General features: G+C 46.7%; 7 protein-coding genes, 3 long non-coding RNA genes and 1 other non-coding gene across 34 annotated transcripts; 4 read left to right on the top strand and 7 right to left on the bottom strand.

The window, feature by feature from the left end:
- Positions 1-1,557: 1,557 nt before the first annotated feature.
- On the bottom strand, positions 1,558-3,828 carry LOC146544252 (uncharacterized). The gene is made up of 2 exons (XR_014883445.1): positions 3,480-3,828; positions 1,558-2,899 (listed from the first exon to the last, which is right to left on the bottom strand). It is a non-coding gene; the product is annotated as an uncharacterized LOC146544252 (long non-coding RNA).
- Positions 3,829-3,852: 24 nt separating this feature from the next.
- CHKA (choline kinase alpha) lies at positions 3,853-24,769 on the top strand. Of its 2 annotated transcripts, XM_085224396.1 has the most exons (12): positions 3,853-4,332; positions 7,174-7,285; positions 14,305-14,358; positions 17,606-17,719; positions 18,304-18,437; positions 18,701-18,805; positions 19,168-19,226; positions 20,829-20,916; positions 21,456-21,564; positions 22,061-22,167; positions 22,474-22,555; positions 23,334-24,769. In XM_085224396.1, exons 1-12 carry the CDS (start codon positions 3,998-4,000, stop codon positions 23,391-23,393), a joined length of 1,359 nt encoding a protein of 452 aa, XP_085080522.1. In that variant the 5' UTR covers positions 3,853-3,997; the 3' UTR covers positions 23,394-24,769. The 2 variants fall into 2 exon arrangements, with proteins under 2 accessions (XP_085080522.1, XP_085080523.1); XM_085224397.1 differs by lacking the exon at positions 14,305-14,358.
- A 7,394-nt stretch (positions 24,770-32,163) lies between these two features.
- On the bottom strand, positions 32,164-38,447 carry LOC104911080 (synaptotagmin-13-like). Its single transcript, XM_085226106.1, has 7 exons — positions 38,224-38,447; positions 36,025-36,204; positions 35,627-35,742; positions 34,618-34,983; positions 33,936-34,055; positions 33,645-33,756; positions 32,164-32,997 (listed from the first exon to the last, which is right to left on the bottom strand). The coding sequence occupies exons 2-7, from the start codon at positions 36,188-36,190 to the stop codon at positions 32,696-32,698; spliced, it is 1,182 nt and encodes a 393-aa protein (XP_085082232.1). The 5' UTR covers positions 36,191-36,204; positions 38,224-38,447; the 3' UTR covers positions 32,164-32,695.
- Positions 38,448-40,546: 2,099 nt separating this feature from the next.
- On the bottom strand, positions 40,547-49,629 carry RNH1 (ribonuclease/angiogenin inhibitor 1). Of its 3 annotated transcripts, none has more exons than XM_085224384.1 (10): positions 49,507-49,629; positions 46,997-47,102; positions 45,472-45,642; positions 44,725-44,895; positions 44,169-44,339; positions 43,583-43,753; positions 43,046-43,216; positions 42,232-42,402; positions 41,681-41,851; positions 40,547-41,345 (listed from the first exon to the last, which is right to left on the bottom strand). In XM_085224384.1, exons 2-10 carry the CDS (start codon positions 47,080-47,082, stop codon positions 41,258-41,260), a joined length of 1,371 nt encoding a protein of 456 aa, XP_085080510.1. In that variant the 5' UTR covers positions 47,083-47,102; positions 49,507-49,629; the 3' UTR covers positions 40,547-41,257. The 3 variants fall into 3 exon arrangements, with proteins under 3 accessions (XP_085080510.1, XP_085080512.1, XP_085080511.1); XM_085224386.1 differs by lacking the exon at positions 49,507-49,629 and adding an exon at positions 48,383-48,532; XM_085224385.1 differs by lacking the exons at positions 46,997-47,102; positions 49,507-49,629 and adding an exon at positions 46,485-46,581.
- Positions 49,630-53,015: 3,386 nt separating this feature from the next.
- TRNAA-AGC (transfer RNA alanine (anticodon AGC)) lies at positions 53,016-53,088 on the bottom strand. The gene has a single exon. It is a non-coding gene; the product is annotated as a tRNA-Ala (tRNA).
- Positions 53,089-53,142: 54 nt separating this feature from the next.
- On the top strand, positions 53,143-119,574 carry LOC100548287 (USP6 N-terminal-like protein). 8 transcript variants are annotated; one of them, XM_085224370.1, is made up of 17 exons: positions 53,143-53,284; positions 63,643-63,724; positions 96,095-96,282; positions 96,889-96,959; positions 100,205-100,278; positions 100,761-100,846; positions 100,927-100,966; positions 101,321-101,401; positions 107,285-107,392; positions 110,490-110,599; positions 111,091-111,139; positions 111,863-111,983; positions 112,799-112,893; positions 113,836-113,901; positions 114,990-115,089; positions 115,772-115,924; positions 116,065-119,574. In XM_085224370.1, exons 4-17 carry the CDS (start codon positions 96,920-96,922, stop codon positions 117,225-117,227), a joined length of 2,286 nt encoding a protein of 761 aa, XP_085080496.1. In that variant the 5' UTR covers positions 53,143-53,284; positions 63,643-63,724; positions 96,095-96,282; positions 96,889-96,919; the 3' UTR covers positions 117,228-119,574. The 8 variants fall into 8 exon arrangements, with proteins under 8 accessions (XP_085080496.1, XP_085080497.1, XP_085080503.1 ...); XM_085224371.1 differs by having other exon boundaries at positions 63,643-63,752; XM_085224377.1 differs by lacking the exon at positions 96,889-96,959.
- Positions 119,575-123,817: 4,243 nt separating this feature from the next.
- On the bottom strand, positions 123,818-158,894 carry HRAS (HRas proto-oncogene, GTPase). Of its 4 annotated transcripts, XM_085224389.1 has the most exons (8): positions 158,483-158,894; positions 140,127-140,193; positions 133,517-133,696; positions 133,268-133,421; positions 128,920-129,098; positions 126,656-126,815; positions 126,000-126,124; positions 123,818-124,111 (listed from the first exon to the last, which is right to left on the bottom strand). In XM_085224389.1, the coding sequence occupies exons 4-7, from the start codon at positions 133,376-133,378 to the stop codon at positions 126,005-126,007; spliced, it is 570 nt and encodes a 189-aa protein (XP_085080515.1). In that variant the 5' UTR covers positions 133,379-133,421; positions 133,517-133,696; positions 140,127-140,193; positions 158,483-158,894; the 3' UTR covers positions 123,818-124,111; positions 126,000-126,004. The 4 variants fall into 4 exon arrangements, with proteins under 4 accessions (XP_085080515.1, XP_085080514.1, XP_085080517.1 ...); XM_085224388.1 differs by lacking the exon at positions 133,517-133,696; XM_085224391.1 differs by lacking the exon at positions 140,127-140,193.
- LRRC56 (leucine rich repeat containing 56) lies at positions 157,906-242,081 on the top strand. Of its 5 annotated transcripts, XM_085224379.1 has the most exons (21): positions 157,906-158,423; positions 159,259-160,095; positions 160,760-163,665; positions 163,778-163,948; positions 166,778-166,966; positions 170,061-170,250; positions 172,046-172,162; positions 172,927-177,615; positions 178,294-178,442; positions 189,366-189,530; positions 198,451-198,538; positions 204,638-204,698; positions 217,482-217,578; positions 217,720-217,917; positions 221,422-221,599; positions 223,212-223,403; positions 225,020-225,084; positions 225,546-225,679; positions 226,037-226,230; positions 228,467-228,740; positions 229,350-242,081. In XM_085224379.1, exons 9-21 carry the CDS (start codon positions 178,398-178,400, stop codon positions 229,540-229,542), a joined length of 1,884 nt encoding a protein of 627 aa, XP_085080505.1. In that variant the 5' UTR covers positions 157,906-158,423; positions 159,259-160,095; positions 160,760-163,665; positions 163,778-163,948; positions 166,778-166,966; positions 170,061-170,250; positions 172,046-172,162; positions 172,927-177,615; positions 178,294-178,397; the 3' UTR covers positions 229,543-242,081. The 5 variants fall into 5 exon arrangements, with proteins under 5 accessions (XP_085080505.1, XP_085080507.1, XP_085080506.1 ...); XM_085224381.1 differs by lacking the exon at positions 163,778-163,948 and having other exon boundaries at positions 160,760-160,854; XM_085224380.1 differs by lacking the exon at positions 163,778-163,948 and having other exon boundaries at positions 160,760-160,969.
- An 8-nt stretch (positions 242,082-242,089) lies between these two features.
- Positions 242,090-247,800, bottom strand: LOC109367702 (uncharacterized). 3 transcript variants are annotated; one of them, XR_014883441.1, is made up of 4 exons: positions 247,047-247,800; positions 246,371-246,441; positions 244,202-244,614; positions 242,090-243,074 (listed from the first exon to the last, which is right to left on the bottom strand). It is a non-coding gene; the product is annotated as an uncharacterized LOC109367702 (long non-coding RNA). The 3 variants fall into 3 exon arrangements; XR_004159849.2 differs by having other exon boundaries at positions 244,541-244,614; positions 247,047-247,494; XR_002115029.3 differs by having other exon boundaries at positions 242,090-244,614; positions 247,047-247,479.
- A 6,175-nt stretch (positions 247,801-253,975) lies between these two features.
- On the top strand, positions 253,976-273,353 carry RASSF7 (Ras association domain family member 7). 5 transcript variants are annotated; one of them, XM_085224366.1, is made up of 6 exons: positions 253,976-254,092; positions 267,183-267,336; positions 268,427-269,331; positions 270,696-270,864; positions 271,195-271,302; positions 271,819-273,353. In XM_085224366.1, the coding sequence occupies exons 2-6, from the start codon at positions 267,234-267,236 to the stop codon at positions 271,848-271,850; spliced, it is 1,317 nt and encodes a 438-aa protein (XP_085080492.1). In that variant the 5' UTR covers positions 253,976-254,092; positions 267,183-267,233; the 3' UTR covers positions 271,851-273,353. The 5 variants fall into 5 exon arrangements, with proteins under 5 accessions (XP_085080492.1, XP_085080495.1, XP_085080494.1 ...); XM_010711153.4 differs by lacking the exon at positions 253,976-254,092 and adding an exon at positions 262,737-265,256; XM_085224367.1 differs by lacking the exon at positions 253,976-254,092 and adding an exon at positions 265,292-265,849.
- A 4,241-nt stretch (positions 273,354-277,594) lies between these two features.
- Positions 277,595-279,526, bottom strand: LOC109367701 (uncharacterized). Its single transcript, XR_014883440.1, has 2 exons — positions 279,334-279,526; positions 277,595-279,143 (listed from the first exon to the last, which is right to left on the bottom strand). It is a non-coding gene; the product is annotated as an uncharacterized LOC109367701 (long non-coding RNA).
- Positions 279,527-280,963: the final 1,437 nt, after the last annotated feature.

The following is a 280,963-nucleotide window of genomic DNA, read 5'->3' as shown; positions in this document are numbered from 1 at the left end:
TTTGCTAAGGCAAAAGAGAGCTACTGTGTGGAGGTGAGCCGAGAGGCTGAGGGACACAGAGACAGCCCTGAACTCTCACCCACTCTTGCAATGACTGCACAGCTCCTGTCCCAAAGCCTCCAGCCTCAGCCCAGTTTCAGAAATGGAATTCACAATCTCAACAGCAACCTGTTCCTGGTACGTAAAGAATGCTTATCAACAACTGCTAAGACGTCTGCAAGCTTTTCAGCTGATATCTGCATCCTTCTGCACAAGTGTCTGTCATTCTCTTCATGTTCTGTGGCAGATCTGGGCTTAGCTGGCATTTGATCTTGCCAGTAAAATCTCACACTTCTTAGTATAATAATGAGAAAGACTTGGGAAAGAAAATTAAGTGTTTATGAGTCAGAATTCTAGACTTAGCTCTTTTGTGAGCAATAAGCAATTTCTGCTGCACTAATGCAACTGGAGTGAATAAAATCGTGCGTCAATCCAACTGCAGTTCTCTTTGCTGCAGATCTACAAGTATTAAAGAAAAGGGGAAAAAAACCATCAACTCTACAGAGCTTTAGTAGATCATACAAATTAATAAAAACAAATGTTTCAACTTATGCTGTCAAAGAAAAAAAAAGACTTCTGCCCTCTCCTGATTGAGTATTTGCTTGACTGCATCCATAACCAGTGAAGAGTAGATATTTCCATCCAGACTTGTTGAAGAAGTGCTTCTGTTGCTGCAAAGGACATAGTGGATGCACTGATCACTACGTTCTGTTAAGCCACTGGGGAATAACCTGTGTGGTCACAGTATGAGAACTGAGGGAAAAGTAAGTTACAGAGGAAGGTGTGACACTTCTGAGATGGGTAACTCTCTATCTCCATGCTGATAGCCAAGGTCATGCAAACTCTTAAGCCTCTGCTCACCCCAGGGAATCTTAGTTCAGAACATTCCTTATTTACAGGATAATTAGTCACTCGGTGTTTTGTCTGTGCCCTCACTCTTCTTATCTCACCATTACTTCCTCTGCTTTAAAGCTCATGTATCCAGGGGATGCGGGCAGCTGAAGAAATATTCTTTTAATGAGTCTCATTTATTAGGTGCTACTGTTGATGAAACTATTAGATGGAATCAAAAATAGAACATAGATATGGAACCTATGTTTGCTGTCTACAAAAAAAAAAGTGTGCTAATGCAGCTGGGTTGCTATGGTACAAAAGCTGACATCAGGAACATGAAGATGCGTTTGCCTTTTCCCAATACTTAAGATGGCAGGCTGATTGACTAATCCAGTGGGTAGGATATTGCACTGTTACTTAACAAGGTGCTTCTGGTGCACAAGAAATAGAAACGGGGATCAGCTGCTGCTGAGAACGTAATCAAGTTTCTCAAGTTTGATTCCAGTGTTCATAACTGTCCAGTTTGGGAGTGTTTGTACTTAATTCCTTTCCTTGAATATTTTTCTTCTGATGCCTTTTTTAGTATATTCTGATCTTAACAGAAGCCTCAGTTTTGTTCAGGTTGACTACATGCATTATTTAAGCATAGTAGATTCTTAGGAGCAGAAGAAAAACCACGTATACAAGTAGCAGGAAAAGGTTTATTTTATTTTGTTCCATCTGAATGTGGATGTAAAACTTGTGAAAATTATTACTTAGTAGCTCTAGAATGGGAACCTTCCTCTGTTTATCCACTGAAAATCTGAAGTGTGGAGAACAGCAGTATCTGTTTATCATACATTGATTCTCCTATGTGCTTTAAGCCAAACCAGGAGATTTTGGCTAGGAGCAGAAAGCTATTTACTTTGAGAGGGAGGGATTTCACACTTAGTGAAACCCAGTGCCAGTGTTTCTATGTACTGCACTCAGTTTTGCACCATGCCTTCAGACCATTTGTCTTTGGCACTGCTGCTTAGGTTTTGAATAAGACCAAGCTCACGCTACTGCTGTCACAAGGCTTCCTGCACTCAAACCAGGAACTCTGGCAACATGAAAGAATCTTCACCCACAACTTAAGCTTGAAAATCATCTTGCCAGTAATGAATTCCTTCCTTAACCAACACTTACTTTCTGGGAATAGTGAAACAAGTGCTTTGGCCGAGTAACGTGTTGCTGTGACTTTAGATGAACTAGGTCTGCAAGCCCTCAATATGACTCACCTTCATTTCTATCACGTGTTCCTCTGCTGCTTTGTTCTCTGCCTTTATCACATTGTACACATTTGTGGCTACCCAGAAGATGGATGGTGTTTGTTGTAAAACATTTTAAACGTTTTTCAAGTGAGTTACGCCCTTTCTGTAAACTCAATAATAAATTACAATGAGTTACTAATTACTAATAGTGTTAAAATACTAAATGACGTAACGAGCAAACTGCCTTAGCCATTTCCTGTAGGAAATAAGCATACAGAGTTAATTTGCATCCAGGAACTTATCAAAATAGAAGTCGTTACAGGACTGGAGCTTACGTTAGATTGACATTAAGAAAAGGTGAGCATGTTGGAAGCAAAAAGATATAAAATAAACATTTTTCTATCTGCTTCTGAGGCTTGTAATTAACTGTGTAAATTAAAGCAGAGCTCGTGTCTTGGTAGGAAGTGTCAGTGAGGTGGCCAATATCAACAAGCTAGAGGGGACAGGATTCTCTCTGTCCCAGCATCTGACTTTTCTGCCGTTCACACCGGGAGCAATCTAGAAGATTACAAATAACTTCTATGGGTTTGGGAGCTTTGTTTTCTAATTAATGTCCCATAACTCATGCTGTGAGTGTGTCGCGTGAAGGTCAAGCACTTGGAAATAGGAAGACCGGCCGCTGCGGGAGGTAAAATTAGTTCTGGTGTTTTCACTGCTACTGCCCGCGTGCGGAGACCGCCCCGGTGAGCTGCAGATGGAACCTCAGCAACGGCATCGGCTGCTCCAGCAGGGATCTGCGGAGGGAAGGTTTGCCCACAGCTCCGGCCGGCCGCTTCCAGCATCCCAATCCGCGCTCTGACCCGCGGATTTTACGTTCTAAACGAAAAGCTGAGGCGCAGAGGGGGACAGAAGGCATCGGTCTGTCCGCCGTTCCGCAGCCGCGTTCCTAACCCCTAACCGCTCCCGGGTTCTGCCGCCGCGGTCGCTTCAGCGGTGCCGAGGCCGCCGTGCGAGCACGAAGCTCCACAACCAATAGTGCAGCCTCTCGGTAACCCCCGGGCTCTTCGGGGGCTTTCCAGCGCGGTTACCCACCGGCCTTTTCCCACCGCTCCGCCTCAGCGGCTGGCGGGGCAGCGGCGCGGGGGCGGACGCGCTGCCTTCCTGCCGTTCGCCTTCACTCCCGGCGCGGTGCGCTTTCTCCCGAGCCGAGCTTCACGCGGCCGTGAATCAGCCCCGGCACGCGGTGGCTGACTCAGCCGGCCGGCAGCTCGCCGTAAAAAGCAGACCGTTGAACAAACGCTCTCGGTAACCGTAATCGTACGGCGCAGACGGAAAGTCACGCACCGGGCCACTCGGTCCGCCGGTAGCGCTCACCTGCTCGGACCTCTGCAGCCCCCCACCTACGTCCCGTTACGAAGTCCTCGGGAGGCACCGAGTCCCGGGCCGCTAAGGGAAGAGGGGAGGTGGGCGGGGTCACCTTGCGCTGACCCCCCCCACCGAGCTGCGCGCGCCGGTTACTAGGGCGACAGAGGAGCGGCCAATCGGCGCGCCCCGCGCCCTCCCTTTCTTTCTCCCGGGTGAGCGAGCGCCAATCAGCGGGCGTTCCGGAAGCCGGCAGAAGGCGCGCGCCCGTTCTGTGGCCCTGTTCCCCGGCCTCGCTCTAGGCAGGAGCTGAGACCCGAGAGCCAATCGGAGCGGGGGGAAAAAGCGTGAGGTGAGCGAGCCCGCGTGCCGCTCTGCCTATAAAATGGGGGCCGAGCGGGGGCGCGCGGCTCATTCGCAGTTGGCGGCGGCGGCGGAAGGTTGGCGCGAAGAGAGATAGAGGCAGTGTGAAAGCCGCCGCGCGCGTCCGCCCCAACGTCCCTTCCCTGCCGTCGCCGCCCCCTCCCGCCATGAAGACCAAGTTCTGTAACGGCGAGGCCGACCCCTCTCCTCTCGGGCTCCTCCTGGGCTGCGGTCCCGGATCCGGCGGGGGCGGCGTCGTCCTCCCCGCCGCCGGGCAGCCCCCCTCGCCGCTCTCCCACGGCGGCCCCGAGGGGAAGGACCCCGTGGTGGGGGGCAGAGGCGGCGGTGCCGTGAGCCCGGCTTCCTCCGTGCCGCCGCCGCCCGAGGAGGAGCCGCCGCTCGACCCCCGCACGCGGCGCAGGGCCTATCTGTGGTGCAAGGAGTTCCTGCCGGGGGCCTGGCGGGGGCTGCGGGAGGAGCAGCTCCGCATCAGCCCCATCAGGTCAGTGCGGGCGGAGGGGCGGGGCCGCCTCCCGGGGGACCGCGCGCTGCCGCTTCTCCTCGCCGCTTCTTTTCCCCCTCTTCGTTTTTTGCTTTTTCTTCCGAAACCCTGGGAAGGGGTTGGGCGGGGGCGGGCGGAGGGGACTCGGGTCCGTGCCCGTATCCGCGCGGGGGGGCGGTGGGACGCGTCCTGCGGGAGGTGGGGCGGCGCGGCTCCTTCCAGCCCCGCTGCGGTGCCGCGATGGGCGCTGGTGACTCAGCGCGATGACAGCTGAGGGAGATTCGAGCGGCTGGGGTGGAAACGGAGGGGTCCTCCGAGCGGCGTGGGAGATCCTTGCGAATTAAGCAGTCTGTGTATGTGTGTGTGACGCCTCGGTCGGTGTCCCGGTGCTCCGTCGGTCTGCCGGACCCGAGGTGGCCACACTTGTCTTTTCAGAGGGCAGCGCTGCTTATAATTCCCTTCGAGTCCTCCTGGTTTTGCCTCCCTATTGCTTATGGGGTTGTTTTTTTCTTTTTACACAAAATTGCATGTAAATACCCGTAGTTAGCAATAACGAAGTATGAACGACTGACAAACGTCAGCTGACCACCTACAGAACCTGAAGGTGGGACCCAGTGGGATCTATGCGCTGGTTCTGAGGGAACTGGTGGCTGAAGTTGCCAAGCTGCTATCCGTCATATTTGAAAGGTTGTGATAGTCTCTGCTATATCAAAGCAAGTGTGATTGGCTTATACCATTAAATGTATTTTAAAATCAAGTAATTGATTGAAATCCGGCACAGAAGGCCTGTGTGTTTTTAGTTCTCGCTTGGCAGCGGTCATAATGAGTTAACAAAGGGAGAGAATCTCAAGAAAACTGGTACTGTTCCTTAACGGTAGACTAGACTGGTGTCTCTGTAATCCCCATTGCTTGATTCTGCCTTCATCCTTGTTAGTCTGCACCGCTTGCTGTAAGCACTTAATTTCCAAAGCCTGAGGGTTTAGCACAGTTATTCTGGTATTTCTTGGAATCCTCCTCTTTGAGATGCACTTGAAAAGTCACTTGGTGTCTTCTGGCTGGGAGGAACTGAGGATGGGCTGACGTTTCAGAATGGGTTAAACTGTGGGAATTGGTGGTGTTTTGCCCATGCTTTCCTGGAGAGCAAAGAAGGACTCACAGTCAATCAGAACACAGGTATGAGCACACCTAACTGCTGTGGCTGTGATTCTGGGAAGTTATGGATGGCTTTCCAAATAGGTGATTGGAAAGGTTTACCCTTTGGCAATTTGAAGTAGGCTACCTTTTTTTACCCTCATTTTAATTTCCTTGATTAGAGGTAACTTTTAAGTTCTGGAGTGTGTAAAACTAGTGAGATTTCTGTTGAATGGAGTTCAGCCTGAGTAGTTTGCTGCTGTTGTTTGTTTGGAGGGGGTCCAAGAGAGGGATTTCTGGACTTCAATGCACTGTATGCAGGCAGAGTATGTTTAAGTGACAAGAGTGATGAGACAGAATTTGTTCAGTTCTTCTCCGGTAGATTTTATGAACTGAGTTTCTATGTGTTTATTTCTCCTATTTAAATACCAACATTTTCATTCAGGGTCTAGAAAATCTTTCAGAAAACTGTCTAGCACAGTTTCAGTGAAGCCAGAAATGTAGTTGGTATAACTAACCAACGTTATGATTGCATCTGAGCGGTTGGGTTCTGATCTTCATTTGCTACTCTTTCCATCTGCCCGATTTTCCTACCTGTTCACCCCCATGGCTCACTCACTTCATATGATTTCCCTTTTTGAATGCCTGCCAAGCATTCTCTTCTGTCTGCTTTCTTGAGCGTGTTGTGCAGCTGCTGATTTACCCTATTTGCTCAGGTTTTTTTTTTTCTTCTCAATTATTGGCTCTCAGTCTGTAGTCCAGCCCCTCTTCTGTCAGTCACCTCCCAGTAGATACATACCAAGCCATGCACTTTCTTGGTGGCTCTCCGAAAAGTCTTTCTGATTTCCCAGAGGGATTGTAAGAGAACCCAAATAGTTATTTAGAAAAGCGTTACGGTGAATATCAGGCTGGGACTGAGAACTGTAATTTATCCACTGCATTTTGGATCTGTCCAGATTCCTGGAATCAGAGCTCACTGTGGGTATCACTAAATGCCTGTCCTTCAGTGCTTTGGGTGATGAGGAGAACAGCATTGCAGTGGTGTTGCAAACTACAACACAAGTACTACTATTTAGATAATAGAGCTACTTCAGTAAGGTGATGCAGTAGCATGCTGCAGGTAAAAATTACATCTGTGCTTCCTCATCCCTTTTCTATTAGCTACTGTTTTTGGATTGTATCTGTTTTTGGAAGGTGTTGTTAATGATGAGATATAGAAGGCTTTTTTTTTTTTGTAGAGGTGATTTGCATTTCTATTCTGGCAGTAAACCAGAAGTTTCAGTGCTTTTTTGTCTGCTGCAAGAGGAAGTAGTAACGTGAGTCCTTTCCAACTCAACGTATACTGTGATGTTGCAGAAATGCTTTGTTAATGAACCGAGGGCAGTGAAATTAATGCAAAAAGACAATTTGGTAAGGAAAACGCAGATTTAATAGGCTGTTCTTGAAGTTCGACTACCAGAAACTAGGAAGTACTGCTTTCATCTGGTATCTGGCCTGTAAAGCTGTAAAACACAGGTGCTGTCACTTTTTCTGATTACGTGAAGAGTCAGCATACTTGTATGTAACCCCTGAGTGGCTGAAGTGCGGATCTCCCCAGTTTGTGTCTTACCTGATAAGATTGTGTCTGTAGTAAAAGGTGTATTAGCGTGTCTCCAGTTTGTAGCAAGGGGCATCTAAATTAGCAAATAATCCATACCCTTCTCTTTGTAGAGGTGGCCTCAGCAACATGCTGTTTCAGTGCTCGCTACCTGATTCCATTGAGACAGTTGCAGATGAGCCACGGAAAGTTCTGCTGCGTTTATACGGTGCAATCCTGCAGATGGTGAGTACATGGAGTGCTTTGGGAGAGGGAGGGCTTCTCTAGCTTGACTGAGATGTGTTTGGAGATCTTCATCTGTGACACACTGCTGTGTTATCCGCTTGGGAATGTGTTTTAGCAGCTATGGGGTAGATGGCTAGCTTAAGGCACGCTCTTTATAGTTTGTTTTTGTCTAGAACTTACGCTCCTTTCTATGCAGATCCTGGCTGGCGTCTATCAGCTGAAGACTCGTTTGCTGTCCGTTTGATCAGTAATGCTTTGTATATGGTGTTAAGTTTGGACTGTGGTGTTCTAGAAACGTTATTAAAATCTGCTTCTGTACACTGATGTAGGACTGGCATAACTAGCAGGACTGCAGAGGACTAAACCAATTCTATCGTAGTAGGGCTTACAACTCAGATTCAAGTTTTTTGTCAAACTTAACTGACACAATGCTCAAGCATTTTGTTAGAGACCTTGTGGGACTGTGCTATGGGAAGACTTGATCTATGGTGTTATAATAAAAATGATGCACAAACATCAATACCATATAGCCATCTCATTCCAAAATAAATTTTCCCAAGTGTTTGATGTGCCCCACAGCTGGCATAAAAGCTTAACAAGATGTTTATCAAACTCTTGTGCCGTTCCTTTTTTTTTTTGTCAGTAAAAACAATAAAATGCAAACAGCATTTAAATTTGTCAAACCTTAAGAGAAGTAGTTGGCAAATCTGTTTGAAACTGTAGAAAAATCTTATAGAGATGATCTCTTCTAAATCTTACAGGCTGTTACTATAGGACTATATGGCAGATCTTGTCTTATCCATCTCTGCTGGACATTTGATTACACTGCAGTAAATCACCATAAGTGTTCAGCCTTACGAAAAATGGCAGCTTCATAAAATTACATTTGGATGTAATTTTATGATTACATGACTATAGTTTCTATTTGACATAGAGTGTCTGGCTTCATTATCTGTTAATTTGTGATATTTTCTAATAGTCACTTGCTTTGAAAAACTGAGCCAATATCTGGAAGAGATTGACTGTGGTGGAAATTTTGGTCCATTCTTCCTGCATCCTCTGCTTTGACCAAGCTGACTATCAAAAATCTCATTAGATACTGTCACTTAACTGGCTTTCAAGTGTTTTTATGTAACATGAGATGCAGACTTTACCAGAAATAATGTGAAAGATTGCAGTGATTTGAAATAGCATTTGGCTACACCACCGTATGTGTGTTGGGAAAGTTAAACAAGAAGTGTGTAAAAGTGGATTAATTCCAGTTTGAATAATGTGTACTTTGGCTTAAGAGAAACCAAAAATATAGTGGGGGGGTGGGGGGGAGGAAATAACAACAAAAACTTGGTGAAACTGTTTCTGAAGTGACTAGCGTTGGTGATACCATTTTTTTTTTTCATAACTGTTAATGGCTTCAATGCAGTACTGACTTGATATGTAGAAATCTTCAGTAGGAACATGGGCTATAAAACTTAATGTAGCGATAGAACTTCTGCTGCCCAAGAGCTGTGAAGAAATGTAGTGTTCCCCCCCGTCACCCTTTTTTTCTTTTATAAAGGAAAAGCAGACTCTAGTGTTTGGTTGCCCTTCTCTTCCCTCAGGGTTTTTCTTAACTTGTCTTTTCTGTGCCCCTATTTGCTGAAGAAATCAACAAAATTGGGGGCTCTATAATCAGGGAACTAATTTGGTTTGAAAATTGAAAGTGTGTTCATAACTTTCTAACCTTTCTGCTCTTGGTGTTAAAGGATCTTTTGAGATGTCTAACTTCCTTTATTTCCGTAGTGGCAGTGAAATGACTGCTCTTGTTGGTGCAGTTCACTAAAGGTTAAGTAAGCAGAAAAAGTCCCAAGGTAAAACTTTCAGATTGCATTGAGGTTCACAATTTTTGTCAACAAACATTTGTCTCTTCCAGCCCCTGTACCTTAAGTGCAAATTAAAATATAAGCAAACTGTTTTATTGGGGTATTTTGAAAACCTAACTTAAGATTCTTATGGATTTCAGCGTGGCTTAAGCAGAATCTTACGACAAGCTCTTGTTATGAGGGAGTGATCCTTAACTTTTGTAATGACATCACTTGAGTTTAAAGTCCTGTAGAAATTAAGGGACGCTGCTTAAGTTGAGTTTTGAGACCTTAATGCTAAGATCAAGACTTAATTCTCACTGGCTTGTCTTTAACTGACGCTGGATATTAGTAGCTACCGCTTACTTTTTGAGTCATTGTAGTATGTTTTAACACCTGCCCATCTTGTTTTCTGTTGCAGTTGGAGCACAAAACAATGATATCAGCTCCTCTTATTGTCCTTGTGAGTACTGCAGATCTGTAGCAATCTGCACCAAATTGATACAGATACAGCTGACAAATTAAAGTAAAATTTTTGAACAGGGTAGAAGTGAAAAGTAGGTACTCCACACTGACTTGGGCAAATAATACTGACACCATCATTTTCTTTGAGCCACCTTTTAAAGGAACCTTTTCAGCAGCTTGAAAGTAGCCCCAGTTTGCTTATTATGAATCTTGGAAGACACAAATGTCAGTACATGAAACTCATCCAATATAAGCCATGCCAGTTGGCTAAAGCTGCCACGCAGGGAAGGCTTTGTGCCTTCCTCTGTCATAACTGATATGTTAAAGCCAGTTTTCTTTGTGTGCATGAATGTTCTGGGGGGAGTTGGGTGGAGATGAATGGAACTAGCTTGGCCATTGTTACCAATGGTCGCACTGGCATGGATGTTTAAAAATCAAGGACTTCTCTTGAGTATATCCTTGAGCAGAACTTTTTTTAAGGCAAGAATTTGTGCTTGTGACAGGTTAAAGTACTAACCACATTAAAACTCAAGTGTTTGAGGCACAATGCAGATATGTCACCCATTGGAAAAAGGGAAATGTCTTACCCTGCTTCTTTTATTCTTGCTCCAGCTGAGTAGCTAAATTTAAAGAGGAGCATTGAAAATACAACTTCCTCATTGCAAAATGACTTGAACTGTTGGCTAAATTCAGTTGCAACGACTAAAGCAAAAAGTTCTCCACAATGCCATTACAGACCTCAAGATTGGATTTCATATACAGATCACTATAGTGGTTCTACTTAAATTCAGAAAAAAAAGAAATTCCCACCTCCTAGAAATACCAATAGAGTCTCAATATATGTTAAGCATCGACAAAAGAAAAGCCCAAATTAAGGTGGATTTCTTTGAAGTTCGCCCGTCAAAAAGTAAAATGGTGATTGATTCCCATTCTTTTACACATGTCAAAAGAACCTTGAACTCTGTTTCACTGGGACTGTTCCTTTGCAATAGCTAAAAGAAAATATTACATAGAAATGAGGAAAAACAAACCAATATACCTAACGTTCATCTTTGGTCTCTCAATTTCTTTGTGAGCAGACGCAGAATAAGTATAAATGGTTGCCACTGTTCTGTGGCAAATCCTTTTCCATACCTGCCTTGCTGCCTTTTATTTTTTTTTTAAACTAAATAAAATGCAGACTGCTGTGTAACTGTAATTATCAACGTCTTCTGTGGTTGTTGGTGTCTGTTTGTAGCATGGAGTAACTACAAATCCCTGGCGCTGGCAGACGGCTTGAAAGAAACCAAACACCTCTTACGGGGATATATTTGTGTTGGGTGGAGTTAAGGGTGTTCTGGGGGTAATGTACCACTTTAGTTGTATATGCATGTGTTCTCTGCTGCAGGCTTGCCCATGCGATCGTGCCTAGAGCACTCTGGTTTCCAGGTGACAGACACGATTCACGGTATAGTATGAGATCTCTGAAGTTGGAGCGTTCTCTACAGCTTTCATTTTCTTTAGTACTGGATGTCAATGTTTAAAAATAAGGCTTAAGTAGCACCAGCTACTGTCTGTGCATCTGAATGTTTAGAGTAATAACAAAACCTCAAAATATTGCCCCTTCCTTTCCTCTGCTCCCTCAGAAGGGAATGGTAACTTGAAATGAAGAGGATTAGAGAAGTCTTTGTGGCTTTTGAACAAGAATTCCTAGTTCGAGTCCTACATGTGTTAAATACTAGGACTTTCTAATTAATGTGTCTCTTCAGGCTTAGCAGGGATCAGTGATGAAAGGCAGGTAGGTTCTCAGGAGCAGAAATAAGTCACTGCTGAATCTAAAACTGTTTGTGTTCCCACCCTGTTCAAATAAATGTCTTTTGTCAGCTTCTAGAATTAGAGAAAGCTTCCCCTGCTGCCATAACTTCTCAGTCAGTTCATTGTAGCGTTGCAGTTTCTTGGGATTTGAGAATACTGCAGTACTATGACTTACACCTACTTGGAAACAACTAAAGCAGTAATTTAAAAGTTAATTTAGAACTTTTACATTTGCAGACAGAGCTTGCGGTTACTTTGGAAAAAAGGTACAAATTGTTCCCTCTCGACAGAGTTCCTCTGAAAAACAGAATTTGTTTTCTAATTACAAAAGAAATAAATGTGGGGAGTTAGGGAGAAAATGCTGGAAGAACTCCATTCTCTGTATCAAACTGCCAGGTGTGCAAACACAATCTGGTTGTCTTCTAATCGCAGATAATGCAGTGTCTCCCCTTCTAGGACTTTGATCTCGTACCTGAAATGTACTGCATTTAATTAATTTCCATGATCAGTGAACCTCAAATTAGACTATATACAACTTTTTATTGTCTTTGTACACTTAGTTATCCTCTCTAACAAAAATCTAGCATAAACCTTCTCACAGTAACAACCACTGAACAAATATTCCAGTAGTTTGTTCTCAGGCACGTGCCCGTTCTTAGTTGATGTTTCTGTTCAGAAGGACTGGTTAAAAACCTCTAGCAATTATTTAATCCTTCTCCTATTTGAGTAAATAAAATCTCCTCATTGCTTTAAAAGTAAATAGCTCCTAGAATAAGTTGGACGTAAGTTGGAGTGTGGTAGTGGAGTCACACACATACACACACACACAAAAAAAAGAAACAACACCTGTTTAGTTTTGAATGTTTGAGCCAAGAGGGTGAGCTGGTTATGTAGATGAATATCTACATGACGGTGTCTCATCATTTGAGATGTTTGGCTTTGAGCCACTAGATGATTGCGCAGGCAAAATCAAATCCCAGTGCTTGAACATCCGTTGAACTCTTTAAAGAGTTTAACTCTTGTATTTCTGTTACATGAAATCGCATCCCGCTGTACTTCATTCACATTGACAGCACGTACTGGAGACTGTGCTAATTCTAGGCTGAGCACATGGCCACTTGTGAAGACTGATCCTCTCCAAGCTCCCATTCCTATCTACAAGTTATTTGCCAATTGCTTTGCATTCATCCTCCCCTGGATGCCAATGCTGTACGCTGAGGGAACAGAAAAGAGGAAGGGGTGCTGCAGAAGTCTCCTTTTCTGATGACTCTGCGGTAACATCCCTAACTGCCTCCTTCTAATGGCACAGTGGATGCCATTAGGATATCTCCTTTGAGGTGGAGTCCTTAGAACTGGCTAGCTCTTTACGCACGCCTTCTGTAAAGCGGGCGCCAGTTCAGGTTCTAGGGGAAAGCCTAATCTGCTTACCTTCTGATGAACTGAGCCATTCTGAGAGCACCATTAATCAGGAAAGACTCCTGGATGGTGAGTAACTTTCTGACTGTTCAAGAAAAATCTGTAAGATGCAATAGTGGTATTGATGTAGGACATGCTTGTTCAGAGAAGCTCTCTGTACATTACTTAAATGCTATCGTGTAGTTACACGTTTAGCTTTTAGTGAATGTGTTTTGACTCTATTAATTTCCTTGGAAGGAATATAAACTAATAGTAGTCTTCATACTGTCTTGTTTTAAGCTTAGTATCCTAGTGGAATGGGAAGTACTTGCTGAAAGACCATGGATTCATGTTAACTATACTTCTTCTATAGCTTCTGAAATAACGTAACTGCATAGCTCCTGTAAATCTTTAGCTTGTTGTATTGTACTGAAGACAGCTGGTGTTGCTTAACTGTATTCTGTTAAGTTCGTATTTCCACCCGTTCTGGACATGTTAGAACGTTGGGACAGAAAGGTATGCACACGGTTCTGTGAATCACACGTTTTATTCAGAGGGTGGAGATGCAGGCTGCCTTCATGGGCCCCTAAACTCAGTCTGGTTTAAACAGTCTATGGTGGAATTGCAACATAAAGTAGCAGCCACAAACTATCGCTAAATCTAAGCAAACATTTGCTTTCTCTTCTCCTTACCTTCAGAACTTTAAAGGACAAGGCTTTTATCACGGCTTGAATTTTAAATGAGTGGCTCTATTAAAAGCATGTGCCATTGAAGGTGGGTTGCTGAGGGTGTGATTTGGTACTCTGAAGCTGCTTTGTAATGACAGTCAACAAGCCTAGCACAATACATTTTGCATGGAATTGGTTAAAGATTTGCTTGTATCCTGCAGTTCTTGCTGATAGGACTTTAGCTTACGTGGGCATTTCATTTGAAGATGAATCCTGGATTTGCATACTTAGTGGCATGTGCACATAACGGCCTGGACAGCATATATATTCCTTATATAAATAAGGAAATTTTTGCCAAAAGAATTTGGGGGGAAAAACCATTTAAAATTACATTTAAAACGAGTACTTTGTGAGCTTTACCAATAGTCCTTCAAAGGCTTTTATGTAATTTATGTAGCTTATCTCTTAAGTGTTTCAGCTGCAAGAAGAATGTCATCCCAGATGTCATTCAGAGGGACTTAGAGAAAATTAAGTTAAAAGCATATATTTAAGCTTGTGATGCACTGAAATGCACTTTTGAAATACTGGGGAACAGAAACACCTGAAAGCCATCTCCTGGGCTATTTGCAGGAGTGGCTTGGTCTCAGTGGCACATCCTTTTGAAAGGTTTTGGAATTGGTGGAATAGTACTGTGGTCAGAGGTCAGATGGATGCTAGTGCTGTAGTTGTCACAGATCAAGACATTGTTGAGACATCTAGTTAACTGTAGCTGGCACTTCTACTCCCTTTGTTCTGGTGGTTGCAGGTTAATCGTGTTAAATTTCATCTTCTCATTGTGCTTGCTTTTTCTCATTCATAGAGGTCCTGTAATAAAGGAGAATCAGAACAGTCTCAAAAGGAAAATGACTTGCAAGTAAGTAATTAAATTTGCTTGCTTAACAGAAGTTTAGAAACAGGGAAATACCATGAGTCTGCTTGTTCTGAACCAGTAGTCAATCTGCCTGGGCTGGGCTGTGTTGTTAGAAACTGTGAAAAGCAAGGAAGAAAACACATCTATTTGCTCATAAAAGTGATACAATATGCGAGTGTCTGTGCATGGTTTGGAGATATTTAAGTATTCTACATAAACATGAAACACTCCAATTTCAGTGTAGATGGTTTTGTACCAATTCTTGCCCTTGTAATTAATAGAGCAGGGCTCTTCTTTCTGTGCTAGAGGAGGATCAGCACTCTACCTAATCCCTCTATAAAAATCAAACTTAATTCTTCTGAGGAAACTGTATGGAGCTGGGGAAGTTCCTTTTGAACACAAAGTGCTGGGATCATCTGCATTCTGCAGACTTTACACTGTTTGTGTTTGAAACCATTTCTGCTCATCCAGCATAATGTCTGGCAGAGTGCAATTTTTTATAATCATCTGAACAGGATTTGGTAGCTTAGATTTTTACCTTGGCAATATTTCTCCTAAGGGTAACATTGCAGCTTGTTAGCCAGATGGTTTGCTTCTTACACATTATCATTTGTACTGTCATTTTTCAGTTCTGTAAAGGCTTTGGCAGTGATTAAGGAGGACTATGTGTAACTCAAACTTAAATGCTGCTTTTTTCTTGTATTATTTTTGCCTCCTGAGAATCTGAAATGGCTTAAGCATTTATCTGGGGAGTAGAACTCAACTCATCTTAAGGTGGTTTTAAGATGTTTGTTTTTGAATGTCTACTTTTGAAGTCTAGATGAAACTTCAGTGAAGTTAGCAGAGCTGCCCTTGTTCTCAAGTGACTGATCTTATGGCAGGAGGAGTTCTTTGGCTGCTCCGTTCAAACCTTTGTCTTTTAAGTGCCAGGTCTGAGAGCATTCAAACTCAGATGTTCTCCTGCTGCTGTGTTTGGGTAATGTTCACCTGAATTTCTATCTGGAGGCAAATCTTTCATGGAGACATGCAGCCATTCTTATTAATACTGCTGAAACAACATTTAGAAACTTGCAAGCATGTAGTTGTGGATTATTTTAGTGTTCTGCATTTTCAAGTGTGGTAGGTAATTAGGATTAGGCAGAAACATAACAAAAGTAACCAAAATGGTAAATGGAGATCTCTCTGATTACCACTCCTGATGCATTAAGGGGAGTCTTAATGAAGGGGAGGTTTAGGTTACAGGTGAGGTTTAGGTTAGATATTAGGAGGAAGTTTTTCACCCAGAGGGTGGTGAGGCACTGGAACAGGTTGCCCAAGGAGGCTGTGGATGCCCCATCCCTGGAGGCATTCAAGGCCAGGCTGGATGTGGCTCTGGGCAGCCTGGTCTGCTGGTTGGTGATGCTGCACGTAGCAGGGGGGTTGAAACTAGATGATCATCGAGTTTTCAACCTTTTCAACCCAGGCCATTCTGTGATTCTGTGATAAGATCAGACATAGGGTGAGTGAAAAACACGCTCCCTTTGAACTCTGCTTTTAAGGTTTGATTCGAAGTTGTAATCTGTGGATAAAGTACTAAAGAAAAACACTAGGATTGCCAACTGTCTGGAGCTTTTTTTTGTTGATGGCTATCAAAGTTTCTTTTGACTTTTCTTAGGATAAAATGATGGGATAAAGTTAGGTGGGTTCAAGGAATACTTAAGCTTGAATTCAGGGGAAAAAGTATACTTCTCTTGCAGAAAGTGGACTGGGGATTTATAGGATATCTTTACAGGTGATCAAATTTCTCAATTATTCCTCATGTATAAGGTCATTCTTTTGCTTTGGCACTTGCTGTTATCCAAGTATCCTGAATTCTCTTTTAGTGAGATGTGAAATCAAGAATGTAACGTCTTAGTGGGCACAACCAACAGAATTGCTGTGATGAGGCTTTTAAAACACCCTGGTGTTGTACCAGCAACACACAAGTTCAGTATCTGTTGGCACTGGGATAGACATTTAGTAACCTATGTCTGATTTGCTTTTCTTTTTGGTGCTTGGTGTTAGGCTTTAGAGCTTTCACATCTGTGGAGCTGAGTGCACGTCAGATGATAATCTATGTATCTCTTCTTGGTGTGTTAGTTCTGCCTCGACTGAGATGGAAAAATAGTGGAGGGCACGGGTTACTTCATTCGTGTGCAAGTCATCTGAATCTCTTAAGTGTTTTCCTTGATGGCCTCCTCACTTCTTATGGAAGTTAATACTTCAGAGTGTGGTTGCTAGTCTTTGCTGCACTTCACAGTGAAATGCTATACTTTCCTGAGAGTGTATCAGTGCAATAAGATGTAGGACAGTAATTAAAAAAAAAAAAAAAGCTGTGAAACTGCTTGAAGATTGCTGAAGAGTAGAACCTGAATAAAAAGGGTTCTCTGCTATCTGAGACTGCAGTGAGTATAGTCGTACAAAAGGCTCTGTAGCTCAGAATACCTGAGAGCTTTCCTAGTTTTGTGCTCGTGCTACTTAGGCTTGTTAGTATCATGGGTCAGGTTTTGAGGAGAGCTGCTCAAATATCAGCAGAGTTCATAAGCCTCTTGAATGTAAGTACAGCTGGATCCCTGATGACTTAGTTGCTAGATGTAGAGATCTATTTTATGGCTTCAGTTTTAGAAATAATCTGTCAAGAAAGCTGTACTTCAGTGACTTCAACTGTATTTTTGAGACATACTTCATATAAAAAAACCTGCTGGCCTACGATTGTTATGGACTGAGTTTATTGGCGTAAAGAAAACCTCATGAAGGCTGAGGTATGTTTGGACATAGTGAAGGAAGAATGTTTATTCAGCCTCGCCTCTTTAGTGGGAGTTTAAATTATTCTCTCCTTCTAATAAAAAGAGAAAGAGGGAAGACCTAAAACGTGCTTAGTAGAAACAAACCCTAATTCATTCTTCTGAATGAAAAGCTGGTTAGTTCAGTCACTCACTTTATTCACTTGCATGATTAAACTGTCCTTTCGTGAGATACTGCTCCAAATTGTGTTAAAATCACTAAGAATAATATATATAGTTCCTGTGATGTGTTTCAGCAGGATAAGCTCCTTTGGAAATAAATCCCACAGCATAGGGAGGAGGGAATAGTTTGGTTTTTGCATAGTCTTCCTTTGTCCTGATGCAATGGTATCTGAATAGTACTTGTTTTCTCCCCAGTTTGAGACTTGTTAAACTTTTCTGGAGGCACCACATCACGTTTTGATATTTTCTTAATTTTTCTTTTTCAGGGGGCAGAAGCCATGGTTTTGGAAAGTGTTATGTTTGCCATTCTGGCAGAGAGAGCTCTTGGCCCAAAGCTGTATGGAATCTTTCCGCAGGGGAGACTAGAGGAATTTATTCCTGTAAGTCCTGTTCATGATTAGTTAGTGGGCTGGTAGTTGTTTTAATTGATCGTGACAAGAAGGTCTCTGAACTGCCCAGAGAAGCAGGGATGTGGGAATGGAATACTTGGCAGTCTGCAGTAATTGCTAGCTGTAATTCAATACAGTTACAGTGGGTGTTGGAGAGCCCAATTATAGCTCTTGCCAGGGAGAGATATCTAAAAATTCCTCAGCTGTAGCAGAGACTAATAAATGAAGATAAAAAACTTGTTAGATACCAAACATAGCATTGGAAGCTATAGAGTAACACTTTCCTTTAAAAGCAGTGAGAGCAGGTGCTTTTGATGTCCTTAAATATTTGTACTCAGTCTGCTTTGAGGGTATTCTTGGTGTGAGATTTGATATTCCCCAGGTCTTGATCGTAGAGCAGAGTTGATTAAGTCATAAGTAAGCTGGGCTAGTTAACTCAGCTTTTCCACATGCAGTTTATCAATTTAAGTTCATACTGGGAGGATGAGGAAAAGTGTATTGCTGAAGTACTCACTCTTTCTAGTACTCATCTTTCTCACTTAACTGTATTTAAAGAATGCTGTACTTTATTACAGAGCAGGAAACTAAGTACTGAAGAACTTAGCTTACCCGACATATCTGCTGAAATAGCTGAGAAGATGGCAATATTTCATGGCATGAAAATGCCATTTAATAAAGAACCTAAGTGGCTTTTTGGGACAATGGAAAAGTAAGTTATACACTATTTGAAGTACATGAACAAGGTGGCTTGTCATAAACTTGATATTTGGAACATTCTTCCTGAATGACAGTACTCAAAAATCATTTCTTAGTTATCTGATGATCTTAAATTATTTCGGGGGGAGGGGGAGGGTACGTTTTCTTTAGCCTTTATTTTTAAACTTCCTTGATTTTAGTTAAATTTAATGTTAATGTGGGAAGATGTTTTATTTATTGGCATAAGCACTGTACTGTTATCTTTATTTTTAACAGGTATCTAAATCAAGTGCTGAGGATAAAATTTACTAGAGAATCCAAAACTAGGAAACTGAACAAACTCCTCAGTTACAATTTACCCCAGGAAATGAAAAATCTAAGGTAGGCTTATCTACAACTATCTTCTTGGTCTCAGTTTTAGTATCAATTTGTGCAGTTGTTCAAGTTCATTGTACTGCACAGTACCCTATATTCATTTCACTTTTACAAGTTGGAGATTTTGTGGCTCTGTAGCCAACCTGTGTGTAGTATTATTACAATTGAATAAAATCACTTGCTGATCTCAGATGGTGATCAGTATAGTCCTACTTCTGTTCTGATCTTCTGCTCATAATAAAGAAAACAGGCACTTGCTAGAAATAAATAGCACTTCAAATTCTTACAACAAAGTCCATCTTTTACCTAGAAGTTGAACTGAACTTAATGATCTGCTACTTACTGGCTCCTGTACTGCTGTTTTCTAGAGCTATGCTTGAGGCTACTTCATCACCAGTTGTATTTTGCCACAACGACTGCCAGGAAGGTAAGTTGGCCTTGTTCAGTGATGCGGCGTTGAGCCTTTTTCCGACCACTTGTTTGCTCTCTGAGAGGCAGTTGTATTATCAAGGTACTGCCCTGGCTGCGACCTGAAGTAACAGCCTGTGCACCCCCAGTGTGCAGCAGCAGCAAGGCAAAATGCATTGACTTAATGATTGTCTGGGCTAATGAAGAGAATGACTGCAGCGTCATACCTCCAAGCTAAGCGTGTACGCAAGCTCAGTACAGGTTTGAGTTTCCTATTAGCAGCATCTTTGCAGCCTTGAGTGAGATAGGATGTTCTGTAGCCCTTTTGAAAGAAAGAGCTGAAGAAGTGAATGGTGAAAGTGGAGATTAGAGGAGTTTGAGTCAGCAATTCTCAATTTGTACTGGTAAGAAACATCAGAAAAAAACTTACTTCCCTTTTTTCTGAGAGTCATGTAGGAAATCACACTTTTTATGAGCTAGTTGTCCAGGCAGAGGAGAGAGGAGGCAGGGCTTGAGGTGCTGGTTTGCTGTGTTCTGCATGTGGGTGTCCTTTTACCTGTAAAGAGAGTAAGCTAGGCTGAGCTGCAAGGATATTATACCAGGACCATGTGTGGGGCTGTTGTGTTCTCAGGGGTCCCCTCAGCAAAGGCAGAGGAATGGGCCTAGAAAAGGATTGCTCCAGAGGACAGGAACAAAGGGATAGGGAGCACAAGGGGAAAAAGCCACTGAAATGAGGAATGAAGAGCTATCTTAATAGTAGTAGAATTCAGGATCTCATTCCAGGTACGGTACTAGGGGAGTTTTGGAGTATGATAGGGTTCAGACAAGCTTTGGAAGCTAGATTTTCAAGATTCAGGGAGAATATTTGAAGGAATAGGGAAAATACTGTGTTTGTTCTGCTGGTGCGAAGGTAGGTGAATTAGATTTGACATGAAAACAGATCAACACATGGGTAGTGGGCAGAATATAGCAGGAATTAGAATTACACTAAATTGACTTAGCAGTAGTAAAACTGTTATCATTTGACTGCAGGCAGACTTACAAGTTTTTGATGAGTTACTGTGATGAAGAGACTAGAAAGACAGATAAAATAATCTCCCTTATGCAGGAAGAGGCTGAGTTTTTCTGAGGGTACCTATTGTGCTACATAAAAGAGCAAAGTGATTGAGTCCATGGCTTTCAGGCTGCTGAAAAGCAATTCCTGTCCCAAGTGTTGTGTGATCAATGATAGTGCTGTGCAGGTCTGAGGGATGCTACATAATTTAGATCTCGAGTGTTGTAAGCAATATTCAGCAAGGGCTGCTAATGCTGATGGTGTCACATGGTTTAGCTGCAAGCTAAGCACTGTCTTGGAGAAGTAAGAGCCTTGGGGGAACAGATGTACCTCCCTGCCTGTACAGAAGAAAACTTTTTTTGCTTTCTGCTTTTTCAAGGCTTATAGTATATATCTCAGCTTTGCAACTTGGCTGTTCCTATTACTCTTGTGTAGATGTAAGGGATAACTGGGATTATCTGAACAGCGTTTCTTAAGACATAGCATGGCTTTTCTGTAATTTCCCTGTGACTGAGTATGCTGTCTGTATAAACATTATCTTACCTAATATTCTCCTAATGTTTTTAGGTAATATCTTGCTTCTAGAAGGCAGAGAGAATTCAGAAAAACAAAAGCTGATGCTCATAGACTTTGAATACAGCAGCTATAATTACCGGTAAGTCATTTTCTTCTTTTCTGATGAGCAAGAAGATGTATTGCATTTTTACAGCTAGAATGAGAGCAAGTGCTGAGCTGCTGGTTATGTCTATTCCTAATGAGTTGTGTTCTGCTCTTAGACAACAGATGTAATTAGTCAAAACAGCTTTGGTTCTGACAGCTTTGGATGTAGGCTTAGCTCAGAGAAAATACGGTCACAGATGCTGGAGCTTGCTGGATTGGAGAGCTTGTTCACTTCACTTACTACAGACAGAAGTAATGCTAATGCTAGATGTGTCTGACTTAGTGCTGAGATGTATTGCTTACCTGTGTATTTAATGTGTCTACATTTAGCTGGTAATTTCTGTTAATAGCTGTCCATCTTTTATACGTGGTTTTGGTGACTTGCAAAGAAGTTGTAGAGAAATGACAAATGAACTACTTCCTTTAGCAAAAACTGCTAGGCAACAAACAAGGCAAAAAGTAGCCTTGTGCTTCTAAACTTGATCAAGCAAGAACAAATGGCTGGTGTACAAATAAAGACTATCTCTTTTTCAGAGGCTTTGATATTGGGAATCACTTCTGTGAATGGATGTATGATTACACATATGAGAAGTATCCATTCTTCAAAGCTAGTGTTCTTAAATATCCTTCAAAGAAGCAACAGGTGGGCACTTATAAGAATAAAGTAATAAGCCACTGTCTACAATCTTCAGATTCTTAACTCTCCTTTCCAATTCTAATTTAGACTTGCTTTTTTCTAGAACTTTTTCTTCCATGACTACCCATGTATAGTAGTTCTTATAATCCTGACTGCTTGCTTTAAAGCTGTACAAAGTTCATAACAGCCATTCAGGGTAGAATTTCTCATGGGTGTGTTGTTTTTTTTTTGTTTTTTTTTGTTTTTTTTTTTGCTGTGCACCACAAAAATGAGGTGCAGTAGCTGTGGAGTGAAGCTGTGAAGGTAGCTGTCAGTAGCAAAATGTCAGTTGTTGTCCTTTCCTAAACCAGGCTTCCAAGCAATTAGTGGAATTGCCATTAATCTAACTCTAGCACTATGTTTGGAAAAAATACAACATTGTCAGAACTGACTAATTCTGAAAGAAGCAAATCTGCTTTGAGACAGGTTTGTAACTTTATTTTTTTGATTACTTGCTTTCCAGCTTCATTTTATCTCCAGTTACCTGTCTGCATTCCAAGATGGCTTTGAAAATCTGAGCAATGAAGAGAAGTCCAAACTAGAAGAAGAAATGTTGCTAGAAGTTAATAGGTAACATACCTTCCTTGGCTCTGTCTTGAAACTTCCATTGGTATCTACCTCAGAGAAACTTCAGCCAAGAAGGTGCTAAGCAGTTTCTATATGGTGAAGAAAAACCTGTCAACTGCAAGCTTTAGATGTGTGATATGCATGTAGAGTAAATAAAATATTAGGGAAGCTAATGGAATTTTGTGCAGTATCATACTTTAAGAAGAAAAGGGGTGGCCACCCACAAACTACAGCTAGTATTCTAACAGGACATTGAGTTCAGTTGGCACTCAGTTGGGTGTTATAGTAAATATAGTCTTGTCATTTCAGGTTTGCCCTTGCATCACACTTCTTCTGGGGTTTGTGGTCTATTATACAAGCAAAGATCTCATCCATTGAATTTGGTTACCTGGTAAGTTCTTTATTATTAAAGTTTCATTGAATTAAAAATGTATGTGGTAAGTAACCTGTGATACATTAGCAGAGTAAATGAAATGGCTGCTCAGTGCAACTTAAAACTTTTAAGTGGAGTTAAAAAAAAAAAAAAAAAACGACCCATTCGTTACTAGCTTTTTCTTCTTCATTTTAATGATAACTCCTAGGATTCTAAAAATTTCAGAAATTACTTTCATTGTTACAAAGACAGACTAGCTGTGCATGTCAAACCTTGCAGTGATGTGACTGCCTTGCAGTGAAGTGATTCTCTTGCAGTAAGAGAATCCCCTGCAAGAGGGAAACAGTGAGTATAAATTGGAAAAGTGAGTAGTTGCAGAGAACACATACAACATGTTCATACCCATTGTGCAAGTGTCAATGCCAGGTAGCTTCTGCTTCCAGATAAACTCTTGCTGCAAGGTATTTAGGGTACTGTATAGTGATACAACCTTAAGGTATGCTGAGTATCTTGCAGAAAGAGTTGCAGAAACCATTCCTAGTGAAAGCTTGACTTTTTTTAGTTCCTTTTATTTCCCTGGTGTTTTGGTGGCAGCAGCTAACAGTGTTGGTTGAAATAAAAGATGGGAGGAAATTTTAGAGGCAAGAAAACCTTTGAGGAGATTATCTTGAGCAAATAGATCAAGTTCATTGGGATGATGGATTAGTAAGGTAACACAGTTAATACCTTCATTGTTTCCCCTTACCAAAAATAGAAATGTGGCTGTTCACTGTTTTAATCTTTCTTGTTTTTCCAGGAATATGCATTATCCAGATTCGATGTGTACTTCGATCAGAAGAAGAGGCTCCAAGTATGAATGTGGGAGGAGTGGCCTGTTGGTTATTGTACGAAGAGGGCAGCTGGACAGAACTTTCACCGTGCTTAGGCTACTGTATCTGTAACGAAGGTGTCACTGACTTCCAATTCCTTGGAAGGCAGGAGTACAATACTGAAGACTGTATAAAAATGACTTGTTTACAGTTTCATAAGTATGTGGAATGAGATTGAGAGGCAAAAGTAAAATACAACAGTGCAATATCTTAAAATCTTTCTAATCTAGAATTTAATCTAGAAGATATTTTATATTCTGGGAGAAGCTTACAATTAAGTGTCAATACCACCTGCATCGGAGCAAACAGTGTTACTGTATGTTTTCTAGGGGTTTATTGTCATGATGATAAATGTTGTAAGCAGAACAGCTGTAAAGGTGTAGACATTGTAGACATTGCCTCTTAATGAGAAGGAAAAGCAAAGGCAACAACTGTTACACTGTGAAGTAGGCTTCAAATCTTACTGTGAGATTAGGTTCAACCTGCCCCGTGAACACTATCTTCAAAGCTGCTGATACCTTACACCACTTTAACCATAAAGCAAGGAAACACATGGAAGCTGCATGCTTTCAAGTGTTATCTGTGTATACACGAATGTTTCTCTTAAGCTGGTGTGCCTGTGAAGTATGAATGAACTTTGAACTGGACATTCCAAAGGAGTTTGTCTTCAACCGTTCATTCCTCATCCTCCAAGAACATGCTTTAGCCCAGCCTGGTTGTCTCCTAAAATGCTGCGTTCAGCACAGGGGGTTCAGTGGGCGGTCAGCACTGGGAAGAGTGCCTTGAATTACTCTAGCTACTCCCCAGACAACTGGATTGACACTGACGAGACTGACAAATTGGATCCCATCTCTCTTCTTGACCGGTGTTGCCTCGGTACGTGGCTGTAAGGAATAGTAGAGCCAAAGACTGCAGAGAACACTTCAGGAAGTCGCCGTTCTGCCCGTCCAATGCTTGTGTGGCTTGGGAGGTGCTTTTCTTGTACCTCCAGTTTTCATCATGTTCCAGCAGTGCAGTAAAGTAGGGCGTCTCGTGGGGAACAATAACATGTATATTGAAACTTGAGTATAATCTCTGTACATGTCATCTAAAGATTTCTTTAGACTTTTGGGAACTTGTTTATTTTGAACATTATTTGTTGTGCTTTCTAACACACTGTATTATAAATAATAAACTTTTAAGTCTACCTTTTTTTCATTTGTATAGCAAATACTGTTCCAAGCAGTTGAAGAAAATGTGCAGCATTTCATGTACTGTATTGCATAACTTGTAAAAGCTATCAGTTTATTCTCTAGTATAGAGAATCATTTTGCATACACAATTATTAATGCTTTATAATAAATATAAAAGCACTTGAAAAGATCATAGTTCTTAAGTCTTCCTTGTATCTGCAGAGTAAAACAGCTGCAGTTTCTGGCCTCAATCTATTCTGGAAATACTTTGGTTCCACCTTTAAGATAAGCTGGAGTTAAATTTGAGGCTTGAGGCTGTGGGATTTCTCTTCTGCACTTTTTTTTGCAGTTACTGTATAACTGAGTACTAATAGCACACATGAGGAAGAAGGGCTGTTAAAGTAAGTAATGAGAGGTAGTGTATAGCTTTAGAGGTAAGAGGTTTAGGTTTAAGCAATTTACTGTCCTGCTGACTGCTCTAAACAGTTAACAGGGCAGTGTTGAGGCTGCTAAAAGTTGAGAGCATGTACTGAATTTTACTAGCGTGCCATGCGAAGCTTTTGTAATATGAATGTTTGGGTAATTTATAAGGTTGAGGGCTTCATTTGATGTATGTTATTGCATACAATAAATCCAGTGGGGATGGCAGGGAGGGCCACAACTCAGAATGATATTAGGCAGCTAGCTGGAAAGGACTATTCCTCTGAGCTGAAAAAAACAAATGTGCTGTCTTGTGCCTTTAAAGTGAGCTTGGTCTGGAAGGGTGGTATTCTCCCAGGTGCTGTGTGTTAAGCTGAGCTGGATGCAGGTGGTTCCAATTTAGTGAGCTGGGAGCGCTGCTTAGGTTCTGCTGCATGTGGCTCTCCTTGCAGATTGCCTACTAAGGGTAAGTTCTCTTAATTATTTTAAAACTTACTTTAGATGGGGCTGCTTCAGTTCCTATTTCTCAGTTGCTACTTCATTTGGAGCAGTGTTGTAGCAGTGGTTAAAGTTTGCTTCCGAGCTGGCCAAGCAGTTACTTGTATGCGTTGGCACATCTCTATTGGGGTATTGTCCTGTGGAGTCGCCTTAAAGCTTGCTGTCAGTGTGGTTCAACTTTTTCTTTAAATTCAAAATAGTTGAGTCAATCTGGCTTGCTGTTCATAAAGGCAATTTGAATCTGGTTACTCCTTCCAGTTGACTGGGAAATAAAACCAGTTTTTGAGTTTTGCTTTCCTGTCTGCTTTTATGTCTACTTTAGAAATCCTTGACTTAGTGTCCACATCACTTTGCAAATCCAGACACTGCTGAAAGGACCTGCTTTTAACTGATGAAAATGAGACTAATAGTATAAGCTATCCTGGCAAACCCCCACTCCCCAGCATCGAGGGTACTAACAGGATAAACTTACCATGACTGTTTGGCATCCCTCTTTGAAATTGCTTTCTGAAACGCAGTTTCACTAAGAATGTTGCTCTCCCTCTGTGTGTGCATGTCTCAATCAGGTCTGTTGCCTTCCATAGGAGTTGTCCTCCCCCTACCCCCCCACTAACTTGTCTTTGGTAGTACTGCAGTTTATGCAGAAGGAGCTGGATTTCAATTCTTCAGATGACCATAATTTTTTATCTTAGCTGATTATGACTGTAAGCCCACAAAGGGCACAGGGACTTGCAGCAGTATTGTCCAGGGACTTAATTTGTCCAACAGATCGCTTTGGTCTTGATGATGAGAAAGGAGGAAATTAATTCTGCAAGAGCCTGTGAAGCTGGGAAATGAAGAATACATCATAGAATCATAGAATGGCTTGGGTTGGAAGGGACCTCAAGGACCATCAAGCTCCAATACCCCTGCCACAGGCAAGACCACCAGTCTCCACACTTAATACCAGAACAGGCTCCTCAGGGCCCCATACAATCTGGCCTTGAACATCTCCAGGGATGGAGCATCCACAACCTCTCTGGGCAGCCTGTTCCAGCACCTCACTACTCTCTCTGTAAAGAACTTCCCTCTGACATCCAACCTACATCTTCCCTCTCAAGTTGCATCACCTGAGTTGTAAATAGAGAACAAAGGAGAAAGCGAATAAATGAATTCCTAGAATGAAGAAAGTTGACTGTCTTGAGCCTAAGTGCCAGCACCTCCGATGTCGTCTACTCTACAACCTCAGTACTGTGGTTTATTGTGGTCCAGCTGCTGGGGGATGGTGTGTTAAATTGCAGTGGCTGGAGATAAGTGCCTCGAGATAGCACTGTGCTTTCTCTGCAGGCAGCACTCACGGTAACGTCACAGCTTTTTTGGAGCAGTGAAATCACGAGTCTGGCAGACAGAAGCCAACTGCCCTGCTGCTGTTTCTCCAGCCCAGTGCATCTGCAACAGGGTGATGCAGCTGGTGCTGGGAGGGAGCTGGCAGCAGCTACCAGGCAGTGCGGCACAGCCCTGCATTGTTTCTGCAGATAGGAGGGTGGAGAACCGTGTGCTGAGCCTGACAAAGAAGGTGGCTTTTCAGGGTTCAGATCATCCCCAAAAGATTCTTATGGAAGCTGTGGTTGAGCTGTCCCTCAGTGCTCAGCAGGGCTGTCCCTGGTGCCTGCCCGGTTCACGTGAAACAACAAATGGAGCGTTGCACCGGAGGTGAATAAATAGCCCTAATGGCTCTGGACTGAAATGAAGCACAGTGTGCTCTTACAGGGCCTTGGCAGTGAGCAGAAAGGAGCTACTGTGCTGGGTACCCAGGCAACAAAGCTGGTCACTAGCAAACAGCCCGCTTGTTTTTTCCTAATGCGAAATTCGTTTTTTATGGCTTTCATTTCCCAAGTAGGCAGAGCCCCTGCAGACTCGGGGTTAAGTGTGATCATATTATAATGCACAAACAAAGACATACATGATGTGTATCTACCAGGCTCATTAAACAGGGATCAGCCATGAAGTCTGGCTGCCGGCCGGCCTGACTGGCATGAATGGCCTGAAAAGACAGCTCCCTGAGCAGGCCTTGGTTTGAGTCTCAGACTGACAGAGCACTGCAGTTCTGCTCAGAGGAACAGCCTTGCAGAGGGCCGTGCTGTTACCCGTTGGCTGTGTCCTACTCCTACCCCCTCGGGCAGGGTGCTTAACTCCCAACTGGGTCAGAAACTGAAGGTTTGGAGATGATTGCGTTGTCTGCAATAATCTGGAAAATTTGCTGACCTCAGCTCTGGTGTTTGCCGCCTGGAAGCTCTCCATTCCCTTTGCACGTGGGTTTCTCCCCCTGTTCTTCCACTTCCTCCTACAGCTCATCAGGATCGACCAAGTGAGATTTGTCTTGGCCACATACACCAAAGGAAAGGTCACCACAGCCCAAATGAACCTTCCATGATGAATGATCCCTCCTAGCCCATGTCCTTCTCTTTAGAAGCTAGAAGCCCACAGAGGCTGTGGCTGTACAAGCCCATTGCAGATGTAAATAAAGGGAACAGCGAGTAGAAGGGCGGAAGGAAGCCTGCTCTAATTACCCGAAACAAAGAGTATTAAATAATACAATAATTTCCCCAGGAAGAGATTATAGAGAATTGCGTGTAATGTCTCAGTTCTGAAGGGTTTAACAATTTCACCTTAGGATGAAATCTAATTAGAAGGCTACGGTTACAAATGAAAATGGTTATTTCATAAATCCCTTGGTAGAGTTATTTGGAAAAATACTGGTTTCTCTGTAGGGATGAAATAAGCAATCCATTTGCATTGAATTACACTTTGGACGAAAATTCAGGACTGAGTTAAGGTTTCTGAAACTCACTTTGAGGTCTTTCTCATTCCAGTTTGAAAGCGAAGACAACCTAAAATGAAATTTTTCCATTACATTTTCATTTGTTTCTCTTAATCCATCTTTCTAACATTATTATTGTTGTTACTTTCTTCTTGTTGTTTATACATTTATAAATATGCAGGTTTTTATGAAATATTTATATCAGTGGGTGAGGAGCATGAGGATCACATGACAATGTCTCTTTCTACCATCCAGTTTCATCAAAAAGAGGGAAAGAAATGTTAGCAGTCATACCTCAGCAGTATTTCTGTATCTTTGTGGTCTGACAGGGTTAGATAGAAATCTCTGTAGTGTCAGAAGTTGTGTTCTCATTTCCCAGAAAAGCAAAGATGACCCAAAAAGACAAAGGGAAGAGGAAAAGAGGTGAGAAAGGGAGGTGGTGGAGTCACTGTCCCTGGAGGTGTTCAATAAACATTTAGCTTTGGTATTAAGGGACATGGATTAGCGCAGAAATATTGGTGTTAAGTGGACAGTTGGATTGGATGATGTTGGAGGTGTTTTCCAATCTTGGTGATTCTGTGATTCTATGAGAATGCCCCCAGTACACAAGTGCTGGTGTTAACCAAAGCCCCTGGTGAACCTGAAAGAGCCAGCCCGGCCTTCTGCATCTGTTTGGCCTCTCCTTGCTCAGCAGCACCCACATTCCTCCTGGCTTCCCTGGAGGGACCCCACAGAGCCATAGCCCTAATGAGCTCCACTGCCCTTTGTTGGCGTCTCTGACCTCAGCACAGGAAGATGACATCACTCAAAAGGGCAACAGCGCTCTCCCATCGTGCTGCCTCTAAACCACAGCTTTTGTGGGCCTGACCTTTACCTCCACTGATACAGATCAGAGCAATGTAGGCCAATTGCTGCCCTTTTGGTCAACGTATTTGTATTTTTCACATGTTTTACAGCTTCACGTGTCTGCTGTGCAATTATTTACTTCTACAAGTGTTTGCTTTGCTTTTTTTTTTTCCTCTTCAGATTTGTCTTGTGACAGCCTTTCCCACATCAGATCCTCTAGCTTTGTAAAAACCCAAAATAAGGAAGGGTCCCTTTAGTGGCAAAGAGCCGTGTGACATGGCACCCAGGTAAAATGGTAAAAATAGAGAGCATAGGTTGTCATCGTGTGTGCTCGTGGTGTGAAGCAACTCACGCACACATTTCCCTCTTTCCAGGCCACCTGGATCCTGCGTGTCCTTTTGTGCAGCAGGTTTTGGCTTCAGCATTTGAAAGCAAACGCTGTGTGTGGGATGGACCGGCCAGGGCTGCTTTGGGGTGGCCGATAAGGAGCAAGGGAGCAGGCTGTCCCCAGAGCACTGCCCTTGTGAGGAGAACCAACAGCATGACCTCGCATTTCCAGTAAGGCTGGCTCCTTTGTCCCCAGCCCTAAGGAAACCAAACAGCTCTCCAACAGGGACACCTGGAGCAGGGTGTGCAGGCCCACAGCCAGGGGACAACTAGAGATCTCCAAAGAGGAGACCCACAGCTTCTGTGTCCCTGTGCCAGTGCTCAGGCACCCACAGAGCACCAATGTGCTGTCTGATGGTCAGAGAGACTTCCTGGGTTCTTTACGCCCACTGCCTCTTGCAGGGCCAGGCAGGGAGAACAGCTCTTCCAATTCTTTGCTGTTATCTCAATCTCAACCCATGCTCTCTAAATTGCAGGGAAATCGCGTATTTTGTAGTTAATGATTAAGACGTCCTTCTGGAAGCCGTGACTTTGCTTGGAGGCATTGGCTTGCTCACTGACGTGCTTAAAGCCATACGTCAAGGACACTCTGGGAAGGCATCTGTGGGCACCCACTCAATACAGGGTAACATTTCCCCTGCAAGCAGCCTGGATACTCACGTGGAAGAGCTGAGCTGAGCAGCGAGGCCTGTAACCACACCTGGGCCTCAGCATGCTGGGAGCAGGTGGTGGGGCCTGTGCTTCCCTGCCTGCACCAGCTGCACTCCTTCCAGCTCTCGCCTCGTCCGTACTGCTTAATGCTCACACAAATGTGTTTTTCCAGCTGTTAGAGTGCTGCCCTTAGAGATAAGGTGCACTGAAAGATTTGTAGGCTACTTTTGAATAAGAGAAATTCATGGTGCATTTGGCTTGCTGAGCTGCTGAGGGAGGAGTGCCCTCAGTGAGGTCTGGGTGCATGGCAGTGATGAGACACCCCCCCCATCCTCCCTCCTTGCCACATGTTCCCTGCCTTCAGGGCTGCCATGGTGAGGATGTGGTTGCTCTTTAGGGCTCATTTTTGACCTTGTCCCTGCCAGGTGCTGTCCCAGCCGCTGCTCAGCAGTGAGGCTGAGTTGTCTTCCCCTTGCATCCCCTTTCACTACGCAGAATCACAGAATCACAGAGTGGCTTCAGTTGGAAGAGACTTTAAAGATCATCCAGCTCCAACCCCACTGCTGTGGACTGGTTGTCCCCACAAGATCGGGCTGCCCAGGGCCCCATCCAGCCTTGAGCACCTGCAGGGATGGGGTACTCACATCCCTTTATGGGCTATGAGGTGTCTTGAGTATTAAGCAGACATCAACAAGATGGGCTGGTTAGAACACAGCTCTTGTCTTGGTGCTAAGTGTTTGAAAATGGGAATTGCAGGGTTAGGATGCCAAAACCTTAATTTGTTCTCTGTAATATTAAGGTAAATGTGGATGGATGGCAAATTCATCCCTACAGGGACACAACTGCACCAAGAGGACCCATTCCCAAGGCTCAGAATCTCTCTGACAAGCATGGGCTGAGCAAACCTATCTCTCTACCCATTCGAAGAACGAATATAACGCTGCTCTGGGCTGAATCACTTCTACCCAAAGTGGCCTCTCCCCAGAGCCTCCTTTGGCTCTGCACAACATTTCCTTCCTTTGCTTCCACCCTTTCCCCTTTCCAGTGCATCCTGCACTCACACCTTCATTTCATCTGCAATCTTCCCAGGTGGGTTTGGGGGGCTGTGAGGAGCCAAGCCCTATTCTAACTATCAGCATCCCACTAATGAGCGCTCCCAAATCAGACTGCCAGCACCTGGGAGGAGTGATTGCACAGAAATAAATCTCCAATTCGCTTTAATAGCTCCGAATTGAAAGTTGCCAGAGGCTAATTATAGCAGCTCTGACAGTTTGAGGATTAAAATTATCTTAATAGTTTAACAGTATAAACACTGACTCATGGCACTGGCAGCCTGCTGAGTAGCATGTTCACCTGTACCCTAGAGGTGGTTTTCTTGGGTGTGGGTTGGCCAAGGGATAGGGGAATCTGCACTAGAGGGATATAGCTTGGCTCTAGGGTGGCTTTTTTCAGGGATACTTGCCTGCCTATATTTATTTCTGTACCCATTAGTTTATATGCATTAAATATTTGTTTATAGGCCACCCTTTTCTCCCTCAAATTGGAAACACCTGGGTCATCTCAGCTGCTGGGCTGGCAGACTGTGTGCTCTTTTCCACTAGCCTCATTTCACTGCTTTCCACACCAAATAAGCTGTTGTGACCTAAATTACAAGGGTTTTTTTTTTTGGGGGGGAGGGGGGTTGTGCTCTATGCAAAAGCCATCCACACATCCAACAATTTTCTCCTAAGGTGACACGTCTTCTGATTGAGTGAGGGCAGGAGTTCTGGGGAGCATAGCAAAGAAAAAGGCATTAAAAGGAAAAGTGGAGCTCCAGTCCTCAGTAGGCAGGCAGGCAGGGGGCTGCTGAGTTAGGGAATGTGTGCTCTGAAAACCTGGGACAGCAGCCAGGAGGTCGCGGCAGGAGTGTAGGGAATGACAAAAGGGACTCCTCATATCAGATCAGGACAGAGAAATGGGTGACATTTTAAGCTGTGAAATATCTTTTTGCCTTTACATTTATTTATTTGCACCTATACAATGAATGTGTCCCAGAAAATCTCCAAGGCCAAAAAACATCAAAATTCAGGAGGATAAGACAGATACAGATGCAAGCATATTCAGGTCTACAAGCACGTCTGTCCCAGAATGCATGTATGGTTTGAACTGACGCAAATCACTTCCCCTTTTGATGCCTCCTTATTTCATGAATAGGAGCAGGGACTCCTTCTCCCACCCCTTTTTCCTCTTGCCTACTTAGTGCCTGCCCTGCAATGCCCACTGCCCTATTTTCTGCCACAGGGATCAGTTTCCTCCAGCCCCGGACATTTCTGAGATCCTACTGCTCTACTGAAGGTGATATGGGACCACCAGGAGCAGCAGAAGCAGTAGGAGGAAGCTAAAGGAGAAGTTACCTGAATCTTACCAAGTATGTCAAGCTCTGACTCATCTTTTAGATATATTCACTGTGATTGCTGCTCATTTGTGCAAGAAAACTCAGCCAGACCACCACAAAGAGCTGCAGAAGTCCTCCCCTCTAAATGAGGAGAGGATGCCACTGGGCTACAGGCTGCTGGATGGACTTGGCCATGAGATCCCAGTGGTCAGCTGCATCCCTTGCCATGTTCCTGCCCACACTGGCCTGCCCGATGAGGTGCCTGGGCTCAGGGCCCACTTCATAAAGGGAGACGAGCACAGAGCTGTCCCACGCTGCAGCTTGGGGCATAGGGAACAGGAAGGTCTCATTGAAAATGATGAGTGCAGTGTGTGCCTGCAGCCTGGATTTCTGGTGCTTCTGCCTGTGGCGTCTGCAGGAAACATCTATTCTTGCGTATACACCTGCGACAGGGGGAGAGAAAAGGGTGAAGAAGTTGTATTCTGATAGCTGGTAGGACTAAGGGGATCCCATGGTGGAGCCCCATTGCCCAAGGACTTCCTAGGAGAAGACTCTGCAGCTGTGAAACATCAAACATAGAGTTATAGAAACTAAAAGTGGCTCTACTTCAGCCTTCTCAGGGTAAGGAGCTGTTTACAACTTATCTATGATGCAGAGCATCTCTAAGGCTGCTCTCAGGTGTCTATGGCCTCAAAGGGCAGTCTCCTCCATGGAGATGGAAGGATGATAGCAGAGCTCTGCTTACAGCCCCAGGGAGTGTGGCATCACCTCTGCATTGCCCCCACCCAGGTTGTCTTCCAGAGGAAAAGCAAATTGGCTCTGCGCTAAGGGCAGCAGCTCTGTAATGGGGTCTGGTGTTTGGGTCTCTGCAGAGCAGAGGAATGGGATTCATGGGTGACAGCTGGAGGTTTTGTTAGTGTGACTGCCCAATGAAATTCAGCAGTGCTTTTCTGCCAAGACTGGAGTGTGAGGGGCGTGAGAAAGACCTTCCTCCCCTAGCACCCCATGCCCATCTATGTGGGTGAGCCGAAGGCAGCAACAGGGTAGAGAGGAGCAGCCAGCCCAGACAACAGGGGCACAAAACCCTTACTCTTCTCTGCAGCACTGCAAGGGGGGTAGGTTTTTGCCTTGAGCAGCCCAACCTCCATCCTCTGGGATATGGGCAGGCACCTCAGAGACAGCAGCACCTCTCCCACGACATCCTGCAGAGGACAGAGAGCATGCAATCAGCAGGTGGCTGGGCAGTCCTCCCTGCTACTACCCGCACCACACAGACCCCAGGGTGCAAGGCAGTAGTTGTTCCTTAAGTGAAGGGATGGCTGTCACAGTGCACAGTCCCCCAAGCCACTGTAAGGGAGCACAGAATAAAATCACGCATTACCTTTGTAGTCTTCTGCAGTTCCGCACACAAAACCAAGCTCTGGGAAGCCTTCAGCTGGCTCAGGGCAACCCTGACTTCCCCTAGTGTGGCATTCCTGGAGTATTTGTCAAAATGTTGGACCTATGGGAGAGAGGCAAAAAGCACGTCGATGGGGCAAGGTGCAGGACAGGGCTGTGCCTCGAGAGCATCCCTATGGACCATACAACCCCTAAGGGCAGCTGCCTGCTCTCAAGGCCTGCTCCCATGCATCTCTTGGCTTTTGGGATTTGAGCAACAGGGAAAGGTTAGGCTGGGGTTTAGGAAAAGATTCTTCATCAGAGGGTGGTGGGCATGGAGCAGGCTCCCCAGGGCAGCAGGCATGGCACTAAGCTGCCCGAGTTCGAAAAGCATTGGGACAACACTCTCAGACATAGGGTTTGGGTTCTGATTGGTCCTGTGTGAAGCCAGGACTTGGACTCAATGGTTCTTGTGGATCCCTTTTAACTTGGGATATTCTATGAGCTTGGTTCTTCTCCTGTTGCCAACATCTCAGCAGTTCACAGCCATTCAAGAGGACCTGGTGAGTGAGCCCAGAACTACCCACCTGCTTTGTGTTCCCCCAAAGGGGCAAGAGACGGGAACACCTCAAGGGTGGTGAGGGCAGTGTTCTATGTCTACAAGCAAAGCTAGGACCCCATCCCACCTCCATCTTCAGGGTGCTCCTCTCCATCTCAGCATCCTGCAGGGAGCAGACAAAGTGCTCCCCAAAGGTCGTCCCGCTGCAGTTCTTCACTGCCCGGCTCTGCCACTCCTGAACCACACATTGGAGCCCAGGGGTGTGGGATGGGACTCGCTGCAGCAGTCGGAACCAGACGGCCACCTCAGTGTGCCTGTGGCTGGGCAGGCCCCGCACCTCCAGGCCGCTCACCAGCAGCTCACATTGCTCCCTGCGGTACAGGAGGGAGAACTTCAGACTGCCCTGGGAGCTGGGCAGGGGGCTTGGGTCTTCAGTGATGCTGCAGGAGAGACAGGGATGGGGTGTGTCCAGCCCTGCTCCCATCTCCGCCATCTATGGAAAACAGAGGTGAGAGGAAAGGAGACAGATGGGTTTTTTAAAGCACGGCAGTCTGAATTGTCCTCCTTTCCCTACAGTGGCAGGAAGGTGTGTTGGCAGTGGTTGGCAAGCTGGCCCATGGCATGGGGGTTGGAACTAGATGATCTTTGAGGTCCCCTCCAACCTAAGCAATTCTATGATCCTGTAGTGCCCTTGCTGGAGGAGGACAGCTGCTCTTTCAACCTCCTTCCCCTCTTGCTTCACTGTTCTCTCAGCAGCTGCAGCCCTCCAGCAGCCGGTTCGAGCTCGGCAGCTGTTGGTGGTATTTTGGGGCCATCATTGAGCCCACTGCCTGCCTCATGGCTTCCTGCACTGCTCTGCGGAGGGCAGCAGGAACTCAAGGAATTTGCGTTACGGGAAACCACATCCCTCCAGTAACAGACACGGGGTGGAATTGGGGGGGAAGGGAAAGGAGAGAAACTTGCCATTGCTCCTTCCCTCAGATTGAACAAATGCTGTATAAAGGAGGAGTAAGTAGAAGTGAAACTTGAGATCGATTAGTCATCAACTTTCCCAAAAATTGCACTGCAGGTTTTTCACTTCCCTCAGCACCGGACTTCATACGACTCTCAGCCTTGCCCAGCACTAATGTACGTGCCTCCATATCCATGTCACTCTGCTGGCTGCTGTCAAGCAGAAGAGGCGGCATCTTCTTCCCCCACACACCATTCTGTGCCCTCATCTTCACCCCATCTCCACTGTCGTATTTCTTCTCTGTGGGGATAAAGAAAAGCTGAGTAGGCAATACCCAGCTGGCACAGCGTAGCCACCAGCAAGGGGACAGCCTCGCTGTAGGACCTGCTAAGGGCCCACGTTCCCCTCACAGGCAGCACCAGGACAGGGGGGCTGCCCCAAGTTCACACCACCTTCCCAGGAGGAGCCACTCCCTTAGCTGCCCCAGGGCTCCTCAAGCTCCTCAACAAGCCACTTGCCACGGAGTGCCTGTGACAGTCACATATGTGCTTGGAAGCAGGAAAACCACTGCCCAATACTTACTTTTCCCAGTCCTGTTGTGCTTCTGAAGCTGGCACATCTGGTAAGCCAGGATGGTCAAGGCCCCCAGGAGCAAGAGGATGGCTAATGCCAGGATCCCATATTTCCAGGTGCTGGAAAAGGGAAGCTGTAAGTTGTGCAACCTGAGTGTGATGGAGCTGTTCTGCATCTTATCTTCTTCCTCTGGTAGAGAGAAGGAAGCAAAGGGTCAGCAGTATCAGTATTGGCTCTCCGCACTGTGAGAGGCCTGTATTCGGTCATACACACTGCAGCTCAGGCCCACACACACAGAATTAGGCACTTTGCTGGGTGTGCAGTATTATTTACACAGGCTTGTGCTCACCAGATCAGTATCATTTCATTATAGTTCTGTTACTACCACATAGATGGGCATCTGGTGGATTCCATTCCTTTGTTCAAAGCAACTCACAAAGCAGCTTATAGACTTCCAATGGGAAAGGCTGTTAGAAACAGGGCACACCTGTGATTTCCCTGCTAGCTTTTTCTCAGCCTGCTGCCTTGCCTCCACATACCTCTACTGCCTCCTACAGCTGCTGCTTTTTACCTTCTGACAGGACCTGACAGAAGATACTCAGGAAAAGCATAGGACTAAGCACAAACACCCAGCAAAACTTCACCCCCGTAATATTCCTCCACCAGTATGCAGCTGAGGGATGCTGATAATGATAATCAACAGGTTTTTTAAATTTCTATTAATTGTTCCAGTTGCCTCTATAAGCAGCAATGGTTTCTACTCTCACTGTATGATCTTCAGCTAAGGAGCATCTCAGCTTTACCTAATGTTACTTATTCCCCAAGGAACATCCCAGTTTTGAGAAGAAACAGAAGCTGCATTTTGCTTCTAAGAAGATGACAGAGGTCCATCAGGTTATGGCTTCATACAGCCTTTCATCACTACTTAGCCTGATTAATCAAAGCAAGAACTGGAAGGAGGGATCCTACCAGAACCTTGGAGCAAATGTCCCTTAAGAGTGTTAGCTCCTGCCCAAGGAGCAGGTGAGTATATTTAGGGAGGAATAGGGCTGAGTGTTTCATCCCCTCCAACACCTTTATACCCATTTGTCCTGTCAGGGAATAGGCCATGGAGTTTTATTCTTTTTCTGATTGCTTAAGATGAGATTAAAACATGAATTTTTGCAGAGAGCAAATACATTACCCACTTCTAGAAATAAAGGTAGCCAAGAGACAGAGCCCAGCTTTAGACCAGTGCTGTTTTAAGGTATTACTGCTGCTTAATGCAGCCCACAGCAAGCTTAGAAGCAAAAATCAGTTGAGTGAAAATCCCTCAGTGTGCATGAGTTCCTCACATCAGAACAGGATGCTGTTAACAGCACGTGTTTTCTTCTCTGTATTTTCATTGTTGCCTGTGTTATCTGTGCTTTCATTGCAGGACCCTGCACTGAGCAATGTGCGGAAGCAACAGCAAAGAACAGGAGGTGGCCGGCAGGAACATCCTTGTGTGAACGAGAGCCAAACCTAAGCCTAAATAAACAGTTCCCTGAAAACGTGAGACTAAGAGAAGCATTATAAATCTGCACAGGAAACTTAACTCTCTGCAAACCTACAGTAAGAAGCTGTGCTATGAGGATGTTCAAGGAGCTACAGGCAGGCTTAGGTGCAGATCTGACCATCAAAAGGATTTATTGATAGCAGAGCCTTCAGGAAGATCATATTATGAAGATAACCTTCAGTAGACATTGTTGCTCTAAACCTGGCTGCCAGTCACTTCAGAGGTTTTCACTCTTAATAGTCTGCACCTGAATGAGGAGAATGATGGGCAAACAGTCATTTAAATAGAGGCAAACAACAAAGCTGAACGTCTCTGTCACCAGCATGCTTCATCCTCCTGGAGCCTGCCTGAACACCACTTCCTCTCACAAGGCCAGATGTCACAGCAAGGCTGGCTATGGCAGACAGCCCCACTGCTCAGTCTGGTTGTCACTCATTCCTTGATGTGTGAATGACAGTCTACAGTGGGTCAGGCACTTCCCTCGTGTCCTGTGTCTGCATCAGTGTGGGTAAGAGGAAACAGCTCACTTTCTGTTCCTTCCTGAGCCCCCTAATAGAGGCAGCCCCCAACAGAAACAGCCCTGCAGGCACAGGGGACGTTGCTGCCTTTCCCCCAGAGCCATAAGGATCCCATTCCCAGCTCTTCCCAGAGGCCTAGCTCCCAAATCCTACCTTCAGAAACAGCTTCAGAGCAGGATCCTGGGAGCCCTCTGAGCCTGCTGCCAACACACGGCACAGGGTTGCTTTGTTGCACCAGGAAAACAAGTTCCCAGGAGCCAATATTGACGAAGCCAGAGCAGAACAGGGTGTACGTGTGGAACAATGTGCTGGCTGGGCTGGTGCCTGGGTAACTCCATCATAGCCCCAGAGAGCTGGCAGTTTGGGTGCCCGCCTGGAAAACGTGACTGCGAGGGTTGTGGAAGCCTTTGCACACATCCCTGGAGCTCTGTGTGGTCTCAGCTGTGCCAGCGCCCTCCCTGTGCATCCCAGGTGCAGAGCCGTGAGCCTAAAGATGCATCTAATGGGTGGTTTTAGCACAGTGTGACACCTGGAAGGTGGGAATGGTGCTTTCCTTTAGGAGCAAGAAGATAATGCCAACTTCCATGGCTGTTACAGGGCTGAGCATTGAGAAGGAGGTGAGACCTTTTGGGGCTCTGTACCTCAATTCCTCTATGTGCTGCTTGGTTTGCTGTTGCTGCACACCAGGGATGAGCTGAGGCCTCAAGGCTGGTGGAGGAGCTCCAGCAGCAATCCCTTCTGGGCCATCGCAGTGCAGCTGGGGAGTGCCTCTGTGCCTGGAGCTGAAGAGCTTTAGTCATCTGCAACACATAATTAGCTGAGCACCTCAAGGCAGTGTGGCACAGGCAGGAGAACTTCTCATGGAAAAAGGTAAGAGGGGGTGGGGAAAGCTGGCTCTGGAATGTCCTGTCCCAGTGCTTGTAAAGTCAAAGTTTCCATTCTCTTCAGCCATGTGGCTGTGGATCCCGTGTGCTGTTGATTTGCCCTCCAGCTTGGAAGGGGTTATGGTGCATGCAGGGTGGCCTTCCCTCCTCTGGCAGGAGGTTGGCTCCACACAGCCTGAGAACTGCACATTTCTACATCCTTCCTGGCTGGGAAAGGGATAGGGGAGGCACTTCTATTATTTCATGTTGATGCATGTTTTTGCTATTATTAAAAGGGATAAAAAGAGATGAAGTGCTGGGGAGGAAGGGGTGGCTGCAGAGTGAGACGTACAGGAAGGAAGGGTTATTTGCCCAGCATTGGAAAAGATGACAAAAATAATGATTTTTCTGAGGCAAAGGAAGATTTCAGGCAAAAAGTGACTCCCATTGGACCATCTCAGCAGAGGGCCAGTGGGTTTTGGAGGAGCGTGACATGCCTGGGAGGGTCACACCCTGATGATGACTGCTCCTGGCAGCGTTGTTGGAGCACCATGACCTCCCTGCTCCAGATCACATGCTTTGAGATTGCAGAGGCTCTTGCTGCTACTGGCATCTAGAATGCAAAAGAATGTGAACGCTCTGGAGTCAGGTTCTCTGCTACCCAATTTACTTGGTCTCAGATGCTGTGGCTTTTTAAGCCACTAATATTTGCTTGGAGAGCTGAGTTGTCCCTGATGGGGTAGGGTAGTAGTTTTCTGTGCAGTGTTTGGAAAGCGGTGCTAAGGTTGTGCACTACAGAAGGATGGTGTAGGGAAGCTTGTTTATACAGTCATGCTGGGCTATGCTGGCTTTGCAGTAGCCTTCAGATGTCTGCTGTGAATTGAGACTTAGACCTGGTCTACTTCTTCCTTGTAAGAGAAGTGTGGTGGGGAACAAACCTACCCTGCCATTCATGCCTCCCTGAAGGCACAAGTAAACTTCTGGGACACATTTGGGGTTTGTGATGACTGCTACAGGAACTCTGCTCATGTAAATGCTTCCTTTGTAAGAACCACTATCAGTTTCTTCCAGATCAACGTTTTGCTAAGCCCAAGAGAAGCCATTTACAAGGTGAACATGTAGGCATCACATGACAAAGCCTGCAGGACACCTTCAAATCATACACCTAGGTGGGATTTGCAAGTGACCAAAACACCAAGGAACAGCTTTAGGGAGGGAGGTGTCAGGAAACAGGATTTAATTTTACATGCTTCTTTTGCACGGTTAGCACAGTGCAACACCCAGCTTCTCATTTGCATTTTTTCAGGCTACTTTTTCTTTCATTGCAGTGTTCTGGGTGTGTGTCAGCTTTGTTTTCCCTTGCAACAAGGTTTATTAAAATTCTAACTGGGCAAACAGCCTCAGAACTAAGGCCTTGAAGACTTGCAGCCTTCTTAAGAGCTTGACATGTCCCTTCCCAATGTGCTTCAGCCAGGAACATAACCAAAAGCAAACACTAAGCAAGGTATTAGTAATAGTGCAGTTCAGAAGAGATGGGGGTTGGTCGTGAGGGAGAAATATACAGATTCAAGCAATGGATTATATCTTATTTTTCTAAGTAGAAGAATGAAGCATTTAATTATTTGCAAACAGATTTTAATAAAAACTCCTGTAGAACCACTCTCGCCAGAGCAAACATATCAAACCATTTAATCTTCCCCCATACTAATAGAAACACACAGCATTTTTTGTTGGTAGGAAAAAGTCACTCTTCAAGGGATGCTAATTCTGACTGTAAGCAGCTGAAGACCCACTCCTTTCTCTCTCATCCAGCAGCCTGGTCACTGCTGCTTTTCTGAGAGCTCTTCTAGGGAAAGGCAGTGGAGAGTGGAAAGCTCAGTTTTAAACTAAAAAGCACACTTGTTGGTTTTTGGAAAGCTCTCCCCAGAGACCTGGCAAAGGTACCCCCCTGCAACAATACAGGAGGTAGTTCTCCCCTTGCCTTTGGAAAGGAGCTCTCTTTAAAGCCTGACTAATACGTTGTGAGGGATTATAGGATTAAAGAGCTCCTAAAGGGTACAGCCCAGCTTCTAGCAGATGCCCACTATTTCTTCATTTCAAGGATAGCGATGCTGCAGTGTAAATGTACAATGCTTTCACGAGCCTCAGCATTGGCAGATCCAGCGACACACAAGGCTTATCAGCTACCTGGACCCCCGCTCTGGGAATCCACAAGGCTTTTTTGGTAAAAGCACAATCTATATTAAATTAATTAGCTTTATGTAAGAAAAGTTCAGATTAAGAAGAGGACGTTGTTTTGACTTTGCTCTGCAGACTGCCATCACTCATGAAACGATCTTCACATCAGGCCTGGCCTCTTCCAGGGCTTTCAGTTCGTCATCCACTTCAGGACCCCAGAAAATGTCGTACAGACTGAACCAAAACAAAAAAAAGCAAGTTGGGTTAGTGGACATACTCCCATTAAGGTCAGAGAGGGCAGAAAGACACACAGATGGCTGCCATGAGAAGACTAATTAACAGAAGGGGCCCCAGCTAGACTGCAGAATCCAGTCCAAATGCCAATAAGGCACCTGCATTGTTCTCTCCCCAGCATCACCATTTCCTCCTTTCTGGGACTAATGGTTCAGAGCAGATTCAGCCACTACACCCATGCCATTTGTGAGGGATGGGGCTTGTTTTGCAGCACGTAGATGGTGTCCATCCCCCAGGATCACCCATTTGCCCATAGGAAAACAAGCATTGCTCACATCAGCTGCTGCATCTTGCAGTTGGGGTTCCTCACGGCTTCACAGAGCTTCATCACACCTTCATCCTCCAGAGTGTTGTAGCTCAGGTCCAGCTCTGTAAGGTTCTGCTTGGTGACCATGACATTAGCAAGAGTGGCACAGCAGGCCGCAGTGATATCGCAGTTGCCCAGCCTGTGGGGAAAAGACAGAGATGCCAATGCAGCGAGTGCTGGCTCCAGAGACACCCTATCAACCCCAGTCAGGGCTATGCTGGTGCAGCCCAGAGATTTCCACAGGTCAGCATCTCAGAAACATCAGCAGAGGCTGCTCCGTGGTGTCCCCATGAGACCTACTGATGCACCACTGCATTGCATGCGCAGGACACCGTGACTGTCAGCATACATGGAAGCAACCACGGCTTCCATTTACTTGTGAGGTGGGATTGGTCTAGTTAAACATCAGTATGTGGTATGAATTGTAAGCAAAAAATTCCATTGTTACCCCTCTCTGCATGCTGTGCTTGGAAGGGTAATGCAATAATGGAGGAGATGACCCCTTAGGATGCACCTTACCATAGAGAGTGGATGTTGCAGTTGGGGTGCAGCAGCCCCTCACACAGGATCTCCACCCCGGCATTGCCCAGCTTGTTCTCACCAATGTGGAGGACTTGCAAGTGTTTGTTCACGCTTAGAACAGAGCTGACTGCCTTGCAGCAAGCAGCTGTGAGCCCGCACTCTCTAACCCTGCAAAGTAAAAATGACGTCAGCAGAGAGGATGCTGATAATGCTTTTTGGCATTCAAGCATTCTCTGGTCAGATTTAGACCATCAAGTGGGCAGCACAGGTTCCAGTCCTGACTTTTATCCAGTCCTTCAAAGGGGCAGTAATTATACATTTCACTAACTGCCAAAGACAGAACCTTTTTTCTGCATTGTGCTACAGCTTTTCATGGAAAGCATTTTCTTGCCAGCTTTCTCAGGACATACTTGAGACACAAGCTTTCTAATTTTGGCTCCTCAATGAGAGCTTGCATTTCAGTGGAGAAGCTGAGATAGCTCATCACAGCACTCATTTTGCTATTACTTGAGGCCTTTCAAACTTATGACACATCTTCTTAGTTGCCATTTGTGGCAGAATAAAATATATTAGGTGGAAGCTTTCCAAGTAATGCTTAGTCTCCTACTGCTTATAAGAGGATCACAGAATTGGAGGAGTTGGGGAGGATCTCTGAAGATCATCTAATCCAACCCCCAGCTAAACCAGGTTGACTACAGGGCAGATCTTCAAAGAAGTTTAGAAACACTACATCTAGTCCACAAGTCTGTATCTTTTAGGTAAAAGATGTCTGAGGAACTATCCCAATTGTGGCTTTATGTTAGCAGCTCACCATAGCTCCTGGAGGTGAGCTTTGGGATCCTTGAGTGCCTGACACAGCATTTCCATTCCAGAGTCCCTCAGGTTGTTGTCTATCAGACTGACCTCTAGGAGGGTCTCTTTCATGCTGAAGACTCTGGAGAGATCTTTACAGCTAGCACTTGTGAGGTCACAGTCCCATAACCTGCAGGGAAGAACAAAATATTATTTTGCCCCAATAATTATTTAGATTAGAAAACAGAGTTCTATGTTAGCATTGTGAGCTTCTGGTTGCAGCATTTCATTTTCTTCTGTCCTTCACAAAACTCATCCATTCACACAAGCTTTCTCCTTACTCCCCATCCTTTGCACCAAAAGCTCTGCCTGAACCAGAAGATAAATCTGAACATTCATAGAGTTCCCACCCAGCTCAGAACAGCCACGAACTGGCAGCAGAGACACCCTTGTTTCACTAGAGGGTGTAACTGGGAAGCTTTCCGCTTAGAAGCAAACGAGCAACACAGTGCAGACAGCTCACAGGCCGCCAGAGGGACACCCTGTCTACACTTACCATAGCTTCTGGATCTTGCAGTTGGGATGTAACAGTCCTTGGCACAGGAGAGCCAACCCGGCGTCCCCAATCTTGTTATCCCCCACAGCCAGATCCAGCAGAGAGGGCTTGTTGCTGAGAACCGCGCTGATATCCCGACAGCTGTCGCTGGTTATCCCACAGTTCTCCAGGCTGCAGAAACAAACACACATTGAGCTGCTGCTCCAGACTGGCTGCAATCCACCACCCCCAGTTTGGACAGGAAAAGGGCTGTGGAATGGTTCCCTGCTGCAAACTGGATGCTGTGTCTGCTCCTCCATGCTCAGACACCAGGCAAGTAGTTACAAGTTAAACTTGCAGGCATAGGGGCTCGCACTCTACCATTTGATATAGGAGTGAACTCAGAATCATGTGATAGTTAAAAACAAACAAACACAAAACCTGAAAACCCTGGAAATGCACTTTTGATTTCAACAGTTACAGAAATCTGAGCCAGCAAAATGCTGGCCTAAACTTCAAGCATTCTTGACAGCAGTTTCTCCCTTTTTAGGCATGGCAGGAACAGCAGCAGGACTATCTGCATCAGAGATGACCAGCTCCTTCTTACTGTAGTAACTCCAAGTCGCAGCTCGCCTCCACCAGCCCTCGGCACAACTGCTTCACAGCTGTATCTCCCAGCGTGTTGTTACTCAGGCTGAGCTCCTTCAGGGTGGGCTTGGCTTGCAGGGCAGCATTGAGAGCTTCCACGATATCAGCAGTCAGTTCACAATACTCCAGCCTGCAAGGAGAGAAGAAATCCAGGCAAAACCAAGTATTGAGTGTCTTGCAACCCCCTCAACATTGGCAAAGTGTGCACTAGCCAGGGCAGAAAACATGCTGGTGGGGTCTACTTGGAGACCAGGCAGCGCATGAAATGAGAAAGAACCCTGGCATGTCAGAGACATCTTCCATTACTAGCCATCACTGCCAAGAGGGCTAAAATGCCTATGGGAACAGGCACCCAGCTATGAAGAATCCTCAAGACCCACTCCCATAAATTAATATGGCCACATTCAAACAAAACAAAAAGAAATTCACAGCTGGCCACAAAACTGTCCTTCTCCCAAGGGCAAGCAAGACAAAGCTGAACTGCTGGATGACCAAAATGCCAAGTGGCTACTTACTGCAGCTTCTGCAGCTTACAATTGGGGTTCATCAGCCCTTGGCACAGCACCTTCACCCCAGCAGTTCCCAGTTTGTTATCGCCCACATGCAGCTCTGTCAGTGATGGCTGTGCACTGAGGACGGAGCGGAGAGTTTCACAGCTGGCACTGGTCAGGTTGCAGTTCTGCAGCCTAAAAGAGAAGCAGTGGAGATGAGAGAAATGCATCCCCACAACTACAGAGGCTCTTCTGGGAGAAGTGTGCCTGCTGAGGTTTGTCACTGGCCCTCTAGATAGCAGTCCATCCAGGTAATTATCGCTATTTTAAGTATCCAGAGTAACTAAAAATAAAAATCTCATTCAACTTGGCTTAAAACCCTGGACACGCCATTTAGAAGTTTTATTGTATCCCACAAGAAGGATCTATGAAGCTGATCCTTCAGCACTCAGGCTGGGAGAAGTTATGTAGCAACCAAGTTGTTACTGCCATAGGCCGTTTGAAGTTATGAGACATGGTCCTGTCATGGAGGAGTGTCATGCATAGCAGTGCTAACTTTGAATTGGGTTTGGTTGGCTCCCAGGAACAACCTTTTGCTTGGTTCCTAGAACAGAAGGAAAAAAAATGGCAGTTTTCAAAGCACGTGATCTAGATAATGGCTGAGTTGCACCATCATGGCTCTGGTACTATGACCATACACCAGTTTGCCTTGTGACTTCATCTACAGCACTCTGCAAATATATTAGAGTAAGACAATCAGTGGGGGCTTACCACAACTTCTGCAAACTACAGCTCGGAGTCAACAAGCCTTTACTCAGGTACTCAATGCCTGCATCCCCCAACTCGTTGTTGTTCAGCTTCAGCTCTTTGAGGGATGGATTCGTATGGATGATTGAGGAGAGATCCTTGCAGTTATTGCTGGAGAGATTGCAATCATCCAGCCTGAAAGAGAAGCAAACACAGAACACATTAGTCCTCAGAGTCATGCTGCTCTCCTTGGCTGAAGAGCTCCCTGTGAAAGCAAAGCATCCTCCTAGGAACGGCATGGAGCTGTGTCAGTGGAGGATCTGGTGGGTGTTAGGAAAAGGTTCTTCACCAGAGGGTGGTTCAGGCACTGAAGGGACTGGATGGCAGCTTCCCAAGACACAGGCTGTGCTATGCAAATGCAAGACTTATGCTCCTTTGGCAGGGCTAGAAGATGATGCACCCTCATCAGAACTTTACCAGCAACAAACTACCAGCATCTGAAGCCACATCTAGCTAGCGGCCAGCATGCAGGTTGTCAGACTGGTTCTGCACCAACACCAGCCAAACTGTGTCTTCAGCCAGATTTCCCAGCCCCAGAGATGCACTTGGCAATTTGGTGTCCTGTGGATGAGTCATGGCTTCTCTCAAGCACAACTCTCAGCATGCAGGAGTGTGCAGCGCAGCAGGGGCATCTCCCAATGGGACTGTGTTTGACACTGTTGAACAGCCCCCAACACAGCTACTCCCATTCACTGTGCCTTGAGCATCCTATCCTCTGCTCAGGACACAGCCATTCCCCTGCTTTCTACTTTCTACCAAAGACAGCCCCCCAGGAAGCCCATGAAGCTTGCCTGCAAAAAATATTCTTCTGAAAAAAAAAACAGGAAGTCACCCTCAATCTGCCTGACCTCCTCCAATCCACAGCTGGCTGGATGTGGCCTATCCTCTCCAGCCCAGTCAGGAAGATGCCAGCCACAGAAGGTGAATTTCCAGCCAGCAGAGAGGGAAGCATGCAGAACAGAAATCTGAAGTCTCACCCCATCCCCCAGTTTACACTATGAAGCACAGTTCCCCTCCAGCGGCTTGCTCAGCACACGGGGTGGGCACTTCTGATGGCTGAGTGAAGAATCAAAAGATGGTGGCATGTGGCCTGTGCATAACAATTAATGAACAGTCACTTGGCAGCATGTGAACTGCAGCCCAGAGAGCATGCAACTTAATGAGCACAAAGGAGAGACGCCTTCCCCCACAGGAGGGATCTCACTGCCAAGAAAGACAGAATTACCAAAGTGATGGTCAAACATGTAGGTAACCAACTGAGACACTGCCTGGCTGAGTGTGCACACCACACTACAACGGCAGCATTCATTCATACTGACGGTTGCTTATCTCTAGACCAAAAAAAACCCCTTGCAAGACAGCTCTTATCATTTTAATCAACAGGTTGTGCAAAAATATGTAGAACCATCCCTGCTCCCATGCAACTGTTAAGTCACAAGTGAACAACACCACAGCTCAGTTTCATTAGCGAAACGCACTGCATTACTACCTGATGGTGCTGCAGGACTTCATGGTGGACAGAAGCTCAGCCCACCTCGATGGGTTCATCTCCTCACACTGGATGTCAAGGTCCATTTTGAAAGTTGAGAAAAGATCTGAAAAGTTTAAATCCAGCTGTTATTTTTGCCACTGATCAAGAAGCAAGTGCAGCAACCCTCTTCAAACCCACACTGCAGCTCTTTTCATGATCACAGAATGAATGCCTGTCCCCAAAAGGTGGAACACAGAGGTGAGGGAGAAGTGTTCCTACACCATGTGGTTCCCAAGCCTTGGCAGGTCACTCCAGTTGGGCCAGTCAAAGTGCAAAGAGCAGGGCAAGCAGGGATCTCCTTTGCTCCACAGTCAGATGACACTTCTGAATGAGCACAGACACAGCAAACACGCAGGAGAGCACAGTTAGGCTGAGAGCTGAGCTCTGCTCTGAGCCTACAGTGGGCAGTGCTAAAGCCAGAGGTGACAAAAAAAAGTTTTGGCAACTCGGCCGTGCTAACATGACTCAGTCATGATTAGTCATGATGCAGTCAGATTCCAAGGAATTCATTTTTAAGAAAATTGACCTCTTGAGTTATCACGTTGGAATGAGGCAGTTGAAAAATAAAGAAAAAGGAAAACCCCCGGTGCTGCTGCGTGCTGTTCATCACTGCCCTTCCTCATTCCCATCACCTCCGGTGCCACAACACAGGGCAGGGTACTGCCTGGCACCCCGATGCCACAGCCGCTGGGCTGTATGGGGGAGGCAGGGATGCTCTGCACCCCAAATCTGTGCCAGGAGCAGCGCTGCCTGAACGCATGGAGGAAACGGCAAGCTCCGGGACGGCAGAACGGCGTGCAACTGGGTGTGCAAGATAGGAACTGCTGTGCAACTTGGGCAAGCTGTGCTCTTTCGAAGGGTGGAAGCCCCGACTAAAAGCAGGACTCGGTCAGGCAGTGCCGGAGGACGCGCAGCTGAGCTCCACGTATAAACAGGTCGGGCCGAGCCAAACCGGTGGAAAGAAGCGAGCAAACAGCACAGAGTGTTGCAAAACCCTGCGAACGCCTCCAGCCCGCTCGCTGCATTCTTCTCCTTTTCTCCCCCCGCGATCACAAAGGGCTCCCGCTGAGCGGGCACCGCTCGGAGCATCCCCGGGCCCCGCTCCCCGCCGCCCTCTCCCAATCCCCGGCATCCTCCCTCCCTTCCCGCATCGCGGTTAACGCTTAACGCCGGCAGTTGCCGAGACCTCCGGAGTGCGGGAAGCAGCGCCGTGACCGGTGACGAGCTCTCCCCGGACAACCTCGCCCCCGCCACCCGGACCCGCCGCTTCCCGGAGCGCTCCCGCGGCCCTCGGCTCTCTCCCCGCTCCCTCTCGCGGCCTCGCCGCCGCACCTCCGCCCGTACCTCCGCGGCCTGGCCCTACCCACGCCCGCCGAACCGCCGCCGCCGCCGCCCGCCCGCAGCGCCCGCCCGTCCCGTTCCGCTCCGCTCCTCCCTGCAGAGTGGCTCTGCGCCGCCGGACGGGGAGGAGCGCTTCTGCCGCTCCTCCTTCCTCGCTTCCCTTTCCTCTCTCCTGTGTTTTCTTCCCGTCGTCTCCCTTTTACCTCCTTTCTCTCGTCCCTCTTCCCTTTTTTTCCCGTACTTCCTTCCCTTGTTTCCCCTCTCTTTTCTTTCACCCTTTTCCTTCTCCTTTCTTTCCCCTTCCCTCTTTTTTCTTTCTCCCCACTCTTTTCTTTCTCTTTTCCCCCTTCTTTCTCATCCTTTCTCCCTCATTACCCTCTACTCTTTTTCCCATTTTCCCCTATTTTCCTCTTTCCCCACCCCTCTAATCCCTCAGAACAGAGGCACCAGGGCACATCGCTATAGAGAAGCGATGCACGGGGAACCAGAGAACCAAAAGTTACACATTGAGATATCCCTCTTGGACTGGGAACTGACTCCTTCCTACGGACCATTTGGGACAACAACAAAACCCATTCCTCAGTGTTCTGGTAGCTGCCTATGGGGACAGCTTGAGGGGCACGTGTGGTGCCCTCCGTGCCCTCTACCAGCCCCGGTGGCACAGTTTTCTCCCCTGCTTCCTCCATTAGTGCTGCTTCAAGCCATGTGAAATGCAACCCTGGGCTGCACACATCCATCCAACACCGTGCAGCAGTGCTGCCGGGGCTGGGGCACGTTCATCACCCAGTTCTTGTCCTCCTCCCACTGCTGGCCGCTCCCCAACTTGCTGTTGTTTCCTGGTACTTCTAACCACGGTGAAAACTCCTTCAGCCTTTCACAGGGCAGGGCAGGGGAAGGCTGCAGAGTGCTGAGAGCTCTCTGAATGGCACACTGAGCTATCCCTCCCCACCCACCAGAATCTTGGCTTCTCTGATGTTTGTACTCCCACAAAGCACCCCGTGCCCCCAGCTCGCTCGACAGTTCTCCAGCACAGCAGCCCCTGTTCTAAAACCCTTTGGTGCTCCCCTTTGGTAAGCAAAAGGGAAATTTTAAGGAGCTCCCCAGCCTGGTGCCATGCTGATACGTACCTCTCTGCTCAGGTCTGTGTGGCGGGCAGGCAGATGCTTTCTTTCTGCTGTTACTATGCAACCTCTGCTGCTGTGCACGTGGTATGTGCTAGAGGGAGAAGGGCATTGTTGGGGTGTGGTTGTATTTTTCCTCCTTGGTGCAAGATGGGCTGAAGGATGGGCAGCACCAAGGATCACTGCCCTGTTTCACTGCAAATTCCAAAGGCTGGCAGTGGTTGCAGCACGATGTGGTCTGGCAATGGTGCCAGAGCGAGCTTCTCACAAAACCCGATAGTCACAGAGGCAGTTTAATGTTCATGAATGGCCATTTGTCCCTGCCACCTGTGCCAGGAGCCATGCTTCACATCTGGCTGTCCTCTGGCCTGCAGCCGTGGGTAATCGGATTCCGGTAGGGACAGGTGAGTGGCTGCATGGACAGCCCCCTGCAAGTGTAATAACAGCACAGCAAGCCTGCAGCCCTGCTTTGCATTCTTTCCTCATCTCTTTGCTCCCAAAGTCTGAGTTTGTCTGAGCTGGGGCATGAGGACCATGTAAGGGATAAGAGGATGCATGGCTTGGGGTTGACACGAGCCATCCAGCAGATGACCAACAGAAGTTGGGTGGGGAAGGATGCTGCAGTCAGTGAGGAATGGCTGCTTTCGCCTGGTGGGAAGGCCATAAGCATAAGGAAGTCTGTGGAAGAGGCTGCAATAGTGCTCTGACATTGCATCTTGTTGCTCATCCCTACACACAACGTGGAGAGAGCAAAACACAGAGCAGTACAGGAACACAGTAAGTACACACTGCAGGAGATCTGCAGGCTTGGAGAGCCAGAAACCCCTTTGGCCCCTTTAGCTGACCTCACTGTGGGGACAACTGGGGGCATCTTGGGAACAAACAAATGGCATTTCTGTAGGAGACAGGGTGTCCCACTCACGGGATACAATACATCCTGGGGGAAATGGTGCACACCTGCCTCCAGCTGGGTTTCTCTCTTCTTTAGGCTGGCATTAAGGAGAGCACACCAGTATCCACGGGAGTTGGAACGAGATGATCTTTGAGGTCTCTTTCAATGCAAGTCATTCTATGATTCCATGGACATAGCCAGGGCAGCCCTGTGTCCTGGAGAGGTCAGGACACATCTCTGCATTTAAGATGACTTCATTTTAAAGCTGATGTCCATATGCACATGACCTAGAGCAAGCAATCCAGACGGCTACTTAAATTGTCTCAGAATTAAACTCATTAGCATAAGCTGAAAGTCTTTCTGCCCTCCAGCACTCTGCCATTTTGTCCTCTCTGCTCTCACCATGCCTTTGTGCGTGCGCTTAATTGCAATTAAAAACATTAGAATTGTCAGGGTAGTAACAGCTCTTTTGCTAGCTTGACCGTGTGATGCCTACCAGCAAACCATGAGTTGTGGCAGCGAGTTGTAGGAATTCACCCAGCCCCATCTGTCACACTCAGAGCCCTGGTTTGGCCGTTGGCACTTCCTCTCTCTGTCAGCCCATCCTTCTGCCTGAGAGCCATTTGTTCCTAGAGCTTGTGAAGATTTGTGGAGGGAGGAAATGCAGAACGCGGGCCATTCCTCTAGAGCCAGCAGGATGATAAAGCCCTTGGAAGGGAAAAAGCAGCCCCAGCATCTGTGAAGCCAGGGTGGAGAATCTGATACCAGGACTCAGAGCCACAGTGCCACAGGAACTGCACAGGGGAGGTCGATCAGCACATGCTGCTGGCAAGCAAGTGGCTGGGGGCTGCAAGCTTTGAGCTCCTGGCAAATGGGAGCAAATGCTCCCCAGCTGCCTGTGTGCAAACATATGGTGGCTCTGTGCTGTGACGGCTCAGCAGAGATTCCCACAAGAAAGCCATTAGGAAGAATGTTTGGCTCTCTGATGTGGTCGTCTTGTTCTCATAATAGAAAAGCTGCTCTCTTTGTTTCGTGCTGCGTCTATTTTGGGGGTGGGGGCTGTTATAAGGAAATAGTGCTTTGAGTATTTGTGCAATATATTGTCCTAAGGCATACAGTTTCTGGCTGTGGTCACCGCTAGGCTGGACAAGAAGCATGGTGTTAGTTAACGAGAGAGGCTCCAGAGCTCTGAGCTGGTGGAGGAGCTGCTCGGCACAGCAGCAGCCGAGCTGCAGAGGGCGGTGCAGCCCCAGCTGTGCACATTCGATCTCGCTGCTGCAGTCACCCAGGGCTGGAGCGGGTGAATGGGTGAAGCTGTTCTTTGCATCTAGAGGGGGAAAGAGAATCAGACCACAAATACACCCATATTTCGCCTTGGAGTCTCCTTACATCGGCTGTGCAGCAGCTGCACAGATCTCAAGTTCCCATTAAATCCTGCACACGAATATTTGAACCATTTATACAGCTTTGAAGACTGCTTCAGTGACAGCTGGTTATTGCATGAGTTTGTCCGGGACTCCAAATCCTCAGTATAAATCACTCTTAAAAGATGAGAACAAACTCTTCACCTCCATCCACTCATCTGCCTTTCAGACCTCGGTCTGGCTGTTATCATTTTCTGGAAGGGGCTGGGAGGTGTCAGCAAAGCAGTCTCTCTCCACTGAGAATCCATGGAAATTTATACAAAATGATCACTTCATGGAAATGCATCCTCTTTTCAACCCGGTTGATTGTGCTGGGAACCGTCCTATTTGCACGGCTTTGCTGCTTAAAAAGAAGGGTGGTGGGGACAGAATGATTTTCAAAGAGCGTGGTTACAACTTGCAGGTGGAAAAGTGCACACGGTCCTCAGCCAGGGTATAGCACTGCCCTAAGTGTGCAAGAAGATCGTGGCAGTGCAGTGTGGCCCTGCAAAGCCTGTTTGTGTGAGGTGATCCTCCCCCTGTACTCAGCACTGGTGAGGCCGAACTTCGAGTGCTGTGTTCAGTATTGAGCCCCTCACTACAAAAAGGACATTGAGGCCCTGGAGCGTGTCCAGAGAAGGGCAATGGAGCTGTGTGAGGTCTGGAGCTAACTCTAATGGTGAGTGGCTGAGGGAGCTGGGATTGCTCAGTCTGGAGAAGAGGAGGCTCAGGGCAGACCTTATCGCTCTCTACAACAACCTGAAAGGAGGTTGGGGGTGTCTTCTCTTGGGTAACAGCAAAGGTTGGGAAGTAATGGCCTCAGGTTGCACTGGGGGCGGGGGTTAGATTTGATATTAGGAAAAAATTCTTCATGGAGAGGATTGTGAGGCATTGCAGCAGGCTGCCCAGGGCAGTGGCTGAGTCACCATCCCTGGAGGTATTTAGAAGACATACAGATGTGGTACTTAGAGAAGTGGTACACCTGTCAGTGCTCAGTCGGACTTGATATCCAAAGAGATCTTTTCCATCCTAAGTGATTTCTACAATTCTATGAGTCCTTTTTAAACGAATATGTAGAAAGATTTTTTTTTAATAGCAAAATACATTTACAGATCATAAGGACAGGGCCCCTTACGATCGCGTCGCCCATCTTCAGTCCCCAGCCTAAGAAAGCTGAAGTAAACGAAGGTGTCTTGGGTATAGGGTGGGGAAGGAAAAACTGGAGAATGCGGGCATCGATCCCGCTACCTCTCGCATGCTAAGCGAGCGCTCTACCATTTGAGCTAATTCCCCACCCGTTGTAAGGACTCTCTCGTGCCTCCTCTATTCTCGTCTCGCGAGACGCTCCCTTCTCGCTGGAAACACCGGGCCCTGCTCTGCCTCCCACTGCGCCTGCGCGAAAGAGCGCGCGGGCCGGGCCGGGCGTTGGGGCGCGCGCCGGAGGATGGGATGCGCGGCGAGGCCGGGAGCTGCCGGCCGCCCGCCCGCGGTGAGGAACAGCGGGGCGCGGAGCATCGCGGGGGGCGCGCGGGAGGATGTCGGTGTGTGTGAGGGTGTCCGAGTGGGCGATGAGGGGGGCTTTGAGCGCTTCTGCCGCTCCCCGCGGGGTGCCCGCCGTGCTGCCACCACATCCCCCGTTCCCCGCGCGGAGAACCCCTCGGAAGGGAGCTGCGGTCTTCCCGAGGCGGAGAAGTCGTTGCGTTCTTTGCCGTTATCGCGTGGCGGCTGCGAGGGGCTGCGGGACGGCGGGGCGGTGTGTGGCACGGCGGCGCGGGGCGGGCGCTGCGCCGGGACTGCGGGAGCGGCAGCGGGTCCGGAGTGTGGGCTGTGCTGCGGGCGGCGCCGGCGTGTAGATCCGTTCTTCTGTTGTTTATCGCTCTTCCTTGACAGGTTCTGGTCTGGGGATGGGCTTTGTCTCACGTTAGTGTCTGGTCTGAATGCTGTTTTATCGAGACCGTTGGGAAGTTTAAGTTTACGTATCCCTTTTAATGTTGCATGTTTCTTTGAAGGGCCCAAGCAGCACGCTTGCAGCTCTTCAGAAGCCCTCCTGCCTCTCGTTGCTTGTTTTCGTGGCTGCGGGCTGCTCTCTTGCTTGTGTTTCAGCCAAGGGGAGATCAGCCAGCAAACACATTTATCTTCAAAAAAACCCAAATGGCAGCGACCAAACAACCGCCACCACACCCCTCCGCAGCCTGCCTTCCTGACTGACTGGGAGCTTGACTCACAGTTCTGACAGCCCCTTAGCCATTATTTTAACCCCGTGTGAGCTTTCCCCCTGCTTGCCAGCCTGGAGAGCGTTGCACGTGCATCATTCCTTTCTCTGTTGTCCCCCTCTCTCTTTGACATCTGTCCCACTGAGCTGCAGGACTGTGTGCTCTTGCCCTTCACTTTTTTTTTTCTTTCTTTTTTTTTTTTTAATGCACAGAAACAGGGAGGTTCTTGTTAGTATCCCTCCTGGCAGACCCCACCTGCCTGAGGTGCCAGGCATGGTGTTTCCCCTGTTCATTTTTGCAAAACGTCTGCTGGACTCTGTAGAGTTGGAAGAAACATTTTGTGCTGTGAGTTGGCTGCACTTTGCACAGATGCTCTCAGATGTGAGGTTTCACCTCCTCAGTGCTGCGAGGGTTTTTCCTGTCACGAGGCAGCCTGCCTTCCTGCACCCTGTGCTGCAGAGAGCAGCTGCAGAGCAAGTGCAGGTGTGGGGCACGAGGGCACTGACTTCAGCTGTGCTCCATCAGCCCCATCCCCGGTCTCCCTCATTTGTTCCTCATGTACTGATGCAAGCAAACACTGAGTGCTGATGAATCTCCATCTTCTACTCATGCTCCCTGAATGTGACAGAGAAGTCTCTTTGCAGGTGTCTATGGAAGAAAAGCCCTAATCTATGGCAACTTTGTGCAAAGAACTGTCTCCAGGGATGCCGAGTTGCAACGCATTCTGGGCTTTGCAGTAGGCTTGCTTCCTGTATCTCTGTTGGTTTTTGGTGGCTTGTGGTGCTCCTGCTTGTCTTTTTTGAGGTAGTGTAGGGATGATTTAAGGGACTAGGCCATGCCACGCTGCATGTTGCTCAACATGGCTATGTGATAGTTCATGCATGATGGAATCACAGAATCATAGGGGTTGGAAGATCATCAAGTCCAACCCCCTACTAAAGTAGGTTTGCACAGGAAGGTGTCCAGGAGACCCCACAACCTCTTTGAGCAGCCTGTTCCAGTGCTCTGTCACGGTCACAGTGAAGAAGTTCTTCCTCATATTCAGGTGGAACATCCTATGTTCCAGTTTGTGCTCAGTGCCCTCTATCACTGGGCACTGTTAAAAAGAGCCCAGCCCCATCCACTTAACTCCCACCCTTCTGATATTTGTAAGCACTGATAAGATCCCCTCTCAGTCTTCTTCAGGCTGAAACCTGTCCCAGGTTTCTCAGCCTTTCCTCATAGGCGATGCTCCAGGCCCCAGACATCTTTGTGACCCTCCACTGGACTCTCTCTAGAAGTTCTTCATCTTTCTTGAACTGTGGAACCCAGAACTGGTCTCAGTACTCCAGATGTGGCCTCACCTGGGCAGATTAGAGGGAGAGGACTACCTCCATGAACCTGCTGGCCGTGTTCTTTTTAATGTGCCTCAGGATGCCATTGGCCTTCTTGGCCACAAGGGCACACTGCTGGCTCATGGTCAACCTGTGGTCAGCTGTTGGTCAACCAAGACACCCAGCCCCATCTCTGCAGAGCTGCTCTCCAGCAGGTCAGCCCCTAACCGGTACTGGTGTGTGTTATTATTCCTCCCTAGCTGTAGGACTTTGTTTGCCTGTGTTGAACCTCGTGCAGGGCAGTGTCCATGGTGAAGTCTTAGCTGCTTTGCTGAGATGTACCTCGAAAGGAGTGCTCTGTGTTTTCTGCAACGCTTTTGGAACGGATGCCAGGACTTGCGCACTCGCTGCAGTTGTGGGATGGCTGGATGTGCTCCTCAGCCATGGGCTTGCACTGGCACCACTGGCACGCGTTTCCACCCTGTGCTGCATGAGAGCTCAGTGAGACTGGAGGATTGCTGATGTGGGGCCCGGGTTTTCCTAGAGAGATATTGATTGTCCTGGACAGCTCATGTTTTCTTCTTTTGTTCCAAGCCCTTGTCATGCGTTGGGCTCATTAGGGCAGACGGCAAAGCTGGGCAGGCGGTGTGGATGGAGTTGGATGGGGCTGGCCACCTGCCACCCTATCCCGCCTCGGTAAGGCTGAGGCAGCGTGCCTGCTAATTCCATTAATGGTAGCCCCGTGCCTGGGAGATAGATGTAATTCTAGCATAAAGCCTGTGCTCAGCCTTGAACCGAGAGGATTTGCTGGTTCTCCCCCATATGCTGCTGTCAGCGTACCCCTGACTTACCCACAGCTGGTATTTAAAAGTGTAGATGTCAGCGTAAAGATTGGGTAGTGGAAAAAATCACTATGAAATGTGTGTGAAGAAATGCTTGGCTCTGGAGCCGGGCTGCCTCTTGGAGCCTAGCAGTCTGCTTGTCGTGGATTGTACCACAAATGAAGGCTTCCTGTTTTAAACTTGTGGCGTGCAGGATGACATAGGGCACAGCCAACAGCTGGGAGATGGCTTGAAAGGGACATGTCCCCAATGAGCTCTGTGTGTCACCAGGGCAGGGCAGACAGCACGGAAGCCTTACTGTGTGTGTGTCAGATCGGAGTGAAAGCTTGCGAGTGCATTGGAGCCATAGCAGGAATTTTAGCACATTTAGCACATCCTCTGCGTGTTTTTTGGTGGTGTGGCCCACACTTGATTTCAGAGGTGGCTCTCCTGGCTGGTTCTTTTCCCAGTTTGCTATTTTTTTTTTGTTTGCAGACCACATCTTCCTGTCTGCAGTCATACAATATACTCTAGTGGCAGGGTATTATCCGCGTTGGAAAGGAATGGTTAATTGGGATATTTTTAGCTCTCCTCGTGGCTTGGATCCTGGAAATCAGGCATGAGAGCCAGCGCTGTCTGACCATTCAGCTTTACACAGTGTGAAGATGGAACGCAGCAGGACTTCATCAAGCCTCAGCTCTGGTTCTTAAATCTCCTGCCCCACAGCAGCCGCATTCCTTGGGACTCAGCACGTGGGCTGGGGGCATGCTTAGAATCATAGCATCATTAAGGTTGGGACCAAGCGCTACAATCGTCTACTCCAACTGTACTTTATGTGCTTTTTGCTCGTGTTTTAATATAGTTGTGTGACTTTCCCAAAGTGAAATTTTTCAGCATGTCCTTCCCTGTTTTAATCGCTACTAATTGCAGCAGCAAATCTGTGCTGGCAGTGAGTTGCCAATGATTTCAGTACAGAGCAGACCGGAGGGCAGTTGGTAAGAAAAGGATCAGTGTGTTTAGGGATTTCAGGCAGAAATTTAGTTTCTTGAAAACCTGTGGTTGCAGTCTCTAGGTTGAGTTGTTCTTACCGTTTTGCTTCTTCCCTTCCCCATCAGTTTCATGAGTCAAAAGCAGCGGTGAGAACATCGCTGCCAGAACAGAGGTGACTTACCAGGGAGGATGTGATGTGGGTGGTAAAGTTAGAAGTAGGTCACAAGCTCTGCGTGTGTTTACTGGTGCTGATTGCAGTGCTAACCAGGTACAGTTGCCAAAACTGTTTCAAAGCATTGGTATTTTCTCAGCTTGCTGACTTGCCTCATGAGTTTCACAGGGAAACCTGCAGCTCAGTGTTCATTTGCTTGGTGGCTCTCACGTCCCTGGTCCTCAGTTAAATCACCTCTCAGCTGCTTGTGCCAAGGCAACAACAGCTGGGGTGACCCTGTGCTGGCACTGTGCTTTACTGAAGTATTTTTGAGCCACATCTGCATCCCCATCAGATTGCTGCATCATTGCCTGGGTGGCTTTGCCAGCGCTGAGCTGTTGCTGTCCCAACCCATCACATAACTCCTGGGAAAAGGGCTGATGCTGACACCATTGGCCTCCCAGAGACTCCCAGCCCATTTTCCTGTTTGCTCCCCACATCTGGAAGTTGAGCTAGCGGAGCCTGGTGGCTTCATCCTTTGACTGCCTTAAGCTGAAGGTGTTAATCCCACAGCAGGCTCAATGGGTGCTGTCTCTGCCTGGCTTCCTTGAACTGAGTTCCTTTTGTGCTCAATCTGCTGTAGCATTGCAAACCGACCTGGTGGATGGGCTGAAAGTAGAGACTGCTAGAGTATTAGCACTGGCTGGGCTCTACTATGATGTGTGTTGAAAAACCACAAGCAACTGGATATTCATGTCGCGACATCAGGGAGCCAGCTCCTCTGTGTCCTCCCTTATTTCTGAGCCTGGAGACCTTCTGGCACTGCATCTGCTCAGCCCCGAGGAGCTCAAGAGGTGACCTGGCAGCTCCGTGCTGATGCCTTCGTGTGTGAAGGGACCCGGTGGAGGCTGCTTGGGGTGAGATCAAGTGGGTGGGGTGAAAAGTGGGAGGATGTGAAGTGGGGCTTTTGGAAAACTGTGGAAGATTTGACTACTGGAGTTGTTTGACTTGAGGCTGTGCTTTCAGCTTAGTGGCAACAAAAACTTCTCCTCCAGTATAGGCACGCAAGAACCTTGCAGACCTACCTCCATCCAAACTGGGGAGCTTTGTGCTGTGGCTTTGTGATAAAACCCCTGCAGCTGCCGAAAGAGAGGGATCATCCTGCTGCTTATCAGGCTCCAGCCCTGCTCCTTGTGGCCAGCTCTAAGGTGTGTCAGACCCACCAGTGAGCCCATTTAATTGAGTTTGTGATAAAGTGTCCTGCCCAGCATGAGAGCTGTGGCTTCAGGGGGTTGCGGCTGACTTCAAAATGCCTGCTGATATCTGCTGTGTTAAAACTGCTCTGAATTAATCAGTCAGGTTTGTCTGGTTGTTTTGTTTTCTTGTAACTGTAAGGTCTAATAATGTAAGATGAATTTCTGCTGAGGCAAAAGCTCGAGCTTTGCAATAAAATTTATGGCTTTGTTAAAGATGCTTCGGGATATTTCTGGGGAGTGCGTGTGCTCTACATGGTAACAGTTATCAGGAGAACTGAGAACAGGGCGGTTGGAGATGCTTGGCTGGTTAATTGATTTGAATGCCATGGAAACTCAAAGCCTTGTGCTGTTTTCGGGGAAGAAAACCCCAAATGTATAAAGTAGAGAAGGAGCACTGGGTATTTCTGTGAAGGGTGAGACTTGAGCTGAGGGTTTTAACTGTGCTTTTCTGTCCATGCTGGGTGGCAGCAGAGCTGGTGGTTTTGGGGTGAGGGTGCAGACGAGATTGCTCCTGGCTCAGAAGCAAGACTTGCCTGGAGGCCTCACAGTGGCTGTGTCAGGAACTGTGTGACTAATGCTGCGTAATACTTAATAAAATAAAAAAAAAGGGAGGGAGAGATGTGCTCTGCCTCGTTTGTCTCTGAGAACCAGGGACAGGAGAGCTAGGTAGAGCTGTTGCTCAGACGGATGGTAGTAGGTAGATGATACTTCTGGGTACGCTGTCATTTCTAAGCCTACAGACGTAGGCTCCCTCCATGTAGCATGGCTTCATGGATTTTACTTCTTCCAGTTGTGCTCTTGCTGTTTTTGATGGTGAGGTCTCCTGCTTGCAGCCCTCAATCCCTGAGCCTCCACCCAGCTGGAGGAAGAGTGGGCTGGGGGGCACTGGAGGCATGAGTCTGGCACTTGGGGCTGTGACAGCCTTGAAAACATCTGGATGCTTTTGAACTTTGATACTGCAAAGACCTGCATGTATTTATTGTCAGCATGCTCCTGTCTGCTTTCCTTAAGAACTTTTGCTAGATCATTGGCATATGTCTGGTGTCTGGCCTTGTTCTTTTCCTGAAAACCTTTTGAGAACACCCTTCAGCTATGGCAAACACACAGCAAAAGAAAACACCCACCCATATGTCCTGCTGTTCTTCGTTAAGCCACAAGATTTACACAGCTGCAGTGTGTGTGACTGTTAGGACACATCAGCCCTATCTGCAGACATCAAGAGGTACATCACCAGGCTGTTTCCAGTGTTTGCAGAAAAGTGAGTGGCCGGGGCATGTTCAGCAGTGAATGGAGCTGTTAAAGTGGTTTTGAGTGACTTACCCTGCGCAGAGATGCACATCAAGAGGGGTTACTTCTTCCTAGGGCTGTGCCATCGCTTGAAAGCCTCACCTACGTTTCCAGTTGTACCACTGTGCCATCTTTCCTCGGCCGTGCTTCCTATCAGCTTAGCTGATGGCAAATTGCTCCTGCCAGGAATCAGTATCCTTTCCCTTTATTTATTTTCTTCTTTCTGGGATGATTTCTGGTTGGCAGCAACCGTGGTTCATTTGATTCACAAGCGTGAAGTAGATGACTGAGACAAGAAGGAGGGAAAAGGCTGGGCTGTCTGTTTTGGAACAGTGAAATTGTGTTATTTGCACCCCAAAGGTGTGAGGGGAAACCTGAGTGCTGGGCCCTCCTGTCTCCACCATGAGCAGTTGCTGCGTATGAAGAAAGGTCTGCTTTTTCAGTTTCATGGCAGTGGTGGGGAAAAAAGCATGCTTTAGGGTACCCTGATAAATTCCATGAGGTTTTGGAAGATGGAAAAGGCTGTTCTGGAAGAGTTGGAGGTCCTGTGGGATGGGATAGCATCAGTGGGAGTGAGCATCGCATACTGACTGCAGCCATATCTTGCAGGGAAGCTGGGTGCTGATTTCACTGTGGACTTGTTCGTGCTGCTTTTACCTCAATTTCCCTCCTTGCAAAGGAGGGGTAAGGACTGCAATGTGTGTTAACGTTTCTGAGAGGCTTTGAAGTTGGTAGAGTCCTTTGAGGTGCGCTGCTGAGAGACAGCAGTGTAACAGCTGAAAATGTTCAGCTTCCCAATTAACCCAGGGGAATTCTCCCCCCGCAAAGACCTTAAGCTCAGCTCTTAAATAAAACATTTCTTTCAAATGTATCAAGCAGAGTATTTCTCTGCTTAAATACACTGTAGACGTGGGCATGATGTCTTAGCCCCTCTCTGGGAGGGAACAGGACAAATTCTGCCATCCTGTTCTCTGGCCATAGGCCTAGGGGTAGGTTTATTTTCATGCTTGCCTTGTTATAAACATTTATCTGACCCGTCTCAGGCTGAAAAGCTGTCATGTTAGGTGCTCACTGCTAGTACATTGCTGCCCTGATGATGACTTTTCAAGTTCTAAGGGCTGTGGAGCCTGAATACTTTTGAAATCTCTCTTGGTGTGCTTCCATACCCTAGGAGTTAGTCATACGTGCTTGTATTGGAGGGGATTGCATATCATTCCTGTGAAAAGCCACATAGAAACTAAGTCTTGCTTTAGTCTGTGGTAAGTCCAGAGCTGTTTGCTTGAGCTTAAAGATGCTGGTGTTGCAAGATCATCACCGGCAGTCTGTAGGAGAGGGGAAGAAAATTACCATGAGCCTCTTAAACAAAACTTCATGATTTCTCAGTGCTGACAGGAAACACCCCGTACCCCTATTTAGTCTTAAAAGTGAGGCCGCTTTAATAGTGAGTGCTCTTTACAGGGAAACTAGCAAAGCTGTGTGGTCAGTCCTGGGGATTGGCAGACCAGTTGGAGCCACTGGGTCTTCTCACTGTCCCCTCGCCTGCTTTCTTAGCCAGAGCTGCCTTCATCTAGGTTGGAAAAGGTGTACCAAGATCGCCAAGGCCTATCAAGTGGCAGAGAGCAGCTGCTGCCCACCCGTTGTGCAAAGCCATGCTGTCTCTCTGTCTTATTGCTTTGCTTGCACCCATCGTTCCTTATCTTCTCCCTTTGTAGGTCACTCAGCATTGCTTAGTGGTCCTCTACTCCTGTCCTTTGTAATTTGGCTGCCTTGCAGTATGGATGCAGCACATGGTTGAGTCCTTGGCACCGAGCAGTGTTTTTAGTTTCTGGCTGCTGTGGGACAAAATGCTTTGTCTGAGAGTTGGGCTTGATTTGGGATGGCAGGCCATGTCACCTGCATGTGGGTTTTCTTAAATCCAGCAGGCAGCAGCACTTAGTGAAGCTGCAACCATCTCTGTTTGTCTTGCTCAACAGTACCGGTAGGAAACGGGTTTGAACTTTGCCAGTAATGTTTCTGTAATGTTATCCAATAGTAGCAATTGCATCCAGAAAGTTGTTAGAGGAGCGGGATGGAGAAAGAGGAAAGGAGAAATGGTTGCCTCCACAGGAGTGCTGGATGCTTTCCTTAGCAGCAGGCTGAGTTCTGGTGCAGGAACGAATCGGTGCTGACACAGATAAAGCCCTACAAAGCTAATGCAGCTCCTTTCAGATGTAAGCCATGTGAAGCCAAGGAAGGAATTTCCTTGCTGGGGGAAAACTGCATTTCTGTATTATATAAATAAGCTGTCGCTGAAGATTATTGGCCAGATTGGATTTGTGTTGTATTATTTCTGTCTTTGTAGAGATTTTATGTTCCACTGCAGAACGGTGTTCACTTAGTGACTTCAAAAGAAATACAACAAAGACCCTCCTGGAGGTATATAACGTGAATAAATAACTTATGTTCTTATTAGAGGGATAATGTAAAGCGACAGGGAGAGCATTATAAACAGTGATGGAAAATTTGTGCTTGAGGCTTGAGTCCAACGTCTGTGTCTTGTGGTCTTCAGCATTTTCATGCTTACAAATGCCTTCAGCCCTTCTGTAATGGGAAAGGAGAGAAAGGGGGGTTTGAATGGGTTACGTTTTTTCTCAATTTAAAAAAATAATATTGTGGTTGACATCCGTGAGTCACTCGCAGAGACTAGGGAAAACAAGTAAGTCTCTTCTTCTCAGTCCAAGGTAAACTGATGAGCTGCACGAGTAGGTTTTCTTGCAGTTGTAATGAGGTCCTCCAGTTGGCAGGCAGTATGTGAGATGTCCTTGAGCTGATCCGGTTGTTAGAGCCTCAGTACATCCCCCTTGCTGCTTTGGAGCTCTGACCGAAGAGCTGCTCATAGTTCTTGTCCCACCCTCACTTTCCTGTGCAGTTTTGCTACTCCTGTTTTCTTACTTTCCCCACCTTCTAATCTGCTCTCAGGTAAAACGTGCTTTCGGGATGGTTGTTCAGCCACTGCGCTCATTGCTGTCCCCAGACAATTACCTCAGAACAGGAAAGAGTAAAACTCCATTACATGTTTCTCTGTTACTCTACATGGTGACCTCTGCTGCAACCTTATGGCCAGACAAATGTCTCTTTGTGGCTGCTTAGAAACATTTCCTGTAAAGCATCTATTTTTCTGAAGTCTCTTCTTTGGCGTGCAGCGGGGACTTTGAATACATACAGCTGGGTGTTTCCACAGCCAGTGGAGTGGATTTCTGCTTTTGCTGAGTGCTGCTAGATGTCTTGTGTGACTCAGGTACAAAGGCTATGTAAGACAACTGGTAGGATATATCAAACCATTTGTATCATGAAACCATCACGTTGAATAAGTAAGAGTAAAGCAGAAGCAGTATGGCTCTGACATTAGATGGAATTCATTTGCTTTACAAAGCAGAAGGAATTGCATAAGTGCTGTACTGCAGATCTTCAACAGGATCTCAGAAAGGAGCAGGGAGAGTTTAGCAGTAGCCACTCGTTCAATGTATCAGTCTTGTAGGCTCCCCTACTTAAACTTTAACGTCAGTGCGCTGCCTGCTGAGGAAGCTTTGCTGGGCAGACAGTCTTGCCTTGGGACAAATAGTCTCACCTTTTACCTCATCTTCCTTCTGTGATTCTGGTTAAGTCCTTTAAGAACCTTGTGTCTGCTACCTCAGCTGCGGGCAAGAACTAGGCTGGAATATGTTCAATGCAGAGATCTAGCATCCGTCACTTTCTCCTGAGCTTGACTTTGCTTCCTTTCCTTTCACCAGTCATGTCTTATTATTGTCACTAATTAACACTCTCTGACATTCACAGGATTTGCCAGTTCCCACATGCCAGTGAGGATCGTGCTCTGGCTCGCTGTTGGCGTCCTTGGAGAAGTCAGTGCTCTCAGCAGGTACATTTGCAGTCAGTGCTCTCAGCAGGTACATTTGCAGTGCTCACCACTCTTGCTGTATGTGACCGTGGGTGCAACACTTGCAGGATTAGTATCTGGTGTCAGAAGCATGAAGGTGTGCTGAGGATGTGCACTCTTCCAGCAGTGGGGTCTGGCCCTGTGCAGGACCACCTGCATTGACTTTTGTTCATTTTTAATTTTTTTTTTTTAATCCTTTCATGCTTTTATGAATTTCTCCCAAATCCAACCTGTTTGCTGTTGCTGCTTTAGGGGCTTTGCTGACAACAACCTTGTTAGAAAACATGCTATCCCTGCTGAGTGGACAGCCTTCCATCTTGATATCCCAACATGAGCAAATCTGCTCCTGTTTTCTTAACATGCCTGTACTTACAGCCAGCAAAGACTGTAGCAGTTTATTCCTTCCTGGATAATTATTAATCTGATTGCTGTCAGTAGCAGTGGAGTTGTGCCCAATGCTACGCAGTGCATCTTCTTGAGCTATTATTATGTTTTTATTGCTTCAACTGAAAAATCTCATATGCAGTCTCTGAAACTGTTTGGCAATGTGAGCTGCTTGAGTTGGTTTTAATTGCCGAGATGCTGTCAGTAATCAACCGCTGTATGTGAGCAGCAGGTCTGCTTGCACCTTGATTTCAATTACTGCATTGCCATGAGGGCTGTTTCATGTGCTGCTTTTCAGTAACTGTAATTGGGTCCCAGCTAGCCAGAGACATGTGGGCAGCCATGGGGACCCTAGTGGAATATTCTGCTGTTTGTGGTCATTCAGGGAGGTCGAGGAGTGGTAAATTGGCTGTGGGAGGACATAATCCTTAACTCCGTGCATGAAGCTTTCTTGCTCCCTTAAAAAATAAGTGGATTAATTATGGGAGCCAATCTTTCTTGAAAACCTGGTTCATCCAGAATTGTCTGGGTGGTGCAGCAATGCACTGGAGGAGTAGGAGTTAAGGCGGAGTTGCTTCCATCTCATTCCTGGTATTTACTGGGACTACTCGCGCCCTGCAAGAAGACATGCTCTCTGCTTCTGAGTTGGTGACAGAGGCAGTTAGCAGCAGTGTTTGCACTTCCTTCTAGGTATACTTTCCATTTCTCAAGTTTATGTTATAGCTTAGAGGATCTCTATTTAAAGGCAGGAACATAAAGAAATGGCAACAGCAAAGGAAAGCATGGCCTCTGTTTGCTAGCAGGCTGCCTGGGGTGCATCTATAGGAAGCGATGCTGAATCTGTGCCCCAGACTGCTAGTGACAAAAAGCAAAATTCATTTTCTTCCACACCTGAAATATCAAAGTGAATTTCCTGTAATGGGATTTTGCCTCCCGTAGTGGCCATGTAGGGAAAAGTTTGCTATCCTTGTCCTCCAGCAGGTTGGTTTTCGGAGGCATGTGCTGCCTTGGGCACTTCTCATCCTTGCATCCTTTTCTGAGGGTCAATGGAGGCACATGGGCTAGTCTGGCTTCTTGTTGGGCCACACAGCAATGGTGCATGGGACAAGACAGAATAACCTTCCAGCTGTGTAGAAGTGATGCTTAAACTAGGAAGTAACAACAAACAAACCTAACTTTAGGACGAGGAAGAAAGTAGTGCCCAGGATTCAAAAGGGCCCGAGATGCTGAGAAAACAGATGGAAACTCGATTTACCCAAGTGTGTTCGACCCTACCTCTCCCCTCTTCTTTTTCTTTTCTTTCTTTTTTTTTTTTTTTTTTTTTTTGCAGGATGGGCAGGTTATTGTAATTGCAGATGCTATCTACTGAGCTTGATGAGATTCTGATGCAAATCTGGAGACTGACTGTTCTTTTGTTAGGGCCGTTGCATACATTATCCAGTACTTCATCTTACTGCATAGGGGTCTGTTTACTGCCATTTGGTTTGTTGTCAGACACGGCTTTCTCCATCTAATCAGCAAAGGTTCAGCAATTGCAGTGTGATTTGCAGAAGAAGTAATTCCACTGAATACACGGGGGAAGGGTGGGGAGGAGAGAGGAAATGTCGTATTAGTGAGTGATAAAACTTAATGCTGATTTGAAAAAATAGCTTGAGATGCTGTTTTGAGAGCTTAAGGATGATTAATCTCAGCTGAGATTGCTGAGATGTGCAGTTGAGTTGCTGGGCAGGCAGTGGATGGGTATAGGGGCCGGCAAGTTCACGTGCCAGGCAAGTTTGGTGACTGGGGTTTGGTTATGTACACAGTTGTAGGCTTTCCTCTCATTGTCTGCTACAGAAGTGAAGTGACAGTGAATGGATGGGCTTTTGCTTTCCTGGAACATTTTAGATGTGATATGTCTGCCCACAGGAAGGTGTCTTCTGTCGACTCAGAAGAAGCTAGTTGATAAACAGCATCAGTCACCAGAGCCAAAGCAGCGTGTGCCTGTGGTAGGAGCCACTGCAGGCTCACTGAGAGTTGAGCTTTGTCCTAGTACGGATGGGCTTCATCACTGCTGTGTTTCAGTACCCTTGTCAGGCACTGGAGTGAATAGAGTCCTGTGGGGGAGTTTCCTGAGGCAGTGCTGCAGCTGTCCCTTCCTCTCCTGCCCAGCTGCTGCTCCAGGACAAATGTCTTCATGTGTCTCATTGCTTTCACCAACTGCCCGTAACCATTCCAGGCTTGTCACGTGAAGAACTGCCCTTCAGAGATGCAGTCACCTTTTATTCTTCCATCTTCCCTGACGCTTGTACCACCCCTTTTGCAGAGGCTTTGTCATTACAGTTACAGCTGTAATGCTGCAAACACGGGACTGCTGCGGGTGACACAGGAGGTGGATGGCTATGTTCAAAGCCTTTGATACTTCCTCCTCTGACAAATAAGCCTTGGCTTCACGTGTGTGCCTACAAATGATTTGTTTTCAGCTGCTTCTACTGAAGTAGTTGCCCTGCAGGTTAACCCCTGTGGTTTGCTTTGCCCTTTTTTGTTTTCCATAGCCTCTTGCAGACAATTGCACAGCAGGCTTGCTGAAATTCCATTAGGAAAACAGAGAGAAATGTCTGAGTTTCAATTTGCTTCTGCATGTTTAGAAAGCAGAAGAAAGAGGGGAAATAGCACTGGAATGCTATTTGTGTTCTGTATTTGGTCGGAGTTGGATATATTTTGCTGCTTCTCTGCTCTGCTGAGCAGTGCAGCCTGCAGGTAACAGAGCTGTGTCTTTGTGGGGGAATTAGGGATGAAACTTCTTAGTGGTGTTTCAGTCACTGGGAGAAAAGCACCATGAGAACTGAAGTAGGAGCATCCATTAACTGCCTAGAGCAATAATCTTTCCTGGGGGCATAAATCTAATCTAACCAGATATAAGAATTTATGCAGAGAGAGAACGTTTCCATTCTTCCATTTCCTGCTGAGTTTTCTGAGAACATTTGGAAAAATTCAGTGCCAAAATGACCCTTTTCTCTCTGGGAGGGCTTATGTTTTCCTAAGACGTGTTATTACCTTCCTGTTGAAAGCCATCTGTATCAGTTGGCAAATTAGGATTGTGTTAGTTACTCAGTTCTCTCTGGTTCCCTGCGGACTTGCTCACTGCAAACCTATTTTCACGTTCTCCATTGGCATGGGATGCAGAATGTGTTGCCTAACGAAGAAGGATGCGTGTGTGTCCACTTGGGCCCTTGTGCTGCTGCAGTGCTCGGCCCCATGCCCCCAGTGCCTGGAAACAGCCTTTCATGGACACAGTGGCTGTGCCCGTGGTTTCCTGTTCCTTTTTGTTCCTGTGCTTAACCAAAAAGCCAAATGAAGGAAAGAAATGGTCCTGGGGAGTGTTTTCTCCGAGGTCTGGAAAAGCTGCTGCAATTAACAACGATCTAATATAGCAGTGGATTCTGTGAACTTCAGTGACCTTTGGATATATAGATTTCATAAATGTGAAGGCTTCCCTTAGGGAAAGTTGATGTTAGTTTTTCCTCTCGTACTGCTAATTATTTTGGGGAACTCCTGTCTTATTGGTGCTTTCACTGAAAGGCATTTCTTTTTCTTTCTGTCTCCTGCCCCCAGAACGGTGGGAAAACCTTAGGAAAGTAAGTCTCCACTTTAAATGGCCTTAAGCACGTAAATATTCAGCTCAATTTTCTTTTAGCCTCGGCTTGTTATGAAATGAACAAGAGTCTCAGGGCATCCCTGGGTCAGCTCTCCTTTTGAGCGTTGGGAGGAAGCTCAGAATGTTTCATTCCAGTTGCTGAGTGCTTGGAGGAGACGTCCACCTCCTGCTTTGAGTACGCTGTTAGGAAATATTTCTCCTATCGGTGAATTTTTTGCTGATGCTGTTGCTCCATGCTTGAAGTATGTGGGCATATATTGTAATCTGCTGGATAAGATAAGGTGAAGACAGCCGTACCAGGTTGGGCCAGGGATACATCTGAAGTGATTCCATCTGAAGTAATACCCTGTCTCCAGAGACAGTAGTGGAGCTGCTCTAGAAGGAGCTAGATAGAGACTGAACAGCCTAATTATGCTGTCAGGAAATGTGTCAGAGCCCACCTTCTACCTTCTAAATCTCTGTGTAACCTGGCTGCCCTCATCCTTGTCTCTGCTGGGTTAAATGGTCCTTTCCCTGTCAACTGTGGGGGAGTTTCCTGATCCTGCTGGGGGCATGGAGCTGTAAGCACTGCAGGATGGTGAAGATCCATTTGTTGTAGCCTGAATTCCTCTTATTTTTTTGTAAATTTTATGAGTTTTCAGCAGGCCAAGAGCTCCGTTTGTACGGTAATCTATAGTCAGGCTGGCAAGGAGCAGCCATGGATGTGGGCAGATTGGGAGCTGGAGGTGTGCATGTGTGCTTGCAGCAGTGGGAAGGCTGTATCTGGTTACTGTGCAGCGAAGGACATAGCTGGCTTTCACAAGGCTCAGATCACAGCTTTTACAAACTCTGTTTAGAGCAGTTGTGACGTGCGGGTCTGTTCCGTGGGTGCATAGCAGTTTGTGGTTAGCCAGCCCTCCGTAACCATGACAGCACAAATTTAAGTGTGTTTGAATTTGCTTTCACATGCAAAAGATCTCATGTAGCCCGCTCTGAAGGCAGTTGTTTGGTGGCTGTCTAAATTGCTACATGTGCTGTGGGGTGACTCAGGTTTGTCTGCTCTGCTGTAGGATTACAACATGCCCCACACACGTTACTCCCGTGGTAAGACCTGGGCTGTGAGGAAGGCAGCCCGTTTGTATTTGCAGCGAGGTGACCGTTGTGTGGGCAGCATTTTGGGGACCTGGAGTGAAAAGCACAGCAGGCACTTGACCCACGAGCTAGCCACGTCTGTTCTACACGTCTGCCTTCCAAACAGAGCACTCTTTCCAGCAGCTTTTGCTGGAAGAAAAGGAACGTCTGGGAGGGCTGCTGGTGGCAGGCAGGGAGAATAAAGCCTTCGCCCTGGTATTTGCATGAAGCATGCTCTCCACTCAGATCCCACTGAGTCTCTTTATTAAGTTTCTCTTTCCTTGGCCGGCTCTCTGGAAAACCCTCTTCGCTCCGAGTTTGGTTTGGAAAGAGAAGCGCCCACGCAGATGGCTGCTCTTCAGTTGTCATTCAGGTTGGGTTTTTATGTTCCTTTTTGCATTACCCTCAGGTGCAAACCGGGCTTACTGCCAAAAACATGTCCTAGAATTAGAGAGAAGCCAAACACTAAGGATATTCTGCTATGTTTGTTTGTTTGTTTTTCTATCTAAGCTAGAAATGCAACAGGCTATTGAGTATTTTATCAGTTCATAAGGATTTCTGTTGCCTTCTCCCTCTTTGGCTGAGTCTCCATGTAGTGAAGTTGTTTGTTTTTCTCAGATAAAAGATACAGCTTTCATTTAAGATGAAGACTCATTCTGGCTGTGTTTTGCTCCTTGCTTGATAATGGTTGAGTGGTGCCACTTGTTCTAGATGAATACCAGCGCTCAGCTTCAGAGTCTTGATGCTCTCATCTGATAAGGTTTTTCTTCATCATAAAGAGCTCTCGAAGGAATTACTGCATTGTTAAAGAATAGGAATTATTTTGAGGTCTGTGGGTACAGAATGGCTCTTATTGCAGCTGAAGGCAAAGGGAGGGGAGCGGTAACATTGCTGGAAGGCTTGGGCTTGGTGTGCTGGTGATTTATGAAACCAAAGCCACTTGCTTGGATCGCTCACTGGGATCTAAGATGGTATGGATGGCACGGTCCCCAGGAACTCGTTTTCTGTTTGTGATGGAGCTTTGGTCTTGCATTTTCCTGGCTTTTTAGTCATGGAGGAGAGCAAGAATTAAGTCACGACTGTGGTTGGACTGTGATTTAAGGGAAGCCTCTGCTGTCTCTCTCCTGCAGTGGGAAATTTTTAATGAGATATCTATGGAGGAAGCAGACATCCAGTAGATACAAAAATTCTGTAAGTAATGGGAGGATAAGAAGTTTGTCTACTCTTCTCCTCAGCCCTGTATGTATCCCACATGCCTGGCTTCTTATCTTCCCACACAGAAAGGGAAACTTAGGGATGGGGATGCTGTAAATACAGCCTCATGCAGGTGTGTAAAAACAGGAGATGACTATGACAGCAAGCTCCTGGCAGGCTGGCAGTGTTGAGTAACGGGATGCTAGGAGCCCTACGCCCTGCCCTTGCACAAGCAGCAGCGTGCTGAGGCAGTACCAGCTTGCTCCTCTTTGTTTTTCTCTCCCAGCTGTTGCAAAAGCAGCTGTGGCCTTGTAAGAAGGGGTTTGCCAGCTGAACTCGAGGCGTTGCACGTGCGTTTGCCGTATCGCCTTGGACTCCCCTCCCTGCCCTGACAATCAGCCATTCACTGCTTGCTGTCTCTCCAGCACGGTGCTAAGCAGAGACAGCCTCGAGGGACAGGGTGGCTTGTCCCACACGGGGCTGGGAGCATTGCAGGGAGCAGGCAGTGCCCAGAGCTGCCAAACCCCTTGTTGGGTACCAGAAGGCTCCAAAACCTACAGGCGAGTGGAAATGGGCAAACACCGGGCAGCCAGAATAGACAGCTCTAGCACAGCAATTGTCTTTTTCAGCTTTTAGCCCTATCATGCAACTGCTGCAGTGCCTTTGTGTTGCTGCTAAGCACCCAGATTTCTGAAAGTGTGTTTTCATTTTGCTTTCTTTCTTGAGGGTTTTGGGCAGTGCTTCCCAAAGCTATTGTGGGCATTTCCCCTCCCCTCCCAACAGCAGCTGTCATTTTTGCCTGAATATCTCAGCATTGTTCACATTGTCTTCTAAATTTATGAGCTTTTTTCCTTTTTTTCTTTTTTTTATTTCAACCACAGAACTCCTAAATGTTTCTGTAGTCCTCAGAGTCACTTTGCAGATTCATGGGAGCAATATTTCCTCTTACAGCATGTCTTGTATTTGAAGTACCAGGCAGAAAAATTGTTTTTGTAGTGCTTGCATTTGAGTTTCTGAAAGCATGGTTCTTGTGGTTTTTTTTTTTTGTTTTTAGAGTTTTCCTTAAGATTGCGCTAAATTCAGCTTTAAGCAGGACTGCATAAGCTAGATGGAATTGACTTTTGTTGAAACTTGAGGTTTCTGACTGTGTAATGAACTCTGCTTCTCCAGGTTTCTGAATAGCATCCCATGTGTTTAATCTGTTCTCTCGCAGCCCAGCAACTATTTTTTCCCCCCAATTCTCTCCAGAAATAACAGGTTATTATTAGTATCTGTGTGTGTATGGATTTACCAGGCCTGACATTGCTTGGTGATGAGGATATTTATCCCTTTTTCTCTCTTTGTTCCCAGAAGCTGGGCCCTGTGTTAGCATGATGTGTATCTGCACATCTCTTGTGGTTTGTTTGGAGTGTGATCTTCTGGCTGTGCAAAGACTTAGGTTTGCTTCCCTAATACCAAGTGAACAGCAACTGACAAGTGAGCATTATTTGGTGGGGCTTTTTGGGGGTGGGGCCATGTGTCTCCTACCCCACTTTGAGTTCTGAGTATAAGGTCTTTGGGCTCAGTCAGCCTGGGTAGGTTGTGTTTGTGGTGTAGTTATGTGTCTCCTGAGATAGGACTGACTTGTTTCCCTGTCTGCTTGTGAGCATTGATCTCATTGCTACAACAAGTCACTTACACCTGCTCAGCTGCTGGATGAGTTCTGTGACTTTGTAATGTTAGCAGCTTTGTGATCTGGTGTTCAGGAGATAGGTTTCCTGAGCATTAGCTTCTTAAAATCATAGAATTGTCTAGGCTGGAAAAGATCATAAGTCCAGCCATCCACCTGACTACCAAATCCCTTTACTAAGCCATGGCACTGGGTGCTGTGTCCACTCATCTCTTGGATACCTCCAGGCATAAGGACTCCCCCACTCCCTGAGGTCGAGCTCTGCAGCCTGGTACTTCGCCTCTCTATCTGAGCTGTGTTGGATGTGCTCTGGCAGATGATGTGCTTGTAGGCTCCTGTGTGCATGTAGGCATCTGGTGGCATGGATGCTCCTGGAACTCCCTTTGTACAGGAATGTGCATTTACACTTCTGGTGGGAGACAGAAGCAGCTGCTGGTGCAGAAAAGCAGTGCTCAGTGGAGTCACTGGCAGGATTACTGGGGTTTTGGGGGCTCACTAATTCGCATTTGTTTGCAGCGTGCTAAAGCTTAAGATTGTGCACGAGTGTTTCTACAGTGTTTTGCTGCAGGCAATGAAGGGCCAGTAATGTGGTTTTTCAGTGAAGGAAGGGTTGGGTTATTTTTTCTTTTTTCCTTCTTTTGTTTAGCTGATGTATTGCTGTGACATGACTCTCATAGCACCGTTTCTCACCGAGACGTGAAATATTGAATCATTGTAGGCTTCCTCTCCCATTAAGATAGAGGGGAAAAAAGCATTAAAAGGGTGTATGGCGCAGGAGGAGGTTGGTGGGACACATGCAGGCCTCTTTTCAAGTTACTGTTCTCATTTATCCTTTGAATTAGCTTTTTTTTCCAGAGCCGCACCAGAATTTTGCAATAAAATCCACATGTGAGAAACCAGTGGCGCGTCTTTTAGTCAAAACAGTGCAATATAACTACTTAAACAGTCATAGAGAAATGTTTTGATTAAGTAACTGAAGGCCGCATGCATGTTGAATGAATTAGTTTCTTCCCTTTGTACTATAATGAAGATGCCATTACAGAAACCACATGAGAGGAGCAGTCTCAGACTATCTCTTCCTAGTTCGTGTGTTTAAAACTGCAAACTGGTGTGCTTTTAATAGCAATTAAAACTTTTCTGGTTTCTTTTGGGGATGCTCTTCCTTGGTTAGGCTTTGTGGAGGGGCAGCTGTAGTTTGCATCCTTAGAGCCCGAGAGGTTAAATCTTCAGCCCTTTGGCCCTCTGAGAAGCTTGGCGATAGCAGTGGAGAGATATTAATTATTTTTCTTCCAAATTATGCAGTGTTTGCTTATAGAAAGCTGCAGTAGTACCCCAAGCACAGTAATGACTTTTATTTCTGTAGAAAAAGTGCCTTTTCTGTCTTTATTTAACTTTGCTTCTCTTAAGGTTGCTGTGTCTGTTTCTTTGTCTTCTTTCAGATACTAAACAAAAGTACTGATGTTGAGCCTTTAGAAGGCTTTATGAGGAGGCTAAATGAGGGAATAATTTAATGAAAAACCTAACCATGTCACTGCAGCATCTTTTAGGTAGTCATATTCATGTTACATGTAATAACCATCAGCTCATCACCACCATGCCTACTGAACCGTGTAACTCAGTGCCCCATTTACCCTTATCTTGAACCTCCAGGGACCTTTAGTAGTTATGTTTTTCTGCCATTTCCTCCTTTTTCTGCCACCAAAATTGGAGATGCTCTTCAGACCTCTGAGAAGAGATGACTAGGAGTCATCAGTGCTGCAGTGGTTTCTCTCTTTGGCTCTTCTGCCTACTGCTATCCTATACGCTAGTCAAAAAGCTCTCCTGGATAAATGTTTAGAGTTTGCGTTGAGAGAGATCATTTCTACAAGTAAATGTTGAGGCCAGGGTATACTAGCATAGCTGGACTGGCTCCTAGACCTTCAAGTTGCTTTGATTTTGTCCTTCCATACTGGCATGCTGTGGAGTTACATAGTGTTCCTATTGCTCTCCCTAGTAAGACTGCAGAAGAAGCAAAGATGAGGTGTAAGAAGACAGGTTACTAATTTGAAGTTAGATCCCTAATGCTTTCCTTATAGTTTGTGTGAAAATATGGCTTGTGTAACAGTGTGGTAGGAATGCCATGCAAGACACACACTGTGAATTTTTACCTGAGTAAAATGGTGTTTGTAGGCATAACGTTTCATGTTATTAACAAATAATGAAGGACTGCCCAAAGTACTGGACTAAGCTAGGAAATCACAGTGCTCGTGCTTGCTTCAAGTTGCATTGATCTTCAGATTAGGCAATCTCATCCTTTATGTGGGAAATGGGACTTTACCAAAGATAGGTCAGTCCTTCTGATTGATTTCAGTTGCATTTTCCTTCAAAGTCTAGAATTATGATTTATGAAAATAACAATTCTTTTCTTGATTTATCTGAATGCTGAGTTTTGACTCAGATAACCACAAAGAATCTTCAAAAATGCAGCTGGCTGAACTGCCTCGCTCTTCTGTGGCTTTGTCCGGAGCACATTAATTCTTTGGTTGTGTGCATTGCAAAGTAGACATTCAACAAAATAAACACCAAACCTGCCTCCTTTTATCAAAACAGATGAATGCAAAAATGTTGCGAAGCAATCCTCTTGATCTGGCCTCAAAAATGAGAGTTGAAATACAAAAAGAACAAAGCCTAGTCTGAAAGGCTGTGCTGATAGGTAGGACCCGGAGCATGCGTGAGCTTGGGTTTGCCTTGAGGAATGGTGAAGCCAGACACCATCACACGCTGTGTGGTTGTGGCTGGGATATGCTCCCCTGGCAGTCAGGAACTGTGCCACTTCAGGGTGTGATAAGGCTGGTGCCTGCATTCTCTTTGGTTGCATAGCAGTGAGATGATGAGTATTAGATGCTTTGAGGTTTTGAGAGAATTTTTTATGCTGAGGAGAGCCAAGGAGCTGCCAGCCTTCTTGCTTCAGGAAGCCAGTCCCCAGGCGGTAGAACAGATGTTGGAGGTCAGCAAAGGGGTCTGGATGACTCACAGGTGTGTGTTTTGCAAGCTCTGCACTTATAAATGCTCTGCTTGACTTGAGACACACAAAGTTGCTGCGTCTTCCCTAGAGGCTGAGCTATTTGCCTACCCTGGAATTGAAGAGGAGAAAAACAACCAGTATTAGCAGATGAAAAAGAGCAGTCTGCAGCTGTCCTAAACTAACAGGTTATGCTGCAGCCTGGAGCTGGGCTTTTTTTGTGAAAAGCACTCAAAAGAAGTAAGCAGACAGGAATGCCCCCCCCATACAAAACAGAAACCAAAATTAACAAAGGAAATGCTTGCTATTCAGATGAACCGATAGAGGTGAGGGAGGAAAAAACAAGCCATCAGACCTCCAGAAGTTTGCTACTTTGGCCACAAACCTGCAGTTTTGAGATGGCAGGAGTTTCATAGTCTGCACAGCTGTCCAAGAGGTGATGCAGATGTTCCTGCCATGTAATCCTAGGCAAAAGCAGGCTGGGTAATGAGTGACAGAAGGTGCTGAGATGTAGCAAGGCATGCTTCGACTTTTGCTAAACCTCTCCAGAGCAGCTTCACTTCTGTTCTCTTGGGCAGTTTCAGTGCAAAAAGAAGTACAGCAGGTAGGAAGGGAACTTGGTCCCAGTGTTTGCCTCCATTTCAGGCTTGCGCGGTGCAGTGGAGCACGGCACTGCTCTGTGACTGGGCTCCACTGCTCTGTGACAAGGCTATGCACCAGCGAGCTCCCTGTTGTTCTATGTCATGGTACAGTATGAGCCCTGGTTCTGGGATGCTTTCCTTTAAGCTCCATTCATTTAATGCTGTGCTTGAAAGCCTGGCACAAGGCAGGATTCCACCTGCCCTGTAGTCTTCATGGTTCATTAAGGAAGCTGATTAACTGGTATAGATATAAATGAGAAATCACCTGGCTGCAGCAAGCACTGAGCTGGCTGCTTGTTGCTGTGGAGCAGCTTATCTATCTGTCTGGGCTCCTGTGACAAACAGCTTTTAGTGACAAGAATTAGATTAGTGTTTTTATTGGTATATTACATAGTCTGTATTCATGGGTTAAGGATGCTGATATAACAGGAGGAGGCCTATTTGTTCCTGTTTCCCTTGCTGCCAGAAGCTGGTACAAGGCAGGAGAAGACATGAGAAGTGCTCTTTTGCTGTATGTTGAAGAGGCAGGATGCCACGTGTAAAGAGCAGGTACAGTATGCTGGCAGGGTGCACTGCTAGCACGTAAAGTCTCGCGAACAAAAGTGAGGACAGCCTGCTTGTATTGATGCTGCTGTCAGCTCACATTTTCTCACAGCTCGGGGACCATGAATTAACAGGCTCCATTGACAGGATGTCCTGGTTTTAATGTTCTGAGCGAAGGGATTTGTCTGCCCTGAAGGATAACACGTTTTTATGTGTGTCTTTCCAAAAGCACTGGGTGCAGACATTCCCAGCATGCAGCCTGGCTCTTTTTGGCCTCTGCCTTCAGACAGAACTTTGGAGGGAACTGCATTATGGTTTTGTCATGCTTTGAAGTGTTTGGGTATGTTAAGTATGAGGACATGAGGAAAGAGGGTGGTTGGTTTTTCTGTTTTTTTTTTTTTTTTTTTTTTTTTTTTTTTTTTTTTTTTTTTGTATGTATGTATGTATGTATACAGTGAGGGTTGCTGAGACAGGTGCTGCACCTGCAAAGGGTTTTGCTCTGAAACTGTCCCTGTGAGCCCCTGAGGTTTGTGCCCTGCCATTTATCTTCCCATCTCCATGCGGCAAGAGGTGCCTGACCACGAGTTTTTACTGTCTGCACTTGTCAGTTCAGAGGCTTTTATTTGACCAGCAGCTGGTGAGAGCATCTATATTTTTGCCCTTGTAAAATTTTAGTAAGCTTATCGTTTCAGTGCCTTTATTCATGGTTCCTTGTATTTGGAAGCACTGGAGAAACCTGATGTGAGAGTGCCTGGCTGCTTGCAGTGCACACAGACACTTGAAGCAGACACCAGGAGTGGGAAGTGCAGGGTAACTGCAGAGGAACAGGAAGGTTTGGTCAACCCAGTTGAAAAGGAGCTACAGCAGTGAGCTGGTGCTTCCTCTTCTGCATGCACACGACATCTGACATCGATGCAGAACGCAGACAAGGTGTCTTGGTGAAGCAGCTGAGGTTTAGGGGACAAGCTGAATGATCTACACCAAGCCCTGGTTATTATCTCTCCTCAAACAGAATGTACGAACTTCTTCAATACCTAAAGAGAGATTTTGTTCCTGCTCGTTTGTCTTGGATGGTTGACTTCTGCAGGGACAAGGATCGTTGATTGCTCCGCTCTACGTTACTGGTGTTGCATCTGCTTCTGGTTCGATGGAGGTGCAGATATCCTGTGTGTGATCTACTAACCTACTTCTCAGACTTTACTGTGTTCGTCTTCTGACAGAGCACCTCTAAATTGGAGCTGATCAGCTTTCTTGTGTCGTGAACAATTCTGCTGCTAGTGAGGAGAGTTTGTGTTGAAAGAAAAAAAACACCAACAACCACCCTGGAGCAGCCTGGCAGGCTTGCTGGTGCCAGGGTTCACCATGGCCACTTGCTTGATCAAGTGGAGGAGCAGCTTGGAACCAGTGTCAAGATCCTGGTGCTTCAACTGCCAGAGAAGAAGTGTAGCTTAAAAAAGCTTTCTTCAGTGGTATGACGCAGTGGTGTCTTTGTATTCCCTGTGTGTGTGTGTGCTGGTTTTTACAGCCTTCTGGCATCATCTACTCCAAAGTGGTTTGGTAAGTGTTTATGGCAATGCCTGGTAACTCAAGTAGGGGCAGTGTACCTGTGTCCATCTTGGGCAGCATTGGTCCAGAGACAACTGAAGTAGAAGGAGGATGTGTTACAGGCTGTAACAGCTGCTGGTGGTACTGTTCTATAGCCATTTGCATGTTACTTTTCAGATGCTTTCTATAATTTGATTTAAGTAGCAGAACATGCCACAGCTCAATTTGTGTCACAAAGAAGAATTTCCTCCTTTTGTAACTCTTTATTACGCCGTCCGACTGTGTTTCACTGAGTATTGAAACAGACGTTCTTCATTCCTGACGCACTCTGCATGAAACCAGTGACTCCTTCAGGTTGTTTCGTTTTGTGCCTCAGCACATACATGCCTTTTTTTGTGATTCCCAGGGCTGAATATTTCCTGATGACACACTGCCTGCGTTGACCTTTCTGCTTTTGGAGTCTGCTTTTAGGCAAGTGCTTTGTGGGTGCTTCGGAGATGGGTGGGACTGACCTTTTAATCAGGGAGGAAGTTGATTAACTGCAGGCTTGATTGAAAAAATGTCCTGTGCTTTCACAGAATCATAGAATTGTAGGGGTTGGAAGGGACCTCTAGAGATCATCTAGTCTCGCCTCCTGCTAAAGCAGGTTCCCTGCAGCAGGTCACACAGGTAGGCATCCAGGCAAGTCTTTAATTTCTCCGGAGAAGGAGACTCCACAACCTGTGTTGGCAGCCTATTCCTGTGCTCTGTCACTCTCACAGAGAAGAAATTCTTCCTTGTCTTAGTGTAAAATGTCCTGTGTTCCAGTGCTTTATTGCATTGATTTTCTTCTGGAGGAGTTGTGGAACATCTACTAAAGAGAGAGAATTTGGAAACATGCATGCATGACCCCATACCTATTACTAAGCAGTCAGTTTTGTTGCACGTTGCATTCTACTGAAACATTAGGCAATTTATTTGCCTTTTAATTCTGTAGCTGTGTAGCCTTCACACTGTCTTTCCAGCTAAAAATGAAGTGAGAGTAGTGCTTGCTAATAGCACAGTCTCTGTGGTTCATCTAGAAGAGGACAGAAGTTGGCTGTTCTTGGCACTTAATCAGTCAGTTAAAAGTACTGAAAGCTGCAGATGAACTTGCTTTGGTTCTAATAAAATAACCAGTCGTTTCTTCAGATTGCCAGAGCTGACAACCACATGCGTAAAAATCAACCCAAAACCCAACTCACAGAATCCAGTGCAAAAGTGCTACTTTCTGAGATCACTTGATGGAAATAAGAATGCGTGCAAATGTGCAAGTGAATTGACAGTACAGCCTTCCTGCAGGCTGTCAGATGGGGAAAATAAGCCCAGAGAGTTGTCATGCTCTGCAGTAAATGCTGTGTTTTTTTGGCAGCTTAATTATTTACTGTGAAGTGGGGGATGGACAGTTGTGTTGACTGTGGGTTTTTTTCTGGTCGTAGCAAAGATTTTCTTTGCATGTCCACGTAATCCTACTTTTTGCATATTTGAGGCGTTAATTAGTTTTGACTTTGCAGGCAGAGGAGAGCTGTGCAAGTTAGCATGGATGATGAGAGCTCCTGCTGAGGTGACTGGTCAAGGGAATTGGGTAAAAGCCTTGTATTTTCCCGGTGCTGAGCTATGTTGCAGCGATTGGAGATGCATAGAGTAGAAACTGGATGACTGCTTTTGGTGAACCTTTTTATCTTGCTTTATCTTTCCAATGTGATGTTTAAAGCCCTCTGCCTTCCTTGTCTTCTGGTGCTGGACCAGTTACCATACAAGTGCTACAGAAATGCTGGAAAGTGGCTTCAATGTCTTCAGTTGAAGCTGAATATTAGGCAATATAGAAGATATACAGTCAAAAGTGTATTGTGAGAGAGCCTTTCTATATGACAAATGCTTGGCACTGAGGTGACTAATTGATGGTGTGCCTATGCAGAGGAAATAGCTGTCTTCCTGGCTGATGGGAACTTCTCAGTTTTTGGGCAGTCACATGGCACCCATGACAGAAGTTCTGACTGCACACATGCACCACTGTGCTTTGTTAGTGGGGAGCTGGTGTATTTATCTGGGGACAATTACTGGCATTTTTAGTTGCAGGACAGGTTGCGTTTCTGGTGGTTTTATACTTGTCATAGAAAGGCTTTTTTTTTTTTTTTTTTTTTTTTTTTGAGATAATCCCTGTGATTTGTTCTTGAGAGCTCTTTGCTAAGACTACAAGTCATTGGAGACAGTCGGTAGCAGACAAGTGATCTGTGTTTGCAGCGGCCAGGTCTGCACCTACAACCTATGCCAGAGGGACTTCTGCTATAGAAGATGCTGACAGTAGTGAGAAAGCTGAATTGACACATCCTTGTGGTTTCCTATAAGGTTTGTGTTCACTGCCCTTGCAGGATTTGTTCTTTACCTGGGGCAGAATGGGAGTGATGTTACTTCAGTGAAACCAGACTGCAGTCACCTGTGCTCCAGGTCTTCTGATAAGCAGGGTTGCCATTATGCAATCCTTACAATGATGGTTTTTTGCATCTTTAAATCTTTGAGGAGGAACGCTGAGTGGTGTTTCAGATGTGAGACGGTAGATCTCTGACTGGAGACGTGCAAGCCTCTCTTGGTCACCTCACTGAATGAAGTGCCAGTGAAGCAGCTGAAAGGACATGCACATGACTATGACTGTCTTCTGCTTGGCTAGCAAATTGCTTGCCATCATGGCTTGCTGTCCATCCTCTAATATCTGTGCTTTCCTCCTTTCCCACCTGGAATGAGCAGTGCAGCATTTGAGTGGGAGATCCTTGCTTCTGAGAACAGGCACAGGACGTGTCATCATGACTTGCCTACAGGAGCTGGGGTTAGGAGCCAGGCTTACCTCCTGAGCTACAGATCTCTGGGGCTGCTATACGCATTGGCTTGGGAAACACTGTGTTCCTCTTGAAACCAAAGTCACTGCAGACTTCTCCATCTCTTGCTGCAAATGCAAGGAAATTTTTATTTCTTTCATGCCACTGAAGAACCTTGTGGCAACACAAAACCAAAGTTTGCTCGTAGCGTTGAGGTTTGACATGGATCTGCCCTTCCTCTGTGGGAGGAACAGAACATGGACGAAAGATCACAGAAGTTATGCTTCAAGGAAAGTGACTGCCAGACCTCTGCAATCAGGAGCCTGGTGTCCCTGTGATCCTGGAGCAGGCTCCCAGTGGTACTCTTAGCCAACTGTGAAATCTTCGTTTACTGAGGTATTTGACCCAAAGGGAAAGGAAGGTAGAGCAGCACTGTAGTGCCTGTCAGCAGCAGCTTGCTGCTGGGGGCAGAGATGCTTTGCACAGGGATGGAGAAGCCCTACGACAGGCTGAAGCAGCCCTGCTTGCCAGTGTTTGCCAAAGCATGTGTTACAGAGATCTCTTTAACCACAGCAGCCTGGTAATGTGGCAGGGGGGGCAGGTCTGGGAAGCTTCTGGGCAGCTTGCTTGGAGGAGGAGGCAATTGCTAAAATGTTCATAAACCTGACTGTGAGCAAACTGATTTTCTCTGACAGCAGATTACTAACCCAACCCAAACACTGTGTGATCAGCTACATGATTAATATTTTGTGATCCACCACAGTGTTTTGCTTTTGGACTTCAAAGAGTGTAGCTCTTTCGTAAACAAAACTCCCATGAAAATAATCACAGGCACTGACAGGTTGTTATGGAGCAGTCTGTGGACAGTGAGAATTTCTCCAAATGGTTTTCTTGTTTTCTGTTACAAGCTTCCTCCTGCTTTAGTCCTGCTGAATACTAAGGCTATGGACTGAGCAGAGCAGCAGAACTAGGGAATTCAGAGTTAACTGATCAAAGCTTGTCCTTGGTTCACCTCTTTCCCTTCTCTCATAACAGCCATCTGTCTTAGGAAAGATGATGCTTTGTTAGCCAGAAGAAATGTACATTTTTTTGAAGTGGAAAATCCCATAAACCAGCGGTTGCTCCAGTCAGGTACTGGGAGCTGAAATGCTCAGTCCTTACTACTTCTACTGAAGCTGTGCCTTGTTTTTTACATGAAAGCTGGAGGGAGCAGTCGTAAGGAGCATCCCACAGGAAATACACCTCCATCAGTAAGCAGGATTGGGCATTAGATACAGCGGCACAGACAAACAGGAAGGCTCTCGTAGGTTTGTGTACTGACCCATATGGCATGGTTTATCTGTGGCCCACTGTTCAGCTATGTCTCTGCTTGGCTGATGAAGTCTCATTTCATCTGTCTGCATGGGAAATCAGTTAAGCAATTATGTGCCTTGGTTTTCCTTTTCACAAAGGTGTTCTTTAAGGCAAGACATTATGCTGCCTTCTAACAAGCTTGCATCTCCAGCAAGTGAGTGCACATTCTGTTGTTGATACGCCCTTGGCCTCTTCCTTGGTTTGGTGTACAGTGACCCTGAGCTAATTTGCAATGACTTGAAACATGCTGTGTTGAAATGGGAGCACACCTCACATCCCCTGCATCTGGTTTGGGTCCTACGCACAGGCGCAGAGTGTCGTGCTGTGCGTCACTCCTGGAACAAGCTGCCTAACAGGGAAGACTTTGTTTTTCATGCTGTGCCATTTTTTTTGGCAGGGTGTTTTTGCAGACATTGTGGTTAAAGACTTCTAATTTTAAAATCTTAAATCTTGGAATGTGACTCCATAACGGTGTGCAGTTGGATTTGGAAAAAAAAAAAAGTCTGCTAAAATGGCATGCAGGGGAGGTGCAGCAATGAGGTCATGTTTAAGGCGTTAGACTTTCTGCTGCTGGTGCATATGATTTTTGTGATGAATGCAGAGCTATGAATATTTTTCCTTTTAAAGAAAAACAAATAATTGGACCTTCCGTCTTAGACAAATGTCCCTTCTTTGAGAGGGCCTCTTCACTTTAGTTTTTCCCACTTAATGGTGTTTTTAGTGGGAGCTGCCCTGTTCTTTCCATCCGATCTCTGTGCCCACACGTCTGAATATTTCCATTTCAGAAAGGAGGACGCTGCTGGTGCCAGCAGACAGTCTTCCAAATTCTGAAATGCAGAAGTGTTTTTAATGCCTAAGAGTTGTGACTAGCAAGAAAAACCTCACCAAAACTCACTCAACTGTTGGTGCTGGGTAAAGATAACAGCAAGACTTGCTTCTTCTCTCCTTCAATGTCTGCTGCACTGGGGTATTGGAAAGGAATCATTCATGGAATTGCCCATCTAATCCTGCAGCTTTGCTGACTTCTGGCTGCTTCTTGGCTGCGGGAACCAGGTAGGAGATCTATGGCACAACACCCAACACTGCAGGCCTTGGACACAAGTTGATCCCCAGCATTCAAGGGGTCCCAGCATTCAAGGGGTCCCCAGCACTTTGTGAGTGATTCACAACAGCATCCCACCTCCAGCCACTGGGCCAAGCAGTTTGAATCAGGCAGTGTTTTTCTGTCTGTCCCTGAGCTATCCAAGAGCCTATTGAGGGAAAAGGGGACTGGCTTTTTTCAAGAGCAACTGAATGCAATGCTCTAGTTACCATGGTTTTTAAATGGAGTACTTCAGGGGTTGTACAAAAGCATCTTTAGCACTCACAGTGCAAGGAGAATGAAAGGACACAGCTTATGTCAGCACGGCATCAGAGGCTTAAATGAATGTCATTCATATATTGTTAGGAGATGACCCAATTTGGATCGTATTTATGGAGTGGGAGGGGAGAATGGACCTGTTTCAGCTGACTTTTGAGCCTGAAATGCACTTAGAGGCTTTGTGTTGGGACTGCACAGACTACCACTGGGCAAAGAGAGCCTGTTGTGGGGCGTTCCCATGTGCCAGCACAGTGCCGTGTCCTGCCTTTCCCTGCCCAGTATTCACACTGTGCCGTACTGCCTGGGGAAAAATTACATGTTGGGGAGAACCAGCCCTGCTGAGGTTTTATTTCATTCTGCTTTCTTGTGCAAGGCTTCTGAAGCCTCCTATCAGTGTGCAATTTGCAGACCAGCTCCAGCTGCTGACAGCTCAGGGGTGAGGTTGGTGCCCAGTGTGCTCAATGTGCCACTTCCAGGAGCAGCAGCTTGTGCTCAGCATGGCTGATTTTGCCCCTTTTGAGCCATAACCAACAGATAGCTGGGCTGCATCAGAGCCAAGGTTGCTCCCCATGTCCCAACCCAGCGTTAAGACTTTGTAGGAATTGATGCCTGATGCTTTTAGGCTTGCAAAGAAACCTGCTGGCTGGGGAAATCTCTATTTTGTGGGTGTTCACTATCAAAGTGCTGTTACAAAGTGGTGTAAAGCACACCTGCAGCAAGAAGGCTGCAGAGTGCCGGGTTTACGGGGCCAAGCAGGAGGTTTCCCTTTGCCCAGCCCCATATGAGAGTGTGAAGGGCAGGGGGTGGCAGCTGTAGGAGTTCTGAGTCCCAGATAAGTGTTGGGTGTACCCATTTCCTGGACAGAAGAGTTTTGGGTTGTTTTGTTCAGTGCTATCCTGCATTTGTTTTTCTTCCTGTTGTTGGTATTTTTTTAATCAGATTTGATAATCCTGGTCCAAATGAAGGATTGTGAAAGATGAGTGGCTTGCTTTGCTTGTACATAGCTACTGGTTGGATTATGAGAAATGGGGCCAGAAAGAGTTAATGTTGTTTTCCTGTGGCTGAGCTGGCTCTGCAGGACTGAGAAGTAAGGTGAGTTAGTGTCTGGGTGATGTTGTGGTCCTTGTGGCAAAGCTTTTAGCTTTATGTGTAGCCATTGAAGACTGCAGGAAATTCATTGTGTTCCTTCGAACAGGATGGAGCCTTTCACGTGGTCTTTTATTTTTTTTTTTTAACTTTAATTCTGCAGTCTCTATGCATTGTCAAGCTGCAGGAAGACTCCCTGAGCTTGGAGATGTATGAGGGAGCAGCAGTCTCTCTTCCAGACCATCTGGGGAGTTTTGCCTGTCCCCGTGGGAGACCAAAAGCGGCTTTTGCAGAACGGCTCTGAGATCATCACCAGCATGATGCCTTACGAATGTCGGCATGCGTCGGGCACGTGCAAGTTCAAAAAATGCATTGGGGATTTGTGCAGCGAGGGGCAGGACCGTGCCCTCATTTGGAGGTGTGCCTACCCAGCAGCTGGGCCCTGGGGCAATGAATAGTGCTGTGGGCAGTGGATGCTGCAACTGCACCAAATCACTGTTAAGGTTTTTTTTCAACTCACATTTAAGGCAGGAGGGGTTTGCTGTGAGTTGTGCTGCTGTTTATAGACTTCGCCTTCTTGGCTTGCCTCCAAGGTACGTAGTGAGCTGTGCGCTCTCTGGTGTGTAACTCCCCCTGACTTCCCCTCTGCTTTGTCTGCTGTGCTCCAGCCCTCGCCCCGGAGCGGCGCTCCCTGCACTTCCTCTGCCGTGCTGCGGTGAGCTCCGTAACCCATCCCACGGTAAGCCAGCTGCTTCCACTGCTGCCTGGTACTGGTGAAAGGAAAACTTGATGTCAGTGCTTTGCATTAGGAGGATCGATTACTACTACCTTCATCCTGATGACTCTTCTGCTAGTCGTCTTATGCATGTACAGGCTATCATCTAATTTCTTCTTGAATAACGGTTTTGAAAGGATTAAAATCATTTGCTGTTTGGAGTTGTGACTGGAGATACGTGAAGAGGCAGAAATTGTCATTCCCTTCTCTTCTAGAGCAGATAGTGCATCAGGTGGGAAGGAGCAGAGAGCTGCCCGTGAAGTGATCTGCTGCACATTTGAAACCGGAATCCTGTTTCAGTGTTTGGGATGCTCTGTTATCCCATATGTGACTGTCAGCTCCTGAAGAGCACCTTGAGCAGGCTCTGTTGCCTTGCCAAGCTCAAGCCACGTGTGTTGAGGACCCTGGTCCTGGGGAGCAGTGCTCCTCCCGCGTGCTCAGTGTCTGTGTCTCTGGTAACCTGCTCTCAGCACAATACCTGCCTGCTTTTTCCTAATAACATTTCAGCTAAATATTACAGGGTGGAAGTCTAAAGAGTTGATTTTATGGTTGCTGGCTAAGTAGAGAGAGATGCAATCCTAAGTTTCAGCTCGCACCGAGGGAAAGACAGATGAGATGGGACTCAGTTGCCTTTGCAGCACCATTCACCTGTCGGATGCTGCAAGCCCATTGAGGGCAGGCACAGTGTGTGCTTCCCCTGGTGGTCACCAGGGCCGTTAGCCTACTGCCATACACAGGCTGGCAGAGCTCAGGGGATGCAGGGAAGGGATCCTTACAAAATGGTTTTACCACAGTTAGAGTGTCCACTGCACAATATGTGTCCTTGTGTTGGAGCTGTGGCCAGAGCCATGCTCCTGCCATGTGGAGCGGGTGGCATTGCGGGCAAGGGAGACCACAGAGAGCAGCACTGTCTCGCTCCTAACCTGTGCGGGCTCCTCACTGGTGGTCCTGGGGCATGGGCTGTGTGAGCTCTGTTCTCCCAGGCAAAACAAAAGGCGAAGTGCTACAAACCACCACAACTTCCACTCTAAAAATACCATAAAAGGCTGTGTCCTTACAGGCTGGGCATGGGAGCCGTTCCCACCCGCATTACTGCAGCATGAGTCACTTGGCGATCGGGAGGCGCTCCATGTGGATGCCCGGCCCAAGATGCTGGAGGAGCAGAGGGAGGAAGGGGAACTGCTCCGTGGCACTGTGGAACTGATAAAGAGTTACGCAGAAGAGGATGACGAGCACAACATGTGAACTTGCCTGAACCTCCAGGCGGTTTTGGTTTCGTTGGTGTTTTGTGAGAGCTTCCAGGACGTGCTGCTTGCTGATGATTTGTCCTGGAAGTATTTGCAGCGAGGAGCCATCTAAATATGCAGACAACTCTGGTTTGCTTTTAGGAAGCACAGAACCTGCCGCATGAACATGAAGCCAGAAAGACCCTCTGTGGAAGTGTGTGTTATTCAGCCTTCGGGCTCAGCTTTTTCTCTCCCTGTCCTCATCTTCATCCTTGTTTTCCCTACCCTGGTGCAGAAATAGACAGAGCTGTTTTTTGATTTAAAAAGAAAATAAATGAATGCAGAGAGAACTCCCTGACAATAAGTGCTGCTCATGCAGGTGCCTCGTATCCCATGCACAGGTACTGGACAGTCAATTGTGGTTTGTTTTGGTTTCTTTCCCAAGACGCCGCCTACTTGCCTGGCCCCAAGATGGGCAGTTATTGTTTTCCCTTTTCCTTCCTTCCCTTGACGAAGCCCTGGCTTTCAGGGCTTACCGGATTAAGCCCGTCAGTGGGAAATTCTATTAAAAGCTTCCTTTATTTAGACGCCCAGTGATGTCACCATGTGGGCAAGTTCCCTGAGTTGCTCTGGGTTGCATGTGCAGAGGGGAGGCTGTGGCTGTGGGGCTGCATCGCAGTCGGGACATCCTTCGGGATCTCCTCCTTGAGGACAGCACAGGAGGTCACCCAGCAGGGCTTGTGTTGTTGCTCTCACCTCTCCCCACACTCAGGTGCATCTCCTGAAGGAAGTTTTTAAAGGCTGATGCCATAGTTCTGGCTGTTCTCCTGCTCATCACTTTCCAGGTTAGTTCTTTTGAGAGTTTTTTCATTGCTGCAGGTAGCAGCTGCTCAGGCTCTGCTCTTCTATGGGAGAGTTTCTGGATACATCCCCCAAAGGGCAGTGCGAACACAGGGTAGCAAGGTGCTGGCCTGGAATGGAACCAGTGGGTTGGGTGCCACAGTAAGGAACCAGAAGAATTTCATTTTTATTTCTCAACATCTCTGAGAGTTACTAAATGGGGACACATTGTATATATCTGAAGGGTTAGAAGGCCAAAAAATTTATTAGTACTTTACTTTTTTCCCCCATCTCTTCTATTTCACCCTTTTGCCAAGCAAGAGGCCTGTTCCTAACCTGTTCCATGCTCATATTAGAACTTGAATTTGCCAACAACCTTTAGTAAGGACAAGCCGAATGAGATAGCCATTCTTTAAAGCAAATTGGTAAACTAGAGGTTCTGACTTATGCTGTTTTTTGTCCTTTTTATAAGCACTAAGCATGGCCTTTGCCTGTGCTAGTCTGTTCTGCTGCGACAGGTGATGCTTTTTGGTGTGCACTGCTTTTAGCAGCTCTGGTGTTGGAGCTCGGATGTGTTTTTTGGAGGGCCTGTATGGTGCAAGTGAGGTACGCTCAGAGCCCCGCTTGGTTTCTGCATGCAATGTGAGGAGGCTGTCAGCCAGGATGGCTCAGCTTTGAGAAGATAATGCTGACACTTTCATGTTAAAAATATTCCTTGAGCTGTCAGAAAAAAATGTGTTTTATTATTAATGCGTAGCACTGCGGGGGTCCTATGAAATGAGCAGAGTTGATGAACTGTTACAAATTAGCAGAAGGCCATATGCAGTATTTATTAAACAGATGCCAGTCTCTGCATAAATCATCTCCATCTGCAGGTTGTACCTGATGGGCACTACATGAGCCACGTCTTTCTATGGTAGTGCTCACAAAGAGGAGCATGGGGTGACTCTTGGTGCCCACTGAACATTGAAGACCTCCTCCAGAGGTTTGGGCAGCAGCTGAGCTTCCCCTTTAGCCTGCCCCATACAGAGGATTCCCTGTCAAACCCCAGCTCAGATTTGGGTGAGACGTGCTTTCCAACCCACACATGCTGATGCTCACTCTGCACTGCTGCTGCTCTGCTTGTTGACGTTGTCTCCTTCCCATGTTCTCTGCCTTGATATCCTGAACTATAAAAAATAAAGATAAATCTGGATGACACAAGCACTCTGCAACTCAGTACGGGTGGCTAGATGCTATTTCCCTGCAATTCAGACGGCATGGATTGAAACTGAATTAACAGCAAAGGACATCAGGATTGAAGATACCCATGTTGTGATCACTAGCAGCAAAATTCAGTGTTCACAGTACAACCTTAATTTAAAAAGAAACAAACATATGTTTTTAACGTTGGGAAGTGACATCTGATAACATTTTCTCTGAAGAATGGGTGTGGGGATTGGGTATTTTCAGCTGCAGCTCTCCTCAAGAATGTATTTTTTTATATGACCATCTCTCAATAAACTTTTATAACAATTTCTTGAAAGCATTTGTAGTTGCAGAGGCTTTTTCAGTCAAAGATGTGTTGCTGAGGGGAGGGGAAAAGGGATTGGCAGCCTGTGTTCTGCTGAATTTGTGTGTGATGGTAGATTTTGGTGTCAAGTGGATATGATTCTAGAACTGGGTGTATCTTGCAAGGGTTTTTCTAAGGCACAGGGATGTCACCTGCTTTTGAAAAGCAATTGGGAATGCAATTTGTGAGATCTCAGCTTTTCAGAAAACTGAGTTTGGACAAGAAGTGTAAAAGGAATTGTACACAGGAATAGACAGAAATGCTGCTGTTTAAGAATCCCATAGAAGCTTGGCATAAAGATTATTTTTGAAGTCTGCATGGAGTGATTTCATCTGCAGCTCACTATATAGAGCGATTTGGGACTTTCCCACAAATGTTGTCATCTCTGAGATGCTACAGATAGGCAGATGAATTCCTGTGTAAAACATGAAGGTCATCTTCATCCATCCACAGGCTGCTGGGCTGCTCCTCCCCTGGTTTCTGAGTCCTGAACCTCAAAGTGGCTTCTCAAGAAGCGATGGCATGAGGAGGAGAAGCTGCACAGGCACTCTCTGGGGTTGGGTTGCTGATGCTATCTGGCTGTTCATAATTGCTAGCGGAAATGGTTGGGCTGTCATAAGCAAACTGCTGGTGTTCTGAGCTGTTAGATGCATCTCTGCTCTTGCTCTGATGACTTTGAGTGAGGAGGGCAATTAAGCCACAGGTAAATAATAAGCACTTGCCCGTGTTTGCTGTGAGTACAAACGATGGTTGGTAAGAGATGGCTGAGCCTTGTCCAAGCCATGTGGTACCTTGGGATGGTGTTTCTCTTCTCTGACCCCATATGTGGAGCTGAGCTGACTTAGTTCAATGTCCTCTAGAATCTAAAGAACCCAAAGCATCTCAGGTTATTTAACGCAGCTTTAGGCAGTTCCTTGTGAAACCCGTAACGTTTGCTTGAAGTTGCAATTTGCATCTAAAAAGCCTTGGATTTTTAAGGTAGGAGCCTTTATTTTGATATTCCTAAATGGTAGCATGCTGTTCAGCCAGCCCTCCTAGGCTTCCTCTTAGTTTAACCAGGGCCAGCGTCCATCCCTTCCCTGCAGCCTGAGGTTCAAGGCAGCACAGCAAGCGTGTGATCCATGCCAGTATCTTGTCCCTTGGGGGTGCAGTCCGGAGCATCACTGCACAGTTTGGGTCAGGTCTTTCCTGACTGCAGCACCTAGCATGGGGCTGGAGCCTGGGGAAGGGACAAGAGTGATGTTGAAGAGGTTGTTCAGTTCTCTATATTTTGTTTTTCTCTCAGCACCCAAATCAGTGGTGAGGATTTTCTGCACATGGGCAGCGGCTTGCAAAGTTAGCTTGGGTAGTGAGAGCTGAGGATTTCAGGTCCTGAGTTGGATAAATCAAGACAGTTGCCTGTCTTGATTTGGGGACCTTAAACCTGATACTCTGGTTGCTTAAAAAAATAAATTAATTAAAAATAAAATGTGACTGTATGCTAATGCATTCAGTGCTTTTTCCAGAGCTGTGAGCTTGGCAGCCGGGCCTAATTTTTCATGTGGCACCTATGTTTAATTCTGAATCTCATTGGCAGGAGCAATGTGGGCTTAGTGCACTTCTGTGGCTGCTGTAAAAGACCAGTGTCTGCAGCAGTGTGGGTTTGGGGGAGATAAGGGGTCTGCAGGAAGGATGCACATGTCCCAGTGAGAGCAGAGAATGCTTGAGCGGGCAGAATGTTGTCTGGGAATGGTGTGCAGTTCAGCTCCCAAATCAGCCACCACTGCTCCTAGTGGGGAGCAAGAGCTGAGGCTGCTGTTCTGCCAAAATCCCTTCCAAAAGGAGGAGGGGAGAAACAGTCTGGAAAAGCAAATGTTTTGTGATAATGTTGAGCAACAGTAGGTGCTTTTGTTTTCTATCAATGTAGGGAAGTGGGAGAAACGCGTCATTGCTTTAGTGCATTGCAGGCATCAGGGCTGTAAGAGATTGAGCTCTAAAAGAGACTGAGATTCTCCTGCTGTAGGGGTGGCACAGAGCAGGATTCAGCAGTGAGATATGGGTGAAGAAAAGACCTGGAGTGCTTTGGGAAGGGCGCCACTTGTGTGCTGCTGCAGCTATGCTTCTATCAGGAGCAGGTGTCCAAGGAGGAGGAGGAGGAGAAATGCAGAGAACCTGAGCTGAAGCAGTGTGGTTGTTGGAAACAGGCACCTCCTGAAGCTGCTCTGCAGGCTAGTGATAGGAAAGCTGTCCTGTGTCATGTGGACGTTGCACAAGTGCTGTGGCTTTTGTGTTGCTAAAGGATATGTTTCTACCAAGTATTGGTGTTGCTGTGCTGGAACAGGTGCATGCACATATGCTGCTTCACTTAGGTGATGGAATTATTTCTTCTGGTACCCCTGGATGGGGTTTGGGATGCTTCAGCTCTTGAACTGAGTGCTGGGGAGCTCTGTGACCAGGAGGCTGGATGGGGAATCTAGGTCCTGAAGTATGAGGGGTGAGTGAGCTTGTAGCTCCCAGGTGCTAAATACATGCAGTGGTGCAAAGTAGTCTGACCACTACTTTGCTAGCAATCTTGTAGAACTGAGATTTTGGGAAGTTTGTGCATGAAATGCTGGTAAGAAATCTGGTTTACCTGCAGCATTTTTGGATAGTTGAGGAGTTTTTAGCTTTCTGTCTGCTTCTGATGAGCAGTCGTGTTGTCAAGCTGCTGGAACCAGGCAGGTGAGTTCCTCTTGTCCTGTACTCAGCTGGGACAGAGTTGTAGTGACTGTGCCTTAAGGTTGTGCTCACCTCAACAGAGGCCCCTCTGCTAAATTAAGTGATAATATAGAGCAAACTGGCTCCAATTGCTCTCTAAAAAAGCTCTTCCTGCTCATGACTCGATGTTTGGTTAAAAAAAAAAAAAAAAAAGCAAAAAAAACTCTCATGCAATCAGTATTCTGTTTAAAGTCTTATTTCAGCATCTGCAGTCCAGCTCAAGCGTGGATCTTACTTTTTATGTTGACCTCACTCTTTTCTTTAGGAGAAATAAAAGAAAGCCTTTCCTTGTCAAAATACCTTCCTCTGTTCTCAGGTGCTTATTTATTGACAAATTCCCTTTTCAGAGTCCTTTTGCAAAGTACGAAGGCCAGCTGCACCAGATGTAGGATGCATTCAGTTATCCCAGATTTTCATCTTGGAACGTGAAGATTCCCATTTCCCAAACTCCTTCAGAAATCATCATCATCACTGCAAGAGTTTTTGGTAGTAATTAACTGAAATAACGGACAAGTTTTAACTGATCTATCTACTTCTCCTGGATGAATGTTAAAGCATTTTAAAGATGAATGCATCTTTCAAGTTCAAATCAACATTGTTTTTCCTTCAGTTGAGCATGTTTGCAGTTAAGTCAGACTGTCTCTTGTTTCTTACTGTCCTTTTGAAACCCAGATGATGCTTGAGTTATTTTCATTTGCTCTCTGGGGAGAACAGCATATGCATATAATCACCCCTGGCACAGTCTTGCCTTAGCCAGCACTGGGAGTTTTTTGCACTTTCTTCATGATGTCAGGGCAGGGCCTTTTCACCATCTTACAATTTATGGATTCATGCGTGTTTTCCAAGGACCAGATTTACCTTTCTTTTTAACAGAAGTATCATGTAGATAAATTACCCAGAGGGGCTGTCAGAAGTGACCAGGAAAGCCACCCTACAGGCTGCAGTGCCGTGTCGCCCATCTGTTTGCAGAGCTGCAGGCCACAGGATGGAAGGCAAATGGAGCTGGAACCATCGCTGTGTCTTCAAGAATTATCTGTCCTTATCTACACCCTCTCCCTGGGACTCTAGATGGGTTTCCATCATACCAAATGCTTGTCTTTCCATCATTGCCACAGTCTCTGATCTTCTTCAACTTCTCCCTCTGCTTTTTAACTCACCCAAGAGGGAAGACTTAATTTTTTTTGTAATTTTTCTATGCTTACTGTCACTTACCTTGTTCAGTTGTTGTCTGCTGTGGTCCCCTCTGACCTGCTTCTGTTGCTGCATTACTCATATCAGAAATGTTGAGCACATGGAAAACTGTAATAGTAAGTAACAGATGCACTGAAAGCAGAGAGATTTAGATTTGGTGTAAGGAGGAAATTCTTTACTGTGAGCATGGTGGGGCACTGAAAAAGATTGCCCAGAGTAGCTGTAGCTGCCCCATCCCTTGAGGTGCTCAAAGCCACACTAGATGGCATCCTGGCAGCCTGATTGAGTGGAGGTGTCCCTGCCTCAAAGATGCTGGATGGGTCTTTGAGTTCTCTTCCAACACAAACCACCCCATGGCTCTATGATTTCTTGGTCCCTTTCCTTCAGTAGGAGGTAGGAATGAGTTGCTTGAGTTAGTGCTTGTATGGGAACTTCTTTGAAGCTCTCCTACTTTGGGCTTGGTTGAAGCACTCCAGTTAAATAACAGGACCGTCAGAGCATCCTCCTGTTCTTTGTGAAAAACAGCAACATTCCCTTCACTTTTTCAGTTGAAGCTATTTAAGATTGCCATGAGGTTCCTGGGCAGAGCTGGTATGGGACAGCCAGGCAGGATTGCTGCTGAGCTCATGGGGTGGAAGACTGGGAAACATGGCTGTGGAACTAGGTGAGGTGATGACAAGCTTCCCAGAGCTCTGTCTGTGGGTACTGCCCATGGGCAGTCCTCAGCCCTTCTCCTCCTGGGCTTATAGCCAGGCAATGAGCTCATGGGGAAGGCTCTTTCCCCAGAAACTGGGACAAATTACTACCTCATCTTGATGCTGGCATTGTCGCAGGAGGTTTCAAAACTAGACATGGGGAACATGCTGGGCTGGCAAACCTGAACTTCTAGTTCTTGATGGTTTGGGATGGCCTGTGATGTCAGCAGCTTATGTTGTTACATGGTAGTGTATGCCACAGATTGGTAGAGGAATACAGAATATGGGATAGCAAAGATCATCAAGTCCAGCTGCCAAGTGTAAGGTGTTAAGAACGTAAGGTTTTTTGTGTCATTCTGCTGCATTTAACTATTATTGCAATAACATCACTGACTTTCAGCTGTCAGCACACTTTTCTCTTCCATGGCTGAGAAGCTGCACGGCTGTCTTTGGTCACACCGACTCCAGTGGATCCATTTTTAGTGTCAGACATGCACTTTATGTCAACCATGGTGAAGTGGTAACAGCCAAATGCCTTGTGAATTATAAGTAGTATTTTGGAGCCCTGACCAAACTATCCAGATGTTGATTACAACAGCTTGAAAAAAAACAAAACAAAACAAAAAAAACCAACTGGATTTATTTTTACATTGACTGCTTAGTTGGTGCTGTTTTGTAAGCTGGAGGCTATGGTGAGTACTGTGTGTGCCTGTAGTCTTCCACTCCAGTTGGATTTTATAAACATGTTTTCCCCAAAGAGAAGAGGGGAGGCTTCTTATGTGAGTGATTTCCTCAAAGGGAAAACAACCATTACATTTTCTTGTTTATATATAATGGTGCTTTTGCACAAAATAGCAAAAATTCCTGTGAGCGTTCAGTTTGGGTAATTTTAGGAGTTATTAACAAACCAAAAGGAAGGGAAAGGTTATGTTGTATTAACACAATCTTTTTTTAATTACTCCTTGGAAACGTTGCGTGTCCTAATGCTGTACTGCAGAGCTGTGAGGGATCGTGGAGCTTGGGAAGACATCTTTTCGGTGCCTTCCCAGCGCTGGATCAGACACTTCTTGTTTCTCTGAACTTTGCAATTTCTTGATGTGATCTCATGGGGTTTCAGTGGAAGGGAGGAAGTTAACAGTGGTGGTGCTTCAGAGTCCGGAGATGCGGTCTGAAGGTAGCGGGAGCCCAGGGAGCTGCCAGCAATGTATGTGGTCAGGGAGTGTCCCCACAGGGGCTGCCAAGGGTGAGTGGGTTTGGCTGCTGTGTCACCCAACAAACCCATTGCAGAGGCTGAAGGAATGAGAGTGGTGCAGGGAGGACCTCTTTCAAATACATATTTTCCTAGGAGCGTAGGAATTGGTCTAGTCTGGGTTACTTCTCCTAAGCATGGGACGTGAGCAGAGGTGAGACCCACGCAGTACACGTCATCTCATTTTAACTCAATTTAGATGCCTGCAGCTTAGGGTTATAATAGCCCTGTGGGCTATTTTCAGCCAAGCTGTATCTCGTTGCTAATAGATTTTTAGCTTCCTACCTCTTATTTTCATTGGTTGTCCCGGTGCCTTTATATCATAGGACATTTGTTGTTTCCTTGTTTGCACTTTACAAGGATGCGGTCCCACTGTGCCAAGGAGCGCACAGGCTGCTGGCAGCTCAGCATCCTGCCTGTTGCATGCTGAAGGGGAGAGCAATCATTGCTGCACCTTCCCATGCTTTAGTTAAAAATCGTAAACTGCTCCTCATTCTGAAGCAGCCAGAAGTCTGCTCCTAAGCTCTGTGTTTATGCAGTTTCTTTCCAGGCTTATGCATTGCCCGAAGAGGGGGATTTTTCTTCCGGATTTTTGGCCTTTATTTATAGACGCTGGAATGGAAGATGGAGGAGAAAATAAGTTTTCAATTCCCACAACAGCACGTGGACTTTTGCATTTTCTAACTTCTCTTTTTTTTTTTTTTTTTCTTAATGAGGTCAAGTAGAAATCATTTAAATAGCAAAGCTTCTAAAAAAAAAAAAAAGAGAGAGAAAAATGCATTGCATCTTCTTAATTTTTTTTTTTTAATTCTTTGTAAGGTCTAAGAATAACAGCTGCTGAGGCACAGTGTGCAGACCCACAGCCCTGCTAGGGGTTCAGCATGTGTCTGGAGCTGCGGTTTGGCATTGCAGCAGTTGAGCTTTGCATAAGGGCTGGGGCTGGCCTGGTGTAGTGTGGGTGCAGAGGAACTGGGCCTCACTCCACTCCCTGCTGCTCCTCCTGTGCAAATGTTTATGTGTCACAGCACAGGTCGATAGCCTTCTTGTCTTTTTTTTTTTTTTTTTTTTTTGGGTGTTGCTTAAAATGGAGAGAAATACCAGTTTTTGAGGCTGTCATAATGACAGCTACACAGTGGGCTCTGTTCTCTGAATTGCTTCAAGTTCTTGGATGCAGTGGGTAGAAATTGTTTGGCTGCAAGGAGTGTGCCTGCTGGGATAGAGGGGCTTGGGGCTGCCAGGGAAGGCCCTGCCACTCAGCCAGGCCAGAAAGCAGCTGAAGCACAGAGCCCTGTGCAGGGAAAGCAGCTAGGGACATGTGCTGAGTGGGGAGGAAGCTCACCCTGAGCACACTGAGTCAAAAGCTTGAGCACGAGTGGCAGTGGGGGAATGATTTCCCTGTGGTTGAGTCTCTCTATTACTGCCTACTCCTTCCCCACTGTGCTGGGAATCCCAGCTGGGATGGCTCTCTGGTGAAACCTCTGTGTCCTCTGTGTGTAGAGGGGATGGAAATGAGGATGGGTCAAACCAACTCCTCAGCCTGCTTGGGAGTCATTTCCCAGCATGTCACTAGCAGCACAAGATCCCACCTGGTTCCCAGAGAGCTTCCTTCCTTGCACGTTGCTATTGTGGGTAGAGCAGCCTGCACGACATCGATGCCCACAAATGCTCGGTGCGCTGCTGAAGGGCAGCTCTGAATGGGATGGAAAGCTCACCAGCTCCTTGCTTCCTTTGCAGTGAGCCCTCAGCAGGAACCAGCCCTTGTCCAGACAGCGGTGCAACAAGGCTGCCCAGGGCTGAGCTGTGAGCGCGTGACCAGGAATCATCGCAACCTGAGACGGAGGACTTACTGCTGGTTAGATGCCCAAAAGGGAGAGCACGACTCTGGCTGAACTGATGCATCTCGGCACCTGATACAGGTGCAGGTAAGGGCGCCGTGCCTCACATCACCACATTCCCTTTGCCTAATGTGTCAATCAAATCGCCCCAAAAGCAATTGTTTGCTGCCTGTGGCAGTGAATTGTTCAGACCTGTGCTGGGCTGTCAATTATGTGGTTATCCCGTATGTTCTGTGGTCATCCTGAATGTTCTGCTTCTGAGCTGCTTGGGACATCGCTACTTGCGTCACACAGCTTGTACTGGAGACCTTCTCAGTTGTCATCAGTGCCTCTGCTAAAGGAGGGCTCTTGTAGAGGTGGCTGTGATGTTATGATGCATGCAGATACAGTGAGACCAGGAGCTATTTGAGCTGTATGAAACACCTGTGAGTCACGGAATGTGATCTATGGGCAGTCATTTGCAGAGGCCCTCAGTTGAGTCAGTCTCTCCTTAAGATTCATCTGACTTCATGCTCCTTACGCTATTTAGAAAAAAAAAATTAACATGCCTGTACATTCTTGGGTTTGTCGTAGTCAAGGAAGTAAACATGCAAACAGGATCTCCTGTATCTGTGTTCATCCTGCCCGGTAGTAATTTTGTTTCTGAAGCCATTACTGACTTTGTGAGCACAATTCTGCTTCCCTTTTTTGCAGCACGGCTGCAACCAAGTGCCCACTTCACCTGATGAGAGATTACCAGCAAGCAGGGATGCAAGCAGGCACAGGTCTGTGTGCTTCAGTGAAACCTTCTGGAGCATTTTGAGTGTTTTGTGGCCCACTGCATACTGAGCTGCTGTGTCACTGGGGCTATTTTGCTCTGAGCACTGCCCTGGGACAGGCAGCCAGAGGTCGGCTCTTTGCACCGTGTTCCTGCAGGAAAAGTGCAGGTTTGTAGCGTGGGCAGCCCAAGGTTTGACATGATTTGATTTGTTAAAATGTGCTTTTAAAATAGAATGCATTAACAGGAACAGAGACCTTCTAAGTTTCCATGGTGGTGGGTGCAGTTGTCAGCTACGTACCTTTTTGACTGTGTCTCACAGCAGTTTCAGTTTGATACCAGCCGGCATGTTGTGCTGTGTGCCAAGATGTGGTTTTTTTTTCGTTTGGCACATTCGGGACTCCAACACATCTTAATCAAACTCATTTCTTAGGGTAACAGTTACTAGTGATTGCCCTTCACCCAAGCAGTGATTAGAACCCCCATTGCCATGTGGTGTGCTGCACTGTGGTGCAGTTCTGTAAGGGCTGAGGCAGGCGAGCAGGTTTCCGAGCTGTGCCTTGGGGGGCAGTGTGCGGAGGAGGGCTGCAGGTGGCCCAGACAGCTCCGCCTGGGGAAGGAACAGCATTGACTCAAGGGGAAATTGGTTGGTTGCACGGAAGCGTTCAGCAGTGCCTAGATGGGAAGGTTTAGCAGCAGGGTTCAGCTCACGCAGATAATTGCTGCTTAGAGCAGTGGGCTTAGAAGAAACTTCTGTTTTTCTCAAGCTCAACTTGTGTGCAGAAGGGTGCATCAGCACAACATTGCAGCAGTTATCCCTCCAGAGGCTGGGAACTGCTTTCTGCCAGAGGTCCTGCAGAAAACTGCTTTTCAAGAAGGTCTCTGAGGTGTCAGATCTTGCATCATGGCTGAAGTGAATTTCTTGTGGGGCACCTCAAGGCATAGAACGTCATAGATTATCCCAAGTTTAAAGGGACCACTGAGGATCATCAAGTCCTAAATCTGCACATTACAGATGTGCAACTCTTTGCAGTTCTCTATGAAACTCTACATCGCCGTCGGCCAGGTCTTCAGTGTCTCTGCTCCAGTTCTTGTACAGAGACTGTACACTTTCATTTCTGCTGTGTGCAGATCTGCGTGCTGCTCTTGTGTCCTGATGGAAGTCCTTAATGGGACTTCCTCCTTGTTTGTGTTCATCAAGCAGTGGGGAGAGGATACAAAAGTGTGCCGATGTATCCTCTGGGAACAGGTAGGAGCATCTGCTTCGTCTGCAGGTGCTGGAGAGAACCAGGCAGGGGATGGCTAACACGTCCTAATGGGGTGAGCTCAGTGAGCAGAACCCAACTCTTCTCTCTGGTGACAGCGGTATGACCACAGGGAAAACTCAGTGCCTGTGTTACCTTAAAGTCAAGGAGTACGGAGTGTAGATACCTATATTTACCATTAAATAAGGATTTCATGGAAAAAAGAATCTGAGACATCTTGGGGAGGATTATAACAGTAAGTCTGACTTTGAAATAGCAATGTTTGCAGAAAGTCATGGCATTCAGATGCAGACACCTGGTTGCAGCCAATACCTGAAATCCCATATGGGAAGCTAGTAAAGGGAAGGTTGTTACCATCTAGGCTCTCGTAGATGGGATATTTTGTGAAGAGTTTGGGTTTTCTGATGGCTAGGCAGTGTTCAGTGTGGGCAGGCAGTACGGTACAGAAAAGCAAGGTCATTACAGGCTTGTTCCAGGTATGAGGTGCAGAACTGGCTGCTTTGCAACCAGTTCAAGGTTTCTGGCTGCAAGGAGCCTTTTGCAGAGGCTGAAGCCAAAACACATGTGGTGTTGCTGCTTTCTTCTGCTATGTAAACCTTCCTTTCTTACCAAATAGCTCTTCCTCTGGTTATTCTATTTCAGCGTGTGGTAGAGATGGTCAGAATAATTTCCACTTCATAAGTGTCTTAAAAAATCATGCATTTAATTTGACGTACAGTTTGTTCTTCCCTCCAGTCTGCAGAAAAGTTGTATTTTCAGCAGCATCGTAAGTATCTCGTTTGAATTCTTCAGCCTCATAACAACCTAAAAGTGGTGTAAGAAGGAGGTGGAGCAGGAGAGCAAGTTTCCTTTGATTCACACTTCTGAGAATGGGAGCACGGGAAGCAGTGATCTTCCCTTCTTGCTTCCCCATTTATCTCTAGTGTCCGATCTATAGTGGTCCTGAAATTAATGAGAACCATGCAAGCAAATGGAAAAGCACCTCACCATTATCAAATGGATCTGTGAAGTGAAAATGAGGGAGGTAGTGCTTTTCTTCCCATACTGCAGCCTGCAGAGGGTCAGGATTTGCTGTGTTGTGTTCCTCTGCCCCAGCACGGGGCAGGATCAGCACAACCCACTCCTGCACAGCACACATGGGCAGTCAGTGTACTGGCCACGTGATTCATTTTGCAATTTCTTGCAGGATTCTGTCCAGCTAAGGATCCCATGTGTTCCTTTCAAGCTGGACAATAAATCTCTGGACTGTATTATTAAAGTCATTTAGCTTTCAGATGCTCTGGGTGAATCACTGAATGATTCATCTGTGGCAGTGGGGAGAATAGTTTAAGGCTGTGATGGTCCTTAATAGCTTTTTCCCAACCCTGCTGAGTCGTCTTACAGCAGGCAAAATAGGCAAAAATCTCCTTTAAGCAGACAAAAAGCAATCTAACAAGCTATTCTAAGAGGCTTTGTACTCCTAAGTGCGTAGACCTTTTCCAAAGGCCATCAGGGAACTGATGCTAGTCCCAGCTCCCTCCCTGTTCCTCAGAGTGCACTGTCCATCTGGGACCTGTTGGCTGGCAAAGCCACAGCCATGTGAATGATAACATGGCACAGCTTCCAGTGCTTATCCTGTCTGCAGCTAGTGGGCTTCAGAATTCATCAGCACTGCTGGTTTGCACTTCTCAATTTTACTTTCTGTCTTCTGTACAGCGCGTGAGTGTGCAGAGCATCTCCCACTCCAGCTGCTGTATAGACAGAGATCCTGCTTGCTCTGTTTCTCAGTACAGAGTGAGAAGCTGGCAACTGTGCTGCGTGCATACGTGTTCCATGCAGGTTCTGGATGGAGGCTTCTCAATCTCAGCCTCATTTTATCTTTTGGATAAGGCTGGGAGCTAAAGTTGTCAGCAAAGCTTTTCCCTATTAGCTCTTTCTGGAAATATTTCCTATGCTGTGTACGGTTTTACTTATCTCTTTTTCTAATTTTTTTTCCTCTGCCTTACAGCTTCTGACATGAAGAAAGATATAGACACTTTAATAACCCAGGAAAAAGCGGAGATCATTGCCAAGTATGAGAAGGTACCAGCCTTGTGTTTTTCCCCAGTACACTAGCTAAGGCTGGGGATATTTGGTCAATGGGTCAAGCGAGGATGCTTTGAAGGATTGCTCCAGCAGCCAAGCTCTTTCTGCCTGCTTCTGCCTGCCCATCCTCTCTCACAGTCTCTTAGATCCCATATATGCTCTATACAGTCACAGAGGCCCTGGATTTCCAGTGCCTCTGTGTCCCTACTAAAGCTAGGACGTCTCGTGCCCAACAACACTGCCTGCTATGATGTATAACCCTTTTGAGCCCATAGCAGTCACACCTCTGATAAGCTGAATGGTTTCAACCTGTAGACTTTTCTGTTGATTGTGTAGCGTTTTTTCTCTTTAGAGTAGGTTTTGGTCTGTAGTGCAGTTGTTCTGTGCTTTCTAGCATGCAGGCACCGGGGGAAACAGGATGCAGGCACTGGGGTATTTCCATTCCTGATGTGGCTCATTGACCTTCCTTCTGCTTTCAGGGCAGACAGGAGGGAGCCACAATTGACCCATGGGAAGATGCTGATTTCACGCTGTACAAAGTTACTGACCGCTTTGGGTTTCTGCAGTAAGTCCTGCTCTTCTCTTCCACCCTCACCACATACACTGCTGTCCCCATGGTTAACATGTCACCCCTTGCTTTTCCAGTGAGCAGGAGCTGCCAACCCGCACCGCCTTGGAGGAGAAGGTGAGAGCTGTCAGCTTTGCCAATGCGGGCACAGGGTTCTTGTAACTTCGTCTGGGGAGGAGTGATCCTTGTTTTTAGTGATTTGAGGCTAGCTGAAACTGGAAGAATTTTTTTTTGTCAAGAAATGGTCTTGTTTATACAGTGCTTTTTTAATGACTGAGTATTGAAATTGCCAGCTCTTGCAAACACCTCTGGGTTATTCCTGTCTCCTGTGAGAGGCGTTTGTATGCAGCTGAGTGTAAAGTTCAGCTGTCAGAAATTTAAACCAAAAGAGAAGGAAGTCCTTATCTTTCAGAAATTGCATTCTAGCTTTTTTCTTAAATTTGTCCTGTCTTTCTCCCCCCCTCCCACCAGCAAAAGCAGCAGGAAATTGAGCGTGTGGACAAGTGGCTGAAGATGCTGAAGAAATGGAGCAAATACAGAAACAGTGACAAGGTAAGGTGGAAAAAAAGAGCACATGCAAGGAGGGATGCTCTGGTGACTCCTTTGAGTAAGTCAGGCTTTCAGAGAAAGTTAAGAGAGAAAACAGAGATAGATGGAAAATACTGACTAATTCTACCCGTTAGTTAGTCTTCAGTATTTCAAATCTTTCCTTAGATTTGCTGGCTTACCAGTAGAGGGAAAATTCTGCTCTGACTCAAATATCATGAGAAATCCTAATTGCTGCGTATATGTTTGTACTGACACCTGTGCAGACAGGAGCACAGCAGACGTATTTGTGTGCCCATCTGGGTCCCTGCTGCACACTGCAGCACCTGGGCATGGCATGGACAATGCAGTGGGTACTGCTGATATTCCTCCTGGTTTTCTCTCAGGGGTGAGAAATATCAGTCTAGGACATGACCTAGATTTTGGGTTTTGCTCCCTGCTTTGCCTCTGTGAAGCCCTTTGGCTGCTTGCTGAGCCTATTGGTGTTCACCCATCTGTGGAAGGCACATGTGGAGGCATTAACCTTCTGCGTTGGATTTGACTTTATAAACTGCATCAAACACCAGTGCAAAACCAAATTAATTTCAATGAATTATATTTGTAATAAATTCCTAGGGCACACCTCTTAAAGCAAAAAAGCCTCAAACCTGATGGCAGACTTCAGACCCTTGCTGAGCAAAGTCAGAGGCACTGTGCCTGACCTGTGTGCATTCAGAAGCTCCATGTGTTGGCTCCCTCGGCTTCCTCCAGAGAATGCCAGCACAGCTGCTGGAGGCTGCAGTGGGCAACTTGGAAACAGAGCATCCTCTTCCCTAATCACTGGTAGCTTGGAGCAATTTGAAGTTCACCCAACCAAAGAACAGCAGTAGGCTCCTCTTCTGTTAAATAAAATCTTATTTTTGTTATAACAAGAATGGTACTGAAGATAAGCTTGGGATGTTTTAGTCCCTCTTCTCGTTTCAGTGCAATTATAATTATTCATCAGTGCTGTTCTGTGGGTGGCAAAAATGGAGGCTCTCCTGGGGCCTTGACTTCTCTAATTAGAACTTAGCTTTAATTGTTCTGTGGCCTCATGGACATAATTCCAAATTCCAACAGTATTCAGGGAATCCCAGTGGGCCATGTTGTGTTTGGAGTGTGTCGAGCACACCTTGGCTCTCCTGTGTCAGCTCGGGTGGGCCAACAAGAAGGTCAGGTGCTGAAGGAGTACAGGATAAACCAACTGCCTTGGTCCTTTGTCCAAGCAATGGGATTCCCATGTCCAGCCCCAGGGTTGATCCTAGGAAGCACCGAAGAGCAGGATTTGTATGACCTGGTTGCTCGCTGACTTTCAGCTGAAGGCTGGAGAGGTGCTTGACCGGCCATCCAACAGCAAGCCACTCACAGGTCCCTGTGTCAGAGAATGTAAAGGAATAAATGACATTGCTATTTATAACAGCCTGTGAACGGTCCCTCACTCCAGGACACAGAAGTGGCATTGTCCCCTGTAGGATTTGAGCCCTGGCGCTCAGCATCAGCCCCCCCAGTGGCTGAGGCACAGTGTTTGGCGGCAGCCTGGGAGAGCATGAAGCCAAAGAGCACAAAGCAGCTTTGAGTCAGGCCTGGCAGCCTGCTGGCACTGCTGGCAGGAAGCTCTGTGCTGCTGCTGTTACCATCAGTGCATGTATCAGTGCTACCCTGTGGAACTCAATGTGGAGCGGCAAGGAGCAAGACCTGAAGAAGCACAGAAAAGTATACCTGGATGTGTTTTCCATTCCTGTCAGTTCCTTGCATGGAGCACACCACCATCTGCATTGCTGTTTTGGAGGAAGGATGCTGCACTCTTAGAGCTGTACAGCCCAGTGCTTGATTGGCAGCACAGAAGCTGCCCGGAGGTTGGTGTTGTCATGAGCTGATGGCTGACACAGCTCAGGGGTGGAATTTAAAGGATTGCAAAGAAAGGACTCAGATTTCATCTTAAGAAGAAATCTCTTACTGAAGACAGGTGCCATCTCTTTGTCCTTGTTTTTGACACAGTCTGTTCAGAAGGACTCTGGGCTCACAGTGCTGCCATGTGTGTTTTTCAACATCGGCATGGAGCTCAGGTTGTTGCCTTGGCTTTTCTGTTTTGGAATGGGCAGCTCACACCTTTCCCAGCTCCAGAGTCACAGCGGCACAGGCTCCTGCAGTGTGCAACGAGTAGTACTGAAAGCTACCAAAGCTGCCCTTAGAGCACCCACAGGAGCTTTCTGCTCTGCCACCTCTGAGGAACGCTGCACCCTCCCTGGGGATGCTCCCTGTCTCCAACCCTGGTTGACATTAGCTCAATTTCTAGCATGCATTCCCACCTGCAACCAGCCCCGTCTATGTGATGTGGTTGCTGCAGACTGTAAGAGACAGAGCCCTCAGCAGACAGCCTCTGACATTCCCCTAGCCCAAGGTGGTCCGCCTGCACTTCAAATCACTCCTGGTATGGCCTGTTTCAAGATGAGCAGCAGATAGGATTGCCTTAATGAAAGCAGTGCCCTGGGACTCCTCATGCTCAACACCAGATCGGATCTGTCTGCAGAGCTGTTCTAGGCATGCTTTGCAGCACTAAGACTTAATTCCAGCGGCCGTTCGAGCAGGGATGTGGTTAGGCTGATGTCACGGTGCTTGTTCCTGGCTGTACGTGCAGCCTTAATGACTTCACAGGAGAAATGATGTGGAAATAAATGAGTCCATGCTAAGGGCACACAGTTCCACAGAGCCAACACATGCCAACTTGCAGAGAAGTGTTGTGTTGTGTGGCTCAGGGTGCAGCACAGCAGGGCTGGGGGATTCGTGCTCCCTTCACTGCTGTTCTAAACCCATGTTATTACTTTTAGGATTCTAGGAATTGCCCCGATGGTGCAATGTAAGCATATGCACAGTAGTTCAAGGGAAAAATGCTACGCTGAGTGCTTCTTGATAGCAAGTAATTTCTTCATTGTAGCTTTGAAATAACTGGATTTCAACCAGAAGTATCAGTCCTGGGAGACTGACAGCTGGGGAGAGGATGTGATCTGTGCGCAGCATGCGCACTGCTTGTTGCATTAGGACTTTGGAGAGGGATGACTTTGCCTGGGGATGTCAGGTTCTTAGCAAAGCCTGTCTTTGCACACAGTTGTGGCCTTGTCTCTGTTAAAGGTCACTGAGGTGCTGGGTTTTTAATCCGATATGCGTGCCGACAAAGCGGTTTAGGATGAATCAGGGCTCTGTGTTGACTGGCACAGACCCCCAGCAGGGAGTAATCTGCTCCTGCTAGGAACTGCCTGCAGACCTTTGTCACGGCAGAGTTGGGCCAAGTCAGGCTTCCTCCCTGCTGTACTGCTGCCAGAAAAGGAAGGGGTTGCCCTATTGTGGCAAATGGTCTCTGGCACAGCCACCACGCTGTCCTCATGATGTGTCCTCCAGACACTGGCGTCCACCCCTCTGGTGAAAGCTGTGGAGCCATCGCTTCAGCTCCCAGCACCTCCACTTGTGAGGTGGGATGGGGTTTGTTCTCCCTGCCCTCTTTGTCTGTGTCAGTCTACTTGGGCTGTGGTCCTGGTGTTCTTTTCGCAGCTGCAAGCATTGAGCCGTTTATTAGAGCCAAAAGATGGTTGGGGGAGTACTTCATTTTCATGCAGGGCAGCAGCTGCTGTCACCTGCACTCCGCTTCCCACATAATTGCTGCTGTTAATGATAACTTCCCTGTTTTCCTTCAAGTCTCACGACAAAGGAAAATTGCTCATTTTCCCTCACCATGATTCACAGCACTGAGGTTTTATCACTTGCACTTCTGGAAGTGGTGGGAGGAGGAAAGCCTTTGGATAAATAGCAGAGGCATTTTAGTTCGTTTTCATCTCAGCATGTTTTGTAACTCCTTTGTTTCTGCTGCACTCTTGTGCAGAGAAAATCATTAGAGACATTTACTATATATGCTACACTTGTTGAAGTATAACAATAACAGCTCTGAGAATTCAAAACAAAATAATTTTCTTCCCACAAAGCTGAGCTTGCTCTACCTTGGTGACTGTCAGCCACTCTTTCCTAATATTCTGGAAGCAAACAAATCGTGGGATGATTGTTAACTAAATGGGTACGTGCTCCATTTTTTTTCTTTCTGTCTCAGCTTATGCTTCACGAAGTTATAAGCCTTTCATGACTTTCATGGGCTCCTTGTTGCCCAGAAAGCAGGTGGATGCACTGTCCTGGGAGACATTCAGGGTCAGGCTGAATTGGGGGGTCTGAGCACCCTATCTAGTGTAGATAACCGTGTTCATTGCAGGGGAATTGGACTAGATGGCCTTTAAAGATCCCTTCCAATTCCAGTGATTCTATGATTCTATGATTTTCCTTTCCAGTTTGACTTTGGTTGAGTGGTTCATGTAATTGCATTGTTCCACGTATGCATTGTGCTTCTTCCTTGCTAATTTTGGCCGACCCTGAAGTAGTGACATACCCTAAAACACGGGCCATCACTGGGTGGTTGGAGGCCTCTCTCTGTGCACACATCTTGGTAGCTCTTTCCTGGTGTTAGCTGAGAGTCTCACAAAGGGCTTCTGTAGAGTATGGTGCTCTGGGGTGTGTGTAGGACCTTCAGAGCAAGTGAGACTGCCTGGAGCAGTGAGCAGCAGATCTGGGGCAGGGCCAGTGTTAAAAAATTAGGTGAGAAGAGAGGAAGCTGATGGTGTGGCGTGTGCCAGGAAGGAGAAATGACAGCAGCAGATGTTCTGCTTAGCACCAGGGATGCAAAGGCAACATTGCAGGTCCACGATGAGAAAACCTCCTGCTGATACTGTGTGGTTTGTCACTTCTCGAGTCATAGCCCTTCTCTTGCACAAAGCTTATGGAAAAAGAGGGATTTGGGGGGAGGTCAGATAAGTTTAAGCCAGACAGCATGAATGGATTGTGTTCAGTGGGGCATAGAGCTGCTGCTCTGCCCCGTCATATATGGTCCTTCAGTCCCTTTAGGGGACCGAGGGGATCCCTGCATCCTAATATATGCCCCTGCAGCTGGAGCCTGGGCCTGTGCTGCTCTGGGGTCCCCAGGAACCTGGAGGAATGCTGCAGTTGGTTCTGTAGTGCAGCTGCAAGACGTTTCAAGGGGGTGGGATGAGTGCAAGCATGGAAAATATTCAGACATAAGGCATTTTTTTTTCTTTTTAAGTTCTTTTAATGGGAGAAGTCAGGGATGGAACAAAAAGCTCTTTTTTCTGTTTCCCATTGAAATTTAATAGTCTGTTCAGAGAAAGAGGGCCTTATGACAAGAAAAAGGAAAGAGGCATCTGTGAAAGGCATAAAGCGAACACATGGAGTTAGAAGGGGGGACGCTCACACGTTTGTTTGATCCCTGTCCTTGCTTGAGGGATACACGTGGGCTGTTAACTTCTCCAGCATGAGAGCCCTTGGTGTAGCCTGCCACTTGCCTTGCCACATCCATCTGCCTTCAGGTGTTGCTGTGGACGCATCTCTGTGACTCTTGTGGTGAGGGCTCTCCTCTCCAAGGGGAAATTTATTTGTCTCCTAGTCCAGACAGTCCTAGTCTAGTCTCCAGATAAAAGTGGCCACACCAGTTCAGACTAAAGGCTTGCAAAGCCAAGGGTACTGCTTCTGGTTCCAGGAGAGATCGAGAGGAGGAGTCCAAGGGCAGGTTGGCTATGAGAAATATGAGAGCTACACCGACAACGGGGATGGTCTGCACCCAGCTCTTCTAGCGAGCTCAAAAGCATAAGATGTGTCTGGATTTTGGCTAAGTAGATGTCTTTGATGGCTGCAGGTGCCCAGCCCACTCATCAGACTGGAAACGCCTCTCTATACAAGAACAGACAAGAGGGCTGCTGTTGTGCCATGTGAGCACAGCTATTCTGCAGCACACTAACAGTGTGTGCCTTTTCCTCCTGGCAGATGTGTCGGCGAGTGTACAAAGGCATTCCGCTCCAGGTGCGAGGCCAGGTCTGGTCACTCCTGCTGGACGTTGAGAAGATGAAGAAAGAGAATGAAGGAAAGTATGAGGTACGGGACCAGCACAGGAACAAGTGGGGAGGGAGGTGCCTGGGCTGCTATGGTGGGGCAGGGTGGACCAGTAGTGGACACAGGACCCACTAAGGACACGGGAATCTGCATCTGCGATGGGCAGGGAGGGAAGCGGGGGATCCCCGTGGGGAAGCTTTTGGGGTAGGGAGAGTGCAACGTGTGCTGGTGGCTGGGCTGAATCCCTGCAGTGACCTGCTGAGAACTCTGAGAAGGAAAGGCTTAAAGTTAGCAAGGGCTGAGAAAGGAGGATAAACTCCTTATCCATGTGTTTGTCAGGTTGGGACTGCTGACCAGCTGCTCCCAAGTGTTCTGTGCAAGCAGCTGGTGAAGGAGCTGTTGGTGTTACTGCATCTTTGGGATCAAGAGCAGACAGCTCAATGAAGTTGCTGTAGTTCCCTAAGCTGCAGGTCTGTGTAGTAGCCCAGAGCACTTGAAGCAGGTAGCCACTAGGTGTAGGTGGTCCAGACTTCTCTGGACTTCAAAATGTTACTCATTGCACTGTGAAGTATGCAGCAAGGTCAGAAGCCTTGAACCAGCCTACAAAGGGTTGCTAGTCAAGAAAGCCAATTACAGTGGGGTGAGGACAGGTCTAGAAAGCCTTTTGATTAGTTTTTAACTTAGATATTCAGCTGGAAGTTGTTGGCAAGCATTGAAATGGCTTGCATTGAAGCAGCTGGTGTATTCCTTTTATCTTCAGTCATTATAGCAGTACTATCTTAAAAGTCTCTATTAAAAATCAATTTCCATTCTTTCTTCTGCAGATAGGAGCAAGGTCCTTCTTGCATTGCTTCCAACCAGAGCTCTTCATCCTGCAGACTTTTCTGTGGATTCCTTGGTATCAAATAAGCAATTTCTGTGGTGTGCATTGAACAGAAATTCAAGCAATTGTGCTTGCTGTATTTCTTCTATTTTTCACATCAAACCTTAAGGCTGCTTTATGCTGCCTGGCTTCTTTTCCTACCTCATTTCACAATTAGCTTGCATTAGCGTAGCTCAGACCAAGCAGGCTCCTTTGCAGTAGGGGTGGCACACGCTTTCCTAGCAGACCTCAGCTTGCCCTTAAGAGCCTGGAAACATTTCTCATAATGGTGAGCACTGGGGTGCTGCAGAGGCTGTTGCCTTGTGGAGGCAGAAATTAAAGTTCCACTTCCAGGAGGTGCAGGTGCTTCTAAAATCCCTGCTAATTCTTATTACAGCCAGTCAAGCATGGATGTTAATAGTGAAGTGCTGCTGGGATGGAGTCACATGAGAGGGCGCAGGGAACATGGGTTGGGATCACAGCAATAAGCAGGGATAATGAAGCTGCCTGTAATAATGTCGTTTCTTATCACGCTCCCTCCCAGGAAGCTGGTGCTGTGCAGGCAGGGAAACGATCCAAACAAACGAAAGTCACAAGGAGTTTATCTGTGCTTCAGAGGAGAGTCTGCAATAAGCGGGAGCTTCAGGATTAATAGGCTTTGCTGTACTCAACCCCCCTAAAAGCTCGTCTTAATCCTCCTCCTCTTTGGTGCCACCTGCCGTTAGCAATTATCTCTCTTGTTAATTAGCTCCAGAGGCACATCCTGGCGGAGGGATTTTGCTTTCAGAAGGGATTGAGTCAGCCTCAGCCCCTTGATCTCCAGAGACTGGCCCCATGGCTGCTGCATCTTATTGGGGCAAACGGTGGCAGAAACACATCCTGTGTGCCTTGAGGATGACCCATTTGAAGAAGTCAGAAGATGCCAAAGTACAGTTAGTTATAGGCTTTGAGAGGGATGTCTGTGCTTTTCTGACAGGGAAAACTGGAGGGAAATGTGGAGAAATCTGAACTCAAGTGACGGATGCATGTGAGCCATTGTGTTACTTCAGGCAGACTGTGCCTTGTGAAGGGCAGGGAGAAGTGCTGGAAGTACAGGATTTAATGCAGGGAGATGATAGCATTTATCTGATCATCATTTCATTGTCATATTTGCTACCTTGCCTTGTCTAGTGCAGGCAATAATTCAAAAGCAGCTCTGTGTTGTTGCTCCTCCATCCAGTTGCTTTCATGGTTAGACTTAAAATTCCTGAGTGAGCATTGGTTGTACCTGGCCCCACTGTGCTGGATTAGTGCCATGGGTTGGGCAGGACTGCTGGGCATTGCTCAAATACCTCCCGAGCACTGACAGGCATAGGGCATCACCACCTCACTAGGAAGTCTGTCCCAGTGTTTGATCACCCTCATGGTAAAGAAATGTTTCCTGATGTCTGTGTGTCCACTCTTGAACTTTGGAGTGCACTCTTGGTTCAGGTGGGCTTAGCTTTCAATCTGATTTGCTTTTGGTTTTTTGTGTTTTTTTGCAGTGGACTTTAGTCCTTTATGTGTAACACTGCCTTAAATGATTAGCTAGCACGGGAATGGGAAGATTCTGTTTTGAGCTTAGATTCTGGTCTGGACTTACCCAGTTCCTTAAAATTTGCACCAATCAAAGAAATATCCCAGAACTGCTTTTCTAGGATTCCTGACACTTAACATGATTCTCTTCTGCATGGGGCGTAAGGATCACTTTCCAGAGGAATCACAGTCTCAATAACTTTGGACTTCATTATGACTGAGCCTCTGAAGAGCTCAGTGCTATTGGTGTACATACATCTGTTTATTTGCTATGGGCGTGCATCGTTCCTCAAGTAGAGGTCTTGAAGCTTTGTTACAGCCCAGAGAGAGTGCCAGGCTGGGTGCCATGAAGAAGCCTGTGTTGTGGATGTAGGGGCAAGCAAGAAGCTGCGCAGTGGGGTGAGCCAAAGCAGCCCTATCTCTGTGCTTGCAAGGGGTTTTGGGGCTGGTAAGATGTGCTGGTCCACCTCCTGCTGTGCAGGCACACATGTGCTGCTGAGCTACAACTGCTCTGCCTCGGTGGGAGGGCAAGCTTGTGTTTGGTTTGGTCGCTGTTCCTCATCCCTTCACCTCCAGGTCACTGCTCGCTGCTGGGATCGCTCTTCCAGTGGCTCTGCATCTCACAGGCTGCCACTTCTACTGCGGGGAGATGGCTGCATATCAAGTGGTGCAGGCTTAAATGGTGTCTAACTCCTTCCTCTTGTCTGCCACTCTCCCTTCCAGCAAATGAAACAACAGGCAAAGAGCTGGTCCTCGGAAATCAAACAGATAGATCTGGATGTTAACCGCACCTTCCGAAACCACATCATGTTTCGGGATCGCTATGGTGTGAAGTGAGTACCACTTGAGGGGCACACGACAAAACTTGGGCTGCAGGCATTGGATTGAGCTGTTGAGCTCTCTTTTTGGGCAGATCCACCTTGGACCATGCTCAGCCCCAGTTCTGGAGCCTAGCACATCAGTCTGTTGTGGTGCTTTGGCCGTGGAGGTGCTGGGCTTGCAAGTGCAGAGGGCTTGTGGGGAGTCCCTGTGGAGCAGGATGAAACATACATGGCCTCTGTGATGGATGGGTTTGGAGAGCTGCCCTACATACAGTGTGCATGCCATATGCGTATCCATACAGTGATGACTCCCTTAGCAGAGACAGAAGGGAGAAGCCTGTTAATGGAAAGGTGACACTGTTTCCCCTGGGACTAAAGCATTTGGTGCCTCAGTGGCTTCCAGACTACGGGAAAACCATCACCCCCTTCCAGACCTGACACACAGGTGTGTTGAGCTCCGTTTGTACGAGTGGCACATTTTAATGTCTTTTCTTTCTCCGCAGGCAACAGGCACTGTTCCACGTCCTGTCGGCATACTCAGTGTACAACACTGTAAGTAGTAAGCTAGTCCAGTTACAGTGAAAGCCTTGTCCTGATACATGTATATACATCCAGCAGGTGTGTGTATCTCAGGCAGAGTCATGCCAGCTGAAGTTCTGATGCTGGTGTGCATGGACTGCTGTGATGCTTGGGCAGAATAGGCCTAAACTGGCTGCTGAGTGCACTGCCTCCATTGAAAGGAGGCACAAGTGACTTCAGGTGGGAGTCAAAGGAACGACTGCTCACTGACCTGTCTTGCAGGTCTGGCATCCTTAAAATCTTGGGTAAACCTTTTGAAGATGCTGTTCAGCAGATAACACAAATTCAAAGGGCTTTTTAAAAGCCTGGCTCAGAGCTGGGCTCTTGTTTTAGTCTGGGAAGAAGAGGGAGAATGGTTTGTATGCTTGTTTTAACCATCATGTGGAGATGCCTGGAAATCTTAAAGCCTTGCAGGTGGGATGGTAGACCATATGGCAGACACTGTAGGCATATGGGAACTGTAAACTGGAGAATAAACAGTAAATACCTGAAAACTGGGACAGAACTTAGAGGAGAATGGGAGACACAGGCAAGCCGGGCTTCTCCTGATAACAGAGAGGCCCAGGATCCATGTGCTCCCATCTCCAGGTCTTCCCCACGTGCCCCTTTTCGCCAGTAACAAATCATGAGAGTCTGGTAGGATTGCAGAGAGAGCAACAGGCAGCATGCAGCACGTGTGCCCCTTGGCTCTTGCAGGAGGTGAGCTACTGCCAGGGGATGAGTCAGATCGCAGCCATCCTGCTGATGTACTTGAATGAAGAAGATGCATTTTGGGCACTGGCACAGCTGCTGACCAACCAGAAGCATGCGATGCATGGTAAGGATGGCCGAGATGTGGGCAGCAGCTCTTGCTGTGGGGTTTGCTGAGAGGAGGCTGTAGTCTGCTGTGTAATTTGGCCATGAGAGCCTTGTTTCTCCTTAGGTACTTGCTTAAAGTAAGCACAGCTTAATTACATGGTGGCATAAACTGAGCATGGGGCTGAGCTCTGCTTCAGGCAGACAGGCTCAAGAGAAGAATGTAGTTTATCAGCACCAGCCTCTAGTGCTCTATAATTAATGCAGTTATATAGGTGATATCTCCCCTCCAAAGTGCTTTGCCCTTGGCAGTCATTTAAGTCAAGCTTACAGGTTTTTAAGAAGTCTAACAGAAGTGCATCCAAGAGCACTGCACAACACTTTGGTTTCAATATGCCACGAGCTACATGCCCTGAAGTTTCTATGAAGATGCAATTCCACTGAATGGGTTGTATTATTTTGGTTCAACCACATTAAAGTTCTTTCATCTTGTGGTTAGCAGTCATTTGTGCACAGAGGGCAATTTCAGGAGCAAGCGGCCAGCCCTGATGGTCTGACAACTGTGAATGGCTCTGTGAAGAAGCCTACTCCCAGCCTGGTCTAGCTTTGATGCTCTCTGCTAAAGCAGTGCTTTCTCTATGATTCTATGGTTTTCAGGTGCAAAGCAGGAAGAAGCTTGTTGTAGGCTTGCCAAGCACATCTCCTTCCAGAAAGCAGGCTTGTGCTGTACCCTTGCTGGCACAGATGCGCAGGGGATGAATGTCTACAACACGGGGCTGCCCGTGACCACTCCCCCCAGCTCCTCTAATTTTTTCCTCTTGTCTTTTTTTTGCTTAGGTTTCTTTATTCCTGGGTTCCCAAAGCTGCAGAGATTTCAAGCTCATCACGAACAGATTTTAAGCAAACTCTTTCCGAAACTGAAGAAGCACATGGTATCTCTTTGTTATCAATCCTCCTTCACAAAGTCACACTTAATGCCAAAGCAAGTAGCGTGATGCTCTGCCAAACGTATGCACAACTTCTAACCCTAAGCTTCAGCCACAGAAGGGCAAGCATTTGAGCTGTTTTTTCCATGAGTCTTGCTGAGGGGAATGGCTACCATTTGCTTGCTGGTTATCATTGGTACAGGGACTGCTAAAATCTGAAGGCTGCACAGGTCGAGCAGCTGGCATGACATTCAGAGGCTGGAGGGGTGTCTACAGGGCATGTCAACTGTGGTCAAAGGCTGCAGAGACTGTTTTATAACACCTGCTCCCTTTTTCCACCCTTGCATTTGCTTTAGACATTCAGTATTCATTGGTCAGTCTGCTAAGAGCTTCTGGTGCTCCCAGGGGTTTGGTGGCACAGCTCCAGGAACAGCTATCCTCTGAGGCAGCTCCTGTCTCTTGCTGCCAAGGACCAGCCCCAGTCATGCCAGTGGAACAGAGCCAGAACGTGTTTTCACTTAATTATAGCCACTGGGGGGAAAAATGAGCGGGAGGTGGATGGCATAAATTCAAATAACTCTGCCTAGGTTGAAGGTCTGGGAGGTGGAGTTAATGGGGGGGGCCAAAGAGGAATAAGCAAACTAGCTGGGCTCTGCAGGTGTGGGTTTGCTTGTGGGATGCTTGTGGGTTCCTCATTTCTGTATGCTCCAAGAGGCCAGGGTGGGAATCGCTGTGGAAACTCCAATGTTAATCTCTATGGAGTACATGGGTTTGGTGGGTTTGGTTCCTGGGAGCTTTCCGTAAATCCCTGGAGTAGAGATTAAGGCAGAAAAGCTCTTAGGAATCATTCCCTGAAGTTGTGGCATGGCTGGAGTCTGACAGGCTGTAGATAAGCCCCCCAGATTGCTCAAGCTGAAATGCGCGTCTCTGCTTACTGTCTCATCCTAGGACAAGGAGCAGATGACGACAGGGATTTACACCACCAAGTGGTTCCTGCAGTGCTTCATCGACCGGGTGAGGACCCCGTGGGCTGCGTTCTGCTCTGCCACCCGTGCATGCTAAATCTGTCTGGATTTTCTGCTCACTAATTGTGGAAAAAAATCACATAATTTTAAAGTTCTTTTAGTAATATATAAGGTGGAATATTATGCATACTCTCGTAAGGCAGCAAATTCGACAACGGAGAAGTTAAGAAGCTAAATGCCTGTCATTCACGGAGAGTGACAAGCATCCTCCAACAGCCACATGCATGGGGAGAACTGTTCTTCCTCTCTGCTCTACTGCAGCTGTGTGAGGGCAATTAACCTCACTTGGGCTCTGGAAACATGTATGGGGAAGAGCTCGAGGCATAAACCTGAACAAATTGCACTACAGCAGTTGCACATAAATTAGTAGGCCATGCACTGGAGACATGAAAGCATGAGAAAATTACCTTGATGTGTCCAAGGCCAAGCCAAGACTGCCTTATTTTTTGGGCAGCCTTTTGTTTGCACACATGAACAACAGATCGAGACCAGTTGACGTTAAGCACGTCTGTGTGTCCACAGTCTCAATTTTCTGCTTCCCTGCCTTCTGTAAAACAGAGGCCGGCCTCTTGGGAACGAGCTCAGATGTGTGCATGCAGAGCCTTGTTGTCACTACAAGCTGTACAAAATGCAGCATCCCCTTAGCAACAGCTGTACAAGAGCTGCCGAGATCAGTTGCACTGAACTCTGGAGAGCAGGTGTAGCATCCTAAAACCAAACTTTAATGTCACAGTAAGACCAGTACGAATTTCATTAGTGGTGATGTGCCATAAATCCTGGCTGACATCCCTGGGAGATGCTGTATCATTTTGAATACCATTTCACTCCTGTTTGTCAGAATGGGACCTGGTGTTGATCAGAACCTTTTGTGGAGGTCTAAAGGAGGTCCATCAAAAGCTATCAGGTTTGTTAGCTTTAAGCCAGAGATTACAAAATAAGTTTTTGTATTACAGACGCCTCACTGTGGGGTGTGTTTCAGTGCAAGGGGACACAGTCACACTGCTGACCTCTGTGCTGTCAGCCTGTAGTGTCACTACCTTGGTACTAACAGGATGCTTTTGTTTGTGTTTGGAACAGACACCTTTCACCCTCACCTTGCGGCTATGGGACATCTACATCCTGGAGGGAGAGCGGGTCCTGACAGCCATGGCTTACACTATTCTCAAGCTGCACAAAAGTAAGTGTTTTGTGTGGTGGCTGGCAGTGAGCACAGCACGAGCTGCCACGTAGCCGCTAACCAAGGGATACAGTGCTGGGCTCGGGTTAGCCTAAGCTTGTGCTGCCATCCAAAGGCAGTGGTTTGCTTCTGGCTGCAACAATTTCTGCATGGCTGCTGCCTGCAGAAAGTTTTAATTCTGATGGCGGACCGCAGTTTCAGCCTGGCTTTGAAATTTATCTGTGCTCGGAGGAGTGTGAGGAGTGTTTAGTGTGGGGCATGTCAGTGCCCCATCCAGTCCCTGCCTGCATCCCGTTTCTTTCTGCCTGCGGGCATGGGTGGAGGCGGCCATTGGGCTTTCTCATGGAGCTTTTTCTCCTCCTAGAGGTATTGAGGAGAAGTTGCAGAAATGGCCCTTAGCTTGTGTATTGTCCTTCATAGGCCCTCACCCCACTATCAGCCACAGCGCCTACTGCTGAGCTGCTGCCCACAGGAAGTGGAGGGGAAGGCATGGCTGGCATACACAGCCCCAAGTCCTCAGCATTAAAAGAAAGGCAGTGGGACACCTGGTCCAATAGATTTCACTCTTCACCTAGATAAAACCAGAGCAACGCACCCAGTACTTGTTCACTTTCCAAAACAGAGCTGTGGGGTCAGGCTGAGCCCCTGCTCTGACCCTGCTGTGTTCTCTGCCCTTCCCCAGAGCGTTTGCTGAAGATGACGCTGGAAGATCTGCGGGAATTTCTGCAGGAGAAAATTGCTGCATCGCTGCAGTATGAGGATGACACTGTGATAGACCAGCTGCAGGTGTCCATGAGTGAGCTGCGCAAGATGAAGTTTGACCTCCCTCCGCCTGGTGGGTAGAGCCCCAGCAGCTCCCGTGTCTCCCTGTTCCCCTTTGATTACTTATATGTTTTTAATATATTTTCTTAATTTCTTATTTTTTATTTTTCCCTTGTTCGTATCATCGCTCCTCCTGCTTCCCCTCTGGTGCAGCCAAGCCCGACGAGTTCCCTCGTAGACCTCTGGGCCTGGAGCTCTCCCTCAACCCTCTGGCCACGAAGGCCAGTGCAGCAGCCAATGGCCAGAATGGGTTGCTGGGTGAGCACCCTTCAGACAGGGGCACCGCACAGCCTCCCAGCCATCAAGGAATGGCTGTCAGGACTCCCGATGTGCCAAGCATCCAGGCCCATGAAGCAGCTGACAGCCATCCACATCCCCCACACAGTGAAGGACAGCCGACGGAGGACGTGGCACAGCGGCAGTCTCCAAAGCCGAGCGAGGTGCAAGCCTTCCCTGCCAGCCTGGAGGATGCTGTGAGGAGTGGGGAGTCCACCCTGCACACTGGACATGGGGTTGAGCACGAGGAGCATCGTGAGCTGCACCATGAGCCACCCAGTCTCACTCCCTCCCTGTGCGGCTCCGTGGGCTCCTTCCACCCTGCGTCAAATGCTCCTGTGGACACACCAGCTGGGGAGGCTCAGCCGCCTGAGCGGCCTTCCAGCATGGACCACGCACCGGATCCTGCTGCTTGTGGGCCACCTGAGGAACAACAAGCATCCTCCCTGCATGGGGAGGAGGCCACAGCACTGCAGAGGGACATCCCTGAGGACATGGGCGAGACACAATGTGGAGTGATGTTGCTGAACGGAATGGACTCGAAGGCCTCGCTGCCCAAGTCGGCATCCGCGGGTGAGCTTGGTGGCCTGCAGCAGGGCACAGAGATGGCACTTGGGCGAGGCTTCGCTGCCCTACACTCGCTTGCCCCGGGCAGGCCATCGGGCAGCAGCACGCCTATCCTGTCAGAGAGCGTGGCACTGGCCAGGGGGAACAGCCTCCATACCGTGGTGAAAACCACCACCCGCCTGCATGTGGCACATGTGACTGAGCAGGACTTGGCAAACAGAAGGCAGGTGGCACTGCCCTGGCCAGATGCCGCCCATCCCCTGGCTGCCACCTCCCTGCTGCCTTCTGCCACGTCGAACATGGGGGCGGTGCAGCAAGGCACCCAGAAACCGCTGAATGCACTGAAAGCACCGCGCCCACCCTTGAGCCCCAAACCAAAACTTCCCCCACAGGTTTCCAAATCTCTGTCAGAGAACAGCTTCAGCCCAGACTCTCTTCCCCATGCACGGCTGCCCAAGTCGGTGACATTTTAGTGGGGTGTGGGACTGAGCAGGGATTGGAGCTGGGAGCCGGTGTGGCACCAGCCCCACGATGCCTTCAACAGGGCTGTGCCTGCCTGCAGTGTCCCATAGAGCTGTGCTTTGGTACGAGAGCCAGGGCTGCAGAGCCCGGAGCCACCAGCAACCTCCGCTTTGGTTTGCATCCATGGTTTCCTTTCTATGGACAGAAGTTCTTGCGTTTGGGTTCGTTCGGGGAGAGCAGCAGGGCTGGTTAATGTGTGCACTTCGCTGCCTGCCCCCTGGTAGCACGGAGCTCCAGGGCTCAGGGTGGGTGCAGTGATGGACATAAGGCAGTGGAGTCCAAAATACTTAGCAAGAGGTTTTCCTTCCTGTGTAGCAATAGGCCTTTATTTCTTTTTCCAGACCTGCAGGAAGCAGCAGCCCTTCAGATGGGGCTGGGACGTGCCAGCAGGCAAGCACCACTGCCCAGCAGTCTATGCAAGTCCCTTTCTCCTGGTAGTCCCTTTCTGTGCCCCTGGCTGCACTCCCAGAGAGGAGGTGTTAGCAGCTGGTGGTGGTGAACTCTGGCTGTGACCCCAGCAGAGGACCCTCCACGTTCTCCAGGTGATGAGGATGGTGGTGAAAGTTGAGCCTGGGTTGCAGGTCCAGGGCAGCAAGCAGGCTTGCTGCCTCAAACTGACAAGGGGAGAATTGGCTGCTACCCTGGTGATCCCAAGGGCACCGTTTAGCTGCAGTAGTGCAAACCCCTGTCACACACCTTGCCTTTGCCTATGAGCTGCTGGAGGTGTGTGTTGATGTCTCATTGTGGTGCCCAGGCTGAAGCCTGCTTCTGTCTGAACAAGTAAAATTTTGGGGTGGAGATACCACAGAAGTTAGGAAGAACTGCCCCCAGCGTTTCTTTGTCCTAGTTTAACCCAGCCAGAAATCAGCAACCAAGAAAGGAAACCTGGGTACAGAGGTTTGGAAGTTGACGCCCTAAAGCATCGCCACAGGACAGATGCCCCTGCATCTATGTGCAGTGGAGAGCCCTATGGGCCTGTCCCTTTGGGACCACGTTGGATCTAAGCCAATCCCTGCCTTCAGCACTTCTTATTCAAGCAGCACTGTGTCCCCAGGATGTCACCACCTGACTGGAGGTGCACAGGAAACAGGGCAGCTCACCCCACTGAAAGAACCAGGCCAAACCCATGTGCCCAGCACACAGCAGCTCCTGTTGAAGGGATTTCAGCAAGAAGGAGGAGCAATGGGAGCAGCAGGAGATGTGTGGTATGTGACAATGCTTTGTGGCAAAGGGGATGGGGATGTCACCTTTTGGACAGCGGGTGGGATCGCTGCCCGTCCCTCCAATGGCAGACATGGGCCAAAGCTCCTCTAAGATCTAAAGGAGACTTTTGAAACCTGGTTTTCATCTCTCATTTTCATCTCTCAGGCTGCTGCACCATAGCAAAGCCTACCTGGAGACTAGGAAAAAACATCCACCGAGTCCCTTTGGGTATTTACCAGGTTGTGTATGTGCACGTTAGCAGCAGAGCTGTGGAAGGAGCCTGCTGCTGGTTCTGCAGCCCTGCTCTGCTCCAGACTTTGTTCCCTGCCCATCTCTGCAGTGCAGGGCTGACCTAAAAGCAACTCTGCCAGGTGCTGCCAGGGGCATGCAGTGCTGTTGGTGAAGCACTTAAAAGTGCTGTATGGATGCTCAGTAGTTGTGTTTTAAAATACGATGGGTAAGAGGTGGTTAGGAGGTTAAGGCAAAAGTGCTTCAATTGGTTTAATTGGTTGTTCATCAGTAATCGTGCAGCGGTGAAAGCTGTTAGTGTGCTACAGTATCTGGGCACTGTATCAGGACAGGCAGCAATTGCCTTCCATAGCAGCCATATCCTGCTTGATGGGGGCTAGAAGCGCCCCAAGGGGCTGCTCAGAGCCAGCAGCGTGCACTGCTCTGGGTGCTGCCTTCCTTCCAGCTGCTCTCGCTCCAGTGTGTGTCCCAGCGCCGTCCTCACCCGGTCCATCCCATAGCAAAGCCATTGTGATTGTGAGCAAACTCAGGAAGGAGCTCCCAGCTCCTGGCCCTGCCAACCTGCCCCGCTGCAGGCTGTGCTGTTCCCTGGCCCAATGCATGGCGCAGATGCAGTGTGGGCAGCAGCAGAGCCTCAGGGCCCAGTGCCAGGGACAGACCTCGCTCCCCGTCCTCACACCACAGCCGTGCAGGGCCCAGCGCTGGAGGCCGGGGCTCAGCCGTGCACTTTGACAGCCCTGCTACCGTTGGCTTTTGTTTTAATTGCTATTCTTGTTTACAGCGTGGAACGCTTCCTCCGTGACTCTTTCTAATGTATTATAATTATTACTTAAAAAAGTATATCTATGTCTGTGGTTGTTTTTTTTGTTTGTTTTTGTTTTGTTTTGTTTGTAAGGAAGTTAGGTGAAAAAAAAAAGTCACTCGTTCCTTTTAGCTGTGATCCAAAAAGACTACACGTAGTGCTGTTTTACATGGTGGTAATGGTGAAAAGTTAGTGTAAAGCTGCTCTCCACCTGTGCTTCCCTGAAGCAGCTGTACAAGAGGCAGGAGGAAGCGCTGGGCTACTCATAGGTGAACATACAGATGGAAAATCGCTCCAGTTCTGGGGCAAGGCCCAGTGCTTCCCTGACGTGTGCAGAAGTGTGAGCTTCCGTGTGTGCAAACGGTGGAGACATTAGCTGAAGCATCAGTCCTGGCTGGGACTGAGCTGCATCCCATCTGATTCTGGCTCTGTGCCTCCCTCCTGAGGCAGCAGCCAGGGGGCTGAGTGGGGCCCAGCAGCAGGACAGGAACCTGCTCCTCTCTGCCTCCCTGTGCTCACAGCGCTGCGCAGCCCTTCTGCAGTGCTCTGCACTGGGGAACCCAGGGCTGACGCTGATTTCCCTGCCTGAAGCCCTCAAAGGGCCATGCATGGACAAAACGGGTGTGCCCCAACGCAGCATCCGCTGAGTCAGGGCTGATTCATGCTGACGCCATTGACTGGTGCCTCTCATCACTAACAGCGTCCTGCAGGAACTGCGTGTGGGCAGCCCCGCTCCCACACTCCACCCTCCACGTCCTTCCGGCAGGCTGCGGGGTGTTGCAGCTGGGCAGCAGAGAAAGTGGCCCTTTAGTATCAAGCTCCATGATTACACCAATTGCTGGCTCCTCCACTGCAAAGCCAAAGCTACACCAGCAAGAGAGGGCCAAGAGCAGCACAGGAAGTTTGATGGCTCAGTGGCTTTTCTCAGAAGGGCAGGGCTTTCCCCAGGGTCATGCTGGGCTTAAGCCATGTGGTAGGCAGACCTTTGTTCCTCTCTGCACCAGCTCACTTGGTCATTGAAGCACAGACCTAGGAGTTGCTTAGTGGCATCCCTGGTCCCTGCATGCCATGCAGGCACTGGATTGTACCTTCCTGACCACAGCAGAGTGGTGGCACTGCCCTGGTGCTGGCACCAGTACCTTGTGCACCTCTTGCCAGCATCTTCTGGCTCACACAATTACTCAGAAGTCAAGCACTGTCGTGCTTATCCCATTGCATTCATAGACATATAATCACGGAATCATGGAGCCATAGGATGGTTTGGATTGGAAGGGGCCTTAAACACCGTCCAGTTCCCATGGCAGCTTCTGCAAACTCAGCTCAACTCAGACAATGTCAGAACCTTCAGCAAACACCAGGAAGTCCTCCATTTTGAAGTTACCATCTCTTGTTGGCTTAGAAAAGTGCTTCTGTTGCAGCTATCAGACCAAAAAAGGCATGAAACTTGTTTCAGCACTCCATCAGCATCTTTAAGTGCTTGTAAGCAATTGCATCAGTTGACTCAGCTGTGATCTCTCTGAACTCTCATCTCTCTCTAATAGGGTGTGAGATTCTTGAATGGTGCAGGAGAGAAAAGTTTATTTGTGCATTCTGAGAGAGCTGAACCTGAGCAGAACAGAACTAAAGCTTCAAAGAAGGCCCTCTTCCAGCACAGGAGATGCAACCTCAGCAGGTAACTGGTGTGATGTTGCCTGAAACCTTCTTGGTCACAGTGTTTGTACTTGCCCAAGGTGCACATCACAGCACCAGGTGTAGTCCAGCCTTGCCATAGCCAGCTAAAGAGATCTTGGCAGCCAAATGGGAGCAGGTGTGCCCAACCATAGCAAAATGCACTTTCTGAATACTTAAGACACCTTCTGGCTATATAATGAGCAGCTCTTCAGAGAACTGTGCCTGTTCCACTCACCTAAGCTCATGCCACAGCATCAGAACAGAGAGGGGCAACAAACTCCTTGCCATAAGGGAAAATGAGTTATTGGAATATCTCAAAACCACATCTTATGGTCCAGAATGTACAGTGCCTACAAGGAAATTCCTACATCAACCGTAGTACTTCCTTCTACAGCCTTACAGTCACTGTAACGGAACTGTGTCACCCTGATACCACTTTCAGACTCAAGAAATTCAGCTACTGAATGGACAGTATTCAACTCATACTTCAATATGCAAACTTGTGAATACTAACATCCTCTTATAGCTGCTCTGCCTGTCATGACCAGCAAGATGCTCTTGCATTCAGACCACAAGCACCAAGTCAGCAAGTCAAAATACCAAGTCCAAAGCAACAGCTCCAACTGAGAGAAGCAGTTGGGCCTGGCTTTTTTGCCTACCTTAATCTCATTGCCACACTGTAAAGCTGCCATGATTGCTCTGAGACTGGCCTTCCTCAGGTTAAAGCCAATGTCCTGGAACAAAGACATGCTACTGCATTAAGCAGCAATCTCACAATGCATGATTTGAGGGGAAAGGCTGCTGTGTCAAGCTTTTAGCACCTCCATTTGCTCCCAACCTATCATCTCCAACTTCCAGCATAGAATTTTGCTTTGCAACTAGAAGACACTTGAGCAAACTCAGGTAACAAGTGTATTGCTCAGATCCAGAGCCTTTTTGGGCAAGAAAACTTGAGTCTAAGGGATGCAGAAACCTCTCTGAAAAGGACGTGCTCATACTGTGGCTCCTTGCTCCCAGCCAAACTGCTGAAGGATTTTGTGTTCTGGCTGCTACTGCTCTAGCACATCCCTTGCAACTGTGGCTTGTGTGCAAGAACCTGCTGACACGGCACTTTGTACCAGACAGTCTGGAAAGCAAGTCAGTTCTTGCCCAGGCCGAAAGCAAAGATCGATGCCAAGCAGCATTAGTTCTTTGTTTCTATCACTGCACAACACAGCAGAGCACAGGCAGTGGGGTGAGAGGCAGCTTACAGGGATGCTGCCAGCGGGCCATGGCTCTGTACTGCAGGGCAGAAGGGTTCCTGTATCCATTTTGCTAAATGAGGGACGTTACTCATGCTCTGCCCCTGCCGCTCCCAGCCTCTGCCTCCTTGACCACTTACGCCTCTTCAGGCCTGGGCTAGTCTATGCAGGATGGTTTTCTACCACCCAGATCACCTCTCTCCTCTGGTGCTCTCCCTGGGGTCTGCTAGCGCAGACACAAGTCCCATCAGCCTGCACAACAGCATGGTCTGTGCTGGAGAAATGCCACTGGCTCCTTGCACAGATGTGCTCACAATGGCTGACGGCAGGCATGCCCACAGGGAGGCCCATGCACCAGCCTCCAAATGACAGGTTTGGTGACCGATTCTACCCTGCTGACAGCCACGAGCAGCCCAAGGTGTTTACACTAAGCAGGTGTTAGTGTCAGCAAGGTGCTGCAGGGAAGAAGAGTGGATTCTGCCTCCAAAACGCATGAGCGCTTTGGAATTGGTGCCAGAAAGACAGCTGCCTGCTGCTGGGCAAGGCTGAAAGCAGCCAAGCAAAGTGCATTGGCCAACTACTGCTGCCTTTTCCAAACCCTGCACTACCATACAAAGCTGGGTAGAACAAGAAACCATCCTCTGCTCCTACTCTGCTTGAAGTGCCGCTCAGGGCAGAAAAACCCAGGAAGCACCCAACTGGCACCAGTTCTAAACGCAGCTCTCAGCTCCTCCCTGGTGCTTCAAGGCATCACATCTGAGCTTGTAACAATCCCACACGGTCTGGGGCGAAGGCAAAGTGCCCAGGGCACTGCTGAGGACAGGCTCAGGCTGGTTGCACTCTGCTACTCAACCAAAACTTGGGGGCCAGTAGTGGGTTTCGGTGCTAATTAAGCAAGCGCGTGTGACAACAACAGTGTGCAGCAGAACTTTTTACCTAAAGGACAAATCCTTGGATGTGAAAATAAGCGAGGCCTTATGCAATCACAACTGCTGCCTTTGGCACCTTGCAGCCCATTGGCCGCCAATCTGCATGGCACAGCACCCACCTCCGTTTCATCTCTGACTGTTCATTGGCACTGCCTGGGGATACCTGCACAGGATTCTTCCCACAGAGGCCCACAGATGGCCTTTAACCACCTCAAGACCTCTTCAAACAGCACTCGGCTCCAGGAAACAACGTGGGCTTACAGCTGCTTCACAGAGGTTTGCCTCGCACCCATGTTGAAATCACTCTGTTGCCTTTATGGTCTGCAGCACAGTGGTGGTTCACCCAGAGATGAAACCCAAGAATCTCCCCTCCCCGCTCTCCTGTTCCCTGTGATCCTCCCAGAGCCACCGTTGGCAGCAAGCTCTGGACACAGCCATCAAAACGGTTTGTCGAGACCATCAAATAATAATTTACTGTGATTCAATCTGTAGCTTTGTACAGTTGCCGGGGTGGGAGGAGGCCAAAGGAGGAGGGGATGGGGAAAGAACCAAAAGTCGTCTGCTGCCGGCCTGGGTGAAGTGCGAGATAGTCCTTGGAGGGGCTGGCACTCCTCCCGTCCTCTTCCTCCTCTCTCCCTCCCCCTCCACTCCTCCCCTGAATCCATTTGTTTCTTCCTTCGCATCACCTCTTTCCTTGTGCTCTGCACAGCGGACACCTCTCCAAGTCAGGGTCCAGTCAGCTGAAATAAGAGGGAGAAGACCTGTTAGCACCCACTTGCTCTCAGAACCAGTTGCTGCCAGCTGCCAGCCCTCACGCTTTGGGACAACCCTGCATTTGCTATCTGCTTTCTACTTTCTGGCATTGCCTGTTTGCTAGAGTCACCTCTTGGGGCTGCACTGCCCTAAGGAAAGGGCTGTACGTTACTGTACGGCAGGAGCCCCAGCAGCAAAATGCAAACCTTCTGGTCTCAAACCTTCTCTCCTGCCCACGTGGGGGGATCTGCTACAGACTGTGCAATTCATAGAAGCATCTTAGGATGCCAGTGCGTCTCTGTGTGTATTTACATCTCCTCCTCTGCCCCCCTAGGAATCACCCACAGCCAGGCAGCAGAAAAAGACATGGGCAACTCACTCTATTAGCAGAGAACAAGCCCCTCCTTCCTATGACCAGCCTCTCTTTCGAAGAGGATGCTGGTGCTGGCCACCCTCGTGGTGATGGGGACCGGCTCCTGGCAGTCCTTGCATGGGGACTCAGCCCAGCCCGTGTGTCCCCACACACTGTCAGCTGTGAGCCAGAGCAGGAAACGAGCCCCACGCTCACATCCCCATCCGGAGGAAACGCCACGGAACATCTGGATGTTCTGAACATCTGGAAGCCTCCCTCTGCAGCGATAAGCATGCTAGGCACACCGCAGCCTTGCAGCCCCCAGCTGGCCGGCCTGGGGGAGCATAGGGGTGGAGTGCTCAGCCCATAGGAAGCAAACACTGCCAGTGCCGCTTGTTTTGAAAAGAACTCTGCTACGCTCATGGCTTTTTGCCTCCAAAAGGAGTGAAGGAAAAACAGCTGCCCACCTCCTTGCTCAGTGGGATGCTCACAGTCTGTGGGACACAGGCTGTCACTTTAGGACTCCAGCAGTTGTGTGAAGGGACAAAAAGCCAGTCAGGGACATTTGGGATACTCCCCAAATGGTATCACTCCAAGGGCAATGGCCATGCAGGCTTTTCTCACAGTCCCTGTCTCTAGGACACAGCCTTCAGGTGTTCCTTATACATGGCCCTGGAGCACTCAGCCCTGGCTGCCCATCTCCTCCTTTCCAAAGGATTGACTGTGCAGACAGACATCCCCTTAAATGTGGAAGCCAACCACATGGGCCTTCTGGCCCATGGCCACCCAACCCAGGCTAACCAACAGGCAGCTCTCCCTCCCTGCTATCCAGCAGGATTGCCATGACTTGAATACATACATCATTAAAAATAAAAAAAACATTTTAAAAAGAAGGAAAAGAATAATAGGCAAGTGAACGCAGGCAATCTGCAAAACACTTTTTGGTTCCAACCCGCACAATTTACAAAAGCAAAACAGCTCCTGATGTCTAATTCTCAACATTGCATCAGTTTCAAATATCCTGGGGGATGTATCTAACAGGAAAACTCTTCTGTTGAACAGAGGGCTTTCAGAGTCACATGTATCTGCTCTGGAGCTGTAGGACAGCACAGCTGATGCAGCGCAGTAGGAGGCAATGTGCTCACAGCTCTTCCTCTGAGCTGCTCTCAGGCCAGGCTGGTGCACGTGGTGAGCTGCACACCTGGAGCACCAGCATCACTCCTCTCCAGCACGGGAAGGAGCTTCCCTGGGGACGGCATGACAAAACACGCATTTCTTTCAGCGCTCTGCACGATTTTGTTCCGCTGAATGAGGGGAAAAAATAAAAAAAATCCCTTCCTCCCACACATTTCCTCAGGAAAGTGGGAAAACCTGACTTACCTTCTGTTTTGACAGAAGATGCTATTTCAGTCAACATTTTAATTAAGAAATAACCATCGCTGAAGTTGTTTCTGATGCGTGTTTGCAGACGAGCACCCCCACCCTGCTTTCTGTACACCCCATCTCCTGCTCCCAAAACTCACCACAGTCACGATATCACGCATTTACAGTTCATGCAGCCAGGGCCACTCTCATCTGGTGGGTTCAGCTTGCGCAGTTTATGCTGACGGATCTCCCGCACTAAGGTATAGAAGGCATCTTCAACGCCCTGCAAGAAACACACAGCGCTTTGCTCCAAGCAGGGCAGGGCAGTGAGGAGAAGTGATGGTTCTACCCACCAGTGAGAAGCCCCAGCACTGCCTCCAGGCAGCATGGACCAACAGCAGCCTGGGGCTGGGCTGGGGATCGTGCCACCTGGATTTATCTCCCAGTGCCATAACTGAACTCAGGCCATCAATCACAGTCTGCATGCAAGACGAGGCTGCAGTCGGCTTGAAGCTGGGCTTTCTGGCAGCTTCATTCCCAGCATCCTGACAGTGGTAAATCAGTGCCTGTGCTGGCGTGCTCTAATTCATGCTCCCTTCCCAGCTTGCTGCCATGCCGAAGCTGTCAGAGAGACTTACAGCACGCTGGGTAATGAGCAGCTGGAGAACTGCTCGCCTGGCAGCCCAGCACAGTCAGCACGGCAGTCCCGCCTCTGTCCATCAGGGAGGCCGTGGCTCATCAAGCTTCCCCCATCCTGAGTCTGGACAACATTCCCCACTCCCAGGCCCTAAAGCCCTAATGTCTCTCCTCCTACCTGTCTGGTTTTGGCTGACGTTTCTATGTAGGGGATCCCATAACTCCGGGCCAGGTCCTGCGCTTGCCGGGTCTCCACTGTCCGTGCTGGCAGGTCACATTTATTTCCCACCAGCACCATGGGAACATCATCTGAGTCTTTCACCCTCTTGATCTGCTCCCTGCCAAAAGATGAGATGCCAAAGTGAAGGAAGGAAGGGCACCAGCACGCGAGGGAAGGTTGCTTCTTCACCAGGAGCTGCTGTGCTACAACACACCCAGTGCAGGGCTTCCAGTAGCATGTGTGCAACCACGACACGTAAGCAAGTGAACTCTCAATAGCTAGGGCACCTTTGGAGAAGAAAACTAAACATATTTCTGCCTTTTAAATGCAGCTGTTTGCTAAATTCAGCTTGCAGTTATGGCAGTCTGCACAAAGACAGCCTCCTCGTATGGCCCAAGTCAAACAAAGCAGAACACTCCAGCAGCTACCTGTGTACTGCAAACACTTTAGACCAAGTGAGGTCTGAGTGGGTGAAAGTCACCAGGAAAACACCTGCAAGCAGAGTCTGCTGAGCTGACAGAGCAGAGTTTGGCAGCTGCAGCCTTTCCTGCAGATGCACAGACAATATTTGCTTCGTTTCAGCTCAGTTCAGTTCACTCAAAGTTGAGAAACCAACTGGGAACCAAAGAAGTAGTAACAGTTCTCCATTCCAACCTCTGATTTGGAAGGAGGTGGGCGAGGATGAGATCTAATGCTTCTATAATCTTAAGGCCATTACGACCGCAAACCATGCACTCTGTTCCCCCACGACAGATAATAACTTCCTTTGTTTAATACATCACTTAACTTAGGACATAGAACAGCTTTTTTTGCTTATGTAACCAGAACAATTAATGTGGTTTTATTTAACCAAACTAAGCACTTTTTCTTTCTTTCTTTCTTTCTTTTTTTTTTTTTTAGGATGATATTATCTACGTTTTACTTGAATTCAAATTTCCATCCCAAAGCAGCTGGACATGCATCGCAGAGTCAAAAAAAACAACAACAAAAATCCCACAATCATCTTTTTTTAATACAGTAGAAGCTAGAAATGAGGTCTGAATATATGTTGGATATGCCATAAAGCCACTTAGATGTTCGATGTAACATCCTGACCGGCAGACCCCAGCACTAAATTTAGTGCACAGTGCTACACTTAGCTGAAAAGAGATACCTCCTAATGGCCCCGAACCAGTGAGAGTGAGTGTTTCTCTGGGGAAAATTATTCTAAAAGTGCAAATGCAAAGAGCACATGTGGAATGAGATTAAAGCTGCTGATTTACATCATGATTAAAACCGGGGCTTGAAATCGAGCCATTTTCTGAGTGATTCACAGGCACCAGCCCCAGCACAAGGCAGTGGGATGGATGCTAGTAAATCCCTCAGGTGCTTCAGGAAAATCCCATCCTTTGTCCTACAGTTCAGCTCAAACAAGCCAAATTAGCCCAACGCACGCAGTTTCCGTGCCGAACACGCCTGTCAGCTCTGAGTAAGGCAGGGCTGTGTCTGTGCTGGGAGCTGCAGGATGCCTTGGGAGCTGTGCTTGCAGCACAACTGCTGCCTGTCAACCTCCGGATGAGATCCCTGTTCCCCACCTCTGCCATTCAGCTCCAGGCACCGGGCAGGGCTGGCTCAGGTGGCAGGGAAGCAGGCACGGGCGGAAGCTGCACTGAGTCATTTCCTACACTGCTCTCAGCCCCTCGGGCTGGCTCCAGGCATCTGTCAAGGCAGGATTGGAATAGCGGGGGCTGCTGCAATCTGGGCAGGGCTTGGGGTGATCGGTGGGGTGAAATGGGATTCCACGTGCTGGTGGAGTCGCTGGCAAGCTCTACTGATGGGGCACGCAGTCCCTCAGAAGGCAGAGGAAGCAGTAGCCCAGAGGCACGTTTTCATATAGCTCCTCAAAGCAGGCAGGTTGATGCCTGCGAGCCATCCCATGCATCCTTTGCACAGCAGAAGTTGCTGAGATCAATTTCAGTAGCAAAGCAATTCCATTAATTAGAGAGGGAAGGGAGGAGGTCGTAAGAGATCCTCTCTCCCTTTAGTCACCATAAACACTTAAACATTACATTACCGAGTCCCCGGGGGCCACAAGCAATCCCTTTGGATGGGTTTTATCGGAGTCACTGACATCAGTCGTCTGCTGGGCCTCTTCCCTGGGGGGCAGCTGCTCACACTAATTGTCTGTGCGGGCAGCACTGATCGAAGAGGAAAGGCAGGGTGGGAGCAGCAGAGATGCTCACCTGTACTGGTGGATGTCCTCAAAGGACTTGGTGTTGTTAATGGCAAAGACGCACAGGAATCCTTCCCCCGTTCTCATGTACTGGTCTCGCATGGCACTGTACTCCTCTTGTCCTGCCGTATCCAGGATGTCCAGCAAACAGGTCTCTCCATCGATGACGACTTGCTTTCTGTAGGAATCCTGCCAAGGGATAGAGAGAAGGTCAGCCAGGAGGCCTCATGGAGGGCAATCCTGCTACATGCAAGCAGTGCTGCTGGATGCTGGGAGGGCTTCTGGCACCTGGTCCTACAGCTCTGGGCACTGCATCTCATTCTGAGGGGCTGGAAGAGTGGCTGCTGGCAGCCACGAGTGTGATCTCTGGGGTTCCAGGCTTAACACCACCTGGAATTGCAGCATCCTTGACATGGAGTGGGCACTGGGGGCAGTCGAAACCAGAGAGGGGGCAAACTGGGCGTGATGGTGAACCTCTTGTTGTCGTTTGAACACGAAAAAAACAAAGCAGGCTGCAAGGAGGGTGTTTCCCACAGCCAGTCTGTGCCCAGAGGGGCTCTGGGAAGGGTGAGGAGCACCATGGCAGGTCTTTGAAGCTGTGCTTTTCTCTGCGGTGAGATGATTACAACTTATCACACATGCGAGGAGGCCCAGAAAGCACCGAGAGTGCTTTCCCAAGCTCTCCCCCAAAGGTCTCCCAAATGCAGCTCCCAGCAGCCATACATCAGGTACAACGTGGTGACTCCAACTCCCAGCCAGAGGATGAAGCCGAAACCAAAGATGTGAAAAATGCACAGGTGTGATGTGACAGAGCAGTGACAATGTTATCAGATGACTTTGCCCCTAACAAATAGCCCCGAAGATGACAACAGACACGGCAAGGTCACTAAAAGACTGGCAGCAGTGCAGGAAGAGAGCATGGATTCTGCCCTTTGCTCATTGCCACACAAACACCAGCCTCTGGGACTCATTAAAGCCTTTCTCCTCCTTGCAAAGAGCACCCTGAGATCAGCCAAGATGGGATCTACTCCACTCTGACCTTCACAGCAGGCAATTAGCCCATCCTTTGCCACCGTGCTTCTATCTACACAGAAAGCCCTAGCAGCTCTGGGATTGGGCAGCACGCCACACAATTCTCATTAACCTGTCTGTAATTAAGTGTTCCCTCCACCACCACTTGCAGCCACTTCCCTAGTGCAGGGCAGTGCTGCAGAGGGCAGACCATGCGTGTCTGTCTGCTACACACATCCCCTCTCCTCCCTACATCCCGGCTTACATCCAGAGGACGAGTGTCCCTGTGCACACATTCAAGTGTAATTGCCAAGTTCCCGCTTACAGGAGGTCTCACAGCCAGACAGCACACGTAGAAAAGTGACCCCACACTGTCCTGAGGATGCTGGCATCCCACTCCCCTTGCTGGGCTGGAAATCCCACAGATTCTTTTTCAGCAGATTGATTTGAATGGGCACAGTGTTAAAATGCGAGCCAGGGATTGCAGTCGTTGAGACAGGACACTGGGGCTGCCTGTGGGAGCAGGGGACAGCCAGGACATCAGTGCTACACCATTACAGCAGGAGGCCATGCAGGCATATCCTCTGTGTCCCCACAGCCTTCCCTGCAGCCACCTCACTTCATCTGGGTCTGCATGCCTCCTTCCCGCATCCCATTCGCAACACCTCCTTCCCCTGCAGCCCAGCCCTGCCCTCTGCTTCTCCTATCCCCCCTCTTCTTTTATGCATACTACTCCTATTTAGGGCCCTGTGTGCACAGTTGGATGCTTGCAGTGATGGAGAGGGGAGGGGACGGGAAGGGAGGGGAGGAGAGGGGAGGGAAGAGGAAGGGAAGAGCACAGTTGGGTACCAGCTTGGAGCTGCAGTCCCCTCACAGCAGTGTGAGCAACATGAAAGAGCCACATGTCCCCAGCACAGCATGAGTGGGCAGGGCACGCTGTGAAACACTACGCAAGGTTTACATTCCCGTGGCATGTTTACATGGATAAATTCCCTGCAGGGTACGTACAGCTGGAGGCACACAAGAGAGGCTGAATCCCAGCACATCACTGGGTCACAGCTTCACCTGCCCACCCCAGGTCTGAAGTAGCAGAGGGACTTTCCCACCTCTCCCACCGCTCCCCAAAACCCAGCACTGATGGCTCCCAGGGAGGTGCCCCTCCACTAGCAGCTCTTCTACCCACAGCCATTTGGCACAGCTCTCTAAGAAAGTAGCAGAGCCACCCAAACAGCCATCCCACCCCAGGAGATGGGGGTGCAGCTCTCGCTGAGCAGAAGCTGCACAGGAAGGCAGAGCCGGTCACGTCCCAGCCACCTCTGGAGGTGGGGGGGTTCCAGGTCTGCAAATCTGCAGCAGGAGGAGGCAGGAGGGACACAAAATGGAACGGAATGGACTGACACGACTACAGGTGAAGAACACAGGACGGGAGAGGAGAGGGGGAGGAGGCAGCTGGCTCCTTAAGCAAGGTGTGACACTGAGACTCGGGAGCCTTAAAATAAATTCCAGGCTCCGCTATGGACTCTCTAGGTGACCTTGCCAAATGATGTAATAGCATGTGCCTTTAAGTGCTTTTCTCCTTCCAATCTGTAGGATAATAAGACCACTTCAGCCTTTCTACCGAGCCTTGCCTCTCTTGTTTATTTAAGTGGTGAGCTCTTCAGGGTGGGGACTGCACATACAACACTTACCAGAATAGATTTCTGACCCCAGCAGGGACCTTTTAGGCATTATGATAATAATAACAACTGCAGTAACCACAGCTGTATTTATACACATCTGGTAGAGACTCCTCCAGGACTGCAGGCAGGGAGGTTATTGTCTGAGAGGCGTGACAGAGCTGCAAGCTGCATTCCCAGGGGAACCTACTCCTCACACAGAGCAGGGCAGGAGCGGCCAGGAGCCAAAATGCGAGCACAGCACCATGCAGATCTCTCCCAGAACGAGGAGTAAGTCACGCAGTGGGTAATTAGCATCACTCCAGCAGTGACGGAACAGTGAAATCAGCTTGATAATTGACTATGTTTTAAAAAGGTAAAGAGAAAAAAATCTTTGTTGCTTATGTTTGTAATGTAGAAAACTGGATTCTGAGCGCTGAACCCTTTCTGCATAGCCAATAGAAGCACAGGCTGTAAGGGGAAATGCTAAGTCATAGCTTGAACAAGTGATGGAGCCCCAGTGGGAAGGCAGGGCCAACCCAGGAGAGCTCAGGTGTATGCAATGTACCTGAGTGATCTGAAGGGGGGGAGCCAGGATCCACCCCTTCCCAGACCTCTTTTAAGGGTCAGCAGTGGAGGCAAGAGGGATCTTGCTGGAGATCCCTATATATCTGAGGCTTTCTTGAAGGTAAGTAGCTGCTTTCCTTTATTTCTGTGTCAATAGCTGTTGCATTTGAACAAGTGCTCACTTGCTGCAGCCCAGAGCCATGCTACTCTGCTGTTATTGCTGTGCTTCCCATCGTGTTACAGAGGCACTTGGCTGATTCTCCAGGTAGGCGCTGGATGTGGCAGATCCATGCTGTCTCAAGAGATCCATTTCTCACTCCTCGCAATGGAAGATCTACAGAACTGACCTTGCCAGCACAATCTCTCTTCTCTGTTTCCTGCTGGAGGATGAACTCACCATGCTCTAGAGGAGGATAGAGACCTAGAACTCGAGGCAAACCACAGAAAAGCACTCCCTGTTTTCCTTTCTCAGAGCTATTTCATGTGGTCTGCAAGCCTTAGGGAAGAACCACAGCACTGGTCCTCCTACTGCAGAGCTAATCCATAACCAAGTGTTAGGTGGCCTGAAGAAAATCCATGAGCTCCCTGCTTTGCAGAGACAAGGGAGTGCCTCTTAAAAAAAAATTCAGCAGTCTTTACCTCTGTTTGGACTCCTGACCTATCTCATCATGCAGGACATACAGAGGTCATCAGAGCCGTGATAAAACCCATTTCATCAGTAAATCTCAAAACATCATGCACAGGAGGTCAGCATCCTTACTTTGCACAAGAAGAGAAATGGAAGCACAGGCACAAAGTGGCTGTGCAGTCTCAAATCTTTACCCGCTCTCTAAGCAACTGCCTCCTCAGACAGGAGGAGCTCTGTGCTGCCCATCGACCCCTCGAGGCTGTGCCTGCTTCCATGCATGCTGTGCTATCTCTCTCCAGCAGACAATACTGTCCTTCCTCAGGAGACACAAGTCGGACACCGCGACCTCCAAATTCACATGCAGCAACTTGGAGCAGCTTTATGAAGCAAAAGAAGATCCCCAAGCAGGTTCAGTCCTGAGTCCAAGCCGAGTACGCTTCAGGTTTGCAGCAAAGTGCAAAAAAGCAATAGCAAAACAATTAGACAGAGCTGCTTACCTCTATTGTGGGGTCGTACTCATCAACAAAATGGTTCTGAATGAGCTGTATTGTCAAAGCGCTCTTCCCAACGCCTCCAGCTCCCACTACTACCAGCTTGTACTCGGTCATCTTCCAGCTGACCCCAGCTCAGGGCGTCCAGGAGCACCACCACCTGCAGGGAGAAATACAGCCATCACGTTAGGAGAGTGAGGAACACGAACCAGTGGCTGGGAAAGGCAGAAAGATCGGCATCTATGCACTTGATACCTAGAGCAAACTCCTGTTTCAAATTCTTCCTGTGAGGTATTCTGCTCCAGTACTGCTCTGACCTCCCAGCCCAAGCTCACAGACGTACCCTCTTGCAAAATGTGATCAGAGACAGAGATGGTGGGATGACCCAAGGGTCGAGGACTTTTTGTATGTTCCTCCTCCAGTACACTGACTACCCTGGAAAGTGGAGAAAATGATATTTATTTCACTCTGTTGCCCTGTGCTATGCCTCCAGAATGCACTGCCTTCTATAATCCCATTCTCTGGGGTCTCAAATGTGAGATGACCTCACCTAAACCATGAAGCTTGCTCTAAAATTACAGCAGAGAACTGCAGTATTCAGAACTATTTCACCTAATACCCTCCACCAGCAGCAAAGGTTACTTCAAAACAGTGAAAGAAATCAATCAAACTGAATACAAAACTGTGCCCAATGTGTAACTCTGACACTCTGCAGTCCTTCAGGCTGACAGTCTGGATGCATCCTGCATGTGACACGATGCACGGGAGATAAGAGAGATGCCTTGTAGGTAAGGAGACCAAAGAAAAAGTTGTGTAAATGAGAAGTAAACCTTTAAATTTCAGCTCCTCTTCTACTGAGAAAGAGGAACTTCAACGTGGAGCTTACCAGAGGACTATTACAAAACCCTGAAGGCTTGAACAGAAATCCCCTTGAACTTACCAACCATTACAAAGAGATCTATCTTGCAAGTTCAAATGGAGAGAGAAACAAAGAGCTTTAAGTGCTCTGGGAAAGGCTGTGAAGAGGAGGGATCCTAGCAGATCAAAACCCAGCAGGGCAATTTGAAGAAAGCACATTGAAAAACATTAAGGCTGAAGGGTGGATCCTGGCCATCTCTAGTCATATTGCTGGTAAAGCAAATAACCAGGAAGGGGCACGGCCTTTTGAGCAGCACACAAGCACTCGGAAAGAGGCCACTTGCTCAGCTCGGAGCTCTGGGAGCACAGTATTTCACATCAGATGATGCCTAGCAGTGTGATAATGCTGGCAGGAGCTGCTGCATCTCCTGGAAGATGAGCTTTGTTCAGGCAGTTGGTACGCGGTGTTCCTGCAATGGGCACAGCATCCAGCCCATGTCTGCAGCTACTGAATTTGCTAACAAAGCAAAGATCTAATCTAAAGTAGGGCAGAACTTTGTGACTTCAATCCCCATCTGACTGCAACCTTAAACCACTCAGACAGTTCAATCACCCACTAGGGCTGGGGCAGTCAGACACAGCCGCTGCCTGCCAAAGCCCTTTTCTCAGCTGCTATCTCAGATCTTGTCCTTCCCTGCACTCAGGATCTCGGGGAAAAGCAAGGAAAGGCTGCAAAAGAGCGACCAGAGCACAAACAGGTGAGACCTCTGGTCCCACACCGATGCCCTTGTCTGCCCCTAGAGAAGCTAGGGAGAAAATAAGGTGCAAATGATGAGATACTGCAGGTCCATGCCTTCCCAGAGAAGTCTGATGGATCTCTGTTCTTGAGGCCGGGGAAGAGATTTGTCAGGAGCCATCCAGCACCATGTAGCAGAGTCAGGCTCTAAAAGCCAAGGGAGGTTGTCAGCTTAAGAGTTCTCCAATCCCTTTTTTTCTGGGAGCAGCTCCCAGGTAGTTTTGGTGAAGAGCAAGCCTGAAAGTCAGCTCACCACCCAACAGTCGCAGCCGCCTTCTTTGTGTGTTGTGCAAATGGATGGGACAACTGAAACTGCAGATGTAACTGCCATGATCTTTAACTGCAGTGGGAAGTTCTGTCCTTCTGAAAGTGCCTGGTTTCAACTTATCTGCAGGGAAATTTTCTAATGAGTTAGAGGTCAAGGCAGCACTGAGCAAGCTGAAGTGCGTGCACGCAACACAAAAATGCCCCTCTTACAAAACAAAGTTTACATACAAGAACTCTGCAGCTTTAGCATTCACTGACTCCCACCGCACCCAGAGGATGCTGGCAGTGATGAGAGATGGTAGCAGACATTATCTGTTAGCCCACACTAGTGCTGGAAGCGCCGGATGGAGACGTGCAGCCTGGCAATTGCTGTGAAAGCTTTTTTTCTGATGTGAGAATTTGCAGAGAAGGAAAAGCAAGTTTGCATTTCTCAGCAGCTGAAATAGAGCCCAAACAGAACTGACCAAAAAATAACAGAGGAAAACACAAAAGCACAACTTCCCAGTCCCACGCTAAGCAAGAACAGCAGTCTGCAGGACTAACCAGGTTTCTCCCTGGTGTTTTCCCCTCCTACCCAAATGTACCACCTCTGCGGTGCCCAGCATTGTTCCCAGCAGCCGGATCCCCAGAAAGTTGTGCCAGGCAGTCCAACAAAAAGCTCAGCAGGATGCCACGACCGGGAGCTGTTCAGAAGCACCATCTGGGAAGAGGAGGGCTGGGGTCTGAGCGCCAGGCCAACAGCCCTAGCATGGAGCTGGAGCTGCTGCTGTACTTCCTGACCTCGTGGATTTTCTCTCGTAGAGAGAGGGCTCCTGGCTCCTATTCAAAGCTGTCTAGGAAAGCTGAGTGCTTCCGCCTGGCAGCGCAGCTGCTCCCAGCCCAGTAGCCCATGAGTCCTCCCCCGACGCTGTGGATTTCCCAGGCAGCAGGAGCCACACAGCTTCAGGAAACAAGAACCATCTGCCAGCCTCACTGGGGAAGCAGGGAGAGCAAGCGCCTCGCCCCAGCCCGGCTCCCAGCAGGCACTCACGTCCCATCTCTGCCTGTATGGAGGGGATGGAGACTGTGCTGCAGGCAGATGGCACAGCCCTGTAAATCCTGTGCTGTGTGTGCCGGGCAGCACCCAGGCTTTGGCTGCAGGAGCAATGACTGAGATGCCTGGTGCAAGCTCTCCCAGTGAAGAGACTGAACAGCACTTTCAGACCTAAAGCTTGAATGCTCCTCGGGCCCCACCTAAGTCTCTGCTTTTCTGCAGAGAATGACCTGATGTCCTGCACAGCCCCTCTTCTTAAGAAGGGAGCTGTATTAGCAGGAGAGGTTCTGAGGACCTGACTCTGATGGTCACAGCTGAATTCATTGCAAAGGTGGGACAGCAGAGAGAAATCTCCAGAAAAATCATCTGGCACAAGCAGAGATGAGGAACTCAAGAGGCTTGGCCCACTCCTGACATCTCATCATGTCAGGTGTCAAGCAAAAGGGATATGAAGTGGATTTTCAATGTATTCATTGATAAGGAGGCTCTCACATCCTTCAAATATGATCTCACTTGAGGAGCTTTCTCTGCTTCCTCCCTTTCATCCCACTGCTCTGTTGTATACCTTAAATGGACATCCAAGTAAACAAGTAAAAGAGACAGACTTTTGCACAGCACTGCCACAGAAGCCAACCATGGTGGAGATTTCAGAAATATTGTTTATTAGTGAACTATTACACTCTACCTGTCAACAGGGGGTCCATTTAATGACATAAGTTATCAGTTCCACCTCTGCAAATATCTTTGAATAGCACTCACACTGCACGTCCTTTCTTCCAAAAGCCCTGTCCGCAAGAACTGAGTAATGATTAGACCCAAAATGCAATTCAGAATCTCTGCTTTGACAAGACAAACAAACCTTCCTGGCTCACTCTTGTGACTACGCAGATTCCTCCATTTGCTCGTATGCAACACCGTCACCAGTGTTGCAAAATACAGCCTCTGAAGGGGCTGAATGAACTTCTCCAGCAGTTTAAAATGACACTTCGTGTTTCCTTTCGAGGGTCAAAACATTGACGTTCTCAGTGACCTGCCCAGCCTAGAAGACAGTAGGAAAATGAGGCTGGCAAGCTGATGCTCTGGTATGAATCACAGCCTATCCACAGTGTTTTGTTTTCATTTACTTGCTGCTTTTTAAATTAACAAAGAAGTGGGCTGCAAATCTAACACAGTGTGTTTGGCTGTCGGATTGCTGGCTTCATACTCAGAAGCACAGACAATGCGGCCCCCAGATGAAAAGAGAGAGGGATGCCAAAGATGTCACAACAGTTGCAAGCGGTGACCCTGCTTTGGAGAAGCAACAAATGTCCTCCATTAGACATTCATCAGCATGCACGAAATAGCTTTGCACAAAGCTGAGCGGGCACAGATATGTCCCCACATCATGCCCCCCAGCAGTGTTTCACATCAGAACACATCTGGCAGTACAACCCCTCTAACCAGGGACCACAAAGAACCTCTGAAGTCCCTGCTCCTCTTCCCTCACCATCACACTGATAACATCCCACAGGCAATTCTGTGCCTTCAGCCATCGGTGCTTTGCCAGGAGAGGGGCAGATGGCAGCAGGCAGTGCCCCGGTACACCGTCACACAGGTCAGAACAGACAGGAAGACAAAGGAAACGAGATGATGCCTTCCCCACCAAAACTGCTGCCAGTTTTCTGTTCTCTGGTTTTCACTTCAGCTGCTCACACTGCACCCTGCCTGATGGCTTTATATAATAAAAGCAGCAGCAGCACATCACCTGCTGCTGGTGGTACGCTGCTCTGGCTCTGCAGATCTCCCTGACCCTCTTGAACTGCAAGTTCAGTGAAGTACTTTGTTGCCAACTTACTTTGTAAGAAAAACATTGGGGAATCACAACTCTGCCTAAGGGTTTTATTAAGCTACCAGAAACGGTAACAACCTGCATAAACATCAATAACAGACCAGCTGTCCAAGAGCTTTCTCTCTGAATCAATTCTCTATGAAGAAATCATGTCCTAGTTATCATGGGCCATCAAAATGATAACATTCAACAGAAAGATTAGCAGGCCTTTTATCTCAGGAGCTTATAAACATCACCAATCTGTAATACGGCACTGCAGCTTATCCCCCAAAGAATGCTCAATGCAGAAGGTAGCACTTGCCACCAGCTGATAGCCAGCATTTCTGTTCTTGGTCTGAGCGTGAGAACAGGTTTCCTTAATTTCTGATTACACCTGCATACGCTGGCAAGGGGGAATTTTCAGCAGCAGATGAAACCAAGTGCACTTGGGCTGCTCACGTCCAGGTCTCCAGCATGCTGTCAGGTGATGAAATGTGCTTGCAATTTGTGGTGGGATCTCACTTTCCATCATTACTGCCTGATAACAGGGTGGGATTACAAAGGATCACAGAATCATTAAGGCTGCAAAAGACCAGTAAGGTCTCAGGTCCAACTCTCAGCCCATTTCCACCGTGCCCACTGACCATGTCCCTCCGTGCCTCATCTCCAAGATTCTCAAACACCTCCATGCTGTTCCACAGCAGCCTGGTCCACTTGGTGATTTGCGGAAGCTTCAATGCAACCTCTTCTTGCTGGTGAAGAGAAAGCGGCAGTGCTGGGGCGCAGCCTCTCCCAGCACCCACCAGTGTCCCCATCTCACTGAGGCAGCAGCCTGGCTCCTTGCTGCCTGTGCAGGGGATTGCTGCTGCAGTGATGCAAGGGACAAATGGAGGTATTTACCACTAACCACCAAGCCAGTCACTGCTTGAGCACTGCTAGAGCAGGGGTCGGTGCTGATGTGCTGAAACGCCATCCTCCTAATCCTACAGACTGGCATAGCCATGCAAAGGACAGGCCCAATCTCATCATCGGTGGCAAAGCCAGGAACTAAATTCAGACAAGTGACTTCCAATTCAGGGTTCTAACAGGAGACAAAAAGCTCCGTGTGTAGGTTTTGGATGGGAAAGCCGTTGGTTCCCCGCCGGGTCTTTGTGTTCGGCTGTCAGAGCTGACAGCTCCCCTGCCGAGCTGAGCTTCCATGTGCAGAGATGTTTGGAGAGGCAGAGTAAATCAAGTGGGAAAGCCCAAACTGCTCTCCAATTATCCTAATGAAATCACAACTGTGTCACAAGCGCAGGGAGGGCGCAGAGATGCTCCAAAGCACAGACCCAGTGGAACAACGAGAGGAAGAGAGCGGCTGCCACAGGAATGGCTGTGACACAGCAGCACTGAAAATCCAAGGGTAGAGCTCAGTGTGCCTGGGGAGGTCACAGACAGCATCCTGCTTGCTGCCCGGGAGGGGCCACTCTGTGTTTTGGCACAGGTTTGGTGCAGGTTTACATCAGGACTCTTCACTGGCCCCATTACTTGCATGCAGACAGACTGTACCACACGCTCAAGAACTGCATTCCCCCTCCTCTCTCACCCCACCCTTCCCCATTCCTCCCAAACAAATGCTGACAGGGAAAAACTAAGAAGCCAGTTTCAGGAAACACCTCTAAGCTGTAATCCTTTAGAAAAACTTGCAGCAGAACGTGTCTGGTTGTTCAGCTTTCTGCTTGCTTTAAAGCCTAACGCATATGAACTTTCAGAGCAAATGGACAAGGAAACGAGGTAGCTGGAAGTGGGAAGTTGCACAAATTGTTTTGCTATTACTTTTCGATTAAAAAAAAAAATCATGGAAAAGAACCTTTTAAAAAGGCCAGTTTTTGAGCAAGATAGTATTAGAAGAGTACCAGTATGCTTTGGCCTCCAGGAACAAAGTGGGTACATGAAGCACACACCTCACCTTCCTAGAGATATTGCAGCAGAACGCTCCAGACAGGGAGGTGGTGGGACAGGGAGCGGGTGAGAAGGGCTGGAGCCTGCTGGTCAGCAGCAGGAAATGAGAGGAAGGAATGGACTGGGAGACAGTGGGAGCCCGCACACCCCCAGATTCACTCACCCTTTGGATGGCTAACTGGCCCTGCAGAGAAATAGGGTCCTCGGCTCTGGGGATGGCTCAAGTCCCCCTGGAAGGAGAGGAAACACAGAGGAGTGAGCAATGACAGTGCCCTGGCTGAGCAAAGGAGAATATTCTTATATTGAGCCTATTCTGGAGTAAGAATAACGGCTCAGCATCCACGCTTCGGTGCGGCTGACGACCCACCCTTCCCTACCAATACCCACGCGCTGCTTCCCCTGCCACTCACCCAGCACCCGATTATTTTTGGCTCAGGGGATTTCCTGGGCCTGGCACAGCTTGTCTGTTTAGCAACCCTCAAGAGAACTCTTTTCCAAGGGCTCATCCAGCCTCCTCTTGAACCCACAGAAGCTCCAAACCCTCACCATACTTTGGCAAGGATCCCACAGGTCTCCTCCCCAAGGAGCAAAAAACCATCCCTCTTGTTAGAGCACAACCTGACTCCACCAGGCACTCAATCCTCACCCGCCTTCTCTCACACAATACCACAGGCTGCTAATCACATCCTCCAAAGTTCTATCTTTCCTAGAGAATTGTGGCCTTTTCTCCCCCCATTTTTTAAGACAGGGCAGAGCAGCACAGCTGCAATAGTCTCCTCTTTGCTGCATGTATGGGAGCAAAGGGATCGTCTCCTGTGGCATGAGGGAACGAGAGGAAGTTCCCTTCTCGCCTTTCCATTCCCATGGGGACATCGATAAAAGCTGCTCTCACAGCTCAAACACAGAGCCCAAAGGAACAGCTCGAGCGACCCTGAACAGACAAAATCAGATATTTCCAGAGTGTCTCCTTGATTAGTAAGCCACTTAATTTATGTGATCAAATATAACGATCATCCCTCTGCATTCATTTAGCCCTTGCAGAGCTTTTGCAGACACATACCCTTGTTTAGCAGCAGAGCTGGGAGAAGAAAGAAGGTACCGCAGCAAAATCAAATCAGCTTTGGCAAATCTGGGAGAAAGAGGCAGGGAAAATGCAACAGAAAAGCAAGTGAGGGTGCGTGCTGGGGGGCCAAGCGGGCAGCTGGGAGGAGATAAAGGGAAGCAAGCAGGCAGCTGCTGCTGAGCCCCCCTCCTCCTTCCCTTCCCTCTGGGGCACACTATTAACACAGTGACACAATGCTGTCCCGGCCGCACTGCTGGCAAGCATGAATATGCATCAGACATTATGCAGCAGAGTCTGGCGCATGCTGCTGATTTATAGGACAGCTAAAGAAACCCCCTTCCACCCAGCACACAGCCACCACGCTCTGCAGCGATAACACTGCACTACAGAGCTGCGAGGTGGGTGCTGAGCAGAGATCTCAGACAGCTGTGCATGCAGCCATCTGACTGGATGGGGCTGCAGGCAGGCAGAGCCCACCAGTGTTGTGCATGCAGTACCAAGCAACTATCGCACAACAGCGTTTTGACAGAGAGACAAAGAGGTCTGAAGGTTAAGGCATGAGATCTATGTTTGGATTAGGACATCTCCCTGCTGGGAAGGGAGCATTCTCCTTCTTTTGGCTGTGGAGTGAGAGATAAAGAGATGCAGGGTCTCCATCCAGCACTGGAACAGGTTGCCCAAGGAGGCTGTGGATGCCCCATCCCTGGAGGCATTCAAGGCCGGCTGGATGTGGCTCTGGGCAGCCTGGTCTGGTGGCTGGCGACCCTGCACACAGCAGGGGGTTGGAACTAGATGGCCATTGTGGTCCTCTTCAACCCGGGCCATTCTATGATTCTGTGGTTCGATGATATGCCTTGCAGGCATCATGGCATGGACATGATGGATCACACTTCTCCATCTCCAGCAGGGTTTGGTCTTGCAGCTGTCCCACCCCCTGAGAACTGTCGGTGCAGCGGACCAAGGAAATAACTCCATTCTGCAGTGAGGAACCCACAGCAATGAAGTGTCACTGCCACACGGGAAGCTTTGGTTGAAGCTGTGCATTTCTGTACCCCAAGTTCTCGCTTTTGCCACAAGACGGTGCTTCTTGTCAATGGCTGGGGTTGATCATGCAGGGGACAGAAGCAGGATCATTCACAGACACCAGAATGGCACCATGGGCAGAAGCAGCAGGTTTCCTTCCAGAATCTCCTTGGAAACCTGCAGCAATAGGCTCACAGCCAGCATCCAAAGGCACATGAAGGTTGGGAAGAAACCCCAAAAAAGTGAGACACCAAACCAACAAGAGATGTGGCTCCACCTCATCCCAGTAGAGGCCACGAGTAGGTCCACAGCTGGCATCTCCAATGCACTGTCTGAGGCCATCACACCCCAGAGACCCTGCAAGTCCCTACCTCTTGGACTCAGCTTTCTTGTTGCTCTACACAGAGCAACCGATCAGGAAGAAAAAGGCAACAGGTGGCTTTGAGGGATGAGCACAAAAACAGCAGGAAAAGGTGACATGCCTTGTGCCCAGAGACTGAGCTGAGAGCACACAGCTGGATGTTTCTGCCAGAACAGAATCAGCAGGCTTGGAGAGGGCAATCTGCTGAACAAAAAGATAGGTAAGTTGTAGCACACAGCATAACATGCTTGGTACAAGGCGTGATGTCATTCACATTAGCAAAATGAAGTAAGAAACAAGAAGGCTAAAGCACTGATCTTAACTGGCACTGTCAGATTTTGCATGCACAAGGACCAGAATGCTTTCTTTCTCTGTACTGTTAATTATCAGCATAGGCAATCACACTTTAAAAAAAAAAAAAAAAAAAAAAAAGAACAGAAGAGAAGGACTTTTGAACTTTGAACTGTAACACACTTCCCATTATAAGCATGGTTAAAAAGCTGCATTCAGCCTGGCTCCCAGCACGAGAAGTTCCTTAGGACAGTATAAGCAATGTCAAAGTATGGAAGGTGTCACAGGATTCTTATGGATCCCCAAATGATCTTTTTCTCTTTTCCTCTCTGCAGTGGAAACCAAACCCAGCACTGGAGCAAGATCTCATCCTGTTGGCTATTCTCCAAACAAGAAAAAGGGTTCTTATACCAAAGTTTCAACTTATATTTTGTCCTTTTTTAGCTCTGGTATCCCTGCCATCCAGTCAGCAGTCAAATCCTCATCTTTTGAAGCCATGGTAAAAAGCATCATCTCTTCAGTGAAGCCACTAAAGCCAAGACAGACAATACTGAGTGAGGACCTGACCTTATTGGTTTTAATTTTCAACACTTGCACACTTAAGCCTCTCAGCATCTCCATACAGAAGCAAGGTAGACCCTGACATCTCCTGGGAAATGAAGGACTAGAAAGACACATTCATTCAGCCTGGAAGGAAAGCCAGCAGAGCCACAAGGAAGAAGGTGCAGAAATGGTAACATTCAAAGAAATGAACCGCATTTCAATGCTAGACTTAAAACAAGTTTTGAAATCTCCTAATTACTCCAAACTCTCCCTAAGCGTCCCCTCCTTTTCCTTAGCACCCCCAAAGATGTGCAGAGCCTCCCCGAGGCATTTCTGCAAGAAGAGTGACAGAAATAAGCCTGTAGGTATTATAAGGGGGTCTCTAGGTTTGCCTGTCCTAGTGGAGGTAAGGAAATCTGTTAGTAATGCATGGGCACCACAAACAGAGGAACTGCTGCAGCAACAATCATGCTGATTCGTAACAATGTGGCTTTGGTTTAAAATATAATTTTAAAAATAATTGTAAATAAACAAATAAAATGACCTTCCCTTCGCTCCAGTGGGAAAAATCCAAGCATCTCCCTTCAAGCCCCCAGAAGATAATAATGCAACTTCATCATTGTAAGTAAAATCTACCACATTGGACATATGCTATTCAAGTATGGGTTGGGAAGACGTTATATGACCTAAATCTCTCTGCAAGCAACCAATGGGAACATCTACTACTGTTACCCTTCCCGATCAGTCCCCATCAAACTGCAAACCAGCCCTGATCTTTCACTACACTGCTTACCACTGTGTTCAGTACCTGCCCTCACAAACGCCAGCGAAGATACAGGGACTGAAGCTTCACCCTGCTTTCTAGAAGGGGTTCTGAAAGCTCATGGCAGCAGAAACCTCCTATGAGTACCTTGGGCTACAGCCCATGGCAGCACCAACAACCTGGTGATGTGTGTGGCCTGAGTTTCCTCTCCAAATATCCTCACCACTGCCCTCAAAAAGTTGTCCATGGTGCCTTTGCTGACCTTTCAAGACCATGAGGGCACTTCTCAGACTTAACAACAAACAACAGAGAGAACTGTGTCGTTCTCCCGCAGGTAAGAAAAAGAAAACAAGAAAATGAGCTGATGTGAACTGGTGCTGCTGAAAATACAACCAGGACTCATCCGATGAGGCATGCTTCCTCGCTCCTGTCACGACATGATCCATCTTGTGAGCCTCACGCTGGGCTCAGAAATTACTCATCAGATATGGAAATGAGCCCTCTGAGGAACCAGTCAGTGAGAACAGTCACAAAATCTTTGCTTTTGAACAAACAGAAAGAGTTTGGGTTTGGGGACATGCTTTGCTCGTTTTAAAGTGAACGGAGAACAACCAAACTACCTCCAGCTGGGGGCTCTACTTTACGGATCCATTCCTCTTCAAATGTTTGTTAGAAGAACACAGTGCTCCTTCCTTGGAAAATAAGAATAACTTCAGAGATCAGGACTGAGCTGTGATTCTTTATGGTCTTGCCAGTATCATTAGGGGAGATGCAAGTTACCAGCAAGGTCAGCGAAGCAATGATGTCCTGATGAAGTCTCCCTGCTTCATCTGGCAGCAGCAGACTTCACCAGTAGGACTCCTTAGGGCTTTTGAAAGGAAGTACAGCAGTTTGTTGTGCATAGACATTATTCACACCTAACTGGAATTAAACTGCTTCTTATTTCCCCTTTAAATCCTCTCATATTTTCAGAAAGCAGCTCCCTGAGGACCAAGTCTGTCCATACAAAGAACTTTCAAGGCCACGGTGTGGTATAGGGAGTATAGTTTCTACACAGCTCTCATTGTTCCCACACAGGAACTTCAACTGAAACATTAAAAAAAAAAAAAAAAAAAAAAAAAAAGAATTGCATGTTTGCTAAAAGCTTTTTTAAATAGAAGAAGCCCACAGAAAGCCACCAGCTTGCATGTCAAACAAGCTAACTTTAACTTGAAATGCTACTTGAGCAAAAATAGATGCTGCACTGTTCTGCAGAGTGAATATATTAATGGAAGAGGAAAATTCATCCTGTAACAGCAGGGAAAGCATTGAACTCCGAAAGCTGGAGCTTGTGAACTGACCCTCAAAATCTATCCTCAAAAATTTAGGCCAAAGGTTGTTCTGTTCTGACTTAACACCCTCTGTCAGGGGCTGATTAGGTTCTAGACCCTGGACTCAATAAACCCCTATCAATCGACTATCTTTTGTAAAATGATAGAATCACAGAGGCTCAAAATGACCACCAAGATCACCAAGTCCAACCCCCAACCCACCCCCAACATGCCCACTGACCACATCCCTTAATGCCACATCTCCATGGTTCTCAAACACCTCCGAGGATGGTGACCCTACCACCTCCCTGTGCCAACACATCACCACTCTTTCTGAGAAGAAAATGTCACTAATATCTGACCTGAACCTGATCTGACCCTGGAGGATCCTCAGGCTGTTACCTCTTACCCTATTACTGGTTACCTGGGAAAAGAGGCCATGGATGCACCTCTCCTGTCCCACCTCAGGTAAGACTCACGTGCCAAGCCAGAGCTGGTTGGCTGGACCTAGGTGCCCTAGGATAGGTGGTGAGAACATCTTGGGACACCACCATCCATCCATAAGGTAGATACCTATTTACAGTCCGCAGAAGGGTGAAGTTCTGCTGGCTTACTCTGTTTACCTTCAGTATCACACGATACTTGAAGAAAAGCAACCAGAGCATGCTCAGTATATTCCAGAAAAAAAACAGCAGAACCCAGGCACGTGGAGCTTACTCAAGGTTTTGCTGCTGTACCTAAAACAAAGTGTGCCATACAAGAAAGCTGTCCAGGTATAGACATCTTCTGGCTTTGTACCTGTACTAACGTGGTGAGAATTATCCTTTTCTCCCATGAGCTCAGGACAGAATTTGCACAAATACCCTGAACCAAGGGCCGTGTTAGCATCAGGCACAGCTGTAACAAGAGGTCTGTGCGTATTCCTATCACACCGTCTTAGCTGAACGAGGCAAGGAAACAACACTGCAGGTCCTTATTTGCGAAGCACCAGGTTCTGATTCCCTCAACGACATCCCGCTGTGACAGTACGAAAAGTGAGGTGGCTCCATGCTGCTGCTGAGTGCCGGAAGGAATGCCGACGTGCCAGCACTGCCAGGCCCAATGGGCACAGGCTTGCACCAGACTGAGCTCACTGGTGCAGATCCCCAGTGCCACGACCCGTCTGCTCCCTGCCCACAGCCGCCGGCACGCAGCACTCCTGGAAGCTCTCTGAAGCCGCATTTGCAGCGACATGTTGCTTCTGAAGGAAAACCACAACGTGCTCGTTTCAAAGCAACCAGCTGATGAGGAACAACAACAGGGAGAGGGAAAAAAAAAAAACACCTGGCACCACTCCCCCTTCTCTCTCTCATGAGAAGCTTATAGTAATCGCAAAGCATGAGAATCTGAGCAAATGCTCTACTTGGGCAACCGGGGCCATCCCTGCGAAAATATGTGCATCTAGGGGCTGTGAGCATTGTGCAACCAGCACGGTACTGAGCCAGATAAGGCAGAGACCTCTTGCTGGGCTCCACAGAGACACACTTGTAACTCCACGAAGCTGACTCTGGCTGAGACAAGTTGCTTTAATTTTCTCTCCCTCCCTCCAGTCTTCGCAGGGGAAATAATACCAGCCTACTGCTTATGCAGTTTGAAGCCACCAGACGGTATTTGCAGAGCTGAATCAGAAACCAAAGAAGCCTTTGGTAGAGCATGGGAAGGAATATGGCTTCTCTGCGCTGGGAGCCTTCCTCCCTTGTTGCCACACTAAAGGCTTTAAAACCTTAAGAACATTCTTTTTGCAACTAAGTTAGCTCTGCTCTGGACATCAACGTGCAACAACTTATTTCATAGAATCATAGAATCATAGAATGGCCTGGGTTGAAAAGGACCATAATGATCATCTAGTTTCAACCCCGCTGCTACGTGCAGAGGCCTTCTGAGGATTGCCTGCCTAGATTTAGGTACACGCACATGTTATTTGGGAACTATACACGATAAATTAGTTAGGAAGGTCATACCGTTGGGAAAGACTTACAGATCCTGGTTTCTCCCATCAGCTTTCCAATGCCAGCACATATGCCTACTGGCTGGGAGAGCCAAGGGAAGCTGCTACACATCACCTAGAGACCTACAAATCTTCTGCCTCAGACAAGGCAGTGAGTGTGCTGCCAGTGGCAAAAAAAAAACAAGCAGAGAGCACTGTTCTGAAGCAGTACATCCTGGAGCAGAGAGGCTGCAGCTGCAACTAGCACAGAAATGCTCCCAGGATAGAACCCAGGTTTGCTCTCAGCAATGACTGCACAGCACCACACTGCAGGCATCCCCAGCAGGCTGTGCAGCAAGCTACTAGCTCCAAGCTTTCCTTTTGCAAACCAAAACCCAGAGGTAATGTCTCTTTGAGCCCTCGCTGTTATTTCCCCCATGTGGCAAAACCAAGAAGCAGTTACTGTAGATGAGCAAGGAAAAGGGGCAGGCACATGCCGCTCAGTGTTACAGATGATGCACCTGCTGACCTGCAGGATCTGCAAACAGCAGGCAGAAAGCCCATGTGCAGCAACTGCAGGGAAGCGTGGATGGAGCAGCAAATGCTGGATACTGTGCCAAATGCCTCTCTGCCAGGACGTTCCTCAAACACAGCCACTATTTATTGTACCAAAGTTCAAGAGGAGAGAGATAGCAGTAAAAATACTGGACCTAAATACACACTGTGGGTCTCAACTACGAGGCTCTGATGCACCTTCCTTCCTGAACCAAAGCCTTCTGAAAGTTTTCACACACCCTCCCTCTTGGCTACACAACCACCTTTGCCCCCTAGAAGCCAGGGCTGTAGAGCAGAAGAGCTTGTCCTGCACACGTGTAGCTGGGTAGGAGAGCACGGAGAGGTCAGGTGCCTTGCAAAGAGAAAATATACCGTATAATAGAATGTAAGGTACTCTTTGCATTTCTCTGCAGCATGCAATGTGTGCTTCCAAGATGAGGTCAGACCAGAAATCTTTCCCCTAACAAATTCTCTGTGATTGCAAAGGCACTGGCAATCCTTTTGACATTTCTAGCTCTCTTACTGGGCTCGTTATGGCTGTGACATTTGGTTTTTTATTGCACAGGTTATGCTCACTGTAGAGCAATGCTTTTCTATCCATATCAGTCGCCAAGTCCTAGAAGCACTCCTGTGCAGACTCCTCAACAATACATTTTAACTGCCTGACAACAGTTCTCATTATTACTGTATGGCTCTTGCAGGCTCTTCAGAAGTGACCCAGAGCTCCTCACACACCAGTTGAGAACCACAGTCGAAGGGTTTGAAGCAAGTATGATGCACCCAGTATGCTTCCTGAGGCTCTCTGGAACTGAATGCTGACTTCTGGGTGCCTGAACTTGCTGGAATTAGTATTTCAGTCCTCAGAAAGGTGGGGTACAAAACAATGGTTTTCTAGCAGTTTGTAGGATTTGATGCTAAGCACACAGGCATGATTCAGGGTAAGGAGCCTGGTGCAGCACCCTGCCCTGCTGTGCACACACAGCAGGCTCCAGGCTCGCTGCAAACACAGGGACTCAGGCTGAGCTCTGCAGGCTGAGCTCTGCGGGCTCTCGCTGCAGACAGGTTCTCACTCCTAAAACACCCGATGCATCACGTTTCTGCCACTGGCTAATTCTTCCTTAGGAGAAGGCATGATGGAACAAGTGCTCCAATCAAAGAGGAAACTCAGCCAGTCAAGAAAATCCTCCCCAGGCAACCAGGCTTTATTTCTCCCAGTTGGCTCAGCCTCATTTCTCAGTTCTTTTATGAACAGCTCTCAGTCACCTCCAGCTGCTCCCAGCGGACTACATGGAAAACAAAACTACAGAAACTGGCTCCACCTCCCTCGTAGCCTCATCACCATCAGGGTACCTAACAGTACTCCAGTGTTAGGAGGCGTTGGTTTCACCCACTAAACCCTGGAGCACCCACATCTGTGTGTAACTGCACCCTGTGGTTGCTGTCTGAACGGGGTGTCCTTCCAGCTCTTGGCCAGCAAGAAACTGGTTGGTTGGTTGGATCAGGTTGGATATCAAGAAAAATCTCTTCTCAGGAAGAGTGTTTAGGCAGTGGCACAGGCTGCCCAGGGAAGTAGTAGAGTCACTGTCCCCGGAGGTGTTCAAGAACCATGGAGATGGAGCACTGAGGAACATGGTCAGTGAGCATGGTGGGGATGGACTTGGTGAAGTTAGTGGTCTTTCCAACCTTACCAATCCTATGAAATGAAATGTAGCTTCTTGAGCAAAGAGGAGGGATAGGTTTACCAGATAAGACAACTCGCAGCTAAGACAAGGACAGACTACATTTGGCAGCTGTGCTCTCTTTGTGCTACTGCAACCAGCCTCATGCAGCCAGTCGGATTCACCTCACCTACAAGAGAGACACCTACGTGAGAGCCCATCATCTGGAGTCTCTTTGCAATCAATGAGAAGAGACAGGTGCAATCTGTCTGGCTGGTTTCAGACATCTGCATTAGGATGAGATGAAAGCTCTCATTTCCCCTGCTGCGTACATATGGAGGTGAAGGGGAAGCAGCGGAGATGTTAGGCGTCAACATCTAAAGAGGTGAATTGCACCCTGATGTTTCTTACCATGCACTTTGCTCAAGTACTTTTCAGAGAGGAATCATCTCGTGTTTCATGCTGCACCCAATATGAAAGCACTCCCAGTCTCCAGGGCCCAAAGGTAATACCACGCTTCTGATGGTAGAAGAGGGGCAGATACTCTGAAATACCTACCGCAGAGAGAACTCCACAATATTTTCCCTGGAACAATATTCCAAATGAATCCAAGTCATTTTGGGGGCTGCTAGCCTGGTGCAGGTCCCAACTCGCCTCTACGTCAGCAAAAAAGGAGTGGGAATAGTCTCAGGGCCAAGCACTCTGTGCAGTGAGAACTGCAGGGCCATGCAGGTTTGGCTTTACTGCTGGGATGGGCAGAGAGGGATGCACACACACAGCAGGGTTGGGGGATGGCTGCAGAAACGTGCAATCTGCACACACCAGGAAGATACTTGGGATTTTCAGACCCATCTCTTTTTCGTGACTTCTGAGATATATGATCCTTTGGGGCTGGCAGCACTGGAGCTCAATACAGACGAACGCAAAATAATGAGTCTGGGGGCAGGAAGCCAAATCGGAGAGCACACATTAAGTGAGCTGTCGTACTGCTAGACTGGCCAGGGAGGAGATGGAGGAGGTATCATAAGATCTGCAAAACCATCAGCCCTGGTGACAGAGAAAATGGGAAAACTAAGCTCAAACAGGGACTGCAGGCAGAATAACATCCCTGACAGCAGGATGAATGAGGAATAAGTTGCTGCATAAAGCTCTCAAATCAAATAGACAAAAAAGCATAGAAGGAACTACATGACATTTACCTACCGAAAGGTTCAAAGGACAAAGAGAAGATTGAATTAGCTCTCTGAAAAGATGACTTCCTGGTGGCAGAGCTTTTTCTTCTGCATCCATCCCATCACTGCTGGGTTTGTGGGCTCCTACCTTAGATTTTAACCATTATTCTCCCTGTGTCTGTGGTACCCACAGAGCCAGCCAAGCTGAAAAGAAGCAACCATTGGTCATCCAGCTGCATGTACCAGCTGCCAGCCACTGCCCATGCAGGAGCTCTGGGACTATTCTGATTTTTGGTTGGGTTATTTTTTTCTTCCTTCTTTTCCCCCTTCTCAGAGATATAAACTGAGGGTGCACTAAGCTGCAAATTGAATAAACTTGTTCTAGGTGCAGACTTTGAAATAAAGGAGAGGTAAACCTGAAGTGTCTTAAGAGACACTGCTGTCCTGACTGCCAGCCCGTGCTCACTGCAGTCAACATCATTTTTCAACTGACTTCAGCAGAATTTGAACAAGACCTTGTAACCCTGTTGCAATGCAATCACAAGCCCTGCCAAAAAACACGTGTTTATTAGCATGCTCTGAAAAAACCCAATCCTCTGTTAGGCATTCAGCTTTTGCTCTCTTCACAAGGAGCACACTCTTCAGACAGTGCTGGTTTTGAGGCCAAAACCACAGAAGCAACTCTATACTTCTTTATTTAAAATTGTATATCTTCCCCCCTAAAACTCATGCTGGATTTCATTTGTCTTCTTACAAACATCTTACAAATGCCTTGTTTTTTCTTAAAAAATGTAGGGACTGCAGGTAGAGAATCTGCATAAACGTGCTGGTAGCTGCAATTCCCAGACAGCTGTCCTGCACCTTCATTAGTCCCCAACCAGGGACTGGGTGCAGGCACTCCCACGGTCTTTAGACTCTGCAGATCTCAACCACAGAGCCACTATTTATTGCTGAAATCAACAACTTTTAATTCCTACAAAGCATAAGATGAACCAATTGGTTTTCACGTGGATCTACACTGCAGGAGATTGGGACCTGAAGGGTTTCCCGACGGCAGCAGCAATGTGCATATTTAAAGCACTGGCTCATGTCACACATCACAGAACCACTGAGCTGGCTTTCTGAAATCCCATCTCCACACCTGCCCTCTGCCAACAAGGAGCTCACTGCACTGCTGGTTCTGCAGGCGGGGACCTGCTGCATGCATCTTCTCAGCAGCCCTTGGAGCACGGAGCAGTCTCCGTCCCTTTCCTCATCTCCACAGGCAGAAGACATTCTTCGTTTTCTCTCTGCAAGCAAACCAAAACACTCATCCTTTATGTATGCATTTAGCAACATAAGTTTCAAAAAAAGACAGTCTGACCTGTGATGTGCTGTGACTCTACCTTTCCTTCTGACTCCACTTGATCTCTAGAGCCAGTCACAACCAGTGTGATGCAGAGCCAAGGTTACAGCCCCATTGTAGAGCCAAAGGAACAAGAAGATAAACCAGAACTCCAGGAATTACATTTCTATGTAGGCACCTTCCCTCTGCAGCCTCCCGTTACTCACCTCCCATTCTGAACAGCTTTATCATCCGCTCTTCTATGGTTTCTCTAAGCTACCCCAGAGGTGACCATATTTCAGTGGCAAATTAAACTGTCACAATACATTCCTCTCCACAGTGGTGTGTTGTGTGGCTTTTTTTGTTTTGGGTTTTTTTTTGTTTTTTTTTTTTGTGTTGTGTTTTGTTTTGTTTTTTAAATATATGAGCCCCAGCTGCCAGAGAATTGTTTTGGATAGATTAGATTAGGTGCCTGGGAAACAAGTTGAAAAAAAAGGAAAAGATTTTGCTTCTTGAAGAAGTTTACCTGCTCCCTCCCAAGAAGTTTTTTATCCAAGAATACTTAGTCAAGTAACTGAACTTTTAGATTGACTGTTCTTTCCATGAAAAGTGCCTCTGAGCAGCTGACAAAAAGAGAGATGGCTCATATTAGAATTACCTGCTACAAGCATATAGCAAGATTCAAAAGCTCTGTTGTTTGTTTCTTTTAATCAAGCCCTCCCCCCTTCCCCATCCAGAGGGCTACATCATTTCTTGTCAGTTGCTCGAGTTTTCTTATTATTTTTCCAATCCACAACAGATCAAGATGCTCCGTTTTACTACAGGGTATCAATTCATTTCCTGAAGACGTGATGCAAACACAAAGGATTTGCACGGAAAGAACATTCACATCTATTTGAAGACCACACAACTGGCTGCTCAGCCACTGGGCTGGTGAGGGCCTGCACATTCCTCTGTGACTATCAGCCACACCACTCCATGGCCTCCTTGCTCCTGTGGGAAGGCAGCAGCATTTCTCCAGGCCTGGGTCTCATTCTCTCAGGCCTTTCTTTAGATGTGTTCAAGATGGTCACACGGGTGTTTCTTTCAAGCATGGATCTTTTGAGAATCACAGAATATCCTTGGTTGGAAGGGACCCACAAGGATCATAGAATCGTTTGAGCTGGAAGGAACCCATAAAGACCATCCGATCCAGCTCCCCTGCAGTGAACTGGGAAACCTACACTAGATCAAGAGCCCAGAGTCCCATCCTGGCTGACCTGATCATCAACTCCAACTCCTGCTGCACACAGGACCACCCTCAGAGGCTCAAGTACCAGCCCCATCCACCACATCCCCCCCAGCAGCAGGAGGAGGTAGGAAGCAAAGCGGGGACTTGTGCGTACTTCCCTGTCCATCAGCAGACAGACTGGCTGCCAGATGGAGGTCACAGCACATGGCAGTACAGCGATATCCTCCCCCTGCCTAGCCCCCCAGGCAGCTATTCCACATCAGGGCAGCTATGATATCATACACGGATACAAGGAGAGACAATAGGAAAGTCAGCTACAGAATTAGCACACACAGATGCTGGACTCCGTCCCATTAACCTTCAAGCAACAGTGATGTTTCATCTACTATCATACTGAAAAGGTTGGCTTCTCAAGCCCACTCTTCTTCTACAGGATGAACTCTAGTACCTCAAGTAATAGTGTAGTAGAAATGCTAAGTCACAGCCTGAAGGAGTGATTAAACACCTGGTGGGAAGGCAGGGCCAGCCCAGGGGAGTTCAGGTGTATGCAATGTACCTGAGTGATCAGAAGGGGTAGAGCCAGGATCCACCCCTTCCCGACCTCATTTTAAGGTTGGCAGTGAAGGTGAGGGGTATTTTCCTGGAGATTCCTGTGTACCTGAAGCCTTCTGAAGGTAAGCAGCTTACTTCCTTTATTTCTGTATCAACAGTCATTGCATTTGAGCGACCCCTTGTTTGCTGCAGCCTAGGGCCTTGCTACTCTGCTGTTATTGCTGTGCTTTCTATCATGGTACAAATACCAAGCACTCTGACCTCTCATCCCTACAGTAATAAAGCCTGATGCAGGAACAGGACATGGGTACTACTGCAACTGCAGAAACACAGAGCTAGAATCATGCCAGGCAGCTGCGACAGCAGTTACTTGGGTAGCAAAAAGGACAAGTGACTAAGTTAGCAGACTGATTTCATATATTCAAACCTATTTTATACACATTTCTCTTTCTCTTTGAGCAGCCTGTGAACAGAGCTGTACACAAACCACAGAATTGCTAAAAACAATGCAAAGCATCAAACCAGCCTCAGCGCTGGAGCAAGCCCTGGCTGCTTACATGATGGCAGTCTGCTGAGCCAACAGACTGCTGATGAAATGAGCTCACTTCTTAACAAGCCTCCAAACAAGACCTCTACTTGCTCTGGACAAGAGTGCTTGCAATGAGATGACTCTCCTTCAGAGACTGTTCACCAGAGTCTGGTTTTCTCAAGGGAAGTGTTGGCTCTGATTTAGGCCAGGCTGGCAGGACAGCATGCATCCCATCCACCTTGTGCTGCAGCAGCGCCAGCAATGCCTTCTCACACAGATCTCTTCTTCCACTCCTCGCTTCTCTTCCCCCAGAATGGGAGCAGAGCACAACCCCCTGGTGTGTGCTAGTTTCTCTCATTTTACTTCTGCTCTCTGGCTTTTTACATCTCGCAGCCTTCTCCCATGAACAGGATGTCTTCCCTTTTTTTTTTTTTCTTCACAGGTTGCAGCTCCTCCCTATGTCTGCTGATTTCTAAGGATGCTAAATAATCAGATGTGCAGGCTTCTTCCCAGAGAACTGTAGATGCAGCAATGTCCCTTTTTTGCACTTGTCATGTTACTGCTCCTACACGCATCTAAATTCAGCTCCATCAGCTCTCAAATTTAACTTCAATGTGAGCAGCTTGGCTTGTAATGGCGTTAGCAATGCAAGAAGAAAATTCCACTTACAGTTGTGCCCAGCGCTATGTATTGCATTGCCAGAGCACCCTCACCCAGCACACTCTCCCCTTCTAGCAGCTGTACTGCATCCCTCCATCCAGCAGGAGGGTCAACATTGCTCCCAGTAAAGAAGAGTTTTAGTGAGCTGAAGCAACCAGTCCAGCCAACAGCAGAGATGGAGTCAGGACTCCTGGATCCGCTATATTTACCCACAAAGTAATCTGTCAGCATCAGACTTGGAGAGCTGGATGAGCTGTTCAAAGAGCCCACTTTGACCTCGGATGCCCAGGTGGGTTGTACATTAATGCAGGTATACCTCAGCCAGCATGGAAAAACCAGGGCGTTTTGCTGCACACGCTGCAGAATTGTATTCTGACAGCAAGAAGTTGATAACTGAATTTTTATTTTTTACTGAGCTAGTTGTTAAATAGTGCTAGTTCCACGTTAAGGAGAGACCAACGAGCAGGCGGCAACACAGAACAGATATCTCGAGGCATTTTCCTTCAGATATCTATAATTATAAATCAACTATTACCAGCTTTGCTCTCTTGCCACGGTAAATAATTAACTGCAGAAGCATACTCCTTTCAGCCCCATCCTCCCCAGTCAATCTGGCTTCAGGACTACATGCTGTCAGGACTGCTCACTATAGCAGTGCACTCAAAGCATTTCATGTGACGGAGGAACGGTGTGACTTCATTCATTTCAGTGGAGACCTTTCCTTCCCAGTACACGGGGGTGTCATCACGTAACTCCTGTACTTACAGCAGAAAAGTACAGCATATTTCACTTAGAAGGTATATCAGTTGCATGAAGATATAAAAACAGGTCTGCCGTTTGATCCTGGTCATTCTCTTAGAATACAAAGACGTAGAATTAGAAGTAGATTATTCAGTCAAAATCACATTGAAAAGGCACAGGGAGAGTACAAGTGAAAATAAGTGCTGGAAGAACACTCCAGAATTGCAGAAACATCCTTCTCACAACTGCCAGAATGCCAGGGAGATGCAGAGCAGCACTGCCACTGAGCAAACATCTTCATACAGTCACTGGGTTTAATTCAGCTGGCGACAAAGAGTTCAGTCAAGATCTCCACCAAGGTGGAGTAAAAGGGGAAAATGGCTAATTTAGACCCAAAAAGAGAGGCTGAAAAATAAGGCAGATGAAAGAACAAAAAAAAAACCATGATATACTGAGAGATAACAGTATAGGGAGAAAGAAAAAGGGGAAGGAAAAAAAAAAAAAACAGATACTGATAACAGCTCAGGAAAAGAGAAACCATGAAAAAATAGAATGAAAACTAGAAAGAGAGAGAAAGAGGAATGGGACTGGACAGAGTAGCTGACCAGCACTTAGCAAATGTCATTTGTTTAATCTCATCATATTGTCAAATAATTTACTTGATTAATATTCCTTTTTGGCCTCCAATGAGCCGTAAAGCTGATGAAATACCATTTTGTACAATTAAAAGCATTGAATACATCTGGCTCTTACTGATATTAATCTAATAATACATCTATCTGCTGGCTCTAAGTTTACACTTTAAAAAAAAAAAAGTTAAATGCAAAGCTGGTAATAAATTACAATTAGGTACAAGTGCTTGGGGTGCAACTGTGCTGCACTTCTGGGCTGCCCAAAGCACAGCAGCACAACACACCTTGAAAGATGGCAAGCTGCAGCCTGGCTAGCATTCCTGCCCTTTCCCTTCTTCATCAGGAACTCTACGCAGGGCAGCCTTTACCTCAGTTTGTACTGTGTTGATTTTTTTTTTTTTTTTTTTTTCCTCACATTCAACTTCAGAAGGCTCTTTTCACTCAGAGGCATGAAGTTTTGGGTCCCGATGACAAATGCTGTGGACAGCCCAACCTGGATGAATGGGAAAGCTAAAGGACATCCACGCTGTCAGGCAGTCATCTCGGGAATTAGATGTTTGGAAGCTGCACTTCACCTCCCCAAAAGGTCAGGGAAGTTTGGTGGAAGACAGCGATGTGGCAAACAGTGCTTTAGTACCGCTGCTCTCCCAGGGAATGCTTCCTGAGTGCCAGCAGCCTGCTTTGTTGCTTCTCAGGAGAGCCAAGAAAAAAAATCAAGCTGCAAGTGTCAGCCTGCTTCTTCCTCTCTGGTCCAACAGCACTGCAAGAGTTCCCTCGTGATGGTTTGTGCACATAACCTCCTTCAGAGCTTCATGGCATCCCCTTTCAAGCGACTCACAGAGTCCGCGAAAGAGCCTCCCTTAGGCCTTTGGTCTTGTTTCAACATCATGGCACGAGTGTTACCCCAAATGGAGGTCAATATTGCTAATTACTAAATCACTTAGCACAAACACAGGAGGTATGACCACCCCGACGTTCACATGGAGATGCAGAGGCTGTGCTGACAGCACCCACCTGGCAAAGCCCAGCAGTGACAGCCACCAGCCTGCAGGCCCACCAGCAGGCCGAATTGGGAATTCCCTCAGCTCTGTTCCATCCTGCTGCTGAAACAACACCGTTTGCGCGTTGTTAATCAGACCGGGACTGCACCGGAGGAGTGGGCTGCAGTGCCTGGCTGCACGAAGGGGGGACAGATGGCTTCACAGCCGCAGCTCTGTTACGAGCACTGGGAAAACCACTCAAGCTTTCATTCTCCAGCTGCAAAACCAGAGCACTTCAGAGCTCTGCAAGGATATCAGCAATTCTAACCAAAGCAGCACCCTTATCCCCGATGGTCCGGGCTGCGGAAGGAAGAGTGGCCTCAGCACGGCCCCACGTTGGCACAAGCAGACAGGGTGAGCGCATCCCTCCCTGCTCTCCTGCACGGTGCCAGTGTCCAAGGCGCGCAGTTCTGTGCGTGCTTGTGTCAGACTCTGCAGAGGAGCGCTGCCTGCGGGAGCTCGTGCCTATCGGGCACCGCCGGGGCTGCCGGGAGTAACTGCACGGAGCGACGGAGGCAACTTCAGGTACGGAACGGCGCAGCTCTTCCCAACGCTCCAGCCTCCATCCGCCCTTCTCCAGGCACCCCGCAGCTCGCGGCCCCCCTCGATTCCTCACCGGCTCTTTTGTCTACGGCCAACCGAAGCCCATCCCGCGCGGATGCGGGCGGGCCGAGCCTCCCTCCCGTCCCGCAGAGCCTCCTTCCCACCGGGCCGCCCGCGGGCTCCTCCCCGCACGGGTGCAGCCGCGCCGCAGCGTCCCTCGGAGGAAGGCAAGCGAAGGGAGGCGCCGGCGGCCCCGCAGCCGCACACCCCGCGCTCCGCCACCTGCGGGCCGCCCCCGACCCGGGCACCGCCCGCAGCGCGCCGCGAAGGCGGGGACGGCCCCGCGGTGGGGGTGGAGGAGGCAGCGCGGGGCGGAGGGAGGCGGCGGCAGAGCCGCGCAGGTGCCCCCGCTCTCCGCAGCGCGCTGCCCGGGGCCGGGCCCACCCGCAGAGTGGCGGCGCGGAGGGGCGAGCAGGCGGGGCCGCCCGGTGCCCCGCGAACAGGTGGGCGTGCGGCCGCCGTGTACCCCCCGCCCCGCCCCGTCCCGTCCCCGGTCACTCACCCGGGCGGGATGCGCGTCCTGCGGAGGGCGGCGGAAGTTTGCGGTGGAATAGCGCTGTTTTGCGTTTGGTTTGGGTTTGAGTTGTTGGGGTTTTTTTTCCCTCCTCTCCGGGGGGAAAAAAACAAACTCGACCACCGAATCGAGCGATCCCCCCCGCCCCTCCACCGCCCGAGGCTTCCCGCCGCGCTCAGCCGTGCGTCGGACCGGCGGCGAGGTGAAGTTTCCACCGCGGTGGCGGAGGCTCCCCCGGCGTGCCGCGCCCGCCCCGCATTGGCACCGGGCGCCGGGGCGCTCCGTGCCGCCGCCGCCGCCCGGACAATGTGCGTGCGGGGGGAGCGCAGCGGAGCGGGAGCGCGCCCCGCCGGCGGCCGCGGCACACGCCCAGGCTGCCGGCCCCGCCCCGCCGCCACTCACGGCCGCCCGCCGGCCCTGATAGGCGGACCCCACCGCCACCGCCCTCCGGGTGGGCTGCGCCGCTCGTCAATCATCCGCCGCGGCCCGCCCACCCGCGGCCTGGCTGTGGGGCGGTGGCGCTGCGGCCGGCCGGCCTGTGGCGCTTGGGGCCTGTCGCCGACGCGCCGCCTGCGGGGGGCTCTGCGGGCAGCCCCGCGGGTGGGGCGCTCCGGCTGCCACGAGGCTCCCCTGAGCCTCCTCTTCTCCTCACTGAACACTCCCGGTTCCCTCAGCCGCTTCCCGTCAGACTTGTGCTCCTGACCCTTCTCGGTTTCGTTGCCCTTCTCTGGACGCGCTCCAGCGCCTCGATGTCTTTCTTGTAGGGAGGGGCCCCGGACTGAACGCGGGGCTCGAGGTGCGGCCCCACCAGTGCTGATCACCACGGTGCTCCTGTTGGCTGCACTATTGCTGATACGTGCCCAAGCTTTGAGGCAGGACTGCAGAATATGGCTCCAAATAAAGTCTGAGCTCCTGGTACTGCAGAAACGCTGTTTGCTCTGATGCAATTCTCAACCACATCACCACTACCGATTGTTTCCATTAGAAAGGTATCTGCTAATCTGAAAATGGATCTAGAAGCCATTGTTCTAGATACTGCTGTTGACACAGTAAAAAGAAAGCTCATGCCCTGCAGAGCTCAAGGCTAGAACAGATGAAGCAAACTGTGAGGACACCTGCCGAGAAGCCGTACAGGTTTTTTCAGGTCTCACAGACTGTTGCAGCAGCACAAACGAACCTGCTGGAGCACTTTCTATAAGCCGGAACACAAACAGACAGGTCCGAACAAAGAGGACGCAGCTTCAGCTTACCTTGAGAATGTTTGCTGGCTTCTAACAAGACCTCCTGCTTCGGAACAACCTCTCTGTTCTCCACAAAGCCAAGAAGAGTGGCTTGCAGAAACACAGCATCTCTCCGATGCAAGCCAGCAGCAGCGGCACGCACAAAGGTGATGGGTCTCTTCACAGGCAGGCACACGTACGCACGGCGCACCGCCTCTCTGCACTGCCTGTCTCATCTTGTCTTCGCCCTTCTAGGGAGCGGGCAGGTACTGGAGCATGCAGGGATCTTGCATTTTGCACCCTGCAAGCAAACTGTTTCTCAGTACTTAAGTGGCCCAGGACTGATCAGGGAGCAAAAGACCCAAATAGGTAGGATAATAGGTGAGTATAGTAGACAAAGCACTCAGAGAGCAGTGATGCACTGTCATAGGCTGCCCAGAGCAGCTGTGGATGCCCTGTCCCTGGAGGCGTTCAAGGCAGGATGGATGGCACCTGATCTGAGTGACTGCCCTGCCTATAGCAGGGGGATTGGAACTGGGTGGACTGTAAGGTCCCTTACAACCTCATGCATTCTATGATTCTATGAAAGCTATGGGTGGACCTCATGCTTCTTGGACTTCTCACTAGCCTACAAGTAGCAGGATGCACCAGAAGAAGGGACTGAAGCTGCCTCTTGCTCATTCTTCAGTGCTGTGATCACATTAGGACATAAGATACCTGAGGAATACTACTTGTTGGCAGGCTGTTGAAAGACAGTAGCGGAATTGTCGATTGGTGACTCATGACCACATATAGGGTTGATGACATAAACTTGTGAGGATACTGAGAGTGATATATCTTAAGTATGCCTGACACTACCACCCCCCATCCCTTTTTTGATAAAAAGACAAAATGCTGGTATTAGGTGTTGCTGCAGACAGCATAGCTCCATTGCTTTTGGCAAAGCTAGGCAGATTTACACTTACTGAGGATATAGCTCATTCTGTTCATAACAAATCATTCTTCCTGGTCACATTCTTCTTTTTTTTTTCTTTCTTTTCTACAGGAGAATGCTTCTAGAAGACAGAACCCTCTTATTTAAGCACAGGAGCAATGCCACAGCGACAGCAGTGCAAATTGGACCACAGATTAGCTGGCAAGGTTGTTCATTCTGCTAACAAAACTCCCTAAGTTCATCCTTTGATATCACCAGCAAACTCCTCCACCTACCAACAGCTGCCCAGTGCAGCTCCTGTGCTCTACGGCAAACCTCAAGGCAGGTGCAGAGAAATATGTACCTCTCTAGAAATACTGCAGTGGTACTAACTATTGCAAGCCTTTCTTGTCGGGAAAGGAAGACTAGTCTAACTCTGGGCCCACTGACACACAGCGCAATAAAAAGGAAATGGGAAGAGAATCACGAGATCATTACTGCCACACTAATGTTGTCAAAACCAAACCTGCAGTGGGTTTGAAGAGCTGCTCTGTCATTCCAATGCCTCAGTTTTAACTCATCATCTTCACCAAACTGTAGCATGCATGTAGGAGGCCATAACTCACGGACTTCCTTCTCCCATCAATAATCATGTGACATTTTAAAAACAACAGTCTAAATTCAGCCCTGGAAAGATATGTTACTGATTTCTGTAAGTGCTGTGACCCCCCAAAAAATAATTCCTTGACGTTGTCATTTCCTCTTCAATCTCTGAAAGAAGGAGGTTAGTGTGACATGAAAACATACAAACACAAGTTTGTAAAATTGAAACTTATGCCAAAAACTTAAACAATGAACTCGCTCATCAGGTCAAGGCTATCCTCAAAAGTTTTGAGATGTTAATCTTTTTTAGAGGTTTCTCTAGTAAGACCACCCAGGTCATTGCCAGCTTGAATTCAACTCTCTTTTGCCCTTAAAACTAACAAACAAACAAACAAACAAACAAACAAAAAACTTCTTGTGATCATCAATATCACCAGCAAAGCAAACAGCTGCACTTTCGTAGCTTCACAGGGATATCTGAACACATCCAAATTTTGCTCTCAGCAAAAATATCTACACAAAGGCCAGCTGAAGGGTATAAGTTCTCAGTAGGCAGAGGGCAGATGAGTGGTGTCAGGTTCCTTTTGTTGTTTTCCTGCGTCTTCTGTTCCTTTGCCATATCCACAATCTCACCTAGCTTTGTCCTAATTACGTAGAGTACTTCCTGGTTCCTTCTGTGCCTTTTGTGCTGTCTCTGTTCAAAGAGTCTGTCGGTCTGTTTTTCTGGATGCATTTTCTTTCTCTGTGTAATTGAAACTTTCTTGAAGCATTCAGAAGGAAGATTGTATCAGTGTGCTCTCCATATCATTATCTCTGAGAGCATGCTGAGAAAAGCAGAGATTCTGACGTGCTTTCCCACAGCACCATATTCTTCATGATTATTTAATTTATTCCTTCTGCAGACACACCAGGCTCAATAAGCCTTCAGGTACTTCTGTGCTGGGATGTTGTTCTTACTCATCTCTTCCTGAGCTTCAGGGATAAGTAGTGTCAAGGCAGAAAGAAAACTGATACATGACAGAATTTTAAAATTTTGAGTTTTCTAGAGGGTGCAAATTGTTTCCTTCTACAGCCTGATAGTGCAACACAAGTAACTTGCCATGGCAACCTGCTTATGAGACAGAAAAAAGAGAGCACCGTGCTTTGTTACTGTAGCAAGGGAAGAGGCTGAGACCTTATCCTTTTTGGTCACTATTGATCTGCTCAGCATCTAGGTAAGCTGTCAGTAGAAGTTTATGTTGTATTTGGTGCAAGCTAGCTGATGTGTTAGCCTCTTTGATACTTGGATCAAAACTGAAGTGCGGTCAGAAGGAAAGAAGGAAGTGCTCAGAAGAATTGAAACAAAGCTGGATTCTCAGAAGCACAAGGCCTAATCCATATCCGCAACAAGCTGACGCAACTCTGCAGATGCCAGTAAGAGACAAACCTTTTTCTACAGAAATTAATTTGGCTTCCATTCTCTGGCAGTCTTGGTTCTTTTCCCAATTTCTTTCAAGAAAACTCAGCTCTGCAGATCTGGGAGTATTCTAGAGTTATCTGGGACAGAAGATGGCAGAGACTAGTGGAGTCTGTGTTCACATCCATTCTCTTTACAGAGATGCTTGTGGGAAGGGCAGACTTCCTGGCAGCTTACTTGTATTAGTGAGAGAACTGAGAAAAGGCAAAGTGAAGTGGTTAAGGACAATGAGGGGAAACCCTCAGAAGTGTCACTGTGCAAGGAGAACAAAACTCATCTCTGTTCACTCAGAAGAGGATGATTGTGGAAGCTGCTATATGTGCAAGCGTTCCTAGAAGCCAGTGTACTTAAGGTAGGCTCATTTGTTAAAAAATAACAGGCCTAGGATAAATACAAAATGTTAGCTTTACACCCAAACTGGAAAGGATACCTTCTGGAGGACAGTCTTCAAAAGTGAAAGAAAAACAGAAAATTTCTTAATCCCTAGGCTACTGACGTGAGTTATAAGTAACATTCCTCCCATTGTGCAATGGAATAAATATGTGGTTTCCCTTTTTGCTTTAAAAAAACTCTATCCCAGTTAATGTTTAGCTTGTTGATATATTATATCAACATATATCAATATATAAAGTATTTTGGTATAGCATAGTTGATATAATGGTGAAAAAGTGGTAAACAGTGAGGAATGGCAGCCAGCCTTCTGGGCTGAATTTACAGATAAGACTGCTGTGGCTCCCGGACCATCTTTGTCTAACTTCCCAGTGAGGCTGTAGAGAAAATACTACTAGATGACAAGCCCCAGCAATATTATGGCTTGGAAAGTAGCCCCTGAGAGAAGCTCTTAATGTATCAGATAAATCTATACAGGGATGCAAGGCTATAGCTTACTCCTGACAATGAATTGTTACACTGTGAGTGACTGCCTAGAGAAATACGATGGGGGAAATCGGAGTCTTCTGCTGCACAAAGAAGCTATGAGGTAAATGAAAATCACTGATTTAAAAAAAAAATAAAAAATAATAAAAAAAAGCATGCTAAAACTATCCTTCACTATAATTTACTATAATTGCAATTTCTACACTGTCTTTTAGAGAATGGGAAAGGTATGTCAGTTTATCCTTACTACATGTTGCACTGAAAGAGGCATAGCCACAACAGATGTCACCAATGCGTATCATCATCCCAAGGGCGTGGGGCTCACAGAAATACCTAAAACTTGGAACAGAAGTGCAACTGAGAAACCACACAGAGGAAAAAGAGCAGTGAGTTCTGGTATTGTTATTTTTTTAAAGACAGATGCTGAGCAGAACTGGAGTGATTTCCTGTAGTAATCGATTAACCAAACCCTGAATTAATTCATCAACCCTCAATCAACTGACAAAACCTTCCACTCATATTATCTCCAAAAATGTGACATTGCTTCAGATGACCCAACCAGTGAGTGAGCCCACTTTGTTTTTAAACCTAAAAATAACAGCATTACGGATGGATTAAATTCTACTAAGTAAAGCACTCGAGTTTCTTTTAACTGAATCATTTGAAAACATTGCAGAAAATTCTGGTTAGCTATAGCAAAATCATCAGTCTTGGAGAGTATTGTAGTCCATGGTAGATCTTTCTCATCATGGATTTCTTGTTTGAAATAAGCACAATCATTCACACAGCACCTTGCCAGGTGCCTGACTCAAGCCCCCCAGAGCTAGAGAAAGATTCCTATTGACTGAATTGATTTTGCTGCCAGTCGGATTTGATCAATTATAAACTGAATATAGAAACTCACAAACATGAGATGTTCTGGTGTCATAGAAGGTAAAGGCTTTGTAATCATTGCTTGTCTTCCGTTGTGTAAAAACACAAACAACTGCAGATTCTTGTTTTATATTTAAAAAATAACAGCAATTCCCATACAAATGTGGACATAATTAAAAGTCTGGTCAGTTCTAATGGGCCAGTCTCTTTGTATAGATACCTGTAGGAGTAAGAATCATATCTCCCTTATACGTGATATGCAGTAGTTGATAATGTGAGACCCTCATCTGTGAGGACAGTGGGGTATCTGGACTTCACTATTCTGCTGGTAGGAAGAGGGATGGGATATAAATCCAACGTGCAAGTTTGACACTAATGAGAAGTAGTGTTGCTCTCTACAGTTGTGGTTTGAAACACACTGCCTTCTACAGAAAGTGCCCCCTTTGCTCCAGCAGGTGTTTGCTCAAGTTTCTAGCAAATTTTTTTGAGTTTTGTGTTATTTCACAAGTACTGCAGCTGATCACACAATGAGTTTGGAGCCTGAGATACTTAGAAATGATACAGATTCCTTCATGAAATGCTCCCCAAAGACGAGGGTGACCAGAGTTAATAAGTATCCCATGTCCACTTCCACTCAATCCCAAGCCTCCCCGGGACCAGCAAAGGTCAGATAGGGCAGGAGGTCTGGTAAGATAGGAACCCACAAGTTAAGGGCCATGCTGACTTTCCTGGCAGTGGTTTGCTGGCATGAGCACAAGAGCTTTTGCTTGCTCTCTGCTTCAGTCCAATGTCAATCATTCTCTTGGAGCCTGATTGTCAGATCACCACATGCAAAGGGAGGTTCTTGCCCTCACCTTCATACAACAACAGCTCAGGTCTCTGAGAGTAGAAGGCTGTATTTTTTAACAAGCCCTCACAATTCTTAGTCCCCTTGTGATTTTCCTTTTCAAACTCTTCAGAGAAGTTTGAACACTCATATACACCAACAGTTTCTTTTTGGGACAGCTCGGATCACTTACCATGCTCTGGGTCATCTATGTCACTTGTGCTGACAGGAGCTGGTCTTCCAGGCATGGAAAGCAGTTGGGTTGCTAAGGGATGTCTTGCTTTCTCTGTCATTTCTGCATTCACTGATGTGTGACGGATTTATCTTTGTGGAGTTCAAGGCTTCCCTATAGCAGATGAGTTTGTACTTGAATCTGAGACCATCCTATATTCTCCTGGAGGACGCATTAAAACTATTCTCACTTCTTTAAAAATAATCTTCTTACTCCTTTGTCAATTAGTACAGAATTTCTTCCCCTCTACACTGCGGAACAGTTGTTAACTACATCTGTTTCTCAGAGATTTCAAAGCAGTGTTGCACAGCATGCAGCCACAGTAAAACTAAGTAGAATTAAAGGCACTGGTGTTTGTTCAGTTAAACTACTAGTTTCTTTTCCTCTGATTGCTTTTTAATGTGCCAGCTGCACTTTGTCTCTAGCCCTGCCATGCTTCCCTCCTTCTCGTCATCAGACTCAAGCTGCTTATCCTTTTCTTTTCTGCCATGTCCTTCACTGATTTCTGTTTTTCCATTTTCCATAAGGAAGAAGGAACAGGCTGCCCAAGGAGGTGGTGGGGTCACAGTCCCTGGAGGTTTCAAGAAAAGGATAGGTGTTGCATTGCATGACATGGCTCAGTGGGCATGGTGGGGATGAGCTGGGGGTTGGAATAGATGATCTTAGTGGTCTTTCCAACCTTAATTATTCCATGATTCTGTGATTAGGAGCCCCGAACCTTGCTTCCCAAACCTTCTGTAAGGTTTCTATATCATGATGTCCTAAGCAACTTGTTGCAAATTTCTTCTTTGGCATCCAGACATTGCCTTTTCCACTCCCAGTGTACTTCTGCTGGGGAAATACTGAGACTGATGTACCATAACACCAATTAGAAGTGTGACGTGAATCCAAGCGATTGACTGAATTTTAGCCATTGACTGTGAAAGCAAAGTAAGCTAATGTTAATCTACAGATGTTGTATTAACACTGAGAGTTTTCCCAGTCCTCATTAGCAATATACTTTGATAAGGGTAGAAAGTGTTAGCTATGGTTTCCCTTCAGTAAGCTGCTTAATCACCAGAGCTTACTGGCAGTGGGATTTGGGAGACTTACACGATCACAAAGTGTATTAAGAGTAATACAATACTCTCTAGCTTTCCTGTGATATCGCATGGAGGAAAGAATGGATTCAGGGCTGCTCTGTTCCCTAATTTAAGAGACTCTGGTGTGTTTCAGGCACTGTGTGGGGTGTGAGGGCTGGGCCAGAAGCTTCTGCCTCCTTAGCCAAGATCTTCCTCATTTTAGGGGCGTACTTCTAACAGCTCTCCTGCAACTATCAGCAGATGCCAGTGGACTTGTTAGAGCACGTTGAACAGCACATTCTTGCTGGCTCACTGGGGTCTGATCCAAAGCTTACTCCAGGCAAAGAGGAAGATTCATAGACTTCTTCAGTGGCATTTGGACTGCCCTGTGGACACAGAAGCAAGATGGCTGGTAAGTACATGCATGAGAGGACTCTCTGTTTCACTCCAAAAAGATGGCAAAAGAGATTCTGCATTCCAAACCTGTACATCCTGGAACAGTAAAGCTAATATGAATCCTACTTAATAAGTGACTCAAAATCACTTTCTCCCTCAGTTTCTGAATCATCTGCATTTCAGCCTTTTTGAGGTTCTTAGGTAATGGGATGAGAAGAGTGCTGCTTCTGCGGTCATTCCCACATGCACTGATTTCCAGTCACTCTTTTAAAATGCTCTCTATCATCGAGCAGCTCTCATGTAAAGATCTCAGACATGAAGTAATCTTTCTAGCACTTCTAGAGAAAAGCTAGCAGCCATTAAACCTGTTTTATAGGTGGGTGGGCTGAGCTCCAGTCTGACAGAGATCACAAAGCACATTTAAGGCCAAACTGCCTGAGCTGCCACATTCCCACAGCAGCGATGACCGCTCAGGGGGAATATTAACCTCCCTTGTTAGAGAAGAGTGCCCAGGCAGAGGGGAGGGCCATGCAGTCTGCTGCAACTCCACTTGTGTACATGCACACATGACTACAAAGTAGATAAAAACTAGCTGGCCTCGTGCCTTGAATCCGGGAGTCCCCAGTACGAAGGCTTAGTGTATGGTAAACCAGCATGCCATGCTCAGCCCTTTGTGCTGAGCCATCAGGCAGGTGGGAAGGTAAAGCTCAGGCTGGGTGCTCATTCCTGAGTCACCTTCTTCAGCATTTGTTATTGCCTAGCGTGTTAGCTTGCTGGATAATAAATGACTTCATTCACTGCAGCAGTGAGGACACTATTAAAAATTAACTCTGGCAAATGGTCTCGTGTATTTTTCAGACAGAGGCAGACAAGGGAGAAGAGGAAAAGAGTGTTGTTGAAATCTGGTGAGCAGAAAGGGGAAGTGTTGAGTTTTTATTAATGTAGTTTGTTCAGGCTTCAGTTTAGTAAGTGCTGTTGTTGGCAATTGATGATCAAAATTCCAGGAGCTTAAGGAGCTTTGTAAGTTTAAAAACAATCTGAATAGAGGAGATGCAATAGCCATTACTGTAAGGCAGGTCAAAGATAAGATAAATGTGGATTACTTTTTTGAAGCATAACATTTTACTTGTTTGCAGAAATAAATTATTTTATTACTTGGCTGTTACTACCACACATGTGTAATGTGATATGTAATGAAAATGAACTTTCGCTTCAGGTATTGCACCATTTTCTCACGGTACCACACTTATAACCATATACTATCCATGATAGCATGCAGAGTATATTTACCAAAACGGAAAGCTCGCATTAAAAATTGGAGGAACTAAGCCAGCTTGCAGATAGATCCCTCATTTTCCTGGCTTCTCTTGCCTCCAGCACCCACACAGTATCCATCAAATTGTCTCAAGACAATTCCAGGCTGCATTTTAAGCAAACGTAGGGCTTGGGCAAGATGCCAACCTGCTAGGCTCAGAGCAGGGAGTTCTGCCTGTGTGCACTCTCCCACTCCCACCGCCTGCATGTTGCAATTCAGTGCAGGGGAGCTCAGCTTTCATCTCAGCAAAAAATCTCTCAGTGCTCCTTGCTCCCTTTGTGTCACTCAGAGAAAGGGATGTGATCTGAAGTTTGCTGGCGCTGATATTAATGATTCCATTGATGAGACAGAACGTCCCTCTCGTTCTGAGAGCAGAAAAATGAACTTCAAGTCCATCACTAAACCTTATTCAGATGGCTTTGATATAGCAGCAAGCAGCATGCCCCATCCTGAGCCCAGGGTTCCCAGAACATCTAACAGCTCAGTCCGTAGATGGCTTGATATCAGTGGGGAGGCTGGAGTGTAACATAAGCTGCACTGCCAGGTGCAGTGACTGTGCAGGCAGATCTGCCTGCTGGCTGCCACTCTTCTCCCAGAAGCATTTCACAGTTGTTGATATCATACTCTGTGCTGCAATATGATGGCACCTTTCAATGGGCCAAGGGGTGCTCTGCATGTACCAAATCACCTGCCGATGTCTGTGTGCCACAGGTATTTGTAACCATTAGGGTTCATTGTGCAGGGAAGATGCTATAAAGTTCCTGCATAAGCAGGGTTAAGAATTTCCTGGCTGAAGGCACTCAGTTATTGCTCTGTCCAAGTTGGAGACTTTTCCTACTCTAATCTCTTTCTTTACCTGTTGCATTCCCGTGGTTTGTACACCTTCAGCATCAGCCTTCCACGGAGCTAGCTGGTAAACAGTGAGCACAGCTGAATGCTGCACACACCTGTGTTTCCACTGACACTTAAGGAAATGTGCTCTTTGTGCTAGTTTAACCCTGTTAGCTAACCCTGACCTGCTACTGCAGAGAATAATCAACTGATTACTTAGCAATTAGCCAGCTGCCACTGTTTGGTGTGCAAGATTGCTGTGAATGGTTAATGAATGTCCCTGCGATAGCCCAGCTACTGCATGGCATCAGGAGTGACTGCTGTGGGTCCTCAGAGAAGGACAGGTTTGTGGTGATGTGGTATGAGATGTTAGGGAGTGCCAACATTTTGCATCCCCGCTTGGTCGTATTTTAGATATATATATCCATATTGGCATCCAGTAGAAAACTACCAGGGCCAAACATGGTATACAGATTAGTAGATCTCAGAGAGGAGCTGGATTCGAATTATCCATTTTATTCTTGGTTTTTGTGAAATGCTACTGAAACATGAACTTCTGCTCATCTCAGTGTATGGCATGAGTCACGTCTCAGCATCCTATTTGTATCAGAAACAGCCACATATAAATCCAGCACGGGTTTGTTGCCTTTATATTTTCCAAATGTTCAGATCCAAATTGGAAAGGAAATTGTCAAAAGCCCATTTCTATTGCTAATGGGGGTGGGCAGGTCTGAAAGTGCAAGGTCTTTGCTTGGGCTGTAGGAAGTGAGTGGAGATGAGTCACAATATTGCAAGACAGTCCAAGACTGTCCATGACAGACAACAGTAGTTTGTAGTCATAAGATGCTTCCATTCTTATTTCTGTTTTCTGCTGCAGGGATCTGCACAGGCAGAATATTCAGCTCAGGAACTAGGAGTTTCTGATAAACCACTGCAGAGATTTACTCCAGGATCTCTTTTACAGTGTTTCAAATAAAGAGGATGCTGGGATGGAGTGTTCAGCTAACAGTGTAATCATGCAGTGATAAACTGCAGAGTTCACAGCCAAAGAACTGATCTGCAAGCAGTGCTGGAGGCCCCACAGCAGACAGCATGTCACGTCCACTACCATGTGCTGTATCCTTGAAAGCAGACTGTCAGGTGGGAGGCTGGAGGTAGGTGTGAGATTTGCATGGACTGTGATGTTTCCTATGGTCCAATACTCTGAAATACCACCTGAGCAATTGTCTTTGTTTCACGTGGCATGCTGAGATATGTAACAGAGTTAACTTGTACTGACAGCGTATGAAAAGTACAGGAGCATACCAATAATCCATCTTCTGTCAGCACTAATCTAACTTAGCTGCTGGAATAACAAAATACCCAGTCCTTTTTCTAAGCACACATTATGCAAAATCAGAGCCAGGGCTGTAAGGAGGATATTTGGAATTCAAGCCTCTCCTGTCATTTTTACAACATGGAAACATCCTTCCCTCTTTATAAGCACAGGCTTCCTTCTGCTAGCTAGCATTGATAGGGAAGTTATGCAATTCAGTGACCCAAATACAGATGAATCCCTAAGCTTTCCCAAAGGACTTCCAATGGGAAAGGGAACATGAAATCCTTAAATTTTAGGGAAAATCCCAACATGGGTTGGTGGTGGGTTGCCTTATTTTTCATGCCTGTGAAGCTTTGCTGGACTCAGATTCAGGCTGTGCACTACAAAATGGAAAGCAGAAGCAGATGTATAGAGTCAAGGGTTCCTTTGACAGAGCAAATAGGAAGCCCAAGCCCAACCATTTTTGTCTTTGCTCAATTCATTCATCACAGCCAAGTCAAGAGCAAGCACAAATCGCTGAGTAGACTGTGGAGCTGCAATGCCCCAGGGAACATTTGGAATGGCATTTAAGGCAAAAGAAGCAATTTGGCTCTTTGTATGTGAGGATAGAGAGCCACATCCCCTCAGATACAGACACTAGAATGACACAGGTGTGCATGTGAATGTTCAGGAAGGGTATGCAGGGTTCATTCCTGCCCAAACGCGGCCTGCAGAACTGCCTGACAGCAAATCTACATGCTGGTTTCCTCCCTACACTGCTGGACACTATGTCCTGGGACTTGTGAAGTACTTCTGTCAAAGCTGTTGTTTGTAGTGTGGCTTCTAGCAGTGCTTTTGGGAGTGATGGCTGAAAGCCTGGCTGTACATGAGTTGCATGCAGAGTAAGCTTAGAACTTTGCAAAACAGTGCAAACAAGCAGTGAAATTGCCTGCAGACTGGTGCTTTGAACTGCTTAATTTTTTTAAAAGGTCCAGTTTCTCCACTGCTTCACATTGTGTGTTGTCACACTGATGGCAAGTGAATATAAACCTATCTGATTTGGTGGCATTTTGTGGTGGCTTTGCACTAGCACAAAAAGCAAGCAAATGCTGCAAAGCTGCTGCTTCACTGCTCGAAGACAGCTCGACAAATTTCACAACTAATGCCTGCCTGGCAAAACAGAACTATAAACACAGTGAGTTCACAAGTTTTCCTTGCACTGCAGAGAACAAGTGCTGCTCCTGAAAAACTATGGCAAAACAGACATTGACCTTAACTTCTTTCCAACATCAGTTCATTTTTCTCTTAGTATAATGTTGGAAACAAAGTTGTAACTCGGTCATTGACCGTGGAATTCATCCCAGAAGAAATGCAAAGACCACCAACAATGTGGACCAGGTGTGAATTATAAATAGCATCAACAAGAGGCTTTCGGTGTCCCAAGTGCATTAACTCCACAGCCAGCAGTATTCCTTTTATATTTTTATTGTAGGCCAACCATTTTAAAGCCATCTCAGTAAGACTACCTCTTGCTTGGGATTTGTGAACAGTGAAGACTGTAACTTAAATGAATCCCCTATAGTAGTACTACAGTTTTAACAAGTTTTGTATCTACCAATTATTTAGCTAAAATGATTGTCTTTATGCTGTAGAGTGGCTCTATATATGTCCTGTGTAGTGGGACATAGCCTGGAAGAGCAGATGTGTCAGATAACAACCCTGGCCTTCTCAACGCTGGAAATGATTTGTCAAAAAAGAAGAGAAGAAAGGTAGATGTCCTTGAAGAGAAACACAAAACAACAATCTTTATTTTATACACAGACATTTCAAGTTAATGGTTCAACTGGAGTCATGAATGATATAAGCAAGGGAATTCAAGCATGTTTTCCAGGCTCTCAATATATACTTTTTCATACTAAGAAAATTTTGTTTCCCTCTTCCTCAAATGGGTCAGGAGAGAAATCTTCTCCTTATTTATTTATTTACAAATCTTAGTTACAACTAAGACAGAATTAGGAGATAAGCCTGCTGGAATTAGGATATTATGACTTGTCATTTTAAGTGTATGCCCCATTTCACTTTTGTTACTTCATGTCTTTCACTTTGATCAGTTGCCTCAACCACGCATTAATGCAGCCATTTCTGGGTAGAGTCACTTTGTCACAAGCCAAATTCTGTATTTCTAAAAGAATAATGCAAAGGGAAGAAAAAATCCACTAGCCTGGCATTGGCACTGGGGATTGCTTGAGTGTAAGTGGAATTCCATTGGAGTTTCTTCCTCGCAGCAGAGCTGAACGTGCTCAAGGCTTAGGTTAAAGAGACATCCCCACAGTACAAACCAGCAGCACCACATTTGAAGCTTGCTGTAAGCTTCCCTTTTCTCTAAGAAATCATCCTCTGTTGGAAGGTGCAGCTCGCTGCCTTTTATTGCTTTCCAGTCAATAGTAGGGACAAAGAAAAATCACGACTGCCAGTGTTTCACTAAGAGTTAAAATGCTCAAAAAATGTAGTTACTTTTTTTTTTTTTTTTTAGGTCTAGTTCAGCTTGAAAAGATACAACTTTGTATGAAATGCCATATGTTGCCTGATGAAGCTTTCCTATAAGGTTGTACTTTATGAATTTGCGTAAGTCTGTGAAAAGGAGCAAAAACAAATGCTTGGATCTGGCAAGTCAGAGAAAATGTTTTTTAACTGGATCATCTCACTGCCCTTTCTTTTCATGCCAGATGCAGTTACAGCAAAATAAATTCAATTCATAGATTTCTGTCTTCCTCTGGATCTTTGGATCAGTTCTAACTCCCACCCAGCTTCATTCATTGCTTCTGATGATGGTATTCTGAGCACATGCTGTGAGCAAAATTGTTCTTACATCATCTTACGAACACAGTGACTTCAAGCATGTGAAATCATGAGGTTAATACCATACCCAAGGCTTCAAAAAAGGCCCTTTCCAGGGGTCTTGGCTGAATTTTTGAAAATGCTGTGGTAATTTCTAGTTCTTGATCAACACAAGAACTACCAAAGGTAAAAAGTGTTCTGCCGTACAAGAGCATGAGAGAGTGGTCCAGCAGAGCAGCAGTCTGAATGGGGGAAGTCGGAACCACAGCTTAAATTACTTTCACCTTAGTTTTGATTTTTGCCCTGTATAAAATGGTAGTGAAATATTTGTTCTGCATTAGCTACTTGGAATAATAAGCTTTTGGAGGCACAGCTTTTACCATATCTGATGTATTTCACCTCGTAGTGTTTGCTGTATTGACACCTTTTTTTGGTACAAAGTATGAGAAATTGAAAATCAAATCAGAATGGGGCAAGCCTGAAGATATCCCAAGCATGGACTAACAACCAAATTCCCTTTCCTCTGCTTTCAATCCACATCATAGAATCATAGAATTGCTCAGGTTGGAAAAGAACTTAAAGATCATCGAGTCCAACCACAACCTAAATATACTACCTAACTAACAACCCTCTGCTAAATCATGTCCCTGTGCAAATGTATAACATCTGAAAGTCTGCAGTGAGAGTTCTTCTGGGCAATACTCATCTCCGTTTCTGTTAGTGCCCTTTGAAAAAAACACAGAAGCATGCTAATGATGTTTGATAATGATTAAGCCGCATCATCAGAGGAAGGCTGGAAAAAGGGGACAGAGCGATAAGAATAGAATAAAACATAGCGATACAAAGTGCAACGTCACACACTTACTTACATGAAGTGGGGACTCCCACTCCCCCAGAGAGGACAAAAACAGAGAGGAGCCTCACCTCAGTAGCTTATGATTACAGATGACCAATTTGGTGTGATAGGATAGTATATATTCCACCATATAAGACATGTGGAGTAAAGCATGCTATTCTGATCACCTACCTTCAAGGAAAAAAAGCTAGAAAAGAAAAACTGGGGTGATAATAAAAATTGTGAGCTTGCCTCTAATGATGGAAGATTTTGAGTTTGGCTTGTATGACTTAGCAATATAAATGTCAAAACGAGATGAGTGCGGGCCCTATAAATATATCAGGAAAACAAATATCAGAGAGGAGTTATTTTTAGCTGGAAAATATTTTGGCAAAAGAACAGATAGGTATAAACTAGCAATAAATAATTGTAGTCTATAACTTAGGACATCTGTAGCAATCAGAGAGGCTACTAAGAGGAGGAAGAGACTGGCAGGTATCTAGGTGACTTTGATGTGGTTACCTGCAGTAGAATTGGATCCCTAACCAGAAAGCCCCTTCTTATCCTGTATTTCTAAGGTGTAGTGCAGTAGAATTCCTAAATGTTAATTTTACAAGTATCAACAGCAGTTGGCACTTAATCAACAATATTTATTAGTAGGTGGAGTGACTGGTTGCTTTTTGGATACGCTGTGACTGGATAAAGCCACAAGGACAGTTGTATCTCTTCTTCAGAAGACTCCAAAGGAATAGCGTGTCTGACCAGGCTTGGTTTTCAGAGAAAGTTTTGCCTGATCCCTGTTCATTTGCATTGCATCAATATAATTAATCCAGTCTAACCTGTTCTAGTTCATGGCACTCCTGTGATGGTGAGATCAAAATCAGGTCCAACATCTCTGACCGGGTACGCCATTTGTTAATACTGCAATTTAAAGGTTTTAAACATCTTGTGGCAAAACTGCAGCAAAACTGCTACAAAGCTTCATGTATGTACAACGTGATTCCTGGATAGAGATCACTTCAGCTCCGTAGTTATTAATTCACAGGTTTCTCGCTGACCTTAGCTCAGCTCTGGGAACTGTGCCAGAACAATTACAGTAACTCTGAGCAGCGCAGGCATAAAGCTCCTGTATTTACTCTGAAATTGTGCCAGGTTTTCTCTGGCTCAGTGATGGAAAGATGCATTTCTTCTTTGATTAGTTTCAAATAGTTCAGCCTGGGTTGGCTATAGCAAGGTTATTTCATCAAAAAAACAGAGGAGAAATAAGGTATCATGCAGAGGTGTCCATACAGTATATACTTGCTGCATAGATAACATTAAGGAAATGCAAGCTAAAAAGGGGGAAAGCAAGTCAAGGTGACTTGTTATCCAGAAAGTAAGTGGCAGAGTTGGGAATGAAATTCAAGGGGAATATACTTCACTTGGTGTTGTTTTCACTGAATTGTGCTGTCTTTGTGGAGCATGCTGAGGCCCACCTCCTTCCTTCCTGCAAAGGTAGGGCAGCTGGAAGGCAGTGTCACCAGGTGAAGCTGAGCATGCTTATCACTTGGGAAACCCAGGCCCCTGGTGATCTTCTCTGACATTAATTGACTGTCAGACCTTGCAAGAGGGGAGGGAACACATTTCCTGATCTGTGGTTTAAGGTAGTGTTTTCCAGACTCTGGAGTGAATTTCATGTTGTTGCAAAGGAAATGATGATGCAATCCTCCAGCAGCTGCTGTGCTCCAGCATCCTTGCAAAGGTACAGTACATATTTTGTGGGTGTATGTGCATATTCAAAACCCCCATTTTTCCTAACAGCAGGCAGGCCTCCAGGTCTCCGCTCCAGACCCACCTTCCTATCCCCAAAAGAAACACTGCTAAGGGTTGCTCCCAGCAAAACTGAAGCGAGCTCCTGAAAAATCAAGCTTTTATGTGAGACTGCCGTGGGTGTGATCTCATTTTCCTACGTGCCAGATCTATGAGTCCTGTACCTAAAGCATGGAAAGGTTCCTCATAACTGCAAGTGAAATGGCAAGAGCAACGTTCTGAATTAATATATTGTGATGAGTCTGAAAGATCAGGGAACGTGTGTCTTTGAATAGGTAAATCTAATTGATGAACGCGTGAGTCCGATGATGGAATTAACCTGGTTTAATTACTCTCTCTTGGTAAAGATGCGAAAACTGTCTGTAGTGTACTTTAGTCTTTTAGTTTTTAAAATCAATCACATTAAGGGAAAGTAAACACATTTGGTTCAGAGAATGGAAGGGCTGTTATGTGCTTAGTTTATATGGCTCTGCAGATGCCCAGTGAGCTGTCAAGCTCCAGAAAGTGAATCCTGTATGCTGGCCTGTCTGTGCTGGGGGTATACGTAGCAGTGATGGCTCCATGTCTTCATGCCCAAGCTCTTAGTTGAGCAGAAACAAACCATCATGCCTAACACAGATGGGATGAAGATTTGCTTCAGGAATTGTATGGGAACTGTTGGGTCACAGCCTGAACCACTGATTGAGCACCTGGGGAAGACCCGGTCAGCCCTGGGAGCGCAGGTGAAGGCAATTCATCTGCGTGACCCCTGTTAGACCTCATTTAAGGGCTGACTGCCACTGGGGAAGGATCTCTGGTTGGGGATCTCTTCCTTGTGGAGTCTTTTCTGTAAGCCTATCTCTTGGGAGGTGGGTGAGTGCCTTTATTTTCCTTTGAAATACCCTCTCATCTGTGTTAGTCCCTTTGCTGTTACTCTCCTGTATTGCCCTTCCACCACATTAATGTTTCCAATTGTAACAGGAGGTCAGTGGAACATCCAGATAGTGTGCTAGGAGATGTCCCAGAAGATCCTAACCTCCTGAAATCACCCAGTATTCTTGATTCATACCAGAGGTTGAACAGAGAAGAAGAACTGGGATGATGCCGTAGTGCTCTCCAACAGGAGATGGTGAATGGGACAAGCACAGCATATTGCTGCTCATGCATCCAAGCGATGAGCAAACTGTGCAAGTTCTGCTCTTGCTGCTTTCAAAGCTGTATCGCCTCTGCCTCAAACTGTTTCCTGCACAGCTCTCCCCTTGCCCTGCAACCGTCCCCAGGGCTCCATTCAGCCAGGATCCCTCGCTCCAGGGAACACGCAGAGCTCTCCTTCCCTCAGCGCCCACCATGCCGCAGCCGGTCGCCAGCCGGCGGGCACGGCGCGTTGCGGCGGGGCGGGGCGGCGGAGGGAGGCCGGGGCTGCCCCGCGGCGGTGGCCGTTGCCGGGTAACTGGGGCCTCCCTGGCCGCAGGTGGGAGCCGTTCGGGTCCTGTGGCGTCCAGTTTCTGTTGCTGGGAGTCTCTCTTCGCGCCCCGGTCCCTCGCAGGGAGCAGCTGGTGGCAGCCCGGAGGCTCCTGAGTGTTTGTGGGAGCCGTGGGCGCCGCATTAGTGGGCGGTTGCCTGTCCTGAGCAATCCCAACAGCCCGTCTGGTCGTGGTCATGCACCTAGCTTGCTCCGTTCTCGTGGAAAACTCTCCATTATTTCACCATGTGAATTCTCCTGTTCATCTCAGAGTTTTCCATCCCGATCAAAATTTTCTGGTGAGTATGAAAATGTATTAATCAAATGTATTTTTAACCCTTTACCCTTGTAACGTAGCCTCAGCTAATTCTTAAAGCCCATGAAATGACTACTGAGTAAATAATTGTTCAGCAAATACCTTATTTTTGCATTTATGTAGATTCTTCTATATCAGTCTTTCACACACTCGTGTTTCCCTCTGGAAACTGCTCAGCTCTGCTAGGCTGTACTGCCACTCTACGACTGCTTGAAAGGAGAGATTGTGGCCAGATGGGGGGCTCTTCTCCCAGGTAACAGCAGTAGAATGAGAGGGCATGGCCTCAAGCTGTGCCAGAGGAGGTTCAGGTTGGGTATTAGGGAACATTTCTTCTCCTAAAGAGTGGTGATGCAGCAGCACAGGCTGCCCAGGGAGGTGGTGCAGTCACCATCCCTGGAGGTGTACAAGGGAAGGGTGGATGTGGCACTGAGGGTCATGGTGGGATTGGAGTGGGGGTTGGACTTTGCAAGCGTAGAATCTTTTCCAACAGTAACAGTTCTGTGGTTCTACACATACTGTTACATCTTTAAGACCTATTGATCATGAATGTGTGTTGTTACAGCTGAGGAAGAAGTACTTTCTAATTGTGGAACGCTCAGAGTCTGTGGAGGTTTCACTTGAAGGCTTTGTTCTTACTGTGTTTTGTTTTGTTTTTTTTAAGCAGGTTATGGAGGAATCAAACAAGAAATTGCACTGTGGGCAAATGCATCACTGAAGATAAATGGAGATGAATGACTAGTAAATGAAAATCTCTGTAGCAGAGGGATGGAAAGCAGAAGGGGCAGAACAGCAGCACCGCTGGAAGAAAAGGTGAAGTAATTGAAAAGGAACAAGTGACTAAAATGTTTCAGATTTCTATTTGATGTGGTTTGGTCCAGTTTAAAGAATTTGCATAAAGAACTTCAGTTAAAAAAAAAATGCAGCGTTCAGACATGTCAGAACTTGGAATTGCTGTCATTAATTGTTTTTTTTTTAACTATGCTTTTTCTGGCCTATGTGTTCTCTCTCTTGGCTTTAATACTGAGAACGTGGGCAGGGAGATGGAACTTTGGACACTGTATGCCATTACTTGTGCGAAGTGGTGTAAGAGCCATGGGTGCCCCAGGCTTCTCAGCTGGCTACTCAGTGAAGAGTGGGAACTTGTGTCTGTTCTGTCTTATTATACTCTTGGAGCTCTTATATGAGGAGATTTGATAAATGGATACATGCAGCTATGGCAGTTTGTTAGTTCAGTCGTGTGCTACTGTCAGTGGGAGAGAGAACATCGGGCTCTGCCTGTGGCCTGTGATGTCAGCAGCTTGCTTTACCTCAGCTCTAGGAACTTGGTTCTATGTGAAAACAGGATTCAGATATGATATGAGAAAAAATGTGAATTAGTACCAAACTAGGCTAATTCCTAAGCTGTGAGCACAACCTACTTTATATCAGTTGGGCCACAAGTACTTGCTGTAGTACAAACCAGAATGTCAGATTTGCTGTGATGGACGTAATGAAGGCTAACTTACCTGTATTTGAAATAAAAGATGGGTGATGCTGGCCATTCAAAAGCAGCATTATCTGACCTAACAATAAAAATAAATTCCAAGAGCTTTCCTTCTTTCATTGTAGTACTTCACATAGTGAAGTATTTGAAATGTAGTGCTGTTTATCCTACAGTTTTTGCATCGTGAGTTTTCATTTAATTTTTTTAGCATTGAGTTCTCACACTACTTTGATTTCTCTTTTTTTTTTTTTTTTTATGTGACTAGCATAAGTAATGTTTGGGTGTATTTTTGTTTTATTTTAGTAGAGAATCCATTCAAGTTCAAAGCAATGAACATGGGGGGGAGAAAGTGTATAGAATGAAGGGCTTTAAATAAATTATTGCTTCCTGGGAAAGACAAGCTGCTGTGGTAGTTCTCTGAAAATATAATCTCATGACTGGTCAGAAAATGTTAAAACTCTAACATTAAAAAAAAATAATAATAAAAAATAAAAAAAAATTGAAAACAGTATAAATTCATATACTTTCTCTATGCCTGTATCTTGAATCTTATGTGCAGTTCTGACCATCCTGGAAAGTAAATGTCAGAACTGAAATTGTTTCCGTGAAGTGGAACAAAGATGAGAAATGGAAAAGAGACAAAAGTAAATGAGATTCTTCAGCTAGAAGAAGAGATGGAAAAGAGATGATGTAAAAGAAAGGTTAAATTAATGAATGCGGTGGATGGATGGATGGATCGTCCATAATTGCATCTAACCATTTTCACCTCATTTATAATTTTAGCCTTCACAACAACCTATGGCAGTGCCTTCTACAATTTAACCCAATACCTTCCAAAAGTACATCTCCTTTTTAAAAACTACCTCCTGATAATCTGTTTCTATTGGGTAATACCACTGCTTGTCTTAAGACATGGCAAACAATTGATTCCTTATTTATCAACCGTGCCTGTCAAATACGACACATCTTTTTCTCAGTATATAAGTACGTAGCAGATTGCCAGAAATGAGGACAACGTGTCAGAGGAAGGATTGTTTGAACTATTATGTTTCTGATCCTGTTTTTTAAGCATCTGTTTTTGTCTGCAATAGCGAGCTGGCCCTCTGCCTTGACCCAGCATGACAGTTATTACAGTACTAAATAGGTTGTGTTAAGTGATTACATAAAGTTCTTTTCACTGTAAGTTATCAGGCCTTGCTAAAATCTTGGGTGTTTGTTACTAAATAAGCTCCTGTGCACTGTTTGGTATTTTCCTATGAGTTAAACCAGAACTGGTCTATTTTTATTTATTATATATCCCATGTGAGCACCACTCTGGAAGTTAGGATCATCCCAGCACTGAAAATGACTTTTCAAATGGCTTTGCAGGTCACGGAATCTCTTGGTTCAAATGGCTTAATTATCTAATAGAATGGACTGAAAATTGTCTGGGGACACCAGAGCACTTTGAAACGCAGAAATGCTTTATGTGATGCATTTTCATTCTGCATAGAAGTTTGGATTTCAAGGGGCTCATAAATGTAGTGCAGCAGTAGTCCATTTCTTAGATGGAATTTAGGAACGCTTCTGAATGGTGGATGCTAAAAATGCCTTGAAATAAAAAATGCTGAGCATTTCTTTTTTGCAGCTTTAGGCTGTCGCATAGTTCTGGGTCTGTGGGTTAGAACAGTCTGAGAATGAGCAGCGATGTTGTAAGCTTAGTCCCTGGTACTGCATTAATCTGTGCAGACAGACTCTGGTGGATGTATTTCTCAGACCTTTGTCACAGGAAACATAGCAGCACTGTGGCATTTTTATTCTAACAAATGGAGAAAGCCTGCAAGGCCTTTGGATATACAGGGGAAAATGGAGAATGCGTTAGAGAAAAACCAGTGGGAGAGGATCAACTGGTGTGAACATCTCTTGCTTTAAGGCCCAGACAAAGGCAGCAAGGCTAGTTTAAGAGCAGTGTTTATGTAAGGTGAGAAGGTTGGTTTGTTGTTTGGTTTTTTGTTTTTGGTGCACGTGTGTAACAGGAAAGGATAATTAGGGCAACTCCTAAAGCAAAAGCTAAGTTTGCGATGGTGGGGTACTTCTATTTAATAGTGTCCCCTGTCTTTGCAGCAACTGACTGCATATACCTTGTATATGATTTTTTAATTCAGTGAAATTTTATGTCCATACAGGACATAAAAATTGATGCTTTAATCTTTTGCAGCTGCTGAGAGCTGATTTCAGACTTTTTGTGCAACATGACTTCCAGAAGAATATGGTAGGATTGAGACAAATCAGTTGAGAAATGTTCATTCAATTGCTGACAAAAGCTTTATTTACTAAGAAGGTAACTTTACAATAATAAAAGAATATGTCCGAAGACCTCACCCACTGGCACTGACCCAGTGAGATTATTCCTTGGGTGATGAATTTTTTATGAGACACTCAGATTTTGTTTATTCTTTTTTATTCCTTCCCCTAAAATAGAGTTTCATCCTGCCTCTGACTTTTTGAATATATGTTGCAGGCTATGCACAGAGTCAGTGTTGGCCTCAGGTAAATAAACATCTTAAGAGGAGTGTTTCCTGAAGGTCATCTTTCTTCCAGTGTACTCAGACTTGAACACAGACTGCTGAAGGACATGCAGTGCTGTTCTAAGACTCTGAGAATTGACTGGCTGCCTTTCTTCAGCCCAGCTCAGACACAGTATGCTGGGATTTGTATTTTTAAGTCGTCTTAGTCAAATCAGGAACTAAAGAAGAAACAACTTGGACAACTGGTACTTTGATATGAGCCCTTACCTATGGGCCTTGATGTTAACTAAACACTTACTAAACGAGATGTGGCTGACAAAGAGCAGAAATCTTCAGCATGGTTGTAGACCATGTCTTGGTCTACAACCAAGACGTCTTGTAGAGATGTTGTGAAGAGGAAATACTTGTTTTGGGGTCCTCTTCAAAATGCCTATATTAATATTTTAAATGATATCAGTGGATGCTTCTACTGTTCAAGGAAAGCTGTTCAAGAAAAAGATAGATGTGGCTCTGAGGGACATGCTTAGCAAGCATGGTGGGATGGGTTGATGGTTGGACTAGAGGATCTTGGTCCTTAACCTTAGTGATTCTTTGATTCTATCTTGGATTAGCCAAGTGATGAACTTTGTACTTGTGTAATCCTCCTGTTCACTATATGGAAAGTTACTTATGAATAAGTGAATAAGTCTTTTTCAGGATTAGAGCCTTAAAACTATGGTGCTGAGTTAGATTTTCCTTTCTGAGCTTAGAGAGCATGTAAGCACATGAATGGGTGCCTGTGACATGAAGAGAGGTTATCTTGTTAGGATTCTCAACTGCATGCACTGATCTTAAAATACTGCTGTCTTTACAAAACCTTGCTGGGTTTTATGTTCTCAGAGCATCATGGCTATATAACATGACTAGTATCTGCAGTTTAAAAAAAACTGTTGAATACTTGTACTGTGGGAATGCTGGTCCTTTTAAGTGCTAGAAAGGTAAATGACCTGGCTGACATTTTAGAAAAAATAATTGCTTGGGTTAATTGTCCTTTAAAGATTACAGAGTATGCAGTAGTTATTAGGACAACCAGTGGAGTATTAAACATGAGATCAAATCTTAATTCATTCAGAGAGGATGTACTTACCTACGTATTCTGTTTTCTGAAATAAAGAGAATATTGGAAGTAAGATCTGAAGAGAAGAATATTAAGTGTTTCCTTACAGAAGACTTCATTAAGCTGGTGCTATAGTTCAAATTAATATCTATGCCTTGGGAATAGTCAGAAAGAATAATATTACAGTTGAATACTTTTTATTTTAACAAAGCGGAGACTATAATGGTGAGGACAGCTTAAAAATATATTTTTCCCCATCTTTGGCTCCAGAGATATCTGTTACATTTAAGGTAGTATCTTCGGAGACCTTTGGGCAGCAAAGTCACGGGCACCCTGGAGCTGCGTTTTCCTATAACTTCCATTGCTCATATAGTATTATCACATCCTACTGCCTTTTTTCTCGTCTTATGCTCATGGTGGAGAAGGGTGAGGGAAGAAATCAGAAGGAAGCCTGATCATTTTCTTGCAGCAGGAAGCCTGCCTCAGGAGAAAACTATCTCTCTGGCATCTTGCAATTTCAGCCAAGGATTTAGATAATCCGTGTTCATTTGAAGTTTGTAGCACTTGCACCACAGAAGGTATCAATGAATGTTTATAGCTTGGTAGAAGTTGCCACTGATCCCTTCCCACCACAGCGCTCTAAAAATAAAAACAATTGAATGGACTTCAGTTTATTGTTTCTCTGACACGTAACAGCACATATAATAAGGAGCAATCTGCTTTTTATCCTGCTATCAGAACAGCATTTGTCAAGCTAGTTTCAGAGTGATTTAATATAGAGGTATTTCCAGCACATATGATAAACATTTCTCATCACCTTACAACCTCCTTGGCAGGACGTGGAAAAGTATTACCTAGCTTGCTCTTTTAATACATACAATTTATAGATGTATAAAAGAGAAATTGGTGGCATTTAAATGCATTGCCTTTTTATTTATTACTGCTCTGTTTTGTAAGAACATGAAACACCTCTTGCCTCAAGAATATTGTCTCAAGGCTGGATTTGCAGCATGGGCTTTCTTCTCTAGGACCACAGCATCTCTGAAGAACAACAAAGTTTGAACTCAGCTCTGTGCATGGAATAGTATGAATATCAGGAAGTTCTTAAGAGCTTTCCCTGGGGACTGAGAGGGACATAGATCCTAAGGCTTCTCCACCATGGTCATGGAAACTCCAGGGCAGAATTTATATGTAATACCAAAGGACTACCGGGCACTCTTACAACCTGTGACTCCATAAAGAAGATAAACAGTGAGGAAAATCTATACATTTGCAGTATGTGAGAGTTTGTGTCCAGGTCTGGAGCCTTTGTCCAGCTCTGGAGCCCCCAGTACAAGAAAGACAGGGAGCTGTTGGAGAGGGTCCAAAGGAGAGTTACAAAGATGATCAGGGGACTGGAGCACCTCCCCTACGAAGACAGGCTGAGGGAGCTGGGCTTGTTCAGCCTGGAGAAAAGAAGGCTGTGGGGTGACCTCATTGCAGACTTTCAGTACATAAAGGGAGCCTACAAACAGGAGGGGAACCAACTCTTTGAAAGGGTAGATAACAGCAGGACAAGGGGAAATGGCTTTAAGTTGAGGGAGGGAAAACTTAGGTTGGACGTCAGAGGGAAGTTCTTTACAGAGAGAGTGGTGAGGTACTGGAACAGGCTACCCAGAGAGGTTGTGGATGCCCCATCCCTGGAGGTGTTCAAGGCCAGATTGAATGGTGCCCTGGGCAGCCTGGTCTAGCATTAAATGGGGAGGTCGGTGGCCCTGCAAGTGGTAGGGAGTTTGGAGATTCATGATCTTTGAGGTCCCTTCCAACCTGGGTCATTTTGTGATTCTGTGACCCAAAGCCTCAAATTTCTCAAAGGATTAAACAAAACTGCTATTGTAAACATTTGAGTCATTCAGTGACATAGAAGTCATTGAATTTTTAATTATGTTAAATGGAAAGAGAATTCTCCTTGATATTTCAGCAGTCTCATAAAAGCTTTAGTTTTTTATAAAGGCCCGTACTAGTGGAATGTTTATAAATGCTCTTTATAGTGTTTTTGTGATCCCCTGTTATTGTAGCAGCATTGAAGTGCATTTTACTACCTCCTGTTTAAAGAAAACAGAAGATTAATACAGTATCATCCATGTAAAAATGAAAGGCTCCCGTTAATATCAGGTCAGATGTTTTATTTTTCAACTTCTTAAAGTCACACCTGCTAAAATAGAGTGGTGTGTTGCAGGATGCTTTATATTGCATAAAAGTAGCAGGAACTGTTTTTGCCATCAGGAGTGGATTATTGTAACAGTAGTTTCCTGATGACATCATAGCAAATTCCAGCTGCCCAAATAGTTATTTTCCAGAAGAGGTTATCTGTAGTGCACTTGCACAGAGTTACAAGACCAAAGGGAACCGTGAGTGGCCCTTATAAGCCAGACCTTGGTCAAATCCTGAGTAAACAACAAATCTTTTGTGGTAACAGTATGGGCAGTACTGTAATCTCTAGTTCTGGATTAAACAAAAATTACATAATACAAGGCAACTGAAAGCAAAGTCTTCACTATGAGTTTCCTCTCATTAAGGAGTGGCAAAATGGTTCTGAAATGTTTTTCTTCCTGAGAAGGTTTTGGCTGATGATATAATGATAAGGATATACAGATTGCAGTACCCTACCTGACATGACACTCTCTGTACAGGGGAGCACTGGGACGTCGTGGATAGCCAAGGACCAAAAGAGGATACTGACTTAGAAACTGGCCTAAGGGAGTAGAGATTTGTTTTTGTATGGGATGGCGTCCTCCTTTATTTGGGGCTAGAAGAGACTAAAATCAATAGCAAAATCTTGCTAGGAGTTGGGAAAGAGGAACTATGGAAGCCAAAGCAGAGGAAAGACAGGTAGAAACCCACTGTCCTGGATTTCTAGTCTACAGCCTGAAATCACGCGGGCTATGAGGTATTCTTGGGAGCTCTGAGAGATGGTGAAAGACTGATTTGTTTGCGGTTGGCTTGGTATTACAAAAGGGCTGGGTGGCTTGTCTGGCTTCAGTGCAATGTGCAAAGGTATGAGAGGAGTGACAACTTGCAAGGTGTTGTTGGGGGCTTTCAAGTGGTAAACTGAATATGCTTAAAATTCCTTCAACCTTGGGAATGTTGGTTGCAGTGTTAATCTAAGCATGTTGAAAGCAAGCATCATACAGATTTTAATGAAGCTTCATAACACGCCTGTAAATTGTAATGTTCAGCGTTATCGCACTCACTTTGAGAGAGAGAGAAAGTTGATCTTCCATCTCACTGCTGTAGTCATTGATTTCTCCTGCACTCACTAATTGTCTGCTTCTAGTTATCTGCAAGGAAAAGACTGCTAGATCAAGAGCCCTAATGCTAGTCCTGAAAACATTAATCTGCTGATTTCTTTCGGTCTCTTATTATCAGTGTTCACATACAGGATAAACTCCATTCTGTTTCAACAATTGAATATTTCCCTGACTCTCCCAACTGTTTGTTGGCGTTACTTTGCTTTCTCATTGATTTCTTTGGAGGTTTTTGTTTGGTGCTATCAACTTTAATCCTTCTCAGTCCCACAGTCTTGCAGGAATGTTCTGCGTTACCATTCTGCATATGTATTCAAAGTTTATCCAATGCAGCCATCTGTTCTGTGGAGTGAATCTTCAGGTTCGTTACTTTTCAGACCTCTTCAATGACAATGAAATCTTTCCAGTCCCCTGCGCGCTGTTCCTTGAGGCCAACACTACACTGGGTCACTGGTTTCTTAGCCAGTGTGTTTGACAGAGCCATAGATTTCTCATTTATTTATTAATATTATAAATGAGTGGGTCAGATGGCTTTACTGGAAGGATTTTAACTGTCTCAGATTAGGCAGCACTGAAAATGGTGTATAGCCTGACTCTATCTGCAGGAGGGCAGATGGTGTGCCAGACCCCTTCTGGCTCCTACACCATGCCAGAGGTTTGCAGGCCTGTGGATTTTTATATAAGGTTGGCACCTCACTATTAGGACTCCTGCATTCTTTTTCAATAGCCCTCATTTTGAAGATGTTATTTTGATCCATATTCAAGAGCAAATTCTTTTCTGGATAAAGTTTTGCATTATATGAACATGGAAGCGTTGAACATGGAAGCATGTTCAAAAGATTTGCTTTGTTTGCTGACAGTAACTCAATTCCTTCCCAGAAAATTTCTGATGAAAATACTTTTCTCTTACTAATCCATTGTTACAATAATTACAAGCACTGGATCGATAGCAGGAAATATAGATTTGGAAGTGTTACTTCAGGTCTTCAGCCGCAAATTGATCTGCTTGTCAAACCATAAATAAGTGCTGTATCAACACATTTCAAAGATAGGAGAGCATTTTTGAAGTGTAACAGCAATGGACTGAAGGAAGGAGAACAATAATTTGTTTTATGCAAGTGTATTAACTCCTTACAGCCCTAATTTACACAGTCTTGCTGTTATGTGCATTTTGTACTCAAGTGTTATATCAGTAATTTCTGAGTATTGATCCACCTGGCTCCAATAGCATGCAGGATTATCTCTGGATAATAATGATACTTGCTTCAATTAGAAGGAATCAACAGTATTACACATGATCCCAAACAAATCTTATATAATTAGCAAGTATTCCAGTGTTTGTTTAGCAGATACTCTAATCCAAATCAGTTCTTGAGCAAAAGCAATATTAGAAAAATAAAGTCAGCACCAGAAGAGCTTTGTATCATGTAAGTTTTTTTTTTTTAATTTCCTTGGATGATTATTACAACTCAATATAATGACTAAATCATAAAGACCTGCTCCAAGGAACGTACAGGAAAGGACCCCAGAAATTCTGTAACTATTTGGAGAAAGAAGCAGGTGTTAGAAATGAATAGGCTAAATATTTTTTTCCCCAAAAGCTAAGACGTCTGGTATTGGGAGATCTGTTTTTCTTCTTAATGGGAAGCTGCTGTTCTCTTTGGCTGCTCTGAGTCTTTCATGTTTCCCTTGCCTGTGCCGAGATGAAGACTTTTGACTGTATGTGAGCAGTAAGAGGAGATGAGGAGTCCCTTTGATGTAAACCTCTCTCACCAGCCTCTCTTCTTGAATAGAAATTGCTAGCTGAGCAGTGAGTTTCTTCTGTTTTTCCTGCCAAAAATTGCTTCCATGTTTAACTGTTCATTAGTATGAAGGTGAAGGTAGGTCTGAGCTGCCAGTGAAGCTTTATCAGCCAGTTATGATTACCTTGATTATTTACTTACTTTTCCAGCACTAAGAATGGTATTGCCTCACAGCGGAGAACCAGAGGAAGCTGCAGGTGTTCGTTAGCTGAGTGAGAAGGCTTTTCTCTAGTCTAGCCTATTGTTGATACAGCAGTGTTTCCAGCTGTGATGCTTCATTGCTGCCAAGTAGAAGTAAATAGCTGTATAAATCATAGTGATGCTTGTACCATTTGGGTACAACTGATTGCTTGTTGTTTGCAATTGGTAGGCATATGCTTATTCTCATATTTCAAAGTTAGTTGTTAATATTTCTGTAAAAGGAGTAGATTTGGAAATTGAAGAATGCACTCTTCTGAAGGGTTTTTCTCTAAAATCTGGATTTAATTGCTCACTTAACTCATAAGCAGATCTGTTTAAATTATACCTTAATTTTTCAAAGGCTTCCTTCAGAACTAACAGTCAATATAGGGCCTGAACGATCCAGAAGGTGGTCAGTAACAGTGCAAGTCTGTTTAATTTAGGACAGGAAATGCATACAGCTGCTATACGTGCTGCCTAAAGGCAGAGATTGGAGAGAAGCAGCGATGTCTCTTGATACTCATGCTTCAAACCTGAAGCTCAGCAGTTTTGCTGTGAGTTATTTGAGTTTCTGTGAGGGAATGGGTAGAAAGCAGGCTGGTTTGGATGGGAAGTTCTCAGCTACCAGAGAATGGCAAGTAGAGTAATGGGAAGACTGGGGAGGATTAGTGTCCTGAGTTTACTGTTCTTGAGTAACTTGTACAAAGCCATTGGTGTGCAGCTGCGAAAGCTTAGAGCATAAGTTGATGGAAGTAGGGCTGTCAAGTCTTACACTTGATTCCATCAAGCCTCATGAGGAGTGGTTGGGGGAAGTGGGATTGTTCTGTCTGGAGGAGGCTCAGGAGAGACCTAATTGCCCTCTGCAACTACCTGACAGGAGGTTGTGGCGAGGTTGGGATTGGCCTCTTCTCCCAGATAGTATCAAGAGAATGAGAGTGAGTGGCCTCAAGTTGTACTGGCAGATGTTCAGAGTGGATATTACGAAGACTTCTCAGAAAGAGTGGTGAAGTGTTGGAATAGGCTCCATAGGGAGGTAGTGGAGTCACTGCCCCTGGAGGTGTTCAGGAACATGGAGATGTGGTACTTAAGGATGCGGTTTAGTGGGCAGTCTTGGTGGTTAGTGGACAGTTGGACTAGATGACCTTAGAGGTCTTTTCCAACTATTATGATTCTATGACTAGCTCTAGAGGATGAAGAAAAGGAAGAATGCATGTTACGTGACTCATTGCACTGATTTTTTTTTTTTTCTGGTTAGAGAAATCTCTGTCTTTATAGCTACTTGCTAGCTTGCAACAGGAGTCAAAATAGTTTTTGCTAAAGGGAAAATAATGAATGTAGGGGAAAAAAATCAGACTATTTATTATCCTTTTGTCCAAAGCATATGAAGAAGGACCTGAAGTGGAATCCTGGCAGAGCTTCTCGTCCAGCCTCAGCTGCAGTTCGGGTGACTGACTTGAGTTGGCGAGGTAACCTAAATCCCAGTCCACTGATTAAAGATGATGAAGAACTACTTATGGACGAATACCTTTCCCCCAGGAAACTGGTGAGTTGACATCCAACTTTTTAATGAAGTAGAAGAAGGAAACTGGCATATAAAGTGCTGTATTAGCTTAACCTTCTAGCAGCCCTTGTGATGATTGCAGATTGTTGCATTGAATATCTGACAGCTAGGCTTCTGCATAAAATGAATTGTCTTATGGAAATTTATCGAATGTTTGTCCTTTCACCTTGTTTCATATCAAAAATATGACTAGCATGAATGCTGCTGTCTTTATTGTCAACTTTCTTGATGCAGCGTGAAGTATGGGGTAATGTAATTATAATTTAAAAGAGATCTCGTTAAAGCTTTCTGAAGTACCTTGAATCTTAGCATTAGAAAAAGCTTTTTACATGAACCTTTTCTACGGATTGAAAGTATAACTTAAAAAGCTTAACTTTTGTTCTGAACTAGTGAAATCCTCTGTCTTCCTAAGAAGCCAATTGAAATATTCTGCAAGTGTTATAAATACTTCCTCTATTTATCAGAGTGTGAGTTTTCAAAGCACTTTTGAAAGCCGTGTCCCTTTTTGACCACGGGGAAGCGATTTTTGGCATGCGGCTTCTTGAATGAGAGTAACATGCTGAAATCTCCAGCAAAGGAGATCTTGGTTGTATATTGTGCTATATTTGCTCAATACTAATTAAGAGTAAAATCCCTTGGGAGCTAAGAGCTGGGAAAATAAGTTCACTTATTCCTGCTGGAGGGAAAGACAGCTAGGAGCAGAAGTTAGGAGGAAGATGCATCTTTCTGTGTTGCAGAGCTGGATAGGAGTCTGTGTAAGACAGATGGGAGCAAGGCTGTGCTTCAGATGCTCCCAGAGAGCAGGATAGTGTTCCACATCCATAATCCTATGTGGATTCACGTTCTGCAGGGGCCATGTTCCAGCTCACGTCTGACTGCAGGTTTACATGATTTCCTCAATATATGCCAACCACTGTTTTGACCATGCACTGGAGCCTAGACAGCTAGTTGTTCTCAGAATGTCTCTTCCAGACCCAAGTCTTCTCCTAAGAACGTCACTTTATCCGTAGAGTAATTTTGTATATTTTAAACTTTCTGGAAATAAAATTTGATATGTGGCCTTGTGATCTTTCCTTGGTTCATCTCAACCACTGACAACTTATTGGTCTTTTTTTAAAACCTGACATGGAGTTTGACCAGAGTAATATGTTTGTGGCCTACTGTACCCTTTATAAGCCCAATGGGAAGCTCACAGATTAGTCTGTTATCTTAGGATATGAAATGAAGCCTATTAGAGCAATCAAAACAGCTGCCCTTTGATTTCAATAAACTCTGAATGAAACCCCTAGAAAGCGCTTTAGTTGGTATGGTTTTTTTTCTGAACCTTTTAGTTCATGATCAATTATAAGCAGAAAAGCATACGCTAAGGCAATGCTACCCATGTCCCAAGAAACTGTATTTCATTATTTTGTCGTATTTTATTTTTTTATACAGATCAGAAGTTAAGTTCTCCAGCAGTTCCACATTTTTCTTAGTAATGGAAGAAAGGCTTTATTATTCATATAATAATAAATGAACTCTTGATCTTAATCGACTCTTGCCACTTTAAGATCGTGTGCATGAACATTTGTAAGGAATTCACTCTTTTAAATGGTTGCATGCTGTCCTACTAATTTTTCTGGATGCAGTTATCTCCTGGCCCTGGAACCTGACATTTGTGTTGGCATAGCTGAGATGCTTCCTGTTGAGAGGAAAAACTACATGACTTTGTCAAGGAAACATTAGCAGTGCTTATGGCTTGTTTTAATATGCCATTTATTTATTTATTCGTTTACACTGATCAAACTGAAACTACTGCTTCCATGGGTTTACTTCTTCTGCATTTTCAAACGTAAAAATAGGTATACTGTCCAACCACTTCAATCTGAAGAACAATCACGTGCCTATTTGTATAGGAACCACATGCCATTGATAACCAAGTGGTTTGAAAAGTTCTGCTGCTTGAATCAACACACTTGCAATGTCGTCTTGTTTGTCTTTTAATAGCTGTGAATATTTTAGAGGTTATTGATTGTATTCACCGAAGGGCTCTAAGAAGGAATGAACAAGTTTTTAAAATACACGCTTATTAAAGTTATACTATAAAGGTGAGGACATAGGCCCTGGTTCTGCAGTGTTGTACAGATTTCTGACACCTGATGAAGATTACTGAGGAGAATTTTTCCAAGATATATGTTGGAACAAAGACAAATATATATATTCAGTTTTACTCCTTGCCCTTGCAGGTTTTTTGTTGCGTTTTTTTGTTTTTGTGTGAGGAAGCCTTGAAGGTCTAGCTGTACGGAACCTTTAAAGATTGGGTGCTCTGCATCACAGCCTGCAAGCTTGTCTGAATCCATGCATTTGTCCTTTTTCCGGAGGGATCATAGTCTCCATTCAGTAGTGAAATCATTACTCTTTATTAGCAGTCTCCATTACTAAGGACTCTCAAAAAGATATGACATTCGTATTCCATCACATTTTCTCCAGCTGTCAGGTTGTTTTCCTTCAAAAGAGGGGAAAACTTGGCCTAAAAATGATTTCCTTTTTATTATTCTTTTTCCCTGTCTTTTTTTTTTTTTTTTTTGCCTTATTGAACTCCATAGCACAAGAGACAGACAACTACTCCAAAACTCTCCTTTGCTATTCTCTTCCCCTTCACATCAGACCATCACCTTGCTTAAATCTTATGCTTGTTCTCTATGGCCTTTGTGGTTTTCTATGACCTCATTTCAACATAATGTTCGTTTTGAAATCCTTTGTGATTCCATATTCTGCTCAGGAGAATATCATTTTCAGTAGTTTTTTTTTTTCTTTGCTTGCTAGAATCTCTCCTATTGTAATGTCACACTTTGTCCTTTTGCATTTGATTACTCTTCATCTAAGCTACAGGTCGAAAGTGTTTGATGCTAGGGCTGGTATCATTTGCTGTTCTTTTTATTCTTTCCACTAGTATCAATAGCAATTTTCTGTTGTGCTGTTTAGTTTTCATCTGTATCAATAGGCATTCTTTGCTTTTCCATTTGTACATGTCCTGTTTAATGTTTACAGCTCTGTTCTTTGCCTTTGCTTGTGTTGTGCTTATGTGCTGTCATATGCTGTAGAGTGTTAGCATGAACAAATTCTTCCCCATTCTCCCTTTATTCTGAAAACTAGTTTTTAATGGGGAATACACTGATTTACCATTAAATATATGGATCTGAAATTTGGAGTTTCACCTTTCTTGAATCCAATTTTTACTCATTGACCTCCCCCTTCCCCCCCAACACACACACACCTCCTGCTTGCATTTTGGAAACAAAACCTCTTTCTGACTTCCACAACAAGCAATCAAATTCACAGAACAAACTCATTTTACAAATGATCTTCCAGACATTGTCATGTTCTCAAAACTAATCAGTTCCTCAGCTTTTGTTATCACCATGATTTGTATATGGTCGTCAGAGAAGAAAGGCAACGTTCATCTTACTGCACTGTTTATTGATCCTGCTCCAATTAATCGTGCTTTCTAAACTTGGGAACACATGTTCGGAAGTGGTGTTTAGCTTTGTTGTAGGGTATACTTCATATGGTATGCACTTGTTCTCGTGGGGAGAAGAAAATCTTGGAGGGTCCTGGAACAACAGATTGGATTCACACTGAAATGACTCAATCACTTCCTTTTTTGCTCGGCAGAAAGTTTTCCTCATGATTGTGAGTTGTATAAATCTGAGAAGAAACTGGAAATCAAGGGAGCAGGTGCAGAATCTTGATAATTTGTGATATGTGGAGTCAGGAGATGGGCATAACTGATTTAATTTGGATCTTCTGATTCCTTCCCTAGAATTGGGTAACCATTTATAATGATTTAAAACCAAAGAAGTTCAAAGGGACCTCTGGAGGTCTTCTAGTTCAATCTTCTATTGAAAGCACAGCTAGTTTCTGCATTAGATCAGATTGCTTGAGATGATAGATAGTAGTAAGCATACTGTGAATAGGAAAGTAGTTACAAACCCTCATTTACTTTCAGAGCTTTCCTTTCATACGTTCTTATCTTAATATTAAAACCTTTACTCCAGTGAAGGCCTATATATATCCTGATACATAAACATCTGATGTTTTATGTTCAAATTTTCGTGTCAGGAATATATTTATATGCATATATTTATACACATATGCATGCCTTTTATTAAAGACAGATTTTCATTTGCATATAGTAACAGCTGCTTAACTAACTTAATGGTCTTGGATTGTGAGTGTTTAGGACACAATATTGAAATGCAGCCACTTACTATGCACTTAGTTGTTATATTAAGAACAGGAATTCATACTATGGTATATTTTGTATATCTGTATGTGGGAATGTAAATCCTTAAATCTGAAGCAAAAAATTTGCATATCTGTGATATTGTGCATATTAATTCAGGCAAGTTGGACCTGAGCTTGTGTTTCTTCCTGTAGGAATGATACAGGGTATTTCTGAGAAATCACCAAACCTCCCATATAGTTCCAAGTCCCACATTTCCTTTGAAGCTTATGATAGTAAGAAAGAGAGCTCTTAGCAGCCTGTAGCATCAGATCCTGGTTAGCAGTTGACAAAGGAAAAGTGTCAGTACTGTGAATCCCCGGGATGGGTCAGCGAGGAGCTGAGCCAGTGATGGCAAGACAAGGCTGGGACTTGTGCATGTAGAACTGTCAGTGTGACCTGGAGTTTTAGCATGAGAAAAAAGGCATCTTTGCTGAAGTATCCATTTCCATTTAAATCCATTTCAGTCGTTTCTTCGCTGTTTTTGTACCAGCCAAGAAGATCCTAGTACTCAAAGCCTTGTTAATGTTCTAGTAATTTTCTTCTTAGAAAAAATAGGAGTTGTCATACTTGCAGCAATGTTATTTTCCTGTGCAGGGGGAGATGATTCTTGGGTTGGGAATTTGAAATAAAATCCCTGTGAAAAGCAATGAACGCATGAATAGACATGAAAATGATATTTGCATACAGGTGTGGTATTAGAAGAAAATAAGCTCACTGCTCAGGAATTCCTGTGCTAGCCAAATTAACCAGCATCAGCAAAATGAGCGCACAGCTGGAAATGCTTCTCAGGCAGCTGTGTGCAACATGCTTTTCAGCAACATCTCTGCTTTTCTTGGAGCATGTGAAAAATCTAGTGAGGAGCAAAGAAATCAGCTGTATGCACCAGCTTTAATTGCACAGATACTATTTCCAATTAAGGAATTCACAGGGAGTTGCAAGTGGGACTCGAACCGGATTTCCCAGTATCCCCAGGTGACTTTCCCAGCATTCCCAGATTGGGAAGCTCTACAAACACAGAAAAACATTTCACTTGCAATTTTTTATAGAATGCTTGTGGCTTTTCTTGTCAGTCAGAAGAGAAACTTTCCAGATGGGCACGTGCTCTCCGGTTAGGTGTTGGCCAGACATTTTGCATGATAGGAGTGCTTTGTGAGCTATTATGGAGTTGCTTCTTAAACTACTGGCTAAACTAGTTGCCAATAGCTTTTTCATGATCTTGTGAAAAAATAGTTTTACTCTTGTTTCAAAGGAGATGTAAAACCATAAAATGAACTTTAGCTGTCTTTGTTTTACTTATCATTGATTCTTCAAGGAATTGTGCAGTGCTTTTCCATAAGAATTTATTCTTCCAAATAAGAAGGTTTAAGATGGGGTATAGTGCTGCACAAGTTGTCAGACCACGTTCTTGAACATCGTGTGCAAGAAAGATTTTGTTGTTTGATTCTTCAGAAAACATCTGCCTCCTCTATCTAACCAGTATCCATCTCAGTGGGTAGGTGGCAAGCAGAATCCTCTCTGGAAACCAGCAGTCAACCTGGAATTATAATTAGCTTTTTCAGGTCATCTTTCTGATGTAATTCCAACTCTGCCTTGATGAGATCCTTGGTCCCTTTTTGTATGCTTTACAGCTGTAAACAACAGAAGGAAACCCTAGATGGCACAGCACCTTCATGGCTGTAAGCGTTCCTGGGGCACGGGCAGGAGTCCTGTCTCTGGCTGCCAGCACAGCCTTTTGAGCTTTGGGCAGACAGCCATTACTTGACATCACAGTGGGACTCCTGAATTAGGGCAGGAGTTTGTCCTAGAGCTGGCACAACCTTGGAGTGAAGGGCTGCATAGCCCCTTAGCACAGCTTGTCACCCACACAGTGCCAGACATCCCTCTGTCCAATCTGATCATCCCTGGCAGTGTGTTTCGCTCTGATCTTCTTACAACCTAACAGCGGTCAAATCCCTTCTGTGTACCCCTCCTTTTAAACTTTGCTGAAGGTTCCTGTGCATTAACATCAAACAGTAGCGTAAAAGGAAGGTCCTTATTATCTTCTTATTTTAAATGCTTCCACGTCCTTCCTTTACTCCCTCCTTTCTTGGTGCCAGAATTGTGGCTGTGACTTCTGACACCCCTTCATCTGCACCACTATGCCAGGAAAGGTGCGTAGGGAGTAGGAGCGTCCCAGCTGTCCTCCCCAGGAATCTTCTGCCCTGACCCTTTGCTTGCTAACCAGCTCTCAGCCACACCTGGGCTACTTGTGCTTCTAGAGCCTTTGTAATGAGCTCATATCCTCATTTCGTGTTACTTTCACATAGTATGATGGCTTTTGCATCCCACAGCCTGTCGGTTTCAAACTCTCTAAGAACTCCCTCAGCATCAGCAGGAAAAAGTGTGCTTTTCCTGGTGATTGTTGGAAAAGTGGCACAGGGAAGTGGGAACTGTGAACAGATGGAGTCTGATGCATTTGTTTAACACATGCTTCAAGCAGCTATCTATAGTTCAAAGAGCCAGTGGTGGCAGTTAACAACCTTATACAGTGCTAGGGCCACAACTCCGCTTGTTGCAGCACAAAATGTTGGTGAATTAAATGGCTCATCTCTCAGCCAGGGGGAAAAGAACAAATGGTGGATCTGGAAGAGGAAAAGGAGAACAAAGTCTGGTAGCCCCGTGTGGGAAGAGAAAGAATAGGAAAATCCATAAGAGGAAAATATAACCTTGTGTGGCTTTTATTCTTTGATTCTGAAAGAGGAGGACAAGAAGCAGAAGTGCATCTCTTGTGGTCAGAGTAGTGAAAGGAGGCTGTCTGGGATATGGCAAGGGGAAGAATAGTTTGGAGGGAGCAGTGGAGAAAGGCAAAGGCCCTGCATGGCGCCAAGACTTTCTGGCCTTTACTGATAAAGTGTATGTCCCAAAGGTCGTTGTTCTGGGACCACTTTCTATTCAGTCTTTTAATAAATTGGGCTATTGAGGCTATTTTGACATGGACGAGGGAGGTATTTGTCAGGAGTTGCCTTTCATGACAATGAGCTTGCATCCAAGCCCAGCAATTTGAGCGTGTGGATGTGTGCCAGGATGTCAGCTAGCTCTCATTTCTCACGTGCTCTCATGCTACATGACAAATAGTGTTGTCTGCTGAAAAGGATGACTGCAAAATATGGATTGCAGGAAAGGACCTTGTGTTTACTTGGGGGAGAAAGCTGTCTGTAGTAGGCATGCTTGCTGCCTTTGAAGGAGCAAAACAGTTCTTCTGGGGTTTTTGTCTAGGGATAGAAAGCATACTCCTGGATGCCGCTGAGGTCTGGGGTGTTTTTGCCTTAGATCTTTGTCATGCCCTACTGTAAAGGCAAGAAGGCCAGAAGCTTAAAATCAGTTAAAAATTCAGATTAACAATAATTTTAAACGCAGTTTCTGAAAGGTGACTGGAAAGCAGGTGAAGACTTTGGATAATTCTGTTTCTGAGGAGTCTAACTCAAAGCCTTACACAGGGTGTGAGTTTTTTTAAGGAGTGATGCTCAGCTCTTTCATCAACCCTGGTCCTGATACGATGCCCTTGTAACTTGTCATCTCAGTTTCACTCAGTGTTTTGGTCCATTGTTAGAGAATGTAGAGCCATTAGAGTGAATGAAACTGATCAATTGTGAGCAATATGAATTCTACCAGATGAGTGGGAATGTTGCCACTGCTGTTTTTCCCTACAGAAATGAACTATATGTTCTTGTGATTATTTTTCCCTTGAAAAACTCATAAACAGAGGTGGTCCTATACAAATTCCCTTCTAATGAATCATTTCCCCTTTATTAATGTTAACCTCCAAATGAAAACAAACTAAAGTGTTCTGAGTTTCTAGTTGTAAGAAAACTTATTTCCAACATGTAGATGTCATTGAGTGACTATGTTCCTTCATGTTAAATAGAGTGGCAAAAGGCAGAGCAAAATGTATGTGAATGTATCAATGCCAATTTCTAGATATTTAAGGAAAGAACCTGTGATAGCTGCATGCACACACATACCCTTGCTTAATACAGTGGTTGACCCTATCACAGAGATTTTCCAGAAACAATGAAAGATTTTGGAGACTTCCTTTGGCATTGACTAGTTGTTCTTTTCTAAGTAATTTGTAATTCTTGTAATTAGTGTTGTGTTCCTTCAGAAATGCAATCATTTTATGATTGTCTTGAGCTGAGATCTTGTTTTCTTTTTGGTAGTTTTGGATTAAAAAGCTAAGCATTGTGTTTTGTGGAGTTTTACTCTCTAGCACCTTTTTGATTACTGGTGACACCAAGGGTACTCTTTCTTATCTTCTGAGGATTAGTAAAATATTACACAAATCTTACAATGTGGACATGTAGTTTAAATGAAGTTAATTGGCATGTCATCTTTTGTTGATTTGCAACTTGAATGTAGTGCCCCGTCTTGACTTTGTGAGCATTGTAAAAGTTATATGAAGCTGAAATAATTCAGAGCTGCTAGAAAGAAAGCTCTTTGAATACTAGATTTATTTTAATGTTATCATATGTCTAGCTGTTTTGACCTGGACTACATGCTGACATAGCACTGGTTGAAAACCTTTCTACGCTTTTTTTGTTCCTGTATCATCTGGCTCATTGTGTGAGAATACATATGTATCCCTGCTTATTTTTACAGAAAGCTTTGACAGGGATGGATGATCTGCAGCAAGTAAAGGCCCTGGAGATGCGAGTAGATACAAGAGAGAGCAGCTTGGGGAATTTTGGTAAGAAAACAATTCTTTCTCAAATTTTCCTGTATTGTATTTTATCAGGACTGGGGACTTGGAAGCTGTATGTAAATGTAAAGCACTGTTGTGCTTGAGAGCACTTGAAACATATTCTTCCTGGTATCTCTCATTTCTTGATTACTGTTTTCTTCTGTGAGACTCTAAGACTGAACGCTACAGCAATGGATGGATGACACTATTTAGGGCTACAAAGATGCTCAAAGGGCTGGAGCACCTCTCCTATGAAGAAAGGTTGATGAAACAAGTTGGGCTTGTTTAGCTCGGAGAAGGGAAGGCTCCGAGTAGACCTCATTGTGACCTTCTAGTACTTGAAGGGAGGCTACAAGCAGGAAAGTGGCTGACTTTTTACGTGATATGATTAGTGATAGGACAAAGGGAAATAGCGGTGAGGCGCTGGAACAGATTGCTCAGAGAAGCTGTGGATGCCACATCCCTGGAGGAATTGAAAGCTAGGTTGGGTGATGCCCTGGGAAGCCTGATCTGGTGGGTGCCAATGGCAGAGAGATACAGCTCGATGATCATTAAGGCCCCCCCAAGCTAAACCAATCTATGATTTCTTTCTAATGCAAATTAATTTGAACAAACTCCTCATGACATGCCTCAAGGACTTAAAGGAACATTTACTGATTAAGTTGCCCTCTAGATTATTTGATGCTATTCTAGAGAGACAGAGTAGCCAAAGTTCAGTTTGTCTCCGCTGAAAGATTTCCCTGTGGCTGGGGAAATCACTAGTAGTATCAGACTGCCAATGCTGCCAGTCTCCTGCATTTGCTTCCTGTGCTACCTCTTCAAGCTGTACTGAAGAATGCACTTGAGGAAGCTCCTCTAGATACATCACTTGATGAGCCCCAGGAGGCTCTGAATGCTTGTAATTCACCTCTGTGTCATCATCTCTGCTTAAGAGAAGTAAGGAAGTAGTGGAGGAATTTCTTCAATAGCAGAGTCAACACTGAGAGTATGGAACATTCCTTTCTTCCAGTGCTGGAAGGCATTTCTGTAAGCAACCTGTGTACTCCTATCACAGTCAAGTCCATCTTTGCCTGCACTGAAGCTGAGTAATTATTGCAATATTTTGTGTACCAAAGAGAGTTGCACCCCCAAAAGCTGGTGCTGGTATTTTCAGACAAGCAGTTTATTTTCCCATGCAGAGAACCAAGGTGTGCAAGTGACAATAACGCAACAGCCAATCCAATATCTTTGGGCCTTCTGATATCAAGAATAGTTAAAGGAAGTACAGCGAAGGGGCTTTTGTTTTGAACTGCACAGACGTTTTATGGATGGCCTCAAGTTCCACTAGGGAATGTTCAGGCTGGGTGTTAGGAAATAGTTCTCCAAAGGAGTGGTTGGGCACTGGCACAGGCTGCCCAGGGAGGTGGTGGAGTCACCATCCCTGTAGGTGCTCAATAAACATGCAGATGTGGTACTAAGGAACATGATTTAGTGCACAACATTGGTGGTAGGTGGACAGTTGGACTAGATGATCTTAGAGATCTTTACCAACCTGAATGATTCTGTGATTCTACGATGTGTATGGATTATTCAGTTTATTTTGTAGACAGGTTTATTTTTGATAGGCACTTGGTAATTTAAGTCAAATTGCATCTGTTTCTTTCAGAGTTCATTATCTATTCAGTCTTGTTTCCTCTGGTTGATAAGAAAATCTTATTACACCATTTCTAGTAGTGCTCCAAAGTGGTGCTCCCATTCCCATGTCATTATGCATTAGCTGTGACAAGCTAGCAAAATGTCTTACCTTATCTGTAACTTCTGTGTTGTGGTATTATCTTAAACATGTAGTCCCTTCCATTTCCTCTTTTGAACTTTACCTCACTGTCCGTTTCTCCTCACATGCTCATACAGAAACGCTGTAGGATTTGTGAAGTATTTTAGAGCAGAAGAGCAGAACAAGTTAATTTACATGTCACTGATCTCTCTTTCTCATGTTTCCTCTGCACTTCCTTTTCCTTCCCATTACTGAAATAAATCCCTTTCCTTCTGCTTCTTTTGAATAAGTTTTTGCAGCTTTTACAAAATGCAGAGCACTGTTCCCAGAGCACGTTGCAAACAATTTCCATCTTATGTCCCACTTTGAACCAGGAGTTGGACTTTAGGGGCTGTAAAAAACAGGAGCTGCAGATGCCCACTGCTTTTGAGAGTAATGAAACATCAAGCAGTATGGCAGGACAGTTTGTACCTTCAATATGAGTGGTGTAAGCAAGGCTGACTGCGTGCCAGCTATCTCCCCTGAATCAGTGCACTGCCAAACTGGTTCCTGTTCACAGGGAAATAGATAAATGGAGTGAGTAGAGTAAGGAACAGACCAGCCGCAATGAGAGAAGTTCAAGCCTGACAGAAGGGAAAGCTTTTCTACTGTGATGAGCAATAGAGATACCGGAGAGGTTGTGAGTGTATCACAAGCACTGAGATCCTGCATCTTCTTAGCAAAACTTCCAGAGTGGTTTTAAACACTTTGAGGGTTTTTTTATTAGTGTTCTACTTTGGGCTGCGGTGAACTTGGAAGCACTGTGTTTCACTCTTTTCCAGTTTGTCAGGACAGCCTTTAAACAGAGGTGTGATATAGAGGGAAGGAACAGTTGTATTTCTTTGGGACAGGGTGGAGGCTTAAACACTAAAAGACCAATATTAAAATGTTTTCCTGTGATCGGTATTAGAATAATGAAAAGCTTTGTGCCAGAACTTGAGTTTGAGCATCTTTGTGGGATTCAGGATAGCTGCTGAAATCTGTAGCTGTTTGTTCTCACTGCACCTTGCTGAATGACAGGCAAAGCACTGAACCTCACTGGCAAGTCTTATATCCAGCTCTGCGGAATTTGGATTTACTTTTGTTCTCTATTACGGTGTGTAGGCTTCAGTTTATATTTGAGCAGATGGACTATTTCCTTTTTATTAGCTTATCCCTGCAGCTTTGATTGCTGACAGATCTGGGGCCATTTTGATGGCCAGTTCGTAGAAATCCCTGCTGAAAGTAATGGTTGGATATAGTCATTTAAGACACTACATAGTTCTCTTATTTCTAAGTGATTTTAATAGCTACAAATCAAGTTACCCACAATGCTGTTCACTGGTTCTTATTCAATTGTTGCCTTCTGGCAGCCAGTCTAAGTTGATTATGTGTCTGGAGACTGTTGCTTCTCTTTGGTGAGGCAGCTGTTTGCTGCATGGGGACTGTGCAACACTGCACTGCTGCTCGGCAGAAAGTGTTTTATCAAGGAAAAGCTCTGCCAAAGGTTCAGCAATAGGCATATGTTATTTTCCATACCGGTTTGTCTTATCTGTTTGCTTCTGCTCTGTTTGTCAGTATTTCTTTGTAAGAAGCAAAGGCAAAAGACACTTACTCTCCAACACGTGCCTTCCTAACCAGGCTGCCTTTAATTCGTAGAATCATAGAATGGTTTGAGTTGGAAGGGACTTCTGAAGGCCATCTGGTCCAACCTTCATGCAATGAACAGGGACACTTAGACTAGATCAGGTGCTCGCAGCCCCTCCAGCCTCACCTTGAGTGTCTCCAGGGACATCCACCACCTCTCTGAGCAGCCTGGTAATTTAGCTGGTATGAACAAGCTTCACTGAGAAGATACGACAGCAAGGACTGCAGCAGGTCTTGGGCAACCTCTCCAGCAATCAGAAATACTTCAGCAGGGGATTTGTGTTAAACTCTACAGTGGTGTGTCTTTTTGTGAGATATGATCTCGGGTAGCTAGACAACAGCTAGCTTGGGTTTGTCTGCAGATACTGCATTGCTATATAAGCAACAAATGTAATTAATACAGATATTGTGGCTTTTAGAATATAATAAAGCCAGCACCTTGCCTGCTTTCTCTTTAGTGCTAGTGAGTTATGTAAATGTCACCTGCTATACCAAGGCAGCTCAGAATGAGATCTGCGTTGCTACTCTGCTCATGAAGTTCAGCACTTACGGCAATGTAGCTGAATGTATATGTATCTCTTTTTATCCAGAAATGGAGCTAGTAATCTGAAAAATGCAGTCTGTTGCTCTAAAGAAAGCAGCTCCAAGGTCGGTGCTTGCAGGGGAATGCTCATTTTATAGCATAGTCAGGCTTCTCCCTGCAAATGCACATTGCATTGGAGGGCCAAACTAACATTTACATGAAAATATTTTCATTCTGGGTCCTATTTTGATTTAAAGTTTATTAAAAAAAAATCAGGTATCAAGCACCTACCTCACATTTTTATTTCTACTATTCATTTAGCTTTTTTGTTCCACAGGAGTAGTACAGCAGAAGAATTTAACACTCATGCACTGTTGCAAGGAATAGCACTGAGACTCATGGATCAGTGGCCATGGTGGGGATGGGTTGATGGTTGGGCTAGATGATCTTAGTGATCTTTTCCAACCTATGATTCTACAAAATGGCTACTTAGTAAAAGGGAATCGAAGACAGAAGAGATAACACTGCATGCTGCTCTCAGTTCTCAATCAGACCAGTAGTGTGATCATAAGCTTTTTAGAGAAATACTTCATTAAAATCCTCCAGGCAGATTATCATGCTACTGCACATAGCATTCGCTTCTTTTTAACTTACTACAGAGCCCAGGGGTTGATGGTGCCAAAATACAATAAAATGTTCTAGATGGGGGATTGTGTTACAGTAATGAAATAACCAGATGTGAAAATTATGTCTTCAGCCTGCCACACCCCATGGCCTCCTCAAATCCTTTAATAGCATATTTTTCCTGAACCAACCCCAAATATATTCAGTAGAAAGTTTTCTTTTGAACAAGACTCATTTCTCTTCAACTCATCTTCTTAACTTCTCAGATTATGACTTTTAAAGCCTGTTTGCTTCTTAATGCCTCAGGTTTCTTATCAGTAACAAAATAGTATTTTTTTAAATCATCTACATTTTGTTTTTTTTTTTCCCTTGGGGTCTGTTTTAGCACATGGATTATGTCTACAGAAGTCTTTGCTCAGTAGCACTTATAACTGCTGTGAATAATTAACAGAGATAGTGGTATCTCCTCTGTTGGGACTCTGAAGTATTTTTTTTTGCCATACTTTATAAAATTTGACATGAAAATGTGTGCCTTGCAGGATGAGGATGGTGTGTTCATAATTTGTGCTATAATTTTTATGTGTTATGGAAAATTATTAAAAATAAGACTAAAAAAAATGCATAATGAGCTTTTAGTATTTTCTAAAGAGCTTTGCAAACAAATGATGTTAAAGATTTGCAGTATAACATGAAATTCAATATGTGGATTATAATCACTCCCAAACAGCATTAGATGAAGATAATGCTTCTTCTGAAACATGATTTATTAAAATGTTTTTGCCATAAACACTGTTTGGGGAAATGGAATGAACAGCATGGTTTTCTTTGTTTGCTTGTGAGATTCCACTCCCTTTTTTTTTTTTTTTTTTAAATTCAAATTCCTTTTTTGATCCTTTGCAAAGAGCTGGATAGCTAGAATGTCATGCTAAATTGTCATTTGCCAGAGAGATTGCTGCTGAGAACAGGTTTTAGTGTCTTAGTCTTAGTGATGCAGTCTGCCTAAAATTCATGCTACCTCTCCATGGTGATACATTATACTTGAGGATTCTTGCCATAGGTAAACTCTGCTGGCAGGAATGGGCAAGTTTGCTGTTGTCAGTAGCGAATGTTTCCTGTGCCAGGAGCTTATATCCATGGACTGCTATGATCTAGAGTGTTCTTGATCTTCAGCTGTTTGAGTTATCACTCGGTTGATAGTCAATATGGATTATCTATCAATCAGAACAAAGAAAACAGTCACCATGAAGCCAGGTCTTGTTGTCTTTTTGGAAACGTGCTCTATCAGAGTTGTCAGAGAGGGTTTTCAAAAATATAATTAGTCTGTCAAGCAGACACTATGTATATGTTGCAAAAATGTAAAGGATGTAATATTTTCTAAGTGAAATAACTTCATTAATTTCCTCAGAAGGGGTCTGGCACAGATGTGGCAGGAACAGATGAGAAATGTAGGTAAAATAAGATGCTTCAACTTGTAATTGTCAGAAGTTTCTTTTATCCTACCACCAGGTGTGCAAGATGATTCTTTATTCTGATCCCGTAGGTGCCTATCTACCTAATCTGAGAGAGCTGAAGTTGAACAACAGCTTGCTTGTATCCGTGAGGTAAGAAATGAATGATAACTGAAACAAACATAAAGAATAACAGCCCTCCATTTTATTTAAATGATAATATCTTCATTTATGCTGCTTTTATTGCTATCATTTCCACATGCCATGATAATGGATTGGGTCACAAATGTGTACTCCACAACCTCCTAAGTTTAAGGACAGGACCTAAACTGAAATAAATCAGTGTAGCTGCAGTGACGCCAATGGATTATCCTACAGTCTGCCACTAGAAAAGTTCCTGCCATGCTGATATCCATGGAAATCTGCAGAAATTTTGGAGTTAGAATTTTACCTTGTGTGTACATCTAGATGCTTGGATTTCAGAGTGCTTCAGCCCTTGAGCTTTTATTGCGCACAGCAGTCTTTATTATACAGGTCAGACCAGTTCTTCAGCAGATGAAAAGCTCCTTGACTTGCTTGAAGTCAGTGAGTTGCGCTTACTGAGAGCTGCTCTGAAGCTCCGTCTCCTTGGTTTCAAACTAAAAGAAGGGAAATTTGGACTGGATCTATGGAAGAAGTTTTATACAGTAAGGGCAATGACACACTGGCACATGTTGCCCAGTGAGGTGGTGGGTGCCCCATCTCTGGAGACTCTCAAAGTCAGGCTGGAGGTACACTGAGCACCTGACCTAGTGTAGGTGTCCCTGTTCGTTGCAGGGGAGTTGGACCAGATGGCCTTTAAGGGTCCCTTCCAACTCAAATGATTCTGTGTTTCTATGACATTCTCTAATGGATTGCAGCAGCAATAAATTCTTCACTCTCCCATGCATTGTTGCTGAAGTAGCTAACAAACTTTCAGTTTTATGACTGGTGATCTGAACACCATCTCTTTATTAAGGCCTTTGACTGAGCTTATACTAGTCGCTAGAAGGATAAAAAATGTAAAAGAGAATTGTGCAGATTCGATCTGACAGCCACTGTGAGAATGGATTACCTGGACTGTCATTTGTTCTGTGTCAGAACACTGTCTCAATCATACATGACGTTGCAAAGAGGGACTTGGAGTTAGGGGAAAAAAAAATCTTTAGATAATAGTATTTAAAAATGCTACTTCATCATTCAGTTGTTAGACTTCAATCATATTTTCCCTTGTTCTGATGATAAGTTGAGGTATTTGCTCTCTAGTGTTTTTTTTTTTTTTTAATTCATTTTACAAACCACAACATGGGAAAGCGGTGAATCTACATTGCTGCAAATGTTTTAATGGCAGCCAACCCTTGTTATGGAGTTTTCTCATTTCCGTGGAGTAAATATTGAGTGAAAACAAGTTCTATTTTTTATAATCTCAGAACACGTTTTACTATCCGAAAAAAAAAAAAAAAGAAAAAAAAAGAAAAAAGTGAGTTTTGGTTTGGTCTAAAAATCCATATTCTCCTAAAATGTTGCACGGCCATTTCTGTTATGCAGGGTAAAATTCAGAAAAATTTCTGAATGGCACTGTCTGGCTTATTTGACTTAGGGCTTTAGCAAGGTTTTGCAGTTCCTTTTGTATTGTCAAGAGGAGTTTTGCAATGTGTTTTCTGTGAGATGGCATCCTTCTTGCCCTTCATGCAGATAATACTTGGTCTCTTGTTGAGTTTTGATTTGATCAACTATAATGCAAATATGTTTTGGCTTGGATATCAGTCTTGTTGTGACAGTTCTCAGGCATACAGACCCTACGAGAGACTCCACACTCTCAACTTTAAGTAAGCTTGCTTTGTATGTGCCAATTAAATGCAGTAGTAGGAGTGTATGTAAAGGAGGAGCAAGAATCCACTCTCTCAGAGCACTTGGTGAGGGACAGGAATAGTTTTCATTTTTGAATTCCAATTTTTTACAGTCTATCATTGGTTAACATAGATCATACCAGGGCACAGCCCACAATGCAAGCACGGTCTGGGACTCGAACTTTGGCTTTGGACATCTGCAGTGAGTCAACATAATGCCCCTTAAAGCAAAATTGTCTTCAGAACAGTAATGATGTTTGCTACAGCCAATGTAACATAGCTATACTGCCATTCTTTCAGTTATTCATAAATGGTTATACTGTTTTTTTTCTGAATTAAAATTTTTGATGCTTGAATTCTGTCCAAAAGGTGACCACTTGCTTACTTGATAAAAGTAACTGCTGTAAACTTTCTCAGGAGTAAGGTCAGAATCACTGTGGCTATAGTTTGAGAATGGGCAGCAAATAAGATGAAATGTCTGTTAAGGACAGGCTGTAGGATGTTGGTTGGTTTACTGAAACAAAAGTAAGGACAAAAAGATTGAGGGTGTTTCATATACGGCTGTTTCTGAGTTTTAGTTTTGGTTTTCTACCAGTCTCTTGCTAAAGGGGAACAGCTTGGAGTGCCCATTGTACTGTGGAAATAAATTATTTCTGATCTTCATTCATTTTCTAAGTCACACTAATTTTATAAGGTCCTCATTCAGTGATCTTTGCCCATCTCCTGGCAAAGATTTATGAATTGATAATAAGGAACAAAACACGGAGCCTGTTCTGAAAAGTATCTTAAAATCCGACTTTCTTTTGTGATGACACACACTCCTTCTCTTGGTAATATTTCCAGTAAAAGAACTATATTTCAAGGCCAATGAATTATTGCTTCTGCTTTGGCATGTTGCCTATATATTTTTTATCAGATTGCTTTTATTCTTAATTCAAGGATGAATGGAGAGATCTGTTTAAATGTGTTAGATAAAAATCTGTATGAAAGGGCTTTTGTATCAGATATGGAATCTCAGGAATTGGTTCCCATAAGCTTATAGCAGAAGCTGTTTCGTGAGCTGAAGTGCATTCCCTCCAATTCAGCTCTAGTTATCTGCTCCCAGGACTACTTAAGGAACTGCTTATAATACGGAGAAGTTCTTATACATTAAGAGAGATGAAAATCAGAAACTGCAGAGTGAAGGGCCAATATAAGTATGAGGGGTGTAGTGAAAGGGGAGCAGATTTCCTTCATCCAGAGTTTAGATTTCTTTGCTGCAGTCCACATTGCATCCAGTTCTCATATTGCTCTTACCCTACTGCAGTAAGAGTCCTCCAGAACGAGAGGATGGCAATCCAGTAAAGTCATCACAGGAGAGTGGAAATGAGAGACCTGCAGGTGCAGAGCACATGGAAATTTGACACTACTCACGCTTTTATTTTGAGCCTTAGGATAGATAATTATTATTAATTTTATTATTTTTTTAACACCAGCTCCTGGGGCCAAAACTGGCTGCATCAGAGTCTGTATTCACCTTCTGAAAGGCTTCAGGCTCTTTTGACAGTGAAAAGATGACTGAAAATGTGGGGAAAAAAGCAGCCTGAGCAAGGGTTTTGCTGATGATTTAATAACTTTAGGAAAGCAGATCCAAACTAATTCTTTCTTAATTAGGAGCAAGGGCTTTCAACAAATGTTTAAAAATATCTTTGCAACCTGAATGGAGATATTTAGGAATGTGTAATTAATGATATTATTCCCTGGTACTCATCCAACAAAGAGGTTAGGTAAATGCTCACCTTTTAAAGTCATGAGAAGTTTGACTTCAGTGGAACTGCTTGCAAACTGAAAACTGAACATTAGTCCAAGTGCTTTCTTGGATCTGGACCAAGTGGCACCATCCTGTATAAGACTGAGCCATAACACAAATGACCCCAAAACTGGAAGTGCTGCTTACGGAGTGTCTGGGAACCTATTGTTTGCTGGGCAGTGTCCTTTCAAACAGAAGGTGTAGAGGGGCACCATTCCTTTTAATCTGTTTTTATTAATTTCTTTTTCCTTTTTCCTTTCCTCACTATTGTTCTCTTTGGTTTGCTTTTTCATCTTTCAGCAATTTCTATTCTTTAATTTTTATTTTTTGCAATTAGAGGATTTCCATGTCTGATATATAAATACAACATGTTTTGTGCAACAGATCTTTTACAATTGATAAAATTCCAAACCATTTTCTAAATTCACGTCAGATACTTGTATTAAAGACAGAGGTGTTTGTCAACAGGTGATCTCTTTGTATTACAGCAGTGCTTACAGCCTGTAATGAGAGATCAGGGTCCTGTTGCATTACACTGTACTGACACACACAGAGAACTGCTGCTTTTACTTGGTCAGTGAATCTCTTTGTGTCCATATTTCAGTGCCCAGAGCAACACTGCTTGCTTTTACACTTGTTTTTTCTGCATGGGGAAAGCATTTATTTTCCAATGCAAGTTGGTTTCTTTAGGAAGTACTTCTACTGCTTCTTGTGTGTAGGCAGCCTGAAAGCCTTTCAGCAAATAAGGTTGCTGTGAAGTCTATCTTAAGATATTCTTTGAGGACTTTGGGTGCTTTCCAGGAGCTAGGAAAGAAAGCATCTGAGTTGAAACTTAATCTCTGTATTAATGCCTGCACATCCCTGGGAATATCATAAACCTTGGCAAAATTGCTGTGACCTCAAGTTTTATTTAGCAGTGATGGTTTTAAGGACATGCATATTATTGATTACAAAAAAAAAAGAGTAATGATTTGGGGAATAGAAACACAGCTATTTTTAGTTGACTGGATTATTTTCAGTAAAGCACCTTTAGCCAGTCTGCTTTAGACCTTAGGAAAACCTGATTCTCATCTCCAGCACCCTACATTCTATGTTGTCTTCCCCAATTGAAGCTCCCTTGCAACCCAGTGAGGTGCAGGGGGTTCTTTCCCCACATACTTCTCTCATGTATTGTTCTTTCTGGTGGGATAGTAAGCACAACACAACACTTTTCGCAGCGTGAACATGGCTAGTGAAATAGCAAATTAGGTAAATAATAGATAATGTTTGCAACAAGTCCATCAGCAGCTGCCTGCAAGCTAAGTCCATTGTTTAATGAATTGTTATGCTTATTCTCTGCCCACCATCTAAGTAGACACACCACTTCTCAAATATTTGGAAAAAATATGGGGATGTACTATCAGGACTGCATGTTCCAGGAGAATGGGAGACTAGAGAGGAGACAGTAGATGTTGTTCAGCTTTTCCCTTCTCTTGAGAAAGCCTGAAGACAGAGGCATCCTGCCTTCGTCCTCTGCCTTTTGAGGGTACAGTTTGCTCCCAAGGGAAGAATGCAGCCCTTACTCTTTCAAGTTCAGCCAGCAGAGACAATTTTTAAAAGCTGCAACTGTGGCTCTCACCCTTGTATACTATTTCCCTTTCTTTCATCAACAAAATACATATCATTTCCAAAGGGCACCTCTGAAATTCCATATTAGCTTCTGCTTTAGTCTTACAAGCACTGCTTGTTTAAAAGTAGCAGCTAGCTAAGCTACTGCCAGCTGCTTTTAGTGGTTGAGAAGCCTTGTGGGGGAGCTTTTGCTCACCTGACTCCAATCTGTGGGATTACAGGGGCATCCTCACTCTTTGTACCACCTGGAGATGCAATGGCAGCAATTTACAGATTACAGGAATTCGGTGGCTTTGTGGCTGAGCCATTGGACCAAGACTTCAAAAACACAACTCTGTTTTGAGATTAGCTGTGGTCTTTTCAGCTTCTTGTAGAAATGGGCTAGCTGCAGAAATTTGCCATCTCTTCAATCTCAGTTGTTCGCTTTATGTATTTACCCAGGGGCAGACACAGTCTTTTTATGAGTTACTTGTAAGGCTTTTCTTCATGGGGTCGTGATCTCAGTTACATACTGTGGATACTACTATAATATGATAAATAGCAATGTTAGTGGTAACTAGCAGAAACCTGGCAGCAAATAAGTGCTTTGTACACCCAGCTATTCGTGTTTGAAGCTGCTGTGTTTCAGATGTCAGAGCTGGAGATGCTTATGAAAATATACACCTTAGTCAGTGGTAAGACAGAATGGTTATAATCATCATCTGAGAAAACTCAAAGAATTGGGTTGGGAAGCAGTAGTCATTAGGCCATTGCTGGTGAAGTTATCCACCTACATTCATTTCCTCAACAGCTGTGGTCCAAGCAGGCATTAGAAGGGACTGGCCTTGCAGAAGCAGGCAGGAAAGTAATGGTAACATCATGTGCTTTGTTTGCAGGTTGCTTTGATTCTGTTCTTTGGGAGTTTGTCTGCCTCGTGGTTTATTGTGTATTTGTTTTGTTGCTTTTTTTGGAAAATCATTATGTTCAGTGGGAAATTATGTTTTCTTGGAGTTTGTTTTGGAAATTTGGAAAAGTCTTGGAAATTAAATTGCCTTGGAGTGCAAGGTAAGTGTTGATTTGGAAAAGGGAAGGATGGGGGAAGGGAATGAAGCTTTTCAATTCTATTAATTGGTTGGTAACTGCAAGCAATATGAATATGCAATGAAGGAATAAATAGGATTTTATTGCACAACCAGTTTTAATAATCTAATTTCTATAAAACATTCTCCATGTGGGATTTGATTTAGTTGTTCTCATTTTCTGTGGACGCGTTACTGTACGCTGAGGACATGTTGCTATTTTCCCACTTGCACACTTCTTTTTCTGTGGATTTATTTCTGATTTGCTCTTTGGTGAAGTTTTATCCCTCTGCCCTGAGATTGTTACAGACTGCATCAGGTCTCTCTGGGATGAATCAATACCTGCAAAAAAATACCAAAATGCCTTGATGTTTTAGGAAGTGAGATTTGGGATTCAGTCAGCGAGTATCACATGTGCCCATTCTTCACTCTTTGCCTTAAACTGCACTATGTGTTCTTCACATGGAGAACCCAGAGCTAAAGTTGATAATGAAACCTACCACCTGCCACAAGATTTCAGTAACAGAAATCTTGTGAAGGGTTGTGTGTTTTGTTTTAAGATTTTTAACACCGGAGAATCTTGTCAGTTCACTTGGAACTTTTATGAAATATTCCCTCTGCTTAATCTGCAGCATTAGAGGTTTCAGGCGTTGATTTTGAAAGATGAGATCTGCACTCAATCAAAGTTGCAATATATCTGTCACGTTCTGCCAAAGCTCAGACCTGGAACATCCTGCAAAGCAGGCACACAACATGTGCAAGTCTTAGTAGGTATTCATGCAGGAAATTCAAAGTGCTGTGGGATTTGCTCCTACATTGTAAATAACTCATTCTTTAACCATGGTTTCATTATCCTTTACTTTTTATATGTAAACTTTCAACAGTGAGAGTAAAGGACTGCCAGATCTATAGGAAATGGCAGTAGCTCTGGGGCTCTACTGAGGGACAATTGATACATGGATGTGACAGTTTTATTGCCTGAACTTTGCTCTTTGTTTGAAAATTCCCTTGCTCTTGTGGAGTATGTAAGTTGCAGCACTGTGTTGGGTTCTTCAGCATCACTGTGGCACAGCTTCATGGTAAGTAAAAAAGGTCAAGGGCAAGTGTTGGCCCTCAGCATCACACTGGCAACCCTTATTACTTTCATGCTGCAGGAGCTGAGTTAAAACAACTAACAGGTCACTGTTATCACTACACTACCTCATAAAATGCTACTAGATAGCTAAGCTGACAAGCAATTTTAAAGATCAAAAGTAAATTAAGAAAAAAATTCATTTTCCTTCCCACAAGTATGGTATGTACTTGTGTGTTTACAGAATCATTGTTCATGGCTGCAAGTACATCAACTTTGATCAAGCCCGTAATTCTCCTCTAGCTTTTGTGACAGCAACCAAAAACTAGAGCATTTGAAACTAAAACTTCAGGTCACTTTGCAATGCTATGAACTTTAACAGAATTAAATGTCAGGGTTAGTTTGTGCAGAACAACAAGTAGTTACGGCGCAGATCAGTTCTCCATTTCATTTACGAAGACCTCTGTCCTCTTGGTCTCTACAAGCACTTTTGGTTAAAATGAGGTACAATCTGACATGGAGAACAAAGGGCTTTCAAGTTGCTATGATGAGTTCAATGAGCCAGTGAGAAGATGCAGTAATGTATGAAGTGTCCCAAGCAGCATGACAGCAATGGGCTGGCCATGTGGCTCAGCAGCTGGGTTGCCCTCTGTTGTCATCTTCTGTCTCTCACCTGAGCATTTAAATTATTTTTTTAATAAGCAAGTAAACAAACAAACAAAAAAAGAAATAAAACTTTGAGATGCTGCCAGGCTGCCCCCAAAAATGAGACAACAGAGACACCCTACTGCCACTTGAGTACAGTGGATGCGAGGTGCAAGACAGAGCATCCAAGCCAACAGCTACAGCATCTTGCTACTTGAATTTTGAAGAATAGGTATGTAACCAAGCAAGGCTGCAGTACTGTGAAGCATCTCTCTGCAGCCAGCTCTTTGCATTCAAATGCAAAGTCATACTTGATAGCAAAAGGACACTGCAGGGGGCATGAGGACATTGCCTTAGCATTGCTTGCAGGGTTGGGGTGTGTCATGGATTTGATCAATCAGTTTTATAATTCTAAACGCTTTACAGCTATTTGAGAGTACAATGAAACTATTTGTAAGCTTCCTATTGGAACATGTGTTACTGATTTAAATAATATTCAGGCCTTAAAAGTTTTTGCTTCTGATGTCAGAATTATCAGTACAACAGAATCATTGTGTATTGACATATGGACTAGATCGTTGTCGTCGCTGTATGGCTTGCTGAGTTCAGGGTGATCTCTGTAGATCAGTGGTTTTCTTTCTTTACTTGGTAAGACATTAGCTCAGTCACTCTTAAATTCAGATTCCCTCCAGTCACCGACATGTTCACTTTAAGTGACCTTTAAAAATAAATACCAGCATCAAGCCCAATTTCAGATATATTGCTACTGCAGATTTATTTCACAGATGTGTGTGTGCTTTCGAGTACTGTTTGCAAGTTCAGTGGATTTAGTGTTTTATTTATAGGTGGATGATTCTAAAGCAATTTCCAAAAGAAACGATGATCTTGAAGCTGATGGATGTGCAGGACTATGCTCTGTTAGGGCTGTGCTGTTGTGTTTACTGGGTAGCTTGAGCTCAGTGGAGCTACCCAAGATTTATTGTAGTGAAACCAAGAACAGGATTTGGCTCTGTAGGTCTGTTTTTCATCCAGCAGAATTTTGGCTCAAACGAGTCAATCCCTGAAGAACAAGGAGGCTGGATTAATGGAAGAACATGTTATTATTTCTCAAACTATTATTAGGTGTTGTGAGCCAAACTGTTCCTTGCCCCTGCGCTCTTCCCCAAGCTTTGGGGAGTGATGACAAGATGGGAGCATCGCATTTCATGGGAAAAATCTTGAATGGTTGTGCACAAGTGAGAGGGTGCTGCCAAGACCCTCACAGAACACAAAGCTGTTCAATGAGTTCCATTCCCTGCAGCAGTGTCTGGAGCTTTCAAACCCTTCTGTTTATTCATTTTCATGGGGGGAGAAAAAAGTTATATATGAGTATATGTAAGCTTGTGGCATTAAAATGGAACTAGGAAAGTCTTTGTTGGTTTCCTAGCACTTTTAGGTGCTAAAAATGTGTTTGGGTGTTCAGCATGTGTTCTGTAGACAAATGTTCAGTTATGTTTGTGGGGTAATTAGTAATTTTTTTTTTTTTTTTTGTGACCTCAGAGGCTGTAATCCCGTTTGTCACAATCAGAGTGATGATGCACACATTCTCACCCTGTGCTCTGTCTTTCTGCATCAGACCTGACCCATACAAACCACTGCAAAATTTATAGCTGCTTTACCCATTAATTCCTTGCCTTTCCTGTGAAGTTACCAGCTTCCACATCACTCAGGATAGGACACTTGTCTACTGGAACTGAACTAGCTGATGTGTATATTAATGGAGCTATGTTTCCCTTGTAGTGTCCTCTAGTTCCTTCTATCTGTTGTTTGCACAGCCCCCTTGCATGCATGCAGTGAGGTAATGGCCTGAAGTTGTGCCAGAGGAGGTTCAGGTTGGCTATTGGAAAACATTTCTTTTCAGAAAGAGAGGTGATGCAGTGGCACAGGCTGCCCAGAGGAGTGGTGGGAGACCACCTGGAAGTGTTGAAGAGCTGTGAAGATGTGACACTGAGGGATGTGGCCAGTGGGAACAGTGGGGTTGGACTGATGGTTGGACTAAATGATTTTAGAGGTCTTTTCCAACCTTTATGATTCTATGCATGCTTACAAACCCACATTGCCCTGACCCTTGGAAGCTGTACGTGCCAGATGCAGCAGGGCTAGGCCCAGAGGAGGCACTCCCTTCTCTTGCATGCTCTGAAGTCCTCCTCCCACCAGCCAGAATATTTCAGAAGTGTTTTCAGAAGTGCAGGTGCATGCGGTTGTCTGTTGGGAGCTGCTTGCTCCGAGGAGCTACTCTGCTGTTTAACCCTGCAGCCTTACAGCAGCCGTACTCTCAGGAGGGATCATCTGTGCCGTAATTAATGAGGGAGTTCTTCTGATATTGCAATGAGATTGACACAGCTTCCAGATGAGCCTTTTGTTAGTTACCAAATAAAATATTTGCAGGTGCACTTTGCTGCAGTAATGTCTCAGACTGAACATCACTCGCTGTGGATGTGGGAGTAAAGAGCTGCAGGGCCGATATTTGATTGTGACCCATAAAGTTCACCCCTCCAGCAGCCAGGAGAATGCCTGAAGATACATTAGCTGATGATTCACAGTGAATACACAGTGAATACATGCACAGAGCTGTGCATGACTCTGTAGGCAGTGTGAGCAGGAGCTGGTCACGTTCTTGTGCACTTGATTCAACCGAAGCCAGCTCTGGAATTAAAAACCATAACTGTCCAATTCACACACTGGGGAAAATATGATTTAACTCTGGGACCATTTGACTTCTGGGTAGGAGCAAGGACTGCTTGTTCCAAATGTATTGTAGCAGGAGAAGGGGTGGCTGTTTCTTCTCAGGGCTTTGTGTAAAGCCACTTGGGAATGAACAAATGGCTTTGTTTCGCCATCCTGTGATGGTGATTAACAGAAGGAAAAACAATAATAACAAACATACTATCAGAAACTCCTTTTGTGGTAAAACACCGTTAGGAAAGAAGTACAAGACAATTGAAATCATGAATCATACCACGCCACGTCTAAAGGAATCACATTAGGATTGTCCTCGCTTCCTCTAGGCCAATCAGCACTGTTCATCAGAAGCACTTGCTTCAGCAGTGTGACAATGGGGATGACCACTCTCATTGACTTGTGTCCATTGGCTTACTGAAAAGGTGATTCTGCACCAAAATTAACCTGAAAATTGAAAAGCTGATCAGCACTCTAAGTGGGCCATGAAGTGAGCAGTGTATTTCCTTTGCATTACTGGTGCCTGCTATATTTGAGCCTACTGGTGTATTGCCCTTGGCTGATGGTAGGTTCTGCTTTTACATTTAATTTAATTTCTTTCTTATTATGGGCACGCAACTTACAAATCTAATAATAAATTTCTGTAACTATTGCTTTGGAAGGCATCTGTTCCTTAAGGAAGCCTTGGGATGACTGTTTGCTCTATTTATGAAATAAGCGTAGTGCAGGTAGTCTCTGAAAGCTCTTTTACAAGGTCTGGAGATGCGATGACATACAAGGAGCAGCCTTTGACAGAGATATGTCATTTGACAGAGATTTTTCTGACTTGCTTTGCTTTGACCATTTTCTCTTGCCGTGGCTTGTCCCAAGTGTTCAGGCAGTGGAAAAATAACAAACAAAGCAAAGATAATGATACCTCAGTCCCACTTGTGAAAGCACTCCTGAACCAGTGGGCTGACTGGGTGTGCAGCAGCCCTGGAGCATGCAATTTGCTATGATCTCTTTTGCTGCAAATCTGCATCAAAGCTGCACAAAGTTCTCTGAGGGCAGCGCAAAGCTGTTCTTTTTCCCCATGGCCCACAGAGATAAGGCACAAATAAGCAAGCTGTTACGTGTACTCCAAGATGAGAAGAGAGCCTGTGACCATATTCTTTTATCTTCTGCAATTTTTCCCTAGAAAATGCATTAATGCATATATTAAAAAAGATCACTAATCCACAGTTTTGAAGTCCAAGAGCCTCTCTGTAGGAACTCCAGTTGAGCCTCTGCCTCCTCTGATAAGTTTATCTGCCTCTGTGTTTAGTTGCTCACTTCAATTAATTTGTTTTTTATAATGCAGATAGTCTGGTATCACAGCTATGGGAAAGAATTCTGGGCTTCTTTGGGTTGGCTTGGGGTTTAATAAGGCAATGCATTTTATTATTATTTTTTTAATTTAGTAATGGCTTCATGCAATTTAATGTTACCAAAGACAAAAGGTGCTCCCAGTTCCCCATCTTGATTTGCCACTTCTTTTGCATTTTGTGATGCCTTTTTCTATACTGACACTATTGTGATACAGTATGAACATTCCACATACATGGAGGTAAGCAGGTCGATGTATGATTCTCTGGATTAGGACTGGAAAGTTTGGAGTTCATACAAATTGTTCATTTTCTACATTTTGCTGGAGCTACAAAGTGAGCAAATTGGATGGAACAAATTCTAATTTTCTGCGGATTGGAATAAAATGTTATCTGGTAAGAGTGCCATTCCCTTCAATTGCAAAAACACAAAAGAGGTAACTTAATGGAATTACAGAGCAAGATGACTGTGAGTCAGTCTAAATATGTTCGTTTGGGTTTATATGTGTAGGGTAAATGGTGCCAGCATAAATAATCCTCACTCAGTTCTTAGCACGTAGGTGCAATTTATGAAAGAACTACCATGACACAGCTCTTGGAAGAATCTTTTTCAAGCAGAACTGGAGAGGCATGTTGACACATGAGCAAGGATCTCTGTGGAGGAAAAGCTTGCATTATAATTGCATTTCCATCTTTGAAGGTGACATTTTAAATGACATTTCTTGTAAAAAATGTGTTTTGATAAAAGTAGCAATGACCTAATTCTAGGGAAAAGAAAGCGAGTCCTGAGTTCCTTTGTCCATTCAAATAGAGCTTCCATTATTTCTTTCTTAAGGGATCTTGGAACCACGTTGTCCCATCTCCACGTGCTGTGGATGGTTTGCTGTGGGCTCTTGGATTTAGATGGAATCTCTGCCTGCAGCTCTCTAAAAGTAAGTATCAATGTGTCCTGCCAAACAAGGATTTGATACCTACCTTCACTTGATATTTTCTCTTTAATTGTAGTCTTTATTTTGCAAATACTGAGTGTTCCTAATGTGAACCTGTTAATACTTTTGTTTCCTTCTGCTGAGGAACTCTACATAGCCTACAACAAAATCTCAGACCTGTGCCCACTGAGCTTTTTGGATCACCTTGAGGTTTTGGACCTGGAAGGAAACAATATTGAGGACATCAACCAGATGCAATACCTGGGGCTTTGCTGCAAACTGCGCAGCCTGACAGCTCAGGGCAACCTTATTTGTCTAAAGCCAAATGCAGAATCTGCAGAGGTGAGAGCATGGTTTGTACAGATTATGTTAATTTTTTGTAGTGTTTTTAAAACGTGTGTTGCAAATGAGAAATATGTCTTTCAATTGTATTAATCTGAGTGATGACATGGGACACATTTCCTATGTTTTGTTTGTGTAGATTTTGTCCTCTTGTGGATGTTGTCTCTCACATAAGCACAAATGATGTACAAAGAGTTCTGGTTAGGAGTCAGGCCTGTTCCCTGTCAGTGTGAGACTTCCTACCTGTGAGAATGGGATTAAACTAGAGATCATCTTAGGACTCAACTGTGTGATATGAAGTCTTAAAGGAGGCCCAATGAGAGCATGGACCTCAGCTGCATGGATCCTTCCAGCTTGTTAGGGTTCTTTACAGCCAGTTAGAAAGTAGCTAATGTTTCTCTTATGGGATGTGCCACCTGAAATTTCTCAGTTAGATAGCATTCTTTAGGCTTTTGTATTCTTTTGGAGGATCACCTGTCCAACAGCAGTTTCTTCAGAATCACCATTCTCAAAACTTGGAGTGGATGCTTGAAGTAACTAGCAAAAGCTGTATTGTCGGAATTGCTTGTTGTCCTTTCCCTGAAAGGGTTAAAATGCAATGACCAGAAAGACATTTGTAAAAGCTGGAGGTACATCTCTTACATACTGAAATGATAAAATCAGTTCTGAAAAGGTATTTTGGTAAGTGCAGGAGATTCTTTGTGTCACAGAGGTGATGATAAAGCAATATGTGATCTGCCTTGGGTTTCAGGGTGGTCTGCTAGAAAAGTAAGGAAGATCTAATTTTATGTTTATGTTAATGTTATTTTATTTTATAATTTTAAAGCTGTACTGCTCTCTTTCATTTTACCTAACCTCAAAATATTAGTATTCTTGAGGTATAACAAAAAACATATTGGCATCTGCTCAGAAGGTAACTGGAAGAAAAGTTTAAGAAATTGGTCAAAAAAGTCTGTTCTTCATTTTGGTCACATGAGGTCTAGTACATACCAAAGGACAGCTTGCAGCTGGCACACTATGTACTTTCATCCACATATGTGTAGATACATAATCGACAGTATTCACTAAGGGTAGCGCATCCCACAGTGGTGCCATAAGGAGCCAATAATGCAGGAGTAAGAAAGCAGGAGCTGGGGCTGTGTATCCACTGTGCCATGTTCCATAGCTTCCCTGTATGTTTCAAAGGGGTCATACTCATCCCACTAATTTTCATGAAAGGATGGATTTGATACTTGTCCTGGACTTAATCCAGAAAACTGAGGTGTTATCAGTGAAACTCAATATTGTAGTGGATATTTTGCATCTCCACGTTTTTAAGATGCAAGAGTTTCTGGGATGAAATTATTGGTTTGACTGTATCCCTCAATAAAAGCAGCGGCAAAAGGTAGTGCTTTAGTTATCTTGATTTTCCTCTCTGGAATCCAAAACACGGTATTATACACTCATTTTCTGTTTTGAGCTGTTAGGAGTGTACTTCAGAGACCACTCTTGCAGCTGTTTATATTCATTTATATTCAGTGATTTCTCTATCAACATTCCTCTCTTGTCGCAGATGTAATTCTGAGAGAAACACCCAAATATTCTTACAGTAAAGAAGCACTGCCTGCTTCTGATGGACAATCACCTGAATTACAGAAAAGAGTGAGATATGGGTTCTGATTCCTCAATCTTCTTGTTGTGAGGCTTTGCTGTAGCTCTGTAAGAGCTCTCCCATTTATTTGTTTCTAACGTATGGAATGGCCCAGCTAGATTTACTGCTCTTTGTTCATAGTGCCTGCTCGCTCTCTGTAATTTGATTTTCAGATGAGCTCATCTTCCTCTGTTATCTAAACCAACAGCAACAACCCAATGATAAATGTTGCAGCCTCTCTTGCAGTAATGTACCATGAGCGTAACATGATGCTCTGCTTAAGCAGGACATGGCTGCAGATTGGCTGCAGCCCAGGCTCTGCTCAGAGCACATGCAGTACGTGGTAGCATGGTGATTGGTTGACTCATTTTCTAAATTAAGATGAAAGGCTCAGTTGGAGGAGTGTGGTGTCTGCCCCTTAACAACAACAATTACACGCTTTATTTGGCGAGCTCCCTCTGCCAGCCTTGCTGCTGTGCTGTGTGGAGGGAGGGGAGTGTACAGCCATCCAGCTATCTCCAAAAGGTTTCTGTTCATGACAGCTTTGTGAGATTTTCTAGTGCTGCTTGTAATGTCCTGGAAAGCACGACATCAATCTGCATCAAGCAATTCATTTATAGGTGGCTGATATGTCTCAGGGAAACCACCTATGCATTTTCTGCCACTAGGAATGCACTCTTGTTTTATACTTATTGAAGTCAAAGGAAGCATATGAGATCACCACCACTTTTTACTGCCATTTGTTATCCAAGATGCTTCCCACTGCAGTATTTCCATTACATTCCTGGGCTAGTATTAGATATGAAAGTTGGTGGCCCTCCATGCAGCAGGGAAGTTGAAGCTTGATGATTCTTGAGGTCCCTTCCAACCCAAGCCATTCTATGATTGCAAAGCTGAATGCCCCACTGCCCTGAGATATTGCTAATCTTTCCCAAAGATGAAAGTGTTACCTGGAAATGTCTTTCTACTGCTGGAATCCAAACCAAAATGGACCAATTCATACATGGTACAGTCATAACTGTTCTGGATTGTTTTGTTGCCTAGAGGTCCCAGACCTCGGCATGGGTTCATGAATGATTTTATTCATGGTCAGCTTTGCCCGCATGTACAGAAGGGGCTGCATCAATGCTTTCCCCACTGCTTGTCAGTGAGACCATGTATGTCAGGAGTGATAGTGTTGTTGTTCCAGTGCATGGAAATTAAATCCCAAAGCAGTCAATTTTAGTCTCTTGTGCACTTGCTGTTGGCATGCAACCTCCTGCAGAAGGTAGCATAGTTTGAAATAAGTCATCTCTTCTAATGATGTGTAAAATCACACGTGAATACCCTGAAGACTGCCCTAGAAAATCAATGCAGCTCGTTCACTGCAGCTTGTTTATAGCTGTGCCTTCATCCATCACCAAGCATAGCTGCACTCGTAATGTATTTTCAGTCTTGCTATCACCTTACTGTTGATGTGGCAACCAGAGAATCACAAAACCAGGGGGAGAGGTTGGGCAAATGCTGAGGATGCCCAGGCTTTCTGTGGACATCAGGTGGATGCCTTCACTTCTGTACAGCATATGTAGTATAATGAAGATAGAATTCTAAGTCATCAGCAGATGAACAGCAGAGGGGCCATGGACAGGGGAGAATATGTTTGCATTCAGAATGTGCTCGTGAATGATGTCAGTAGAAATTATATGAGTAGAAAACACAGTGAAAGGTAACTTTTGATGTTTTTTATTTCTGTTGGGTAAGGCAAATGGGTTTACTTCATAGAGGCATTTGAAAGTATATGGCAGTAATAGAAATCGAACGCTGTTTTGCTGCTGATGGAAGTCCACAGTCTGTTAAACAAACTGCTCAAGTGATCGCTTTCTCAATTTCTCCAGGAACTAGATTACAATTACAGAGCTGAAGTGAAAAAACTCATTCCCCACCTGGAGTATTTGGATGGAATACCAGCAAGCCAGACTGCTGTCCCTCCTTCCAATAAGATGAATGAGGACTGGCTAATCATCAAGGAATCCATCAAGGAGGGTGGTTTGCCCAGAGACATTTCATGGTTAGGTACGTCAGATTTCCCATCAGGGTTCATTTTTCAGGTTATGAAGTGTGAAAAGGAAAGCCAAAGAGCTAGCTGGCTTCTTCAGAGCCAAAGCTTAATTGCAGAGAAGTGACAAAGGACTTGGTCGTCTTCACATGGGAAATGGGGAAGCTGGAATTCAGCATGCTGCAAATTTAAATGAAAGCTGTTCAGTGCTGGCCACCAAGATCAGAGAAATGCACACAACTTGTAAAGCATCAAGTAAATCCAGCAGTAGCTGGGAGCCTGTGCTCAGTATTCTTTCTGTGTGATTAGAAGAAGCAAAACTTGGAAATTGTTTCAACAACAGCTGCTCTCAGCATTTTCTTTCTATGGTAGGAATCAATCCCATGTTGCATGGAAGTAGCAGTATTTTCTACTCCAGTGTAATAATAGCAAAGGGAGTTTGGTCACCACTTCCTAATGGCAGCGGAGCTGCACGATCTTGAAATACCTCAATTCCACTTTCTTTTTCTCCATGATTAAGTCCATTACATTCATTAGGATAGAGTAAATGGGTGGAAAATAAATCTTTTGTCCCCTTGCTCATAGCCTTGGTTATAGTTCAAATGTCTGTGCTCTTACATATCGTGCTACATGCACTTTACCACATCCCATTAAATATTACAAAGTATTTCCTATAACTGCTCCTGTTGCTTCCCATTAACGCGGGCAATGTCGTTGGCTTCCTGACCCCCACCACTATAATTTGCCTGCCAACTGTACTCCATTAAAAATTTAGTTTGTTTTGGAATAAATACATACGTTTGTCATTTATTTAATCCCCGCGGATGCAGATCATTAGATGTAGTAGTAGCTATGGTAGTGAAAAATTCCATTAAAATCTGATCCCTCAGTGATCCCCATTTGGCAGGATCAACTGTGGTTCAGAAGACTAGTTAACAGTGTGGACTGAGGGAAACTGTGTGGAATGAGCTCAGAATTAGAGTTTGTTTTGTTGTCTAGTGTAGCTGGAGTTATATTTTTGCCTTTGGCTATAAACTGGAAAGTTCATATGGTCAGGTTTAGGCATCCCCATGCTTTCTTCCTTCCTATTGCAATACATACTCTGCATCTACTGTGTGTTTCATGGTTCTTTAGGAACAACTACAACCAAGATAACTTGAAGGTCTCTAACACTCAGCTCTTAATGAAATGACCCTATTATTACAGTGCCAATTGCTCCACTGTAGAGCTGCTAGATGCTCAATACTTTAAAATGCAAGCTATTCATCTAGGCACTGAAATGAAATTTGCCCTCCTACAAATTGGTAGCTGCACATGCTATTGGCACAGCCTTGCTCTGCTCCCTGGACAGCAGGCATTTGAGCAGGTAGGAGTTCAAGGCTCTGTCTGCCTCCACTAGCTTTTGTATAATCCATCCTATCCTGTACCACTATGAAATTCAATTATCACTTTTCTTTCTGGTGTGAGAATTATCTGTCTGGAAAAATCTATTACTGCAATTCCCAGGTTTCCATAATTTGTGTATGTGGTTTGCCCTAAATGATAACTGGTGAAATGACTGTCTCCGCCAGCATTGTGATGGTGTGGTTTAAAGCCACTGTGCTTACACTGGTAAAACTTCTCTCTTAGGTCCATGTGCAATGGCAAGGCAGCCTGGATCCAGCCCAAGACTTCCTAAAACTTCCAGACCTGGAACTGCACAGTGGTCTGCTAGTGCAGGAAGTTGTAGCAATTCCCATCTCTTGTACAACAGCTCTCCTCTTCTAGATCCCACTATTTCTGAAGACCTGTTTCTAGATGACTCCAGTGATTTGACACATGGTAGTGTAATTTTTTAATCTTGTTCTTTCCCTCACCTCCACCTGCTTCTGGATATTATTATTGCTGATGAGAACCTGGATGCTTTGAATAACACCCAACTATGCCATTGCTACATCAGGCTCAGCTTACACAAAGAAACCTGGGCTCGTCTTGTTCGATCTTTGTAATGTGATCCATACAGCCTAGTTCTCTAGACAGGTGTGCTGATGCACCTTTGCTCCCCTGTGGATTATGCACTGGAAGGTGCAGTATGTGATCTACAGACTCATAATGCAGCAGGATAACTACCATCAAAACCCACTTGATATATCATTTCTACTTGCCCAGAGAAGCTGTGGATGCCCTATCCCTGGAGGCATTCAAGGCCAGGCTGGATGGGGCCCCGGGCAGCCTGTTCTGATGGGTGGCAGCTCTGCCCATGGCATTGAGGTTGGAGCTCAGTGATCTTTAGAGTCCATTCCAACCATTCTGTGATCAATGACTCCATCCTTTTGGGTTTCCAGGGCTGGATCAATAAAAGAATTCAGTTCCTTGGTTTCACATACCTGATCTGCAGGCAAGCTCAAACCTCAGTTGTACCAATGCCTTGCTGTGCCCTGACAGCCTGGGTCTGCCACATGGGAGCACCACCATGTTAGCACCACCATGTTAGCATAAATGGAGGTGAGGATGGAGGGCCCTGGGCTTCCCAGGCTCATTCAGAATAAATGACATCCACGCTTCCTCAGCTGCATCCTTGTTCTTCTGGGGGCAGGTGACAGCATGGACATGACGTAGGTCAAGGAAATCAAACTGGAGAACAAAGACGTCTCTGAGATCTGCTGACTGGACTCCTGGGGACAGCTGGTTAGAAAGAGAATTCACTTTTCATAGGGAAATGCAGGACTTCCTAAAGCATCCTTACCTCATTTCTCTGACAGGACTTAGATTCTGCAATTCCAGTATCTCTGAAGGGGCAGACTAGATAGGAAGAAGCAGTGGTTGCCTCTCCCAGGCACCAATCCCACCTCAGTTCCTGACTGTAGGTAGGAGTTAAGAAGAAGATTGGAATGAAGCAGTGTGGCATTAACAGCTGAGTGTAGATTCAAAAAAGTGCATGGAAGCTGAGTACAGCTTGCCAGAGAATGAGACCATAACTTCGCTTTTTAGGCACTAGCTCTACTGATAGTGACCGCTTCACCGAATACTCACTGCTTCTTTCTTCTCCTTTGCTGCCTTGCCTCTTGTTTTGACAAGAGCATCTGCACAGGCATATGGAGAACCTGATTCTGTTCAAGATCAGCTGAAAAATGATCCAGCAAGACAAAAACAAAACAAAACAAAAAAGTCCATATTCTGTTTAAATCTGGATCTGTTCCCTGCTCTTATTTGCCACTGAGCCCCACACGTGTGTACCAGCACAGTGGGAGAGACAGGGCAGGAGCAGGAAGAGAGATTCTGGGAGGAACAAAGAAACTGCCTCTTAGCATCAGTGTCAGCCACATGAGCTACACAGTGAGCCTACACCATGAAATATTACATCCCTTTGTATGCAGGAAATGATGCTGACTGATGTTAAAGACAGCACAGTTTGCTAAATGCTGGAATGATTTATTTATTTTTTTCTTTTCTCTTAGGACTCAGCCAAGTTATATGTGGGAACCCCATCAAGGCCCTTCGTGCAAGGAGGCTAAAGCTAGGTGTATGTTTTTCCTGTATACTTCATGTTCCTGCCTGGTCGCCCACATAAATCTTACGATGAACTGAGTTTCCACTGTGGTTTGAGTGGCTCACTCTCTTCTATGGACCCAAAGCCCCACATTCTTGTCAACCTACTAATCAAAGCCCAAGTCAAAATGACAATATTTGGTGGCATTTCTACAACAACTATTTAGCAGAAGATTTTTCAGCGGTTTGATGTTGGCGTAGTCAGGTCTATGAGGTGGTTGCTGTTGATTAAGTAAATACAAAGTGTGTTGCTCTCAATGATAGAGCGGTCCTGTGGCCATACAAGTCAGCTTGTTCATGTCAGAGGGCGAGTAACTGAGTGAGAGAACATCCATAGCGTGTGCAGTCTGGCTTATAGGTTATCCTCTATGATCCCTGAGGTTCAGCGTGACCGAAGTTCCTGAGGTCATCATGACTACTTGTGTCATTTTTCAGCCACCTGCAGCGAGCTCCTTGAAACTGCGCAGTCTGAAGATAGAAAACCCTGACATCTCAGTAGAAGGAGGAGATGTGAGCCAGGAAGATGTCTTCTCTGTGCCGAGCGTGTGGAGAGAACAGCATAAGCCGTGGTGAGAGTGTGGGAGAATTCTTGTTATGCAATAGAGCAGGGCTTCGTTTTCTGCTGTAAAATAAAACAAACTCTTTGGCCACCTGGTGGCAGATCCGTGGGATAGCCTTCTGCCTTCTCACCCTGCAGATTGGGATGGCTCATCCCTGCTGGGAAGCCTGTGGGATGGGGAAAGAAACGCTTTCAGATGATCAGACACAACGTCTGATCCATTTAGGATGATTCTGAATATCAGCAGGTAAGTGGCAAAGCACTGTAAGTGGCTAAATCCGCAGACTCATTGTTTGCTTGCACTTTGCTTACTGCATATTCTCAACTCAAGGCTATACTCAGTGGTGAAACACTTCCCGTTGTCCAGGTGCCTGCACACAGCTCAGCAAGAAAGTGTCATCCCAGCAGCAAAGCTAGCTACAGATGATGAGGAAGAGGATGAAGGCTGCAGCCTAGCCAGCGGCGGTGAGAGTGAGCTGAGGGACACCTCAGATGAGGATCTCACTGAAGGGATTTCACCTGATTCTTCTTGCCATTCCTGTCTCTCACAGTCCTCCTCAGGTATTGGACCTAAACCTCCAGAGAAGGGTTGACACTCTTCTGTAGGGGCAGATGCTAGTAACTGTTGACTGATACATTTTTTAGGAACTGCGTTGTTTCATGGGGTCTGACACCTAGTGTCTGCTCAGGACGTAGTGACCAATTGTGTTGGCCGTCAGTTGGTGTATTTCAACACAGATCTGTAGATCTGTAGAATTAAGGGAAATAAAGCTCATCTTACACCACCTTAGCATTCTGGCTAGATGAAGGATGTGCCTTTGTCTTTCATCTTGTGTCACTGATTTGTGGTGCTGTTAGGTGAGTGTAAAATACTGTTGTTCCAACCGAGCTATTTTACCCCAGTTGGCACCGATGCGGGTAATGTCTGAGCTGATGATTAAGGTGCAAGTGGGCTGCTGGGAATTCTGGGAAGACATTCAGTAGAGTGTTTAAAAATGAAATGTGCTCTTTTGCTCAGGAAGAAAGCCAAAGACCTCTCTGGAATTGCACTTACATGAATGAGAGCGGAGTTGTTGAATATCGTATTTAAGGTTATTAGAAACATTAATAATGGTTATTCCAAGTACGTATCAAGTAGAGGAGATTAAAAAAGTATGACTTAAATCTATTTCCACTGTTAATAGCCACATTTTTTACTTCAGTAGGTATTAGTGTGTGAGATGTGGCTTTACATTTATTTCAAGGGCTAAATGAAGCTATTAAAATTTGGGAAAATATTATATTTTTTTTTTCCAAATATATTTGTAACAAAAAATGTAAGCATCCTAATTGGAAAAAATAATTGAGTAATTCAAAGTCTCATCTGTATAAAATGTAAAGTAAGTGATATCTCCTTAACAAGGATAGAAACAGATTGGAAAAATGTAAAGAAATAGCCTATTGTCCAGTGACCACAAAAATCTCAGACCATGATCTAATGATCTATTTAGATTTAAAATGATTTTTAGATTTAAAATGATTTCTTTAGATTGAGTATGATTTGCTGTGATCTCCAAACATCTCAGTGTGCCAATGCCGTACCTCGCAGAAGTGGATGAGCATAAGTTGTTGAGATCTGTCAATGAGGTTGACAAGTCAACAAGGTTGACTGAATGGTTTGAAATCTGGTGTCACCTAAGGGTGGAATGGATGACCCGGATCCCAGATCATAAACAACTGGTCCTCATGACTAAGGTTATATAGAACAAACACAAAACAGGAGCCTTTGGTCACTGTGCCTAACAGACAGACATGTTTTGCAGAGCAAATACCTGATAGAAGTTTGAACGCTGATTGACTTGATTCAACAAGATACTTAAAAATAAACTTGACTTCTGTGAGTTGAGACTTTGTTTGAAGATTTGGAAAGCACTTAACTCTAGAAGTTTGTCCTAGTTGGTGTGATTTTCTGGGAGCAGAGCTCGTTGCTGGAAATAATCCTGACCAGGAAAGGACAAGTTATTGGAGCTAAACTGCTCCTATTTAAAAGTGCATGAAGCATCAGGTCTATATAATCTGCATGCTTTGGAGTCTTTCAGTGATATTTCAGGCTCTGGAGTCAGGCATGCCGTTCTTTCAGTGTATCTTTAAAACAAACATCAGATTTAGTCATTTTTAAAGCACATGCTGTGGTAGGAAAATTTATATGGTTATCTGCACAGTAAAATGCACTAGGAGACATAAACACGAATTTTCTGTGCCTAGGTTTGGGTGGCACGTTCTTTAGATAGTGCTCCTGCCACGGATTCTGCACATCAGGCAGTTAGGTGCAGTTGGGTCTTTTAATAGACAAGCAACTGGATCCCTGCTATATATAGAATGGTTTTGAAGCATGTACTCATGCTTGTTACATCTGTAAGTTGCTAATATGAATTTTCTTGTGTGTGCTGCACCTGAGGATTACATGGGCTAAGAAAAACTCGTCTGTGATCTTTGTGCATTGAACTTCAGAGAGATGGATGGGGAATTCAGGTGCTTAAAACAGGTCAGGGTGAGCACTGGCCAGGAATGGTGCAGGTGTGCTCGGTCCTGCCTTGGGTCAGGAGGTTAGGGAGCTTCTGGTAGTGGGTGTGGTGGTGATGGGTTGACTGCTGGACAGGATGGTCAGTCATTTAGCACGTTTAGTGCGATGAAGCAATAAATTGCTGTGCTTCTGCCCATGTTTCAGTTTCATTACATGCTCAGGAAAGCCAAAACCACTGTCTAATTCCATATCCTCCAAAAAGCCCTTCACCTGCAACTCTGATGGGTTTTGCAGCAATACCCCGGGAGCTGAGGAAGCACAGGGCGAGGTGCCTGAAGCTAACCAGCCCAGAGGAGGGCAGGCAGCCCCAGCAGTGCCAGGCAAGGGCAACTCGAGAGACTTCAGCTCAGCTGCTGGGCAAGGGCCTTGCTCTGCTAAGCCTTCACAGCGCGCCAGCAGCACAGGAGTCTCTGCCCTTCAGCCCTCAAGGGCAGTGCCAGCCCGATGGCAGCACTGCCAGGCAGAGACCTATCTCAGGACCTGCGGCTGTTGGATCAGCAGGTGTCAGGTATGTGTACAGCTGGCACTACACTTTCCTTCTATACCTCCGGGGACAGTGACCTCATTCTTGGGCAGCCTCTTTTAATGCCTCACCGTTCTTTCTAAGAAATTTTTCCTGATATCCAACCTGAATCTCCCCTGATGCAACTTGAGACCATTCCCTCTCATCCTCTGGCAGTTACTGAGGAGAAGAGGCTGACCCCCACCTCACCATAGTCTCCTTTCAGATCATTGTAGAGAGTGATAAGGCCTCCCCTGAGCCTCCTCTTCCATTAGGCTTGTGCTCCAGACCCTTCATGGCTTCACTTCTCTCTCTGGACACATAAATCCTCTGTTGCAGAGGATTTTAGTGGTTCTTATTTGAGACTCCTTGAGTAAATCCCAGAGTGAGTTCTTGACATTCCACTGTGGCTTTTTTACCTTAAGATTTTCATCAACCCATGTTAGAAAACACTTAGAAAAATAATGTAGGCATCAGGTAAGTGTCACATGCACCAAAACATGGCTATTTTCTAGATCTTCTTACTGTAAAGTTGACATTGCATTGCTTCTTTGAATGCAGGTATCCAGATCCAGAGTATAATGCCACTGTGGTGTTTTTCTCTCTTTTCCTCAGCCCCACCCTGGACAGGAGTCCCTGCAGAGTGACCAGCCATCCCCAGCCAGTTGTCCTCTCATCCCCAGGACCCTCAGGGAGGGTTGGGCTGCTGAACGCCATTTGCCCTCCAGCTGCTGGGGCAGTGCTGCAGAAACTGCCACCCACACCCTCTGTCTCATCAGCGTCTCAAAGCAGGAGTCCCCGTTCATAGCCCATGCGTATCAGACCCATTGACACCGCGTCATCTCCACGCACTGAGTGCAGTCCTGACACTTGGAGGATCAGTGCCATCTTTCAGCTGCCTCTGCGAGATAAAAGCAGAACTGTGCAAGTAGAGCAGTTCAAACAAATGCCATGATTTGCCTCAATTAAGGCTACAGCTGGTCCAGAAGTACTTTCTTTAAAGAGCACCTGCTGATCAGCAGAAGAGCTAATCAACCTCTTATGACAGCCAACGTGGTTATTTTTTGCACAGCCTTCATGCACTAAAGCAGAACAACTCTTAATGTATTTCCTCTCTCCTGCCTCGTGCTCCACTCTGTGGGTGAGGCAGTGGCAGTAAACCAGCAGGGCTCAGTGCCTGCCACTTCCAGGGTGGGCTGGAGGAAGTAGGAGACGTGCAGCACTCCCCCTCATGCTCAGCAGCCTGGCCTACAAGCATCCCTGCTGTGTGTGGCTTTTGCAGAACTCAGCATTCAGGGACAAAGCCAAGGGTTCAAGGCAGCATTGACCTGAGCATGTTTGCGTATCACATGACTGAGTCATTTTAAATAATGCAGAGGCAAAGATGAGGCAGGGGAAGTAAGAAAACGATCTCTTGTTTTACAGTGGGGCATTTGCTTTATAGTTGGTAGAGATTCAAAAGAGCTGGTTTTAGTGGCTGCAGACTGAGGTGCTGATCCCGGTGGCTGTGCCTTATGACTTCATTGATGTTGCAGTCTTAAACTAAGCATCATCACATTTTTTACAGTTTTCGTTACCGTGTTAGATATATATTTTAAAATCACTTGATGAAACAGTGATTATGTGATGAGTTAATTAATTGTTTTATGTCTTCTTTCTACCAGTCAGCTAAAAGTAAAGGAACGGAATGGCAGAAGAAGCCCAAATTCTTCAGCTTGTCATGGTGCACTGCTTTCTCTTACAAAATAGCCTGCAGCTGGTAGCTAGTTTGCCTCGTTTTGGTGGGCACTAGAGGAAATTATCCATCAAAAAGCATCAAAAACAACTTGGTGTGTGATCCATGAAATGCTGTGGATGAGGCAGATGTTGCCCAACACCAATGCTTGCGTCATTAAACTGGCTCCTCAAATTGACTCTTTGCCAGTGTCACTGGCCGTGACCACGGCCAAAAAGAACCTGACCCAAGAAAGTGGCAGCATAGTTTTCAGAAATAGTCTGCAGCAGGGTAACAATCAGGCTCTTCTTGTGCAGGGCTGTAACAGTGGGTGATGGCTAGGAACATGCTCTTTGGGTATTCTGAGCCTTCTTCTCAGTTTGCATCTTTGTTTCAAGAGGGCAGGAAAAAAAAGCATAAATGGGTTTTTGTGCTTGGAAAATGGGGCAGCTGGACTTGGCTGCACGTGTTGTGCGGGTGCAAAACTCTGGGTACAGATTTGGAAACTGCTCTCAGAAGTGCCTGGGAGCTCTTCTCTCAGTGAGCACTACTTGGCTGTGTACATGTTTGGGGCAAGGAGCATCGCTGCAGTGTGGGGAGGGCTTGGAGGTGTGATCAGAAAAAAGGGATTTGTCCTTAAATTGCTAAATCATAGATCAGGACAAGGTGTCTGCTCTACCTGTTGATCATAGAGTGGCTTGGGTTGGAAGGGACCTTATAGCCCATCCAGTTCCAACCCCTGCCAGGGGTAGGGACATTTCCACCAGCTGCTAGGCTGCCACACTGCTGTCTGTCACTGTTTCCAGGATAAGCAAAATGTCACAGGAATGCCAGTCTGTCCAGTGTCCTCATCACAGCTTTGTACGTAGCACATCTCTTACACATTGCTCGTGGCTGCTGTGCTCACTTGTATTTGAAGGCTTTGTAGAAATGAGCTGCTTTGCGCTTGGAACACGTTCATCTCCATTGCCAGATGAAGAGGAGATACTGTCTTTGGCTGCCAAGGAGGAGGAAGCCCAGGAGACATTTAAGGAAGAAAGTCTTACATACACATCTCATTTAAACACAGATTACAGGTCAGCCCAGGATAATTTCTAGGGTAGTTTCTTGGACAGGCACTGTGTTCAGAGCCCGAGTGTTTGGTCTCAGTGCTGTGCACAGTGCACCCATGGTAAGGCATGGATGCTTCTGGGGTGATGGCTTGAGTGCCTCATGCTTGGGTAGTGCCAGTATCTCTGCTGTGTAATGGGATTTGAGGTGGCTCACAGCGCAGCCTTGTCTGTTCCCTGGCAGTGAGTGATGTTTGGCTAATGCAGGGAATAATCGTTCTTTTTCTGAGATGTAAGTGGTACCCAGGCTGGGGACTTTGAGAGGATGGTGCTGCCATGCACAAGTTGTCATACGTGATTAATTGGCGACAAGATGAGAAGAGGCTGCTCAGCTGCTATATAAGGCTGCAGAGGCTGTTGTCTGTAATTACTGAGCTGTCTGATGGCAAACAAGCTTGGCAGATGGAGGAAGCCATCAAGACAGCTCCACAGTGCCCTGGTGCCCTTCGGTGCCACGCACACAGCAGCTGCTCCTGGGAAGCCAATTTTATTTATTTATTTATCTATTTTGCTCAATTTTTTCCCATCAGGGGGACCAGGTGATCTCCAGCCTTGTGTCACTTCCATGTCTGTGCCATGATTCTGAGATTAGCCCATGGCATGGAAACAGGAGCAGGGAATATGCCATCTTGTACATCTCCTTGCCAACCTGGAAGAGAGTCTCCTTTTAGTGCTTGCTATTCCCAGCAGTTTTTGGAGCACTGGACATCCTTGGAAGGATGGCTGCTGCAATAGGAGGACATTTTGGAAGGCTGGTGGCCTTCTGTGTCACCAGAGGCTTTGCACTCAGCTTTCCTCAGCAGGGCTGGAGGCCAGAAGAACTTCCTGGAGCTCAGGATGTGGATATGGCACTTCTCCGTCCCAGAAGAGGAAGTTGCCAGTGGGACTGGCAACTAGTTGGGAAATGACATTGTGGTGCCACCAAAAGGAAGACAACCTCGTGGTGACAGCCTCAGTCACACCCTAGAGGCAAGGGGAACAGTTTTCTGCTCCACAGTGGTTTTCAGTGGGGCCCTTGAACAAATTGTTTGGTCTGTCTGAGAAGTTTGGTCTGTCTTCAGTTTCTGATGTTCATTTATTTTCCATCTGTAAGGAAAAAAGTGGAGTGTCAGTTTTCCTGTCTGAGAAGTGTGGATGCCCCTGTACCGAGGCAACCCACAGCTTTTGCTGGATTTGGTGAGCAGGAGGAATGAATATCTTGAAATGGACACTAGAGGGAAGAAGAGAGTCTCACAAGTTAAGTTTGAAAAGTGAAATGACTGGGAAACCAATTGCAAGCAAGTTTGGATCACTTGGGAGGCATTCAGCACGCAGTGGGCTCAGCCTGTCCTTTGTCCCATCCTTCTGTGTCCCATGTGCTGGCTCATGCAGTGCCCCATAGTCTGTGTCTTCATGCACCACCTACCTTGATTTCTTTGGAGTTACTTTCATAGGAAACCTGCGCTGCACGAGACATGGGGAACACCCCAACCCTACCTCAGTGCTCGTGCTGTATGGCATCCAGCAGTGCTGTGCACAATCCCAGCACATTCTGAAGAGAGTATTTTTGATGTAGGTCACAGATGCAAGCTCTACCAGATCTGCCATGGGCTCAGCACCAGGGTGGTGAAGCCCTGGGACAGGTTGCCCAGAGACCGCCCCATCTCTTTCCTTGTATCTAGTGACAGCTTTGTGGTTTGGAAGAAAAAAAGAGAGGTGTTATTTTCCCCATTCAACTGCCGTTGCACAATACTGATTTTTTTGGATTATGTATGGTTCAGGGAGAGCTGGAATCCAAACACAGATCTTTGGATTAGATTAGCGGAATGGAAAAACAAAGGAGAGGCCATTGTTGCTATGGAAAAAGTGATAACTTTACCTTAAGATCAAGCGGACTTTGCAAAGAATGGTTAGCTTGTCTTTTTTTAGTTTGCAGTTTGAACAGAATAAACATACAGGCGACGATAAGGGCTTTCCAAAGTGTCAGACCTGAGGGGAGAAGAGGTGAGCGGGGCAGATAGCTCTTGGACAAGGAGCTGCTGGCAGCCAAGACAACTTGTGTGATTTGCAGTGGAAGTTAAGGAAACGAGGGAACATTCTGGGAGGTCTCAGCTGTTTATATTCAGACAATGCATGTGCTGGACTATCCTCTGTCCACCTCTGTTTGTGCTGATGGTGTTCAAAGATCTTGCAGCTCTTGGCTTCTTTTGCAACTTCAGTGAGGTAGAATTAGAGACAGTGGAGAAGGCAGGAACTGTGACAAAAGTCCTTATAGAATTAAGATTGGAAAGATAGCTAGTCCAGCTATCAACCTATGGCTGTGACCACTCTAGACCATGTCGCCCACTGTCACATCTCCACTGTTCTTGAACACCCCCAGGACAATGACTACCCCACCTCCCTGGGTAGCCTTTGCCAGTGCATCACCTTATAGTACCTCGTCAGAAAACACCGTCCCATCGGTTAATACATTCTGTCACTTACAATTATTACATTTTTGCAATGAGATAATTACAGAAGAATAGAACATCATGAAGGCACCTGGCCTTTGGGATCTGCTACAGCTAATTCACACTGAATGCTACAACCACCTTTCCCGAAGGCACTGCAGTTCTCTCTTAGCACAGCTGGCTCTGCAGCCAGCCTGCCTCTCTCTTCTCTCAGGTGTCAATGGTTGATGCCCTGCTGGGACAACATTTGGACAACACTCTCAGAAACATGGTTTGAATTTTGGGTGGTCCTGCGTGGAGTCAGGAGTTGAACTCTGTGGTCCTTGTGGGTCCCTTCCTACTTGGGGATATTCTGTAATTCTGCAGAGCTGCTCTTTTGCTCTCTGAGCCCTGCACGTGTCTCGGCAAGGATCCCAGGATGCCGGTGGGATTTGCTTGGTTGCTTTTAATGGGCACTGGGGCTGTTCCCTGTCATATAGAATTTATTCGTGTTCTGGATCACGGAGCTTGAATGGTCTTTTGGATTTCCAGCGCCTCATCCGCAGCCTCATTTGCAGAGTGATTCACGGGGTGAGAGACTCAGAATGTCCTGATCTAACCAGCATTAAAAGAAACCACAGGACTGCCATTGTCATGATGGGCACAAGCAGCATTGGGTCCTGCTCCCATCACCCCACATCCTGCTGTAAGCAGTACCCTGCTGCTGGCTGGGGCAGACTTTGTGCTGGCTGCACTGCTGCTCTTAAGGATGGAAGCTGGGAATGGAAACAGTCACAGGGTGAGCAATTAGCAGACTCAGATGGCTGAAGAAGGCTTACAGGAGCCTCGTGTTGACTGCCTGCTTTGAGCATATTCTGCTTTGGGCAGGGAGAGCAGGAGCTGGCTCTGTGCTCGCTGTGTTGGCTCCCTGCAGAGCAGACCCTAACAACAACTCTGTCACCCTAATCCTGTCACTGTAACCCCAACCCCTGGCTCTGTGTCATGTCCACTTACAGCCATCAGCAGGTGCCTAGGGAACAGTGAGCCAGGATGAATAATATCTCCTTATCTCATTATCTGTGCTGATATGTACCTGTTGCACAGGATGAGCAACCATCAAAACTTGCCCTAAATGTTCACCCAGCCTCCAGCAACTGGTACTTCAGAGGCTTTTAATTTAATTTTTGAATTAAATATTTGAAATGAACACGATGTTCACCTGCGCTGTGCCACCCCTCCCACCTCAATTCCCGCTGGATCTGATGGAGAAAAGAGCCCTGTGACCCCAGTTTAGCCCTGCAGCATCCCGCCTTTTCCTTGTTTGTTTTTCTCCCCTTTGGAGCTATTCTTTACCTCCCATATGCCGTAATAATTACAAGCGATAACTCAACAGCTGCTCTGCTATTCCAGGCTCGGCAGAGCCACGCGCCTCCGCCTTCCCTCCCTCCCACGGAGCCAGGTCAGCATCTTGGCTCCGGCAATAAGGGATTCCTGCGATTTCTTTGACTCCAGAGAATCTGGGCCTGATTTCTCTCCATTGCCATCTGTCTCCCGCCCGCCCTGCCAGTGCCGAGGGGGCTGGGACTGCAGCATCCATCTGTTACCATGGAGAGGGACGGAGCAGGCAGGATGCGGCCCCGCAATGCCTCTGGATGGGCATCTCTCAGTTAGAGCCCTGTGAGCTGCCGAGGGGACAAGGAGGTGTCCGGTGGTGGCACGACTCCTGAGCTGTCCAAACCTGAAGCAGCAGATGGGTGCCATGCATAGCACCCTCCAGCCCTTTTGCTGCCTCAGGCATGCGTGGCAGATGCCACCCTCACAGCTGGGCTTTCCTCATCCCTCAGAGCTGATGCTGAGGGTGAATCCATGCAGCAGTACCAGTGCTAAAGGGGTTGCACTGGAAAAGCTCCCTGGGTTCAGCTGTTTTGTAGCTGAGCAAAGCAGGGCTAGGAAGCTTGTGTGCTGCTACTTGGTGGTGAGCAACACAGCTGCAAACTGGGCTGGTGGTTGTGTCTCGTGCTAGCCTGGGCTGAACCTGGGAGGCTTTGCAGCAGCAAGGTCAGGATCCAGAGAGCACCAGCCCCTCCCTGAAGCATCATAAAAGGGATAGTGGGGTTGGGAGTCCATTGCTGGTGCTTGGAAGGGGAGAAGGTGCAAGGTCTTATGTTAGCCCACCTGTGGCACGTGAGGACACCCTGCACCTTCTGCATCCGAATGCTCAGCCACAACCCTTCACCATATGGCGTGCTTCCTCACAGCTCTGCTCAGTTTCACGGGTCTCACACTTTGCTTTGACTCCACGAAGCTCCCCCAGTAGTAGTGTCACTGAGGCAGGGCAGCCAGAGCACTTGCTGCATTGCAAGCACATGGGTTGGCTCCTGGTCCCTTGCCGAGCTGAGCCCTGGGTAATGTGCAGCAAAATTGCAGTGCTTATCTGCAGCTGAGCTTTGCAGCAGGCTGACTGCAGTGAGCTGCTTATTGGTTTCCTAGTTTCAATCTTTTTGATCGTGTGCCACAATTAATCTGATCCCTCAGAGGCGGGATAAGTAGGAGTCAGAAATGAAATTGTAATCATCTACGCCTTTGGCGTGAAGGGAAGGAAGAATTTTGCAGTCTCATATCCAGGCTGGAGCTCCAGGAAAAGCCTAATGCAGCCAACAGCAGAAACAAAGCTAAGGGACAAATGGAAGCAATGGGACCGGGGCCACATCAGGGTACCAGCAGCCAGCCCAGCTGCTTCCTCACCCTGGTCAAGGAGGTGAAGTTTTATGGGCCAGTGGGAGGTGAGCAGAGGGGATATGCAGAGGGGTCACCCTGGGGGTTACATCTGCAAGTAACTCTTTTGACTTGGTCCAACATGATATGATTGACTCATATCACACACTGTGATCAAAAGCACCTTTTCTATGGGACTTCTTTGCTCAACAGCTGTTCTCCATCCTCTATGCATTCAACCGGCTCTTCCAGCGAGAGCGTCACGCCTCACCTTCAGTTCTGCTCAATTCTGTTCTGGGTGGTGTGGCAAATTATTTCTCCACTTTCTCGAGGCTGTTTTGAATGGTAGCTCTTTCTCAGGTTGGATATTATGAAAAATTTCTTCTCCTAAAAAGTGGTGATGCACTGGCACAGGCTGCCCAGAGAGGTGATGGTGTCACTGCCTGGAGGTGTTTAAGAGCAGTGGAGATGTGGCACCAAGGGACACGGACAGTGCAGCTCTCAGATGTCTCTGCTCCGCTGCCACCACATCAGGTGCAATAAAAGCAGCCATGAGCTGCACTGATGTTCTCATTTGGAATACAACGCTCCCTTCAATTTAATTAAGGATTATTCTTTTTTATGAATTATAAATTAACCTGAATTAGAGGAGCATTTATTCCAAATGAGAGTATGTGCAAGAAGATTTCATGTGGTTCCACTAATCTAATCTAAATTTTTCCTCTTAATTATTTTGGATTAATTTTTCAAGAGCGCACACAACGCTTTCAGAAGTGCAAACATCAGCCAGGCGTGTGACAGGTGCTTTGAAAGGGAAATATTTTTATTCTACAGGCTGCGCTCTTGATATAAACACATCCTTTAGGCTCCCCATATGTATTATTCTCTTCCTCATGGAAGAATAAGCAATGCTAATGCAAAGGGTACTGCTTTCATTTTCCAGGGGTGTTGTTCCACTTTAATTACTCTGACAGATTTAAATCAGTGCAATGCTGAGTGCTAACAAGGCTCGAGCTGAGGTGACGACCTTTCCTTTGCTGGAGGAGCCTGGATCTCAGCTGTGACATAGGGTGCATCTCAGCGAGGCTCCCAAAGCATCACGGCTGTGGGATGTCATGGGACCATCCAAGCTGGCTGTTAAACCACAAGCAGTTCCTGGGGAGAGGCTGTCCCAGCAGTGATGTCATGGGTTTATTCCAGCTTCTGCATGGGTTTGTGCATTGAGGCTGGGCTCTCTAAAGTGATCGTCAGCTAGCCAGATGCAAGCCAGGGGTATTGGTGGTTTTTGGCTTTGAGAGCCTGAAAAGATCTCTTCGTTGGGCCAAGAGTACATGGTTCCCAACAAGCACAAAATGCAGACTACACATGGATTTAACTGCTCCATGGCTCTAAGCAGACACCTGCACCTCTTGTTGGAGTCTGAGGTCCCAAAAGGCTTGAAAAGCCCACACTTGGCTTGCTATCCCTCCACTGAAATCACAGCATGATGTCTTTGATGTAGATGAGTGGTTGAGGATTGCAGGCAGAAATCATTTGGTGCCAGGTTGCGTAGGACAGATCCTGGGGGACCTAATGGGAATAGACTGGGATCTACATGGACACCTAGCTGCGTACAGAGAAACTCCAGTACTGGGTTAGAGCATAGAATCATAGAATTGCTCAGGTTGGAAAAGACCTTGAAGATCATCAAGTCTAACCACAACCTAACCAAACTACCCTAACTAACAACCCTCTGCTAAATCATGTCCCTGAGCACCACATCCAAACGGTTTTTAAACACATCCAGGGATGGTGGCTCAACCACCTCCCTGGGGAGCCCATTCCAGTGCTTCACAACCCTTTCTGTAAAGAAGTGTTTCCCGATATCCAACCTAAACTTGCCTGGGGTAACTTGAGGTCCTCTCATCCTGTCATCTGTCATCAGTGAGAAGAGACCAACCCCACTCTCGCTGTAAGCACCTTTCAGATATTGGAGGAGATGCAATAAGGTCTCCCCTCAGCTTCCTCTTCCCCAGACTAAACATCCCCAGTTCCTTCAGTCGCAGTTCCTGAAGTCTCATAGGGCTGGCCAACCAGTGTCCTGGAGAGTGTTCAAAGAACAGCAGGTGCTTCCAAGGGCACATTGCTTGGCAGCCCATAATTTCCCACACATTTCTCATCCATGGGCCTTGCCTCTTCCATACTTCTCATTTCTCATCTCTCCCAGGTTTAAGGTCCACCTGGGCAGAGCCCAAGTGCTCCCTACACTCCTCACTAATACAAGCAAGAGCACAGCCCCAAATTCTTCCTAAACCCAACGTGTCTCTATTTATTAACTCTGATGACTGTTGCCCCATGAGCTTTCCTTGAACCTCTCTAAATGTCTGCAAATAGCAGCATCCTTCAGCAAGGAGCAACCCAGGTCTGTCTTCTGTCCTCTTGAAGCTGACCTCACTTCTTGAACTGGAAAGACAATCATAGAAGCAGGCCAATCCTCACCAGCCTTCTCTAGGCCATGCATGACTTCACAGTCATAAGTCATGTCTTTTCCATACTGACATGCACAACCCATACTTGTGGGGAAGCTGTTCCAGACCTTTGACAGCTCCTCGCTCCCTCTCTGTGTTGTTCTGTTACGTTTGGCCTTTAGAAAGGGGCCTTTAGGGACATGGCATGCCTCAGAGCACATCTACACCACAGCTCCTTTCCTTTGCTTTGATCCTTGGCAAAATGCATTGGCAAGATAATACAGAATAGCAAGCAGACATATCTTGATGAGGTCAGTTCTCTCATGGCACAATGTGCAGGATTAAGTGAGTGATGGGCTCAAACTTCAAACTTCTTTGAGGACATTCAACCTGCTACAATAGCAAGGATTGATGGCACAGTTCGGGTCCTGAGATGAACTTTGCTGCAGGTGAGGCTGTAATGTGACTCTGCTTTGACAAATAATTCTTTATTCAAAACCCAATCATTTTGCAACAACTTTTCCTTCCTCTTGGCCCCGCCACAAATCTGCTCTCCCCACTCCATTCTCATCTTTCCTTTGGCAGCTAAACCCATTATCTTTATTGTTTCAGGGCTGGGCTTCTTCCTGTTAGATCTCCTAATTGGATTTTTGCTTTCCAATCCCTTTAGTCTCTTCTGTGCTTCTATAAAACCCTTTAACCCTTCAGCACCTCTCTGCCTTGCTAATCCATTGCACCCAAATGCTTCCATTTCACTCCCTCTTGGCAGCTGGAATGTGACAACCCTTCAGCAAGCCTAAAGCCAATTCTACTCCCCTCCAGGAGATGTAGGGTCATCTGATTTCCCTCTTCTTTCCTCCTTTAAACATGACCAGGTCTGGACCAACATTTCCAGGAGAATGTATTGACTTCAGGTGTCACAGCTGAAGGCATCCTAAAGCTGCAGGTTTTCTACCCAAAATCAAGCCTGGTGGCAGCATAGGCAGTGGAACATGATCTCTTCTCAGCAGGATGCTGAGGTGTGAGAACAAAAGGAGAAAAAGGTGGAGATCTGGTACCAAGGTCCTCACCGCCCGGCCTTTCAACCCAGGCCTACGCGTCTGAGGAAGAAATATTATGGGAAAGAAAAGTATGTAGAAGAAGGGATTATACCAACCAGAGACCTATGGTGAGAGGTAATGGCCTGAAGTTGTATCAGGGGAGGTTCAGGTTGGATATTGGGAAAAATTTATTCTCCGAAGGAGTGGCGATGCATTGAAACAAACTGCCCAGGGAGGTGGTGGAGTCACCTCCCCTGGAGGTGTCCAAGAATAGGGTAGATGTGGCACTGAGGGACATGGTCGTTGGACGTGGTGGGTGTGGGTTGAGGAGTGGGCTTGCTGATCTTAGTGGTATTTTCCAACCTTAGTGATTCTGTGACTGTGTTGGCCAGGAGTGGGTGACGCGGGGAGTATACAGAGATGGGCATGAGTTTGTTGGAGGCATTAAACACGATGCCAACAATTTCTGCCCTCAGACTAATGGCAGATCAGGCCAAGGTGATTTTATTGCTGCTCCTTAGAAGCTGACTCAGAATAATGGATCTTCTAAGAAGGACTGAGCGAGTTCCTGCATTTTGTGGCTCATGTTACTACGTAAGTTTGAATGGATAGAGCAGTTCTGAATTGCTCCACATAAACATGCATTAAATGAGGAATTGAATCAATACATGCTGGGCCTTTTTCCAGACCCAGAGGGAGACCAGGCCCTCCTGGAATGGCTATTTCTGACTCCCACCTCTGGTAGTGGCTGGCTGGGGATTTGGGGCTGCTCCCAAAGAAGAAACCAAGAGAAATCAGTCCTCCAGACACAGCCCTATCAATGTGTGGGGTGTTGCATGGCTGAGCATGAGATATCAGCACTGACAAAAACTGGCAGAGTAGACCTGAAAAAGCAAGAAGGGATGAATCTGGATGCAAAGCTGCTTCCCCGCCATGCTCCTGTAGGGCTGCAGCTCTGCCTCATAACTGCCCCCAGCCCTGTAATTGGGATGATGCACCTAATGGAGGCCTGGATGTCTTCTTTCTGGAGACAGAAAATACAGCTTTCCATGAAGGTCATGTCCCTTCTTTCCCTCCATTCACTCAATGGAGAAATCTGTGTCCAAGATCACAGTCATGGTCCTACCAGCAGCACTGGGGCTCTTGTAAAAGCTGATGCCAATGGAGAGCAGAGGAGCACTGGAACATCTGAGCAACATCTCATTAATAGCTACACTGGCACAGCTAATTAATGGAGTGAAATGAGTGTTTGGAGATGGTTTAATGGAGGGGTGAGTCAGGCACAGCCCTACATATCGCTGATCCCATGGTTCCTCCCTCCACTGCACTCAGCCCATAACTCAGCTCTTCTCCTGGGAGCTGGAAAACCTTCCCTGGCTTCTGTGGGGGAGGACACATGAGCAGCACCACAGCTTGCAGCCATCAGGCTGATGCCAAGAGCTCAGGGCATCTGCTTCATCTCAGGTCCATGCCTTGATCATGACTCGTTTGAGTTGGAAGGGACTTTTAGAGATCATCTAGTCCAAATCCCCTGGAATGAACAGGGACACCTACACTAGATCAGGTGCTCAGAGCCCCATCCAGTTCCTGTCTCCAGGAACAGGACACCCATTGATAATGACACTGATTATTGTCACACCCTTTGTAACAAGGATTTCTCACGCAGAGACCTCAAATCAATGTCGCAAACATCAAGCAGCCTCATGAAGGGAAACAAAGCCCTGGTTAGTTCTGACCTGGGGCTGAAAAGGTGACCTGGAGGTGTAGGATTATCACAGCAGCCCTCTGACCTGGTGATCCTTCAATGAGCTGGAGGTTAGAGTGAGGGGAAGGGTCATGCCTGTTACACTGATCATTTTTCACTCTTTAAATGGGAATGTCTAGCACAGGTTGTCAGTTAAAAAAAGAAACAAACACCAAAGTCGTGCATCGTGCAGTGTTGCTGAAGTTTACAATTCCATAGAGCACTTACAGCCTTTCAGGCTTTGCCTGTAAGACTCTGCTATAAGCAGGAATAAACACAGCTCTCCACATCTCCCAGCAGTGCTGGTGAACCAGCAGATGGACTAAAAGTCTGCCTCAGCAAGACAGGACTTCACCTTTAAACAACTTGGCCTTCCTGGTGTCATATGGAATAAGCACTGCCTGCTGCTCACTAACAGCATAGGATTTTATTTGACTGGGATCATGTTTTATAACAGCCCGGCTCAGTTTGCATGTTTGCAGCAAATAATCACTGTGGAGCTAATAGCAAATTCACTCCCAGGTGCTTAATGATGGTATTTACTGGTGACTGCAGAAAAGTAGCTGTTTTAGGTCTGTGGTGATGATGTGGTGATTAGGGTGAGTTAATTGGACACAGGACAACTGGGTAATTGCTAACGATGAGGCAGTGAACTCCCAGGTAATTGCACCTTCCCTAGAGGTGTGCTGCCATTAGCAGCGTTACAAAGGCAAAGCTGGGAGGTGATGACAGGGGAGTCATTGTCTCTACATGGCAGTGCTGAATCAGGGCCAGGAAATTACCCCTTCTCCTTACTAAGAAAAATAATGCTTGATCTGTTTGTTTTCCTCTTGCTTTCTTAGAGGAGAGATGCACTTGTGGTAAGAGCCGTGCGTCTGTCAGCCCGTGCCTTCTCTTCATAGTCTTCTTTTCCTTCTTTTCAAACTCTTACAAAAATAAGGAGATATATTCAGCTCCAGGGCACCTACAAGCATACTGAGAAGAGGTCCTGAGGGGAGGAAGGGGAAGCAGAGGCTGACGTTGTGCCCTCCAGACAGCACGACCCAAGCTCTGCTGGACACTGGTGGGGCCCAGAGGAGGTGCTCTGACAGAGCTCACCCACAGAAACACTCAGTAGAAGCTTCTACTTTCTTCATGGGCACCAGCAGCACGAGTCCTGCTTCCTACAAGAGCAGACATCATTAACGAGGTAATTAAAAGCAGGCATTCATTTTCCTTTTAATGAATGTGGGATCTGAGGGAGTTTGCGTGGTCACTTATTGGAGCCCTGGTGGCCCTTCGGCAAGATTTCCCAGGTGCCAGCCATCTCCACACGTGTTTGGGCTCTGCGGGACATTGCTCATTGAATGGATGTGGAGTTGGGAGGCCTCACCCAGCCCTGGTCCTCCTTACTGGGGCTGGGAATGCCCTGCTTAAGTGGCTCATTATCCATCTGCTAGGGCCTTTTCATTTGGCTTCATTATTAAGAGACAAAGACGTGCAGTGTGTCCTTCTCTCCTTTTTAATGAGCTCTCCTCTCCCTGTTTAGCGAGAGAGAAGCAAAAAATAGCACAGCAATCTTTAGTACAAGGTTGTCCTGGCAATGGGGAGAACTTGCGGCCCAGAAGCTGGGAGTGCCAACCATAAAGTTATATGAATTTTATGCAACAGATATTTCTGAGTTTAAATCAATACAACTGAATTGCTGGCACAGGTTCGTGTGGCTCCATTGGCACGTCCAAAGCTGCTCCACCACAATGGTTATAGATGGGATGAACAGTTTAAGCTGTTCTCATCCCAACACCCTATGTTGGCACAAGATGTCTCCCAGGTCATGCATGGCTTTTATGTGTTGCTGTTAAGGTGAATGTGTGCTATTTTCTACATTAATGAAAAGTAAAATGGTGTGCGTATTTGCATGCCAATGTTTTGGGCTGGTTAACTAGTGCCAAGCTGCAGCAAGGTTCTCGAAACAACAGGACAAAGCTCCTCAATGCTATTTGCAAGCCTTGGAAGCAGCAAGGTGCAGGTGAAGGCCGAGCACAGGACTGAAAGGCTGAGTGTCCAAAACTATTTAGCTTCTCTTCACCCCTTTCCATTCTCTTTACTGTACAGGGATATAATACCTTTGTCACGTGAGGGCATGGGAGAAGCTTGCAAAACACCTGCTGAAGTGCTTTGAAGATGAAAAGCCATATGTGCTAATGATAAGTTGTATGGGCAATCTAAACAGACTTGGCTATAAATCTCGTGTGCTAAATGAGGGACGAGGTGGTGGGTGGTACCCACCCCTAATTATGAGGCTCATCACCTGCTCCTGTCCCAGCATAGCATCCTCTTGGCTGGAGAATGGCTGACACCAACACCTGGGCAGAGGAAAAACTTGTTGTGCAAGTCAGCTGGAGAGTCAGGAAATATCCCTTGGGAGGAAGTGGGTGCCCACAGTGGGTCAGAGGTGCCACATGTTTTGTCCCCAGGCCTCGGTGATGCAGCACAAGGCTCAGGCCATGGAAGAGATTTGCAAAGGGAGAAGCCAATAGGTAGCTCCTCTTTAGATGCACCTCCATTTTGACCCAGTTGTTCTCGACAAACACTGGCAGAGCTTTCTGTGCCTCCTGTCCCCAAGCTCCCACTCCAGCTGTGAACCCACCGGTTCTTCCACGTCTCCTCCTGATTCTTGTGTGGTGAGTTTCTCCAAGAGATTTCTCCATGAGCTTGGGGGTCCTGTGCAACAGAATCATAGAATGATTTAGGTTGGAAGAAACCTTACAGCCCACTCAGTTCCACGGGCAGAGCTGCCACCCACCAGCTCAGGCTGCCCAGGGCCCCATCCAGCCTGGCCTTGAGCACTTCCAGGAACGGGGCACCCACAGCTCTCTGGGCAGCTGTACCAATGCCTCACCGCTCTCTGAGCAAAGGATTTTCTCCTAACATCCAACCAAGTTGGGAGGAACTGTTGATCTGCCTGAGGGTAGAAAGGCTCTGCAGAGGGATCCAGGCAGGCTACACTGATGCTCTCTGATACCTGATTCTGCGGGTAGAAACTCTGGCATGTGCTAACCTGGTGGTCTCACACCCACTTGTCAGCCAGAATGGACCTCTAAAAGCCATAACTGGAGGGAGAGAACCAACCATACCCTTCAAAAGAAGCACAGCCCCAAAGCGTAGTGCGAGATTTAAGAAGTAAATAGCAGGTGCTCTGCTTTTGCAGTGTTTCTGGGTCACACTTCTGATGCGCCTTCACAGCAGTGGGAGGCAAAACCTGGCAGTGCGCGTACGTGCCAGGAGAAGCGAGATGCCCACAAAGCTGTGTCTGTGGGGTGGTTGGGCTCTCCTGGGAGCAGCCCTGTCAGGTGCCTTCAGCCTCTTGCTCAGTGCTCGAGGCTCTCTATTGCCTGCTGCTCCGTGTGTTTTGCATGCGCTTACGACCTTGTCCTAAAATAAGTTCTTGCATGCACAGCACACCCTGAAGAGCACCTGGAGTAGGTTTGTTTGGCCTGGCACCTGTTTTGGCACAGGCAAGACTTTTTTCTATGGAAAATTCTATTTTTCCAACCTAGACTTGGAATACATTTTCAAGTATCCAATACATTAATTTTTTTTTCCCCTAAAAAAATCTTCATTTTCCTTTGCAGCCAGGACACAGCATCAACCCCTTGAAAACCAGGCCTCTTCAAGTTGTCTGAGGCCGCTTTGAATCACTAATTGCTTCTGAATACATAGGCCAAGCATTTTATCACTTAAAACTCCCATAGCAATTCAAATGTATACAGCTGAGAAGCCTCTTTCCATGCATGGTAGGGATTGGTATAGATAAGGATTAAAATGGAAACAAATTCAGCCCTGGGGGTCCTCTTTGTTCCTCCCTGCACTCGGTGGGGTTGCCAGGGCTACATTTGTTCCCTCATCTTTTTGGAGAGGCTCCAGAGCCCCTTGAATGCAAGGGAAAGACCGGAGTGGCTGCAGAGGGCTGGATTAGGCCCTAGGTACACGCATATTTCATCACCCGTAGTGCTGGCTGAGAGTCCCTCCTTGAGGGCAGCACACTCCCAGCTTCATCCTGGCTGAAGTTTGGGTTATTTTCAGCTTTCTCTGAATGCCAGCCATGCTTGCCAGGAGTCTGCCTGCCTGTGGGATAAGGGGAGGTGAGCAGGAGCCATCAGGGAGCTGTTTGGAGGTGCCAATATCAAGGGGAGATACTGTCATGGCATGTCCTGTTCACATCCTTGAATACGTTTTGGGGGCTCGTGAGATTATGAACACCTTGCAAAGCCCCATCTGCACTTGCCACTTGTTTAGATAACCCTCAGCCTAAAGATGAATCAAGGTGGAAAACTGAGGTGAGCACGGGCAGCCGAAAGCCTCCTTTTCTCTTAGGTTGCCTGTTGTTAGGTCTGCCTGCCGTACAGCCGCGTGCCGGGGGTGACTGTGCTCAAACACTGCCAAGAGCTCAGTATTAGGGAAGTGAAAGCCAACTTACTCATTTTCCAATAGAGAGGAAGATACATGCTGAATGTGCATCTGTTGGATGGTATTTCTATTTCAGGAACGCTGGTAAAATACAAAATGGAAAAGTGACTTTGTTTGCTTGATTTATGTAGTTCCTAGAAAACCTTGGGTTAAGGAGACAGGGATGCTCTGTAGGCATCAGGTACCATTTATTCTCACACAGTAGGTGATAAAATCTATTATATCCCTGGCTTTCCACGTGAATTCCTGTTGACTGAGACACATTACCTGACCTACTCGAGTACTCTGGATGTGGAGAGCCAATAAAGTATCCTGACAAGTATCTTCATGTAAAATCAATAGCAAATAAGAAATCAGTTCTGTGAGGGTGATAGCCATTTATCTTTAAAATTAAAAGAAAAACCACAAATCTTTGTCAGTGAATGGGGAAAAAATCTCTCTGCTCCTCTCTAACTACTTATGTATTAGGATTTCCGTATTTCAATTGCATATGAGGCACTTATAGGACTTAAAGTAGCTAAAGGTAGTTATTACCTTCATTGCACTTACTCAAGAGACAGCCCTTCCAGTATAAACAAGTCACTGGCCAAAGGAGGTGAATGGAAACACTCTTCTTCCCACGTCACAGATGGGAGAGTTAAAAACTCACTGCTCAAGACTGAATTAGAAGATGAGTCCAAACTCACCTGTGATTGTCCTGTTGAACTGAAGTCTGCATGCATGCTTCAGTTACTTGCACCAGCGCACCATGGTGGTGATGGGTTGATGACTGGACTTGATGATCTTAAAGGTTTTTTCTAACCTTAATGATTCTGTGCTTCTACTTCCAGCATTGCAAGGACGGGGGGGGGGGGCGGTAGATGTGGGTCTGGGCTGTAGCTATTTACAGGGATTTATGTCAGTGCACACTGACAGGTGGCCACTGAGGTGCAGCAAATGGGCTGGGAAAAAGCAGGAAAAGGTGGACCAAAGGGTGGAAGGTGTGCTCCTCCCCAGCTGCTCCTGCAGGCTTGGGTGCCCTCTCTGTGCAAACAGAGGCAGGGAAGCCAGAACAGGAAAAACCTGCTGGTGCAAGGCCGGGTTCACATTACCCAAGCTGTTCTAAATCAGGTCACATTTGGTTTGGTTTCAAAGCAGCTGGGCTGGGGAAGGCAGAGATGGCTAAACAACCTAAAGACTGCTTTCAGCCCAAGTCTGACCTGGGCAGAAAGCATGGGAAAGCAGGCATAGGTTCTAGTTCCTGCATGTCTCTAGCTGCCTGCCTGCACCTTAACCTATTTCCAGTGCAAGGTCTGGCCAGTGATTTCAGCCTTTCTGAGCAAACGCTTTTTGTTTCACGTTTGCTAGGGGCACACACGCAGGTACTTATCCCAACCCAGCTGTGAGGTGAGACTCACAAAGGTCAGGATCACTTCTGTGCACTCACGCTTCTTTACCTGAAACAGGCGTTCAAGCAGCTGGCTGAGCCAGTTTGCAGTGTGTTTGCTCCCGACAGGTATCTGCTCCTGAAAATAGTTCAGTGCAAAGGAATGGCCTCTTGCCCACCCTAGCTGCTGCAGAAGAGAGCTCTGGGCAGCCATGCAGGCTGGAGCTGCCCCTCTGCAGCAGCTGATGGCCGGCTGCAGCACGCTTCTCTTCCTCACCAGAAGCTGGGCCAGATGGCTCATCCTCATCTGATTTATTTATGGGGTTATTATAGCCCTTCTGAAGGCAGTGCTCAGCCTTCCACCGATCGAGGTTCTACATCACAGAGAGGCTGTGTGGTTGCTGCAGCAATGCTGTGCAGGCACTGCTCTTGGGAAGAAGGAGGAAAAAGAAGTTAACAGAGCTGGAGATCAGGTTGTCCAGGGCTGATGGCTGTATCTGCTTATGATGCAGTAATAACAATTATTTACCTTTTAATCACAATAATTCATCACAACTCCTTGCAGCTGCCTCATGAATCCTTGCTGCCTATCTCACCCTTCTCATTCAGAGATCTGAAAGCACTTCATAAACATTAATTAATAATTCCTCCACACCCCTGCAAGCAAAGTAAACATTACCCCCATTTTGCAGCTCAGGAAGCTGAGTTCACGTAAGGAGATAATGACCGAGCAGGGACACGGAGCACAGCGGGCCAGGCTCTCATCCTTGAACACGTTCAAACTGTGAGTGGTTTTCCAGCAGCAGGAAAGGAGCAGGGAGGGTGATGGCTCACCCTGTGCTGGAGCTGTCTGCACCGCGGTGACCATAGCTATCTCAGCCTCCATCACTGGGGCAAGCACCTGACTGTGTGAAGCACCTGTCACTGTTCACAGTGGGACTCTCCCTTCTTTAATGGCTATGTTAATGACCCTAATCTGCTAGTGTGGATGTGGTTAATCCCACAAACAGGAGAAGTTCACAAGCTGTTCCTGTTCTGCCTACTCATGTGTCACTTTGCATCCTATCCTAACCTAACTGTTCCCTGCCCAGCACTGTGACCATCTGGTTGCACTGTGCAAAGGACAGGCAGCAGGCTCCAGCCCTTTTGGCACAGCAATACCCAAGATAGGGCATTAACAAGCCAGGCCAGGGCCCACCAGCCCTTGAGGGCGTGACACAGGAGCTGCCATCCTGAAACAAGACACACACTTGGGGTGAAACCTCTGCTGTGTGTGTGGGGCCCCACAGCAGCCTAGCAGGAGTTTTTTTTCCAGGAGCAGACTGTTGACTTTTGGAAGCCAAAGGGATCCCAGCATCAGAGCAGGAGGAGGGTTGCGTTTCATAGACAAGTCACGGTGTATTAAATGTAAATGAATCTGCAGCTTGATGGACAAATCAGATCAGCGCTGGGAAACCCAGCTCACGGCAGGGGATGGATTTGTAATGGGTAATAGAGCACCGGTGCACCAATGGGAATGAATGGCCAGAGAGGGAGGCAGCCAGGGCTGTGCTGCCTGCAGCACTGCAAGAAAGAGACATCGTGGGCGCTGAGAAGGGAGGTCAGGCTGGATAAACAGTGGCCCTGTCCCCAGCAGAGAATCACTGAGGCATGAAGAAAAACTTTAACAGCTGCAATGCTGCTTTTGAACCTCCTAGTAAAAAGAGGGTCAGAAGGTCAAAACTTTCAATGCCTCTGGGAAGGAGGGAATGTTTCCCGGCAAGGCTTTGAAAGCCCCTCACTAAATTAGCATGACCACACTGCTAAATGCTTGGGAAACCCGACTGCTCGGGTCGCAGGCTCCCCCAGAAGCGGGGAGGCAAAGAGCTGCTGCATTCCCATGCTCAACGACATAATTAATGGGGCTATTTCCTACACGAAGGCAGATATTGAGAATCCTATCCAGCACCTGGACGGGAAATAAAAGCCCATTGGATGTGCTCTGTGCATCCTTTCTCCCCCGCCTTACCTCCTGACACCACTGCCCTTTCTCCTTTCTATTTCTACCTCCTGTTTTCTGTCTCTTCCTTTCTACTCACCGTCTTCTTGGCCTTCTCCTCCTCTGCTGTTCCCAGTGTCATGCAGCTCAGCTCACTCATGCAGTGATATGTGGGGACGGGTAAGAGAGGCACAAGCCAGAGCACTGCTCACCCTCAGCTGTACACAGGGACCGTGCCCCTCAGTTGGAAATCAGGAGCTGCAGCCTACCAGCCTCACTTCTTTCTACATTTATTGCTTATTTTGTGAGAGTACTGATCCACATTCTGAGTTATTTGCCTCCACTTTGAATGTAGATTTTACTAGCAGATTTTCCAAGAGCTGGACAGCAGACAACACATGTTTCTGCTGGATGGTGCTAGGAGGGACCCTGAGATCTCTGGCTGTTATCCCACTGCCTGCTTTTTCCCAGCACTGCCTTTGCACTCAGCTCCCATTCACCTGTGCTGTGGGTTTCCTGGGCACCACTTTTTGTGAGATCCTTTGCACATCATCCCCTTCACTGCTCCCGGTGCTGCTGGTGTGGAAAGCAGATAAGCACACATAGACACAGCAGCTGCTGTTATTGCTTTTGGAAAAGTGCTGTATGTCTACAAGGTACAATCCAAATACGTCAGAAAACCAGTGTAGCCCCATAGCCATAAGTGTTGCTGTCTGGAGTGCTGCAATCCTGCAGGCTGCTGCTGTTGAGCATCTCTATCCCTATTACAATTGCAGAAGACAAGAGCTCAGCAGATTTCCAGGATGACTGCAAAAGCAGAATGAGTACTTCATTGAATGAAGCAGGCTGGGAGATGTATCACATTGCAGAAGGCTTGTTCTTAAGGGAGAAAGGCCAGCCTTCTGGAGGAAGGCAGGTGCTATCCTGGCAGTCCTGACCCAAGTAAGCAGGGCTGAGGTGGGAAGAGTGGGATATGGTTTGTGGTGCACTGCAAAGCTCTGCAGCTCCAAACCCTGTTTCAGTTCCACTGTGATGCTGTGGTATCTTTACTTTTCATTCCTCTTGTTGTCCTAGAAACAGAGCAAAAAAATTCTTCCAGGCAGGCCCTTTTGTTACACTCAAGGCAGCATCTTGTCTCTCAGCAAAAAAAAAAAAAAAAGTACCATTACATAATAAAATCCTTGGGAGAAAAATAACAGTGGTTTCAAAGCCTTCTAAAGAAACCTGAAGAAACTTCACACATTCCAAACTTTCCTGAAGTCCATCCTAAGAGTGCTCTGTATCTGAAAGGACCAGTGGGCAATTCACAGGGTGAGCAACATGAGGGAAAATGGGAAGTGGTTGATGGGATTTGTGTTCAGTCCCAGCCTTGTAAACACTGCTATTCATTCATCCTTTACTCCCTAAAACAGGAAGCAGAAAAGGAATTGTCTTTCTTTTGCACTGAGACATCACTGGGTTTTCAGACAGATCTTGTGAGCTCAGAGCCTTCCAGGCTGGTAAGAATGCCTACAGATATCTGCAAAGGTTTCCGTAGGAGGGCACAGCCTGGCCCAAAGCACGATCGACCCAAAGCACAAAGTACCCGAGCTGCATTTCCCAGGCATGCCCTGCCTGCCTTTAGGACAGCCTATCACACAATTACAGGCCATGGTTTATTTATGGCCACATCCATGGTCACTATCCTCCCTTCGGCTTTAAGTTACAGCTTTCAAGCTGAGGGGGCTCTGCGGAAAGAGCAAGTCAGTGTGCCACATGGCACTGGCACTCTGCAGGGAAAGCTGTTCCGTTATAGGGCTCCCTTGGAATTGCTGGGATTTCAGGGGAGGTGTATTTATCTGAGAAGGAAGGCCTTTTGCTGGGGAAATGTGCCCTTCTACAGGCTGGGCCAGATACATCTGTATTTATGGATTTGGTTTTGCGCATATTCTGTTCTTTAGGAAGCCTTTGTGCAAGGACACTTCTGGCTGCACTCCTGAGCGCATCAGCCCAACAGCAACATTTTCTTTGGGGAAACTCGGGTAGAGTTACCACCTCTTCCACAACAGGAAAGCTGTCAGAGAGACCAAACGACAGCTCGATTACAATTCAGCTGCTCAGGATGCTGAGATAGCTCTGCACTTCTGAAGGCAGCATGGCTATTCAGTGTACGATGAGCATGCGACTTTCCAAAACCCTAAGGTGCATTTTTTCTACATAACCTGCTGTGTGTCTCAGCAGCATTTTGCAAGGCAATGGCTTCTGGTGCCATAAAGACCCATGAGATTTTAGCTTCCAATGGGGCTAGGTAGCTCAGAGAAGCCATTTTCTCAGGTGTACAGTGAAATCTCACTGCTGGTCTCTAATCATGTCTGCTCAGAGCAATGAAAGATTCCTCTTTTTTTTTTTTTTTTTTTTTTTTTTTTTGTGAGGCTCCTACCTGGGAAGAAAACCCAGAGAAGAAGAGATGAACACGAGCCCAATATTGTTATTTCTAGGTCCATCTCTGCTGATGGCCCCAGTGCTACCAGTGTCTCAGCTTCAGAAATAGATCAGCATGGGGTTAATGTCAGGGATTCTCAGGTCTCTCTAGTTCACAGGAGCTGGAAGAGCTGAGCAGGGATACCTTTATCTGTGCCCTCTGGATGCCTCGAGGGGCAGAGAGCAAACATGAATGGGGGATTGCAGTGTCATTTCAACTTGGAAGTGCAGTATGAGAGATCTGTTTGTTTTTTCTAGCCATAGCTTTACCTTTCCAGAGATTTTCAATCTCTTTACAAGGTGCTGAAGGTAAAAACATTTCAAACTGTGAATCTTTTTATTACAAGACAGGGAAAGGCATCCTAACTCATGGCAAGGGAACATCTCCTCAACTTGTGTCTGATAAGGATCTGGGAAGAGTATCCAAGCTAATAAATAAGATATGTATCTCCCGAGAATAGCTTTTGCTGTTTTCCTATATGAATCCTTGTTCCTTCTGCACCATGATCTCTCCAGGGCATGGCCCGTGTTACAAAGTGCCAGCTGCATTGTCTGATTGTAGGAGATAATAATTATGAGGAATATGTCAGAACAACAGAAAACTTCATTAAAAAAAAAAAAAAGAAAAACAATTAAAGCTGCCGAGTGACAACCACATACTTATGTATTGCATCACATACTAGTCCCAGCAGCTTCAGTGCAGAGAGCTGAGCAGTTAAGGATGTCCTAAGCCTGGTGAGCCCCACACGAGGTGTGGATTATTCCAGCAAGTGTAGGGTAGCATTCATTGCATTACAGCAGCAGGATGGGAGGTAATGGCCTTAAGTTGCACCAGGGGAGGTTCAGGTTGGATATCTGGAAAAATTTTTTCTCTGAAATAGGGGGTGAGGAACTGGTAAGGCTGCTCATGGAGGTGGTGGAGTCACCGTCCCTGGAGGTGATGACAAAGGGCACTGAGGGACACAGCTCAATGGGCACGGTGGGGATGGGTCGACAGTCAGACTAGATGACCTTAGTGGTCTTTTCCAACCTTAACGGTTCTGTGATGCTATGAAGCAGATGCTTGCATGGCCCCGCAGGCCCTGTGAGGCAGTGGGAGGCCACCCGAAGGTGTCCATCAGCAAGCTGCAGGAGGTCATCTCCCACCCCTTCTCTCCCAGCTGCTCGCAGCTTATGGTGAGGCGAGGGGCACACAGGTGAGCGGCCTCAGCGGGCTGTGCTCTTCCAAAGCCTCCAGGGTGTCGACAAGCACCTTTCTTTCCCCAAACCCGCCCAACCCGTCTCTCATCCAACATGCTTCCTCCTTAGCTTAAAGCTCCGGAGCAGCCAAAACGCAGCGTCCTGCAGTGCTCTCACCCCAGCTGTTGCAGGCTCCCTCCTCAGCTCCCAACAGCAGTGGCAGCCCCATGGCAGAGCCCGATCCTCACAAGAGGGTTTCATTGCTTTGATGAAGCATTCCCTTTGAACATGAGGAATATCTTCTTCACTGTGAGGGCGACTGTGAGAGCACTGGAACGGGCTGCCCACAGAGGTTGTGGGATCTCCTACTCTGGACGTATTCAAGACCCGCTTGGATGCTCTCCTTTGCAGCCTGCTGAAGGGAAGCTGCTTTAGCAGGGCGCTGGACTGGGGGATGCACAGGGGTTCCTTCCAGCCAGGAGCCTGATGCGATTTTATTGCGATTCAAAACACATAAATAAATAGATAGATAGATAGATGGATGGACGGATGGATAGATAGATAGATAGATCCGCAATTGGAGACCCGGAGGCAGAGGGTGCGCGGGGGGAGGGGCGGGGTTCACCTGGGCGAGGGGCGGGCCCGGGGGGCGGGGCCTCCCGAGAGGCGGGCCCGGGGCGCGGCGGGGCTGCGGGGCTGCGGCGGCTCTGCGCTGCGGAGCGGGGCCGCGGGAGGAGCGGCGGCGGCAGGTGAGTGCGCGTCAGGGTCGTTCTCTTCCGCTGCGGCCGGGGAGCTCACGGGGAGCCGTTGGCCGCCCCGCGGCACCGGCCGGCGGCGCGGCCCGTGTCCACAGCCGGCCGAGCCCGGCGAAGGGCGGCGGGGCCCTTCTGCTGCAGTTACAGCTACAGCTGCGCCGGGGCCGCCGGCAGCCCCGTGGGGTCTGCGGTACTGGGGGGGATGGAGCTGGGAAGCGGGGCCCTCCTGCCTCACCTCTTTTTCCACGCTGCCTCCCCGGCCCAGCGGTGCAGGTGGTGCTGGCCGCGGTCTGCCCCGAAATAAGTTGGGAGCAGTTTCCAGAGCAACTGCAGCTATTTTGGTTGATTTTTCAGCTTGAAGGGGTTGGCTCGGGAAGGCTCTAATCCCATTATTTTGGGGCTGTGGAGTGAAATAAGCGCTCGGCGAGGTCAGCCTCGCAGCGCAAGGAGGCGGGGAGGCCGCGATCTGCTGTTGGGGCCGTGGAAACCGGCGTCTGGAAAGGAGCCGGGGACCTGCGCTCGTTGTGGCAGCGTGTGCTGAGCAGCTGGAGCTTGGGGACGGGAGCGTCGGGGTGTTCCAGCTGTCCCCAGCCCCTGTGCCACCAGCACAGCACGCCAAAAAACCCACTCCAAGGAGCGGCATTGCAGAGGAACAGCGTCGGGTAAAGTGGCCGCTGTGGCTTCGAGGTCTCAGCTGTGCACGTTTGGGGTGTCGGTGCATCCACCAAGAGAAGCGGTGTGTAAGTCTCCACTCTCCTCTAAGGGAAAGAAAGGCAGAGATGGCTCCAGATCCCCCAGCAGGGTGTGGAGAGGGGTTACATTCCTCAGGCACGGGGCTAGATAAGCGCTGGGCTCCTTGCTGCATACTTCTGATGCCTTCTGTGAACTCCGGTGGCACTCAGCAGGTTGTTTTGTAACTTCACTGAAGCACGCTGCGGGCAGGCAAACCAACTCTGCCCTGTCACCATGCTTTGCATTGAATGCTAAAAGCCCTAAAGGGAGCTTGGGGATGGCACTGCTGGAGCAGAACAGGTGCATCACGATGGCATCATTTGTTGGGATTTCTCATGGATGGGACTCGAGTCCGAATCACTGAATGGCTTTGCAGAAGGGGTGCAGAGAGGAGGGAGGGAGCTTTGGCTGCTGCTTGCTATGAGCCAGGTCAGGCTCCAGGGGATGCTCAGGCAGGCTCACTGAGCAGGCAGCCAGCCCTGCAAATGCAGAGCAGTGGTGTTAAAGGCACCCTCCAGCTCTCCCTCTTCAAGTGTAGCACTGCATGGTCATGCTCCTCGTATGACAAAAAAAAATGCAGGTTTTTTTTTGTTTGTTTTTCTAACATGGGGAGAGGTTGTGTGCCTTTTATCAGGAGTGGCTGAGTACAAAGCATCCCCGAGCACTTCTCGCCCTGCTTATCTGGTAGTGCTGAGGAAGGGGCTGCCGGCTCCTTGCGGTGCAGGGAAGCTCATCCCACTCGTGCTGGCTGGAATGCCAGGAATCCCCCCCCCACCTCCCTGGCACCGTTATCTGCCGGGAGAGCCCCAGCATCATGCCTGACCCTTTTTGGTATATCTCCCTGCTGCTACCCTGTGCCTCTGAAATAGGTAAAATGGTGAGAAGTTCCCACTAGCATAAACCTGCTTAAAGCCTTTTTGTAACTTTCTGATAAAAGTATCCTGGGGGATGCTCAGGGGTGAGTCAGAGGAGCACCTTCCCCACAAAGTGAGGATGAAGGGCTGGGACGGAGCAGGCTGTGCTCTAAAACCCATGTCTCCTGGCCAGGGGGTTCGAATCCCATTTTCATTATTATTTCTTCTCTTTGAGAGGAGAAGCGAGTTACAGCTGTGCTTGGTTGCTTTGGATACCTGCAGGCCCAAGTGAACGTGCTGGGGAACTTGCCAGCCTTGCCCAAGCCTTTTGGCAGCAGGTTGGGGCTAGTGAAAGCGGCTGGCGTGAATCATCTGAGGGTGCTTCGTTTGCTGCTCTTTGAGAGGTAACTTGACCAAAAGAGGTAGCGGTGTAATTACTGAAGATACCAGGGTTACTGCTTGCAGGAGCTTCTGTGCCAAAGTGTAGAACATCCGGGTAGAATGTTCCTTCTACCCATAAAAGTGGAGATTGGTGTTGTGGTTGCCTTTACCCTTGTACTATGCTGCAGAGAAATGCTGCCAGAACATCTGCCAGAGACCCCACTAGCTCACCTCTAGGTTTTAATCCTGTCATCCTGTCCTTTTCCTCCTCTCTGATGTGGGAGGTGACCCAAGTATCCCACTGTCCCCCTGCATGTAGGGGTAATGATGCTTTGGGATCGCATCCAGGTTTAGGTTGCACGCATGGCGCCACTCAGCAGAGAGTCACAGAATCGTAGAATCATTAAGGTTGGAAAAGACCTTCAAGATCACCCAGTCCAACCACTAACCCATCCCCACCATGTCCACCAACCATGTCCGTCAGTGCCACGTCTGCATGCAAGGTAAGCTAGAAGGAATCCCTCTTGAGGATGGGTTGTTCTGCACCTAGGTTTAAAGGTGTTAGGGATGCCTTCAGTATTAGCTCTTTGTGTGTGTGGTTTTGTTTTTTTAAGAGCATCTTTTTAAGGGATGTTCCTCTATCTGTTCTGACTTGTTCATGCCCTTGTAAACCTGTGCAGTCAAATTAAGTCATAAGTGTGTCTACATGCAAGGTTTTAAAGAAAACCCTATTATTGTAGATGGCTGCTAACAATTTCATGTCCTTCCATTTTTCAGCTGCCAAGCTCATGAGCTTCTAAAAGCAGCTGATTATCTTGCTTGTTGTTGGTTGGAGTCAGCACTTTCTTGAGGGCTGGGGTGCTTCCAGCTGCCCCAGGCTAGTCATCTAGAATAACTTGTTGCTTCAAAAAAAAAAAACCTCTTACCTGAAGACATGGGTGGGTCAGCCCTGAGCTGGAAATGCTGGAGCAGGCAAACGCTGCTTGAATTTGGGATGGTTTCCTCTGCTGCTTCTTAACCTGCACTGGAGCATAGAACCTGCCAGAGCTCTTGATGTTAAGGGCTTCATCTCCAAAACTCCCCGTGGCCCTAAGGTGCTTTCTGTGCTTGAGAGGACTGAGGACAGGAAGGGCTCTGGGAGCAGTTTGCAAGTTGGAGCAGGTCTTTGGTGCCTTAGCACTCGTAATAGCACTTCAGGATCAGATTCCCCTATTGTGTAGCTACCTGGATGATAGGTGGAGGAAGGCCCTGGAAGAGCATTTATAGGGTTGGTGGTGGTTTAAAAGGTTCCTGCCAGGAATTGCTTCTCCAGCAGGTGAGAGCATGTGTTGGGGAGTTCATCGCTGCCTCTGGATGCTTGCCCAAGGCTTCTGGTGATGTGCAGAAGTTGGATGAACAGCAGAAGTATCTCTAAATAGGAATAAAAACAAGGTGGTTTTGGAGGATTTGTGGTTGCTGTTTTCACTTGTTGATGTTTTTTTCCAGGTTCTGCCAATGTTTGGAGGTGGCAGCTTTTCTGTGAAGAGCCCAATGTGTTTGTGGGGGGAAGGCTGGGGTGGACAAGGAGGTGTCCTTGTATCTCTTGGTACATTTCCCCATTAGGGAATGGCGTGGAGCTGCATTGAGGGGGGGGTCAGGTCGAGTGTTAGGAAAAGGTTCTTCCCCAGAGGGTGGCAGGCACGGATCCAAGCTGACAGAGTTCAGGGAGTGTTTGGACGTCACTCTCAGACATAGGGCTGGGATTTTGGGTGGCACTGTCTGGGGAGTTGTACTCAATAATTCTTGTGGGTCCCTTCCAACTTGGGCTGTTCTGTGATTCTTTGAGACCTGCAGAAAACTGGGCTTAGTTAGTTCCACCCAGCAGCAGAGTTTTCTCCTGGAACACGCAGTTCAGTCCTCGGTGTTTAGGTTTTTAATGATCTGAGAGCATACAGAAGTTAGGGTAAAATGTTCAAAAGGCTCAGCTTCCAGCAGCAACCTGAGTAGAGCCTGAACTGCATGCAGCTTGAACATCCAAACACTTCTGAAAATCCAAGATTTTGTTGCAGCTCGCTGTTCGGGACATTAAAATAGGCCCAGCAAGCTTAATCCTCACTGCTTCCATTTGACTTTACAACACTGTCTTGTTGAAAGAGACTGACTTGTATCTCCTGATGGATGGCTCCCTGCTCCGCGCTCAGACCCTTGCCAACATTTATTTTTGCAGAGCTGTTAACCAAATTGCAAATGTAGTTTTGTGGATAGCCCCCTGTGTTTTTGTGCCAGATAAGGGATGGAGTTGCCCGTGAAGATGCACCTCTATTTTAGTGCTCTGAAGAGCTTGTTATCTTCGGGTGGGTCAGGTTGGGACTGATGGCACCTTTGTCTAATTAATCACATGTTGAGGTGCTGTGAAAGCAGACCTCTGAAATACACAAGTGTCTTATCAGAGGTTTCAACCTGGATTAATTCTGGGCCTTTGGTTTGTTTGACTCAGTGTCTGTGACAGAGAGAGAAAGAAAGGAGTAATTTCAGCTCTCTACAAATGGTCATTAAAGGTCTTTTTAATCCTACAAAGTTATAAATAAACATCCATGGCAGCATGCACCTGCATATTCATTAGAGCATCCTCGGCGCTCCCTCCCGGGGCCCTGCAGTGCGTCCTTGGCGTGTGGCTGTGCTCCAAAGAGGGCAGGAAACTGTGAGTTACTCTGGAAATGGAAAATAATCTGAAAGGTTATCTATGGTTTTTCATTTGTTAGTTTAATTGCCTTCTCCCCTGTAAAGGGAGTTGGAGTGATGAGAGGATCGCTGCTGGCAACTCTCCTTTTGGAGCCTGGGAAGCAGGCTGGGGAGGGAGAAGAGAAGAAAGCAATATTTCGGGGTCATCTGGCTGCTTTGTGTGCCTGTTGGGCTATGTGACCAGCCTGAAACTTTCCTATAACTCTGTGGAAATGAAATTCTCCATTTCTTTGAGAGATGCAGAGAGCCGCAGGGCAGTCTGAGTGCTGTCCTTGCGGCTGGTCTAGCTGCATCTTATCATCTCTGTGCAGGACCTCAGCCACATTTTTAGAGAAAAACCAAAGCTGTAAATCCAGGAGTTTGGTGATGCTGCTCTCAAAATCTCAGGTTTCTCTGACAAAACAGCAAGTGCTCTTGATGGATGTCTCTGCCATGGCTGCCTCTCCCTAATGCTGTCCAGACATGCTGTCTGTGTGCTCACTCAGTTATCTCCTTCCTCTCTTCGTTTTGCACACGCGGTCACTTCAAACAACATAGTACACCAGGTCACAGAATGGATGCACCACCCACACAGAGAACTAATCCATTTCAGTGGAGTTATTAAGGCAAACTGTTTGGAGTAGACAGTAGAAGAAGTGGTCTATCGCCCATCAGAGCTCTGCTGCCTAATAAGGCCTTTTAAATCATACAGCTATTTCCAGAAAGCAGCAGAAGTAGTCTAAAGAGAGCAGAAATAATATCCCCTTAAAAGTTTTTATAGGGACTGATTCCCACATTCCCCATGTCAGCCCGTGGCGAGCAGATAGTTGAAGTATTTCTGAGTATTTCCAAGGCCAAAGCAGGTTCCTGCATCCCCACATTCGCAGCATTCTTCCTGCATCCCATGTCATGATAAACAGAAACTGTTTTCTATCTTGAAGAGTGGTCTGCGTGTAATAACAGGGGAATATCCATGAGTTGCATCGTGCTCCTCATCTCACCTGCTGTGGGAGATAGAGATGCTGAAGTTCCTGGCAGGTGCATGCTGCAGTTGTGTTGTCTGATAGCCCTCAGGGCCTGGCGTGTCCCAGCTGTGCTGAGTGCTCCCCAGAGTCCTGCCTCTAAGGAAGAAGGGAGGTTCAGGTTGGATATTAGAAAGAATTTCTTTCTAATTCTTTCTTTTTGTCCCAGTGGTGGGCACTGGGACAAGCTGCCCAGGAGTTGTGGAAACACCATCCTCAGAGGTATTTAAGAAAAGGTGATACTTAGGGACGTGGTTTAGTGGGCAGTATTGGTGGGAGGTGGGCAGTTGCATGGGCAGCATCTGCAGCATGAGCTTTGCTCGTGATGGCTGGAAAGCAAGCACCAGATTTTTATATTAAAAGTCAAAGTTTTGGGAGGGTTCAGCCCTGAAAGTTGTTGAAGTCCAGTCATCCAGGCTGATTGGGGTCAGCCTGGATCCACAAGTTGCCAGACCCATCCTTCGCTGGGAGGTGGACACCTAAGTGCTTTCCCAGCCTCTCCTCTGAAGGGATGAGCATTTTGGCAGGCTCATTGCACAACTAAAGATGAGTGTGGAAGTACAAGATCTGACTTACGTGTAAGAGCCTTTCCTCTCTCCTCTAATCTAGATGCTGCTGCTAATTTTTCTTCACTCCCTTGGGAAAAAAACTGCCACGGATTCACTCGTCTGCTTTCATGTAGTTACTCTTCACTTGTGTGTCTGAGGTTGATCATAATGATTACAGCAATAGCAGGTGCTGCTCGTTTTTCCCTCAGAGACCTTAATCTTTATGGCTGACTTTAATAGCTAGCCTTGTTCTCCTCCCCCATGAATAGCTACCATTAGTGCTGCTTGGGAGAAATACGGTGCACTAAGGACAGTCCTTCTTATAGGCTGTGTGCATGCACACACTCATCCATTGCACATCCATCTGGCCAGCTTTCATGGTATGCAGCAGTTGTGTTGTTTTTGTGTGTTTGTCTTTTTAGGTTTTAATTTATGAGTTTTCAGTTGGTGCCCCATGGTCTGTGCTTTGCTCATCACTGGGGCTCTGGGGAAGTACGTGACATGCCTTCAGTCTTATCGTTGTCCGTGATTATTGACATTGCAACACTGCTCTGCTGGCATCAGGGCATGATGTGGTTAGCCATTAATTCCTCCCCAACTCTAGGATGGGACACTGTGGGACCCAGCCCAGGTGCCCCTGTCACCTCCTGCTTTGATGAACTCTGTAAGAGATGGTTGCTCAGATTCTGGTCTTGGCTTTTTTGTTTGTTTGTTTTTGTTTTGTTTTCCCTAGTAATTCCCAAGCTGCTCTTAGATGCAGTTTGCAAAGCATTTAAGTGGGTTTCAAAGCTTGAAGGCCACAAAGGTGGAACTGGGATGGGGTGAGGCTCCTTCTGCATTTTGGGAACGTCACCAGCCTGCCAGGGCTTGAGCCTTCCTCACTCAAATCACTACCCAAGTATGTGACCTTGGGGACATTTCCCCATCATGAGCAGCCCCTGGCCTTGAGGGTATGCCCCAGGTTTGCTGGCGTGGACTTGCAGCTTCCTGTAATTTGCGAGGGGAAAGTAGAGCAGAGCATCTCAAGAGCCTCTGTTTTGTTCCTAATGGAAGGTTGCTTGCATGGGGCAGGCAGGATGTTGCTTGTGGCTTTCCGTAAGTGTGCCTTCTCTAAGAGCCTAGTGCTGGCAGAGGACTGGTTTGGGGTTCCAGGGTACTTATGAGGTGCTGGGTCTGTGGCTTTGGTCTCGAGTGATGTTTTGGCTCTTGGATGCCACAAGTGCCAAATGATTGAGTCTTCCCAGTTTTGGCTCTTCAAGCTCCTTTGCATGCAAAAAGCTCTGGAAACGTGACTGTAACTTGTACAGAAGCTGAGTGCTGGTTCTGTTTTTCACACAGCAAGAGCCATCTGCTATGGGAGCATGACAGAGCTGGGCTGCATCTGGGGTTTTTCCTGGAGCAGTGTGGTTCCTTTGTGTAATGCATTGCTCGCAGCTTTGGTACACAGGGGACACTGCGGCTGCAGAATGACAAAGGAGGGACAGGATGGAAGCTTCCTTTGGGCTGCCATCTTCAGTGACACAGCGAATGCTCTGGTAGAACCTGTTTGTCCCTCCTTGAGCTCCTGTGACCTCTACCAGCAACTTGTGGAGTCACAGAGCTAGGGCAAGGCTTTGCTTCATGCTCTGTGGCAGTGGGAGTGTTACCACAGTCTGTTGCAGTGGCTTTTCCTTCTATTTGTCCTTCTCAAGTGCTGCTCACTTCTACCTTTGTGCAGGTTGCCTTTGCTCAAAGAACTGTCCTATTCCTCGGGTTGGCCCAGGCCAGATATCTTGTTCAGGGCCCTGGCTGATGTTGTCCCCCCCACATGGGACCTGCTGACCAGACAAAGAACTGCAGTTAGCACTGAACCATGTCCACCACCGTGACTCTATCACTTGGCCTGTGATAGACATGGCAAGAAAGGCCCAGAAGAGCTGTGCCATTCCTGCAACACCGTATGAAGGGTTGATGATGCTCCTCAAAAAGAAGGACCCAAGTCAGGAGAAGGCTGTCACTGGCCTGAAGGGGAGCCCAGACCACAATCCTTCCCCGTCCATTGGGGTTGGGCTGCAGCATGGGCACCATCACGAGGCTTTGGTCCTCTGTAGACATTCTCCTGCTCTGGCTTGTAAGCCACTGTGCTGGTCCTTTCTGCACCTTTGTAACAGGAGGCTTCAGTTCTTCAGGAGGGTTTTAGCAAGTGGTGGTGGTGCTCAAGCAGGCATTTCTGTCCCAGCAGCTTGCAGCGGATTTGCACATGGGCAAGGACAATCTCTTCCCTTCAGTGCTCAGGAGCTGGGCTGGTACCTCGGGCAGGGAGGGACCTGGGAAGTGTTACATAGCTACTGGATGTGTCACCGCAGCAGCTGATCACGGTTGGTGAGTCACTGCCAGCACTCAGACATGCAGGATGGCAGCACGTGGCTGTTCCTGTCGCCACTTGCTGTTTACTTGTGTGGTTTTTTTTTCCTTCTTCTTCTCCTGCTGCTTGAATAGTTTCCCGTGGTGTGGGATCACACGTGTGGGTTGCTTCCTACGCGCCTGCCTTTCCCAGCTCTGCACGTTTCCTTCCATCTCAGTCTCCTTGGTCTGGGCTTTGTCTCCAGCCATGGTCACCCCAAAACCACCTGATCCCAGCAGGGTGTCCTGCCCCATCCACAGCACAGCACCTGGGTCTCTGAAACATCCTCTTTGGGCTCCCAGTCCCCTGGAAGCTCCCAGCAGTGGCACAGGATGGCAGCATTTCTGGTTTTTCCTTGTTTTCTCTTTTTCTCCTGGCCAGTCCCCTGTTCAGCCCAGGGTGCTGAGGACATCCCTGCCTTTCTGGAGGGTTGCTTTGAGGTACGGTCACCAGGATCATCCCATCATCCATGCATCCTGTGATGCTCAGCAGGTGAAACCGCCAACCAGGCGAAACCCTGCCAGCCTTGTGGCAGGAGCTGGGCACGGGGCCGCTGTTGGGGTTAATAAGGGAAGAGAAGCCCAGGAGGATTTCATCCATGTTTATCAAGTACAGCAGCCTTAATTACAGGCTGAAAACTACTTGTGCATGTTTGAATTTGGATCCAGAGGCACTCCTGTGGTGCAAACACAGATTTCAAAGCCTGGCTGCGCACTTGCCCTGGCACAACTTGCTAGCAGGGCTTCTCCTTACTGCTGGTGTTTCAGCTCTCCAGTCAGTAAAGCAAACAGAAAACTTGACCCCCAAACAGAAGCTCTGCTAGTAAACATGCTTGCTGCTGCATTCAAAGGTGATGTTTTCTGTGCTGTGTTTAGCACTGCCTATGTGGGGTCCAGATCTTGATGGCACAGGATAGCGTGCCCTTAGATGTTCTGCGCTGGATATTCTCTTGGCCCTTCCCTTCTCACCATTGTGAGGAGGTCTGGCTGTCCCCAAGAACCTGGTAGAACAGAGGCAGAGCTTATGAAATCTGCCCATTCCATCTGCTGCTTAGGTGTATTCAGCTAACATCACAAATACCTCGATTAGCAGGAGGACCACTTGCTTTTGCTTTTAATTAAGATAATCCAATTAGACAGGAGGAAATGGCCTTCAGTTGTGCCAGGGGAGGTTCAGCTTGGATATTAGAAAAAATAACTCATCCGAAAGAGTGGTGGTACAGTGGCACAGGCTGCCCAGGAGGTAGTTGAGTCATCATCCGTGGAGGTGTCTGGGAGCTGTGGAGATGTGGCACTGAGGGATGTGGTCAGTGGGCATGGTGGGGGTGGGCTGGGTGTTGGACTTGGTGATCTTGGAGGTCTTTTCCAACCTTAATGATTCTCTGATAATCTGAAGTTGGCTTCAACGCCCAAGCTTTAAAAGCACCTTCAATCCATGTGAGGGTGAAGCTTTGTTCAAATCTAGACTGAACATTTTCTGGGCTTGGTTTTTTCCAACTTAGACTGAGATGCAGCAAAAAATAAAGCTGTAAGATCTGGGAGTGTTAATTTATTTAATTTTTTTCATGTCAGCATTTGAAATTCCAACTCCCAGTTAGGAAATTTGTTGAAGAAATTGTATGAATCATCCATACCATCAATTTAGGACCAAGCACATGGGAAGGGAGCAGAAAATTAGTCACTTTGTTAATCTGCTTCCAATAAAATTTATTTAGAAATCCATAGAGGGGGTGGGGGGAGAAATAAATAAAAATGAGAGCAGCTTTTGGGAACGCTGTAACGCATCCCTGTGCTGGCACCACAGCCACCCGCTCACTTCTCCACACTGTTTTGGGGCACTTCCCTGCTCTTTGGTTTGTGGTCACAAAAGGGACTATCAGAAAAGCTGTTCCTCACTTTCAAATTTAGAGGGTGGGAAGCTGCTGGGCCATGGAAGCTTTTATAGCAGCCAGAATAATGCTGCCATGGAAGAGCAGATAATGTCGAGTAAGTCCTACCTCTATGAAAACAAACCCTTCTGCCTCTGGGTTCTTTCCAAGTCTGGAGAGAGCATTCAGGAGGGGCAGAGGTCGAGGGGCTGGTCCAGGCTGCAGGACGTTGGGAAGCTCATTAATAGGGCTTGGTGAAGCAGGGAAGGATGCGGAGCTAACAAAGGGTGAGTGTGGTCAAGGGAGAGCTGAGGAATTGCTGTCCTGGATCCAAGGACGAGCTCTGCATTCTTCTTAGCTATAACCTGCTCTCTGAATTACCACTGTGGGAAATCCAAAGGGTCGCTTTCCCACCACCTCGGTCAGGTTGAAGCCGAAACTCCTCCACAAGAGGCAGAAGGCCGCGTCACGCCGCTCCCTGCTTTTCAGTGCTGTGGGCCAAATGCTGGTAAATGATTGCTAGAGGCACTCGGCCGAGGCGGGGCCAGAGCTTGATTTGCACCCAAACAGGTGCCTCTACCCTCGCAGCACCCCCGGGTGTCCCGCAACTGGACTCAGCACCGTTCATCACCCCTCGCCTCACCAACTGCTGGTATTTTGGGTGCGGAAAGGTGAGTCCGCTTCCTTTCACATGATACAATCTTCAGTTGGCTGTTTCGCTTATTTATTTTCAAACTAGCCACTCCTGGCCTGTGCTGGGGCTCTGCCGTGGGATGAACCTTGCTGGGAAGAAACCTGGCTCCATGAGCAGTTCAGCACTTGTGGTTAGTGCATGGCTTTCCAGGACATACCACCAGCCCACACTGGTGTTGGTGTGCTGTTCCCCAGCACGGTGGTGACCTTGTGGTGGGTTTTAGGGTGGTGCCCAAGCTCAGCAGTGTGGCCGAACTTTGTTCCATGGCGGGGGTGGGTGCTGGATTAGCTGGCTGCTCGCAGCCAGCCCAGAGCACACAGCAGGACAAAACCCTGCCTGAAACCAGGCTGGGTTCCACCTGGCAAACACGGTGCTCTGTAGATCCACCGTGTGCGGGACCCAAGATTCTTTGTCACTGCCGGTTTCACTGTTGGCACTGCCAAGTCAAACATAGGTGAGCTCAGCAGGGAGGTGTCCATGCCCAGGCGACTGCTCTGCTCCCATGGCCATTCTGTGGCTACTGGCGATGCGAACGGGGCCAGCTTGTTTTGCAGCAAGTCCCAAAACACCGTGAGTAAAATCTGAAAATTAGGGATTGATTACTCTGCCGTGGCTGGTGGAGAGGTTTGTGTTGGATCAGCTAAGTGCTCCCTCGGGTGTGGATTTGGCTTTTGGGCTTGTTCTTCAATAAGTTTTTTTGTTCTGGCACTCTCAGATCTCCCACTGAGAACAGCATTGTGAAACCATCTTTCTCCAGGCTTCTCCTGGCCTTGTTGTGTGACAGCTACAATTTCTTGTTGCTGAAGGTGGGAGCCTTTCAGCTCTTGCTTAGATTTCTCAAGTATGCAGAAAAAAAAAGAAAAAGAAAAAAAAAAAGCCTGTTTTAACCCTGGGAATGGAAGGAGAGGGATTGATGAGCTGGGTTAGGTTCAGAAAGCAGCTTGGGACCATTACACATATACCTTCCTCTGCTTGATGTCCTCAGGCTTGATGCTTCAAGGATTTACAAAAAAACCCATAGGGGGAAAAAGGTCATTTCAAGAATGTTTAAAACAAGGGTAAACTTTGAGTTCTTTGAGTTTCTTTGTGTGGATTCTACTTAGTCATAGAATCATTGAAGTTGGGAAGAACTCTAAGGTCATCTAGGCCACCCATTAATCCATAACTACCATGTCTGACAAGTCATCCCTTAGGAGCTGCAGTTCTTCAGCTGCTGGAAAATGCGGGAGCTGCCTGTGCCCATGATAACAGGTGTCAGCAGCAGGTGGGTGCTGTGTCAAAAGAAGTGGCCAAGCTCCCTCCCTGTTTAGCAATGCTAAACACAGTCTTGCTGCTCTTAATTTGTGATCATCAGTGTAATGACATCCTAATGGCATTACCAAAGGCTCATTTTCAGTAAAATAGCATTTCTCATGTGCTTCCTCATCCCAACCTGGCTCTGCAAAGAGTTTTGCATAACAAGAGGCATTTTTTTTCTCATTTCTTAATCCCCCTCAGATAACTAGAGATGGAGTTAGATAGATTACAGTGCGCTCTGTCTGCACCTTCTCTCAACTTCTCTTTGCGCAGCTGGAGAGTGTGAGTGGGAGGGTGGTGGGAGGTTCCTCTGCCTTTTAGATATTGTTTGGAAACTCCCGAGTGCCACATTGCCAAATTGTTGGAGAAATGGCAGTGGGAGTCCAACAAATTCATTAAAAGGCTGTGCTATGCGCAGGGGCAAAGCCCACTGTTTTTCACCCAGGGAAGACTCAATCCTGCTGCCCAGACCTGAGCTGTGCGTGTGGATTTGGGTAAGGTAGGTTGGTGGGTTGTTTTGCTGTTGGCAGATGAACATCGGTATTGTTAACAGTAACAAAATCCCACGTGTACAGGAGCCTGAGCCCGTGTGTCTTCTCTCCTGCAGGGACCCTGTCCTGCGATGCCCCAGGGTGCCTGAAGCCCGGCAGCCACTGGGATGGAGCTGAAGGTCTGGGTGGATGGGATCCAAAGGGTCGTCTGCGGCGTCTCGGAGCAAACCACCTGCCAGGAGGTGGTCATCGCCCTGGCGCGAGCCATAGGTGAGCAGCAGGCTAATCCAGAGCCAGCTCAGCTCCCAGGATCACATTGGACTCCTTGAGCTCTGTTTGTCGCTGCCATGGGTTTATGTCTCCCCCCTGCCCATCAGAGGCTTGCCGGGGGATAGCCAAAATAAATAGCTTTACTTTGGATAGATACGGGCGGTGTGGCTAGGGTGCCTGGATGCTGGTGCTTGCCGCACTCTCACTGTGGTCAATCCTGCCTTCTAGTGGCTCAATTTCAAAGTGCTCTGATACTGTTAGCTTGCAGGCTTTGAGCGGAGATGCTCTTCTTCCGATTTAACCCTACAAATCAAAGCCCTTCCTCTTGCCCACCTCCATAAAAAAAAAAAAAAACAGCACAGTGCTTTTTTTTTCCACCCCCACTCTTGAGGGCATATTTTCTTCCAGTAACAACAAAGCAACACTGGTTGATATCCTCAGCTATTTCCTGTGCAGAAGTGCCACTGTGGAGGCTGAGCTTTGCAAACAGAGATGCGCATCCTGTGGAGAGAGGCAGTGCAGGGCCCCATTACTGGAGGGATGTTGTGCTGTCCCCTCTGCCAAGAGCTGCTCATGCTCTTGGGTGTCTCTGGGGGCATACGGCCCTCATCCTTCCATGTGGAAACACACTGAGATTGCAGGCAAGGATCCTACCAACTCCCACCTCCTGCAGGATGCTCCCCTACCTGCAGCTAGGAGGCAGATGATCCTTGATGGGCAGACCAAACCTTTCAGTAAGGAACACTGACCCTTTTCAAGGTTTGGAAGGGGAAAGGGAGGAAAGTGAGACCCTGTAGAATCATAGAATGGCTTGGGTTGGAAGGGACCTCAAGGGTCATCAAGTTCCAGATCCCTCTGCAACAGGCAGGGCTGCCATTCATTAAGATTGGAAAAGACCACTAAGGTCATGTAGTCTCTCTGCCCCCCAGTATTTTTCCTCAGTTTGGTGTCCAGCCTTTGCAAGTGGAGACATTTCTCTGTGCTTCCTGGGAAAAGAGGCTCCTGGTGACAGGGCCCAACCCTGGGGCAGTGGGGATGTCTCTGTGGGCTGTGGCTTTCCCTGAGTGATGTGCTTGTGTTCCACCTGCAGGTCAGACAGGCCGCTATGTCTTGGTGCAGAAGCTCCGGGAAAAGGAGAGGCAGCTCCTCCCGCTCGAGTGCCCCTTGGAGTCTCTGGCCAAGTGTGGGCAGTATGCCAATGATGTGCAGTTCATCCTGAGGCGGACGGGCCCCAGCGTGGCTGAGAGGCCATCTTCAGAGGGTGCTCTCCAGGCTCCTGAGAGGACGTTCATCCGGGCCAGTCTGCCCATCAAACCCCGGGCCCTGAGCACGGACGTACCTCGGCCCCGGGAGCCGAGGAAATCAATGACCTTCAACTTGGGCCCCATGGGCTCTGTCGACCCGTATGCAAAGAGCCGCTGGAGGCAGCATGCCTGGGAGGGGATGGACTTGAAGGACGGTGGGGCCAGCCAGCCCTCCAAGGAGGAGCTGTTTAAGACAGTGCTGCGTCAACAAGAGCAACTGCACTCCTTGGAGGCACATGGGGACACACTGGAGACAGACCTGCGGCTCTGGGAGCATGGTCGGGCCTCCAGCCAGGAGGATGAGATCCTCTATTTGGAGCACCTGGTGCGGAGGAATGATACGGAGCTGGGCGAGGAGGAGTTTTGGCAGAGCGAGCTGCGGCTGGAGAAGGAGTGTGAGCGGGAGAGGCAGGAGCGGGTAAGGAGCCTGCGGGCCAGCCTGGAGGAGTACACGCAGAGGATCTACGAGCTGAGCGCCCGCACTGAGGCCCTGCAGAAAGAGATTCAGTGGGAGATGGCCGAGAGGGCCAAGAGGGGCAAGGAGATCCCTGTGCCGAGCCCCACGGACTTGGAAGACATGGCTGCCAAAATGAAAAGGGATCTGGAAGCCAAGGTCAAGCAGGGCACGCAGCTGGAGAGCAACCTGGCCAGCGTAGAGAAGGCCCTGGAAGAAGCTGAAAGGAGCCTGCAGGTAGGTACAGTTGGGATATCCTGCCCTATGAGGTGATAGATCTCCAGAGGGAGGTGGAGGGGGTCTATACCTAGGAGAAAACATGAGGCATGAGTCCGTCATCCAGCTCTGCGTCCATCTTGGTACTTGCTTAATGGTATTAATGGTATCCCCCACTCAAAAGGGAACTGGCAGGAGAGCTGCATCCTGCCTGACGAGCATGGGGTTGGCTCTGCAGCAATGACCAGTGTCCCCTAGACACTGCTCCCAGGGTGCTTGTACCGATTCTCTCGCTGTGCAAGCTTTGGGTTGCTCTGTGGCTCCTGTTGTCTTGCAGTAAGGAGCACAGCGCTGTATATGAGATAGGGCTAGAGGAAGCAGTCCTCAAGCAGAGTGTGAGATTGGTGTGGCCAGGCAAACGGCAGAGGTTGGTGGTTGGTCTCCTCAGTAGTGGTGGTGTCTCTATGTCTGTGCCTGGAAAAAAGGAGCAGGATGTTGAGTCATGAGGATTTTGGTGATGCTCCAGGCTTACCCCCCAGATTGCAGTTGCAGTGGCAGCAGTGTTGGGCTGAAGCCACTGAGATCTGTGGCTCACCCAGCCCCACTGGGGTTCAGGTGCTCCATGACACCTGCCCTCTTCCCATCCCTTTTAGTGGAGCAAAACAAAAAGCTTCTCCTGTGGTGTTTCTCAGTGCCACGATGTTTCACACATTTCATTTTGGGATGGCTGCTGCCTGCCATCTCCTGCCACTACTATGTCACTGTTCATACCCTCTTGCGGAGATGTGGGCCTGTCCTCAAAATGTTTACCTTGTCCTTGTTGCCCAAGCATCCCCATGCAGGGTGCAGCCAAGGGGTGCATCCCTCAAGATGTAGAATGATAGAATCACAGAATCATTTGAGCCGGAGGGGAGATCATCTAGTGCAACTTGCCTGCAGCGAACAGGGACACCTACACTAGATCAGGTGCTCAGAGCCCTATCCGGCCTGAACTTGAATATCTCCAGGGATGGAATATCCACCACCTACATCTCTGTGCAACTGTGCTGGTGCGTTAAAATAAAGAAATGTTTCCTTACATCCAACCTAAATGTCCCCTCTTTTAGTTTGAAATGATTTCCCCTTGTTCTGTTGCAATAGACCCTGCTACAGAGTCTATCCCATGCCATGGCAGGCTCCAGAGTTTTCTGGGGGGGCTGTTTGCAGCAGGTTGTTCAGCACTGCGTGGCTGGCTAAGGTCCCTGTGGGCAGTAGCATGGCCCTGATGGCCTTATCCGTGTGGGGTTCCCCATGTCATTCTCAGAACTGGGGAGTGAGGCCTCAGGAAGAGGAGCAGAGCAGCATGGGGAGAGTCTGGCTTACCCTGTCCCTGCTGTGTTTTGCAGGCCCAGAACCAAGAGCTGGAGGAGTTAAATAAGGAGCTGAGGCAGTGTAATTTGCAGCAGTTTATTCAGCAGACGGGAGCCACGGTGGCCGTCGGGCAGGCCAGGTCTGAGGAAGATGCCCAGCCGGAGCTGAGCCCACGCGAGCTGCCAGCCTGCCGGCGAAATGGAGGTCAGCACGCTACCTCAGCTGCGGCCTGCCCTGTGCCCCCAAACCACTCCTTGTTGGCCCGGCTCCTTCCTCCTCCCTATCGGGGCCGCTTGCAGCGGGATTTGTGGCTGTGTGTGGCATAGACCTTGGGATGGGGCTTGGTGGCCCTTGCTCTGTAGGCTGGATCAGGAATGAGTGTGTAGGGACGGGGAAGAGACCTCTGTGTGTGAGCAGGGGAAAAGGAGATCCAGCCTCTTCTCCCAGGGAAGTTCTGCACCCAGAGAGGATGGAGTCCTGGGCACTCTGGCACAGCATCCTGCCTGAGCCAGGTGTTTTTTCCTGTCCCCGTAGGGTTTCCTCCCACCGGTGCCGATTCGCCACCCTGTGCCAGCACCAAGCAGCTCCTCGGCCATCCCCGGACCCTGCCGGAGCCCCTGGTGCCCAGCCTGAACCCTGAGGGTGCGTATGTCTCAGCAGGCCCTCGTGCACCAGGAAGGGCCTGTAGGGAAGGGGAGAGGGTTTTGCTGCGTGAAACAGGGCTGCGGAGAGCGAGTGAGTGAGCGTGTGCTGGAAGTGGGAGGCCAGAGCTATTTATAGATGCCATTAGGAGAGCAGCGCTCATACCCTGCCATCCCCCGTGGCCTCCGCTCCTCTGTGAGGGAGCGCTGGAGGGAGTGAGGCCATTGGTGTGGCATCCAAAGCAGTCTCCAGTGTTGTCTGGGGCCATCTGCAGCCCTCTGGCCTGTTTTCCTTTCAGCTGCTTTTAAGGCCACTCGCTGCCTCTGTCCATCCCTGTCTCACGGATCCTGTGACCATGATGTCTGTGTGTCTGTCTGCACCGCCCGAGTGCAGGGCTGGGTTTCATGCTGCAGATGCATGGTGCTTGCCTACATCACATCTTCTGTGCTGTTTTTTTTCTGTGAATGCTCACCCGCTGCGTTGGGGTCACTTAGTTTATTTTTGTCTGTCTTGCAGTCATATCAACCAGGCAAAGCATCTGGAGGTAGAAGGGCCCAGCCAGTGGACGATTGGTTGCCTTGCAAGTGTAACTGTATAAATAAAACCAAATTCCCTATATATATTACGTTTTTTACTGCTTTATATCACGAATGGATGCGGATGGCCAGACAGAGTATTTTTACAGACTGTAAGATAAAACAATGGCCGACCAAACAAAACAACCCAACTACTCCTATGTGGATGAAATGAACTCTTTCTATTTTTTTAAAGTGCTTTCTATATTTAACACAAAATGGCAGCGCCTATGTGCCATGTGGACTTCTGAGAAGACCTGCTATGTGTTCCTAGAGGTCCTTGCTCCTTTGGATAGCAGAACAAAGCCGTGTTGGGATGGCTGGTGACATCTGCTTTGGGCTGCTCACGAGGCTCACTCAGGTGAAACAGGCTTCACAGGAAAACAGCAAGTTTTACAGCTCTGTGCTGTGAAGAGGAGCTTGCACTGGCAAGACGGATATGATGTCCTGTGCTAGCAGTGAGGGGAAGACTCGCTCATCTTGCTCACCCACATCTGCTGCTCTCAAGCCACGCTGACAGCCAGCAAGTGCACCCCTGAATGATTGAGTGCCAGTGACCGCCAGCACCCTGCCATCCTCTTGCATAAGTGCAGTGTGGATCTTCCAGTTGGCAGTCCTGCCCTCCTTGGGTTTGGCCCCAGCTGCTCCTGATGGGCTCTCCCAAAACCCCACAACCCTGTGTCAAGGCAGCACAGGGATGCCCCAGGTACAGCTGTCTTGCCCATGTGTCCGTCCTTGCCATACCTACAAGGGCAGTGTGCCTGCTCTGGAGTGGCTGTCTCAGGAGCATGGAGATGTGCCAGGACTATCAGATGAGTTGGTGGGTTTTAAAAACAGCGATGAGGCACACAGGCAGCTTTTTAATGCAACTTTCTGGCCCCCTTTTTTTATGATAAGACCTGCAGTAGAAACCTTGTTCCTATGGTGCTGAGAGGGAGTGAGAAACAAGCAGCTGTTCCCTGGGGGAAACAACCTGGAAGTGACAACCAGGCTTCAAGGGACCACAGCTGGAGACTGTTTTTTCTGAAGCCCACTTGGTTTTTTAACTTGTTTTTAAATCAGCAACATGCCAGCAGGATGAGCCCTTCCCTGAGTGCCTGTGGCTGGAGCATGCAGGGCAGAAACACTTTTGGTGACATTTCACTGAATGCTCTGTTTTATTTGTCTGTTTTTTGAGTTTTGGTTGTGTATTGTTTTTTGTTTGTTTTTTTTTTTACTTGATGGCCAGTAGTTCCTCTGTTTCTGTTCATCTGTCTCCACAGGTCATGTTGTATTTTAATTGTGGCTGGGAAGGGGACAGTTTGTCCAGGAGGTCCCAGAGCCCTGGCCTCTTTGTTTTCTACGTCTGCTCTGCTGTATGCAAAAAATGTGACTTGGATGCTGTGTTCTCTGTAAAACACACTTTCCATGTATGAATGTATCCTGCATACTACGGCATTGTCTGGTTTCAATTTTAAATAAATCTTTTGGAAAGGATTTGTGTGAAGTGAGTGTGTGCATGCTGCTGTCTCAGGGCTGTCCCTGCTCCAGGTATGTGCTGAGCTCCCTGGGCACCCTTCATGTGTCCTGTGAAGGCCTCTTTGCTTTGTGCAATGTCTCACAGGGATTTAAAGCTGTAAGTATTTCATAACCAAATGTTTCTTATGCACATACTGCTCGTCTTTTTTTCTTTTTTTTTTTTTTTTCCTTTTCTTTCCCCCCCTTATATTGCAAAGTGCTTTACAAACAGTGGATGAAGCTCATCTCCACTGAGAAGGCAGCCGTCTCTGGGATGAAACATGGCAGCTTTTTAATAATGCACAGCAGCAGCACGGAGCATTTTAGGACAGGAAGAGAAGGAGATGACACTTGGCTGCAGATATGAGCAGGTAAGGGGGAAACCTCTCGTTCATTTCTCAGTCTCCCCATCCATTTCAGCATCGTGCCTGGCAGGGCATAAGCAGTAATGCCAGCTCTCTCCCCACCAGCATCTCCCTGAGGAAAGCCAGGAGCTGAGCAAAGATTGCTGCTCTGACCCTTTGGATGTGCTCGCTCACAGCCCGTTTTGGAGGTGCACGGCCTTTTTGGAGGTGTCCAGTATGTCCGTGCCACCACATTGGGTGTGAGATGGCTGTCGCTGGTGTCCTGTGGGATTTTCCCCTTCCCATGATGAGGGGGAATTGTGGGCAAATGAAATATTAACGCTGGAGAGAAAGCTGTCAAGGGCAATGCAGCAAGTGCCTGCTGCTGTCCAGCAGTTCGGTTGAGTGATGTTTAAGAATTAGAGTTTGCTTCATTCGGAGACCGCTAGGAGCCAAGTGAGTCTCTGGTTACTACGGAAGGACAGCAGGGAGATGCGATTTAAGACTTGTCTTTTTGGAACCACAATTTTCTTCTCTCTCTCTCTCTTTTTTTTTTTTTTTTTTCCCATGAATCACTGGAGTTGGAAATGTATGTTGGGGAAAAATGTATTTAACAATACGTTTGCTTCGTGCAACTGCATGAAGAAGTTTGTTCCCTGTGGTGTGAGCACTGATTGCTTGCTTCTTGAACTTTTTGTTCTTGTTTTCTGGACTCTTGCTTTTAAAATGAGACTCCAAGAAGAGAATCAGGGTGTGTTGGAGGCTGTAAAGAACACTTCAATGCCACCTGGGGTAAAACTCGAAACCCTCAGTTCAGGAAAACTGCTTGCCTTTGGCATAGCCTAGGGATTGTTCTCCCCACTGGGCAGTCAGTGCTTGGGTAATTGGCCTCAAGTTCTCTCTGAAATATCCACGAGATTTTGAGATATGAGCTAAAGCCCTCAATGCACCCTGAAACACTGATATCTGTGACTTTAACGAGTGGCATCTTTCATTTTTGGGCCCTGTTTGTGGTTTTGCTTTGTGCAAAATAAAGAGAAAAGGTTCAGCGACAGAGGGCACTTCTCACAGCAAAGCGGGGGGAAAAAAAGCCACAGAACAATAGTTCAATGGCAGTGGAATCTCTCATTTTTGTCCTGCACTACCACTTAGCTGTGTTCGGGTTGGTGGTCTCTTACATTTCTAGAGATGACTTTTTGTGGTTTTGGGTATCCCTGGGGAGAGCGCTGTGACCATGTGCTAACACCTGCGTGCTAACACCCCTATGCTAACCCCTGTGTTTCGGCCACCACTGCACACACGTTTCTGCAGCCCCCAGAAATGTGCCGTGTTGCAGATTTCTTCCTGTTTTTCCCACAACCCATCTCCCAGCATCTGCGGAGCAGCGGGGTTTCTCAAGGTAACAAATGACTGATGGACGAGTTCCGCCCTGGACCCCCCACCTCCTGTCCCTGCTGTGTGGCTCAGCAGCGTGACCTAAATTCATCCTGGCACGAGGGGCCTCATGCGGCAGGGATGTGGTGATGTGCCGTGGCACCTTCTTGGTCTCTGGTCTGGCTGTGGCTTGTCCCACCCTGATGCCACTGGCCTGCACTTAAGGCCGCACGTGTTATTTAACCGATGCCCGCTGCAGCGCTCTGCCTTTCTGCTTTTATCTGCTCTAAAGGCTGTGTCAATAATACATTTCTGCCATTGAATATTTTATTGATGATTTGACTTTTCGCTGCTTGCAATTCCCATTTCAAGGCTGCATGATTGTTCCTAATTAAAATTTTATGCCCTGGGAGAAGCCTTCTTGCTACAGTGGAGATGATGCTGTCCTTTTCTAGGCCACTACAGAGCGGTAGGAAGGAATTACTCATTGTCATGAGATTAAAACAAAGCAAATAAATTATTTTTCCTTAAAAAAATAATCTGAAAGTCCAGTGTACGGCGCCTACTGGAGAGGGAAGATGTGGCCAGCGGGCAAGGCAGCGCTCCAGCACACAGCAGGGCTGGAGGATGCTGTGCTGGGGCCAGCCGAGAGCCACGTCCCCACAGCCCTGGGGCACCGTTCATGGCAGGATGGTAGGAAGGGCACCTTTCTTCCTCCCTCCCTGCCAGCTCCTCGGCACCCAAAAATTGTGAGGCAGAGAGTGTTTGTGCAGTGCGCGGTGCCAGCATCCTTTCTGTTGTGTTTGCTGAGAGCTGCGAGGTACCTGCAGGCTCTGTCAGCACAAGGCGCTGTGCGGGAGAGGAATTCAGCCATGGGCTGAATGCCAGTTGTGTCCTTGTGCTCCCTGCTTCTTCTGAAGCTGCTCAGCTGGGATGCTGGGTGCCGTGTGTCTGGCAAACCCTGATTATTTTTTGTATTGCATGATGAAAGTCACTCCCATCCACCTCACAGTGTCTGCTTACAACACCAGCCATCCTCCTCCTGGGCAGGGTTCGGGGTAGTGGTGCTGCACCACACTGGGATGGCTTCTCAGGCACAGGGTTTGAATTCAGGGTGCCCAGGGGCATCCTTGAGCGTCCTCTCTGACTCAGGACATCTTGTGATTCTCAAGGGCAGTGCTGCTGCAGGCAATTGAACCACCCCTACTAGCAATTGGGTGTCTGTACGTGTTCCCCAGGGTTTATTTTGAAATTCATCTAGAATACTAGAAGCATTTGTGTTTCCTCCCAGCCCCTGGATTTGACATGCAGCTTTCAAATGTATACTTCGGCACCAGTTACGTAAGGAAAGGTGTGAATGACTGGAGGAGAAAACACAGGTTAGTTTTGCTCTGAGTGATGTACAGATGCTCTGTTTACTGCTCCTGGGTTCAGAGATCCTACAACACCAGTCTCCAGCAGCCAGAAAGAATGCTTAGAGCTGGCACATGTGCATGTCCCTGTGTCTGTGTACTGGGTGGTGTCTGCTCTCACTATTACAGTTTTCCTTTTTATGTCTCAAAGTGAAGACAGAGGACATTCTACCTTGCGCTGAAAAAAAAGAGCACTAGAGGAGGTCGGGAGATATTCTTGTTTATGGATGAGCTACTTTCTTTCCCAATGGAACCTCCTGCCAGCAGAAATTTTTTTTTTAAGATGTATTATATAAGTCCCTGCTTACATTTAACTGACTGACTTCCTCTTACTCTTAAACAATTTATGTACTCCTTCTATTCCTGACAGGCCCACTTGCTCCTTGGTGAGGCCCGCTCGCAGCTTTAGGATTTGCCACTGGCACATTACTGACAGAACATGATATGCTCTTTCCAGTGTGGTGCACAACAGGTTCCACCTGCTCCCTCTCCAAAGCGTTAAAATAGAAGAATAATATCTCTGAGGTGCACAGAGAGTCAAAACAGAGGCACAACTTTCAGCATCTCCCCCCTGTAAGGCACACCTCTGCCTCTCCCCAGAATCTTACAGCATCCATTCTCAGTGAGACCGTTAAAGCTTTGAGCTGCTGGATACTCTGGTTACCAGGCTAAGTATCACCTTATAAATCTGGTTATCAGCTACTGAAAAAACCTGAATGCTTAAATGAAGGAGCAGTCTTAGAACTACCGTATTGTCTCATTGCTCAGGGGTGCTCATTGGAGAAGCCCCAGCTGCACAGGTTTCGTATTTAGAAAGGATTCCTGGACTAGGGCAGGCAGTAAAGGCATTGCTATGGGAGTGATGGGAAGCTGGGCTCAAGGGACAGCCAGGTCCCAGTGATACTTCCCAGTCTCCTTTTCAAGTCCACTTTATCTTGCTCAAGAGGCAAAATAAGACATGGGAGGCACTCAGCATGCAGCACACATCAGCCACGCCTGAGCAGGCGCAGCTTCCTCTTACTGAAGGCCACCTTAAGGACCTGTTCCACAATCTGCCAAGCACCGAGTTAGAGTAATGAGCATCCAGACACTGGTTTAGCACCATTTATTAAAGACTTCAGATAACAGCACAGTAGGTTAGTTTTGAATCGTGCCAAAAGAATGTTAAAAATAGGAAATCAGTGATACGTTTCCCCCACTTACTGGAGGAAAGCATAGAAAGAAAAAAAAGGAAACACAAACAAACTTCATTCAATCCCTTGCCTTTGCTCACTGGAGCTGAACAGGATGGTCTTGGTATGAAAACTTGTGACTTCCCTCTACCTCCAAGTGCTACGTGATGGGAAGCAGGACCATCCTTGTCAGAGTGACCTGCAGAGCCATTTCTGCCAGTGGGATCCCAACAGTGAGGCACCGAGCTCCAGAGCAAGTGCAAAAGCAGCTTTGGTAAATTCAGGCAGCTTTCTGGTGTACAGGAGCAATCCTGACTCACTTGCTCTGCACGAGGCATGCAAAGCACCGATTTTCCTTCCTGATGAGCAGATAGCTCCTCTGGGACCTGGCAAGAGAAACGTCAAAGGGATACAGGCAGGAGAGATGGGGACAGGCAGCACTTCTGTGTGGGAGACTTGGTCTGCAAGAAGGATGTTGTGCTGCTTTTCTGTACTGTTAAGAGCTTACTGACAGCATTGCTGCAACAGCCCAGGGTTACATGCAAGCAACACAGACAAGAGACTACTCAGGCCTTTCTGGAAACCTCAGAGGGCACTGTCTGCTTGCAATTACTTTAAGCAGGAGATGAAGCCATGCCATAACCTAACAAGACGCTTTCCAACCACCCGGCTTCCTTATGGCTTCAAAATCGAAAGGGAGAACTTTGCTCGAACAGCAATTTGCCTCGTCACTTCCTCCACTCCCACCGACAGCTGTGCTGCCCGGTGAGCAGCCCCTGTACGTGTTCCTCAGCTGTGTGACACCACGGTGACAGAGGGACAGGCAGCCCTGTGGGTGGGAGCAGGAAAGTGCGAGCAAAGGTGCGGGGTGGGATGGGAAGCAAACAGCAAAGAAGAAAAGCAAAGCTCGTTGCTGCTTCTCATTTAACAGATTACAGAGTCTCTCTTTAAAGGTGACTCATCCAGGGCAATACCAGGCATGGTTTCTTCTATTAACACACCCTTGGCAATAGCAGTTCAGTTAGTCACTGACTGGGTATCAAGACGTCACCAGCTGGGATAAAGCATCCCTTTAACTTGGTACGGCGTCCGTAAGCATTTACCGACTTCGGAGACGAACTGGGACGGAAAGAGGAGATCCATTCCTCCTTGGCCCGCTGCTGCCCGCGCCATGCGGCTCTTCCCTACCAGCATCCCACCTCTCGCTCACGGGGCGATGGCAAGCCAGCAGACGGATGGATGGCCGGGCAGACGGACGGGACGGGGGTTCCTCGGCGTGTCGCTGCACCTCGTGTCCCGCTCGGGGCGAGAGGCGTCACGCGGGCGAGGAGACGTGATGCGGCCGCACAGCGATGTCCGAGGAGCAGGTTAGCCGCTGTCACACGCACAGTGGAGTCGCCGAGAGCACAATGTGCGTTAGTCAGTGGCTCACCTGCTCCTGGAGGGTGAAGGGGCGGCGGGGCCCACCTGCGGCACGGAGACATCGCTCAGCGCGGAGCGAGGGGCGAGACGCGACGCCGCCCGGGCTCGGCGGCGGGTCACCCCCCGGGGTCTGCCCGCTCTCGCGGGGGGCGGCTCTCCCCGCGTCCTCCCCACCGGCCCGGCCCGGCCCGGTCTCGTCCCGTCCCGTCCCGTCCCGTCCCGTCCCGTCGCTCACCTGCGCCCCGCGGCCGCGCAGCTCCGCGCTCCCCACGGCCGCCGTCGCCGCCGCCAACTTCTCCTTCTGCCCCGGCCCGGCCCACGCCGCGCGCCGCGGCCCCTCGCCCCGCCCCTCTCGGCGCCCGCCAATCGCCGCTCCGCCCGCCCGCCCGCCGACCACGCCTCCGCGCCGCGCCGCCCAATGGCGAGCGAGGCCCCGCCTCCTGAAGCCTTCCCCCCCCACCGCCCCCCTCTCGGCGGTGACAGTGGCGGGCGCGGCGCGTTCGCTTCTGCACGTCCGTGCTGCGGGGAGGAACCATTTGTACCTGTTGAACCGCCCGCCCAGCTCACCCCGCCCCGCCGGGCCCCGCTTCCCCTTTCCCTCTCCGCTTCGCCTCACGCCGGCTCCGCGAGCTGCCCCTCCTCAGCCCGCAGGGAGCCCCCTTCAACCCCTCCCCGGCTGCCCCCCCACCCCCCCCACCCCTCCGGCCCCCGCCCGCCCCCGCCCTGCCCATGGTACGCTCCGCGGGGCCGGGCCATCAGGGCAGTGTCGGGGCGCACGTAGGCGGTGCGCGGGGGGTGGGGGGAACCGTTGGCCACACGCTCTGCCCGCCTCCCTCCCTCCCCAAGGAGGAGCAGGTAAGGGCTCTCTGTGCCATCCTCCACCCAACAACGCTTGAACCTACTCTGTGCATCCATCGCCAGCCCAGCATACCGGGCATGTTTCCCCAAACGTGTCCAGTGGGTTTCCAAAGAAGACCTCACACACAAGGGTTCCAACACGTTGCTCCGTATAATAGCCTTCACTCTGAGAACCGGCACCTCGATGAATTTGCTGAGCAGGAGGAGGTACTTTACGGATGGGCATGCTGCTGTCCTCTTAAAGATGGGCTGTGAGCCTTCGTCTGCCACGGCCACAGCCTTCTTTCAACGGCAGAAATTGGGGGGACGTGGGCATGTGAGACCTCAGGAGGCTGGAAAGCATGCAGCTGGGAGGTAGGGCTGAGGCACTGTGCCACGCTGGTCCCTGCCCCCGCAGCATGCCAGCTGTGTTGGTAAGCGTATGTCCTGCCCGTACTGCTGAGGCTGACATCCAACAGCAGCAGGACCACGTTAAACACGTGCACATGCTATCCAGCAAAGGGCACTAGCTCTACATCCCTTTCAGAAACTTCTTTGACAGCAGCTTCCGCAGGCTGGGGGTGTTTTATTCCCCTAGCACCTCACTGGGTCCCAGTGCAGTCCCTTGCACAGCAGGCTGCCCGCTGCACATCCTCACTCCAGGGTTAATCAGTCACTTGTGAGATGTAAAAGCAAAGCCTCATTCTCCAGTAGCTGCTGACAGAGGATTGCTGGCTGCAGTCCTATATCCAGCTTCCCTACATTTTTGCTGGTGCACAAGATGCTCTGCTCTCCATTACATTGCTGGTGGGGGAGGACAAGGGGACAGCCCCTCTCCTGCGTGACAGCCTGCAGAATGACAGCCTCTGTTGTGTTGTGTGTGCGTTATGTGGGGGTTTTGTTTCCACCCAGCAGCTGGAGGGAATAAGTCACGTACTTGACGTCTCTCCGGAACAGGGCTTGCACCCGGGCACAAGCAGTGCTCCCCAGGAGTGTTTGCAGTGATGCTCACACAGCTGTCTGCAGCC

The sequence above is a fragment of the Meleagris gallopavo genome, chromosome 5 (assembly GCF_905368555.1).
Source record: "Meleagris gallopavo chromosome 5, MGAL_WU_HG_1.1, whole genome shotgun sequence".
Taxonomy (NCBI): domain Eukaryota; kingdom Metazoa; phylum Chordata; class Aves; order Galliformes; family Phasianidae; genus Meleagris; species Meleagris gallopavo.
The sequence above is the reverse complement of the archived record's forward strand: the minus strand, read 5'-3'. Positions and strand labels throughout refer to the sequence as shown.

Excerpts from the sequence above, each read along its gene's own strand:
- LRRC56 (XM_085224382.1), top strand. The coding sequence starts at position 178,398 with ATGGAAAGCAGAAGGGGCAGAACAGCAGCACCGCTGGAAGAAAAG. Across the intron at positions 204,699-217,481 it reads AGCTTGCTTGTATCCGTGAG|GGATCTTGGAACCACGTTGT; the intron begins GTAAGAAATGAA and ends TTCTTTCTTAAG. Across the intron at positions 225,680-226,036 it reads AGAGAACAGCATAAGCCGTG|GTGCCTGCACACAGCTCAGC; the intron begins GTGAGAGTGTGG and ends CCCGTTGTCCAG.
- RNH1 (XM_085224384.1), bottom strand. The coding sequence starts at position 47,082 with ATGGACCTTGACATCCAGTGTGAGGAGATGAACCCATCGAGGTGGGCT. Across the intron at positions 45,643-46,996 it reads AAGTCCTGCAGCACCATCAG|GCTGGATGATTGCAATCTCT; the intron begins GTAGTAATGCAG and ends CTTCTCTTTCAG. Across the intron at positions 43,217-43,582 it reads TGCAAGATCCAGAAGCTATG|GTTATGGGACTGTGACCTCA; the intron begins GTAAGTGTAGAC and ends TCTTCCCTGCAG.
- HRAS (XM_085224389.1), bottom strand. The coding sequence starts at position 133,378 with ATGACCGAGTACAAGCTGGTAGTAGTGGGAGCTGGAGGCGTTGGGAAG. Across the intron at positions 129,099-133,267 it reads AGTACGACCCCACAATAGAG|GATTCCTACAGAAAGCAAGT; the intron begins GTAAGCAGCTCT and ends ATCCCTTGGCAG. Across the intron at positions 126,816-128,919 it reads GAGGACATCCACCAGTACAG|GGAGCAGATCAAGAGGGTGA; the intron begins GTGAGCATCTCT and ends ATCTTTTGGCAG.
- LOC100548287 (XM_085224370.1), top strand. The coding sequence starts at position 96,920 with ATGAGAGATTACCAGCAAGCAGGGATGCAAGCAGGCACAG. Across the intron at positions 100,967-101,320 it reads GCACCGCCTTGGAGGAGAAG|CAAAAGCAGCAGGAAATTGA; the intron begins GTGAGAGCTGTC and ends CCCTCCCACCAG. Across the intron at positions 111,140-111,862 it reads CATACTCAGTGTACAACACT|GAGGTGAGCTACTGCCAGGG; the intron begins GTAAGTAGTAAG and ends TGGCTCTTGCAG.
- CHKA (XM_085224396.1), top strand. The coding sequence starts at position 3,998 with ATGAAGACCAAGTTCTGTAACGGCGAGGCCGACCCCTCTCCTCTCGGG. Across the intron at positions 14,359-17,605 it reads AAAAGGAAAATGACTTGCAA|GGGGCAGAAGCCATGGTTTT; the intron begins GTAAGTAATTAA and ends TTTCTTTTTCAG. Across the intron at positions 22,168-22,473 it reads ATGTTGCTAGAAGTTAATAG|GTTTGCCCTTGCATCACACT; the intron begins GTAACATACCTT and ends TTGTCATTTCAG.
- LOC104911080 (XM_085226106.1), bottom strand. The coding sequence starts at position 36,190 with ATGCAGAACAGCTCCATCACACTCAGGTTGCACAACTTACAGCTTCCC. Across the intron at positions 33,757-33,935 it reads AACTGCAGAAGACTACAAAG|GATGTCGTGGGAGAGGTGCT; the intron begins GTAATGCGTGAT and ends TGTCCTCTGCAG. Across the intron at positions 32,998-33,644 it reads TTGCAGTGCTGCAGAGAAGA|GTGTATACGCAAGAATAGAT; the intron begins GTAAGGGTTTTG and ends CCCCTGTCGCAG.
- RASSF7 (XM_085224366.1), top strand. The coding sequence starts at position 267,234 with ATGGAGCTGAAGGTCTGGGTGGATGGGATCCAAAGGGTCGTCTGCGGC. Across the intron at positions 267,337-268,426 it reads CGCCCTGGCGCGAGCCATAG|GTCAGACAGGCCGCTATGTC; the intron begins GTGAGCAGCAGG and ends TTCCACCTGCAG. Across the intron at positions 270,865-271,194 it reads AGCCTGCCGGCGAAATGGAG|GGTTTCCTCCCACCGGTGCC; the intron begins GTCAGCACGCTA and ends CTGTCCCCGTAG.